Source organism: Trichoplusia ni, chromosome 3, assembly GCF_003590095.1.
Source record: "Trichoplusia ni isolate ovarian cell line Hi5 chromosome 3, tn1, whole genome shotgun sequence".
Classification (NCBI taxonomy): domain Eukaryota; kingdom Metazoa; phylum Arthropoda; class Insecta; order Lepidoptera; family Noctuidae; genus Trichoplusia; species Trichoplusia ni.
The window spans coordinates 5911568-6152990 of NC_039480.1; the positions used below are offsets into that span (position 1 = coordinate 5911568).

At 36.3% G+C, this 241423-nt stretch overlaps 17 protein-coding genes and 2 long non-coding RNA genes across 38 annotated transcripts; 10 read left to right on the forward strand and 9 right to left on the reverse strand.

Annotated features, from left to right (window-relative positions):
* The first annotated feature begins 468 nt into the window (after nt 1-468).
* On the forward strand, nt 469-8125 carry LOC113509051 (E3 ubiquitin-protein ligase RNF220-like). The gene is made up of 8 exons (XM_026892324.1): nt 469-1076; nt 2824-3030; nt 3806-3943; nt 5020-5091; nt 5737-5865; nt 6199-6264; nt 7487-7561; nt 7988-8125. Exons 1-8 carry the CDS (start codon nt 717-719, stop codon nt 8078-8080), a joined length of 1140 nt encoding a protein of 379 aa, XP_026748125.1. The 5' UTR covers nt 469-716; the 3' UTR covers nt 8081-8125.
* A 1864-nt stretch (nt 8126-9989) lies between these two features.
* Nucleotides 9990-12689, reverse strand: LOC113509056 (dynein light chain 1, axonemal-like). The gene is made up of 5 exons (XM_026892328.1): nt 12341-12689; nt 11930-12041; nt 11410-11556; nt 10755-10925; nt 9990-10183 (listed from the first exon to the last, which is right to left on the reverse strand). The coding sequence occupies exons 1-5, from the start codon at nt 12490-12492 to the stop codon at nt 10130-10132; spliced, it is 636 nt and encodes a 211-aa protein (XP_026748129.1). The 5' UTR covers nt 12493-12689; the 3' UTR covers nt 9990-10129.
* An 89-nt stretch (nt 12690-12778) lies between these two features.
* Nucleotides 12779-18113, forward strand: LOC113509050 (zinc finger protein 184-like). Of its 5 annotated transcripts, none has more exons than XM_026892320.1 (6): nt 12779-12894; nt 13562-13676; nt 14347-14505; nt 15487-15722; nt 16104-16413; nt 16490-18113. In XM_026892320.1, the coding sequence occupies exons 2-6, from the start codon at nt 13611-13613 to the stop codon at nt 16916-16918; spliced, it is 1200 nt and encodes a 399-aa protein (XP_026748121.1). In that variant the 5' UTR covers nt 12779-12894; nt 13562-13610; the 3' UTR covers nt 16919-18113. The 5 variants fall into 5 exon arrangements, with proteins under 5 accessions (XP_026748121.1, XP_026748122.1, XP_026748123.1 ...); XM_026892321.1 differs by lacking the exon at nt 12779-12894 and adding an exon at nt 12902-13030; XM_026892322.1 differs by lacking the exon at nt 12779-12894 and adding an exon at nt 13043-13189.
* On the reverse strand, nt 16854-18929 carry LOC113509062. Its single transcript, XR_003402063.1, has 3 exons — nt 18738-18929; nt 18588-18628; nt 16854-16942 (listed from the first exon to the last, which is right to left on the reverse strand). It is a non-coding gene; the product is annotated as an uncharacterized LOC113509062 (long non-coding RNA).
* Nucleotides 18930-19032: 103 nt separating this feature from the next.
* On the forward strand, nt 19033-23273 carry LOC113509055 (copper chaperone for superoxide dismutase). The gene is made up of 6 exons (XM_026892327.1): nt 19033-19140; nt 19529-19733; nt 20345-20520; nt 21603-21758; nt 22296-22399; nt 22973-23273. Exons 1-6 carry the CDS (start codon nt 19126-19128, stop codon nt 23166-23168), a joined length of 852 nt encoding a protein of 283 aa, XP_026748128.1. The 5' UTR covers nt 19033-19125; the 3' UTR covers nt 23169-23273.
* Nucleotides 23274-29977: 6704 nt separating this feature from the next.
* Nucleotides 29978-76438, reverse strand: LOC113509063 (signal transducer and activator of transcription 5B). 6 transcript variants are annotated; one of them, XM_026892338.1, is made up of 22 exons: nt 76220-76438; nt 72762-72809; nt 70606-70663; nt 69338-69414; nt 68676-68825; nt 67831-67954; nt 67088-67208; nt 65876-65979; nt 65102-65208; nt 64143-64347; nt 63496-63578; nt 62733-62802; nt 62136-62290; nt 61367-61490; nt 55126-55254; nt 54625-54731; nt 53475-53636; nt 52454-52578; nt 44354-44506; nt 43180-43309; nt 30830-30960; nt 29978-30024 (listed from the first exon to the last, which is right to left on the reverse strand). In XM_026892338.1, exons 3-21 carry the CDS (start codon nt 70654-70656, stop codon nt 30831-30833), a joined length of 2307 nt encoding a protein of 768 aa, XP_026748139.1. In that variant the 5' UTR covers nt 70657-70663; nt 72762-72809; nt 76220-76438; the 3' UTR covers nt 29978-30024; nt 30830. The 6 variants fall into 6 exon arrangements, with proteins under 6 accessions (XP_026748139.1, XP_026748136.1, XP_026748138.1 ...); XM_026892335.1 differs by having other exon boundaries at nt 53475-53654; XM_026892337.1 differs by having other exon boundaries at nt 53475-53654; nt 76216-76438.
* Nucleotides 76439-77177: 739 nt separating this feature from the next.
* On the forward strand, nt 77178-83819 carry LOC113491623. Of its 2 annotated transcripts, XM_026868684.1 has the most exons (7): nt 77178-77316; nt 77491-77589; nt 78986-79123; nt 80042-80172; nt 80938-81120; nt 82105-82256; nt 83702-83787. In XM_026868684.1, exons 1-6 carry the CDS (start codon nt 77279-77281, stop codon nt 82212-82214), a joined length of 699 nt encoding a protein of 232 aa, XP_026724485.1. In that variant the 5' UTR covers nt 77178-77278; the 3' UTR covers nt 82215-82256; nt 83702-83787. The 2 variants fall into 2 exon arrangements, with proteins under 2 accessions (XP_026724485.1, XP_026724486.1); XM_026868685.1 differs by lacking the exon at nt 82105-82256 and having other exon boundaries at nt 83702-83819.
* Nucleotides 83820-92758: 8939 nt separating this feature from the next.
* Nucleotides 92759-115041, reverse strand: LOC113491624 (monocarboxylate transporter 12-like). The gene is made up of 18 exons (XM_026868686.1): nt 114532-115041; nt 102256-102357; nt 101626-101733; nt 100986-101122; nt 100232-100425; nt 99561-99704; nt 99089-99155; nt 98583-98698; nt 98023-98166; nt 97389-97552; nt 97063-97138; nt 96303-96429; nt 95776-95910; nt 95168-95310; nt 94770-94875; nt 94094-94167; nt 93734-93880; nt 92759-93112 (listed from the first exon to the last, which is right to left on the reverse strand). Exons 1-18 carry the CDS (start codon nt 114562-114564, stop codon nt 92976-92978), a joined length of 2154 nt encoding a protein of 717 aa, XP_026724487.1. The 5' UTR covers nt 114565-115041; the 3' UTR covers nt 92759-92975.
* A 1692-nt stretch (nt 115042-116733) lies between these two features.
* LOC113491625 lies at nt 116734-118618 on the reverse strand. Its single transcript, XR_003400443.1, has 2 exons — nt 117915-118618; nt 116734-117521 (listed from the first exon to the last, which is right to left on the reverse strand). It is a non-coding gene; the product is annotated as an uncharacterized LOC113491625 (long non-coding RNA).
* Nucleotides 118619-121762: 3144 nt separating this feature from the next.
* Nucleotides 121763-127924, reverse strand: LOC113491626. Of its 2 annotated transcripts, XM_026868688.1 has the most exons (4): nt 127708-127924; nt 126302-126424; nt 125348-125624; nt 121763-122092 (listed from the first exon to the last, which is right to left on the reverse strand). In XM_026868688.1, the coding sequence occupies exons 1-4, from the start codon at nt 127852-127854 to the stop codon at nt 122055-122057; spliced, it is 585 nt and encodes a 194-aa protein (XP_026724489.1). In that variant the 5' UTR covers nt 127855-127924; the 3' UTR covers nt 121763-122054. The 2 variants fall into 2 exon arrangements, with proteins under 2 accessions (XP_026724489.1, XP_026724488.1); XM_026868687.1 differs by lacking the exon at nt 121763-122092 and having other exon boundaries at nt 123681-125624.
* Nucleotides 127925-128372: 448 nt separating this feature from the next.
* Nucleotides 128373-139641, forward strand: LOC113491627 (neurofilament heavy polypeptide). 4 transcript variants are annotated; one of them, XM_026868690.1, is made up of 9 exons: nt 128373-128471; nt 131692-131954; nt 133243-133354; nt 133890-134002; nt 134646-134761; nt 135150-135262; nt 136327-136428; nt 137027-137286; nt 139230-139641. In XM_026868690.1, the coding sequence occupies exons 2-9, from the start codon at nt 131886-131888 to the stop codon at nt 139455-139457; spliced, it is 1113 nt and encodes a 370-aa protein (XP_026724491.1). In that variant the 5' UTR covers nt 128373-128471; nt 131692-131885; the 3' UTR covers nt 139458-139641. The 4 variants fall into 4 exon arrangements, with proteins under 4 accessions (XP_026724491.1, XP_026724493.1, XP_026724492.1 ...); XM_026868692.1 differs by lacking the exon at nt 128373-128471 and adding an exon at nt 128527-128772 and having other exon boundaries at nt 137027-137291; nt 139230-139307; XM_026868691.1 differs by lacking the exon at nt 128373-128471 and adding an exon at nt 128528-128906.
* A 7775-nt stretch (nt 139642-147416) lies between these two features.
* On the reverse strand, nt 147417-182294 carry LOC113491629 (titin-like). Of its 5 annotated transcripts, none has more exons than XM_026868693.1 (18): nt 182271-182294; nt 181753-181851; nt 178664-178815; nt 172804-176350; nt 171528-172304; nt 170930-171056; nt 169552-169642; nt 167238-167496; nt 164989-165054; nt 162009-162171; nt 160560-160754; nt 159358-159488; nt 158664-158703; nt 157861-158054; nt 157244-157467; nt 156182-156214; nt 148705-148855; nt 147417-148299 (listed from the first exon to the last, which is right to left on the reverse strand). In XM_026868693.1, the coding sequence occupies exons 1-18, from the start codon at nt 182277-182279 to the stop codon at nt 148231-148233; spliced, it is 6327 nt and encodes a 2108-aa protein (XP_026724494.1). In that variant the 5' UTR covers nt 182280-182294; the 3' UTR covers nt 147417-148230. The 5 variants fall into 5 exon arrangements, with proteins under 5 accessions (XP_026724494.1, XP_026724495.1, XP_026724497.1 ...); XM_026868695.1 differs by lacking the exons at nt 156182-156214; nt 157244-157467 and adding exons at nt 150324-150399; nt 151245-151306 and having other exon boundaries at nt 148213-148299; XM_026868694.1 differs by lacking the exon at nt 156182-156214.
* A 2452-nt stretch (nt 182295-184746) lies between these two features.
* On the reverse strand, nt 184747-186083 carry LOC113491633 (DNA-directed RNA polymerase I subunit RPA49-like). Its single transcript, XM_026868701.1, has one exon. It carries the CDS (start codon nt 185841-185843, stop codon nt 184767-184769), a length of 1077 nt encoding a protein of 358 aa, XP_026724502.1. The 5' UTR covers nt 185844-186083; the 3' UTR covers nt 184747-184766.
* Nucleotides 186084-186730: 647 nt separating this feature from the next.
* Nucleotides 186731-192432, reverse strand: LOC113491632 (exopolyphosphatase PRUNE1). Its single transcript, XM_026868700.1, has 8 exons — nt 192303-192432; nt 191315-191595; nt 190840-190965; nt 190239-190408; nt 189470-189590; nt 188744-188873; nt 188067-188222; nt 186731-186903 (listed from the first exon to the last, which is right to left on the reverse strand). Exons 1-8 carry the CDS (start codon nt 192336-192338, stop codon nt 186745-186747), a joined length of 1179 nt encoding a protein of 392 aa, XP_026724501.1. The 5' UTR covers nt 192339-192432; the 3' UTR covers nt 186731-186744.
* An 862-nt stretch (nt 192433-193294) lies between these two features.
* On the forward strand, nt 193295-210409 carry LOC113491630 (uncharacterized protein C2orf16-like). 2 transcript variants are annotated; one of them, XM_026868698.1, is made up of 13 exons: nt 193295-193561; nt 194580-194786; nt 196388-196468; nt 197324-197359; nt 200464-200475; nt 200977-201165; nt 201840-201890; nt 202173-202265; nt 202620-202712; nt 203766-203780; nt 204107-204247; nt 205079-205237; nt 208139-210409. In XM_026868698.1, the coding sequence occupies exons 1-13, from the start codon at nt 193531-193533 to the stop codon at nt 209725-209727; spliced, it is 2697 nt and encodes an 898-aa protein (XP_026724499.1). In that variant the 5' UTR covers nt 193295-193530; the 3' UTR covers nt 209728-210409. The 2 variants fall into 2 exon arrangements, with proteins under 2 accessions (XP_026724499.1, XP_026724500.1); XM_026868699.1 differs by lacking the exon at nt 193295-193561 and having other exon boundaries at nt 194768-194786; nt 196388-196638.
* A 96-nt stretch (nt 210410-210505) lies between these two features.
* Nucleotides 210506-212913, forward strand: LOC113508682 (sialidase-like). Its single transcript, XM_026891764.1, has one exon. It carries the CDS (start codon nt 210506-210508, stop codon nt 211892-211894), a length of 1389 nt encoding a protein of 462 aa, XP_026747565.1. The 3' UTR covers nt 211895-212913.
* A 7281-nt stretch (nt 212914-220194) lies between these two features.
* Nucleotides 220195-222780, forward strand: LOC113492388 (protein PFC0760c-like). The gene is made up of 2 exons (XM_026869870.1): nt 220195-220462; nt 221010-222780. Exons 1-2 carry the CDS (start codon nt 220453-220455, stop codon nt 222557-222559), a joined length of 1560 nt encoding a protein of 519 aa, XP_026725671.1. The 5' UTR covers nt 220195-220452; the 3' UTR covers nt 222560-222780.
* A 3534-nt stretch (nt 222781-226314) lies between these two features.
* LOC113491634 (homeobox protein 2-like) lies at nt 226315-233353 on the forward strand. The gene is made up of 3 exons (XM_026868702.1): nt 226315-226638; nt 227001-227071; nt 228414-233353. Exons 1-3 carry the CDS (start codon nt 226608-226610, stop codon nt 233316-233318), a joined length of 5007 nt encoding a protein of 1668 aa, XP_026724503.1. The 5' UTR covers nt 226315-226607; the 3' UTR covers nt 233319-233353.
* Nucleotides 233354-234515: 1162 nt separating this feature from the next.
* Nucleotides 234516-239470, forward strand: LOC113491635. The gene is made up of 6 exons (XM_026868704.1): nt 234516-234743; nt 235467-235597; nt 236424-236538; nt 237694-237832; nt 238292-238394; nt 238885-239470. Exons 1-6 carry the CDS (start codon nt 234620-234622, stop codon nt 238984-238986), a joined length of 714 nt encoding a protein of 237 aa, XP_026724505.1. The 5' UTR covers nt 234516-234619; the 3' UTR covers nt 238987-239470.
* Nucleotides 239471-241423: the final 1953 nt, after the last annotated feature.

Genomic DNA, 241423 nt, shown 5'->3' on the forward strand with positions numbered 1-241423 from the left:
ATGTCCTGAGATACAACGGCCAGAAAACTGTTAGCGCCATCCCTCACCCGCCGCAATAGGGATGCAATTCTTTTTCGCCTTATGGCAAAAAAGTCGTCTATACGAGCCTCTGCGAACATCCCCGAAGCGCTGCAGAAGCGAGGTAGACCCAACAGCATCCTGTATCCGTTATTATACTGGACCCGTAAGGCACTGTAGGCCTTCTGCGTATACTTGACCCATAGGCTGCACGTGTAAAAAGATTGACAGTACGCTTTGAATAGCGTGTTTTTAATTGGTTTTGAACAACGTGCAAACCTACGAGCCAGCATATTGCATCGAACCGACAGTGCCTACGTTCCCTCTCCAGATCCATATCATCACTCAGACTATCTACGACCCAGTGACCCAAGTACTTAAATTGATACTATTCCATGTAAATGGAATAGTATCAATTTCCCAACTAAAGCGATAAAGAACTGTCACTCAAATACCAATCAAAGCAATTTAAAAAAAGTGGTGTAAACGATATTATTATTATTTGTTGTTTTGCTTCAAATTATTTGTTTTATTACGTAAACTACCGCGAATATGTCTGTAAGATAACTTAGAATAGCTTTACCGAACTTCCATTAACATTTTAGGACTATCAAAGCACAATTTAATTGTGTAATACTTGTGATGTTTACAGATTAATAATCGGTATAGTTCGTCAACAAAATTTTAAATCGGTTGAAATGTTACCAATTTTGATGTATAATAACATGGAAGGAGGTTCTAATTCTTTGAATAATAGTTCGGAATACAGTTTTAATCAGTACGATGAGAGTAAGATATTAAATTGTGTTAGAAATAGGAAGAAAGTGACTGAATTGCCGAATTGTCCAGTTTGTAGTTGTACGATTCGTCAAGGTGAATTAGACTCTCATTTGGCTTCTGAAGTAGAAAGACTGCAGAAATTATCCGGTTGTGGTTCTAAAAGGAAGATCAGTGGTAATACAAGTGCCAATTTAGCTGTGCCAGGCTCAAGTACGAGTGCTGATGTTCAAGAGGATGAAGTAGATGTTACTGGCTGCCTAGGAAGTGATGTTTACCAAGTAGGTTTCGAGTTTTCTTTAATTATTTTTATAGTTTAAAGTTTTAAAACTGTAGGTCAGTAATGTGTTGAGTGTTTGGAGTCTGTGTATTATTGTTTCCATAGCTTTGATGACCCATTTGCAATGCGAAATGATTTTATCGATATTTTTTAAAAGGAAATTTATTTTCGTAGTTCTTTTTATCGATTTCTGATGTCTCCTTTTAAGTATTATTCTAATTAACAGATACTTTGAGTCCTATACTGTATTCACACGTTTAAAACCTATCTTTCCTTCAATGCCTTCTTCTTGAAGTGAAGAAATATTTGTTTCTTTTTTTATATATGATATTATTCTTTCAATAGAATCAAAATATTTATATGTTATTTAAACAATACACTAAAATTGATTTGTACAATCATATTCATATTCTTATTTTTGTTTTAAATTAAGATGAAACAATAAGGTTTAATCATTGATTTAGTTGAACACTCTTTATTTCTCAATACTGTTTTGCTTCAATAGTATACATACATGTTGATACAACAGATGACATGTTATAATTGAGAACAATATGGACCCTGTCAATAACAGCAAGGTTTAGCAGACAAAAAGAATGCCTGTCTTAATTTAATTTGCTGGGTATTGTCAACTCTATGATATTCTTTAACAAAAAGAAAGTACACAGTTACATCTTTTTGATGTCATTTAAATCTGTAACATAAACGATAGAATCTTCATGATGTAATACACAGATAGTTCTCCAAAACAGATAATATGTCCTATTAAATACCTACTTATAATACTATGAAAACATTGAAACCTCTGACAGGGCTGACATCTGCCAAAGCAACAAAGTTCACTGACTAAGAGTTCCAATTTGTCCATTTTAGTTATTTGTAAAAAAAAAACAACTTAATTTTTATAACATATCCAGCATTAACTAAAAGAAAAGACTTCTTAGCTATGTAGATGTTTTTTATAACAAATAATGTTCTGTTTGTTAAAGAGCTAAATAAATAACACTATGTCACTATAATGATGCATTTTGAAGTAGTTTGTCATATTGGTGATATATTCCATCTTTACATAGGTAATAACAAATTTGCTTGTTGCGCAAGACAGCAGATTGCCAAAAAGCAAAAAAAATAGTGCAGCAATAAAAAAAAAAGAGTAAATGGGGTGTAAGCGCAATGATCTTAACATCTTGAGTCCTATTGCTCAACTGGTTAGTGGCCCTTACTGCTCTACCAGAGATTTTGGTTGGTTCAATTCCCCCCCCAGGAAGAATGATTTTGTGACAAGCACAATTGTTTATGTAAATTATATATATGTATTTAGAAACGAAGCAGAATGCTATTCGAAGCAAAAAACATAGCAGTTGTCCAGTACTCATAATACAAGCTTTGCTTAGTATATTACATAATATTATTAAGGGCCTGTTCCACCACCGCCACATAAGCTCCTGTTAAATAACTTGATAGGTTTTCTTAAACAAAGAATGTAAAATTCTTCAATTTATCTGCCAACCAGTCTAACCAAGGGGTATTCTGTTGAGGAGGTCAGATAGGCAGTCGCTCCTTGTAAAACACTGGTACTCAGCTGCAACCGGTTAGACTGGAAGCCGACCCCAACATAGTTGGCAAAAAGCAAGGCCGATGATGATCTGCCAGAGGCTAATGAGTGATTATGGAACAGGCACTAAATGTAGTATCAAGGTAGACTACTAATTTACTCCTTTTCACCTATCTATTATGTCTATCCCCAGCGGGTCCACTCCAACCGCCTCCGCCGGCTCCGTGCCCGCCGCCGCGGCACCCCTCCCCCGCAGCACGGCGAGTGTCCCGTCTGCAACAGCAGCCTCCCTGTCTCCAGGCTACAGCGGCACGCCATACGCTGTCTCAAGCGGACCGGGGCCGAGATAGATGAAGACGTACCTGATACCAGCTCCGAGGATGGCAGTATTGATGTCGAGGTGTGTAGATGGCAGTAAAGGAGGGTATTTGACAAAAAAACTGTTTGGTCGGTCATAAATGTAGAGAATATTGGACACGTATTTTTTATTTTATCTCGTGAACAAAATGAAGGGGATACAGTGATTAAAATCTCGTGTGACGTCACTTACCAGTACCCTTTTTACTAGCAAGTGATGTTTTTAGTCCCAACTACCAGACTTATATATATGCTTTATATCTTTTAAACTGATTTTTTTCGTTACAAATACCCAATTTAATAAAGCTCAGCTTCAAAATTAGAGTATACAGGACTATCCTATGACCACTGAAATTTATATTAACATAAAAGAATACTAAGATTAACGCGAATTTTACCTGGATTACTTCGTCGTTTCGACCAGATTACCAGCAGGCTGAGCCGAGTTTGTTCGTGAAATAAAAAAATCGCGTTAATCCCCGTATTCTTTTAATATAATTATGCAACGCGAAAGTTTAAATATAAATACACACAAATTCATACATCTTTGACAGTCGTTACAGATAGTCAGAAGCGTAGTAGAAAGTCTGACAACCAGTCTGACTAAGGGGTATCGTGTTGCCCAGGTAACTGGGTTGAGAAGGTCAGATAGGTTGTCGCTTCTTGGTAAAAAGCACTGGTACTTAGCTGTAACCGGTTAGACTAGGCTAGGACGACGATGATGTACTCATAATAACCCTGTATACGTTAATGTGAAGCCCTGTACCTTCTACGACTACCCAAATTCATATATGTAAATCTCGTCCTCCCCGCCCCAGAACGACGAGCCGTCCGGCGGCACGTTCGGCGCGGAGTACCAGTGGTGCGGCGAGTGGCGAGTGCGCGCCTCCGCGCTGCAGGACGCCGCCGCGCGCGCCGCCACGTGTGTCCGCCGGGCCTCGCACGACCAGGCGCTGGTACGGGACTCTGCTAGTCATGCTTTATGTCTCAGAGAATACTTCATATGAATCTATACTAATATATAAAGCTGAAGAGTTTGTTTGTTTGTTTGAACGCGCTAATCTCAGGAACTACTGGTCCAAATTGAAAAATTCTTTTTGTATTGAATAGACCATTCATCGAGGAAGGTTTTAGGATATATACTATCACGCTGCGACTAATAGGAGCGAAGATACAATGGGAAATGTGGAAAAGCAGGGCAGGTATAAATCATACATAACTCATATCTTCTAACCACGCGGACGAAGTCGCGGGCAACAGCTAGTTAAATATAAACATAATGTAAAATTACTTTAATTACTTAATGAGGAGGAACTCCTGGCTAAGCTATAACCGCATAAAGTGATTCGATCACAGGTTAAGCTATGCTTAACGCGGTTGGTCCGTAGATGGGTGACCATCTTTGTCATAACGAGCTCCTCCATGATGATGATGACTTTAATTACTTAATGTGAATGTAAAGATTAAATTTTGAGTATCATATTTAATTATTTCTCTGCTCCTACTAGTCATAGCGTAAATTAAATGTTAAATCACACATTGATTGAGCTATTTAACACTGAAGCAATTGTTCAAATCTATCCAGTATTTTCTGGGATTAGTGCATTTAAACAAACAATGCTATTAAAAAAGGATCTGTTTATTTCCATGAAAAAAATAAAAGTAATTCTAAATAATACATAAGTAGCAAAAATCTATTACATCTAGATTGATTTAATGTCTCTAATATATAAAATTCTCATAATATATCATGGTGTACAAAATTGAACACCTATGAAACAGCTTGACCGATTTTCACGAAATTTTGTGTGCATATTGCGTAGTCCTGAGAATCTAAAAACATCTATTTTTCAATCTTTTTATTTTGTTCTTTAGAACTAAACTTTGTGGCAAAAAACGTTTTTTGGGACACCTGTTATTGAATCCAAGTTAATGCCAGTTAGTCAGCTATCCCGAACGCGGTCCAGCTCGTTGATTCCTGCGCCATTATTCTTACTATCTTGCTTCTACCCTCGTTTTGTCTTGCTTGCAGGTTGTCGACGGTGATGAAGATACGGAGCTGTACGGACCTCCCCAGTATTCCCCGTCCAGGATAGCACCGGATGTGAGTACTTATTACAAGGATATCTTCTTAATACCTAAATAAATCCCCGCGTAGGACAAACGTTTGTGCGGTCCACGAATGCTTATTCTGAGTCTGGGGTCTATGTGCATGTGGCTTGAATGTTTGTGAAACCCAAGACACAAGGATTAAATTCCTTAATGCGGGATTCGTTTAAAAAGAAACTCAATACTTTTGTTGCATTCCACATGTATTGTTATGTGACTTAAAAATAGATCATAACATGGTCCCTGTCGTGCACAGCAAATAAGTAGTTTTAGGAGAGAGAAAGCTCTTGTTCGTAAATTAATTAAAAGAAAAGTATTATAAGTAATGCGGATTGCAGATGAAAAAAGAAGCTACAATCTATAAGGTTTGTTTATGTGGTTTTTATTTACAATAAGACACACAAAAGCGCTGTTTTTCTGAAAATTATTTAATCTACATCAACTTTGAAAGTGATAAAGGAATATCTTGCTACTGATGAAGCTAGCTCCCTATTTCTCAATGATGCGTTAGCTCTTATATCATCTTTAAATCAAAATTTGAAAATACTACTTTATTTATGTAATTTTGATAAAGTATTTAATCTAAAAAAGCTTAAAACAATAATGAATTTATTTTCATGACCTTCCTCTCTTATTCCAGGCCGAAGTGACACCAACAGACACACAAACAGACAGTCAAGCAGACACACAAGACACAGCCAGCGATGACAAGAGTGAGAAATTAGATAACGGTATTAAATACAACGGCTTAGTTGAAGCTAGTGCCGCTGTGAGTATTACTATGATTATAATGTTACTAGTATTATAAACGCGAAAGTTTGTATGTATGGATGTTTGTTCATCTTTCACGAGAAACGACTGAACGGATTTAGACGAAATTTGCTTCACGGATAGTTTATAATCGGGATTAAGACATAGGATGGTTTTTATCCCCATTTTATATAAGACACGTCAAACTTATCAATTTTCTTTTCTCTCTAGCCTACTTTGTCCCACTGCTGGTCAAAGGCCTCCCCCAAATTCTTCCACGATTCTCTGTTCTGGGCCGCATGGAGCCAGCCCGTGATTATCAATTTTTTAATATAAAATATTTTTATTCCAGACGCGGATACATGCCTTAAAAGAAAAAATTAGAGAATTAGAAAGAAGAAACAATGGAGCCGGAGAGGTAATTATTATGTTATAATAATAATAAATAGTTGTGAGTATTGCCAGTTGAAAAATAACTTTATTCAATTCAAAGAGATCACAACAAATAAACTGTCTGTGAAATATAATGTGAATGTTATGTTATTAAAATCAAAATCAAAAGTCATCTATTCTAATTAAATTAGGCTACTAATTAACACTTTTTGAAGGTCAGGTTATATTGGACAGCACCCAGTTTCGCCGACCCTGTCCGAAGTTACTCTGGTTTTCAACCAATATCTAAGATTTACAGCTGATTTATAAAAAAGAATAGAATATTCTTTATTGCACACCAAATAATTACAGGATAAAAAAAAAATATTGACCAATTGAAAAAGAAAAATAGTTGCATGGTGCCACAATGGGCGGTCTTATCGCTAAGAGCGATCTTCTACAGACAACCTTTAGATGGACTTCGTATAGAAAAGGAGCGACATACATTACTTTGATCTGCTTTCCAGGACCTCAATTCTGCTATTTACAATAGCCGATGGAATGAATTGAAATTGGCTTAAATTGACACTATTAAGCATTTTTCCAACACAATAGGGATGATGACTGGGTTTAAAAAGAAAAAATCTCATTAGTCCCTCAGTTAGATAATTGAAAATTAGGAGACACTTATTTTTTCCTATTTCAGAAAAACTAGAATTGACAAAGATTAACTGTTTTAAAGTTTAGGAGAGGGGGCTTGTGACGTAACGATAGAGTAAAATTTATACTCAATCGTGACGTCGCGCGTAAGTTTCATTCAGTGTAATTTGGTCAATTTATGTTTGCGGGACAAATTAAAAAATACGTATCCATTATTTTACAAAAAAAAAAACTACAAGACGCGACACTGCAAAAAAAATTGTCATCATCCCTATTGGAAATTCAGCTCGGGGTGGAACACTCACCGTCAATACAATGAATTTTCAATATATTTTTTTTGTCAAAATGCTTTAGATATACGAATAGTTTCAAATTTAATCCAATTGCCATTCATTCATCGGCCATTGTGAATAGCAGAATCGGGGCCCAGGACACCGGAATATTATAAAAGAATCGATTTAATATCGTAATAAGTCGAATGCATTTTGTATTATTTAGTTTCGAGTATGATAATCCATATAGACGTTTTCTTACATAACTTTCTTATATATATTACGTTCGAAGTGGATTGTGGAGGCATGTTTGTAATGACTTGAATGTTGTTTCAGGTAAAATGTCTGATATGTTTGGAGTCATACTCCCTGCCAGCCGTGTCCATACAATGTTGGCATGTGTATTGCGAGGTGAGGGTTTCAATCCAAATATTAAAAACTATTGACTGACTAGTATTCATAATCTAAAATGAGATGTTAGAAGGATAATACGTATTTGACAATCATTAAAAAAGCGGCATTTCAGGTTCTCCCACGTTTTGATACACAATTTTCTTGTGTTTGTCCTTCCGGTTGGATTTTTGCAACTCAATTTTGAGGCACTTGTCGATAAGCTGAAATTTTCAGCGTACCTTCAAACCCGATAATGCAATTTACAAATTACTATAAAAACGACTGGACCGATTTTGATAAAATTTTATTGAGTGACATTTAAAAACGTGGGTTTTTAGATATTTTTAATCTTTTAATTTTATTTTATCACTATTAACCTTTTCTATTCAAGAATAAAAATCTTTTTTATATGAAATTATATCATATTGTTTATTTATTTCCCAGGGATGCTGGCTCCAATCTTTAAGAGCTAAGAAAATATGTCCCCAATGCAACGCCATCACCACTGCCGAACATTTAAGAAGAATTTACATGTGAACACATACAAACATTAATTGGACTGATTATATTTATACAAGCAAACACGTATTATTGACAATCAAATGTAGGTATTTGACTAAATCTAATAATAAACATCTGTTTAGTCCGTCAGAGAAATATCTAAAAAATATTGAGTACGGGTTTTTTATTTTATTACATCTTTAAAAAGTATGGTAGTTGGGGCTAAAAACATCACTTGCTAGTAAATATACTGGTAAGTGACGTCACACGAGATTTTAAATCACTGTATTCCCTTATTTTTTTGTTTACGAGGCAGTAAAATAAAATACTTATCCAAAATTCTTTGGTAATCTGTCTGGCGGATTTAAACAGATTTTTTTGTCAAATAGGTACACTATTCGACTCATCTTTGCTTGCGAAAACATGTGTGGGTTACTTTTATCATATACAGTGATGTTGTGTACTAACACAGCTTTCATTTGTGTGTCACTGTCACACACATTAAAGCTTCCATAATAAACTGTCGCTGTCAATCGCACGCACACATAGCGCCACGAGCACAGATGAGTTGAACTTTCTATAGTGAGGCCAACGAGACGAGACAAAAAACGTAAACAAGCGGACCGTTACTGAGTTACATTGCGATAGCGAGGGATTGTCATCCCTGTCCTTATCACTCGTACGCGCATATATGGCGTGAGTTGGTCGATGCCAGCTGTCGTTATGTGTTTCGTGGTACAAGAAAGCAGTCAGTACGGCAGTTGTCAACATTGGGTCCGCCATGTTGTGAACAAGTTCATTCCTTCATTTTTGCCAAAATTCGAACTTCATAATAGTTTATTCAAATAAAAATGTTATGAACCCCTGAAAATTTGTTTACATTCTTTATCTCGTCTCGTTGGCCTTACTATAGATATCTGTATGTTATTGTAAAAGTTTACATCACAATGTTAGATGAAGATGATATTGTGTGTTAGAAATTGAGCGGAAAAGCAACTATTATTATTATTTATTACACTTATGAAGAACGTATGTTTGTAATTAAGTTTATAGGAAAGGACAACGCGTGAATACTGATAAAGAAAATTTATAACCGTACTTGTTGCCAAAATCAGATTTTTTTCTTTATTATTTGTTAATAATGTATTTCAAATTCGAGAAATTGTCAATAGTCTTACTATCTATGGGATACGGACTAGTCTCAGACGGGTAGACAGGCAGCGGAGCCTTAATAGGGTTCCGTTTTTTACCATGTATGTACGGGACCCCAAAAATGATATATCATTGCCAGCCATGTATCTCAATTCGTTCGATATTTCTTGCCTGGTCTAAGCGATGTTCAAATTATTTATGTTAGCAATATATTGCTCAAAAACATTCATTAAAATGTATTATGATTTAGTTGTTGGTATATAACAATAACATTATTGTCAGTAATTAGTAAAAGTGACTTCGCGGGTTCGAATCCTGGTTTAGGTTAATTTGGTATTGCCTTCTATGAAGATGTACAATAATAGTGTATAATGAATATTAGAATATATGCACAATTACTATGTAAATAAAATTATTATTTTTTTCTATGATTTTTGGAGTTTTATTGTGTGTAAACCTTATACGGGAAGAGGCCTGTGCCCAGCAGTGGGATGTATTAAGTAGGCATAGTACAAGGATTTTTTTGCCGGTTCTTTTCCATAAGAATGACATTTTGGAACCGCGCAACTAAAGTCAGTACTATAACTTATAAAACATGACCTGGAAACCACCAAATCAAAAAATCACCACCACATCAAAACCACCTTCTTAAAATAAAAACTTTGTGTGAACATTTTTTATTAGTAACGATATAATTATTTTTGATAGGCAACACGAAATAGTGGAACAATATTCGCAAAATAAGGGACCAAGGATATTTTTTACTGTAATCTTTGTAAATTATACATAGGTATAGAGAATAAATAGATTTATTAAGATTATCTGTGAGAGAATTTCAATAGAGCGAAATAGTTTTAATTTTGATCTGTGCATCCTTTTTTCGTGATTGTTTTTTCTTGGATAGACAAGATTTTTGATATGTTTATAGGCTTTTCAATCGTTGGTCTCCGCGCTGACTAAAGTTTCCACACCGTCACCACCATCGGGCTGTAATAAAGAGATAAGGTATTAGCTAAATGTACAAAATATAATAATCGGTCAAACGCGCGAGACGGATTCACTAATGAAAAAATGGCCGACCCGAAAATTTACATAATTATAATAAAACTAGCTTTCCGCCCGCGACTTCGCCCGCGTCGAGGTCGGTTATATCGCATTTCCAAGAGAACTCTTAAAAAATCCGGAATAAATACTATCCTATGTTCTTTCTCAAGGTCAACTCTACCTCTGTACCAAATATCATTAAAATCAATTCAGACAGAGTTACTTTCGCATTTATAATATTAGTAGGGATTGTACCTTACTAAGCCTCTTTTTGTCCATAGCTTACTATGTATGTGTATGTCTTAACATACACATATGGGTAGAATATACATAGAACCCCTACAAAGGGAAGAGGCACGTGCCCAGTGGGACTTTCATTAAGACATTAACTTTAATAATAAACCTTTTTTAGAAATAAATTATTGCAATTAATATAAAGTTATAAATCTTAATAACATGGAAGGAAAATTAAAAATATAGAAAAATTAGTGTTTTGGTCTTTATTTCTACTTACTTGCATATCAGCGACAGTCAAAGGCGGTTCATCTTCGCGTAACACAGTTTCTCCATCCAACTTTTTGAGGTTAGGAAGTCGTCTAGCCGCTTCTGAACGCCAAGCATCCAACTCACAGCCGTCGTAAAGCGGATTGCCAACGAAAAGCAGGTCTTCGAGGTGCGGTAGCTCCTGAGATGAACGGTTTCAGAGAAAGTAAAGGTATGAATTAAGATCCTTTTTGTTCAATAAAGGTTGTTGAAAAGAAAAACAAGTATTTTTTTTTAAGAACTTCCCTAAGATGACCTTAAATGTAAAGTCTTTGATAGGTTTTTGTTAATGACGTCATGTTAACAATCGATATTAACAATAAATAAAGTTCCCTTCCATTTTAATCGGAAAAATCAATATAATTTCCACAAACTGTTTGTGGAAATTATATAAATTGAAGTGTTTGTGACAAACATTTCAATTTCGTAATTCGCGCCATTTTCTATCATTTCTGTTTGGCGCCATAATTATCACGCACACAGGCGTCAAACTATAGCTGCGTTCTAAATTCGTAAGACCTAAATAGACAACTTCGGCATATAGTAACATGATTATCTGACAAAAACTAAATAAATACTTTTGATTGGCCTTGTTTTCCAAAAAGAATACCATAATTAACATCTACCTGCAACTTATTAAACTCACTCCATTCCTTAACCAAATTGTTACTCATGTATAAAACCTTCAAACTTCTCAAGACGTGTATCCCTTTTAATTTCTCAATCAAATTGTAAGATATCCACAATTCTTCAAGACAGTCCCCTAGAGATTCCTGGAAAAAAAGAAGATGTAGTACGGTAAAACGGGGTGAATAGAGTTTCAAGGGGTGAATAGAGAATAGTGTTTTTTAGGGGGTTACATGAATATTTTCTTACATTAAAATGCTTAGACACACTTACTTTATGAAATACTTGTGAGTTTGCGTATAATCTTTATGTTTTGTCTAGTTAAACGTCCAAATTTTAATAAAAACTCTGTTTCTATCCACCCCAAAAAACCCTCTATTCACCCCGTTTTACGGTATATAGTATTTTAGGTCACTCTCATCCCATCATATTAAATTTCGTTGCCTTTTCAGACGCGTGTCCGGACCTTAACCTATGAACCTATTAAAAGATCGAGCATAGGTGTTCTATATTACTTACCATGCCCGCAAAGGACTTAATGTAATTCCGACCCAATGATAAGACCCGAAGTTTTTTAAACGTATTCAATCCAGTTACCTTTTCTATCATATTTGTCGACAAACTCAATTTCCTGAAAACATCAAATTAATATGATATGCGAAAGTTATTCCACAAAATGTTTCTGAATTATCTTTAGAAGATAAATGAGGGCCACTAAGTTAGATGCCTAGGAAAAAGGCATCACGTCGTAGGCGACCGTGTTAGAGCAGAAATGGACAGAATTCGTTATAAAAGACAGTCTTTGGAAGGCAAAAGGGAGGACATTGACTAGCTAAAGAAACTTTAATGCTTTGTAAAGAAGCTTAAATACAAAACTATTATTAAAGAAGGTTCTATTTGCATATTACATGAATGATTACATAATCTTACTCGCAGTTTGTAAGAGTAGCTAATGTATTATCCATTTTTTCGATGGGTGGCCATTGAAACATTAAGCTGACTTCCGTAGCTGTAGCAGATTGGAGACCAGATTTGTCCTCCCATCTTTTAATTGCTTCTTTAATAGTTGAGGCCTTGGCCATTTCTTTATGAGTTTTATTTCAAAAAACTGTGCTTTGAGTTTTTTCTTAGCAACTTAATTATTGATTACACAAGGTTCGCAGTTTTAATAGGTGTGGTAGATGAAGGTCATGTGTTAGTATTGTTAATTAATTGCATGAAAATACTGAATTAATAAGATATGTTTTAGAATAATTGTGCTTAAATAATTATGCACGTAATTTGTTCAAGTTAAAAATTCCTTATAAGAAAGTGTTACCATATTAAAAAATAACCTTTGAGCAGCCAAGTCCGTAAGCTTGCATGTCATGAAATGGCGCCGTTTATCGCGTGTATACTTACGCTTTGCTAAAATATTATTGAAATCGTGCATATTTCGTGATTTCAGACTGAGATCCATCGATATTTTCAACTTATCTTTTTCAGTAAGTGTCATTTTATTTGACATCTACCAAATCACCATACTTTTTTAATTTTTCTTTTTTCGGCTTCTTTTTTTTTAATTAAAAAAAAACAAACGCCTATCTATACTCAGACTGCAGAAAAATTGTGTTTTCAAAGGTGAATATTGTATTATCTCTTGTGATTTCTTTAGTATTTGTAGTGTTTGGTGGTATAATACGCCTCAAGGAATTATTTAATGGTCATTCTATCGACTCTTTGACGAAATCAATTATATTTTGTACCTTTTTACCCGTGTTTACGACGCCATAGTCTAAGGTTTTCTTTTTATAAAAAGTTATTTTTGACAATTTTACGTTCCCGCTTTTTCATTATAATTTGAATTTATTTTGTAAATTTGCTATTTTATGCGCAAATAGTTTATGTACAAGTGTAGTTATTCTAAGTTTTAACCACTTTGTAAATGTTTAAAGGTAAATGTCGTAAGCTGCGGTATATTTAATTTGATAAAATGTGTAGTCCAATTGCAATAAAAATGCATTAATATTAACATTACAATGTGTTTCTTTTCAGCCCAATTGCATAAAATGTGTTCTTATATGTATTTTCTAGCCCATTACGTAATTTAACCCGTAATTTCATTGATAAAACCGGAATGTTTTAATATTCTCTATTTATTGTCTGTTTCAGATCACCTACTTGATAAAATTGATTATTGAGCTGTATATTCGACCTAAAAATGGCTGAACAGCCCGAAAGATATGTAAACGTAGTGCCGAGCGCCCGTCTAAAAGCCAAACCAAAGGTATATTTAATGTTTATTGAATATTCTAGAGACATTAACTTCTGAGACAGTTGGTGTGTAACCTATCTCAAGTAGCTACTGATTTGATTTTCAATCATAGTGGCTTCTCCTTGGAGATTCATCCTTCAAAAATTATGTTTATGTTTGTACTGATCTTAAATGGTACTCTTTAGATATGAATATTAATATTATATTATCTAAGATTATACTAATTATGGAAATTAAATTTCCTCTAAAAAGTAATAAACTAAAATACTTATATATTTTGTATCTCATTGAAAGATAGATTATTTAATAGTAATTATAAGTACATACTGTAGATAAAATACTTTATATACACACTAGCTTTTCGCCCGCGGCTTCGACCGCGTCGAGGTCGGTTATATCGCTTTTCCAAGAGAACTCTTCAAAAGTCCGGAATAAAAACTATATTATGTTCTTTCTCAAGGTCAACTCTATCTCTGTACCAAATTTCATTAAAATTAGTTCAGTGGTTTAGACGTGAAAGCGTACACAGCGGAAACAGACAGACAGACAGAGTTACTTTTTATAATATTAGTAAGGATGTATTCATTCAGAGTAACATCTTAGGAGTGGAAACCTCTGATTTGTCTTTCGCTACACTTGAAACACATTAAGTGTAGTCTAACTTTTTTTAAATCTGTCACAGAAAGAAATTAATCAAGACGATGAGGACTCCGTCCATTGCCGTCTATGTTGGAAGGGGTTTGCCAGTGAGGTGGCTCTCAGGAACCACGCCAGGATGGAGCATATAGATGCCTATGCCAGCGGTGATCCGTCTGTGTGGACACAGATTAATGTCAAACATGTAAGTACAAGTTTATTTTTGCAACTCTAAGGAATTTGATACTTGTCTTGCAGCCTGCAGGGTGATTTATAAACGTTCAAGTCACATGCACATGACACCCAGATTTAGAATAAGAATAGGGATGATGACTGGGTATAAAAAGAAAAAATCTCATTAGTCCCTCATTCAGATAATTTAAAAGTATGAGACACGTATTTTTTCTGAAAAACTAGAATTGACAAAGATTAACTGCTTTAAAGTTTAGGAGAGGGGGCTTGTGACGTAACGATAGAGTAAAATTTATACTCAATTGTGACGTCACGCGTAAGTTTCATTTACTGTAATTTGGTCAATTTATGTTTTTGGGACAAATTAAAAAATACGTATCCATTATTATACAAAAAACTACAAGAGGGACAATGCAAAAAAAAAATTGTCATCATCCCTATTTGTAGATCACATAAATGCTTTTCCTATTACCTACTTACTCTGTTGGCTCAGCAAGCCACATTGTGTCTTGGCCTCTGATACGAGAGAGGGCCACTTTACCTGATCGTGGACGAGTCGTGATCATGTTTGGTGTGATGATCCACTTTGCTAGTGGAGTTCTAGACCATTATATTCCATACTAGCTGTTGCCCGCGATTTCGTCCGCGTGGTTAGAAGATAAAAGTTAGGAATTTTTCCCCGTTTTTGACACATTTTCCATTGTATCTTCGCTCCTATTAGTTGTAGCGTGATGTTATATAGCCTAAAACCTTCCTCGTTGAATGGTCTATTAAAAACAAAAAGATTTTTTCAATTTGAACCCGTAGTTTCTGAGATTAGCGTGTTCAAACAAACAAACAAACAAACTCTTCAGCTTTATATATTAGTATAGTATAGTATAGATGTATGTCTGTGAGAATCCTCACAACAAGAATCAAATTCCGTTATGCGAGAGTTATGAAATGAGGAAAAAAAACTGCCTTGCATAATCATGTAATTTTATATCCTGTTCAGCAGGAAAAGAGTACAGAAGACAATATAATAAGGATTAAAACCGAGAAAATGCTCTCCGAGATGGAACCAACGAGCGTCATGGCATTAGCTTCGAAAGATGTCAGTTACATCATCATAAAGGCTGAAGACGGGTCGGACGTGAAGAGGAGACGAGTGGACAGAGTGTTGCGGAAGGAGAGAGAGGAGAAACAAGAGAAACAGTTGCCAAAGAAGGAGAAAGAGTCAGAGCCTATAACGTGAGTGAATAATCTTACTAATATTATCAATGCGATAGTTGCATGGATGGATGTTTGTTTACTCTTTGACGTATAAACTCACCCCCCTGTCTGTCGCCTAGACACTCTAGTCAGGGCGGCAAAAAAAGAAAAAAAAGTATTTTTCCCGATTTCGTTTGTAGATATTTGAGACTTCCTTTGTTAGACTTTTACTGACTTTCACATGGGAAGTTATTAAATAATTCCTCCGGCTTTGGGTTGAATGGAAGAGAGTGTCAGACCCACTGAGTAAATGCTACCCATGTTCCTTCCTTTGCCCTTCATGGCCTCGTTAGCTCTTTCGGACCCTCCCTTTACCCTGGTAGGAACTTCTGATCCCTAAGACTTGTATACGGTCCACAGCGGTCCATTCGAGTGCCTCCAGCCGTCCACGCTAGTGGCGGACGGCACATGCCACCAGATCTTCTTCTCGTGCTGCGAGTACTCGCTGCACTACCGCGACGAGCACACGCGGCGCCGCAAGGGGCTCCGCTGCCAGGTCTGCGAGAAGCCGCTCGCCTGCTCCGGGGGCGACGCGCCCGCGCCCTACGCCTGTGAGGTCTGCGGGCTCGGCTACATGACCAACAAGGACCTGTCTGAACACACCGCCATCGCGCACGTCAAGCTGAAGCCCTTCGAGTGCAGCGTGTGTCACAAGCGGTTCACCCAGCACGTCAGTATACTGTCTTCTTATCTTACTTATTAATATTACAGAAACATTGTCATGAGAACTTTATTTTGTCCCACAGGGCGGAGTCCTGCAACACATGCGAATGCACACGGGGGACAGACCCTTCCCCTGCACCTTCTGCCCGAAAGCCTTCACTCAGAAGTCAGGCCTCGACCAGCACCTCCGCATTCACACGAAGGTCAAACCATACCGCTGCGTCGTATGCAACAAGACATTCTGCCAGTCAGTTCACCTCAAACAGCACATGCGGACACACACCAACGTGGCGCCCTTCCAATGTGGGATATGTGACAAGAGATTCAAGCAGAGCAGTCATCTGAACTATCACCTGAAGAACCACAACCCAGCGGTGATGACGGAGCAGCAGCGGGCAAAGTACGCGGAGCTGGTGGGCATGATGAGCGGCCAGGGCCTGGGAGGGGGGGCTGTGCAGGTGGACAGCGAGGTGGACTGCCAGTGGAGCCAGGCCGCGGAGAGCGAGGGCTAGGGCAGTGTCTGCAGGTGGTACTGCCTGGTGGCAGTAATGGAACTTAGTCATTGTAACAGTTGTTACAAGTACTTGGTGTATTTATTTACGTGAAATGAAATTTTAATGTGCAATGATTGATAGACACACAAAAACCTCTTCACAATGTGCTCTTGTCTAATCCTCTCTTAAAGTTAAGTTTTATTAATAAAAGAGAACATAAAATTCTATTGAAAGGTATTGCCCTCGCTCAGAAAGACAATTTATTGTTATTATTATAATAAGTTTATTTACCTTAGCATTGGTATTAATATGAATTTCAGTGCAATTCTAACAGTATTTAAGAATAGGGTGTTCAACTAAAGAAGTATTAAGTCCGTCAGACAGATTTCCAAAAACATATTAGATACGTATTATCTCTTTTAGCTCGTAAACAAAAAATGAAATAAGTGAAATAAAATCTCGTTTCGACGTTACTAGCTCCCGCTACAACACATTTCATAATCTGAAGTACTTTTGTACTTTTAAATGAAGTAATAAAATAATAAATACGTATTGAATATTATTGTGAAACCTGTCTGATTGACCTACTTAGATTGTTTTAGTCAAATATGAAATACCCTATTCTAAAACTATACACATTTGTATAAAAAGCAATAATTTGCAATAACTATTATCGTATTAATTTATTATTTAAATTGTAAATATTTTTAAGGTCAATGTATTAATACTTCTTGGTATACAAGACATTATTATAATTTCAATGATTGTCTATAACTCTTACAACTCCGAGCGTCAGTGAATATTTACTTGGCAGGCATTTTCAAGGTATATATTTATGTAAATATTTTATCCCCACGGGGTCCGATTGTAAATGCAAAAGTATTTAATTGTGTTTGTATATGTGTATGTTTGTAACCTCTTCACGGCTAAACGGCTGGACCAATTACGATGTAACTTGTTTTGGAGGTACATCAAATGACTTCCGCTTTGGGTTGAGCGTAAGGGTGTTTCAGACTTTTAGTGACTAAAACACACCCATGTTCTTTACTGAGCCTTTTTTGTGCTGGTTACCCCTTCGCATAAACCCGGTAGAGGGTGAAAATAAATCGGAAGAATTTTGCATTTCTACTTTAAAAAGTGGTGTTATAAAAAAATCAATAGATTTAAAAAATACCCACGTTTCTAAGTGCCACTCCATTAAAATTTTATCGAAATTGGTCCAGCATTTTCTTAGTTGTAAATTGCATTGTCATCGGGTTTGAAGCTACCCTGAAAATTTCAGCCTGCTAGCTTATCGGGAAGTGCCTCAAAATTTAATTACAAAAATCCATCCGGAACGACAAACAAACAAGAAAGTGATTGTATAACAACGGAAATAAGCAGCAACAAAGGGGTATTTATCATCCTACTCTTAGTAATTTGTGGCGCTTGTTTTATTTATTTTTCGACTTGCTACTGTAACGCCATCTTAATTAGCTATGACTATTACACTAAGACCATTCTGCTTAGCTCTGCCCTCCGAGAGGTACCAAGAAGTGTTGATACAGAGTAAATGTAATAAAAATGTGATTGTATGATAGAAAGTACATATTCCTGTATTTTAATTAGATTTAGCATATTATTTATACTTATAAGTAATTGGAGTATTTCATTAAATGAATTTTGTATTATTTTGGGTTTTATTTACATGAACAAGTTTTGCTGATTCTATTTATTCTGACGATGAATCTGAAATGAAAAAATGTAAGCTTATTATTAATATTAAAAATACTAAATGATTTGCAAAGTACAAAAAAACGAAAAAAAAATTAAAACTGCATTAAAAATACATCCGCACCTCTGCTGGCTGGGAATGTGCCCACTCACGGCAAGAACTAAATCTTATCAGATTCCGTTCAGTCAATACAGATATTGGATTGAAGATTTCTAGAAAAGTTGAATACAGTGTTCCATGGGGATAAGCACTATTGCAAGCATGAACGTGCGAAAGAGATAAATTCGGAAAATCTCAAAACAGAAAGAGATGTATCATCGCTATGCTAAAAATTAAACATAAAACTCTTGAAACGACCGGAACAAGTGTTTTGACACTTACTGTCACATTTCGTATCACGTCGTCGGTCGTTTTGTTTTCATTAGAGAAAAATACAAAAAAATATTGAGTTTTATTTGAATTTTCTAGAAAACTAACATTTCTGTAGTCGTCCGTGTTGTGAAAATTGAAAATGTTGACCTCAAAGGTAAGGATTTTAATTGTTCTTGCTAATTTACGTAATGAATTAATTTTGTATTTGAGATTTCAATTTTCTTACCTTATATCTTGGAATATTTAGCTTTGTATGCATGACTACGCAACTTAAACTATAAATTTAACCTTGGTTGTTATCTGCAGTGATTTTTAACCTCTAAATATACTTAATTTACTATGAATAAAGTATTAAATCAAGGTAAATAAATTACTGCGTTTATCGGCTTTTTAATAATGTATACAAGAGGCAAAGGTCATGGTGTACTCAGCCACCGTCATTGAGTATTTAATGAAAATGCAAATAAATTCAGTGAAAATTGAACAATAAAAATAAATTAAAATTCAACTCCTTGAAGTTAATATAACAAATATCCCGACAGCTAGAAGTATTGGTGGACTTTGGGCCAAAGGTGGATGCGCAAGTGTTGGATAAAACCTTAAATGAGTTGAAATCTCATGATGGAGTTAAGGAAGCTGTATTCAAGGATGGTGCCATCATGGTGGACACTTCGTTACCAAGCTCACGAGTACTGGAGATGGTTATGAACACGTCAGGCAAGAGAGCGGTGTTGCAAGGTTTTGGAGGTAAGATTTTTAACCACTTCACTGGCTGTCCAAAGGACACAATAGTATTAGAAACCTGTCCAGTAGAAAGTATAGACGGTTACTCTATTTATATATTGTCTGTATAGCCCATACAGATAATACTCGGGTGGAGTCTGGATGAGGCTAGCACACGTCCATAGAAATTGGCACGAGAAAGGGGAGGCCTATGCCCAGCAGTGGGAGGATAAAGGCTGTGGATGATGATGATAGCCCATACATAGGTTCATAGATACTACGTAAGCTGGAGCTGGCAGGAGCAGCCTCAACTCCTTGGCATTGGTTATGTTGAAGTGTATTAACAATGATATAATGGTAATTAATAGTTTTAAAGAATCTAAATATCCACGTTTTTATTGGTTCAATTCAAATTTTATCAAAATCGGTCCAGCCGTTTTTATACTTTTAAATGGGGTTAGAAGCTACCTTGAAAATTTCAGCCTTCTAGCTTATCGGGAAGTGCCTCAAAATTGAGTTACGAAAACCCAACGGGAATGACAAACAAACAAGAAAGTGAGTATAAAAACGTGGGAAAATAGGTATAATATCAAATATGTCAAAACTTGATAAATTAACCCCCTTCCTTTCTATAGAAACCCAATCAGCTGTAGCCATGATTTCGAGTCAGGCATGCTGCAACAGCCGCGTGCTCGGAGTCATCAGGTTCCAACAGTCGACAGAGGGCCCGCTGGTGGCAGACGGCAGTATTGATGGTCTACCTTCCGGCTTGCATGGGCTACATGTTCATGATACTGGAGATTTGAGTGAGGTAAGACCCTGGGGCTAGGCAGGCTGGTTATAGTTGTATGAACGATTGCATCGCATTGCCATACACCGACACAAAACCGCGGATGACGTAGCACGGCGGTTCAGGTTTAGTCAGTAAGAGACTGACACTACCCATTTCCTCCCCCGAGGGAGTGGGTGAAATGAAATGAAATGAAATTATTTATTCTGCAAATAAGATATTATATCACTTTTACATGTCTTTTTTGAGAACGCTGGAGCCGACATTTCCTAGCTGACTACCTTGAGAAGAAATGTCGAAACAAACTCAGGGGTCGCAGTCTCTTTTAAAGTCAATGTGTCCATGAGCCTTACCAATAAAAAAGGCTGGTTATAGTTGTGTTAAAGCTGTGATAGTCGGTTGTTATGGCTGGTGATAGCTGTGATAGCCGTGGAAGGATTTGGGGAAGGCCTTTGCCCAGCAGTGGGACACAGTGGGCTAGATAAAAAGACCCTACATAGACGCCAGGCTAAAATTAAATAATAAATAAATTATAATAAATTATAAATAAATGCGGACAACATCACATACATTGTTCTGAACCTAAAGTAAGTTGCTAAAGCACTTGTGTTATGGAATTCAGATACAACGAAGGTACCACAAACACCCAGACCCGAGACAATGTACAAATGTGAATTTTTACATCGACCCGACCGGGGATCGAACCCGGGACCTCAGAGCTAGCGACACCTTGAAATCGGTGCGTACGCCACTCGACCACGGAGGTCGTCAAATGGGATTCTTTTGTGATTTTTTTAAATATCTCCCATAGTAAGGAATTGAATAATTTGTGTTAAACATTCAAATCACATGCACAAGGACAACCAGACTCAGGACAAGCATTCGTGGATCACACAAATCGCTTGTTCTAGGCGCGGATCGAAATCGCGACACGTGGCGCTCAATGGGTTTCTTCGTGGTGAGTCGGTTATCCGTGCAGTCTTGAGCGGTTCATATCAGCCGCCTTTTCTGTATTATTCGATTTTGTTTCCGCAATAAGGACTCGTTTTTAGTCAATTTTAAAATACTTTTTTATATGACTCATCACAACCTCCCTCGTCCAGGGTTGTGGCTCCATCGGCTCTCACTACAACCCTCACAACACGTCACACGGCGCCCCCTCCGACCCTCCGCACTCCCGCCACGCTGGAGACCTCGGGAACATAGTCGCTGATGAAGCAGGCAGAGCTACCTTCAGGATTGTCGACGATGTCTTGAAGGTTAGTTATAAAGGTTCATCATGATCATCTCAGCCTATAGCTGTCCACTGCTGGACATAGGCCTCTCCGTACGTTCTCCATCGTGACCAGTTACAAAGGTTTTTCTAAATTAAATATATAAAAAAATTGCTTATAACCTACTAATTTATAGTGTAAAAATAATATTTTACCTGTTATTGAAATATGTAATTTGTAATGCCTTCTTTTGCTGTGCCCTAACAGGGTCTATAATATTGTACCTAGCTTTTAGCCTCTTTAACATCTCATATTAATTACGTTGGGGTCGGCTTCCACTTTAACCGGATTCAGCTAAGTACCAGTGTTTTACAAGGAGCGACTGTCTATCTGAACTCCTCAACCCATTTACTTGAGTGGTACCCCTTAGTAAGACTGGATGTCAGACTTTCTAGCTTCTGAAGCAGAAATGGCCCGCAGTGAGCTAACGTGGTGATTATTGATCACCAGGTTAGCTCAAACTTTCCCTGTATGGGAAGTGTATAGGCTGGTATTAATACATATTACTTATATGTTTCCCAGGTATGGGATATCGTGGGCAGATCGGTGGCCGTCACCGAGCGAAGAGATGACTTCGGCAGAGGAGGGTCACCGACTTCCAAAGAGGATGGTGATAGTGGGGAACCGTGAGTTTTGAATATACTCTTTTCTAGCACTTTTGGAAACTACACATAGATTGGCGCTACAATTGTGACATAATTAATTTCACCATTGTAGATACATAACTAAGATACGATTAAATAAATTTCAGTGTGTGCGACGTGTCGCGGGTTCATTTCCCGAGAGGGAAAAGTATTTTAATTGGGACAAGAATACTTGTTTAGAGTCTTATTTTGTGACTTGAATATTTGTTAAGATCATCCGCGACATAAGAATTAAATTTCGCAGTGCACAGGTGGCCAATATTTTATTAAGAGATTCGCGAACATAATCGCTCTTCAAAAGATAATTGCGCTTTTCCAAAACACAATATTTATTTATCATACAATTTTATATCCCTATTAATAATATAAATGTGAATGTATGTATGGTAATACTTTCACGCAAAGCAACTCAAGCGATCATAATGAAACTGTTTACACAGACCTATTATTGGAGAAATAGCCTGACATTTAACAAAAAAAATCATGCCTCATATCTTTATACATTGCGGACGAAGTCGCGGACAATAGCAAGTAATATTTTCTTTTTTCTCACAGCATCGCATGCGGTATAATCGCTCGTTCGGCCGGCATTTTCCAAAATCCGAAGCGCATATGCGCGTGCGACGGTGTCGTTGTCTGGGATGAGAAGGACAGACCTCTAGCTGGCAAGGGCAGGAGGGTAGAAGAAAAAAGATGTTGCCAGCAGGATCATGAAGAAGAGCACCTGAAAAGACCTTGCTGTAAAGTTTAATTCTGCTTTAAACTTCTGTGAAATAAGTTGAACAATCTTGGTGTGTCTTTCACACGAACTTATCTTACTAATGTTTTAAATACGAAAGTTTATATGTATCAAAATCAGAAGTCATTTATTCAAACTAGGCTATGAAGTAGCACTTTTTGAAGGTCAGATTACATTGGACAGCACCCAGTTTCTCCCACCCTTCACCGCTTCCTAAGTGTTTTTGCGTTGTATGAATATATGTTCCTCTTTCACGCAGAAACTACTGAACGGATTTAGATGAAACTTGGTACACGGATAGTTTGTAACCAGGATTAACACATAGGATATGTTTTATGTTCCCGTGGGATCATTTTTGGTTTGTAACGGGTGGGTGACGGGTAGTGTTAAATAAATAAACGATTGATTTATTTCAATTGTATATTTGACTAGTTGTTGCCCACATGCCCGCCCGCCTGAATCCATACATGCAAACTTAATTTATGATATTAGTAGGATGGGTTTTGGTTATCTTTGTTGTTATTTTTAATTTGATTTTAAGTCGCGTTTTATTTTCAATTTTTTTAGACAAAAAGACACACCAGAATGTTTACCTTATTACCTTGTTGTCTTGTTGTTCACAAATGAAATTAAAGCGGTCAGCGTTTAATTAATAAAGTCATTGAGGTCCACTGTTGGGCATAGTCCTCTACCAAGTTGTGACACGACATCCTGTCCTCTGCCTTATAGTAAGGCCAACGAGACGAGATAAAGAATGTAAACAAATTTTCGGGGGTTCATAACATTTTTATTAGAATAAACTATTATGAAGTTCGAATTTTGACAAAAATGAAGGAATGAACTTGTTCACAACATGGCTTTCCAAACGTTGACAACTGCCGTACTGACTGCTTTCTTGTACCACGAAACACATAACGACAGCTGTCATCGAGCAACTCACGCCATATATGCGCGTATGAGTGATAAGGACAGGGATAATAAACCCTCGCTATCGCAATGTAACTCAGTAACGGTCTGCTTGTTTACGTTTTTTATCTCGTCTCGTTGGCCTTACTATAGATGGACTATTGTGTAGTTATAGCTTAGCCACGAGCTTTTCAACTCTCTCTTTCACGCCTATTTTATATTAATTTAAAAGATGTCGGTTATACTTCAAGTTTTTCGATAATACATTTGTGAACAACATTTTCAATAATTGCAGGAGAAATTATGTAATGGTTTTTGAACAAAACATGGAATAAATTTGATAATTGTGATTTTAACTTTTTATAAAAAATGTCTCATTTTTTCATTACAAAATTGTTTTTTTTTTTTAAATAGATTAGATCTCATATTGTAAATATTGGATTTCACTTATTATGTACGGGAAAATGTTTGTTTTAAAATTTTATTTATTAAATATTTTTAATGAATTTCTGTTTCTATTTCCGCCTAGCCTTTTCCCAGCTATTTTAGTTTCGGCTTCCAGTATAACCGGATTCAGATAAGTACCAACAAGGAGTAGATAAGTAAAAGAGAGCGACTGCCTATCTGACCTCCTCAACCCAGTTACCTGGGCAACATGATACCCGTCGGTTAGACTGGTTGTCAGACTGTCTAGCTTCTGACTACCTGTAACGACTGTCAAAGATGTATGAATAACAGCCGGGACCCATCAATTTACCGTAACTTCGTCGAATGTGGAAAAACTTTTTAAATGTTTCTAAAGATTATAAAAAGGGTGGATAAATAAAACAATACATTATCAACAATCATTATATTTGTTTTAAACATACATCTACATTGAAAACACAATTAAGCTTATAATTAACATCTATGATATATTGACAATACTAAATTTAGTTTAGAAAGAAAATTAAGAAATTTCCATGTTTTAAGACTTTGTTAAGTTTGAATCAATCATGTTTGACAGTTTACGTTGCTTGTTGTTGCAGGGTGTTTTTCTTGTATTGTGTGCACCGGTTTGAACATTTTGTTTCAAAGGACATAGAATAAGATTTTGAATGGTCCAAAAAACATTTATTTATTAAGTCATATTTGATAAATTTAATTTTAATTAAAAATACATTTTGTCCTTTAAACATTCGATGAAAATGCCCAAAAATATTTTATTTAATTTGTTTAAAATCAGTAAAAATTAGTATTAGTCAATATATTTCAAGAATGGGCTTACCATAGATATATTTGCAAAGATTTAAGCTACGTATACGTGTACAAGTACGTGAGTTGTCTATGCCCGCAGTTGTATTACGTATTTCGCAAATTCAATAGCAATTGAAAGCAAAATTTGCGCAATGATTGCTGTTTTTTGCAAATTTATATACGTAATACAAGTTGATAATGTTTCGGCAATTATTGTGCATGTTTTGCTGTCAATATCTGTCGTATTGCGAGATATATAATATGGCCACTAATTAAAAATATGTGATAGCTGAAGTCATTATGTTAGTTTTAACTCTCATTTTGTCAGTTAAGACTTACTGAGACACAAAGATGATCAAACCGTTTGATCAAACTCGTATGTGGTTTGATCAAACCAAAATCCGCTATAGTTGGTGTGACTCAATCCAAAATGGAAGTTTCAGGTACGAATCAAACAAACCATAATTTTAATCGTCTCTGACGCCTACGTAAAATTTATTCTGTAGGTAAGATACAAGATCATTCAATAAACCTTTGCATTCAATAACATTAAGATGATCTAAATGAACAATAAATACAGACGATCGCTTGGTAACATTAAAAACAACTTTGAAAAATACACGCCAAGCACGCGACGTGTTGATTCAATCCCCGCGTAGGACACGCATGTGTGATCCACGAATGCTTGTCCTGAGTCTGGGTGTCTTTGTGCATGTCTTTATCAAGCGACCGTCCATATAGAAAAAATACATTTTTACAAGCACCACATACATTTTACATTAAGATTAAATGCGAAGGGTAAGTTAGCCAAATATGACTAAATTAGGCCGAAAGTTGTACACCCAAGCGACACTCAAATTTAAGTGGCCGTTAAATTTCATATGGTCAAATATTTTTGCAAACTTTAACATTAAAGTCCCTGTTCATTAAAGACACAACTTGTTTTTATTTTTGTGAAACAAAAACAATTTTTATCCCCACGTTTTCATAAACCCACTTTTCTTGTTTGTTCAACTGTCAAGAAAACTATTCTTACACTTGCACGTCAAGATAGATCTATATATCTTTTCTCTGTCACTCTCATGGTTTTACCGTAATCGCATCTCACTCTAATCCGTAGTTTTCGTTGATGTGCTAATTTAAAGAAATTTAAGTATAGGTTAGGTTTTTTAGCTAACATTTTCATAGGGTTCAAGCTATATACATACATTAAAGGGAAATCATGTTGTGTTTATCAAATCATTTTGAATTTTTACACAAGTTTCTGTTCCGTCAAAATGTGTTAGCCGACGTCAAAATGAAGGATGTTCTTGTTTCTGTCGATATTTTTTTAATAATTGATTTGAAACATCTATAGGCCATGTGATATACCCGTTATGCCTGAGCCGAAATTCAACTATTTACAATTGCCGATGAATGAATGGAAATTGGATTCAAATGATTCGCATAAAACTATTCACATTCTCGAAAGCATTTACCCAACACAATTATTGGAAATTCAGTACGGGGCGAAACACTCACTGTCAAAACAATGAATTTTATTCAATTTCAATTCATTTTTTAAAATTTTCGTGGCGGGCTAAGGTTGATTTTTTTTCAAGAAATTGTAATTTAAATTTGATAAACACAACCTTCTGAAGGACAATTTAACATTTAATTAAGCCCAAAAATTAATGCTACGTATTAATTAGACAACATTTATAGAGTTTTTGTAATATGCCATCCCTTTCTCACAAAGGTAATTGGAAAGGGATAAATATAGAAAACAAACAAGAATTTATGACTGAATAAAAAACCTTCTATCCGATAATAATAAATTGAATAAAGAGCGATGCCGTTCTATGCTGTGTATTGCGCTGTCACACTTCTGTAGCAGCAAAAAAATTCAGCTAAGTACCAGTGTTTTACAAGGAGCGACTGCCTATCTGACCTCCTCAACCCAGTTACCTGGACAACACGATACCCCTTGGTTAGACTGGTTGTCTGACTTTCAAGCTTCTGACTATCTGTAACGACTGTCAATGATGTGTAAATAACAGCCGTGACCTACAATTTAAAGTGACTTCCGAAGCATGAACCGACCGTAGCAAGCGTAGCTTAACCTGTGATCGATTAATTTGTGCAGTTATAGCCACAAGCTCCTTATAGTGCAGTCTTTAGTCTTAATATCGTCTTAATGAATTCTTGTAGTCAGATAAGACATAAGTCATACGAAAAAAAAATGTTGTCTAAAAAACGCGCGCATTTAAATCTAAATTTCGTTATTATAAGGCCTCATTTATCACAATTGACAACATCCAAATATGAATTACATTTAAATTTGTGATTTTAACAACAAACACCAACTTATAGACGATTCCAATAATCATAGACAATATTACAAAGACTTAAAAAAAGCGACTCCCGCGGTAAGGAATTTAAAAACCTTGTGTCTTGGGTTCCCCGATCCCCGCGTAGGACAAGCATTTGTGTGATCCACGCATGCTTGTCCTGTGTCTGGGTATCATTGTGCATGTGATTTGAATGTTTGTGAAATCCAAGACACAATGATTAAATTCCTTTGCGGGAGTAGTACCGAATTATAAAAAAAAATTGTCAAGTGACGTGACTATGACTTGTCAGTTCAATACATTTGAGTGATTCAAAAGAGATATGTAATATTTCATTTAGAAATCTTTAATTTTGTTTTTAATCGCGTTTTATTTTTAAACTGAGTTTTTTGACAAAAAGACACACCATTATTTAATACTATAAAGAACCAAAATAAACAAAGTATGTAAATATTTAAAGGCCAAAGAATGATTATTGAAATCGTCATTTTAGTTACATATACTAATCTATAATAAAGCTTTATTTAATTACAAATTCATATTAAAAAGGGAATTTTCATAAAAAAACTAAATTAATAAATCATCATTGAAGAGAAATACATAACCCTCCTTTCACACAATCGAGTAAAAATCCGGTAAAAAAAATTGAACATTTACAAAAACAATGATATTAATAATTTATCTGTAATACATGTTGGATAAATACACTACCGTTTTTTCTGCTGTAGTCGGGTAAAATCAAGTTAGATTTCAAATACCGATTTCGTGTATTTAATATAAGCCACTTTCTTTGAAAAACTAGTCAATAGGGTTATGACTAAAAATTTTATAAGGTAATTTAGTAAGTCAGGTAGATTAACAAAAGATATTGGATACGTATTTAATTATACTTAATGAATAGAAAAAATTGTACGGAGACGGGTCACACAAGATTTTAACTTACTGTAAAATATTCTTTTTATGTAATAAAATAAAAAATCGTAGTCGATTAATATTTTCAATCTATCAAATACCAAATTGTCAAAAATATTTTTTTCCGGAAATATTGCTTTATTTTTTAAAGTTGCTTCTACTTATACACAAAATCGGTATTTCTTTTAACCGTCAAATTATTTCTCACTGAAGTCAAAAAGTTTTTGCATAGTTAGAAAGAAGATTAAAATCTGTTTTTTATTGTAATTTGAAATATTTTTCTATAAGTCATATCCAATTAATAAGAATTATAATATAAAGCTTTAAAATTAATATAAAAACAATTAATCTCGAAGACATTGGGTAAAATTAAATGATAAGAAGAAAAACAAAATCTAAAATTATAAAAAACAAAATTTATATTTATAATAAATGAACATTTTTAATCATATTTTTATAGAAGAAATGCCGGTTGCCCAAAGGTATCTAGGGGCTATACTAAAATAATAATAAAATTGAATTTATTGATTGCTAAACAAAATATTATAATAACACTATTATTATAATACGCTGAAATGGTGTCTCTAAACTGCAACTAATATTATAAACGCGAAAGTTTGTATGTTTGGATGTTTCTTACTCTCTCACACAAAAACCACTCAACAGATTTGGATTAAATTTTGTACACAGATAGTTTATAACCAGGATTAACATAGAAGAGTTTTTAATCCCGATTTTATGTTCCAGTGAGATCATTTCAGATTTATAGAAGAATGTTTTCATTTAGCAAACTGAAATACGTTTCTATTCTATCAAATTTCGTTTATTCATCCTTTAAAACGAATATAATGACAGGTTTTCGCAGGCCTTTTTTTACCCGGGCAAATCCTCATGGACTTTCTCCGCCCTGGGGAAGGCGGAGAGGTGTGCCGGACTCTTACCGGCTAAAACCACCGGAGTGCTTCACCCTTCCCTTGTTCCTGAGATCACGGGAACGCGATGCGAACGACCGCGAAGATTTTTGCAGCCCTAGATCATATAACATATCATTTATTCCCCTGGATTCGTCTGCGTTATAGCTTGGAGAATCGCAACTTACTTGACTGCACGGATAGCCGAGTGGTTGAGGTCACCACGCCAAATCCACTGAGCACTTCGTGTCGCGGGTTCGAACCCCGCGTAAGACAAGCATTTGTGTGATCCACGAATGCTTGTCCTGAGTCTGGGTGTCTTGTGCAAATGATTTGTATGTTTGTGAAACGACACAAAGATTAAATTCCTTAGTGCGGGAGTAGTTTTTCTTAATAAAAATAATCTAGAGGCCCAATTCAGCGTATTATAAAACAGTGGTCATTCCCATATATTTCCTATGGCACATAATTAAACTAAAAATATAGCAATTACAATTTTATAATAAACAATTGACTCGATACGATCTAGCTTACGTACTAAAAAAGGTATAATTTCGTGGTTACATTTGTCACCTGAAAAAGGGAAAATAAAAAAAAATCGTTAATATTAAAATATTTTTCGAAAAATAAACCCATTTTAAAATAAACTAAATAATGTCATTATAATAGGGTAGGTAAAAGCTATCTACTAGGCTAGGCAGTAGTCGAATCTGGCATTTTAAACTAGTCTGAAATTTCTGGAATCTGATTTTTTTTGACTAAACCTAGATTTTCTTAGTGACCCCCTATAGGGCACTGGTTTGGGGAAAATGGGAGAGCATTTTTATCTGGACTATTCTATCCTGAACCGATGTCATCCGTCTGGTAGACCTACTTAACTTACGAATTCTCTATAAAAACATTAATTTACGTCATTTCGTTATAATTCTCTTAATGTTAAAAATGCCTGATTTTCTTCTTTTTGGTAGAGGGCGTATGATTTTGTCACTGACCTCAAAAGGTACAGGTATGTTGAACCTAGACTGAACTTTTTTCATTTGAGACCAAGCTTCGTCCGGTTATTCATACTTATTTATCGGGATCGCCCGACTAGTTTCGGACCCAACCGGAGTCCTTAATCAGGAGCTGACCAACCGACGGACCAGTGTGATCATGAGTCGAACTCAAAAAATCTCACTGCCGCGTGATTATGGTCTCCGGTTGGGTCTGCAACTAGTCGGGCAATCCTCTCAGACAAACATTCTTTTAAGCACATAACCTTCCTTTAACCTAACAATTAAGCCCAACAATTTTTATTCTCAAACTGTCTTGAGTCTTCAACAACACACAACCCTCCTTTATCTCGCAGTCGGTTAAGTACACACGTACATATACATACCTCACTTCATGCTCATGTTGCTGTAGATATCGAAGTCGTCCAAGCCGTCCGGCTCGAAGGCGCGGATCTGCTCGAACAAGTCGCTGTCCATGTAGCTGTCCGTCTGAGCGGGAGTCGCCGCGCTGAAGTAGCTGTTGCGACGCCATTTTGTTGTAGCGGTGGTGATTTTGGTGAGATAGATGTTGTTTGGCGGTGATTGGTGTTTAGAGGTTTGTTTCGATTGTTTGTTTTGGTGACATGTAATTGTTGATTTTAATAAGACGATTTTTGTTTTGTTGAAAACATTGAAGTTTTCCACAAGTTATTGAAAATAAGTCATCACATTTTATTTGTTATGATAAGAATTATTGCAGCAATTACTCATTGGAATTTTTTGTTGATTCAAATCATCATCATGTTGATTTCAGTTCATATCATCGCCATTTTTCAAATGTTAGATCACCATTTTCGAGTAGCGATTAATTCAATGTTTGTGTATTGTGTCGGTGAGGTCGATTTTATATTGGTGATTAGTTTGTGTGGTCCATCGTCGATCACCGGATATGGGGAAAGAAAGAGAAAATGCAACACGTTAATAAAATAAAGACGGTCGTTGAAAAAAAAGAGGGAAATAAACAAAAACCTACAACCGTCGCCAAAAAGGCAGCACAGACAAGATAAACGCAGCTGTAGTCTATGGTTTGGCAAAAATAATTTAAATTTTATATAAAAATATAATTAAACAAAAAAAAACTAAAATAAAACGACCGTCTGTGTTGCATTTTCGCGAAGGGTTCTCATTGAGAAAAATATGTCTATTGCTAAGAAAATATATAAAAAGGAAGAAATTATTATTTTCTAAATATACTATTTAATAGTAATATAAGAGAAAAAGAATAAGTTGAGGCGGTAAAAAGACAATTTTTCTCAATGAATAATAAAAAAAACATATAAATTTGTATTTTTATCACATATAATAATAATACAAATACATCGAAACATACATATTTCAACTGTAACATTGTCATGTAATAAAAAATGCGTTGATTTATCAAAACTTCAAAAATTCAAAAAAAATTCAAAAAAAAAACAAAGTTTTTCGAAAACTTGTCATAACCGCATTATTATAAGTATTATAGTAAGGCCAACGAGACGAGATAAAATCGTAAACAAGCGGACCGTTACTGAGTTACATTGCGATAGCGAGGGATCATTATCCCTGTCCTTATCACTCGTACGCGCATATATGGCGTGAGTTGTTCGATGACAGCTGTCGTTATGTGATTCGTGGTACAAGAGAGCAGTCAGTACGGCAGTTGTCAACATTTGGTCCGCCATGTTGTGAACAAGTTCATTCTTTCATTTTTGTCAAAATTCGAACTTTATAATAGTTTATTCGTATAAAAATGTTATGAACCCTGAAAGTTTTTTCACATTCTTTATCTCGTCTCGTTGGCCTTACTTATAGTACATATTTGTTTTTGAAAATAAAGCTTTTTATATATTAGATAACGCAAGTATATGATAACCTCTGTTTTTCAATTTAATTCTTTATTGCATACCATAATGTTATATAGGTGGTTAATTATTAATTATGTATTTATTTTCTTGTTTGTTTCATTACGGCAACACCGATCTGTATGTGTGTCTATGACAGAGGGGAGTTACTTATGTTTACTGTTAAATTTAACTGTAATTTTTAACTGAAGTTTTGACTAACCAAAGCGAGGTGCCGGTCAGACTTCACACGATGTTTAGAAAATTCGTTTATTTAAAATTTTAAAAATGGTCCAGAAATATTTATTTTAGATTCTTTATAGGCTTACCGAATCATATCTAACCAAGCAGCATTTTTAACTACATTCATATTTAATTTAAAATCGATCCAATGTTAATATTTTCACCTATTTCAATTATTAATAACAAAAAAAGCATGTCAATCTCGAATCGTTATCAAAAAAGATATGTATTTAAAAACCATTGATATGTATAATTTCATAATCTGTGTGAAGCTGACTTTACCGACTTCTTCTTTTTCCTATCAAATTACACCTATCTAAAGATATAATAGTCACATCCATTTATAATTAAATTTTCGACATAAATTCGTTAATTGCATTAACTATTAACCATCCAATATCAAATCAACAAACCAACGATTTTCAAAGGAGTTTTCGAATAAAAATACTCTTTTAGTCAAACATTTATAGACAAACAATTGAAGTCACTTTTAGTCGAAAAGTTTTAGACGTACAATTGAAGTCAATTTTATACGTGTAACGATTTAGTCAAAAAGTCCTTTAGTCACGTCGGCGTATACTTTCAATTTTTATCAATAATTGACCGATTTATAATACTTATGATTACAACATTCAATTGTGCCTAACCTAAATTTATTTTAGCATTTGGTAAGCGACTGTTTTTAGCTTTGAAATATTTAAACAATGTTTATTTAGTAAAAGGTTTATTTTAATCTATCTACGTATGTTAGTTTAATTAGTACGCCATAACTCATAAAAGTCTAAATGGATTCTGATGAGTCGTTAGAATCTTTTATTTTGAACCTTTACATAAAAACATCGTTTAAACATTTATTTTTAAATATCACGATACATATCGTCATACATTTTTGTTAAGTCACTTTTACATACAAAATTGAAAAAATTGAACTACCCACTTTTGTTGAAAACGTTGCAAATGTGGGTAGTCCTCACAATTACTATATTTTAACGAAACGATATGATAAACAGCAACAGCAATTGTTATGAAAAATATACAAAAAGTTTATAACCTTTTTTGAAGTTTTTAACATTTGCTGTAATAATGTTCAATGTGGTATGAAGTTGATTATACACGGTGATTTTTTAGTCGTCTTACAAAAGCAGCCCAGTTCATGTATCCAACGACTAGAACACGTTCATGATAAAAAAATAGGTATTTATTAGATTTGAAAAAAAATTAAATGCAATTTTTTTTCAATATTATGATGCAATTCGTAGTTTTTTAGAAACACAGCTCTGTTGCGAGCGCGGTCCGAGCCTTGTAACAATGGTGAGGGGCGCGGGCGGCGGCGTTTTTATCATTTTTAAGAGTATATTTCAGATTTCTCTTGTTTAATTTTCTTCGTACTTATTATCTTAGTTGATGATAAAAAAAAATAATCGCGCCTAGGGGTGTTTTATGTCGGACACATGAACTGGGCTGCTTTTGTAAGACGACTAAAAATCACCGTGTATAGCCACTTTTAGCCACATGATTGAAGCCAATATTTAAACAATGTTTATTTAGTAATAAACATACAAAAAAATCAGTAAAAACCTATTTTATTTCGATTATTATTAGACATTCATAATCACTTAATTCTATTATTAATTATACTACAAAAATCTTCACTCAAGAATTAACCCTTAACTTACTCTGTCTTAAGAGCGTCTTAACTTGAGTGCAGTTTAATTTTACTTAACTTTAATATTTAAATACGTTACTGTAATGACCGAATAAGGAAACAACGCTTATATTTGAGACGCCCTTAAGTGTCAGCCACTTAAAGATGAAGAAACATAGGGACATGTAAGTGCGTCTTATTTTAAGTCGCGTTTGTAACTCGGAAAACAGTTAAATATTTAAATTGATTTAAGTTAACTGGTTTTGCGTTTCGGATTTTTTAATTAACAGATCATAGGAAGGTTTAAAATTTGTCTACGGTCAATAGACGGGCAATAAACGCGTTTATCTTGTGCGTAATTTAAAAACATCCTGTATATATATAGGGCTTTATAACACCAGCCTGTAACTGTCCCACTGCAGGCCTCTCATACAGAGAACGAGCATTGATCACCACGCTTGTGAGTTGCCCCACGGTAGGGCGCCATTACCGAAGTGATATTTATACGAATTTGGCTCTTTTGAATATTCATATTTAAATATTGGGTTTATATCTTACTCAAACTTAGTTCTTCGGGCGCAAAATAATAATTATAATTAATAAACAAAATTTTGCGCTATAGCACACAGTCAAATCAAACAACGTTAAAAAAACCCTCTATTACTCAACCACACATTTAAAAATTAAAAGCAATACTAAAACACACAACTTAAAAAAATAAAATGTCATGATTAAAAAAAATATACTAAACACAAAAATAAAAAAATATTTTTCCAAGAAAATTAGCACCCAATTTATACAAAGATATTAAAGAAAGTAATCATTAAAATACGTTATGTTTTATACAGGGTGGATCCGATGAAAAATTCCAACGCAGGGGGGTCTGGAATCATGTCCAGAACCCTTGGACCACGGGATCGGTATGACGTCCCTACCACCCTGTATATTACCGTATAAGAGGCCTATCCCACGTCTTAAAAGTAATATTATAATGGTTGTGGAAACGGAGCAGAGCAAATTCAGAGGCGTCGTAGGGACCAGCGTAAAGAGACCTCCAGTAACATAGATTTGTATACCATCTGGAGATTTAGGAACCATGTGCGTCCGGTGCCCAAGTTGTAACTGCATAAGTGAATCGATCACAGGTTTGACGCTTGACGCGGTTGGTCCGTATATGACCATCTTTGTCATAACGAGTTCCTCCGTGTTTCGGAAGGCACGTTAAATTGTGGGTCCCGACTGTTATTCATACATCATTGACAGTCGTTACAGGTAGTCAGAAGCTAGACAGTCTTACAACCAGTCAAACTAAGGGGTATCGTGTTGCCCAGGTAACTGGGTTGAGGAGGTCAGATAGGCAGTCGCTCCTTGTTAAACACTGGTATAGTTATCGGCACAGATCTTGAAAGCTCGGTGGAAGAGTGGGGATCGCTTTGCGCATCGTAAAATAAAACGCCAATCAATTCTGCGTACTCGACGTTTTGTGATGCATGCAACTGCAGCAAAGAATTTCAACCAATCACGAGCGGTTGAAATCCGGTCGGGAGGGCTATGACGCGATGCGCTGCGGGACAATCACTGCACTTTATCCGCCCCGCGCCTCACTTCATACCGCAAAAGGGACACAAAAAATCACTTCTGCGCAGGAGAAGGTCAGCGCTCAAGATCCGTGCCGGTGACTATACATAGCTGAATCCGGTTAGACTGGAAGCCGATCCCAACATACGCTAGGATGATGATGATGACTAACATGGAGTAATCACCCTTAAGCGGCCAGACAAACGGCACTTGTACTTAGCACCCATTTTATTATGAAAGCGCGTTTGCTAGAGGCCAAGGAGCGGTGGGGCAATATTTTCACACGGTCGCTACATGGGCTAGAGACAGCCCTTCTACACCAGAAATAATATTACTTTAATAGACAAGCCTCTATACATTCAAAATAAGAATAATATAATAATAAATGTTTTTAAATTAATCACCAAATCAATATCAATATTTTGATTTAATCAAAATAAGTATGACTGGTTTATTTTTTTAGATTTTTTTGTTATGTCAAATAGTGACGATATGAAAAGAATATATTTTTAACGTATAGAAATTCACGATTTTTGAACTGTCAAATGTTGATTTGATTTCTGTTATTTTTTTTCAAAAATTCATACTTTTACTTTCAAAAAATTAAAAAACTTAAGTATAGAGATTTAAGAACATTAATAATATAAGTTAGTTATTAATAATAAGAAAAAAAAATGCAATTTCATGGACCCCACGTTTTTAAGTTTATAAATACATTATTATTAAAGAAAAGCTAGAAGTAAGCTTCTAAAGCCTTCAGGATGCGAGGAGTGGAGCGGAACAAGGCGGAGGCCCGAGAATAGACAATTTTCTATTGATACTAGCTGACCTAGCAAACGTTCTTTTGCCTATTAAATTATTCCTAGTTGTATGTATTTTTAATGCCACATTATATAAAAATAAAAACATTTTTTTTTGTGTGATCAGCCCTTAACCCTTAGGGGTTCGAAAAATAGATGTTGTTCTATTCTCAGACCTACTGAATACGCATATAAAATTTGGTAAAAATCGGTAAAGCCGTTTCAGAGGAGTACGGTAACTAACATCGTGACACGGGAATTTTATATATTAGATAAACTTTTCTTCACTATTTCCACTGATGCGGAGTCGTGCGGATTTGAGCGGAACTAGTTGGAATGGCAGGGAATTTGGCGGAGAGGCCCGTGAATAGAAGATTTCCTATCGTAACGGATGTGGAGTTGTCATTGATTGGTCAAAATACTCTGCTTCTTTAGCAAGTAGGTAAAATGTTATAATATGATTTTTCTAGTTATTTTCAAATACACTTAAAACCATACACAATCAGTCTCTGCGGTATGTATGAGATAATTTTAGTCAATATAACTTTTTAATTTCAGCTATTTTTAATATAATAGGGAAAAGTATTTACATAAACAAATAGAAGGACGGCTTTTGATATAAGGTTTTTTTTTAATATTATGTTAAACGTGTATTAAATAAAACCGTGTTTGTGTGATATTGCAGGGAGTAATCTCAAAATTTACTGAACCGATTTTTGAAATTCTTTTACCAATAGATAGCTACATTATTTGTACGTCTCATAGACCATATTTATTTGATAAATAACTTTTAATTAATGAGAGACGGGTCAGCTAATATAATATAATATACACCGTGATTTTTTTGTCGTCTTACAAAAGCAGCCCAATTCATGTATCCAATGACTAGAACACGTTCATGATAAAAAAATAGGTTTTTATGAGATTTGAATAAATTTAAAAAGCAATTTTTATTCAATATTATGATGCAATTCGTAGTTTTTTAGAAACACAGCTCTATTGCGAGCGCGGCCCGAGCCTTGTAACAATGGTGAGGGGCGCGGGCGGAGGCTTTTTTATCATTTTTAAGAGTATATTTCAGATTTCTCTTGTTTAATTTTTCTTCGTACTTATTATCTTAGTTGATGATAAAAAAATAAATAATCGCGCCTAGGGGTATTTTAAGTGTGTGTATTTATGTGCAATAAAGTAAAGTAATAATAAGTAATAATAATATTTTACGTCGGATACATGAACTGGGCTGCTTTTGTAAGACAACAAAAAAATCACCGTGTATATTCACAGATGAGATTTTGTTGGTCTAGTGGTTAGTAACTCTGACTGCTAAGTCGGAGGTCGTAGGTTCTATTCCCGCCCAAGGACAAAAATTATACTATGTTGTGTCTGGGTGTTATTTATCTATTTTATGTGTGTATTTTAAGTTTATTATATTATAAGTTAACTATTTATAATATATTCTAGTCTCGGTTTTGTTTAATAACGTTATTTAATGTAAAGAATATTATAAATATAAATTACAACAGAATATGCCTTTCTGAAGTGTATATTTGATTTAGCTAAAATTTAAATTTACCGATTCAATTTTAACTAGAGAATTTCTAGATATTGGTTGTAACATATCTAGAAATAAACTAAACTACCTACATTTTTGCCTAAATTGTTTTTTAAAATCGTTCTTTTACATTGACAAGTATTTTTTTAAAATCGTATTTTTTTGAGTTTTGAACCCAATAGGTTTTAATATGGCCGAAGATTCATAAATATATAAAAATTTATTTTATATAACCAAATAACAATATATTATATATTTAAATATATATTATAATATAAAAAGCCAATTTTATATAAAGCTACAATAAAATTCATATATTTAATATTAACGAGAAATTTATAAATATTTAACTCCAAATTCTATGTTTTTGATATAAAAGTGAAAATATTAGTTTTATATTTCGTTAACACCGGGGTTTTACGTATTTTTAGTTGCTAAAAACCTTTTAATAATTATGTTTTCTTTTTTAGTTGTTATACAAGGTGTTACAAAAACACTCGGTTTTATTTTTTCTAGGTTTTTTGAAGGACAACTTTCTTCTCCTAAGTCGTATGCCGTTTTTTTATATATAACCATGATTATCCGTAGAGCTAAAATCCGTGAGGCTACGAATATTCGTAGCACCGTAGTAGTTACTTTTAATTCTTTTTATAGTCATTAGATAACAAATAGCCAAAAATTAGATTCCCTAGAAGAAACCACGTCTTAATCTTAACAAATTTAGTTAAATTACTGACAAAACCTAAATTATAATCATAAAATTTTAGCCTCCTTATAAAATCCATTTTATTATCCTACTAATATTATAAACGCGAAAGTTTGTATGTATGATTGTTCCTCTTTCACGCGAAAACCACTAAACAGATTTAGACGAAACTTGGTACACAGATAGTTTATAAACAGGATTAGCTCAGGATAGTTTCTATCTCGATTTTGTGTTCCCATGGGACCATTTTTGATTTGAAACGGGCGGGCTCGCGGGCAATAGCTAGTTTTAGTTAACTTTAATTAAGCTGACATAGTATGCATTTCTCAACACCCTTAGGGTCTCCAGTCCTAGGTCATATGGTCTTAAACTTCTTAAATTGAATATGGACACTTAACGTCTTGATTTTGATGTTTTGTTTGTGTAAGCTCGTTATTTAACATCCTTTTCTAAATTGATAAGAGTGAGGGAGATTGCAATATTATTGGCATATAAATGTTAATATTATCCGCTTACTACATATTTTATAATAAAGATCATTTCCATACTTCATGTTTTACAGAATCGGGAATCAATACTAGGTTCACTCAAAATTGTCTGGACTTTAAAAGAGACCGCGACTCCTGAGTTTGTTTCGACATTTCTTCTCAGGGTAGTCAGATAGGAAATGTCGACTCCAGCGTTCTCAAAACAGACATGTAAAGGTGATGATATATCCTAATTACAGAATAAATGATTTCATTGCATTTCAGACATCCCTCATTCTGGCGCAGTCGGTTAAAAGAATACTGATAGAATAGAAATAGCCTTAAAATTATACTTTTAAAATAAATGCCGATTTAAAACGGGATTAAACAGATCAGTTATATTTTAAAATGCGATTAAACCGTTGCATCATTAAGGTTTATGTTAACTACCTTTATTTTGAAAAATTAGCAAGAGTTACCAAAAACAGTTAAAATACAACCGATCTATTTAAACCCCGTTGTTAATTAGTAACTTTAAAGTTTAAAAGTAATCATTATAATACTGTTAAATTGTGCCAATTTATTGATTCAATATTTTTGATCTCAATAAAGAAATAAACTAATGTCTATCACAACAAATATGTCGATTTTCTTTAGTATTATTAACATAAATTTTCATAAAAAAAAAATCTATCACTTTCACTAAGAATACAACACCATTTGTATAAAATTACGAGCACAGGGTGTTGTTTTCTTACAAAATACAGAATTTCCACAAAAATTAACAATATCTTATGCTATTTCTCTCAAAAGACAGAAAACTAATAATAAACAAATTATTGAGACACAAAAAACTGAATCTTATACTTTTTTCCTATTTTTAACAAGTTTTTCTCTTATATTAACAAGTCATGGATGATAAAATTCAATTATTTAGTAGATATCCGATTCACAGTTGGAGAATAGTTGTGCCGCAGCTAAAAACGAAAATTAGTATTACATTAAATATCCTAGAAATTTGAGACTTTTTATAAAACGTCTAGAAACGTATAAAGCCTGGAATTTAGAAAAAAGTACCTAGCAAAAGCAGAACAAAGACAATTGCAATGCATAATTTTAAAATTATTGCTGTTACCTTTCCAATATTTATTAACAATTTTCTTAACTTACTTATTTAATTTAATTATTACTTTACTTAATTATTAAAAAAACGGTTCATTCACACTTAAATTCTTTATGCAATTGTGAATGAATCCTTTTAAAAATAATTATCATCCCATCATAGCAATAATTATTACACTTCATATTTTGCTATTGCAACGCCTTTGCTACATACATAATACACTTTTCTAAAAATAATTAAATTTCCGATTGTCAAAAATATTAAAAAAAATGTCAAAGAAATTTAAACTAGCACCAATATTCAATAAAAAGTCATTCTCACTCAAAATACCAGGCTTCATATAAACAACCACTCAAATTTGAGACACCTTCAAGTTACACCACTTTAAGATGCAAAGTTACGAGAAAGTCTTATGGAAGAGAGAAACCTCTGGCTTGAGGCTTTAAAAGTCTCGGTAATAGGTCCATTAGGACGCAGAATACACGTCGAATTATATATTTTTAAACAAGAGACAACTATCTATCCCTACTAATATTATAAATGCGAAAGTAACTCTGTCTGTCTGTCTGTTACGCTTTCACGTCTAAACCACTGAACTGATTTTAATGAAATTTGATACAGAGATAGAGTTGACCTTGAAAAAGAATAGGATAGTTTTTATCCCGAAATTTTGAAGAGTTCTCTTGGAAACGCGATATAACCGACCTCGACGCGGGCGAAAAGCTAGTACTAATATATAAAGCTGAAGAGTTTGTTTGTTTGAACGCGCTAATCTCAGGAACTACTGGTTCAAATTGGTTAGACCATTCATCTAGGAAGGTTTTAGGCTATATACCATCACGCTGCGACTAATAGGAGCGAAGATACAATGGAAAATGTGAAAAAAACAGGGCAGGTATAAATCATAACTTATATCTTCTAACCACACGGACGAAGTCGCGGGCAACAGCTAGTCTTTAAATAAATTTTTAATAAGGTTGTAAATTAAGAAAAAGACTTAAATACGGGGGCCTGTTGGTCTAGTGGTTAGTGACCCTGACTGCTATACCAGAGGTCGTGGGTTCGATTTCCGCCCAGGACAAATGTTTTTGTGATGAGAATGATCATTTGTTCTGTGTCTGGGTGTAATTTATCTATAATATGTATGTATTTAGAAATATATAAGTAAGTTTATCAGTTGTCTGGTTACCATAACACAAGCTCTGCTTAGCTTGGGATCAGATAACCGTGTGAGAGTTGTCCCAGGATATATTATTATTACATATATACTTTCTAGTAACATTGCACCTTAAAATGTGAGGACATCTTCGATTTGAGTAGCGTTTCTAAAATAGTGTAGTTCATTTAAAAATATATAGTAACTCTTGCAGTCCTGGAAGCGAGACAAAGTCATGTCATATTTAAGCGACTTTAAAAATAGGAGGTTCTCAGTTCGATTGTGTGTATGTACGTTTGTCCGCGATTATCTCGCGTTTGGCTCAAGCAATTTGGATGTGGTCTTCAGAAAAGTGTTGGTTTAATACAGAAAGTTAAAAAAAGGAGGTTCTGAGTTTGACTTGTAACTCTGAAGATTTTTATCAATATATGTTAACTCATGTTTTTTTATCGTTTTTGTAAGTACATACGTTAATATTGGACTGCCAAGTCAAAGGTTCGAATCCACGCACCAATGTAACACTATCTCGCATTCAAAACTGCTTATACAAGTACTGATACTAAAATACTGCTAAAAACCTATATTAAACAATAAAAAAAATCTTAAAATATAATAAAAAATAATTATTAAAAAAAGGATTGCAGTGTAAAATCTTAAAAATAAAACTTAATTTAAAAAAATAATATAAAAACTAAAGGATGTGACTATTAATAAAACATTACAAAAAAAAAACTAAAATTATTAATACTAAAGATATTTCATTTCAGTTCTGCATATAAAAAAACACACGATTTTTCTCAAAAATCAATCATGTACCTATGGGGAAAAAAATAAAAAGAATGAACAAAAAAGTAAAAGAAAAATTAAAAATAAATAAATACATAAATCGATCCAACCACTTGCACAGAGAAAAATATAAATAAGATTTATTAGGATTACGCGAATGTTAGACATTGAAATAAAACTACTTTTAATTTTAGATTTTGTGTCTGCCCGTGACCATGATAGCTGCAAAGGTGTCGAAATGTCGGGTACTAAAATCTAAAATAACCGCGATAAAATCCGTAAAAGTAGTTTCATTTCAAGATTTATTAAATTAATCTTTTTTGGGTTCCTCTTATTATAGAGGCTTAAGTAAGTCTGTAAGTCTATCCGTCTGTCACCAGGGCCGCGATTCTGCTATTTACATTGGCCGCTGAATGAACGGCAATTAGATTAAATTTAAAACTATGAAAATTCTCATAAGCATTTTGCTAACTCGAGAATGATTAAACGATGTAACGGTTTACTCACGCGTATTTATCTGGGTAGCCCGAGTTTAATTCGACTCCCTCGCCGCCGCGTCAGCTCATGATTAAGGACTCCGGTTGGGCCCGAAACTAGTCGGGCTACTCCGATACATACGCGTGAGTAAACCGTTACATCATTTAATTATGAATCATTCTCACGATAGTTACTACCAAAATACATATGTAATTCACTTATAAATCATCAGTGTAGACGTCATAGAGTCGTAATTGTAAATTACGAAGAAAAAGAAGTTGACCAGACAAAAGTGATTGGATCGACTCACGTCAAACTACGTCAAACTACATCAAACTGACCTGCTCTGCACACTGGGTGTGTTGCGATGCGAGTCGGGCGAGTGAGCGTAGGCCGGCGAGGACGACATGTAGGAGGGCAGAGTGGTCACTAGGACCGGCTTCACGTAGCCGTTCTTCAGCATTTCGTTCTCTGGGGGTAAATGAGAATAGGAGATGAAATAAATATCATCACCATCCTAGCCTTTTCCCAACTATGTTGGGGTCGGCTTCCAGTCTAACCGGATACAGCTAAGTACCAGTGTTTTACAAGAAGCGACTGCCTATCTGACCTCCTCAACCTTGGTATTTTTTCCGTTTTTTTTTATACACTCGCTTTTCTCGTCTTTGAGGCACTTCCCGATAAGATAGCAGCCTGAAATCATCAATGTAGCTTCAAACCCGATGATAATGCAACTTACTACTATAAAAAAGGCTGGACCGATGTTGATAAATTTGAATGAACATTTAAAACGTGGGTTAGATTATAGATTAGATTTTTCTCACTCTTTGAGTATGTAAGGGGAAGTTTGAAAGTGGCACCGGTTGCAGAAAAACTAGGTGTCAACCGGCTGTCATGGTATGCGGAGGAATGAGAGTCATGTGGTGAGGAAGGTGTTGAGTGTGGATGTGGATGGATATAGGGGAAGAGGACGACCAAGGAAACGATGGATGGATTGTGTGAAAGACGATATGGCTGCAAAGAGTTTCTTGTGAGATTTTTTTTATTTATTTATGCTAACACGGCTTACCAATTACGTTAACACAGAATGAGAAAAAAAATACAGTATTAGGATTAGATATTAAGTACACACATTATTATTACATAAGAATATTCAGTTAATATTTCGATTAAAATTAAGTACAATAGACATTTAATTATTATATATTATTATTTTCAAAAAAAAAATAAGGCCTACGCCCATCATTTCACAGAATTTTTTGTCATAAGAATCACAGTCGGGATTAGCTCCCAAGATTTTGTTGAAAGCGTTCAATGTTCGAGGGGTGGGAGAAAAAGCCCTTGCTACTGTTCGACTCGCAGGTACGGCTCATAGACGGTGTTTATGGTTGCGGGTATAATTATTGGAGATGACGTCACGATAGAAAGGCATGGAAGGAGAAGACATGATGCGCCGACCCTAAATAATAATTGGGATAAGGGCGGGGGAATGATTCCAACCTATGTCTCACTCACCTGGCTTGGTATAATACTTGGAGAAGACATCATCTTTAGCGATGTTCGGGTACAGGAACTGGAGTTGAGTGAGATCCAGGACCCTGTCTGCGAGGGAGCGCAGCATCAGGTCGCGAGCGGTGAACGGCTGGAGACTGAAGACCTCGTTACCCTCTGTGAGAAGATACAAGGTATTTTACAAGCAAGTTCAAATCTGCCGTCATAACTAAGAATACAGTCATCAATATTTTTGAGAGTTTTATCCAGAAATGTCACCCTAAGAGGTAAAATGTAAAGGACAAATAAATATTAAAAAAAAACCACTCGAAGTATGTTAGGTTAGAGTTAATGAGTCTTGGATATACGCGCCTTGTTTTATCAATTAAGGTAGTGAGGTTACTAACAATGAGTTTAAATTTGTCTTATGGCGGGCTAACGTGATAGGCGCGTATAGCTAGGAGTCGCAGAGTTGATTCCCGTCTGAGATGTGAATATTTCCAAAGTATTGTACTTGTATTCAATTGCAGAACCCGTTGCCAGTCACAGACCCTTCCGCGTATTCACAAATATTCAAGTCATACGCACAAAGACACCCAGACTTAGGACAAGCATTCGTCGATCACACAAATGTTTGTCTTATACGGGGATTGAACCCGCAACATTTCGTCCTCAGTGGATTTTGCGCGGTGACTTAACCACTCGGCTATTCACGCACTCATTTATCCCTAATATCTCTGTAATGGACACAAGCTCTGCTTAATTTGACTAGATGGCGATGTGTGAATCTTGTCCAATATTATATTATATTCGTATATTGTATACTAGCTGTTTCCCGCGACTTCGTCCACGTGGTTAAAAGATCTTGAACCGTTTTCTCAGCACACGCAACGGAAGCCCTCAAATATGAATAATGTTTTTTTACGACATCACATTAGAAACCTCAAAAATTGTAGCCTATGTGTTATTCTGATGTATAAGCTATATTGTGGTAAAGTTTCATTCAAATCCACTCAGCAGTTTTTACGTGAAAGAGTAACAAACATCCATACATCCATACTTACAAACTTTCGCCTTTATAATAGTAGTAGGATTATTATACCTACCTAAATATGGTACAAAAATCGGACAGATCTTTCAAACACTTTATCTACGCGAGGATGAAACCCTCAACAAATCATGCACATTATACTTCTTCAAGCTTCTATATGACGCCGTAACCACTAATCACCACTGTCTACGCCGTACCAACGCCTAGTGATTTTTAATAGCAACAAGTTGCACGTTTCCTGAAATGCTATCAATTAATCTTTGTATTTTATTTTTTCTACGTCCACCCGCACATCTTCGACATTTTTAGTTAGTTAAAATTTGTACACGGTTGCGTCGCCAGCAAGATTGCTTTTCGTTTTGTAATTTCCAATTTTGTGAAGATTAAAAGCTATAATTGAAGAAACTGAGGTTTTATTATTAAAACTTCCAAAATGTCCAGTACGAGACATTTAATGTGGCGACCGTGACAGGACACAATTGCAATATTCGGATCAATTACGAAGACAAAGGAATTCTCATCACAAAGGAATCTACCAAAGATTCATCGTGGAGGACTACAGACGCAAGAACACTATATCAGAAGACAACTTAGCCAGCCAGGTCGGCCAGCAGATCGCGCCGCGCCCAGCCTTAGTTTCTACTACGTCGAGGTTCACCGTCAGCCTGCCACGTCAGTTCGAGAATTTTGTCAACTTCTGCGAGCAACACGTGTACCTATCAATGCCACAGCCACCAGCGAGGACCAGTGCAGTCAGAAGCTGTCGCCTCGCCTATCAGTTAAGTGCCATTTCCTACAAGCATTACCTAAACTTATTTTTCCCATCAACAAGGTCGCTGTTTGGTACAATCCACTTGTGTAATTCTTTATCCTAACAAGGTATCTAGCTATTTTCAGGCTTATTTCTGGTAAATTGTCTATATATTTTCTAAAATAGTAAAGTTAAAATCAATAGTGTAGGGTGTAATACCCACGTGGTCAATTGTAAAATCGTAAATTCATTAGCATAACAGTAAATTCATAAAAATATATTAATAAATGAATAATAATCGAGTGTCTAAACACCCATTATTAATTACATTACAGATATTTTATTCTACTAGGTAATCTGAAGGTTTAAACTTAGCCAATCTCGTAAAAGTTCGTGCCATTATTCTAGTTCACATTATTTCAATAGTTTTGGCCGACTATTTCAGCGTCTGCGTCACAGCCTGACGCTGACCACCGCTAGTCGCGTTCGGGCGTCGACACATCGGCACTTCACCGCGCCGAGCCGTCGCCGCGCAGCTGCCGCTCGGTTACCGCGAGGCTGCGCTCGGGCCCAGGTGTCGCCGAAGGAGTATCAGATAAGAGTTGAACATATAACTTCATTCCTTCATTTTGCATTGGTGTTTAGATTACTCGATCAATTCTAGTATTTTCTATATAGTTTTGATTGCAAGTTTATTGTTTGTTGTTGCTACTATTCATCAATAAACAATATGTCTTTAAGCGAGGATAAAGACAGTAATGCGAAACAATTGAAGGAACTATATGCTAAACGTAGCTCGGTCAAAGGTCGTTTAACGAAATTTAAAAAACATTTAGATGTAGTATGTTCTTCAAAATTATCAAAAATGCAAGTCAAAGAATTAGAAATTAGTATTGATAAAATACGAGCTATGTCTAGCAAATTCGATGAACTACAGGCTCAAATTGAGGTTATTAATTGTGATAATATGGACTCTGAGATCGATGAACGTGATGAAATTGAGCAAATCTTCATCTCACATCTGGCAATTGCTGAAGAGCAACTTGACAAGTATAAGGCTACTCCTCACCATTCTGATTCACACAATTTATCACAATGTCATCACGATCAGACATCGCAGTGTCATCACATTGATTTTAAATTACCACAAATACAAATTACAAAGTTCAATGGCGAATATTTCCGCTGGCTTGAGTTTCGGGATACCTATTTGTCACTTATTCACAACAACGAGCGTATCAAGCCTATTCATAAGTTCCATTATTTAGTATCGTATCTCGAAAATGAAGCCGCACGAATTATTTCTAACTTAGAGATTTGCGCAGTCAATTATGAAACTGCGTGGCAGCTTCTGTGTGATCGGTACGACAACAAGCGCCAACTCATAAATCAACACCTCAATTCATTGTTATATTTTAAACCAACCGAGCAACAAAACAAACGTGAAACAAGCAAATCATTGAGGTTTCTAGTTGATCACGTAACAAAAAATCTGCGAGCACTGTCAAGTTTAGCCAAACAAGATGAACTATTAGATATGATAATCATTAAAATGCTTATACCTAAATTAGACAATCATACGGCTATGAAGTGGGAAGAGCATCGTAATTGTTTGTCCGATCTCCCCACTCTAAAGGACTTCAATAAGTTCCTAAACGATCGTGCTGATGTTTTAGAAACATTGTCCCAAAACAAGTCTGACACACTCGAGACTACACAACCACGCCAAAATAATAAAAATAATTCTCGCATTGCTAAGTCGTTTTCATCTACAGTTCAGAACACCGGCTCTGTCACTAGGCACTGCGTTGCCTGTAAAGGTGACCACTGGATATACGACTGCCCTACATTCCTAGCGAAAGGTGTTCAGGAACGACGTGATGAAGCATTTAAGTTGCACTTATGTTCCAATTGTTTACGAATTGGGCATCATGCACGCGATTGCAAGTTGGGTCCCTGTCGTCAGTGCAAGCGTAGACACAATTCACTCTTGCATTTACCTAATTCAAATAATTCTAGCACAAGTAATTCTAGTACAGTCAGCGGCAATAGCCCTAACTCAGATCGTGGTTTTAGTGAAATATCAGTCAACAATTCAACAAGTGATAATTTCGTACAAAATTATATCCTTTTGTCAACAGCCATGGTGAACGTTATAAATCCTCAAACAAATAAACAATTTCGAGTTCGCGCTTTATTAGACTGTGGAAGTCAATCTTCATTTATCAGCCAGTCGCTCATGAACAAGCTTTCATTACAGGTATGTGTCATAAACACTATAAAAGTTATTGGCATAGGCAACAACTTAGCGGAACATGTAAACAAAAGTTGCATTGCCGGGTTAAATTCTGTTGACAATGAATACAGTGTCGTACAATCATTTTATGTACTTAACCAATTAACAGGTGCTATTCCTAAACAATCCATAGATATTAGTCAACTAAATATTCCAAGAGACATTCAGTTAGCTGATCCTAATTTTAATCAGCCTTCGGCCATAGACATCCTGATCGGTGCGGACCTATTTTGGGACCTTTTAGGATGTGATCAGCTAGCATTAGGTCATAACATGCCCAAACTACGTAGCTCAAAGCTAGGTTGGCTAGTCGCCGGCCCTATTTCTAAAGGGTTCAGGAATCGTTCGTCACCTATAACCATTCCGTGTCATGTTTCAATCAATGATAGTGACGAATGCAATAATTCCGATATTAATTCTCAATTGACAAAGTTTTGGGAACTGGAGCAAGTTCCAGACAAGCAATATTTCAGTAAAATTGAGCAGGCTTGTGAAGACCACTTTTATCGAAACACTTATCGTTTAGAATCTGGCAGATTTTGTGTTAGGCTGCCACTAATTGATACTCCAGATTGTTTAGGAGATTCTTACGCAATGGCAAAAACCCGATTATTATACCTAGAAAAACGTTTCCGTAAGAATCCAGAATTAAGATTACAATATTCAAATTTCATTCAAGAATATCTAGACCTAGGCCATTTAGAGGAATGCCCGATTGTACATTCCGTTCCATCCTATTATCTTTGCCATCATGCAGTGTTTAAACAAAATAGCGAAACGACAAAGACACGTGTTGTCTTTGATGGATCGGCACGAACTTCCTCAGGTTTCTCTCTGAACGACCTACAGATGGTTGGTCCCAATGTGCAAGACTCAATCTTTTCTATTTTGATTCGAGCTCGTCAGTATAGATACATTTTGACAGCGGATATTGAAAAATTTTTTAGGATGGTTGAACTAGACGAACGTGACCGTAATTTTCAATTAATACTTTGGAGAAGTCATGAGTCAAATCCTATCAAAACTTTACGTCTAAAAACCGTCACTTATGGTCTCGCAAGTGCTACATATTTAAGCACCAAGTGTTTGTCAGTGTTGGCAGAGGATTGCGATGATCAGCTTATAAGTAACATAATTAAACACGACCATTATGTCGATGATTTGGTTACTGGATCCAACAATGAGTCCGAGTTGTTGTACATTCAGCGCAAGGTGTCGGACACTCTAAAATCTGGAGGGTTCAAACTACGTAAATTCAGATCGAATTTACCAAGTATTTTGTCATCGTCGGCGATTGATCCAAATGACAAGGTTAGTTTAAGCGAATCCACTAATACTTTAGGATTAAATTGGAATCCTAAAACCGATATGTTTCAAATATCAATTGTTATACCTAATAAAAATGATGTAGTCACCAAGCGGTTTATACTGTCTACATCATTCAAAATTTTTGATCCTCTTGGACTTCTTAGTCCATGCGTGATTATACCTAAAATGTTACTTCAGTCATTATGGCTCAATAAAAGGAGCTGGGATGAGACAGTTAGCTCCGATATTTTGGAAACCTGGAACAAATTCATCAACGATTTACATTTTTTATCAAATCTACAGATCCCGCGGTTGACGCTATGCGAAGATCCAAGTTATATAGAAATACATACCTTTAGCGATGCTTCCCAAGTCGCTTATGGTGCATGTGTGTACCTGCGGTCACACAACTTAGCTGGTGAGGTCAAGGTTAACTTGCTGTGTGCTAAGTCTAAAGTGGCGCCGTTGAAGCCGACGACAATACCGCGTCTAGAGCTTTGTGCCGCTCTACTGGCTGCAAAATTGTGCAAGGCAGTTACCTGTTCTCTGCGATGTGAGGTTAATCGCATCATTCATTGGTGCGATTCTAGCGTTGTCCTCAGCTGGTTGAATGGTAACTCTGCAAGGTTAAAAACATTTGTAGCAAATAGGGTTGCCGAAATTAATGAACTCACCAACAGTTCGTCGTGGCGCTATGTGTCGACTGATCAGAATCCGGCTGACCTGATCTCAAGAGGCGTAAGCCCACATCAAATTGTCAATTTCAATTTATGGTGGTCAGGTCCAAATTTTCTAACACAGTCTGAATCTGGTTGGCCCTATTTAAACAAATTATTAAATGAAACAGAATTACCTGAAATGAAATCCTCTTCCGCTGTTGTCCAGGAACCTGTAACAGAGATTCTGAAAATAGATAAGTTTTCATCGTTCTTAAAATTGAGACGCATATTTGCATACGTAAATAGATTCATACACAACATAAGACTAAAAAATCCAAAAGATAAGTTACTCGGAAGGTTTAGTGTCAGTGAATTGGAGTCATCATTTATTAGCCTTTGTAAAATTGCTCAGCAAACTTCATTTGCTGCAGAGTACAACACTTTGTTAAAAAATAAAACACTATGTAGAAAGTCATCTCTTTTATCACTTTCACCCTTTCTGGACGATGACAAGGTAATTAGAGTCGGTGGTAGACTAGAATTATCAAATTATAATTATGCCAAAAAACATCCCATACTTTTACACGCCTCTCATCCTTTCACTAAACTGTATTTCAGACATGAACATTTACAGAACATGCATGCCGGGCCTCAACTGTTGCTGGCATGTGTAAGAGAAACTGTGTGGCCTGTAAACGGTAGGCATTTGGCCCGCCGCACGGTGCATGATTGTGTCAGATGTAAACGTATTCAAGGAAAAACATTAACTCCCATGATGGGAAACTTACCTGCACAACGCATCACACCCGATTTTCCATTTCGTACGGTTGGCGTTGACTTCGCTGGTCCGTTTCTCACGATTAATAGAAAGGGTCGAGGTGCACGACTAACTAAAACCTATTTGTGTTTGTTTGTATGTTTTCGCTATAAATGTCTGCACCTGGAAGCCGTCAGTGATTTGTCTAAAGACGCGTTCATTATGACATTACGCAGATTCATATCGCGACGAGGTAAGCCAGCGGAGATATTTTGTGATAACGGCCGCAACTTCGTTGCAGCCGCTAAGGAAATAGGCCATTTTCTTAAAACTAGTCATGAGTCTGTAGTTGATTTTGCTACCAACGAGGGTGTGAGGTTTGTGTTCTCTCCCACGTATGCTCCACATTTCGGCGGCATCTGGGAGGCCGGCGTTAAATCCGCAAAGTTTCATTTGAAACGCGTTATGGGAAACAATCATTTAACATTTGAGGAGATATGTACTCTTTTCACGCAAGTGGAAGCAGTGCTCAATAGTAGACCTTTATGCCCACTCTCCCCTTCCCCTAACGATTACCATTTCCTAACTCCAGGCCACTTTCTGATAGGGCGTGCCTTAAATGCATTGCCTGGTCCATCGCTTGAACACGAAAGGGAGAACAATCTTCAACGCTACATGAAGCTTGAACAAATACATCAACATTTCTGGCAGCGCTGGCAAAGGGAGTATGTAGCGGAGCTACAGCAGCGCTTAAAATGGCGCACTAAAACGGCATCCCTGCAAGTCGGCGATTTAGTTCTTCTTCAGGAGGACAACGTCCCACCACTCAATTGGCGAATGGGACGAATCAGCCGCTTGTTCCCGGGGGCCGACGGCGTTACGCGAGTCGCAGACGTGCAGACTACCAGAGGTTGCTTTAGGAGACCTTTCACGCGGATCTGTCCCTTGCCCACAGCCTTGACAGATGAAGACTGAAGAAGTTGAAAGGAGACTTTCAACGGGGGGGAAGATGTCTACGCCGTACCAACGCCTAGTGATTTTTAATAGCAACAAGTTGCACGTTTCCTGAAATGCTATCAATTAATCTTTGTATTTTATTTTTTCTACGTCCACCCGCACATCTTCGACATTTTTAGTTAGTTAAAATTTGTACACGGTTGCGTCGCCAGCAAGATTGCTTTTCGTTTTGTAATTTCCAATTTTGTGAAGATTAAAAGCTATAATTGAAGAAACTGAGGTTTTATTATTAAAACTTCCAAAATGTCCAGTACGAGACACCACTCACTAATCACCGATACTCACCACCGACCCAGGCGATGGTGATTCCTCCGAGCTCCGAGTCGGAGAAACGCAGGAGGAAGGTGCCCGGAGGACACTTGGAGAGCATCTCCTCAGCTTGCTTCTTCTGAATGAAGCCCATGATCAGGCTAGGTGGAAGAAAGATATTCAAATAACAATTATTCATAGTAATTTACGTGATTCTAACTGCAAATTTGCAGTTCGAATGCAGTTGACACGACTGCAATAGAACTGCAAACCAACCGTTACAGAAACCGTCACACGACTGCAATTGGACCGTTTGATTGGTTTGCAGTTCTGTTGCAGTCATGTCAACTGCATCCGAACTGCAAATTTGCAGTTGAAATGCGGTCCGTCTGTTTAGACCCTAGCCTCTTTAACATGTTTTGTAACATTATGGAATGCAAATAAATATATGAATATGAATACTTACAGAATAAATGATTCAATTTCATTGAAAAAATTACCTTCGATTTGAAAATATTGTCGTTTTTGAAGTCGATTGAAAACAAGAATTTTGTTTGTTTTTATTCAAACAGATATAGCGCAGTTTTTCTTGTTTAATAAATGCGGACAACATCACATACGTTGTTCTGAACCCAAAGTAAGTTGCTAAAGCACTTGTGTTATGGAATTCAGATACAAAGAAGGTACCACAAACACCCAGACCCGAGACAATGTAGAAATGTGAATTTTCCATTGACCCGACCGGGGATCGAACCCGGGACCTCAGAGCTAGCGACACCTTGAAACCGGTGCGTGCGCCACTCGACCAGTGTTGGCATTTGCAGATGTTTTGCTATTATTTAGAGACTGTTTTGGATTGCGTATAATTTTATTTGTTTAGCTTCATTTCATATATTAAGCGCCTGTTTCTGCCATCTCTGATAAGCAGATATCTGGGAGATAAACTGGAAAATTCTATGAAGTAACTTAAGGGGAACTTAATCTGTCGATTATGAAACAGGCCTTATACCTGTTTGTTTCTTGAAAAAATACATAAATAAACCAAAATCCCACTAACCGATCACACCACAGCGTCCTCAGATAATCCCTGGTGACCTTGACGACCATGTAGAACCACTCCCAGAAGGTGAAGTTCCTCTCGGGCAGGGCGTCCTTGCAGAACTGGGTCCAGGAGACGGGAGTGGCGTTCAGCTCCAGCGTGTTGAGGGGGAGGCTGGTCCTGCCCGCGGCGCAGACGCTGCGTTAGTCAGGGTGCCGTCAGCCCGGGTGAGGGGGGGGAGTCTAAGGCTGCGTTTCCACCAGAGATGAGCGAGGATCCAAAGCGAGGAATGTGTTTGTAAAAACCAATAGAATCGCTTCATTAACCTCGCCTCGGTCAGCTCAGCTCTGGTGGAAACGCTGCCTAAGGCACAAGCAGTTGGCTTGAGGCAGTTTTTTATTAAAAAAAAAACGACTCCCGCGGCAAGGAATTTCATCCTAGTGTTGCGGGAGGTTTCACAAACATTCAAGTCACAAAGACACAAAGACTCAGGACAAGCATTGGTGGATCACACAAATGCTTGTCCTCGAACTAACACGTCACGCAGTGGGTTTGGCGTGATGAACTCAACCACTCGGCTATCTTTGCAGTCATATGTAAAAACAGCCTAAGATATATCTATACTAATAAATAAAGCTGAAGAGTTTGTTTGTTTGTTTGTTTGTTTGTTTAAACGCGCTAATCTCAGGATCTACTGGTCCAAATTGAAAAATTCTTTTTGTGTTGAATAGACCATTCATCGAGGAAGGCTTTAGGATATATACCATTACGCTGCGACTAATAGGAGCGAAGATACAATGGAAAATGTGAAAAAAACAGGGCAGGTATAAATCATAACTTATATCTTCTACCCACGGGGACGAAGTCGCGGGCAACAGCTAGTATATATATACATACTTATAGTTGTCCCGAGGCTGTATACTCAGACCATGGCAAATACATTCAGATGGCCGGAGGTTAAATAGTCAGCCGCAGGCATACACATACACACACTTTCCCTGAGCCTGTACAGTCAATCTGAGGCATGCGTATTCTTGCCTGAGGCATAGTGCGACTAATTATTAATTTACTTTCAAAAAAAAAATACTAATGAATACAAAATCAATGTAAGATTACTCTGACTTTGATTTGCAGTCAGTAAAACAAACATGGAGATAATAATATGTACCTGAAAATCTTCTCAGCCAGGAATCGAAGGTTGTCCTCCGAGAGGTCACCGCCGGTCGCCGAACAGAACTTGATGCGGAGCGTCTCCGCTAGCTGGCCCCAAGTCACCTGACAAAATAGATGAGGTTGATACTCATGTGTTATCTATACTAATATATAAAGCTGAAGAGTTTGTTTGTTTGAACGCGCTAATCTCAGAAACTACTGGTTCAAGCTGAAAAATTCTTTTGTGTTAAATAGACCATTCATCGAGGAAGGTTTTAGGCTATATACCATCACGCTGCGACTAATACAAGCGAAGATACAATGGAAAATGTGGAAAAAAATGGGAAATTTATTCATCTTCGAGGGCTACCGTTCAAAAATTCCTAACTTATATCTTCTAAACACGCGGACGAAGTCGCGGGCAACAGCTAGTTTATAATAAACTTAAATCTCGACAATTAAAACGAAACATAACCCTCCTTATTGACGCAGTCGGTTAAAAACACTTATCACTCACCTTATCAGGCACGGCGAAGGGCACGCGGCCCGGGGGGCTGAATGCGTTGTCCCACGTGACTGTCGCCCAGCCGTGGGGTTCTTGGTTGCCGTGGACAATCACCACGACAGGCAGGGAGAGGGTCCATACCTGGTGGGGTGGGGGTGGTGATTAGTGGTGTGGAATGTAGACGAAAGCTGGATAGACTTAATTTTTAATTGATAAGAAAAACGTCCATTTTTATGTGAAAGTATAGTGACAATAAAATAAAACCGGACGAGAGACAGTGTGTTTTTTTTTTTCATTATTTTGTTTTACGACTCCCAAGATTCAAGATTCAAGATTCAAGATTTATTTATTGTTTGTCACAGGTGGAAATTCAGCTCTTAAAATTAGTGTTATAACAAAGTATCACTGTAACATACCCATGTGGTGTACAATCTTTAAAATTTACAAATACTTGTCAAAAGAAAAACAAAATGAAATCATTAAAGTAACATAATAACCATTAGAGAAAATAAATTAAGTATGAAAATCAATTGGTATTTGTCATAATTATTGCATCATTAACGTCATATTAAATAAATTTTAGTCAAAAACATTTGTCACTGAATTAATTGATGTCAAAAAAAAAAAAAGAAATAGAATAAATAAAAATAACAATAATATAAATCGTCATGACAAGTGTACAAAATAGTCAAGGCAATATAATATTCATTACCACTACATTACAGATAAATACATTAAACAATAACTAACACTTTTCATTATCATAATACCATTAAATAAATTTCAGTCCAGACATTTAAAGAATTCATTAATTGTATAATATGCTTTCTGTATCAGTAGTTTTTTAAGTTTGTATTTAAAAGTAGCTAATGTTTCAGTGGTTTTAATAAAGTCTGGCAATTTATTATAAATTTTCACACCCATACCAAATATGGATGATTTAAACTTAACTGTTCTACTCTTAGCTGCCTTAAGGTCATTTTTATATCTTGTACTTCTCATAGTCTCATAATTACTGATATCTCGCTTTGTGATTGAGGCTGCTTCCAATATAAACATTGACGCTAGGGTTAAGATTTTTAGTCTTCTGAATTCTGTTACGCATGAATCGGTCTGTTTATGCCCACATATACTTCGGATACATTTTTTTTGGGCTCTGAATGCAAATTCTCTGTTAGTAGAGTTACCCCAACACAGTATACCATATTTTAGAGTAGAACCCACATATGCATGATAAACATTGAGTAATACGTTTTCATTTACAATTCTTCGAAGTAAATAGAGAGCATATGAATACTGGTTAAGTTTTTTGCAGACATCATCTACATGCATTTTCCAGTCAAGTTTTGAGTCGATATGGACTCCTAGAAATTTAGTGTTACTGACCTGATTTATTGAATTACCTTTATAATTAACATTGATTTTATTTGATTTTGAATTTTTATTTGTGAAGGACATATAGTTTGTTTTATCAATATTTATTTTTAAATTATTAATTATTAGCCAGTTTATAATATCTTCGAGAGATTTATTAACCTGAGCTTCAAAATTTTCTTGACCGGTATCTGCAAAAATGGCCGTGCTATCGTCCGCAAACAATATCATGTCCTGGTCTATAGACCTTGGTAGGTCATTGATATATATAACGAATAAAAGAGGCCCAAGGATACTTCCTTGGGGAACGCCAAATTTTACAAGTTTAGGGTCCGACATATAGATGCGTTCGAATTTTGTGTCTATTTCTATTTTCGTTATTCGTGTTATTTGAAAACGATCACTTAAGTACGACTTAATAAGTTCCAACGCATTCCCTCTTATACCATATTTCTCTAATTTGTTAAGTAGGATATTATGGTCAACATGGTCAAAAGCCTTAGTCATATCCATAAAAATAGCGGTTATTTGTTGCTTGCTATCCAATCCAGTCATTACTTTCTTAAGAAAATTAAAAAGAGCATCACTGGTGGATCTTCCTTTACGAAAGCCAAATTGTTCATTAGTAAATAAGTTATTGAGTTCAAAGAAATTATATAAATTATTATATATAACCTTTTCGAAAATTTTTGCCATCACTGGTATTAACGCAATCGGTCTGTAAAAACGCATATCCTCTCTATCTTCTTTTTTAAATAATGGATTTACGATCGTAATTTTCAATTTTGAAGGAAAAACACCTCGTTCTAGACACTGATTGATAATGTTACTAATTACTGGAGCTATGTGACTAGACACTCGTTTTATAATGTTCGTATTTATGTTGTCATACCCTGTACTATTCGTGTTGTTTAATCCTTTTATAATTTGATCTATTTCATGTGGATTGGTTGGCTTTAAAAAATAGAATTTGAATTTGTATTGTACGTTTTTGTAACTGAGCCGCTAGAGGTTGAAGTAGACTGTATTTCATCAATGAAGTAGTTGTTGAATAATTGTGCTATTTCCTTAGGATTTGTAACTAGTTGATCTTTTACTTTTATTTGTGTAATATTTTCTTTTGGAGTTACTATTTTATTATTATTTATGATCTTCCACATTGCCTTTCCCTTGTTTGTAGCTGAATTAATATAATAACTGTTTTGAGCCTTTTGTGTTTTTTTAATTATAATTCTAAATCTTTTTGAAAAGTTTTTAAATTTTGTTTTATCATTAGGATTTGACGTCAACCTATACTTCCACAATAATTGGCGTTTTCGTTTCGAGCATATTTTTATACCCTTACTTAACCATGCAGGCTTCTTGGAAATTGGTATTTTCACACATGTATCTGGGAAACATAAGTCATAGAAAAGACAAAATAAACTATAAAAAGTATCAAAGTTTTTTTCAGGGTCATCACTAGTGTAGCATTCGGAAAAGCTGAGATTTTTAATACAATTTATAAATTTTAATATATTTTCTTCGGAATAGTCACGTTTATTTTTATACCAGTGTGTGATGTAGTAACTTTTCTTTACTGGGCAAGTCAATAATTGTGCTGTATGGTCAGAGAGTGAAAGTTCCACTACTTTTGTTTTTGAGCCTCTAATATTATGTGCTATATTATCAATACAAGTCATGCTATTTAGTCTTGTAGGTTGATTTATTGTCAATGTTAGATTAAAGCTTGATAGTAATTGTTCAAATTGTCTGGATATGTTGTTTTTCTCAAGTCTGTTTATATTAAAGTCACCACATAATATAACTTTTTTATTTCTGTACGATATTTTACTTAATAATTCTGTTAGCCTAGAAAAAAAATAGATCCATTATGTCTCGTTTATTTTTAGGTGGTCTATAAATGCATAATATTATAATTTTGTGGTCAGTCAATTCAATACCACTACATTCGAAAACATTAGTTATACTTAAGTCTCTAGCTTCTGTAATAATTTTAAATTTGTGGTTTGTTCTTATCATTATACATGATCCCCCATTCCGGGTTTTACGTGAAAAGAAATCTCCTAGAATAAAATTGTGTAGTTTAAGTATTTTGGTATCTTCCGGGGTCATATTGTGCTCGGTAATGCATAAAATGTCAATAGGATTTTCAATATTGTTTTTACTTAATGAGTATAAGTGTACGTTTAGCTCATCTAATTTAGTAATGAGGCCATTAATATTTTGATGCAGAATGTTTATATTTTTATACTCGAAAAAAATCTTTATTAGTAGGAGAACTCTCATTTTGATGATTTGTATTTTCAATATTTTCTGTTTGTGTACATTTGTCAATATACATTGGAGCAGTATCAACGCTGAGCCTTTCCATCGAATACTTATTAAAATTTTGTTTATAAGTAATCCGTAATATTTCCCTTAGTGTCAACTGAGATATATGTAATGCCAAAGAACTATAATCTGGAATAAACATTGAATAATTCATGCTAATGTATGTTGCGTGAATGTACTGAGAACACATAAGTTTAAATTCACAATTTAACTTTTTTACATTCAAATGAATATTATACAAAACTTCAGAAACGATTACATTAGTATTTTGTGTATTGTTTAAGAAATTTATCAAATTAATTTGAGTTTCTACTGGGTTTCTATCGTTAACTCCCCCTAGTACAATTACAAAGTCATTCTTGTCCAATAAACTTATTTCTGATTTTTCGGTGTTTAAGACTTGTTTCAATGTTGCCCCTCGCTTCCAAAAACATGTAACTAAAAATTTTTTTCCTAATAGTTTTTGAAGGATTCTTTGGACAAAGCGTCCCTGCTGATCAGCAATAATAATGACCTTATTTTTAACATTGTTGCGTACCGCGTTTGTAGATTGATTTCCGTTGATGGGCATTGATGATTTATTTTCTACAGTATTCTGTTTTTTGACATAGGACTTTCCTTGGGCGTTTTTCTGTTGATTTTGCAGTAATACACTATCCTCCAAGACGTTCTTGGTCAAATTGTGATTCATTTCCGATGTTATAATATCAGTATATTCTATGTTAATTGCAATAGGTTTCGTGTTGTTTACCTGTCCATTGTAATTTCTTTCTTGAATCGTCAATGCGTCTGATTGCCTTTTTCCTATAACAGGCGTTTCAATTATTTCTTGTGATATGTGTAATTGCTTTTTATTTGTTGCAGGCGTTCTATTTTTGTTTGTGGTAGATTTATGCTTGTTTTCTGTGCGTGGAGTCAAATTTCTTTTATTTGGAGAATGTATGTCTTTATAGGCATTTATTATGTTTATGTATTTTTGCAAGTCTGTTTTTAACTTAAAATTTTCGGAGTTTAAATTTTCGATTTCTTTGTGGGCGCTCAGTAAATCATTTGATAATAGTTCAACTTTTTCTTGAAGATCAATAACTGTTTGACTCGAGTTTATTGATGTATTTGGCAGACTCATCATAGTCGTGTCGAAAAGAAGTGATTTATCTTGACTGATGTCATTGACAGAGCTCGATTTGAATAATTTTTGGTTTCGGTAGGTAATGTTGTCGTCCATAGTTATTATTGGTCCCAAATAAAGATTCAAAAAGGAATCCTGGTCGCTGGAATCGAACTCGGGGCTTGCCACGTACAGTGTTTCAGAGTAAGAGCGGTTACCACTGGACTTCTTGAGTAATGCTTTTATTGTCGAATATATGGTTCTTACTGTATATTTCGTTGTTTTAAAAGTTGACTGGTGGTTATTATGACTCATGTGTTAGGAATTTTTTGCACTGTTTCTTTGTTCACTTTGTTATACCACAATCATAATTTGTTTTTAATGTATTTTAAGATGGTTTGTTACCTTTTTGTGATTGTTGATAATTAATTGACATGTACCAGTTGGTTTTTGCCTAAAAACACTTCGTTCACTTCTGTTATTGTAGTTTGTTCGCATAATTATTGATGTAAAATATTGGGTTTTTGTTTATAATTACGGGTTTATTGCCACTTATTGTTTGCACTTTAAGATATAGATGGTGATTCGTAGTTTTACAACCCCATATTTTAATTATGTAACACTTATTTATAACTATTCATTCTTTATTGTAGATATTCACTTTTGTTGTATTTGTTTATTATTATTATTATTTGTCACTGTTATTAAGTTATATGTCTTCACTTTGTTTTTTTTTTGCACTTAAACACTTAGTTTACTTCAAAAAGATTGATATAACTATTTTTAAATATTTTTTGTACGGAGCTTCGCAAGAATCGAACTCATGACTCGGCGCGTCTCGACTAATCCCTCAGTAAGGAATTTAATCCTTGTGTCGCAGGGTGTTTGACAAATATACAAGTTACAGGGACACAGGAGCATCAGACTCAAGACTAAGTATTCGTGGATCACACAAATGCTTGTCCTATAGTATAGATAATTAACCATAATCATTTTTCTGTACATAACCCAAAAAATTGTTGTAACTGTTTTTAGGGTTATACAGAACAAATAATAATATAATATATAATAAATGCGGACAACATCACATACATTGTTCTGAACCCAAAGTAAGTTGCGGAAGCACTTGTGTTATGGAATTCAGATACAACGAAGGTACCACAAACACTCAGACCCGAGACGATGTAGAAATGTGAATTTTTACATTGACCCGACCGGGGATCGAACACGGGACCTCAGAGTTAGCGACACCTTGAAACCGGTGCTCACGCTACTCGACCACGGAGGTCTTAAAATGACCATATTTATCACACGAACATATACAAGGGAATCGAACCCACGACCTTTAATTCCAATCAGGATCACTAACCACTAGGCCGACACACCAACATTTCTTTACCCTTGTGAAACCATAAAAAGCCTATTTCTTCAACTTACTTGGAAGACCAGCTCTCCGCCTCCAACGTTGAACTGCGACTGGAACAGCAGCGTCAACTTCTCATCCATCACACTTTCTGTGCCTTTCTTCTCGGCGCGTTTGATCTTACGAAGTTGCATGTTCCTGTGTACAAATAATACATTCATAGTAAATTTCTTGATGAGGAAAAACATATAACTGACTTCGAATTGAAACTACTGAGCCGAACTTGACGAATTTATGGGAAATGAAAAGAGAATCAACAAAATTGGTGAGGTAACAAAAATACAAAAGAATAAGGACGATTTGAGACCTTCCAAATTTTTGTATTTGGTTTAAAGGAAGCTAAGGTTTACACCCGCGTATTTGCTAGTTTCGATACGCCGCGTCAGGTCCTAATTAAGGACTCCGGTTGAGTCCGACACTAGTCGGGCGATCCCGATACATACGCGTGAGTAAACCGTTGATTTTTTTCAGTGTAATTGATACCTTAATTAAAGGCAACTTGGTTTGATTACCGCGTTCAGTTTTAACGAGACGACCAAAATGTTTGATGTCAAAGTTTACGTGGATTAAACTTGAAAACTTTTAGGATGACTTGAATCAAAATTTACAGGTCTTCAAATTCTTGTGTAAACCTATTATTATGCGAGTAAATAAATAACAAATTAGTTGGATCAAACCACACTGACCCATAAAGCTTCTATGAGTTTGAGTCACACCTTAACCATCTACATACACCAGTCAAACCCTCCATCAAACGGTTTACCGTCAAACCACCAAACTGACCTGAAGCTGACGCTGAGCTGTCGACTCGTCGGCTGGTACTCCATGGTGCCGGTGTTGTTGAGGATGTCGCCACACTCCACCGGCTGCTTGCCCTTGCCGGCCTGGGTCTCGCTCTTCAGGAGTAGCTGGGCTTGCTGCTCAGATATTATCACGACCTTGAAAGATAATCACAAGTTAGATATCAAATCTATCATGTTTCTTTTTTACCCTAACTGAGTTTAATCTTTCTTTTTTTTAATACTACTCCCGCAGTAAGGAGTTGAAACCTTGTGTCGTGGGTTTCACAAACATACAAATCACATGCACAAGGTCGAGGTCTAGAACCGGCTGGGTGGGCGCTCATATTTCCTTTTTTTAAAAAAATGTCTTCTGCCCTAAGGAACTTAATCCTTGTATCGGTTGTTTCAAACATACGAATCACATGTACAAAGACACCCAGACTCAGGACAAGCATTCGTGGATCACACACGCCGAATGGTCGAACTTTGTGATGGACTCCCTTCTCCGCACGTCGGCCCAAAGAGGGTAGGGTGGCTTCGGGAGGCTGTCAGTTCTTTAGTTCAAGAGTTATTTAGAAAGGATAGAGAAGATACTCACGCTGACTCTTGGCGGCGTCATATACACGTTCAGCTGACCCCCGACCAGCAAACGGACCGTAGCCGTGAAGCTGGAACAACAGTTCTCATTAACAAGAGGAATTGTATAAAAGGCGGATAAGCTTGACGCGGTTGGTCCATAGATGGCGTGACCATCTTTGTCATAACGAGTGCCTCCGTGTTTCGGAAGGTATGTTAACTTGTGGGTCCCGGCTGTTATTCATACATCTTTGATAGTCGTTACAGGTAGTCAGAAGTTGGAAAGTCTGGCAACTAGTTTAACGAAGGGGTATCGTGTCCAACTGGGTTGAGGAGGTGAGATAGGCAGTCGCTCCTTGTAATACTCGTACTTAGCTGAAACCGGTTAGACTGGAAGCCGACCTCAACATAGTTGGGAAAGGCTAGGACAAACTTGATGAAATTTATTCGGATTAGATGACTAATTCCTTGTAAAATGTTGACCGGGTATAAAAAATAAAAATGTTTCTAGTTCGGCGGATAGATAATTAAGAAAATATTGCATTATATTCTACTTTAATTAAAATATTGAAAATTGCACCTGTAATGACTGTCAAAGATGTATGAATAACAGTCGGGACCCACAATTTAACGTGCCTTCCGAAACACGGAGGAACTTGCTCCCTTAACCTATATTAAATGATGTAACCACGTTTATATGATCATGCCGCGTCAGCTCATGATTAAGGACTCCGGTTGGGTCCGAAACTAGTCCTAACCTAAATGCTTATTATTATTAAACTCACCGTGTGTTGGTCTTCATAACCTGCGGCGGTTGTTTCTCAATGACAAAGGTTGAAGTGACCAGGGTTGAGAGTAACCCGGTTACCTGGTGACAGAAAAATAGGAAAATATAGATTCCGTACAATAATAATTAATAGATTTTGAAAAATCTGAAAATCCACGTTTAAATGTTGAATTCAAGTTTTATCAAAATCCACCCGATTTTTTAGTTGTAAATTGCATTGTGATTGGGTTTGAAGCTACCCTAAAAATTCCAGTCTGCCAGCTTATCGGGAAGTGCTTCAAAATGTCCCTCTACATACCTGGTGGTAAGCGACCTCGACCGAGGTCTGGAACCGGATGGGTGACCCACCTACTTGCTCATGTTGTCCAGTATCTCAGCTAGATACAATTGTCTCACTACATAGTTGATGGTAAGCAACCCAAACCGGGGTCTGGAACCGGATGGGTGGCCGCGACTGACCAGCTTGCTCATCTCACAAAAATGCGACTGTACCTCTACATACTTGATGGTAAGCAACCCTAGCCGAGGTCTAGAACCGGATGGGTGACCCAGCTATTTGCTCATCTCACCAAAATGCGACTGCCTCATAACACACTTGATGGTAAGCAACCCCGCCCGAGGTCTGGAACCGGCTGGGTGACCTACCTGCTTGCTCATCTCGTCGAGCATCTCGGCCAGGTGCGGCTGCCGCAGCTCGACGATCGTCTTGGTGTTGATGCGCGCCACGTTGTTGACCTGCTGGCGCGTCGTCCAGATCAGGTCCGCGAGGAGTTCGCACCACTCCTGGATGGTGTTCAGGTTCGACTGCATCGGTACGCCGTTGCCGCTCAGCTGTTGCTCGCGTTTCCATCTTAAGAGGAGATTGGGGTTTAGGTTAGAATTTGTTGGTGATGTAATTTTGTTTAAGTTAATTAAGAACTAGTCAGAAAACCGGTTAAGCACCAGTCGGACAAGCGACAATGAAGGTTCTATACAAATAGAAAAAAAAAACAAAATATGACCTATGAAATTAATGACCGCACCAAACATTGCTTAAATACGATATTTAATTGTAGTTTCATCATCTGTGATAATATGAACTGTCTAGCTATAACAACTAATGAGATAAAGGTTGGTGACAACCTTATAAATAGGGTTCTGTTCTTATTTTATGGGTACGGGGAACGATAAAAAAATTGTGAAAAATAAGACTTGATTTATTCAATGTTCAATACCAAATTACAACACTATTGGCCGATTTTTCAATCGCCAGATAACTTTTATCTGACGAATAAGTTTGACGTTTTGACAGCTTTTGTATAGGAAATATGTCAAACGGCCATATTTACTCCTCAGGTAGAAGCTATCTGGCGATTGAAAAATCTGCCCTAAATAGGTTTTCTGACAAACTTAAATTGCCAAAGATAAACTGCTTTAAAGTTTATGACGTAACAATATATTTATATCTATATTCAATCGTGACGTCATGCGTAAGTTTCATTCACTGTAATTTAGTCAATTTATGTTTGCGGAACAAATTAAAAATACGTATCCATTATTAAACATTAAACTACAATATGGACACTGAAAAAACAAATTTGGTCATCCTCATTATGGGTACTAACTTGATAAGCTCCTCATCCAAGACCTGGCTCTGCAGCTGCCTCAGGTTGGCGATGTTCTCCTTCATGTGGTCCACCAGCTCCATCTGCGATTGGCTGATCTGGGCCACCTGGGACAATAGGAGAACATTAAGTGGTGATGGCTTCAAGGTTCTACGTCTGGATTTGAAAGCATTAGGTACAAGTTCGATCCGAACACAGGCGAAATACCAATATGACTTTTGAAAAACTTTATGTATTTTCTTCGTTACTCTTAGTCTAACGGTGAAATATTTTTTCTTTAGATGAGATGTTTTGAAAGAAGCCTGTGATCGAAGACGGACTGAGGTGGTGATGACGATGAAGACTGAACTAACGATGGAGAAGATGATGTTTATGATGTTGATGATGAAGTATTATAGTATTTACGCTGTACGCCTACAGATCGTAATTCCACTATTACCTAAGAGTTCTATATTTGTGTCTCATTTACTCTCAGCGTTGCCAGACGTCCCGATTTTGGCGGGACGTCCCGATTTTTAAATAAAATTTCAATGTCCCGCGGATTCACTCCAAATACGAATCTAAAAACATGCTAATTTTTTTCTAAGTTACACTTGTTTGCTTATGCTTTTCGCGCGCGGAACATCAAACATCAACTTGTCCCGCTTCTGACGGGAGAATCCCGCTATTTTCACTCAAAAAGTACCAAAGTCACGAGTTGTCAAAAAAAAATTTGTAGACTATAAAAAACTGTTCCCTTGTAGACTATAAGTCAGAGCATAACGGATAACTCACCAGGGCGTTGAGTTTCCTCTCGGTCTCTTCAATCTGAACGCGCAGACACGCGACTAGATCGCGACGGTCGTTGCTCATCGACTGCTGTAGGTAGTTCATGTGGCCTAAAACAATGATACAACATTAATAATGAAGAAATTCTTCTTTAACACCCCATACAAGTTATAAAATGCTGCAAATTTGAACGTCTGTTTGTGGCAATCAACAGGCCAGTCAATAAACAGACATACATACTACTAAGTCGTATCCTCTGTCCCTATATCCCCTTTGAATGCTTAAATCTTTAAAACTGCTCAACAGATTCTGATGCGGTTTTTTTTAATAGAGTGTTTCAAGAGGAAGGTTCTAAAGTATAAACTTTGCATGATGTAGTAGAGAAACAGTCAATTTTACAGGTTTCTAATGTGTTGAATATTTTTTTACGCCTTCATTGCAATGATTGGTTTAACCCTCCGAGGTACATCAAAATAATCTATACTAATATATAAAGCTGAAGAGTTTGTTTGTTTGTTTGAACGCGCTAATCTCAGAAACTGCTGGTCCAAATTGAAAAATTCATTTGTGTTGAATAAACCATTCATCGAGGAAGGCTTTAGGCTATAAACCATCACGCTGCGACTAATAGGAGCGAAGATACAATGGAAAATGTGAAAAAAAACAGGGCAGGTATAAATCATAACTTATATCTTCTAACCACGGGGACGAAGTCGCGGGCAACAGCTAGTGTTCTGCAAAATTGTACACCATAAAAAGATTTATAAAACGTCTTCGAGAGCGTGTCTGTCTTTTAAGGTTAACCCACTTTAACCACCACTAGTTGGTTATAAATTTAGTTTGAGCTCAGCCTTATAAATGTGACTACAGCAAAAAAACACTTTTAAATCAGCTTAATAAATATGTGACCCTTCTTTCATTTAAAATCATTTAAGAGAGCTCACCTTTTATTTTTAAGCCGTAATTTTTAATTAGCTTAACATTTAAAGTCATAACTACCCCTTATTAATTGGTTAAATATGTCACCTTTATAATAAAGAACTACATTTTCATTAGTCTAACAAAGTCATGACCCTTTTCTCACAGTCGGTTAACACAGCTCAAACCACGAAATTTTAATCACTTGGACAAAAACAACGCTTCTTTCTCTTGTCGGTTAAGATTCTCAATATGTTTAACAAACTCATAACCCTCCTTTCACAGTCAGTCAACACCTACCTTTATTCTTCAAGCACTCATGGTATTGCAGCGAGAAGGACTCGATGTTAGCTTGCAAGCTTCGGATCTCTTCACCAACCATGTTGACCTTCTGGCGAACTGTCTGCAGACCGGTGATCAGCTGTTGAGGTGATGAGTTATTAATATAGGTAAAATATAAAGAGGTTTAAAAATCTAAATACCCACGTTTTTAATGTAAAATTTCCATCCAATTTTTTCAGTTTTTATAGTTGTGAATTGCATTGTCATCGGGTTTGAAGCTACCTTGAAAATTTCAGCCTGTTAACTGATAGGGAAGTGCCTCAAAATTGACTTAGAAAAATCCAACCGGAATGACAAACAAACATACAAACAAGGAAGTGAGTATATAAAAACGTGGGAAAATATAACGTGGCGCTATGGCGTGACGTTAATGATGTCACCATTGTAGCGTCACGTTGTATCTATACTTCTAACTAATATATAAAGCCGAAGAGTTTGTTTGTTTGAACGCGCTAATCTCAGGAACTACTGGTTCAAATTGAAAAAATATTTTTGTGTTGAATAGACCATTTATCGAGGAAGGTTTTAGGCTATAAACCATCACGCTGCGACTAACAGGAGCGAAAATACAATTGAAAATGGGTAAAAAAACAGGGAAAATTATTCATCTTCGAGGGCTTCCGTTCAAAAATTCCTAACTTTATATCTTCTAACCACGCGGACGAAGTCGCGGGCAACAGCTAGTTCATCAATAAACTCACCTCGCTATATTTCCTCTCGGTCTGCGGCTGGGCTACGTAGGGTGCTCCGATCGCATTCTGAATCACATCCATCTCCATGGCGAGCGAGCGACGCATATACGCATATAGTTCATGCGGAGCATGGCTGCGAACAAAATATATGTATGATTTAGACACTACAGTTAGAAAAGTTGATTGTCTGTAAGGCTTTAGATAGACGGACCGCATTTCAACTGCAAATTGCCGTTCATGAGCATTTACAATGCATTTGACACGATTGCAATAGAAGTACAAGATAAAGTCCAGTCAACCCAAAGCGGGGAGGCTTTTGATGATTTTATATCCGGAAGAAAAGATTCAAGATTAAGGTATACTTGATTTTTTTACTTTTTTCTCAGCTCTTTCACAGGTAACTCTTATTTTTCCTACTCGAGTTTCAAACCTGGCGCCATCCTTCATTGACCTTCAGGCATTTAGCTGTGAGTCAAACGATCCCACAACTGAGCAAATAACTCCTTTTTCCCTCATTTCTTTCTTTATCTGAAGATATTTGGCTGTGTCCCACATATCTAACTACGACTATTCGACCCGGAGTCCAAACCCCGCACTCCTGTATCAGATAGTGTTAGACTTTTAGTGACTAAACCTGAACCGCCGTGCAACATCATCCGCGTTTTTGTGTCGGTGTATGGTAATGCGTTGCAATCCTTCATACACCGACCGCGAACTCCTTAACCCTACTCGAGTTTCAAACCTGGCAAATCCTCCCAACCAGTAATTCCCTTTTTCTCCCAAACCTTTCTTTCTCTTATCCTATTTGGCCACATATCTGACTTTAAATATTACCACACCCCTATATCCCCTACCTGTATTGCATGTGGAAGTTCTTCGCTGCGTCCAGGAGTTTCATCTTCGTAACGAACATGTCCGGGGACAGCATGAGGTCCGCGTGGGCCTGGATCTCCTGGACGAGCTCGTCCACGAAGAATCGCTGCTGGTCTTCCGGTTCCGCAGTCCTGGGGAGAAGTGTCTGGTAAATGGGGGAGGTTTTTTGGCTATTTCTATGATGGGTGTTTATATTCATTTATTTATTTGGTAGGTATACCAACAGCATAACATACATAATACAAATAAAATTTTTCTTGATATCTCGAATTTAAAACTATAATAATAATTTTCTTTGACAGTTTTAGTTTTGCGTCGCACTTTACTGCTAATTAGGTAGTCAAAAGCCTAGGTGCGTCCAAAGCGACTTGCGTGTTTACCCAGAAGTAGAGGGTTTGAATCTTGTCTGAGGTTGTTTTTTTTTTAATTTCCGCAAACTTATAGTTATATTCCAGTCAGGTAATGACGGTATGAGCCAATGATCCTTTTTTAACATTTTTTTCGACGAATTACTAGAATTCGCTACACCTGCCTGCTTTTCATTAACTCCTAATTCACCCGAAAGCATAGTAAACATGCTTATTATCTAAATCAGGGCAAAGGCATGGGTCTGCATACATTAGAAATACTTTGTAAAACTTACCAGATCCTGCTCTCAATCCATGGTGCGATGCAATGACGCACTTCGATGGGAAAATGATCTCCATAGATAGTGCGTACCTGTAGAAAATAAAAAATGATTAAATATATTTCAATAAGGCAATAGTTTTTATCTAGAATTACTCCCGCAATAAAGAATTTAATCATTGTCGCGGGGGTTTTCACAAACATTCAAGTCACATGCACAAAGACACCCAGACTCAGGACGAGCATTCGTGGGTCACACAAACGCTTGTCCTATGCGGGGATCGAACTGTGTGGTCTTGTCTTGGCGTGGTTACCTCAACCATCAAAAAATAAAAGTATATCTATGACTCGCATGTCTCAAATGACTAGCGATGATAGTTCATAAGATACAGCCTACAGACGGACGGACAGATAGACGGACAGCAGAGCCTAAGCAATAGAGTTCCGTTTTCTTTTTCAAATGAATTCGAAAATCTAAAAATAGTAAAAAAAAAATTCTTATACTATAATTATTTAATTATTCACCTCAGTTATTAGCTATTATTACATTACTACAATAAATTAAACTAAACTAATATTTACATTTTGAAAACTATATCAATATAAAAAGAAAAATATACATTATTTACAAAGCGTCAAAAAAGATATCCTCATCCCTGCCAAAGTCGGGAAACGTGCCCAGAAGGCTGGCTGCATGTGTCAAAATATAAATAGTAATTTATATTTTGACACATTCCAGTTTTTTCTAATCTTCATTATAATATACGGAGATTCAGAAGCTATTCAAACAAATTTTGAGTATTAAACAGTAGATAAAAATATCGACAGACAGTACCAACCACCCTGTACCACGATACGCACAACGACACCCATTTAACGATAGCGATGGAACCATTAACGTTTAATCGTTTAGAGTCTTGAAGTAACTCAGTAGAGGTTAGAATGTTTACTTATATTTTTATCTGCTTGACCTTATTTGAGTAAAGGTTGGTTTTTATTTAAGTTAAAGATAAGTTAAGTATATGGCTTGTTGGTCTAGTGACCCTGAATGCTATACCGGAAGTCGTGGGTTCGATTCTCACTCAGGGCAAAAGTTTGTGTGATGAGCACGATCGATTGAATCGTGTTTAATTTTCTATATTATGTATGTATTTAGCAATATATAAGCATGTTTATCAGTTGTCTAGTACTCATAACACAAGCTTTGCTTATTTTGAGACTAGATGGCGTTTTGTAAAAGTTGTTATTATTTTTTAATTATAGTAATTACTATAACATAATTACCTTCTGCAAACTCTCAGGCGGCAACTGCTGAGCTCTGGCCCAGAGCGACATGGTGGATCTAGAAAAAAAAAGAAGATATCAACACCATTACACATATTTTCTTTTAAGATATATTCGGGAGCTGTGATGACACAGACAGACACGTCAAACTTATAAACCCCTCTCTTTGTGGGGGGTTTAAAAAAGGTTTTTTTTAAAGGGAGCGAGATACTATACTTTTTTTTATACGACGCCGTCTTCTTCCCACCGTTGCACTAGACTTAAATAGGTGTTGCTAGTACCCTCGGTCTTTAAAACTGATAATATACGGCGTGACATTACGGGTGGCATTAATTTAAGACACATTTACAGGTCCAAACTAGCATTCAATAAATTAATTTAAATTTTAACAAATTTTCATATCTACAAAATTATTCGAAAATGTTAAAAAAATGCAAATTTGAACAACCTGTACGTACGACTTGTATCTATACTAATATATAAAGCTGAAGAGTTTGTTTGTTTGCATGAACGCGCTAATCTCAGGAACTACTGGTCCAAATTAAAAAAAAACTTTTTGTGTTGAATAGACCATTCATCGAGGAAGGCTTTAGGCTATAAACCATAACGCTGCGACTAATAGGAGCGAAGATACAATGGAAAATGTGAAAAAAACAGGGCAGGTATAAATCATAACTTATATCTTCTACCCAAGGGGACGAAGTCGCGGGCAACAGCTAGTTTGTGATATTATTATGCCGTCAAAGGACCGAACATGAGACATGAGTACCTGCAAGGCGTTACGTAAATAATTCGATGAATGAACTTTCGTACAGGGTGTTCACAATTTGAGTTACGGTTTTATTCAGTCAGTTTCTTGTTTGCGTGTTTGTTTGTCGTTCCGGTTGGATTTTTGTAACTCAATTTTGAGGCACTTCCCGATAAGCTAGTTGGATGGAATTTTCAGGGTAGCTTCAAACCCGATGACAATGATATTATTTATACCCAACTATAAAATCGGCTGTATCAATTTTCATAAAATTTGAATGGAGTGACATTTAAAAAAGTGGTTATTTAGATTTTTTTACATCTAATATTTTATTATAATATTGTTCGTTTGAAAAAAAAATCTTCCTACTTGCTAATTATTGAAACCTATCATGACTCAAATGATTAATGGCAACTAACCCTAACCGTGTGTCAAATTAATGTCGCCAATGTAGAACCACGTTGTATAAACTAGAATTTTAACCTTTAACGAGCAGATGTCAATTGGCATGTCACAAGTGTGGCAAGATGAGGAAAAAATATGTTTATTCAAAAACATTAACGAGTCAGAGATAATAATGTAAATAAAATTGTATTCTTAAGTTTTTTTGTAGTTTTTGAACAGTTATTCTGTAATGACCTCACATGGTGCTTAATTATATTAAGCCCCGCGGTTTTGTTCGCTTTCTTAAAGCTTATTTGGGTCGTTGCTTTATGTTATACTTGTAGTTGCGCGCGACGTCATCCACATGCTTAAAGTGTTAGTAACTGTTGTCCGCTACGATTCGAAAATGATCCCTTGGGAAAATAAAATCGGGATAAAACCCTTCCACGAAAAAACCACTGATCGGATCTTGACGAAACTTGGTACACAGGTAGTTTATAAGCAGGATTAACACATATGATAGTTTTTATCCCGGTTTTAATATTTTATGTTCCCGTGGGGTTCTTATCGATTTGTAGTTATCATATATAATCACTATTGTAGAAACGACATATAGGCAGTGCCGGCGTAAGGGCCACTGACACCCCGGGCGAAAATATTGTGGCGCCCACTTGAGGGAAGCAATATCAAGTGTTAGTTTTTTGCTGATCCCAAGTAAAATTGTATTAAGAATTTCATCTTTCCTTTAGCGTTACGTCTGGCGGTGGAAGTATTCCACCTCTAGCGTAGAGCACAGTTCTGAGGGTTTGCGCCAGGAGAGGCAAGAGACTCCAACTTCAGACCTTGGCGCCCCCCAGAATTTGTCGCCCTGGGCCATCGCCCCATCACGCTCTCCCCTAACGCCGGCACTGCATACAGGCGTTTTCCTTTTAAGATAGGTATGGTATTCTATGCTGACAGGCCCGTAGAATAATAAATTGCGGGTAAAGCCGCGGGGTGCAGCTAGTATATAACTATTACTTACGATTTCAAATGTTCCAAGTATTGATAAAAGTATTCTTCACCCCACTACCTGTAAAAATAACTAACATTAATTTAATGTGTGTGTGGGGGGGGGCTGGTCCTTTCAGGATGGATAGGATATTTTACTAGAACTATCACTGGCAAGTAACGTCTCTTGTCGCTAAAAAGCATAAAAATATTTAAGGTCACACGTGATTGAGGCCTATGTCCAGCAGTGGACGTCGATATGCTAAATTGATTACGATAGCAAAAAAAATCCCGATATTTTTGGAAACATCTCTAACGAAACAACTTAGATTTTGAGTCAAATACCCAATTGTTCTACATTGGCACGCACCGACCAAACTCGTGAGACGTTGCACGGCGGTTTAGGTTTAGTCAGAAAGACTGGCATAACCCGTTCCTCCCCCGAAGAGGTATGATTTCATAGAGATTCCTATTGTAATACCAGCTTATACACATCCCAATGCTGGGTATCGGGCTGGCCTTTTCCCGTATAGGAAAGTTTTGCGCATTGATCACCACACTAGCTCGCTGCAAGCACTTTCAGATTTCAATATTTGGTTCCAGACGATGTCGTCCTAGCCTTTTCACAACATCTTTCGATCGGCTCCCAGTCTAACCGGATTCAGCTAAGTACCAGTGTTTCACAACGAGCGACTGCCTATCTGACCTCCTCAACCCAGTTACCTGGACAACACGATACCCCTTTATTAGACTGGTTGTCAGACAGACTTTCTAGCTTCTGACTACCCGTAACGACAGCCGGGACACAAAATATAACGTGTTTAAGAAACACCATTCTAGTTAGTATTGTTTTAAAATAATTAAATCTAACTCGGCATCCATCTATTATGTATGTAAATATGTATTGAATGGCGTCTTAATGCAGAATAAATTGTTGTGCATTTAATTATATGGTGTAATTATATGCGGTCTTTGTGGGAATCTTAGATAGTTTATGTAGGTAGGTAGATAACTGCCTATTATGTACCTATCAATAAAAATATTAATAAGTTTTAAGTAAGAAAACTGGTCAATTGCGAATCGGAATGGCGACATCAAGAGTTCCTTACACAAAAGCTGAGAGAAACGAATTTGGTCCATTAAAATTAACCTTTAAATTTTTATTGTTTATATACCAACAGTCACCCAACATATTAACCATGTCATTTTTTTAAAGTGCTAAGAGAATTAATCATTTTTTTATCTGTGCAAATTTTATATCTGCCTTAAGATGAAAAAAATCATCTATAAAAAGGTTTTTATTGCCTAATTGATAAGCAAAAGACTTCCAATTTTGGTATTTAATAGCAGCCTTGATTAGGTACTAAAAGCTTTTAATATAGATATAAAATTCCAAAATAGAAGCCTTTTCGATTTCTTTCAATAAAAAAATTTAATACACTTAAATTGGGTATATCTCAAAAGTTTATAGGTCAATTATGATAATTTTATGCAGTGGCGGTAACAAATAGTTGTTTTGGCAGTTACAGCTTAGATAAATTCATATTGGATAAAATATTAACCTAACATGCAAACACTATTGTATGTGAAATAAATAAAATGTCGAAAAAAAAAAAAAAAAATAATACTAAATACCTACTAAATACTAATATTAAAATTTTAGATAACGGCAAAAAATAAACACTATTTGTATTATTTTTAACTATAGCAGGTCATGTGATGGTGACAAACAGAACGACAGGTCACCAGGTTCATTTTTTTGCATAGAGACAGATGGCAAATCATTAAATGAGTCCTGCTTTGGGTTGAATGGAAAAGAGGGTCAGGTTTCTACTGACTAAAACCCACCCATGTTCCTTCTTTTGTCCCCATGTATCGGAAGGCACATTAAATTGATAGGTCCCGGCTGTTATTCCTACATCTTTGATAATCATTACAGGTAGTCAGAAGCTTGAAAAATGACAACCAGTCTAACCAAGGGGTATCGTGTTGCACAGGTAACTGGGTTGAGGAGGTCAGATAGGCAGTCGCTCCTTGTAAAACACTGGTACTTAGCTAAAAATGGTTAAGACTGGTAGCAGACCCCAACATAGTTAGGAAAAGGCTAGGCCAATGATGATGTTCCTTCTTTTGTCCTTTGTGTACCAGGGGAACGGTAACCCTTTCAGACTCCCGCTGCCCAAGCAGGAACAGTGACACTTAACAGAGACATTGTGCTTACAACAAAGTTATAGGGAGTGCTATGCTTAGTTGATTTTCTTTTTTTAAGAGTATTTTTAAAATTAGCCAAACTGAAGAACTGGCTAGCATAATAAGTTCTTATTTAACGCTTACCATTTATCATTCGAAAAGTGATTTTGTATAGTAATATAGATTTTTTAATAAAAAGAACTGAGTGGATACTCATAAATTTAATCTTTAAGTCTTGGGTTTCGCAAACATTCAAGTCACATAAACAAAGACACCCAGACTCAGGAGAAGCATTCGGCATCAATCACTTGGCTATCCGTGCAGTCAAAGTTATCTGATTATGGTATCTGATCTGTCAGTCTTGTGGTTTCCTCGCAGATTGGTGTGCATAAAAGTTAGGATTCAATTCCTCAATGCGGGAGTCGTTTATAAAATATAAAAATAGGTACTTTAATCCCACCACCAAGTTCTAATACCAGTCCCATCAGATTAGAAACCATATTCTGAATAACACTGGGATTACAAGTGTAAGTTTAAAGATAAACTTATGTTAAATAACTTCCCATGCATATTGTGTGGACTGCATAATAATTGTAAAGCCACATGGAATAATTAATCCTCAGTTACAAAGATAAGATAGATCAAAGATATTAAAACTTAAGGTATTAAATTTGTGTGGATATTGATTTTCAGTCAATTTTTTATAGATACCGCTAAAATTATCTTCCAAAAATTTGGTAAAAGGATAGATTTTGAGCAAAAAAAAATAAGGTGATTTTCGATTCCAGATAGAAAAGGGCGGAAGGGCGAGAATCATTTTCATATAAAAATAAAAAAAAAAACGAAAAAAAATGTCTTGTGATTATATATCTGGATGTATAGTGGTTTTTGGTTTAGATACATTCTATTAAGAAATACTGAATTAGCAGAGAATTGACCTGCCCTAATATAACGAGAAACAAAGAAATTTTTAATGGTACTCACTCAAATTTATTTATAAGCACATAATTAAACACCGTACGTGTGTCGAGAACTTTTCAAACTAGCACGAACTATAGAGTAAACTTGCACTTTTAGATACGTCGCAAAAAGAGGCAAAGGCAACCTTTCGAAATGCCAGTAGGGCTAACAACTTTTTCACATTGCACTCCAGGGGTGAGTTAACCCGCCGTTTACCTGTATTGAACGCCCTGAGCTATTTCCAAGAAATTTCAACGCACACACACAACACAATATACAACGCTATCAACTCACAGTACTCACACTTCCACGAATAATTTTAATTTTAGTTCACGTACTTACTTAAGTTTCCGTGTCAAAATATCTCTTGATTAATCACTATGGCGGTAATATCGTCGTCAACAATTATTATTGGATGATTAACATTATTTTTATGTTAAATTGCACACCGGTTACTGAATGAGAGAGACAAAAAAGTGATGACAAAAAAATATAATTCGAGGAAACTCGTGCAAAAACACACCACCCCCTCTACCCGCGCTGGCTTGTTTGACAGTTGGAGTGATACCATACGTTAATTAAAATTTACCCGTTATGTTTTATATCACGTACTACAATCGTTACAGAAGTTACGCGTTAATTTAATTTGAATGATAAAGAAACTAATGTAAATTACAGATGGAAGATTTTTGTAATAAACAATAATATTTAATTATTTTTGTGTATTTATCCTTGCAATTGATACTACCCAAATAATTAACGTAAATAAACATTTCATACCTAGACTCGATAACTTCACGACACTGATAAAAAACTTCTAATCGATCTGTCTTATAAAAGGAGCAATGATGATGAAAGGGCGATATATTTTTTAGATTCCTTAAAAATGACAAAAATATTGTATTACGAAATTATTGAACGAGTCAAAGATAGCGTATGAAAATCTAGCAATGTCAAGATTTCAAATTCGTCAAAGAAACAAACTCAATAAAATTTACCCTTCCCTACATTTCAGGAAGTTTTAAAACTTAGGCACACTGGTTGGCATTTCCAGGAAAATTGTCTAGCTGTCTTTATATATTCAACGTTCCTATCTACGCAAAAACTGTTACCAAATGACGTTTGCAGCTACATATGAAATTTAATTAAAAACAACTCATAATAAAATTAAAATAACATTTTAAAACGTTTTTTACATCAGAATTTCATTTCCCCAATTATAACATTGCTCATCAAGATTGGTCTAGAAAAATACCAATGCGCGGTAAATTTAAAAAGGTTCGTAATATTTATCAACTGTGGCCTGTGACTTTAAAGTATACCAGTCCATTTTGACAAAATAAAATGTTAAATTTTCGTATAAAATAGCCATTGAAATGAATACATAAAAACACAAAAGATATGGAAAAACCTAAAATTACTAAAAAAATAAGAACTATGTTAGTTGTTTTTGTTTTAATATTGTGATTACTTTGAAACTTAATTCTTTTTGTATCGGACTAAAAATATATCATTTTAGTCATGTAATATTGTGTAATGAACGTGTTTATGATGTTTTTCTACCTCCAAATGCGACTAAAAATGTATGTTAATCAACTTGCTTCGCTTTTTAGACAAATTACATACCCTGCACCTTACTCCCAAACTTGGAACGCAGAGCATAATAGTTCTTCACCAGTCATCATGAAAAATAACTTTGGACGGAGATCGAAGTAAGTACTACCAGCCACTCTCACTGCAGTCCTCTCATGCAGAGAACGAGCATTGATCACCACGCTTGTGAGCTGCCCCACGGTGGGGCGCCATTACCGAAGCTGTTAATAACACCAGCCTGTAACTGTCCCACTGCAGGCCTCTCATACAGAGAACTTCACTACGATGTGTAATGCACGGATAGCAGAATGGTTGAGGTCGCGGGTTCGATCTCCGCGTAGGACAAGCATTTGTATGATCCACGATTGCTTGTTCTGAGTCTTTAAAAAAAAACAGATCGAAATGATTTGTGTTACGTTGCGTCCTTTTCAAACAGCGTATGCGTCATTTGCACTTGGCAATCAAATATACAAAAATATTTAATTTTCGTGAGCAAAAAGCGATCTATAAAAATATATTTATAGACTGCCAACATTACGAAGCATTTTTATAAATAGTTTATATTTATAAGTGAGATGAATGACCGCTTCCTTGGCTGTTAATTTACGATTTGAGAAAACGAAATGAATTTACATTCTTTAAGGATATATTTTAGGGTTATAAAGCTAGACACTATATATAGCTAGAGGGTAAAAACGTTAACCTTAAACTAAAGCTCCGCTGTCTGTCATTTCATCCGGTTGTCACCCGTCTATATCGCATGAATCGTGATATCTAGATGGCTGAAATGTTGACTTTTTATCTAGATGGCTGAATTACACCTCTATTTTACGTCACCTGTAACAATTACAACCAGTGCCGGCGTTAGGGGGGGGGGGGGGGCGTGATGGGTCGATGGCCCAGGGCGACAAATTCTGGGGGGCGCCGAGGTCTGAAGTTGGAGTCTCTTGCCTCTCCTGGCGCAAACCCTCAGAACTGTGCTCTACGCTAGAGGTGGAATACTTCCACCGCCAAACGTAACGCTAAAGGAAAGATGAAATTCTTAATAATATTTTACTTGGGATCAGCAAAAAACTAACACTTGATATTGGTTCCCTCAAGTGGGCGCCACAATATTTTCGTCAGTGGCCCTTACGCCGGCACTATTACAACTATCTACCTATAACGGTTAATGTCTCTCATTAACCGTTATAGCATATCCTCGCGACATACAGACTAATAAACGAACAGACAGCGGTACCTCAGCCAAGCCAAAAAATAAAACCCTAATATCAAAGTATAGAAACGGCGTCATGTTTTAAGCATTATTCAATGATGCAAGTGTTTACTCATGCGTATTTATCGGGATTGCCCGACTAGTGTCCTTCCGGAGTCAAACTTCGCAACGTTGGCTCATGATTAAGGACTCCGAATAAATGTGCGTGAGTAAACCGTTGCATCATTTAATAACGAATTTCTCACGACACTTACTATCAAAGTGCTCGTATGTTTGTAAGCAGTGATTTGTCTCCCCAGCTTCCTCTTCAACCCCAAAAGGCAAGTTGAAACCCAGAAGGCCTGGAGCCACTCGTACTCCGCAGTCCGAGGTCCGGACCCCACGGCGCCACATCTCAAGTACGGAGTCTTCTCCAATAGAAGATCTACTTCAACAAGGTATATATTGAATTGCACAACGCCATCTAGTGTCAAACTAAGAAAAGCTGGTATTATGAGTACTACACAAACTGGTAAACATACTTAGATATTCCTAAATACATACGTGATGTTGATAAATTACAACGAGGCACAAAATGACTGGTAATGTACGCGACTAGTCGAGGATTCGATCCCCGCGATGGACAAGCATTTGTGTGATCCAAGATGTTGCTGACTATGAGTGTCTTTACACACAGGATAGATTTTATGTCCCTGTGAGATCATTTTCGATTTTTAGCGGGCGAGCTCACGGGTAACAACTAGTATTAGGTATATATTTTTTACATGCCCTCCAGATCACGAATCGTGTTTCGACGACGTTTACAATTCTTTCGGGTCACGTGCGTTAATGCGGAAGCAAATTGTATTTAAAAATATTTCATTTATTTGTCAATACCTAGATTTATTTGATGATCTAGCATTCCCAATGCGCGGATAGCCGAGTGGCATAGGTCACAAAGTCAAATCCACTGCGCGCGACGTGTCCCGCGTAGGACATGCATTTGTGTGATCCACGAATGCTTGTCCTGAGTCTGGGTGTCTTTGTGCATGTGATTTGTATGTTTGTGAAACAAGACACAAGGACATTAGTGTTTTGTTGTGCTTATAATTATGACTAATATCCCGCTGTCTGTCCTGTTGATAAATGTTTCTTTAGTCGTTTTTAGTACGACCCCTGCATGAAGAAATTTTACTCTTGTCCCTCGAGGGTTTCACACGCACAAAGACACCCAGACTCAGGACAAGCATTCGTGGATCACACAAATGCTTGTCCTACGCGGGGATCGAATGAACACGTCACGCTCAGTGCGTTTCGCGTGGTTGTATATTAAAGGTTATTGTGCTTAAATCCTCTTTTCATTTTTTTCTCACCAGGCTCCTACAAAAATCCCTGCCTCTAAAGCCAACGCAAAACAGGAACAGCTACTCACACAACACGATACCAACGAGACAGGCTTCAGATTACACAAACAACAAGAATGCGAAGAAGAAAAAGGATAGGAAAGGTTTGAAATTATAGTTATTTAATAAATCCAGGTCACCTGTTGGACATACGCCGCTTAGATTTTTAGTCTATCAATTCAAAAGAGCGAGGGCCACAGTAGGATATAGGCATTATATCCAACTCTGGACCTATGTGGGCCTAATTTGGCTGGAATATGCCTCTTAGTTTTTTTAGTCTGCACCATAAATTGGTTCAGCCTATCCACGTCCACAGTTGAAAATATGCTTCTCAGTTTTTCAGTGTATCAATTCAACCTATTGATTTCCAGTATTAGAATATACCTCTTAGTTTTTCAATCCCCGATTGGGTATCGACCTAAAACTTAAAATCTATTCCTGAAAACAGCCAAACACAAAACAAAAGAAATGAATGTAGTTTTCCCACAGCAGGGCAAATTTTCCCTGTCCTGCCAATCCCCCTTAGATTTTTCCGCTCTGTCAGGTTTATTGCTTTTGCCATCCAATTTTTGTGGTATGCATACAGTTCGCCGCGCCATCTTATTCAGGGCCGTCCTCGCCACCGCTTTATAATGGATGGAACCCAATGAGTACACACTTTGGCCCAGGAGTTATCGGGCAAACGACAAACGCTTTGGGACCAGCGTCAGCGGTTTAAGATTTTAAACGCAGTATACTGTTCCGTATTCGATCTGCCAGTTTGACTCCTAACATACTGCGTTCCATGGCTCACTGGCAAAACCCCGAGTGAAGGTTATTAACATGAAGGTAGTTTGAAAATAATTTTACAAATACCCTCCTATTACCAGGTCCGTTAACAGAAGCCCCGATGTTCGTCTTCCGTACCATAGACAAACGTCACACGCGACAGCTGTCACTGTCAGAGATCATGCACATAGACATTAAGCCGAAGAAGAGTATGTTGTCGTCACCGCGTTTCTGTCCCTCACCCACGTTTAAAGTCCTGACTCCGAACGTACCAGCTCCCACGGGTAAGTTGGTATCTTGTTATAATGATAATACCGGCCTATATGTATACCACTGTTGGGCACAGGCCTCTTCCCTTATAGGGAAGGTTTGAGCATTGATCACCACGTTAACTCACGTCCGGCGATTTCCAAATCTATTATCTTCGAAAGCCTTTATAATTTTGACGAAGGCTCCTGTTCAACAGTGGAACAATCATAGTTAGATAAAAAAACAGTTTTGGCCTATTCCAAAACAAGTTATAACGGCCTCATTTGTAAATTTAAAGATGGCGATTTTAATACTTTGTTTAGTTCAACACGTAACTCGATAGATGTCGCTCCTTAGTAGTTAAGGCAACCGTCAATAGATGGCGCTATTCAACAACTAACGCTAAATGTTGTGAATGCTGAATGTCCACCTTCGCTGTAATGCTGTCCTTTTCACCGTCAAGAGGAGTGATCGCGACGGATATATTTTATGAATGACTCTTCGTTGAGAGTCGCACGCGTTTGATATAGTATGTAAATGAAATGAAATCATTTCATCGTTTTGTTACTATGTGTGCATTTGTGTAAATACTTTAAGAGGTAAAAAGGCTTAGGGTGTGGGCGGGTTACCTCAGCCGCATGGACAGTGACTGCTCGGCCAAAGTCACCATACTATCAACTATGGGAATTGGTTTGCTTTGCCGCCATGATAAGCCTCATAAGCTGGGAACCGCTTAACGCTTAGGTTGGTTCCTGAGGCCCAGGACTCGTTGGAATCGTGGAAGGACATGGGGATTTGGGCCTTTGCCCAGAATTGAGACAACGTGGGCTTAACTAAAAAAAACTAATTTGATTTGATTTTGTCTATACAAAGATAAAGTTTAAACAAATTAACGACTCATATATTTAAGTCGTATATTTGATTTGGTAATATTTATTGCTTTTAGACAACAGACACCAAGATTGTTAACCTTAGAATATAATTACAATCAATTTTACATTTATTTTAATTGTTTTGAGCTCGCTGGAGTCGACATTTCCTAACCGAATACCCCGAGAAGAGGTGTCGGAACGCTCAGGGGTCATACACGCAAATGCAAGATCGGGGCGCTGCGAAATCACGACCCTAAGTGTCATGGGGACTAGCAGCCATACACAAGATTAATACTTAGGTAAGTGACGTTCTCAGCGAGGCAGACCCAGACGGAGATGGCGGGATGACCTAGATTCGATCTTACCGAACTGGTCACTCGCGGCTTATGAAGACACGTGGAAGAAGAAAGGGGAGGCCTTTGCCCAGCAGTGGGACATTCTACGCTAGTAAAAATAATATGTGACGTTCTGAATCATGTGGTGAGGAAGGTGTTGAGTATGGATGTGGATGGATATAGGGGAAGAGGACGATCAAGGAAGCGATGGATGGATTGTGTGAAAGATATGGCTGCAAAGAGTTTCTTGTGAGATGACGTCAGATAGAAAGGTATGGAAGAAGTCATGGTGCGCCGACCACAAATGATAATTGGAGTGCAGGGGAATGATGATGATGTTAAGTGATTTTCTGAACTGGTCAATATAACACTTGATTGTCATGAAGACAAGACAGCAGGCTAGGGCAGACATTTCGCTACGCGTGTGTTGTGCGTCGTTCTTGCATGCCTTTTTTGATAGAAGTAAATGGACCAGTCAAGTGACAATCAGACTCGCAATGCTGATGGTTTTTTGACAATAGATTAAATAAATATATAAAATTGATTTTCACCCTTTGCATTTATGACTGTATCGATAAAGGCTTTTTTTAACCAGCCCACTGTCTCCCACTACTGGGTAAAGGCCTCCACTAAATCCTTCCACGATTCTCTGTTCTGGACTACAATGCACAATTAATGCTTAACATCCATTTTTCATAATATATACACGGTGATTTTTTAGTCGTCTTACAAAAGCAGCCCAGTTCATGTATCCGACGTAAAATACCCCTAGGCGCGATTATTATTTTTTTATCATCAACTAAGATAATAAGTACGAAGAAAATTAAACAAGAGAAATCTGAAAATACTCTTAAAAATGATCAAAACGCCGCCGCCCGCGCCCCTCGCCATTGTTACAAGGCTCGGACCGCGCTCGCAACAGAGCTGTGTTTCTAAAAAACTACGAATTGCATCATAATATTGAATAAAAATTGCATTATAAATTTATTCAAATCTCATAAATACCTATTTTTTTATCATGAACGTGTTCTAGTCATTGGATACACGAACTGGGCTGCTTTTGTAAGACGACTAAAAAATCACGGTGTATAGCGATAATAATTAATGTCAAACGGAATTAACACATACAGAATATAGATAATTTTATTTTTCCCACGTTTTTATACACTCACTTTTCTTGTTTGTTTGTTTTTCCGGTTGGATTTTCACAACTCAATTTTGAGGCACTTCCCGATAAGCTAGCAGTCTGAAATCTTGAGGGTAGTTTCAAACCCGATGACAATACAATTTATGATTATAAAAACAGCTGGACTGATTTTGATAAAATTTTAAAGGAGTGGCATTTAAGAACGTGGGATTTTGGAGTTTTTAAATCTATTTTTTATAATGTAAATTACCTTTTTTTACAGTACCTGTCCAATTAAATGCTAGAGCGGCACAAACGCACTAAGAAACAAATGTGGCCAGGATGAAAAATGTGATAAATATTGGTGTGTTATGATTTTGTTAATAAAATATTGTTTGACATTATTGTCTTATTGATGCCGGATTTTACCCGACACAGAAACTAGGGGTGCCGTAGCACTCGAATATAACTTTATTTTAGCGGTGAATTATTCAGAATCAATTAGCTGTTTCACTTTCACGGTAAGCTGAGTGGTTGGTTAAGGTCATCACGGCACACTCATTCCGAGCGCCGTGACGCGAGCCAAGCACTTGTGTGATCCACGAATGCTGAGTCTGGGTGTCTTTGCGCATGTCAAAATCAAAATCAAAATCAAAAAGTTTTTATTTCAAATAGGCCGTATCTCAGGCACTTTTAAAACGTTATATTACTGACTCTAGTTGCACGGTTCCAAAGTGTCATTCTTATGGAGAAGAACCGGCAAGAAACTCCTTTGTGACTTGAATGTTTGTGAAACCCAAGACACCTATTAAATTCCTAAAAGTGGAAGTCGATGAACCTAAAGTTCTTTACTTGTCAAGGGAAAAACTACCTAAAGTTTATAAATAAAACAACATTTACACTTATTAGCTATCAGTTTATTTTTTCCATTCGAATGTTATTATATTGAGTCACATTGAAAAACAATCAATGCAGTCTACAGTTTAACTTAAACTACCAATAGATGGCGCTGTCCTTAACTTATATAACTGATGATAGGTGTCGCTGTTTTAAGTTTCAGAAAAACAATTTGAAAAAATAGTAAGGAATCTTAGGTGCTGTTTTAAATAAATATTTTTTACATTGCAATGTTTTTCAATATGATTAGTAATATAACATAGGATGTTAGTTTCTGGAAACATAATAAAATAAATGGCTGATTGCTTATGTATATATAACCACTGAGTATTTCAGCTGTGGAAATAATACATAGCAGAGATCGGCATCTCCCTCCTACATCAGCTGTTATTCTATCTTCTCTCTCTCTCTCTCTCTCTCTCGTAGTAGCGCTAAGGAGGTTATTCCATTTAGATCACAGCTGTCTTATAGGCTGTTCAAGTGTTGCCAGTTTATAAAAATGTTGCCAGAAACTAAAATATACTTAAAAATACACACTGCAGTCGTATATACCAGGTATTTCTAAATGACTATGGCAGCGTGCGAACAATGGTTTTTTAATCAGTTAAGTCTGTGAGAAATAATTACTTGAAAACAAACTCTACTGCCATAGTCACAGAGTTTAATATTGATTTTACATTTAGTTTACAGAAGCAGTTATTATGAAGCTTTATTTAATCTTTGTTTTTTAAACTGTGGTTAAATTTGCACGGGTTGAGAAATGACAGGAACTAGTTTTACCTTAGTTAAGCTAGATTTTGTGCATACATAATAATTTTAAGTTGGCAATGTATTCTATATACTAATCTAATCTCGTGTATTCGCCTAATTGATAGGAATCTTGACAATTTTCAGTTAATTACAAAATAAAATATGTTAGAAACATATCACACATATTTTTCTCTTTTGACACTTGAAGAAAATCGTTTTGGGTATAGCAAATTGGAACTTAGAGGAGTAAAAGTTTAAGTATTCAAATAAAAGTCATAGAACCATGAAACATAATATGAGCGAAAAGAAAATCAATTTAACCACAGAATAAAAAAGACACTAACATTCTTCCGTCAATCAAATCACCTTTTAAACTTCAACAATCTATTCACCAAGAGAAAGAAAGAGCAGAGAAGTAGAAACGCAACATTTACTCCAAAGCTATGTACATTTTCCATCCCTTTCTATATTACAAGCAACGTGTATTGCTATTTCATTCTAACACAGCAAATTCTTTACATATAATGCAGGCGCTATCCACTCTTAATTACACCAAGCAACACACAAAAAGACGAATAATTATCAATCCACAGCCAGTTTTGTAATTTAATTAAAAAAAAATGCAGAATGATGGAGATGTCAAATTATTTGTCATTTTGTGTCAACCATAAATTTTTACTTCTCTGCCCTTTTAACATGAAAATTGTTACCTGTAAGTGACTGAACACATCAATATTATAGTAGTTTACATTAGTTTTTATTAAAATAGTTCAAAAACTCATATGTATATTTTGACCCACATGTTTGTGGATTAAAAGTGCTAAAAGCGCCATCTTGTGGCGGTTTTAGGAAAACTAACGCCGTGAAAAGTTTTTCCGTCACGACGATAGATGGCGCTGGTTGTAGGAAGCAGAAAACGTGTTTTAAACTTAATAGGCCACAATTGGGTATTACACTGCATTGAACCAGAGAACCTATCTTCTTGAAGTGTCACATTAATTATGAAAGCTAGACGCGCTATGGAACCTCGCTTCCACAATTTAAAGACACGTAATAGGGAGGGGGGCGACATAGGTACATAAATGCCTTCTTATCAGAATTCTTTAATGAAAATATAATTTTTGTAGATAAGCTACAATAAATATGCGTAACATGACATGTTATTTAGATTTTTATAAATTAAATGATGCAACGGTTACTCACGCGTATTTATCGGGATCACGCGACTAGTTTCGGACCCAACCGGAGTCCTTAATCATGAGCTGATACGGCGGAAGGATGCGAGTTAACTGACTGTCGAATTGAACAATAATCATTATATTACAGTTAATGTATCCAATATAGGCTAATATTGCATTTCGCCTATTATCCAACAGGTCACATGCCCCAATGCAGTGTAATACCATTTGAATAAATTGTCACAACATATTTTAGTAAATAGGTGTACTGCAAAACAGTTTTTAATTAAAGCTATCAATTTAGAAATTGTTTTCACGCAGAAAGATGGTTTTAAAACAAAATTAGATTGAACGAATTATCTCAAAAAAAGATTTTTGATAGAGCATTTTCAAAACAGTTCAGCTTCGATTTTCATTATTACAATTACAATTTTAATACAAAAGCAATTTAATTTGACAGATAACCTTAAAAAAATGTCGCGGGAGAAAATTATTATACCAAAAAATACACGCCGTTTTTACAGCAAGCCCTTGCACACATTTTTAGACTTAACGTTTTACTAAATCGTACCGTATTTTTGATAACTACCTACATTAATAAGTTGGTTTGTAATCTACCATTCTTTATTTTCAACTTATCAAACGAACTGTCCAATCATTTTTTTTTCTTCATCATAGGGAAAAGGAATTTTTGTTATTCCTAGAAAATCTTTCGAGGAAACTTTTAAAGAATTTATAGTAGAAAAAAAATGATTAATTATCAATTTATGATAAAATTGATTTAAAATTTTACCCAAAATAATAATAAGATACTCATCTGAGCCCATTATATATATTTTTGTTAAATACTCAAATGTCAACCAATAAAGACGCCATTAGTTCTCATGTCGTCTGTCACGTTAGGACAGTTGAGAACGTTTCCTTCGGTCTCTCTTATCGGGGGTAATATTAGAAAAAAGTAAAATAAAATCTTGACTCAAATCACGACTGTCTACGGCCCTTAAAACTAAGCTGATATTATTTACCACGTAATACTAAATATGATAAATAGGTATTGGAATTGTAAAAACGGGGTAAGTTTATGAGTGACGGGGTAAGTCTTACTGAATACTGGCATTTTCGATGCTTAACAGCTAGTTTGATACGTTTTGTCAAAGTCTAAGGTTTGTTTTTTGATTTTTTAACTTTTTTTGTTGCTATCATTTTGATCTAGATCGCGCTGTCTCCTTTGAAAGACTGTAAATAGTTCCCATAAACGTTGTTGTTCACATAAACATTGGAACTGACAGTTAAAAATAAATCGTAGTTTTAACTGTCAGTTCGATTTTAGCTTTAACAATTCCAATAACTATTAAAACGATATCACAATATTCCGATGTTATTTACGTGTTATTACCCCAAACACAAATTGGGGTAAGTTTGATAAAATAAGCCTAATGACCCCGCTACAGCTATGAGGGGACACTAAAAGCGCAAATAACCCCAAAAAGGACTTATATTGGGGGTAAGAATTATAAAAACTTGCGGATTTACTCCTAAAACTGTTTCGGTTCCATTTTGGTTTTGATTTGATTCGATCTTGAAGTGCTAATATCGAACCATAAGCAAAATAAAGTAACGATCGAGTGTTATCTCGTGTCACGGCACGAATTGGCGCTAGAGTTAATATCAAGAATACCAACATGATTGAAACAGAACTCCCTTCTGTTTGGAGTAATCCTATTTGCATTGAAGTATAAAAACCCGAGATACACAGTCCTGCCCAAACGTAAGTCAATCAAAATGTCTTTAATACATCTATAGTAAAGAAACCCATTTTTTACGCAAAGTCGTGCTCGTATTAAACTGAATGACCCCGTTTCAGCATTGTGAGATCATCGAAAGATCAAATTACCCCAAAAAGAACATGGATTGGGGGTAAGAATTGTAAAAATATAGGACCTGCATACCATTTTGTCTTAAAGTAGGTTTACGATGTGCGACTATTTACAAAGAGCACAGTTTTAATGTGCAAACATTTTGGGTATTACTGTGACGTTTTTGAAACATCGAGTGTGCATCTAGGGTTTTTAAATCAATGATGAAACACTAAATTGTAATAGACTAGGTATTTGACTACAAAAATGTAATTAGTCTGTCACTTGCCAGTTTAGTGCAGAGATAAGTGACTTCACACGAGATTTCGTCTTAAAGCATGTTGATTTTTTTGTATACGTGATAAAAGAAAAAAGCATTTTTATACATTTTCAGAAACCTACCAGATAAACTAATTTGATTTTTTTAGTCAAATACCCCAATTGCAGTTAGCTTTAACACAAACTAGAAGGGACAATTTTAAAGTCATTTTTGCCGACAACATTCACATATAGAAGCAAAGTTTGCGACTACATAGCATAACATGCTTTTTTTTCTATATCAATAAAAAAAGGAACTAATATTTTTAGTGACCGAGTTACAAATGCACATCACATCAATTATTATTTAAGCTTCAAAAGTATGCATAGCAATGGATTTGGATTGAGGAACCAAGACAATTATTATTAACATACTCTTAGACGATCAATATGACTGCGCAATATTATTGAGCGTGTAATGTTAGGGCCCATTTAGACGACGCGAGAAGTACCATGCAAGTTGCAATACATTGTGCAGAGGCGCACAGCTCGGGTGATAAAATATGATCGCCAGCAACATATTACAAGAATCGTCTAAATTGTCCCTTACATTCGCAGCAACTTGACTTTGACGACCTCTGTGGTCGAGTGGCGTACGCACCGGTTTCAATGTGTCGCTAGCTCTGAGGTCCCGGGTTCGATCCCCGGTCGGTTCAATGTAAAAATTCACATTTCTACATTGTCTCGGGTCTGGGTGTTTGTGGTACCTTCGTTGTATCTGAATTCCATAACACAAGTGCTTTAGCAACTTACTTTGGGTTCAGAACAATGTATGTGATGTTGTCCGCATTTATTTATTTAACTTCTTACTTTTATGGGAGGGTCAACCGCTTCGTACGGTAATAGTTACGACACCACTTATTCTGACCTCCCTTTTTGCCCTGCATAAGGCAGTACCGTCAAACAAGCCAACTTTGCCAATCAAGGTATCTTTGCCCCAAAAGCAATTTATAAACAAATCCTCTTACATAAGAATCAATTTTAGTTTTATGGTAACATTTATAATCAACTTTCCACCCAAATAATAAATATTGCCATAAAACTAAAATTGTTTCTTATATTAGAGGATTTGCTTATAAATTGCTTTTGGGGCAAAGATACCTTGATTGGCAAAGTTGGCTTGTTTGACCGTAGTGGTCTAAGTAATCAGTATTGATGAGCGTCCCGAGCTTACGTTTTTTACTGCACACTACACAATGGTAATATCGCGTAAAATTTTTGTTTCGTTAACGGACTACTACTGATGAAACGTGTCTATCGATTCATAAACACATCCTTCGCTATGCATACCTTAGAGAAAAGCAACATCAAGAATATCTAGATTCTTCCTAACTTTTGAGGTTACAAGTATTTTAAAAAATCAGGATAAGTGTGCGTAATTTCACTCAATTTTCAATAATACTTGCGTGAAATTATAGCATACTCGTATGTCCATCTTTAATTCACAATTTTTAACTTTTTCACGTTTATATAATACATGTTGACACATCTAAATTACTCTTTGGCTTTTTGTTCACTAGATCTGCAACTTGCTAAAGCCACTGGCCGCCATTTTGTTGTAAGTTGACATTAAACATTTGTTTTGCAAACCGTTTTTTGATATTTCTTTTTACGCCATATTTATTTCACTTGGTTCTTAATGTCACAAGATTTTTTACACTCTAGCTATTTGCGAGGATTATAATGTATTTTTCGTTCTATTAAGCAAGCATAATATTTAGAAATTATACGCCATTTTGCTAATTATATTCAGTCATTATAATACACGGTGCAGGTTGAAATAGGAGTATTTCTTTCATTATACATCTAAAGTGTTTATTTAAATAAAATATCATTCTTTACTTTATTCACGAATAAAACTAGCCCTTATTTATTAAACATACAGTTTTTGTTTTTTTTTTTCTCATTCACATTTGACACTGACTAAAACTAAAAAAAACAATGGCTTTATTTTTCCATATTGAATTTCCATAATTTCCCAAAAAACGTGGGGTCTAGTCATGAACTGTAGACTTATGACCCCACTCACAAACCATTGCACACAGTCCGTCTAAACTTCATGTAAACAAAAACTGATTATTTTTATAAATAAGGGCTAGATTTACAACAAGAAAAGCAAGCTGAGTACATAATTTTGATAGTTTTTGATCATTTCTGTATTTTTAGGTCACGATATAGCTACATACCTACCTTTAGCGTTTTAATTAAATAGGATTTACATAATACCCATAAATAAACTTAAATTTCTTTCCGCGGCATCATATAATAATGTCATAATTTGACAGTTGCCATTTACGAGACACAATTTATAACATTTAAAAGTAAAAATAAATTAAAATACTGATTGTTTATACCGATATACCATTTAGGTTAACTTAATAAGAAAATACATATATTTAAACTTAGAATTTAGACTAGAGTCTACCAAATCATAAAACTGGACTTAAATTAAGTATTTTTGTAATTACATTACACACACAAAAAATATAAATCTAAAATTTATTCAGGCGTTTCCAAATTATACTTAAAAATTATTTAAAAATAAATCTTTCTTCCTTCCGTCTTGTATACTTTCTTTAGCCACTTTGTGACTGACGTTTTTTCTTTTTCACACCGATTTCAATTGATCACAGACGATATAATATATTACACAATGCCCTTATGCCTAAATAAAACTGGGCGTCTATAGTAAGGCCAACGAGACGAGATAAAAAACGTAAACAAGCGGACCCTTACTGAGTTACATTGCGACAGCGAGGGATTATTATCCCTGTCCTTATCACTCGTACGCGCAGATATGGCGTGAGTTGCTCGATGAAAGATGTCGTTATGTGTTTCGTGGTACAAGATAGCAGTCAGTACGGCAGTTGTCAACATTTGGTCCGCCATGTTGTGAACAAGTTCATTCCTTCATTTTTGTCAAAATTCGAACTTTATAAAAGTTTATTCAAATAAAAATGTCATGAACCCCTGAAAATTTGTTTACATTCTTTATCTCGTCTGGTTGGCCTTACTAGACAAGTTTCAATACTCCGAGCGCTAACGCTGAATCATTCAAATGTATTGAACTGACAAAGTGACAAGTCGAAGTCACGTCACTTGTCGAAAACGAATGTCATTTTCATATTGACACATTGTCTAAGCCCTCTCAAAAGTAAAATGAAATAATTAAGATGATAAATATTAAGATTTTCTTAAAATATATAATTAATTAAATGTTTTTGATAGATGGGATAACCAAAGGCATCTTAGTTTGGATTTAATCACTGAAAGAGTTTCATTTACGTCACGAAACTTGAAAAAGTAAAAAGTATTTTACACAAGATTGTCGCAGCAACTACTAGGTATTTTCTTTATAAGGTATTTAAAGTAGTTTATATATGTCAATAGAAAACCAAAATGAACTACTCATGACCAATTTTACATTCAATTAAGCAATTGGTGTATTACTCTAAACAATTTTCTTGGAAGCATTAAATCATTAACAAAACTACATTAAACTGACAGTGCTACAGTTTAAAATAAATTGTTTACGTTATACATTGATTTTGACAAGAGTATTATATTTCACAATGATTTCTAAGTTTGCCCACAATGACACATATTATTTTACTAATATTTAAACCATAATAGCTTTGACATCTAAGTTTTGGAAAAAATAATTATTTAAGGTATTACAAGCCTCTCTAATTAAGTGACTTTACGATAAACAAAAGCGTTGAAAGAAAACGCGCGAATGAATGAAAGTGACAGGTCAAAATCACGGGACTTATCGCAATGATAGTGGCTTGTAATGTCTTAATAATTTTATTTCAAACGATTAATGTTTTTATTTAGCACAGATATTAAAATTCCATCAAGTCACTGAAATCATCCATTTTTTTATAGGTGTATTAATTTTGTGAAAAGTTTTCTTTTTTTGGCTTTTTAGTAACATTCAAAGGAAAATCTAAAATAAGGTTAAAATTGCCAAATTTGTGATTTATCACACATAAAAATGTAAGTGCAATGCGTTTACTAAACATTAACAGGCATTTCAATTTTATTCAGTAACTTAAAAACTTCTTGACTAAAAAAATCTAATTACTTCATCAGACAGGTTTCCAAAAAAAAGTAAAAAATAAAAACGTCACTAGTCAGTTAAGTGTACTAATAAGTGACGTCACACGAGATTTATAAACTACGTAACCAATATCTTTAAGTTCGAATAATTAGATTTTTTTAGTCACACACCCTTTTCAAAGCAGATATTACAAATAATAACAGTTGCATAATAAATAAACGCTTCAGATTATTTTAAAATTACATTCAGATTTTAAACATCAATATTTTGTTACAACACTCTTCTACACTGCAATATTTAATTCAATACACACATATAATATAATACAACAACCCCCAAGGTCTATTATAAATGACCCCCAAAGAACGATACTTTAGACCCCAAGGTCAAATGACCCCACTAATATCCATTCTAATAAGACCCCCGAAAATACATACGTTTAATACGATTATAGACCCCATTATGCCAGACCCCAAAAAGACGCAACTTTTTGCTTCAATCGACTGAGGAGTCGGAGTCTTCGTTTTTCGTGCTCAAGTGGAAAACTATGACGGGAATCGAACCTAGTACCATACACGAACCCATGCCGTAGAAGCACCAAGAATAACCGCCCGTTACATCGCGTAATAGACCTGAAAGATGTTTACAAAATATATAAGAAAATCTGCTTGCTATAAGTGACGTATGTAGGGTTAGATAAAAATATATTTATAAGATGAAATGAAATTATCAAGGAAACACAAAAAAAATAACTTCAGTCAAAAATGTGTAAGTTTCACTCGATAATCAGACCAGTAGTCCCTGATATTACCGCGTTCAAAGGAATAAACTGTTCAGCTTTATAATATTACAGTATAGATTTCAATTTCTTTAACATGAACAAGGACTTCTTCCTAACACGGGTAATTAGTTGCACCCGGTTAGATTGGAAGCCGACCCCAACATAGTTGGGAAAAGGTTAGGACGATGACAATGAAAAAAAAAAGGTTTTAATAAATCTAAAAGCCCGCGTTTTTAAGAGACACTCCATTCGAAATTGGTCTATTCTCTAGTGGTATGATTCTAATAAAAATTGGTCCAGCCTTTTTTATGTTTGTAAATTGCATTGTAAGCGGGTTTCCCACCCTGTTTCCTGCTAGCTTATCGTGAAGTGCCTCAAAATTGATTTACAAAAATCCAACCGGAACGACAAACAAACAAGAAAGTGAGTGTATAAAAACGTGGGGCAAATGCCATCATGACACGATGCTTACCTGCAGTTGGGGGCACAGATACAGCAGCGAGACTCTGGAACATTCTTACAAGACCGTAGGATGACGCGATGCGGGCTGTTCCGAAGGCGTCTGCTAGAAGTACGGGAACCAGAAGGAACCAGCAACCCAGGCAGAGGCCATATGCTCCTGAAGAGAGGGAGGATGGACATTATATCAAACGACTTCAAAAGTAAGATTCTAAATAGAATATTTGTTAAATAAACTGGTAAGTGAACTTGGAATAATTTTTATAAGACCAAATGACACCTATTTCAAGTCAAAAGATAAAATATATGTTAGGTCTGTCGGACAGACAAACATCCTTACATACTTGGGTATTTATAATGTTAGTTTGGTTACCTGATGCAACAGCTAGCGCCCACCAAGATGATAGACTAGGGAGACACAGCACTGCAATACCAGCCACCAGAATACTGGAAAACAATTGTTTTATTTCTTAAGAAAACAAAAAATGACTCCCGCATAAAGGAATTTAATCCTTGTGTCTTGGGTTTCACAAACATTCACATGCACAAAGACACCCAGGCCCAGGACAAGCATTCGTGGATAGTAAAAATGTTTGCCCTACAAAACATGTCGCGCTCAGTGGTTTTGGCGTGGTGACCTCAACCACTTGGTTAACCGTGCAGCAAAAACTCCATAGCGTGGGAGCAAAATGGCTGAAAATTAATAATTTACATATGTTCTTTATAAAAGAACTAGGTCATATCTAAAACCAATGATTAATTGCTAACTCATCAAGTAAAGTTTCAGAACTACTATAAAAAGTGACACTAAGTACGGGATTATCGATCACTAGATATCGCACGTAGTGCCAAGACGAAAAAACAAAGATTAATTTGAACAATTGTTCATGGAATTCTTATTAAAATCAACATCAAAAGTAATTTATTCAAATTAGGCTACTAAGTAGCACTTTTTGAAGGTCAGATTACATTGGACAGCACCAAGTTTCGCGCCCCCTTCACCGCTTTCTAAGTGCTTTTGCTGTGATTAGCTAGTAAACCTCATTCACCTCACTATATAGGCCTTTCTTCTGCAAAACAGATGCAGGTCGCACAGCCAGCCGAGTCCCAGTCTTCCGCAGAGATCTAGAACTGCACTTATGGCGACCAGGTGTCCTGAAACCAACGCATATAGGTTACCTAGTGACCTATTTCAATAAGCTGAACTTTTAAAATACCTGTTAATCTTATGGAAAAATTCCAAGTTATAAAAAGTAAATAATACATTTTTTCCAGTGGTTTTGGTTGTATATTTAAAAGACGAAAAGTTTATCAAAAAAATATATAAAAAAATAGAAACTCCATTTTTTCTGAGATTTTCGACCTTTCACCACGATAATTTGCAATACTTTAGCATTGAGTATAATATTTATAACTTCCAAAACATAAAATGCTTGTTCATACGTACCGGCAGCTGACTTGCTATGTCCCAGAGCGACTGTGTAGGCAGGCAGGTAGTACAGCGCGTATGGCGAGCCACAAGACATGAGAGCTACCGACGCGCAGAGCAGACCGAAACGCCAAGACTTCAGGAGCGACACGTCCAGATACCTACAAGAAATAGGATAATCTATAAATCATCATCATCCTAGCCTTTTCCCAACTATGTTGGGGTCGGCTTCCAGTCTAACCGGATTCAGTTTGTCAGTGATCGACTGCCTATCTGACCTCCTTAACCCAGTTATCTGGGCAACACGACACCCCTTAGTCAGACTGGTTGTCATACTCTCAAACTTTCAATGTCAGCCTTTCAAATTTCTGACTATCTGTAACGACTGTCAAAGAAGTGTAAATAACAGCCGGGACCCACAATTTAACATACCTTCGGGAATACCGAGGAACTCATTAAGACGGCCTGACCTTATAAAGCGTAAATTATCCTGTGATCGATCAACTTGAATAGCTTAGCAACTAGCTTCTCTATACTCTGACGGTATTGTTATTCTTCTATTCTCTTAATTGATACTTCTGGTAAGCAAACCCGGATGAAAGAGAAAGAGAATCCAATCATCATACCTGGATATCTTCTCGACACAGCCCGCTTGCTTCTTCTCCTCTTGCACCTCTTTCTGTACTTCTTCTTGTTTGATAACGATGGGTTCTGACAGCTTCTGCGCGAGGCGGCTGGGAGGTGGTCGGATGTAAAGTGATCTGTATTAAATTAATATTTTTGTATGAGCATCCTCGCTATATAATGATTTTTGTGATTGGGAACTGGAGTAATAGGGTTACATGTTACTAAATCTAATAATATAAATCTGTATACTGTAATCAGACACATTTACAAAAAACATTGAATAAGTATTTTTTATTTTATGTTATCATTAAAAAGCAAGGAAATGTTTTTACATTTAAGTAAAGTGTTCACATTTAAATTTAGTGGGGGCTTACTGGTAAGTGACATCATACGAGATTTCAAATCACTGTACCTCCTTAAATTTTAGTTTACGAGAAAAAGGAAAAAATACGTTTGCAATATTTTTTGGAAATTTGTCTGACGGACTCGTCAGATTATTTTGTCAAATACCCTATTTGTTACTCACCTACTAAGATGTCGTCTACTCGCTTTATAAACGCAAGTGCTGTCAGTAGACAAGTCCTCCACGGAGTGCAGGATCGAGGAGGAGCGTGTCGGACGCAGACGGAGACGTGACACTTCCTTAGGTAGACCTGGAAATGGCAAGAATCATTATAGTGTAAAACTAGCTGTTACCAGCGACTTCGTCCGCGTGGTTAGAAGATATAAGTTAGGAATTTTTGAACGGAAGCCCTCGAAGATGAATATTTCTCCCCGTTTTTGCCACATTTTCCATTGTATCTTCGCTCGTATTAGTTGCAGCGTGATGTTATATAGCCTTAAAACTTCCTTGATGAATGGCCTATTATTATACATAAAGGATTTTTCAATTTGAACCAGTAGTTCCTGAGATTAGCGCGTTCAAACAAACAAACAAACTCTCCAGCTTTATAATATTAAGTATTTAATAAATTAACTACATCACTGGATTGCAAGGATATATAGTTATATATGTAGTTTATAATTATTACACCAGATTATAAACGTGCGCGCACATAATCTTTTTTTATGACGTAATGGAGTCAGGAGTCACTCTGCCAGTAAAGCCTATCTCCAGGCTAAGTGAGGTCAATTTTGAATTGCAAGAAAAAGAGTTGAGAAAGTTGTTACAATTACGACAGCGTCTTGTAATGGAAGCTTTTGTACTTGCGGTCAATGACTTTAAAAAGACTGGTGCCATAAGTTTGTAGTCACTATTGAGAATGCTAATGAAAAAAACGACTTACCAACTACACCTAGAACATCTAAACCTTCTGAATCTTCCGAATCTGAATGCTGCGTTTGCATCTGTTGACGGGCCACCTGTAAAGTAAAATAAGTATTAAAAATGTCCATATTTTGCCTAAAAACTCAAGTCACATGCACAAAGACACCCAGACTCAGAACAAGCATTCATGGATCACTCAAATGCATGTCTTACGCGGGGATCGAAACTGCTACACGTCTCACACTGTGGATTTGGCGTGGTGACCTCTACCAATCGGGTATCACAAACAAAATATTTAACTCTTTGTGTTCATAACCATCCAAAGTTAACCAACATTCTACTCACTTCAATTAAACTAGGATGCATGATCTCAGTGATGAGGTTGGTCCTCTTCATATCCTCGTTGAGGAGCAGGTTCTTCTGGTTCAGGCTCAGCTCTGTTTCTGGTTGGAACAGGCTCTGAAGGTGGTTGTCTTTCTGGGAGTCGGACTTAAACATAATGCCTTGGTCTGTGGAGAATAAGAGAGGGCAATGTTGATAATGTTGTAAATGGGATTATGAATGGTTTCCTGTGTATATAAAAAGCAAAAATAGCTCATCAGCTGATGATGATGATGCTTTTTTGCTTTTATCTGAACAATAGAGATTGACAATCTTTGATTGATGAGTTACTCTAAAGTTAAGTCGAGTCCAGGAGCTTTGTGATTGGATTTTTCATTCGATTCCTTATATTTTATGGCTTGACGTTATGAGTAAGTGCCATTCACTCTAATTTGATCGTAGAAAAATACGTATCCGCTTTTTATCCTTTCACGCCCAAATGGGTGGACCGTTTCCGATGAGGTTTGTTACGAAGGTACAACAGATACCTTGGATTAACACATAGGCTACTTCTATCAGCAATCTCTTCAACACCTTTCTCGAAATCAAACCAATCTCCATCAACAAAGAACCTAAAACACTGCCGTGAGGGACCCACCTTCCTGTATATCATGTAGCAGCGTGGTGTGCTCAGTGGTGGTAGTGGTGGCTGGTGTCCTGTCTGCCAAGGCCGAGGAGTTGCAGCTGAGTGGTGCGGGGCGGTACAGTGTGGCTGATACGCAGACATGGAGCATACCACCACCTAGTCGAAGGCTTGGGTTAGTTCAAGTTAGAATAATTGCAGTTTTTTTATTTGAATTCTGAGGTTTTTTCATTGAAAACTGAGATTGAAATATGAAATTTTGACATGACTAAACAATTAAGATATAATTGAGGTATAAGGATTTTAGTATTTTTAACAGCTTTTCAAAATGATTTTACACCAGACGATGTCTTTGTCTTGTTATTTGTTAATCTGCATTCTAACAAATTGGCACTTCCAGAAAAACTAAGGTCGCCAAGTATTTGCGTTTTTACAGACGTATATTTGATTTTATTTCTTATTTTTTCTTCAACAGCAATTTTATAATCTATTTTTCTATAAATAAACTATGATTGCCATCAACGCAGACATTTTAACATTACAGTTAATATATTTTAACTCAAGAGGATACTCACCCAACAACAACACAGTGCCATGTAAACCATACATATCGACCAGTTTTTCAATTAACATCGGAAACACGAAGCTACCAGCTGCTGTCCCGCTCACACAAATACCGTTCGCCAATGCCCTGGAAAGAGATGGCAAGATTTAGCTACAAAACGGATTTCAATGACATGTATAGGACTCATTATCACTAGTAGGAAAGGTATAGGAATTAGAAGAATCAATTCTTTAACATTTCATCATCCTCCCATCCTTTTCCCAAATACGTTGGAGTCGGCTTCCAGTCTAACCGGATGCAGCTAAGTACCAGCGTTTTACAAGAAGCGACTGCCTATCTGACCTTCTTAACCCAGTTACCTGGGCAACACGATACCCCTTAGTTAGACTGGTTGTCAGACTTTCAAGCTTCTATGTACCCATAACGGTTATCAAGGATGTGTAAATAACAGCCCGGATACACATAATGGGGAAAAGACTAGGATGATGATGACTTTCCACACCTTGGTTTTCCTACCTGTGTTTATCGAAGTACTGAGACACGATGACAATACCAGGTGTAGTTGACAGCCCGCCTCCGATACCTGTAAAATGTAATCATTATTTGAAGCGAAATCAAAAACAAATTGTTCTATTTGTGAGTGAAAACATATTTGGAGCTACATTTATTTTTCTAGAAAAGTAGTTTTTCGCCCTCTGCTTCGCCCGCGTCGAGGTCGGTCCGGGAAAAAAGCTATCATATGTTCTTTCTCAAGGTCAACTCTATCTCTGTATCAAATTTCATTAAAATCAGTTCAGTGGTTTAGACGTGAAAGTGTAACAGATAGACAGAGTTATCATGAGGTTGATTCATTATTAACTGTTTCGACTCGCGACCGCGCTGCCGCGTCAACTCATGATTAAGGACTCCGGTTGGGTCCAATTGTATAGAAGTTCCCCGTTCTCGCAGGTAACCGCTGGGGCACCGCTATTAGTATTTTAATACTTACCAGTCATCACTCCAAAACTGAGCAGGAGATGGAGTAACCCAGTGCTGAAGTAGGAGAGCGCGAGCCCGGTGGCGCAGAACAGCCCTCCGATGAAGACCACGAGCCGGCAGGAGTACTTCTCGCAGAGGGCAGAGGATAGAGGCGCTGGGAGGAGAATATACACTTTAGTAGATGAGAAATTTTAGCAATAAGACCGCTACTGTACCCTAACAATGTATGCTTTAATAATCACTGCTGTAATTCCATAGTGTACAATAAAGAATATTCTAATCAAATCTAATATATTTCCTCAAACGACTGTGAAAAAGATAAGGTTTTCAGTTCGACGGCATTTCGTTTTTTTTTTTGTTTCATGTTTGTTACCATCTACTACGGACTGGATGAACAGATTTTAATGACATTTTCATTAAACGTGGTATAGGTGTCATTTGATACCATCATTTCCATTGATAAAACGACTCCCACATTAAGGAATTGAATCGTTCTACCGCGGGGTTTTCACATACATACAAATCACGTTCACAACACACACCTAAACTCATAACAAGCATCTATCACACAAAAGCTTGTCCTACGCGGGGATCAAACGCGTGACACTTCACGTACGACCTCAACCACTCGGCTATCCATTCACGTATATACCATATATCGTAGTCCCTTCCTATCCTTACCAAGAGCCAAGCACAGCGTTGACAGCGCTGCCGGTATCCACGACGCGATGGACGCTGAGGACTCAGGAAAGGTCTCCATGATCTCCACGTAGAGCACTCCATAGGACTTGAAGAGGCCAGCCACCCAGAACTGCACCATGAAGGCTCCGAACACCACCACCCAGCCGTAGCCGCCGTCCGGAGGAGCTGTGGACCTGGTTTGAGGAATAGTGTTTTAAATGGAGGAAGGAAATAGTGATCTGATGTTGGGCTGTTCAAAAACAATGTGTTAGTAGGGAATGGGGACCAAGTTTGAAATAAAGAGAATTATAATTAATGATCACTGATGAGACTATTTTAAGGGAGTTGAAGCCACAAGCGAAGCCAAGAGCTTCGCAACCCAGCCGGCACGGGAGACGCTGCATTCGTCGAGAGAGTTGGAGTTTCTTGCCGGTTCTTCTCCATAAGAATGACACCTTGGGGCCGTGCAACGAGAGTCACTAGTATAACGTTTTTAAAGTGCCTGGAAAACGGACTATTTGAAATAAAAACTTTTGATTTGATTTGATTTTAGAGTCCCGTGATAACTCCCGGCCACCCTAGACTTGGGCCTGAGAGCGGTGAGTGATGGGTAGCTCACCGCCAGATCAGGACCGGCCCGTGACGGACGGCGCGGTCGAGATTCTCGCACTCCTAAGAGAGATGCTTGGTGGTTTGGCGTGGTGACCTCAACCACCCGGCTATCCGTTCAGTCAAGTTTGATAGAGTAACTTACTCGGCAGACGAGTCGGGCGGAGGGCGCAGCTTTCTGGACGCGGCGAGCAGCGGGCGAGCTGTCACGGACGAGAGAGTTAGGAGCGAGTCCTCCTCCTGCTCCGTGGGGGACATCGCGGAGAGATATGCACCAACTTGCTGTAAAGAGAAGGAAGATTTTAGACATCTATTGGAGTAAACGAATGCTTGTACTTCTTCATTCGCAACAATATCCCGCCTTTCGCATCCAGTCTATCGGGTTAGAAGGCGTTCTACACTAGCACAGTAGACACTAGTCTAGGATCATGAAAGTGAATGCGAGGCACATGAATGTCCCTACTGCAGGACACCCTTTTTACCGGATTACCGGTCGTGTACCGTTTTTGGGTACGAAACCCCAAAAATAAAAAGATCCTTCATCTTTGGCTTAATTCTAACTGGATGCAGCTAAGAACTAGTCTTTTACAAGTAGCGACTGCCTGTCTGGCATTCTTCTTTTTCGGGACGAACCGCTAATGACTTCACTGCACACCCCGGGTACCTTGAGCTGCGTGAACCAGAGCTACGGGATCGAACCCTTCCTGGACGAGTTACTCGCCTACAAAAATAAAGATAAAACACATTATTTTTTGCCATGAGTTAGTTATTAAAGTAATTCTTACCGTGGCTAATGGCAACTCAAGAAGCAGACTCGCTGGTCGTTCCCTCTGCTCTGGGGGAGCTGACTGGACCGACATGAGGGAACCTGCCTTATCCGGAGACAAGACAGCCTGGATATACAATAATATTTGTTTTAAAAACAAAACATCAGCAAGAGCTCTTAGGAAGCGGTGAAAGGTGGGTGATACTGGGTGCCGTGCAATGTAACCTTACTTTCAAAAAGTGGCCTAATTTGAATAAATGACTTTTGATTTTGATCAAAACGAGACTTCAAATAGAAACATTTCCAAGCTTGATGAAATTTTTATGGCACCAAATGACAATAATTTCATGATGCTTTGAGTCTAGCTGTAATTTATTTATAATTATGGATGTATTTTAGAAATATATAAGCATGTATGACAGTTGTCTTGCTTAGTTTGCTTTGCTTAGTTTAACACTAGATGGCGTTGTCTTAAGGTTGTGGAACACCTTCTCTTTTTTTGGCTGAACCGATTTGGCTTATTTTAGTCTTGAAATATTCGTGGGAATCCAGGGAAGGTGTGAACGGTGTTTTGTCTGTATTGTTATCATCGACTGTTAGGCGGTACGTAGTTTGCTGGGTCAGCTGGTTGCGGTATAATCTTGCTCACCTCTGAGATGACATCTGTCGGCAGGTCGATGGAGCAGGACAGAGCCGTGGACGTCGGTGGAGCTGACGTGCCGAGGATCTGAGTGTCGAGCTTTGACAACTCCTGAAAAGACAGAGAAGATTTTAGGAGGGAGAAACTTGATACAATCCTACTTATATTATAAAAGCAAAAGATTATTAGTCTTTCACGTAAAATCAGTGGATGGATTTGGACTTAATTTAGTACACAGTTATGCTTTTTATGTGGCTAACGGTATTAGCAGCTAAAACAGCGGAAGCGGCTTCCAGCATGTGTGGATGCAGCTAAGTACCAGTGTTTTACAAGGAGCGACTGCCTATCTGACCTCCTCAATCCAGTTACCTGGACAACACGATACCCCTTGGTTAGACTGGTTGTCAGACTTCCAAGCTTCTGACTACCGGTAACGACTGTCAAAGATGTTTAAATAACAGCCGGAATCTATAATTTAACGTTCCTTCCGAAACACGGAGCAACTCGTTATGACATAGTTTGTCAGTCAATACTCAATACTCAATATTTTTATTGCACTCCATATGTTGAACAGGTGTTACATAATATAAGTATAGTACACTATGGACCCTGTGGGGCACGGCAATGTAGAAGAGAGGAGGATGCTAACTTTATTTAGATTTTGTATCACAGATCATTTTTATTTATAAGAGGATCACTAGTTACGGATCGACCGTATCAAGCGTAGCTTAACCTTTGCTCTTGTAACTTTACTAGAAGCTCTTCTACTATAAATTTAAACCCCTATCAAAAACATAAGTTACATTAAAACCTCATCCACCACAACACAAAGACAGCAATTACTTTACTATTAAATCGATGGTACATCGTTAGGTCTTCCTAGAATAGAACAGCACCACACAATCGATAAAACGTGGGCGAAGCGACTAAATAATGAACGATCAAACAATAGGATGGCTCGACTAATGAGCGAATGCAATGTAACAAATGAAATGCTATTAAGACGCATTTTCGTTAACTAAGCTTTTTTTTCGGAATGCAGAAGATTTTTGAACAGAAAACTTGGGACACCGCTTTCATTAGACTACACGAGACTCGATGATGGTTAAAGTAATAAAATATTGTGTTTAACTGACAAAATATTGAGTATGTATTGTGGAAAAAATCTCCATTTTAAAATTTAAGACGAGATTACTAGTTTATTTTAGAAAATAAAATTGCAAAATACTGCCATCCGCCATGCTTTTTAAAACGCCAATCGAAGTGTGCTACGTCAGCCCTCAGTAAATACTGTCACTGTCAAGTTCTATACATTTTGATCTCTAATGTTTACAAGTTAGCTGAGGGTTGACGTCACAGCAATGTCAACGCCGGTGACTGCGTTTTGGCGAAAATAAATGAACGTTTCATTAAATTATTTTTTTAATAATTAGTTTTTTAATTACAGAAATATTATATTTTTTTAGTAATAGTAGATGCTTAAGAATATTTAAAAAAATTGTCGTCTTGCCCATTTCCGATGAATGAATAAAATCGGCAAACTTAGTATAGGACGTCCTCAGGCACGGTGGAGTGATGATCTGCGCAAGATGGCAGGAGCTAGATGCGAACAGGCGGAGATAGATCTCGATGGCGTATGATTGGGGAGGCCTATGTCCAGCAGCGGACGAATATGGGCTGATGATAATGATAAATGGAAATTGGATTAAATTTGACACTATTCTTATTCTCCTGAACATTTTGAAAACGTAATAATTGGCAATTCAGTACGTGGCGAAACACTCACTGCAATACAATGTATTTCCCAAGTAAAATAATGCTTGAGAGAATACGAATAATGTCAAATTCAATCAAATTTCTATTCATTCATCGGTAATTGTTAATAGCGGACTGGCTCCCACGTTTAGTCAGTGAGAGTCTGACACTACCTACTTCTTCAAAGAGCTTCCTCCAAACAACTGACACCAGCTTATTCCGGAGTATTCGATGAAGAATCTCTTGCGGATCACACATGAGGCAGTTAGCGAAAAGTATGAGCCGTAATGTGAATCGTTTTTTCTTTTTAGTAAGGCAAGGATACGTTAGCGCGAGTAAATTTTATGAAGCGTGTGATTGCCGACGCCGAAACGACCATAGCAAGTAAAAAATTCGCTCATCGGAAACCGTTCAGATTCACGCTGACGTCAACTGGACAACCCAAATTTGGAAATGCTGTGTTTGACTTAAATACTTTGGTCTTTGAGAAACTAATTGTAATTTTTAAGAAAGCTCTTTGATTATATCTAGCCAAATGTGTGTTGCAATAAGAATTGGCAAAAAATAATGATGATCTATAAAATCTGATTTTTTATTCAATAAATAGTGAAAGAGTGCCCATCCCTCCCCTACCTCCCATACTTTGGACAAAATTAAAATTAAATAACTGCAGTATCAATAGCATCGTTACCCGTCGATCGAGCTTAGTTCCAACTCATCACGAATTGGTACTAGAATTGATCACAGGTCAAAGCTACGCTTGATACGGTAGGTCAATGAATGGGTGATTATCTGTGCCATAACGATTTACTCCGTGTTTCGGAAGGTTCGTACAAATGGGGGTCTCCGGCTGTTATGATTGAGGAGGTCATATATCACTCCACCTGCCCTGCCAATTACTTTATTTGGGGTCGACGCAACATGTCTTCTTCTTCCATACCTTTCTATCCGACGTCATCTCATAAGAAACACTCTTTGCAGCCACATCGTCTTTCACACAATCCATCCATCGTTTCCATGGTCGTCATCTTCCCCTATATCCATCCACATCAATGAGGAGGTCAGATAGTATGACTATAATGTATAAAAATGACATTTCGTCGTTCAGCTAAGGAGGCTGAACTGCAAAGAATAAAGCACTATTGTGCAGAAAAGGTTGAAAGTTCAAATTGGAAATGAGAGCGAATGAATGAAATTTCTATTTTTTCAGCCATCGTTAGCGCTCACAATGTCGTAGTAAGAATACAGTAAAGATGTTGTATGAAAGTCACACAACTGCAAAACTTCATGACCTTTGATACAAAACTTATGAATAGAAGATTTAATGAAGGTAAGATTAATAATAAAAAAACGCGGTCTAAGATTCAAGTTAAGTACACAAATCTATCCAGACTCAGTACAAGCATTAGTGGATTACACTTATGCTTGTCCTACGCGGGGATCAAACTTTCGATACGTCGCGCAAAATATATTTGACGTAAGTAGTGACATATATCACTCGGTTAACCATGCAATCAAAATGGTCTATCTTTCTTTTTTACAGAACAGAATATGTTAGGGTCCATAAACTTGGTATTCTCTCCTAAATCCAGCTCATTTAAATTCTAGACAACGTTTCAGGCCAAATTCCAGATAAAGCTGAATGGCTAGCTCTAAACAGATGTGACCTTTTTTGCTGGTACGCCGCCCACGTGCAAGCCTTGCCAGAGATTTTGTCAGTACGCATAAGAAGTGGGCGTTCTAACCATTTACGTAATATATGTAAGCCAAGGATGCGTAGTAATAAGATAATGCTAGTCTCACACAGTGCAAGACTCTCATACATAATGTTATATTGCATTTGAATAGAAAACGAATAGATAACTTTAAATTTTTGGGAATGACATTCCTCTTCGACAAGTGGCGTGACTTCCACTTGTCAGGGCCCCAATTCTGCTATTTACAATGGCCGATGAATGAATGAAATTTCGCTTAAAAACAATTTTCGTATTCTCTTAAGATTTGTTCTACACAATAATTGGAAATTTAGCAAGGGACAGTACACTCAAGGTCAATACAATTAACTTCCAATTATTGTATTGGTAAAATGCTTAATAGAATAGGATATAGGAATAGCAGTTGGATTAAATTTCAAATTTAATACAATCCTTCCTTTTCTGACTGGTTCTATTGTATTGTTGATTTTATTTATGAATTTGGTTCCGAAATATTACTATCGAACCGAACCAAGATTGAGTAGCGATACAGTGTCATAACCGTCGTTAGCTGTCGATAGAGAGTAGTTTTAACACATACTTAGTGTAATGAATTTATAATTATTTAACATGTTTTTAATAAATTTGTTATGTTAAATTATATTTATTTTAAAAAAAAAAGTATTAGTTTGTTAAAAGAGGCAGAATGTCATTATTTCGTTAGTCTATGATGTTCGGTCGAGAAAAATGTGACTGGGCGGAAATTTTGAATAGAGAAGAAGAAGGGCATTCTGTTCGGACATCTCGTGGAAGGACATAAAAAGTTGTAATTTATGAATGTGAATAATATAACTGTTATTTCAAGTAAGCTGTTTTAATAATTTCCCGAATAGTAACACAAATATTGAGAGAATTCATTACACTAGTATACGAATTAGTACTAGTGTCAGACCTGTTTACGGCATCCTTGCATCGAAAGCGACTCAAACAGGACCATTATTAAATGATGTAACGGTTTACTCACGCGTATTTATCGGGGTAGCCCGACTAGTTTCGGACCCAACCTGAGTCCTTAATCATGAGCAGACGCGGTGGGATCGCGAGTCCAGGACCAGTTATTATTCTTTCTAATTTTACCTACATTTTACATAACAATATTGAATTACTATCATCCATACACAAAACCAATAATTTCAACGTGAATACCGCCGTGACCTTCAATTCATTTATACATTTTAATGTTTCGAAGCCCGCAGTATCATGATTTGAAATTGAAACGCTATCTCTATTGATCCAAGCAGACATGAAACGGTTGAACTTAGGGCGATGCAAGCTTGAGACAATTTGTTTTGTAAGTCGAGAAAAAAAATATGCTGTAGTAAAAAGGGGATTTTGTATAATTTGAATACATTAATGACACTTACAATACAATGTTGACACCATACTTCAATTTTGATGTAGTATAAAAAAAGTTCTAGCAAAACGAGGATTAAATAATAGTACGGTTTTAATTGCATGATTTCTGCTGTTTTAGTTTCAATATTGAGTTCGAAATTTTGGTTTGTTTAATCAACCGTTTTATCTAGTAAATATATATTCAATAAAAAACCTTTAAAACAACATTTCCATTGTCGAATTATAACTTACATCAGACATGAGAATCATGTGCTCATCATAAGCAGCTTAAAATGAAGATGCAACTTTTAATTGTCTGTGTTAAAAAAAAAACATAATTACATTGTAAATATTTTTTTTTTTCTCTAACCCACTGTGTCCCACTGCTGGGCAAAGGCCTCCCCCAAATCCGTCCACGACTCTCTATTCTGGGCCGCATGGAACCAGCCTGCGCGGTAAGCATTAAGGTCGTCTCGCCACCGCTTCCTAGGTCGCCCACGACGACGCCGTCCATCCGTTGGCTCCCATAGTGTGGTGACTTTGGCCCAACGATTGCTTTCCATTGTAAATAATTACTACAATAAATTAAAATAAACTAATATTTACATTTTTAAAACTATATCACTATAAAAAGAAAAATATACATTATTTACAAAGCGTCAAAAAAGACATCCTCATCCCTGCCAAAGTCGGGAAACGTGCCCAGAAGGCTGGCTTTTAATACATAATACTACTTTTTGAGCAGTGGTGTATAAGACCACACTAAGTATCACTTACAAATTGTTAAACAATGAACTTAGTCATAAATAAAATTGTGAGATACAATAAAACTTCAATGAAATTTACGTCATCTTTCGCAGCTTGAAATCATATTTTTATTTCATTGATAGATCAAAAACAGAACAGGACATTCGCTCGCAGCACAGGCAAAGAACCTAAGTAACTTCATCAAACTTATCTGTACTTTCCTAATGAGTTGTTCTAAGACAGCATTGACGAACCGCCAAGAGATAAGTACCTGGTTTCACCACGATGTTGCGTGGTGAAACCAGGTATCCAAATATTGAAATCTGAAATCGCCCGAAGTGAGCTAGAGTGGTGATCAATGCTCAAACCATCAATATAAAGGAAGTGGCCTGTTTGCAGTAGGGGAAAGTAAATATGCTGCGCTGGTAGCCTGCCACGGAACGAATATAGGCTGGTATAATAGTTAGTCAACCAACCAAGGAAACAAATCTATAAATTGTATACAGTCGAAACGAAATCGTATCATAATTTCTTTACAGAACGGATTGTTACGCAAAGCCCGTAATGGAAGGCATGACTAATAGCTGTCCTTGAAACACGAACATGATTCACATTTAATGTCAAAAGTTATTATATTCGAAACCTAGGTATTGTGTAATGATATTGGAAGTTAAGGTACGGGAAAATGAACCTTATGGCTTTGGGATAAAGGGCAATGTCGTTTATCTCTGTTTTATTTTAGTAGGATTCCGGGAGTTCTAAGTAAAATGGTCGCATGTTTGAATCCTGGAACTCAGCAATGTATTTTCGAATTCATTATAATAATGCTACTATCCGCTAAAAATGGTGACAAAAATATCGTTAGGAAGCCACACCTGAGAATGTTTCAAGTGTATTTTGTTTCACGTCAGAGGACTACGGGCGGGGTACACTCTGACACCAGGGGGTACATCAACCTCGTCAAGAAAGAGGTTTGATAGAAGGTCATATGGTGTTTTGTCCTTAATAACTGAGAGTATCTTCCTTACCTTTTTAAATCACGTAGAAATCCTTATAAATATAACTTATATCTTTAAAACAATGAAAAGAATTGATCGAGAATCTATGAAAAAAGATTTCATAGAGTCTCGATCAATTGAAGCAGAAACATAATAAGAAGTTGCCGGAAAATATTGGAAACCATCCAAACAGCTAGCTTTAAGCTCTGTCTGGCTTTAGTATTGCTTTTCTTAACTCACGTGGGTCCCAAAGATAACGAAAAATCCTAATGCACCTGCACTAATTCCAGCATATATATTTGCTTTAACGTTATACAAAACCAGTCAAGTGTAAATCAAACTTGCGACAATAAGGGATCCGTAAAAATTGTCTAAATAAACACAAATTGGTTGGATGACTAATAAATTTCAGAGTAAATTGAATGCTGAATAAAAATGCTGAAATTTTATTGGTCTGCCAATAAATTTATGATCGTTATAATCCCTGATTAACCTTTATCTTTATTGTTTATTTTATTAGCAGCAACACAAAACATGAAAACACATCATCTGTAAAAATGTCAACTTTTAAGACGGTTCATAAGATACGGCTTAGACGGTAAGATATCGTTATAACCTTTTTGGTAAGAACCCCTCAAAACAAACCTTTTTTGTGTATAAATTAGAATGCCTGTACTGGCAAGATATATAGGAGAGGGAATAAGTTATCAGTTTCAACATTAATCTAAAAGTCATCAAGTTAAATGCCAAGGTAATATCACCTGTATTCTAAATTACAGACAACACAATTTAGATTGCCATCGACATGTAAATGATAAGAAGAATTGTAGAAACTTAGTTCCACTTATAGAACTTTGTCATTTAACTTTTGAATTACATAACTTTCTACCGAGAACTATTATACGGAAAGTGTTTCGATGTAACGTGGTTGAGTCACGTCGGGTCCCTGTGTGGGCGCCATTAACGCTTACTGGCGCCCTAACAGGGGCCAAAGTAAAATACTGGTATACCTTGCTGCTATTTATGTAGAAGAGCAAAAGTAGTCTTAATATCATTTCTTTAAGTGAAGGCAATCTCCATTTTAATTTTTATTCAAATCTGTATAAATGTTTATTCTTAAAAGTGAAAACAGACAAACAAACAGAGAAGTACTTTTACATTTATATTATTAAGTAGTTCAAAAGACACTTTACCTCATAACTTGACTAATTATCACTACGCATTGTAAACTACATTAACGGAAACAAGTTTATTCAACTCTGAAGTGCGACTACAAGAGTCCCTGTCTGGGCGCCAATAACCTCTTAATGGCGCCCAGACAGGGGCTAAATAAAACTTGTGCTCGTTCGTCGGTTTTACATATCTATTCTCATTTTATAAAATTAACTGCCTGTCTCTTCTGTTTTAAAGCAGACACAAAAATTTCATTGTTACGCCGTACGTAGTGATTTCGGCACTAATTTCAGACTCTACCGGAGTTCTCAATCATGAGCTAAGCGGTTGAATCCGAAAAACATCTGTCGATCCAGATGTACTTACGTAAATAAACCACAATCAAATATTTTGCCAAATAAAATCCTTCATTCATCCAAGTACACATTTAACAATTATTTATTACTTCCTAAATAATTTTCCGTATATTTGCTGCATACAGGTCTAAGACGTGACGTTTAGTCTTGCCGGCCATTACATAAAGAAAGCATTCATTATTGTTACGCTAGGTCAGAATGTGCGAGGTCGTTAGGCTCGGTAAGTGAACTCGCGACCCTGAGTTTAAAATGCGGTCATTCCACTACAAAGTGTGGGGAAATTTAAATATTGACCTACATTGGCTGGTTTACCTATTTTTTTGTTGCATGTGTTGTAGGTTTATTTAGTTGGTAGTCTTTTTTGGTTTTTAAAGAAGGAGTTGTATAAACGGAATCTTATAACTAAGGCGCCACTGTCTGGCTGTCTGTTTGTGTATCTTATTAACTGTCATAGCTAGACTGCAAACATTTTCATAGATTAGCTATTTTTGTTGCTGCTAGAATAAGAAATAATAAATCGAGGCTAAGAATTTTTTGCAATCCAGTTTTCTAAAAAACTGTTTCCTTCTCTGTTTGGGCCAATGTGTCTTAAAAGATTGCTGTCAAAGAAACGGCAATGTCTTTGTGCATGTGACTTGAATGTTTGAGAAATCCCTCGCCACGGTAGGATTAAATTCCGTCGTGTGGGATCCGTATTTCTTTTCTCAAAAAAAGATAATAGTTACAGTCAGAAGTCAATATTCTGAGTCATTCACATATTGCCCCAAAAAGGCTAGAGGTGAATGGCTTTCCAATAGAGTTTGCTACCATTAATCATTGTATTTTGGCAGCCAATAGAACACAATGTAAAAATCGATACGGTCGAGTTTAATAATATAAAGGGTAACGGTATCAAAAATAAATGAACTTCAATAAAGTTTATGATGGTGTGCTTGTTATAAGCATATTACAATTGCGGTAAAGATTAGATTTACGAGTATTTATGGGCCTTCGATTAAATAATGTAATCAATGTCCTAGATTTTTCCAAAATGTTGGGTTCGGTTTTCAGTCTAACTGGAAGCAGCTAAGTACTAGTGTTTTACAAGGAGCGACTGCCTATCTGACCTCCTCAACCCTGTTACCTGGGCCATACGATACCCCTTAGTTAGACTGGTTATCAGACATATTAGACCACCAATCTAACATGCCTTCCGAAACACGTTATGAGATTGAAGGTCATCCATCCAATTCCGACCGTATCAAAGTGATAGCATAGCCACGAGCTGTTTTACCAATTTAATAATATATGAGAGCTTTCTTTGAGCGGCTCGCGTCTTCTACCACATATGATACATACTATTGAACCGTACATCTATTTACCGTACATCGTTTATTGACCTTTCCAAAGCTCACAATTTATTGAATTATATCTTTGACAGTGGTTTCTTAGGTTTACGCGAATGTTAGACATTGAAATGAAACTACTTTTACGGTTCATTCATACTACGTAGGTCGGACCACAAATAATTTATTAAAATATGAAGGTAGAACGAGCAACATCTTCTGTCAAGACGAACGCCATCTCAGTCTGCCCGTGACCATGATACCTGCAAAGGTTTCGAAACGTCGGGAACTAAAATCTAAAATTAAACCGCTATAAAATCCGTAAAAGTAGTTTCATTTCAATCTTTGACAGTGTCAATGGCACAGTCCATAAATCATAATTTTCTGTTATTCTGTAATTTATATTTTTTACGAGATCGTTTAGTCACAAGGCCTTGACTTCGAAGCGATTTATCTTTGACAATTTTTGTTGTTCAGAAAGAGGCAAAAACAAGTGTCTAATATTTTGTTTATCTAACTGAAGAACTAATAGATTTTTACTTTTTATACCCAGCCGTCATCCCTATGATAATCTCCATAGTCTACCGATGGGTACCAATACCGCATGAAATAGAAGTTTAATGAAATCTGTGAGATTCCGTGCCAGTCTCGAAGTAAACTCGAGGCGTACTGTGCAAAGACATGGCGACCGGTATTGAAAGTGGAATTCGTATAACAATGGATGCCTTGACAGGTTGACAACCTTTTTAATGGCTGGGAGGAAGATTGGTGAAATTATTGTCAAGATACATCTTTTTTTAATTAAAAATAACTGCTTTAGCGAAGTGTATTGTTTAAAGAGCTACGATTTCCTCATTTATCTAACCTACTCTTTATCTAAGTTCTTCTTGTGCTTTCATTCTTATTTCCTTGAATACGAAAATTATATGGAATTTGTTTGTCCGAAATGATGTTTTATAACTGAACAAACAGATTTTAAAATAGATTTCAACTTTTCAAATCCATTTAACATCCCCATGACCATCAAAGGCAGTTTATTAGATGTTATTGAATACGTCATGCAAATTAACAATTTTATAGACATTTTTGCACGAAATTGGCTGTCGTTTTGCTTTAGCACGATACGGAATACCAACGAAGCTCGCGATTCTTCGAGAACGTTCTGTGCCTGTCTGCATTTGGCAATGTCTCTTTCTTGCACTAGAAGGGACACCAATATTATTGATTGGTGCAAGTTCAATACGTCTGCTTGTAATGTTAGATTTAACTAGATAAAAGAGTAAATTATATTGGTTCAATTAATTAGTTAAACAAGTGAAAAAAATATGTTTACTTATAATTTTCATCAAAATATCTCGTTATTGCTTGTAAAGAAAGGTACTCGCCACGGAGTAAGTATTCGCACTGAACAGACCCTGACCAGATTTTTTTGCAAAAATAGAGATTTTTGCAAAAAAACCCATTCGTTTTTTATTGGATACACTAACATACTTAGGTATTTTAAAAGTTGAACAATCATTCTTTGCGTGTAATGTCGTAAAAAAAACGTAGCTTAAAAATAAAACGCGACTAAAAACAAATGTGAAACAGAAATCAAAAATACTAGTGAAATAATATATCAGTCGTAGGTATCCATATTTATTTAATACGTATTTGTATCTAAAGTCACACCAAGATTGTTTACCTGTTCAAAAACTTAAACAAATAACGTCTTCGATTGACATTTTGTCAACACAAGTTTTTTTTTTACATCAGAAGTAACGGCGGACTCAATTTATTCATTTATTCAAAAGCTTTCAAGAATCGTCATTGGCGAAATCGATTTGAATGAAATTTATATGAGGGCAATGCAGCAAAGTTTATTTTAGATAGCCTCTTTTTACAATTAGTTATTTTATATTATAACCAAATGATAGATTATTAAATTTAGTACATGGAAGTACTTAAAAATAACCTTGATAAATTTTCATGTTTTTTTCGACCCTTAGGTATTTCGATTTTTGTGATGTGATTAATAAACTTTAATAAGTATCTATTCAAATATTGCAAGCCACATAACAGAATGTATTACGTCAAAAATACTTCTAAATGCAATACTCAAAGATTTTGACAGTTGCTTAGTCGCGTCACAAAATTAAATCGACTGTATTTAATTTTTTATTTTCCTATTTCACATTTTAAGGACTAACAACATCTAGTGTATTGATACACCTATAAAACAAGATACTGCGTCATCCATTGACCTATTAGGTACCAAATAATATCTAGGCGTCGTAATAAAGAGCAATGCACTGAAAACTAGGTCAGGTAAAGGGATGTTACAAATGTCATCTTTTATTAAAACTTTTCGAGGCCATTTCAATTACTTACATGTTGTTATTGAAATGGCATAGTTTTAAACATATTTAATTGAAATAAACGTAATTTTTTTTTTATTGTATTTTTTTAAGGTGACGATAAAATCGTCAAATGAGTTACTTTTTTTGTATCATTATTATATAATTTACGATATCATAAGCTTTTAGTATAAATAATTGTGATTATTAAACGTTTTTGTAACTTTAAATTCATTAAAAAATATTATTATGTAATGTGTAATCATAATATTCAGTGTAAATAATTTGAATTGCGGTTTCAATAATTACAAAAGCCAAATAAAACAGCGCCATAGCTATCATTAAATTTGTTTTTCTTTTTTTTACATTGACATAATGACAATTGTCTTTCAGCCATCATTTGTTTTTTTTTTTAACTTTCATGTAAAATCAATGTTGTTTACATTCGTCTTTTTGATTAAATACTATTTTTTATTCAAAATAAGTATATAAAGGTTATTACTTACTTGACTGAAGTTGAATTCTCTGGGTAGAGACATATTTTGATGTCAGGGGGCAGTGATATACAATGAAAGTGATCCTCAGACTCCGTACACTCTAGTTTACAGGCGTTTTTGTCGACGGCATAAGCCGACTTATACATTTGATCGATGAAAACTATGCTTGTTAAGGGAGCCGTTGTAACAAATTTAATTTTATCCGTCTAAATATAAAATTTCACGAGATTTTTTTATAATTTTTCCAATTCACTCACGGCTTGGCGGACATTTTTTTCTTTTGAATATAAAAATTAGATTCTACCAATACTTGGCACTAGTTTTTAATTATTTATTATTTTTCTGTATAAAATACTTCCTGGTTCGCGTATTAGATAGTACTGTACTTTGCTACGGAGCCTGCGCGTAACTGCAATCGATTTTTGGTAGAGAATTTTCCAGGTTGGCAGCACTGGTCGGTGTTGCTACTTTCTTATCCACTTTTATACTAAAACTACCAAACTGAAAAGATCTTTTTCGTAATGTTGTTCAACAATAAATCTCAATTTACTTGTTTTTAATTTTTCATGACCATAAAATTCTATCTTCTGACATAAATCAACTGTCAAGACTGATTAGGCCGTCATATTGACTGTCACGATACCGTTTCAGAAAGCGATATTAACATGGTTGAGGAAGGGAGAAGCCACTCCAAGAAAAAGCGCGGGAAACTTTCAAACTTGGCGGACGCGGTTTTTTGGTTTCTTGGGAAAAAAAACAATTTTTTAGTATTTTAATCATCAATAGTAGTAAGTTTATGTACATATTCTTTTCTTCTTAGTGTAAATATACTTTTTCCTTCCATTGGTAAGTCATTTTTAACTAATTACTTAAGATTACAATGAACGACCCGCCTGACCCGGGGGACTTTGTTCCCCCGGCAGGTAATTTTGTGACCATCCAGTCCAATGAGTCTGGAATGGAAACTGATGGGTCCACATCGACCCGGAGTCTAAAAAGACGTATGCATGTGTGCAAACACTGCAATAAGCGTCGTCGGAGGCACATTGGCACTGATTCGGTTGGCTGCGGATGTCAAGATCCCCAAAGTTTTTCCGAGAACATAAGTAATAATACTCCAAAGAACCCAGTTCCGGTTACTCCTCAAACATCCATAGGCAGAAAAAACTACGAAAAAACAGATAGTGCACCATATGTGATACATGTTCAAAAAGAAGTTACATCACCTAACGACGGTACCACATTGCATCCTATCACCTTCGGCAAATTTTTAAAAAAACATTCTTTCACTAACATAATTAATGGTAGCGTTAAGCGGATAGGGCGAAACAAAATTTCCATGGCTTTTTCCAACCACACAGACGCTAATAATTTTCTTACTAATAAGAGTTTAGAGGCACAGAATTTAAAAGCCTACATTCCGACATTTAATGTCACAAGGATGGGCTTAGTTCGAGGGGTCCCTGCAGAATGGTCTCCAGAGGAAATCGGTGAAAATATTTCAGTACCTTTAGGTTGTGGTCCTATAATTAAAGTTAGGCGCATAAATTTTAAAACATTCATAGATGGCGCTATTACCTGGAAACCTACACAATCCGTAGTTGTCACATTTGATGGACAAATTCTACCGAAACGCATTTTTATTTGCTACAATAGTTTACCTGTAGATTTATATATTTTTCCCACAATACAATGCTACAACTGTTGCCGGTATGGTCATACAAAACTGCAGTGCAGGTCAAAGCCCAGGTGCTTTAAATGTGGCCAGGGCCACACAGGGGACAGCTGTGATGTCGATGAAGACCATGCATCATGTTGTATGTGTTCGGGATATCATTTTGCATCCAACAAATCTTGCCCTGAATTTGATAGGCAAAAAAAAATTAAAACTTACATGGCCCAAAATTCTGTTTCATATGCTGAAGCCATGAAAGTACATCCACCAGTAGGCAGAACTTATGCAGAAACGCTTTTATCCTCTCCGTCAAAAAATTTTTCAAACAAGCCTGTAGTTATTTCTAATCGTATACCTAATACCACCACAAGCTATAAAAAAACAATTTTTATGAAACCCCGATCGCCACCTAAAACCACCCAAGGTTATGACATTGAAGCACACAAAAATATTATTAAAGATTTTCAAGAACCACAGCCATCAAATGGGTGTGCTTTAACAATAAATGAAAATAAGAATAAAAATGAAACTAATAGTAACATGTCTATAAATGATTTCATTACAGCTTTCTTACAACTCCTCTCTCAATTTAATATTTCACCGTCCAACGCTGCCTCTTTTCTTAATACTTTTACCCTTCCCACCAATCATGGACTGCATAATACAGTGGAATTGTCGCAGCCTATTGAGCAAAAAAAGTGACATAATTTATTTACTTAATAGATATAAGCCTTCAGTTTTTGCTTTAGCAGAAACTTGGCTGAAGCCACATAATGTTTTTAAAATTAAAAATTATTTAATTATTAGAGATGATAGACTTGATGGGTATGGTGGAGTAGCCATACTTATCAAGAATTCTATCCCCTTTTCTATCATTTCCTTCCCACCACATAGTGAGGACATTTCAATTGTTGCTATTAAAGTATACAATCTTTGCCTTGTCTCTATTTATGTTCCTCACCCTTCTTCTTCTTTACTTCTTGAGATCAACCATCTCTTCTCTATTCTTCCAAGACCTTTAATTATAATGGGAGATTTAAATTGCCACCACCAATGTTGGGGCTGCTCAATTTCAAGCAACTATGGGCAGGACTTACTTGACATAATAGACCAACATAATCTATGCATATTAAATACAGGTATCGCCACTCGGCGGTCAGCCCCTAATCAGAATAACAGTGCTGTGGATCTATCCATTTGTTCTCCTAATCTAGCTTCTTCACTAACCTGGAATACCCTTTCTTCTACATATGGCAGTGACCATTTCCCAATAGTTATTTCCAGCCCATTCTCTATGCCAACTATTTCAAAGAGACGATCAAACCTGAAACATAAACTGCCTGATAGGAATAGCATTCATTGGGAAAAGTATAGAAGTAGTGCTGACACAAAGTTGTCTACTCTCCCGCCTATTTCAGATGGCAATGAAAATGCATGTGCTAATGCTTTAGTTAGGTTAATAATAACTGCAGCTAATGAAACTTTCCATACTAAAAGTGAAAATGTTACTTTAATTCCTAAACCCCCGTGGTGGGACTCAGAGTGTACAGAGGCTGTTAAAAAACGTAAACAAGCTGAACTTAATTATAATCGTGATATGTCTGATATTAACTTTGAGGCACTGACTAATGTTATTACAGACACCAGACAACTTTTAAAGAAAAAAAAATATACAGGTTGGCAGAGTTTCTGCTCAACAATTTCCCCAAATACCCACCCTACTATAGTTTGGCAAAATATTCGTAAATTCAGGTCCGTTTTTACACAGCCGACGCCTGCTATTCCTGATTCTTTAGCCTCTGACTTCCTGGACCATTTGGCTCCACCATGGGTTCCTCAGAACATTTGTTGTGCACCGTGCGGAACAAATGCCGATAGTTCGAAACAGTCTACAACTAATACATTACACCTCCCGTTCTCCCTAAGTGAATTAAAGGGGATTGTGCAAAATACTGTAGATTCCGCTCCTGGTCTAGATGGCATTCCATACTCATTTTTCGTACATCTGAGTGATAATATTCTTAGTTACTATTTGGAGTTGATTAATACCGTAATGACAACAGGAAACATCCCTGAAGAATGGAAACGTCAAATGGTGTTACCATTCTTAAAACCAAACAAAGCGCCTTCTGATATTTCCTCGTACCGCCCAATAGTACTGTCCTCAGTATTAATCAAATTAGCTGAAAATCTAATTAAAAATCGTCTAGAATGGTACATCGAAAGTGAAGGCCTTCTATCCTCTTCACAATATGGTTTTAGAAAAGGTAAAAGTACTATGGACTGCTTAAGTATTTTAACAACTGATATCCGTTTATCTTTTTCTAATAACCAGTCTACAGCAGCTGTTTTCTTAGATATAAATGCAGCCTATGATAATGTCCTAGTATCCGTATTACATACTAAACTAAGTGAGCTTCGAGTACCGTTGAATCTTTGTAATTTTATTATTAACATTTTATCTGATCGTTCCATAGATATGCCTTTAGCTGATCATAAATTATCCCGTAAGGTTTGGAGAGGCCTTCCTCAGGGATCTGTATTAAGTCCCCTTTTATATAATATTTATACATATGACCTGGATAAATCCGTAAACAACGGAGTCAAAGTACTGCAGTATGCCGATGATTTATTATTTTATAGTTCAAGTCATTCCGTGGAAAAAGCCTGTTCGGATATTACTTCGGCTTTGACATCATTATCCTCATGGTTACAGTTGAACGGTTTGGAATTGTCTACTTCTAAAAGCGCAAGTGTCATTTTTACACGTAAAAGAAATATTCCTCAATGTACCATTTCCTATAACGGAAATCCTATTCCTTTCAAAGACTATTTTAAATATCTGGGCGTCATTTTAGACTATAAGCTTAGTGGTGTTCAACATTGCGAACATATTATTAATAAATGTGAAAAACATTTAAATATGCTTAGGTGCTTATCCGGAGTTTGGTGGGGCGCTCATCCTTTCTCATTAAAGTTAATTTATAACGCAATAATTAGAAGTGTTTTAGATTATGGTTTGTTTACCCTTGTACCTGGAAGTATTATGGCTTTCAAAAAATTAGACTTAATTCAATCTAAGGCCCTCCGGATTATTTCTGGTGCCATGAAATCTAGTCCGATAAATGCCCTTCAAGTGGAGTGTGGTGAAACTCCGTTACACCTTAGGAGACAATTTCTGTCAGATAATTTTTTCTTCAGGATCCTTCAGTTCTCTGCTCATCCCCTTATTCCTAAACTACACCTTTTAATGTCTCAAGTCCAATCATCCAGCTACTGGTCTCATAAAACTGTTCCCTGTTTGGTCATTAGTTATCAGAAATTCTTATCCCTTAGTTCCCCTACACATCGGTCTAACAAACTCCCGTTATTTAGTGTTAGCTATGATAGCCTACACTTCTCACCTTATGTAGTACACGACTTAATTAGTAAATCTGATCCCTGTCCCCAGTCGAAATTTAATAAGTTGCTCTCAGAACAATTTCATAATTTTCACCACTTATTCTCTGATGCAGCTAAGCCCTCTTCAACCGACTGTGTTGGTGTAGGGGTATACCACTCACAATACAATGTAGTGCAGAAAATTAGGCTTCCCCCAGAGACTTCGGTTTTCACGGGGGAATGCTTTGGAATTTTCAAAGCACTTGAATATATAAAAATATTTAAACTAAAAAATTCTATAATCTTTACAGACTCTCTGAGCGCTCTTCAAGGTATTCAAAAATTTCCATTTCAACACAAAATTCAACTTCCAATCATTTTTCAAATTAATGAGCTGACGTATAAACTTAACGCTAACAATTATAATCTGCAATTCGCTTGGATCCCAGCCCACTCTGGAATTCGAGGCAACGAATTTGCTGACAAATTGGCAGCTGATGGCTGAGCGGTGCAATGTGGTGACTTGTTTCCTTACAAAAACTTTTGCCAAGACCTTCTGTCTTTACCGAAGGCCTTTCTATTAAAATCATGGAAAGCTGAGTGGGACTCCAGTAGCAAACTTAAGGGAAAATGGTACGCATCAGTTCAATCCAATGTCACACTAAAACCATGGCTTTTTAGAGCCAAGTTTGGCAAGATGGAGACATCGACATTAGTCCGGATGCGCCTGGGACATTGCAGCTGTCCCATCCATCTGGTCAGATTAAAAATTATGTCCGACCCGACTTGCGGGTGTGGCAAAGATGTGGGTGATCTTAACCATATATTCTTCTCCTGTCCTCTCTATGACCATAGTTCCTTTGTAAATAGCTTAGTATCCATTAATATTCCTCTTCCTTCTTCCATCCTGTCCTTACTTCATTCTAATAACTTTCATGTATATAAATGTATAGCGTCATTCATTTCTTCGAATACCATAAAATTGTAATTTAATTTTTCAATTTGTCGCTCCAAATTTATCGTCCTTTTATATATTCCTAAGTTTCCCTACCTTTTGTAAATGTTGTCATTGGCCAACACTAACCGTGAAGAGCCAGAAAAAAAAAAAAAAAAAAAAAAAAAAAAAAGCCACTCCAAGTTATGTCGTGTGCTGTCACGTTTCCACAAATGAAATTGATTGAAATGACTTTAAGTCATGGTAAAGACCTATGGCGTTGTTAAAACAGTATCTTTGTTAGAAAAAGGATGAAAACTATTTTGTTTAGTCTATGTGACATTAGAATAATAATATCACATCAAAAATATGAATGTAAAATGAGAGCCAACTTCAATCTATATCTATATACTAATACTAGCTGTTGCCCGCGACTTCGTCCCCGTGGGTAATATATAAGTTATGATTTATACCTGCCCTGTTTTTTTCACATTTTCCATTGTATCTTCGCTACTATTAGTCGCAGCGTGACGGTTTATAGCCTAAAGCCTTTCTCGATGAATGGTCTATTCAACAGAAAAATAATTTTTCAATTTGGACCAGTAGTTTCTGAGATTAGCGCGTTCAAACAAACAGACTCACATACGCATTTTTTTGAGTGTCGTTTTAGTTCAATTACTATGGGTTAGATATCCGTCGGAACTTAAGTATCGCGAGTTCAACTCACTGTAGACCGGTTTGAAAATCATTCAAGACAATAATACACAAGTGTTCAATACATCAAATAATTTATTTCGATTAAAAAAGATTACAGATGATAATATATTAGTAAGTCTCACTTAAAAACTAATTATAACTACTGATCGTTATTCATAATAAAAATACATATAAAAAATCAAATCTCTTACATAGAAGTATAAGCTATGCTGAGATTACGAAAAGCTTTTAATGTAGTCGCTATTGTGGAAGAGGGACAAAGCGAAGAGCCATCTCTCTTGTGCGAAGATCATGGGCGAAGCCACACGGGGGCAAGGTAACAATGCCGGCGTAAGGGCCACTGACACCCCGGGCGAAAATATTGTGGCGCCCACTTGAGGGAAGCAATATCAAGTGTTAGTTTTTTGCTGATCCCAAGTAAAATTATATTAAGAATTTCATCTTTTTAGCGTTACGTTTGGCGGTGGAAGTATTCCACCTCTATCGAGAGCACAGTTCTGAGGGTTTGCGCCAGGAGAGGCAAGAGACTCCTATTCAGACCTTGGCGCCCCCAGAATTTGTCGCCCTGGGCCATCGCCCCATCACGCCCCCCCTAACGCCGGCACTGCAAGGTGGGGTGCTTGCCCCACCCGGGCTCTGAGCTATAAGGATTTAAACTAACAAGAATCCGTAAGAAACTCACAAAAAGGAGATGTAAGTGGCGAATCTAATCAAGAAGATTTTATCCCAGCGTAGAAACTGCGCTCGCTATTTTCTTGCCAAGCGATGGCCAGCCGTGGCTTCGCTCCACCATGCGCAAAAATCATCTTAACAGCCTGTGTATGTTTAGTGTGCACAAAACGATGATCGCCGATTGGATCGTTCTGCCAGAACAAAAAAAATACCGGGACATATATAAATCCTGGGACAACTCACACACGGTTATCTGATCCCAAGCTAAGCAGAGCTTGTGTTATGGTAACCAGACAACTGATAAACTTACTTATATATTTCTCAATACATACATATTATAGATAAATTACACCCAGACACAGAACAAATGATCATGCTCATCACACAAACATTTGTCCAGTCAGGGTCACTAACCACTAGACCAACAGGCCCGTCAGGCCATAGGTTGACTACTGCTCAACCCTGACCCCATGGCTGGCTACGCCCATGCTCTTGTACTGCAATCAAATTGCTTTGAAGCCATTTTCAAACTAAATGTATGGCCAACCGACTCCGGATACAATAGAGTGTTCTTTCAGTCATTCTTTACAACTTCCACACAACGCCATCTAGTATCAAACTAAGGAAAGCTTGTATTATGAGTACTAGACAACTGATAAACATACACATTTCTAAATACATACATAATATAGACAGATTACACCCAGACACAGAACAAATGGTCGTGCTCATCACACAAACATTTGTCGAGATTAATCTCTTTTTAATAACTATCTTACGATTTTGATACATATCTATGTACTTGTACAATCTCGTATTATTTTTTATTTCAAAGAATAACTTATGGAGTTTTTTGCCGGTTCTATTCTATAGGAATCACTACGAAAATACAACGAATTGCGTATCGCAAATCCATCCTAAGATATTTAACAAAGTCATCATCGTCCTAGCCTTTTCCCTATTAGTTGGGGTCGGCTTCCAGTCTAACCGGATTCAGCTGAGTACCAGTGTTTTACAAGGAGCGACTGCCTATCTGACCTCCTCAACCAAGTTACCTGGGCAACACGATACCCCTTGGTTAGACTGGTTGTCAGACTTTTCAAGCTTCTGACTACCTGTAACGACTGTCAAAGATGTATAAATCACCAAGTAATTTATAATCTACTTTTCTAAAAGTATACATGATATTTTAAATTGATAATAGTCAGAAATGTCTACACAATATTAGGATTTTTCTATATCTACACCTACAGTCTACGTTTATACTCTGTCCGTGTTACGAAGAATCTTTTGACAGGTCGTTAAATTGACCAAAAAGTGATGAATAAAATTTGATATTTGGCTGGTATTCTTTGAATTTCATTTTAAATCGAATCAACAACGACTTTGTCGCTTTTTATTTACCAATAATTATTTTTTGAACCACTCTCCTAATAAATTATTTAATCCTTGTGTCATGGGTTTCACAAACATTCAAGTCACATGCACAAAGACACCCAGACTCAGGACAAGCATTCGTGGATCACACAAGTGCTTGTCCTACGCGGGGATCGAAACCACGACATATCTCGCTCAGTGGGTTTGGCGGCCTTTACCACTAGGCTATCGTTGCAGTAAAAAATGTAACCTGTCGAAAGGATCTTCTTGTAACGGACAGGGTATTTACATTATTATACTTTATTTACCTATAATCTACATTAAATACTAAAATAGTAAATGACTAGTACATTGTGTACAAATGTTTTTTGGAATTTGATTAGAAACAAAAAAACCTAATACCCTCATATTTGAAACATTTAATAAAAATGGTACTTAGCTTAATTATAATATTATATACTTATTTTGTACGAAAAACGTGATTTGAGACGTATAAGTTACTAAAAAAAACCTTGTAATGAATTATAAGAATTATCGGAATATATTCGACTTACTAAACGTATACTAAGACTTAGCTATCCGTCTGTATGTCATCAGACTGTATCTCATTAATCGTAACAGCTAGAGAGTTAAAAAATGATGTAATGCAACGTTGCTACGGTCATAAATTTGATGGGTGATCAATTTTACTTGCAATTTTTTTAACCTATTTGAATCTAATCAGAGTCGCGAATTTCACTCGATTTTTTCGTATGTCAAAACGTGTTTATTTGCGGCATGCTTAATATACACTTTTATTCATTTATAGATAGAAAAAACACACATAATTGTTAAATGATGCCCCGATTGGCCGACTAGTTTCGGACCCAAAGGAGTCCTTAATCGTGAGCTGATGCGTTGGGGTCGCGAGTCGAAACTAGTCGGGCAATCCCGATAAATACGTGTGAGTAAACCGTTGCATCATTTAGGCCCGATTTTTCAATCATCGGTTAACTTCCATCTGAGGTATAAATATGGCCGTTTGACATGTTTTCTATAAAAAAGCTGTCAAAACGTCAAACATATTCCTCAGATAAGTTATGTGACGATTGAAAAATCGGCCCTAAATAGCGAATCAGCCTCACTAAGGTGACTAACTCAGAGTAAAAAGCTATTTCTGCCCAAAATAGTAGTTCGAAAAATTTAAAAATTCATAAACTCCGAATCGTCAGTCATCGGATTCATGCACGACTGTCACAAACTATCATTACTCGAATCATCGAAACATGTCTGTGTTTCAGCCGAATTGAAACTTAACAGGACATCACTTTTGACTGAAAAGCGATCAGCTGACTGCGTTTGAGTTTCAGTCGACGTCAGATTCTCAAAAAGACGAAAATTCGTTTTCGGAGCATCGTAATGACAGAAGCATGTTTGTGTTTCTTTGATACTAAGGTCTGGTGATTGTGTTTCTGAGCTTTTTATCTGAGTTTCCTTGTTCGATTTACTCAAACCAAACTCTAGAGTCTGTGTTTGTATGTCTGAGAGCGATATGATCTCGGGAAAATACATATCTTCATTCATAGAAATTGTGTTTTCGAATGTTTGTGTCGAATTGTCATCTGTGCGCGGTTCGTAGTTCGGCCATGACAGTAACGTGACGTCATTAGCTATTTCTTGAACTTGAGTACTTGCCTTTTTAGGACTGTCAAGTTTAAATTCTAGATTTTCAGATGGAGTAGTTGTTTTTGTGTTTTGTTTCTCAGAATCAGTTGTAACCGGTGTGAAATTTGGTATTTTCGTTACTTCATTTGGTTTCGAATCCGAATTTTCGGTTAACCTACGCTTTTCGGCTTTCCTTTCATCTTTATACATTTTATGTACATCGGGATGTTTCCGCATCAAATGCACTAACAACGCTTCATTATTTGAATATTTGACATTACAAATTTGACAGATAAAGACGAAGTTACATGTTTTTTTATGGCGTTGATAATCAACGTCAACTGAAAATGAAGTTTTACAATCTTTACAGACAATCCCCTTTACAAGATGGACTTTATTATGATGTTGATTCAAAAACTTCCTACCTGAGAAGCATTTTTGTGAACCGGAATTAACATTATACACACAATTCGCTACTGCGCAGTAGTACTGAAGTTCCACCGCAAAGTCTTCGGAGACATTATGGACCTTCTTCAAATGGCCGTAGAGGTCATTCTTCTTTGCGAATGTGTCTTCGCAATGGAACGGACAGGGCAGGAGTATTTTCTCTTCAGTTTCCGGTGCCTGTACTTTGATAACTAGCTTTTTGTCGCGGAGTTCGCATATGAGCTCGTTCTTGCCGTTTTTACGTTTGTTCTTCTTCTGCAATAGAGAAATGTTTATAATAACATTAGTATTAAAAACATTCAAGTCACATACACAATATATTCTTATCTATATGAATTGACTAGTTTCACACTCAGCAGAATTCCTTGACGGCGACAAAATGTACCTATGAAACATTAAACAAATCCCTACCATCCCTACTAATATTATAAATGCGAAAGTAACTCTGTCTGTCTGTCTGTTACGCTTTCACGTCAAAACCACTGAACTGATTTTAATGAAATTTGGTACAGAGATAGAGTTGACCTTGAGAAAGAACATAGGATAGTTTTTATACCGGACTTTTGAAGAGTTCTCTTGGAAACGCGATACAACCGACCTCGAAGCGGGCGATAAGCTATTGGAATATAAAAAAAAATACTTTCATAGATTCCTCCCACAGTACTTCTGGCATACCAATAAAATCTTCAAGCATTCATCCGCAATTAGATCTGTTGGATTAACGCGCGCGGATTTGCAAGATATCATTATCATAAGATAATCATCATCATCATCATCATCTCAGCCTATCGCCGTCCACTGCTGAACGTAGGCCTCCCCCAAAGAGCGCCAACCATCCCGGTCCTGGGTAGCCCGCATCCATCCGCTGCCAGATCGGTAAGATAATACATAGTAATAATTCATCAATGATGAAAAATTTTAAATTTTGATACCTTTAGACAGCTCTTCAGGTGATGGTCAGAGTCCTGGCACTGTTTCCGGAATTGCTTGAAGCTGATCAAGGTCTGTTCGCAGTTGGAGCACAACATTTCCGATAGGCCAGGTTTTCTGAGCGTCTGAAAAGTATAATATGATTTGTTAATATTGTTGTAACCATGTACCCATTTCTCTTCGTTGAATGCCGTAATGTGCAGGGCAATAAAGACTTATTCTCTCTGATTTATACAATTATCATCTTGCGGTATACATAATTGAACTCATCTGAAACTGCTCGACCCACTCTCATGAAATTTTGTGTGCATATTGGGTAGGTCTGAGAATCAGACAACATCTATTTTCTATACTATTTGATTCTTTTTATCATTGTATACCTAAGTGATTCTTTTTCTCCACCCTGGCAAAGCAACATTTGCAGGGTCGAGTAGTTCTGTTCTAATTTTGTAAACCACTAACAAAGGCCTGACGGGCCTGTTGGTCTAGTGGTTGATGATCATTTGTTCTATGTCTGGGTGTAATTTATCTATAATATTTATGTATTTAGAAATGTATAAGTAAGTTTATCAGTTGTCTGGTTATCAAGTTTAGTGATTCTATTAATTTATTCTTTCCTATTTCTTTAGGAAACAATATGAGGATTATGTTGTTTTTATGGTGTGAAGATGTCAAATATGAGAGGTGCACATGGTAAGTAACCGAGAAACAGATAGTTTGGTTTGGAACTAGAAGAATAGCAGTAGGATTTCTTAAAGGTTAATAGGTTGAAGTGTAGCCTTAGGGGCACTATGGAGCAAGGACATTGTTTTTCGGTGCAGGATCAGGTTCGCCGTGAGCATTGAAACCAATTAACTTCAGAGAACCATGGGGTTACGATGTACCGTTTTCGAGATATGGGCCTTCGAATTTTTTATATGTTTTCATAAAATCCGCCCCTAAGATGACCCGCTGACCGGTTTATAAGAAGAGACAAATTCTGTTAATAATTTGGTAACAACTACTAATAAGTAATGATCAAATATAGTCAGTTGAAGGATGTTTTTTGTTGAAATTTGACTGTTGATTTAAAAGTAAACAAAATAAATGGTTATTTATAAAATAAAATGGTTAAAATTCCTCAATTTCTTTGTTTACTATCAAAAGACATGAGTTGCGGCAATGGGATACTATTCTCTGTAAATGAATCCAGTCATAGTTAAAGTATACTGCAAATAATAATTTAAATATAGATATAAACAAGTCTCATTTATTTGTATGATATTATAGTGAAGTATACATACGCGTCTTTTTTTTATTGAAATAATCAATAACCATTACAATTTTGTTGGTTAACCTATTTAATACCAAGATAAGCACAAGTGTAAGAGTATTAACTGAAATTACATTTATTTTTATGATTACAAACCTCAACAACAGCTGTAATTCGAAAGTAGTCCTCTGCTAGGCCCCATTCGTAAATATTTTTCATTTCTCCCGATTCTGCGAGACACCCGCGACATATCACAGCCGAAGGATCAATAGGCTGCTCTAATATAGTAAACGGCGCAGACATTTTGATAAAACTAATAGTTAAACACTCATAATATTTTGATTCAACATTTTAGAATTTATCTGATCATGTATTGACAAAATTGTAATATGTGTTCCGTTTCATGTTGGGGCAATGTGTCTCAGACATTATGGCAGTGAATCTATGATGTTCAACAATGAAGCTTCATAAGTCGTAGGAACGAAGAGTTTAATTTAGTTTCTAATTCTATTGTATTTATTTATTGATAACGTTATTGGGTAAAAAATAATGAAATATTTTGTTCTCTTACTTTAAGTCATTTATTTTTGTGGAGTGTTCTTTCGTAGATCAGAACGCACGCCTAAAGCTGCGTTCAAAATAATGGGAAACAGATCGATTTAAAAAGTAGGTAAGGTTAAATAAATATTATTCAAATATTGATTTTATATTTACTAAGGATATTTTCAATTCCTGACAATTAAACTTTGACTTTTTAAGAAAAAGAAAACATTGACCTTTAAATACTAATGCCATAAAATCTATTACCATAAAAATATACTAGAAAGCCATTAAATAATTTGAACGAAGAACTCACTCGTCATTTTGACAACTCTTTTGGCTCAGCTAAATTTACAAGAGTATGATTGTCTAGTAGAAAGGTAATATTATTTCTATTTACACTAATTTCACACAAATATTTTTATCGAATTCATAAAAAAACGCCGGTTGGTATTTTATAACGAAGTTGGGCGTAGATAGTTCACGTCGGATCGCGGAGACTTCACGGCGGTCGCCATTTCCGCCACGAATACTGGCTGGTGATATTGTGTGTGGAATAGTGGTATTGGAGGTTATATGTGCTTATTTCAAAGTTATTTGTGCATAAATTTTGTTGAAAACAAATTTTGAGGACGTTAATCGCGTATCCGTAATTGTAGGCACATTAAGTGCGTCCAATGAGTGAGTATCTTAAATCTAGATTACGTAGCATTTGAAACGCGCACGTGCAAGTACTCCTAATATTTTCCGAATTAAATTGCACTTACACGGTATCGACGTTAGCTATGTAATCGTTACTGTTGACGAATGTATCGGTAAGTGATTGTGATATAAAATCGATTAAAATGAAAGTCGGTCAATTAATTATTTTAGTTAGTAGGTTGATCTATTTTTGGCCACTCTTATGCACTATTGTTCGTTGTACTATTTTTTTATTTACATCTGTGCGGAATCATGTGTTGTAAACAGCGTACGTGGAAAGTTCCGCCTAGAGTAGAAAGTTGAATATTTAAATAATCAGGACACCTTTCATTTGTTGACATTTAGTTTCATAATATTATCACGAGCTTGCGTCCACTAAATTTTAAATAGTGATACATTTTAACACCTTACACTTTACAGTAATGTTGGTATCATAGATAATTACCTACATGCTTTTATCTTTTTAATTGCAATAATCAACAAAGGTATTATTTCATACAGACAGTTCATGACCCTTTTTGGTTACAAAATTATCTTAAGTTTCTTTTGGAGTGATAACTGTGATAAGTATAGATTAAGCAGAGTTTACTTGCTTTTAAATTGCAAATATTGTAATGCTACAAATAAAATAAAAAATACATTGCATTAGAATGCTTTTGTAGATTGACAACATTGAAGTTTTGAATTCAGAATGTTAGCACAAAGTTGGGTTTTAGGCGGGAATTGTTAACTTTTGACATGTTTTCAATTTGTAATCATGATGTAATTTTATTTTGCAAAATTTTGGTGCTAGTTTCAATAATACTGAATCTCTTTGTAGGCTTGCATTGATTAATTAAATCAATGAATTGTTTGGTAGCCATGGAGTGCTATATCAATTATTAGTGGATTAAAGTTACTGCAATAATAGAAGATAATTTTAGGTGTGTTGTAAATTGTTTAAAAACATACCTATCTGGAAACTGATGAAATTTAAATACTTTGTATAGTAAATAAGAACTTTGCATTAAACATGATGAGGATAAAAAAGGCAAAAACTGTTTAAAGTGAGATTATTACAAATTAACACAATAATGTTACATTTTAAGTCAATGGTCGCAAATTATGAATAAATTACACAAAAATATGATGCAATTTCTAATAGAAACAGTTTCTTTCCTGCTTTCTATTTCTTTCTAAGCATTTAAGATGATATAAAGCAGATTAACTTACATTGTGGCCTGTTACATAAAATAAATGATTAAATTGAACCATTGTTTTTCCTCTATAACCGAGTTTTGCAATAAAACTTTTTGACCTTGAACTTTATGATAATTTTGACATTTTGTATTTGACGAACTAGTTTATATGCATATTTATTTTTTACTCAGATAACGTAACATTCAGGATGCTATAGGCTTTTTTAATTAAGTAGCGTAGACATTTACTTTAATGTTTTTTCAATATTGTCGCAGGTTCACAGACTTTAATATTGAAATCATATGTATACAGATACTCATACAATTTAAGGATACAACTTTGCCCAACATTGGGAAACTACTATCTAGATATACCTAACAATAAGGATGGTTATTGTACCAATAGCCATAATAAGTTATATATAATACAATTTGCAATAGTATATTAACTACCTTGGGCCATCCATGTTTGTTTCTTTTTAGCAGGAGAGGATGGCTCCTGTTAGATGCCCCATCACATTTCTTATTAAAGTTCCCAACAAGGCCTCTGCGTTTTCGACCTGTGTCCCCATGTACACCTTAAAGGACCGGGTCTCTTACCATGAAGTTATCCCGTGACAGAAGAAAGAATGATGACATTTATTTGTTTTTCAATGTCCGTCAGTGTAGTAATTAATAGGTATTATTTTTTCTTCATTTTCCTAAACTGTCATTAATTGCACTTATGTAGAGGCAAAAACAATTTTGGAATATTTTAAAGACCAAAAAGGTTTAACAGTACAATCATTTGCTTTATTCTAAAAAATGTCGCTGCCGGCTGGGAGTGTGCCCAAAAGGCTGGCAGCATTGCCATGTTGAATCACAATGCTTATCCTCTGAGCTAGGTACTTAACATTGCAGTTTTAATGAAGTTAGATGATAAATCAAAAGATTTTTAATACACACCTACCGGTCTTACCTACTACGCTAGTCACAGGAACCGAAACCTAAATCATTTCTCCAACTGCGGTAAATGTTTGTATTAAAATGGCCCAATAAGGTAAACATGGTCCCCTTGTTTTATAATAACGGTAATAATAAAGAGAGGTTTCAATAGATACAGATCCTTTAGAGTAAAAACATGGACGTTATTATGATTAGGTTGAATACGGTTGGAGAGTTATTAATTTCAGTTTCAGATCCAGCTTTGTATAGGTAACTCAATGCAGGCCCCTATTTTTTTTATCCTAAATATATGACTTCTGTACCTACTAAGGACTTTATTCTTTGTGTCACAAGAAATTCTCGCGTTTTACTTAAATTAAGGAATTCTTTGATGAATGATGTAGACGCTCATCCATCCACTGACCGACCGCGTCAAGCGTTGCTTAACCTTTGGTCGATCGATCGCCATTTTAAATTAACTCTATGGAGTAGACGGTCACCCATCTACGAACCGACAGCGCCAAGCGTTTCTTAACCTGAGGTCCAGGAATCGCCTTTTTTATATATTAAAGAACTTTCTACTGTATTATGTAGACGGTCACCCATCCAATAATCAACCGCGTCAAGTACAGCTTAACCTGTAATCGATCGATCGCCTTTTTACTCCCTATCAAGGAACTTGCTATGTTGTATGATGTAAACGGTCACCCATCCAATAGCCGACCTCTTCAAGCGTTGCTTAACTTGTGATCGATCGCCATTTTACTCACGTTATATTTTTCTATTGTCCCCGCAGTTGCCGAGAACACCAGAAATGAAGATAGCCACCATATCAAAACCGCAACAATTTGACGCTCTCTCGATCAAACATTAACTTTTAGACCCCACAATTAATACATTAATTAAGTAAAGATAGTAATAAGATTTGTTTGGATTCATTTTTTTTTTTAGTTTTTAAGCGGATCGGTTAGAAATTGTAGTGCCAACATTATGAAAATACCAGAGTCTACGTCCAATGTTGGGGCTTATTATGGCAACGACGAGAATGGACAGTGGCAGGTTGGTAGCATTGAACTTCATCATCTTCATCATGATCATCAGCCCATATTCGTCCACTGCTGGACATAGGCCTCCCCAATTGCACGCCATCGAGATCTATCTTCGGCCATTCGAATGAAATACTTATTTTGTGTTAAAAAAAAAATTCATTTTCCGTTTCCTCTTTGTATACCACATGTCTTCCTTCCTCTGTTTTGCTCTTTATTCTTGCCTCGTATTCCCAGTAAGTGTATTTTGTTACATTTGTCTTCATATCTTACATACATTTATTAAATGTCGTTATAATCATAATATTCACATCATCATCATTATACATCCTCTCTTTCACTCTCCTACCGCCACATCTTTCGTCAATATTTCCCCTTGTTCAATTATTCATCTATTATCCTGGCTTATCCAAATCTTTTTTTCCGCCAATTTTCTTTAAATAAAAAATCGACTCCCGCAGTAAAGAAAATTAAATCCTTGTATCACAGGGGGTTTTACAAAGATACAAAGCAAAAAGATACCCAGACTCAGAACAAGCATTCGTGGATCACACTAATGCTTGTCCTACGCGGGGTTCGAAACCGCGACACGACATATACAGTGGGTTCGGCGTGGTGACCTCAACCATTTCTCCCTCTCTTAATTCCTCTTCGTTTTACACTCATTTTTATAACCCCATCTTTTTGAACTTCAGTCTCGGTCTTTCATGCCTCTTTTTCTTTTACCTACCTCGCAGCATATAGACTGATTTCATATTCACTCCTTTCAAACTACCACCCCAAACATCTTCAATGTCATAATAACATTCAACCTACATTCACACATAGATATAAAAAAAAAAAACATAAAACCTCCGCAATATTTATGCTTTACATATTTTTTAGCATCTTTGAACGATCATCTAAAGCTTAGTCTAGACATTAACAATAGGGATCATGACAAAAAATATTTGCAGTGTCCGTCTTGTAGTTTTTTGTATAATAATGGATACGTATTTTTTAATTTGTCCCGCAAACGTAAATTGACCAAATTACAGTGAATGAAACTTACGCGTGACGTCACGATTGAGTATATGTTCTACTCTATCATTACGTCAAGGCCCTCTTTCCTAAACTTTAAAGCAAAGTTAATCTTTGCCAATTCTAGTGTTTCTTAAAAAGGAAAAAATACGTGTCTCATGGTTTTCAATTATCTAACTGAGGGACTAATGAGATTTTTTCTTTTTATACCCAGTCATCATCCCTATTGAAGCCTAATAAAAACATTCATATACTTTCATACGTTTTTCTTTGCCCCATAGCCCAACGGCGTTATAATAGATAGTGGTGTCGGAGGCGGCGTGGTTGGCAGCGGCGACGCCGGCATTCATCGCCCGCCGATATACCCAGTGCATATACCGCGAGGACATCCAGGTAAGTCTCAAAGGTCAAGGACAAACTAACACGAAAATATACGCCCTCCATGGGCGAAATGGTTGGAGAAGTAATGAACGCACGTTAAATTGTGGGTCCCGGCTGCTATTCATACATCTTTGACGGTCGTTACAGGTAGTCAGAAGCTTGAAAGTCTGACAGACAGTCTGACCAAGGGGTATCGTGTTCCCCAGGTAACTGGGTTCAGGATGTCTGATAGGCAGTCGCTCCTTATAAAACACTGGTACTTAGCTGAAACCGGTTAGACTGGAAGACGACCCCACATAGTTGGGAAAAGGCTAGGACATATTTATTTATTTTTCAATTTTGAGTCACTTCCCGATAAGCTAGCAGGCTGAAATTTTCAGGGTAGCTTCAAACCCGATGACAATTTTGATTACGTTTGAATAGAGTGACATTTAAAAACTAGGATTCATTTATATATTTTTTGAATCTATTAATTTTATAAGTTACTTTAGGTAGGATATTATTCAATGGTTTTATTTATAATTACAATTTTACGATTGTATTCTAGGCTACGTGATGGCGGGCGCGTACTACCCAGCAGCGTTCCCCGCTCCCCCCCAGCCTCAAGACGACTTCGCGGACTACATGTGGATGGAGAACGAAGAAGAGTTCGACAAACAGGTACTTAGCCCACTGTTGGGCTTACTAGCAATGCATTTTTTATGTAAGAAAGAGGGAAAAAACATTTATTCAGCATGGATACAGACAGTGGCAACACATACATATAAAAATAAAAAAAAATAGTGAGGAAAAACATAAATTTAAACCAAAAAATAAAGAAAAAAGGAGACAAATAAATTATAACTAGGTGTGCTGTCAAAGGTATGCCCGTCTCACATGCCCGTCATTGCAACTCCGGTAAGCCAGGATCTACAATGAAACTAACGAAAACCACCGAAACACTTAAGTTCAGTGTGTCCCAGGGGGAACAATTAACTGCCTTGGAATCCGCAATGAAATTAATCAGAAATAGTTAAAAAGCTAAAAAGTTTACTATTTAGTAATATTAGTAAGAAAAAATGTTCCGCTTCCCTCCATAGCAAGCGGGAGACAAGAGAAGAAATAGCTACTTGTAGCAAAGAAAAGAGATTGAAAACTGAGTTAGGCTGAGTTATTATTTTAGTCATTAGATTATTTATTTCGCATCCGGAAAAACTGGACTTTGACTTTTTGCTGAAACTACCTTTGACCTCCAGTTATAGTGACCTCCAACCTTTGACCTCTCGTTGACATGACCTTTGACCTGCGACCTTGACCTCCGCAGGTGATGCAGCAGCTTGAAGAAGAAGCGTTGATGGAGCAGTGCATTGAAGCCATGCTCGAGGATGAACAGCGCGAGAGACTTCGGCCGAACGGACACCAACAGCAACACTTTCCTACGTGAGTTATATTAATTAATAGGGTAGTTGTGTAAACCGATTTAAGATGAAAAAAGAAGATCGGGCAAGGTCGCGTGTCCCAATTTTGTTTTATTAATTATTAACTAGCTGTTGCTCGCGGCTTCGACTTGATTTCGCTTAAACATGCAAAAACAACAGCCTCCTCTGATAAAGTTGGATATAAGTAGCGTATCCTTAAATCGAATGTGTCCGCAATCTTTTTATCAAATTTCATCGAAACCAGTCCAGCCGTTTCGGTGTAATTAAGTGTCAAACAAACACAACTAAAATACTTTCTTTTATAATATTAATGTGATATCCATTAGGATATTTCATGTATTTTGAATTATTACTATTATGTATTAATTTGTTTTTCCATATGTTTTCAGAACAAGCAACGGCGCATCGTCCCTATCCCTAGAGGAGACTGTGTCCCGCTCCACGCTGAACCCTCTGGCTGCTGAGTTTGTACCCACGAGGGCGCGACAGCCGCCCGCCACAGGTATATAGAGCCCTATGTTGGGCAGTCTGCCCGTGACCATGATACCTGCAAAGGTGTCGAAACGTCGGGAACTAAAATCTAAAATTAAGCCGCGATAAAATCCGTAAAGGTTTCATTTCAATGACTAACATTCACGTAAACCTAAAAAACCAGTATAGGGGTGTTTATTTTTGTAGTGATTGTTTGTCCCATTAGGACGCGACAGCATTCTAATGTACATAAAACCCACTGCTGGGCTAAGACCGCTTTTCATGTAGAGAAAGATATCCATTTTTATCCCACAACCCAAAAAGAGCTGTGTTTAAGTTTGTCCGTCTGTCACTTAGTTAGTTATAAATGCAGGGAGTCTTAGTTCCTGAACACATTGAGCAATTTCAATTTAGTTTAGTTTTGTATTGATGTTGAGTAGGGATGATGACTGGGTATAAAAAGAAAAAATCTCATTAGCCCATGTATTTTTTCCTTTTTCAGAAAAACTAGAATTGACAAATATTAACTGCTTTAAAGTTTAGGAGAGGGGCTTGTGACGTAACGATAGAGTAAAATTTATACTCTATCGTGACGTCACGCGTAAGTTTAATTCTCTGTAATTTGGTCAATTTATGTTTGCGGGACAAATTAAAAAATACGTATCCATTATTATACAAAAAACTACAAGACGGACACTGTAAAAAAAAATTGTCATTATCCCTATTATGTGTGTGTTCTTAGACATGTTTTTGATAATAAAATAATAATTTAAAAAACAAAAAACCCGCCTGCATGTATAACTACAATTAAAAATCAACTGAAAAGACTGAAACAAGATAAAAATTCAATGATAAGGTATTTAAAAAAGCAATGATTAGGTAGGTACTTAAAACTAGAAACGTAAATTTAAACACTACAAAACCTATGTACCTACGTATTGTACACTTAGAAATATCAGCACGGTAGTCTATTAATGTTTTGCAACAGTATAAACAGAATTGCAATCGGCAAAGAGATAATAATTTATCATATAAAAGCACTTAATTTCGTTCCCTAAACGGACAGTACTAAAACCTTCATCTTCTTGTTTACAGAAGAAAGAGCAGAACCATCGGAAGCGCCCGCAGAAGAGCCACAGAAGTCAGAAGAAGCCGCGCCCGAACCCACCCCCCAGGATCCACAGGAAACCACAGAAGGTACCCTCATCACAACATACTCCCGCATCAGAGAATTTAATCCTTGTGTCTTGGGTTTTACAAACATTCAAGTCACATGCACAAGACACCCAGACTCAGAACAAGCATTCGTGGATCACACAAATGATTGTCCTACGCGGGGTTTGACGTGGTGACCTCAACCACTCTGATATCCGTGTAATTTTGTAGTTGTTATTTAACTATTGGAGTATACAATGTGGCGCTACATTGGCGATATAATAATTTGACACATGGTTAGGGCTAGTAGACATTAATCATATCAGAGTCATGAAAAGATTCAATAATTCGCATAATGGAAGATTTAATTTTCAAACAAACTGAATAATAGAAAACTGTAATATAAATTGTCAACTCTCTGTGCGAAAGCTGTGTCTTGGAATAACTTACCTTCCCCATATCCATCCACATCCATGCTCAACGCCTTCCTCACCCCCTGACTCATTCCTCCGCATAACATGCCCATACCATGACAGCTGGTTCGGTTGCCACGTAGATGCTCTGTAACTGTTGGCATTTTTCAATTTCAAATTTTCCATTATTATAGATCATTATTATAACATTTAATTTTCTTTAACAGAACCAGTACAACCCCAGAAAGATCCACCGGAGGTATCGGCAGCGGACCTCGACAAAAGCGACAAGAGGAAAGAACGGAGAGACTCCAAGCCCAAGGTCGAAGTACAAGCGAAAAAACCATCCAAAGTCGAAGCCAAGCCCAAAGCGAAACCGCAGACGGTGAAGTCGGAGACGAAAGTCGTTCAGAAGAAGAAGGAAGTCGTTAAGAGTGTGAAGAGTGATACGAAGGTTGAGGAGAAGGTTGAGGAGGTGCCGGAGAAGGTGAGGTAAACTTATTTGTTTGTATTTATAGGTATATGTAGTTTATTATTTTATTGTTTTTTTATGTTGATTTACTTGGTTTTCGCTTTTGCTAGGGGTTTTGCCTATGGGCGGGGTAAGGGAGTCGCAAGTCAAGTCTAAAGTCGAAGTCAAATTCTTTATTTCAATTAGACCATTATATGGCACTTTTGAACGTCAAAACAATTTATATATGAACAACTAGCTGCTGCCCGCGACTTCGTCCCCGTGGGTAGTAGATACAAGTTATGATTTATACCTGCCCTGCTTTTTTCACATTTTCCATTGTATCTTCGCTCCTATTAGTCGCATCGTGATGGTTTATAGCCTAAAGCCTTCCTCGATGAATGGTCTATTCAAAACAAAAAGAATTTTTCAATTTGGACCAGTAGTTCCTGAGATTAGCGCGTTCAAACAAACAAACAAACAAACTCTTCAGCTTTATATATTAGTATAGATATTAAAAACTAGTGTCAGTCTGTCGGTCAGTCTCCTATTGAAGCTATCGCTCGTTCGGAAGGTAGAATCTCATGGAGAAGAACGACCAAGAAACTCGCTTTTTCTTATTCTAGGTTTAAATACTAATGCTATTTAAAACTGATTAATAGCCGATTTTGCAATCATCAGTTAATTTCTATCTGAGGAATAAATATGGCCGTTTGACATATTTTCTATACAAAAGCTGTCGAAACGTCAAACATATTCGTCAGATAAGTAATTGGGCGAATAAATTCGACCCATAGACAGTTTTATAATTATGTCACCACGCCTAACCCACTGAGCGTGACGTGTCGCTGGTTCGATCCCCGCGTAGGACAAGCATTTGTGTGATCCACGAATGCTTGTCCTGAGTCTGGGTGTCTTTGTGCATGTGACTTGAATGTTTGTGAAACACAAGACACAAGGATTCAATTATTTTGTACGGGAGCCGCATTTCTTTCATTTGTTGTTAGTATTTTTACTCCTGATGAAGGCTTGACTAGTATTTGCTTTTGTGTGTGTGTGTGTGTGTTCGTAATGCTTAGGTAGATAGATTGTGCATGTAATTTGAATGTTTGTAAAACCCCTCGCGATATAAGGATTCAATTCCTAAAGCGAGGAAATTGTTTCCTCATTTTTTTAGTAATAGTATTAATTCCCTAATATTATTAAGTTATAAGTATATGTATGTTTATTTATTACTTCTTAGCCCTTAAACACCTGGATATATTGTGAATAATGGTCTGGACTTTAAAAGAGACTGTGACCCTGAGTTTGTTTCGACATTTCTTCTCAAGGTAGACAGATAGGAAATGTCGACTCCAGCGTTTTCAAAACAGACATGTAAAAGTGATGATATATCCTACTTACAGAATAAATGATTTCATTTCTTTTTAAATAAGTCTAATTGAAACTATCATTCAAGGTCGAACCTGGACCTTGCTCATACAAATTTATATTTAAAACCACAATGCTACAAAAAATATTAGTATTAAATGATGTAACGGTTTACTCACGCGTATGTCGATCGCGATCTGCTCATGATTAAGGACTCCGGTTGGGTCCGAAACTAGTCGGGGATCCCGATACATACGCGTGAGTAACCGTTGTATCATTTAATAATGAATCAGTCTCACGATAGTTATTATAAAAAATATTAGTATTTCCTACTATAGTTGTGCCTAACAGGGCCCATAATGAACTAAACTTAATAATTGTCCATCTATGTATAATAAAAAAATGAGTTTCTCACTTTTCTATACACTCACTTTTCTTGTTTGTTTGTCGTTCTGGTTGGATTTTTGCAACTCATTTTTGAAGCACTTCTCGATAAGCTAGCAGGCAAAAATTTTCAAACCCCATGACAATGCAATTTACAACTACAAAAAACGGCTGGACCGATTTTGATGAAATTTGTGACCTTTAAAAATGAGTTTTCTCTACAGCCCCAGCCCGCACCAGTAGAAGAGTCGACAGCGCCATCTGGCTTCAAACCTGTTAACTACGCAGCGGCAGCTAAAGCGAACAAACCCAAAAAACCATCACCACCGGTCATAGACAAACCCGCGCCACAACCCAAAATAGAAAAAACCAAGACCATAGAGAAGATTGAGAAGAAAGAAAAGGCTAAAACGGAAAAGGTCAGTGTCCAAAGGAAAAACTCCACCAAGTAGTTTGATTATTAGGTGTTTTTGGCTAAAAATATCTATGGTATAAAAATATTGCCTGTGTACAAATTTTATGGCAACACCGTCTGGTTTGTATTATACATACAGCCTCGTGTAGATTGAGAGTTATAATAGTTTTGTGATATTTCAATTTTTGAAGTAAATTTGCATTTTTTTTGGAAATAAAAAATAAATAAAAAAATATAGTGTAAAAATAAATAATGTATGGAAAACCCTTATGTGAATATTTAGGTTTAAAAATATTATTTTAGATTTTTTTTCTTTGAGACTACGTAGTTTGGGCTGCCATAGCCATGTATGGTGTATTTTCGGCCTTTTAAAATAGATTTATCATAATCGGAAATCCAGATTTTATCACATCCAATAAATTTTCTAGATACAGCAACTAATTTCTTGATTTTCGTACTAAGGATTTTAAAATTCGGATTTCCGCTTGCCTATGGCCGATTGGCTATGGCAAACCATAGTGGAATAATGAGTCATCTGTTTTTTTTTAATCCACAAATTAGTCTCAAATTAAAAGAAATATCCATAGACTTATGTAAGGTTGTCCATTTATCTATTTTATTTTAAGTTAATTTGTCTGTAAATTTAAAAAATTATACCTATGTATATGAAAAAAAAAACACATTGTCTTTGGGTATAGATATAGAAGTGTGTAAGTTTATGAAAAAAAAATTACATGGGATCGCGCGAAAAATTTTGAAAATTAAAGTTTGACTTTTTGGTTAATATGTAAAAGAATTAATAAAAATTAACCCCGTTTGGTTCTAGTAACCCGTTTTTTAGTTTTACAGTAAGAATTTTCACTGTTTGGTTAATTTTAAACTAAGGACTTTTAAAAGTAAGGGTTTTTTTTCTGTCTAGATTTTTTAAAAACTAAATTTGACATCATATGTTTGCATTTTCTTTTGTGGGTAGCTACAAAATTAAATACCTAACCTTTGTTTTTTAGTTTTATCCAAAATATTATTTATAAATATCAATAATGCCCTCTTTTTTACACATCGGTAAAGACTACAATTATCTAAATTTTAAGTAATTTTATTATGACCTTACAAATTTGCAAAATATATAAATGGACCCGGTTCTTTAAAATACAACAAGTCTTTGCTTTCGACAATATTTTTAACGAACTTCAAAAACCTTTTTATCAATGAACCCTTTTAAATATTTCCATGTTTTTTTTAAACAAATTCAATATCGAAATTGCGAGATTTCATGTTTCTATCAAAAAAAATTAAATAGTATATAAATTATACCATAGTTTTCAAAAATATGTGTTTGAGGTGTAATTTTGAAAAAAAAGCATTTTATATTGTTCTTGTGACTAAAATCATTAGACGGTTGTTTATCATAAAGCGACCCTTAGTTGATCAATTATAATCTACAAATACGATGGCTTGTGCAAGTTTTTAAACCATTATAAGATTAATATTTCAGATTGTGCAATGATTTAACGAAAGAACTAATTGCACAGTGATTTTGCATTTTTATAGATATAATTACAACGCCATCTAGTCTCAAACTAAGCATAGCTTGTATTATGAGTACTAGACAACTGATAAACATACTTATATATTTCTAAATACATACATAATATAGATAAATTACACCCAGACACAGAACAAATGGTCGTGATCATCACACAAACATTTGTCCTGGATGGGAATGGAACCCACGACCTCTGGTTTAGCAGCCAGGGTCACTAACCAATAGACTAGTTGTATTAGTTAGACTGATTGTCAGACTTTCAAGCTTCTGACTACCTGTAACGACTGTCAAAGATGTAGTCATAACATCCGGGACCCACAATTTAACGTGCCTCCCGAAACACGGAGGTATTCGTCATGACAAAGATGGTCACCTATGTACGGACCTACCGCGTCAAGTATAGCTTAACCTGTTATCAATTCACTTATGCAGTTATAGCTTGATGCTAATTCTAGATTTTTACAATAATATTGATCGCTTTGCGGGTCGTCAAATCACTTGAATACACTCAATAATGCATTATGACTATGAAAAATATGTTTTTAACCGACATCGCCCGAAAGAAGGTTTTTCTCTTTCAAAATTACATCTCAGACAAATGATTATTATTATTATTAGAAAAGTTGTTATCTTTTTATCCTTTCTCGGTAATCTGTATAGTTTTGTTTTAATGGTAGATAAAAAATTATTCGTCTTATTTTTTATATTATAGTTGATAAAAAATCGTTTTATTATTAATTTTTTTTGTATGAAAGTTTAAATTTTCGGTTTGGCAACACTGACGTTTGGATGCTTTCTTATGCCAATGGGATTTATTTTCTTTAATAATGACTGTATGAGTCCCTTATATTCTGTTTGCCCACTGCTGGGCAAGTTTCTCTATTCTGTATGCGTTTGCACAGACGATCTACTAAAGAAATATATTTTCTTCCCTTTGGTAATAGAAAAAACCGTAAATTTAAACTTTCATGGCAAGCATTCTAGTTCATTACAAATATTAATTATTATTATTTTTTAAAATATAAAATTTCTTGTATTCGAATGTCCCATTTAAGGTCTATTATTATAATTATTATTATTTAATAATTAATTGAAATGCACATTATGGATTAGTTTATTAAATTACATGTTATTGCTATTATTATTTACGAAACTGTAAGCACGTGCTCAATTTTTTAATAATAATAAAAGAAAACAAACTTCCAACTTTTTGTATCACAAACTTTGACAGCAACTGTCACGTTGACGTTTCTCCGGACTTGACAGCTGTCAAAACTGACAGCTGTCAAGTTGACACTACTTTGGGATTGATAACTGTAGCTCGTTGATGAGTTAATTAATTTCATTGTTTTAACTTTTTATTATGATAATCGTTTGTAGTAGATTTTGAATTGTAAATTTTATAGTTTTAAAGAGATTTCTGGTTATAGACAATATTAGGATAACGTTAAAAAGTAAAACGAGGAAAGGAAGCCTTGTTTATGATATTTAATATCGGAATAGTAATTTTCTTTGTATACTCTCTATCTATTCAACTTAAGTCAAATGAAATCGATCAAGCCATTTCGGAGATTTCGCTTGAACAAATGGAAAATATCCTCTTTTATCAAAACAAAAATTTATACTCACAACACAATATATGTTTTTAACCAACTCATAAACAAGTATGTTCTCAATTCTTTCGATATATTACAATTCTTTTTCGTTTTCTACAGCAAATGAAAGTCTTAAAAAGCGTTAATTGACTCACTTTAATACGGTTTAAAAATTAAGTTAGAAAACCTAGTCAACTAGACGCGGAATAATTTTAGCTAGATAATTTGCTGTAGACATTTTTAAAAACTTTCCTAATGTAACTTATTTTTTAAATAATATTTGTATATAATATATACAGATGATAAATTAGTAGTTGTGATAGCTTAGCCGCCGCAAACGTCTTGAGTTCGATCCCAACGCACGTATCGACTTTTTCAATGTTGTTTTAGAAATAAATATCACAGCTTAGTTTTCTAAGGTATGTGATATATGGGTTCTGCTTGTGATCTCTCTCCGGTCGTGTCCGTCGCGCTATGAGAGCGCGGGAACAGAGACTGCAGCTGTGTTAGCACACGCGCGTGTACTATAATATGTAGTCCACCTGGTTGGTGTCTTGAGATACTAGCAGGACGAAATCGGTCAGAAAATTGATATAATTACTGTTTAAGTATCATAAATGAGGCTTTCTGTTACAAATATGTAAAGACAGATGTGTATTTTAATGAAAATAATATTGATTTAACAAATTCTTAAAGTAAAGACAGGCATTTGTGGAATAAAGATGCTGTTTAGTTCAAATGTATATGTGAGACGAGTCTGGCATTAAGGAATGTAATGCTTGTGCCTTGGGTTACACAAACATTCAAGTCACATGCACACGACACCCAGACTCAGGACAAGCATTCGTGGATCACACAAATGCTTGTCCTACGCAGGGATGGATTTCTGCTATCTGTGCTGTAATGAACTGTTTCAATTCCACGAATGCTTTACTTTATAAAAAAATGGTCTAGATTTTTTATTTTTTATTAGGATTATCATACAGTTGATGTACCCCCTGGTGTCAGAGTGTTACCCGCCCGTAGTCCTCTGACGTGACGCAACACACACTTGAAACATTCTCAGGTGTGTCGCGCCTCACGATATTTTTCCTTCACCGTTTTTAGCTAGTGATTTCTTTGTAATACGCACATGAATTTGTTTAGTACATGTGTGTGTGGATTCGAACCTTTGACCTTTTGAGTCGACAGTTCAATGGTCATATAACTAAGCCATCACTACGAAATAATTATATTAATATAAAAAATTGGTACAAATTTCTTCATAATCTACTATAAACGCACAAATTTTATAATACCAGAATAATATCTTGATAATTGTAAAGTGAATATAGTATATTAGATACAAGTTCAATTTATAAGCCCACTGTTGGACATAGGCCTCTTCCGAGTCAAAAATGACCTTGTTCCAAATAAGTCTTGCAAGCGAAGTTTAAACAATTATTACTGTTAACAATTTACTTTAACACTGCCCACTGTTGGGCAAACCTTCTTCCTACAGAAAGATTGAGCAATAATCGCCACAACCGCTCAATTTTATTAATGATTTGAATGATTTAGAAAAACTTGACAAGCGCATTCAATTATTTAATGCAAGAAGTTTTACTATTATTGTCACTATATTTATCTTTTCTTATACCACTGCTGGGCAAACGTTTTATAACAATATTCAGTTCTTAACCATCTTTTAATAACATTAAGGGATTTTAATACATAATAAGAGTTATATGATCAACTAGCTGTTGCCCGCGACTTCGTCCACGTGGTTAGGAGATCTTGAACCATTTCACAGTGCACGCAAGATGAATAATTTTCCCCGTTTTTTTCCACATTTTCCATTGTATCTTCGCTCTTATTAGTCGCAGCGTGATGTTATATAGCCTGTAGCCTTCCTTCATAATTGGTCTATTCAACACAAAAATATTTTTTCAATTCGAACCAGTAGTTTGTGAGATTAGCGCGTTCAAACAAACAAACTCTTCAGCTTTATAATATTAGTAGTAGATCTGACAGTAATCATTGTTTGAATTCTTTTAATTTTGCAAGATTGTAGTTATCTCCTCGATCCCAAGTACTTTCAATATAATTAATGATATAAAAAGACCTTTTTAATTAATATCGTTGCGGGTTTAAAAACCTCCTTTAACGTCATAGAAGCCCTTTGCCACACATGACAGTTATAGACTACGATGCTTATAATAGTATATTTGACTAAAAGCCGATTTTTCAATCGCCAGATAACTTTTATTCCATGATTATGTTTGACGATTTGACAGCTTTTGTATAGAAAATGTGTCAAACGGCCATATTTATTCCTCGGATGAAAGTTATCTGACGATTGAAAAATCGGGCCTAAATCTTATAATATAAATCTCTTTAGACCGTCAGACAGATTGACAAAAAAATATTGAATAAGTATTTTTCATTATATCACATTATTTAAAAGTTATCAAGATTAAAAACAGTTAAATATGGTAGTTGGGGCTAGTGACATCACTTGCTAGTAAAAAATGTACTGGTAAGTGACGTCACATGAGATTTTAAATCACTGTATGGCCTTAATTTTTTGTTTAAGTGATAAAAAAATACGTATCTAATATTTTTTGGAAATCTGTCCGTCTGATTAAAAAGATTTTTATTATTATTTGGTCAAAAAACCTATTATTTTATGGTTCAAAGACCTTTTAAATAGCAACTCTGGTATTTTCGTTTTCTCTCCATAATAGTTGCATTTTATTTTTTTCAATATAAAGACACATTTTCTTTAACGGAACTAGTTTATAACGACAACCAGTTAACGAGAACTAGTTTATAATGTGAACCAGTTGATAAATACATGTAGTTTATTCAAACAAAAAATTTTACAGTCGTTTTTTAGATGATAATATACATTTTAGAGATACCCTCGAAACAGTGTTTATTTTTAAATGTTGTTGTAACTGAACACTGTTTTTATGGCAACACTCGTTTGGTTTTAAACTGTTGGGGGCTAGTAAATGGTTTTACAAGACGGTGCGACGAAATTTTTTAGTTTCTCTTTAGGATAAATGAATCTCTTTTAATTTTGAACTTATGTACAATAATCGTCTTCCCAAGCAATAATTATGTCACAAAAAGTCGCACTACCTTGCGATTAATCGTTGAGATGTGCGATTAGTCGCAAAGTCGTGCGATGAGTCGCCGAGTCGCTCGTCGAAACTGTGTGTCACTGCCGTTTCTTGGGCGGTGGACGGACCGTTTGCTGAAATCCATAAGTGCCTATATCTGGTTACTGAATGCTCCATTCTTTTAGAAAATTAGCATAATCTAATATTTTAAGTCTAGTTATGTTGTTAGGCTGTGTCGTAAAGAGATTTCTAGAAAAATATTACAGCTACGTGCTACGGCGTAGCATGGTACTACGGCGTAGCTGCTACGTAGAACGACGTAGCTGCTACGAACTACAATTTTGCCTCTCTTTTTAATTTACTATGGAAGTAAAGGACAGAAGATCTAGTCGTTTAGATATGAAATGTTAAGACTTGATTTTTTATCCTTTTCTTTCTGTGAGATTGCAAATGTAAAATACTTCTTTTTATTTCATGAAGGTAGTCTTAAATTGTTAACTGTGTAATTTACGCCTACCCTCAAAATGGAACTTAATTTTTCTAGAAATTTCTCCACGTTTCGGTAAATAATATTGATTATTGTAAATTTATTGTAAATTTTTGACATAGGTAACACTGATTTAGTGAGCTAGGATACATTTAAATAATAAAAATGTTTAGTGACACTAAATAAATATAATGATACTGTAAATCTATATTGTTGTTTTTATTTACCCCTTTTTACCCGACTGCTGCTCTCAAAAGGGAGTATGTAAGGGGAAGTTGAAAGTGGCACCGGTAACAGAGGATTAATAGATTTAAAAAATATAAAAACCCACGATTTTAAATGTCACTCCAATTTTTATATTTGTGAATTGCATCGCTTTTGACGCTACCGTTGAAAATTTCCGTTAACAAGCAATCAGCAAGTTATTAAATAAAATAAGAAAACAATAATTTCAAACCGTTTATTGATACAACCGTAATTAGTACAAAAAATTATATAATATACATGCTAAATACAATATGATTGTAAATACACTCAATACAACATTTACAACGTAAATATGACCTTTCGTACTTTTCAAAGATTTTTTACCAAACTTACCCCACTTTCCAAATAATCATTGACTTTGGTAATAGGGACGATGATAATTTATAATAATGGATAGGTACGTATGTTTTCTTTCGTCCGCAAACATAAATTGATCTAATATAAGGAGGACTATATATATATATATATATATATATATATATATATATATATATATATATATATATATAGACTATATAGACTATATATATATATATATATATAGTCCTCCTTATCGTTTTCGATAACGGCGACCATTGGCAATTCACCTCCCAGCGTGAGCCCTGATGTGACTGGCTAGACCGAGTTTGGATCTAAACACTCGGTCGCAAGCGCTGCAGTAAAGTTACGGTATAGGTGTACGACGGCTTAGGCCTCTCTTTTTGGGCTGGGCTTTTCCGAGATGGCTGAAGGTAAACGGAAGCTTGGAGGACAATATCTGCGTTACAAGGACGTGTTCAAAAGACATCTGAAGGCTTGCGCCGATCCTAAGGACTGGGAGAGGCTTGCATTAAATAGGTCCTCTTGGCGCAAAACTGTTTTTGAAAACGTCAAGTCGGATGTAAAACGACTCCAGAAGCTAGACGAAATTGATCTAATAACAGTGACTAGACCTTAAGCGTGACGTCACGATTGTGTATATTTTTTACGAAATCGTTACGTCAACTGCCAAATAAAGTTAAAAACAGTCTATCCTTATCAGTTCTTGTTTAGACAAAGCCAAAGTTACGCGTTAGTAGTCCCAACGATTTTATTCCACAGATTTTTGAGAATTGGGGGTAAGTTACGCAAAATAGGTTAAGTTAGGTATGGCAGTTTTCTTTTTAGATAAAAAAGGGATAATATACCTATTAAATATTAAAACTACGAATGAATGAATCATTCAAGCAACCGTCCTCTCAATATGAAATCTTAAAGAAAAGAGTAAATCTAAAAGTTTATGAAGATGTGTTTTCTTATTTATAGAAATGAATAAACATGGGGTAAGTATAAGGTCTATTGACTTAAAAGTAGCAGTAATATGCTATCCTGAAATGGTATTTAAAGTGTTAAGCTAGCAAGACATATTATACGCCATCTTGCTTGGAAAAGATGTTTTTTAAATCTTACCCCGAAAATAAAACGTTACTTATATTTCTGATGTTGTCAAAATCTTTTAATGTGTCGTATTAAGTATACGTGGTAAATAAAGGCACTATTGGGGTGGATAGAAACACAGTTTTTGTAAGAATTTTCCAAGACATAATGAGATTATTATGTTAATAATTGTGTTTAAGCATTTTTATGTAAGCAAACGAATGCGAATCCCCAAAAAATCACTTCTATTCACTTCTTGAAACAGAATTTACCCCGTTTTAAGTAATATTCAACTTATACTGATACACAATTTGCTCTTACGTTTTACGAACGAATTTATGTAAACAGATGATATATCATTAATGATTATTTGATTAAGGATTTTGTGATGTCTTGTCTCCTTAAGAAGGTATTTAAGGGTGGAACTGCTGGGGGATGTGAAGATGCTTCTTGTCAGCAGAAGGAGTCATGGAGCGGCACCTCTGTAACGATAAATAGTTTCATTGTTAGACGGAGCGAACAAATGTATTTTTGGTAAGCTGTAAAGCTATCCTTCTAACCACACGGGTGAAGTAAAATTTCTTTCGCTCTACTAAGGTACTATTACCTACTAAATCTGTTCAGTGGTTTTTACGTGAACGAGGAACAAAAAGCCAAGTGGTTGGTGTCACCACGCCAAACCCACTGAGCGTGACGTGTCGCGGGTTCGATCCCCGCGTAGGACAAGCATTTGTATGATCCACGAATGCTTGTCCTCAATCTGGATGTATTTATGCATGTGACTTGAATATTTGTGAAACTCTCTGCGACATAAGGATCAAGTTCCATAATGCGGGAGACTTTCGCGTTTATAAAAAAATAGTAGGATTACATCTTATAGTACATACCTCTCTATAATCAGCTTCGCACATGACAGGGTTCCTCATCTCAACCTTCTTTGGCGGCGTCTGGTCCATGTCGTGGACCAGTTTGTACACCTCCGAGTGTTTGAGGTGGTCGAGAGACACGGGAGGCTTTTCGTATTTCATGAAGTTGATCCTGGATGGAAAACACTGTTAGTCTTGTTGAGAAAGATTGGGGTACTTGGAGCGTATTTTGACGTATATTATTTAATTCCTAAGCTACACTCAACAGCAAAAATTCTGTATAATTATTATTAATTCAAAGCTAATTAACCGCTTCTTTCCGATTTTACCGGGCCGCCTGGTACTTCTGTCAACAGAATTTTGAGTCACTTCGACGCTACACAGTTTTGCAGTGAACTCCGTTCATTATTATTTAGCTTCTGATTTTGATCCACTTTGCCTGTAAATATCTTTTTGTATGTTACTTACGGACAGGTAACGCAGCTGTAGATAAACTTAGAAACCCACGAAGTTTAACAAAATCGCCGCTCTTTAATGTTCCTGCACCAGTATACAGTATACACTGAGGTCAATTTAAACATTTCCGTTTTGGAAAAGAGGATTAACTTCCTAAAATTAAACCCTTAGTCGAAAATAAACTATCATATCTTTTATGCGGTTATCTTTTGCAGTAAGTAGTCAATTGCAGTATTAAGTCAAAATATGCTCCAAGTAACGTCCTTTTGTGATAAAAAAATGGTCTTTATTACAAGGACTATAGAAATTAAAAGTTGGGATTTAACAATTTCGGATTTGTAGACAAGGTATAGTATTACGAGTACAAGACAAAGTATTACGGAAAGGTATTTAAAAACAGTTATCTATTAAATCGGGGCCAAGAATTTAGGAGCTTACCCCAAGTATAGAACGTATATACAACTATAGATAACATGGGAAATAAGAAAGAGAAACAAGAGGTAAGGTAAAAATATAAGACAAAATAATAAAGGTATATTTTGTCTTAAAAGGCATCCGAAAAACGGGGTAAGTAGAAAATAAATGGGGTAAGATTATGCGAAATTCCTTGTTGAATATTTTTAGCAGTTAAATTGAATATATTCAGCAAATAAATATAGTAATAAATTTGTTTGTGAAAGTTACCCCATTTTAACTTAAGCTGGAAAGAAGCAACGAGGAATGGAACATGACAGTTGAAAATACTTATGGCGGGAAAATAATCTATTTGACAGCTATTTCAATATGGTGGTCGGTCAACTTAATACGAAAATAGCAACGATAACTTAAATTAGGCGTCATTTATGAAAGAATGTAACTTAAAACCTATTTGATAATAAAAAATATACACACTTAAATATAGATAATTAATAATTCGCTTATGACATGTCTTTTGTTAAATAACAGCGTGAATTAATGGCTATGTCTGGTTTTCTTTAAACGACTTTTTTTATTCGACATTTAATGAGTTAAACTACTTATAAAAATAAAATAAAAAAATATGATTTATGCAATAATAAAGACAATGAGTCTAAAAATAAAATTACATTGTCTTTTTTGACAATATGATGAAAATAAATTCTAATTTGACGTGAAACGCTGCATAATGACATGATTTTAATGCATGTCAATCAAAAATAACTTACTTCAATCAATTTATCATAAGTATTGACCATAGTCTCTCGTAGTCTATGAAAATCAACTAGGTGGCAGTTTGATTCTCTGGAAAGTTTATTTTTGAAAAAAAGAAAAGCAAAAGAATTTAGTTTTATAGGAATTTTAGGTTTATAATACAGGGTTTTGGGATTTGGTAATTATCTATATCTATACTCTATACTAATCTATAAAGCTGAAGAGTTTGTTTGTTTGAACGTGCTAATCTCAGGTTCAAATTATAAATCATCACGCTGCGACTAATAGGAGCGAAGATACAATGGAAAATGTGGAAAAAATAGGGTATATAACTTATACGAGTATCTTCTAACCACGCGGACGAAGTCGCGGGCAACAGCTAGTTTTATTAATAATTTACAGGGCCCAGGCCTCTTCCCGTATAGGGAAGGTTTGAGCATTGATCACCACGCTAGCTCACTGCGGCCGATTTCAGATAACAACATTGAAATCATCAGTGGTGTCATAGGATAATTAAAAAAAATATATCGATCTTTAAAAAATTACATTCCAAAGCCACTGCTAGTACCGCGTCATTATTTTACCAAACCAATATATTTTTAAAAGAACTCTGATCTATAATTATGGATTGATTGTTGCAGAGCTTGACTTAAAAATATATATACGGAAATATTATTTTTTTACTATTGTATTTGACTAAATCTTATCATATAAACCTGTATAGTCCGTCAGAGAGATTTACAAAAAAAAATTCAATACGTATTTTTAATTTTATCACATCATGAAAAGTGAGGTAGATTTTAAATTCTTTGGTAGTCGTGGCTACATAACTCCACATTTTTTTGTAATACCCTATTGTATGACAAAAAACCATTTTATACCAAATCCCAAAACACAATTACTACAATAAAATAATAATTTATAATGAAACATACCTATACTGCCGGCAATATGACTTGGAGTTACCCCACGGCCATATTTGATTCCAGTTGTCAATCTGCCACGACACGAACATGCAAAGACAGACAAACACAATGATTTATAAACAAATGAATATTTATATTATGAATTTATAGTTTAAGAAGATAACGGTTTCGATCCCGACGCGGGGCATTTGTGTTAAACGAATCCCTAATTAAGGAATTTACCCCGCGTAGGACAAGTATTTGTGTCACTGTGAATCGACTCTCGCTTTAAGGAATTCAATCCTTGTGTCTTGGGTTTCACGAACATTCAAGTCACATGCACAAAGACACTCAGACTCAGGACAAGCATTCGTGGATCACACAAATGCTTTTGTCGACACGTCACGCGTCGTGGGTTTGGCGTGGTGACCCCAACTACTCGGCTATCCGTTCAGGCATTTTTGTGTAAACGAATGCTTGTCCTGAGTCTGGCTGTCTTTGTGCATGTGACTTGAATGTTTGTGAAACCCAAGACACAAGTATATAATTCCTTAATGAGGTGGTAGCTTTTAAAAGAAAAAAAGAAATTGGAGCTCAGAACCCAGACGTGTTACAATTTAAACATGCGATTATTTTTTTAACCTGGATTTTAAATTTAGTACCCCGGACGGTCCGTGGATGCCTGCTTAGTGCTTAACTAGGACAAATCCGGGGAACATCGGACTGTTGGCAACCCACCATTGAATAAACTAATATGCAAGTAGGTAACAGTAGAAAATATTTAGAAAATTTAATTGTATGCTCGCACCGTATGTCTTCTACATCTACCTATTTCTAAATGTACTAAAATAACATAAAACATGTATACATATACACAGGACTTTACAAATATACATACACATGGACAATACATTACATATATAAAACAACGATGATATACAAATAATACAAAAATAAAAAATATACATATAACAATATCTTACGCAAAATGTAAAAACTAAATTATAGTCTATGAAAAGAAATGTCATTTCCGATTTAAATTGCTATACAAAGGACTGTTAACGGTTATTTCAAAATTTTGAACGTTATATTATTTTTTCTAAATATATTTCAAACATTTTCATTAATCATATAAAGTATAGATTTTTTACTGTCTATTTAACTATTATATTTTAAGAATTTGAAATAGAAAGCGTAATATTAGCTTTTAGCAATTTAAAAAGAATCAATTAAATTAAATAGAATTGGCTTTCTGTAAACTGAATTATAGCTACTCCAGATTTGTTTAGCTGTTAGTCTTGCATATTGTAATAAATAAATAAATAAATCAGGCTTGATTGACAAGGGAAATGACAGAATTAAAATAGACGTTTACTTGCCTTGCCAAAGTAATATTAGTGACTTATAACTTATTGCACTCAAGTGTTGAAATAATGTTTACCATCATTTAACAATCTACCTAAAAAAATTGAGTATAATAACATAATACTTAAAAAGTATTATGTTCATGGCTAAGCTATAACCGCAGAAGTGAAACGATCACAGGTTAAGTTATGCTTGACGCGGTTTGTCCGTAGACGGGTGACCATCTTTGTCATAAGGAGTTCCTCCGTGTTTCGGAAGGCACATTAAATTGTGGGTCCTGTTATTCTTACATCTTTGACAGTCGTTACAGGTAGTCAGATGCTTGAAAAGTCTGACAACCAGTCTAACCAAGGGGTATCATGTCGCCCAGGTAACTTGGTTGAGGAGGTCAGATAGGCAGTCGCTCCTTGTAAAACACTGGTACTTAGCTGAAACCGGTTAGACTGGTTGCCGACCCCAACATAGTTGGGAAAAGGCTAGGCCAATGATGAAAAATGACTTAAAAACATTTACAGTAGACATCACTAAAAACGAACACATGACACATATTTTGACAATACAAACACAATAATATTATTTATATTACCAACATTAAATACAGACGATTGAAATAATGTTTTTTATAATATTTGATATTTGTCAAATACAAATAATATTTACATACTAAATATTGAAAGTCGAAAGCTCCTTTTATACTTTCTTTATATACTTAAATGAAAAATAAAATGTAATTAAGAACTTCACAGATTGAATATATTAACATACGTTTCTATTTTCCATTGCAAACCGACCACCATTTTAAAAGTATCAAAAAAAATATTACAACGACTATAAGATTCAATGAATCAAGATGAATAAATACAAAATGGTTTGATTGCCTTAAGTAAATGAATTAACTTTACAAATGAAAGTCTGACCCCAGCATGATAATCTTGACACTATTAGGTTTTGTTTTATAATTACCCCCGATGGAAAACGAGAGGTTTGTTATAAGTTTGACCTAGTTTAACGAGTCTGTTTGTGGTTATATCTCCCGATATTCAATATTATATTTCAATACTCTCTCATTTGACTCCCCACTCGCGTGTATTTGCAGACATTAGGTTATTCTTCCCCAAGACTTTAAAACGACTCAACCGATTTTTATCAGACATATCGAAGAAAACTCGAACATAATTCACCTTTAATACAAAACAAACGAAATTGAAATCGCTCAATCTATTCAGAAGCTATGACGTCACAGACAGACACGTAAAACTAATAACACGCCTCTTTTTGTCGGGGGTAAAATAGTCAATCTAGTATTGAAAAAGTGGTTGGTTGGGGGCAAGAAGGTGTACCCATGCTAAATATATTTCCAAAGGGTGATGATCAAACTGTTTGGTTCCAACAATATGGTTTCAGTCAATAACTACTCTGACGACCTCCGTCGTCGAGTGGCACACGCACCGGTTTCAAGGTGTCGCTAGGTCTGAGGTCCCGGGTCAATGTAAAAATTCACATTTCTACATTGCCTCGGGTCTGGGTGTTTGTGGTACCTTCGTTGTATCTGAATTCCATAACACAAGTGCTTTAGCAACTTACGTTGGGTTCAGAACAATGTATGTGATGTTGTCCGCATTTATTTATTTATATTAACTATCTCGATAGCTATCCTACAGTTTTGGTACATATGATGTGTATGTTGTCATGTTGAAGAAGTTAAGGGGAGAATTGCTTAAGAGAGCACAGCATAAAATTAAAGAAAGCATTGCGCTTTGTTTAATTTTACACCCTTTATGATAAACTAGCTGTTGCCCGCGACTTCGTCCACATGGTTAGAAGATATAAGTTATAATTTATACCTGCCTTCTATCTATCTTGTAGGATTCAGTCAGCTTTTGCAATGTAAGCGCAAAAAATGTGTTTTTTTACGACCTCACATTAGAAACCTCAAAAATTGTAGCCTATGTGTTATTCTGATGTATAAGCTATATTGTGGTAAAGTTTCATTCAAATCCATTCAGTAGTTTTTACGTGAAAGAGTAACAAACATCCATACATCCATACTTACAAACTTTCGCCTTTATAATAGTAGTAGGATATGTATTTTTTATTTTTGTTTTGATTTTAGTATTATTTTTAATTTTATAATATAAAGTATTTACTTAATTAAATAGTAAGAAAAAGAAACTTCTCGCCTTTAAACGAAATGTTTGGCGAGGTTTTTTTTATTTATAAAAACAAATGTAATTTTAAAATTGTACTTTCGTTAAATAAATAAATTTTCGTGTACTTGTACATTCTTCAACATTTTTTTATTTCAAAGAGTACCTTATGGAGTTTCTCGCCGGTTCTTCTCCATAGGAATGACACTTTGTAACCGCGAAACTAGAGTCACTAGTTTTGTCTAAAACTCCGATCGGACCGCACACTTCGCTTTCAGTTGTATTGCAGTCGTGTCAACTGAATTCAAACTGCACTTGAAATGTAATTTGCGTTTGGTTTGCAGCTAAAATGCGGTACATCTGTTAAGATCCTAATATTTCTTAAGCGCCTGTATAAGGACTACCAGAAATAAAAAAGTTTTAAAAGAAAGTATAAATTTGGTGTGAATCAAAGCTCATTTTTTATATATACTAGCTTTAGCCTGCGGGCTCACCCGCTAAATTAAAAATGATCCCATGTGAACATAAAATCATGATAAAGACTATCCTACGTATTAATCTTGGTTATAAACTATCTGTATACCAAGTATCGTCTAAATCCGTTCAATGGTTTTTGCGTGAAAGAGTAACAAACATCCATACATGTTGATGATGTGAAACCATTTTGACTTTGAAACTCAACGTGCTTGAATCAAACAGTTTGATCACCTGACCCTATAGAGGTTAGACTATTCACAATACATTATTTAAGACAAGTCTTGCGCCATAGTAATGCAAGAGAGTGCCAGATAGCTTAAAAACGTTGCCAGCGCGATAGAGTTGCGAAATAATTAGATCTACGCCAAATAATTTTATTACGTGATGGTTTTTAATTAAATTAAATATAAATAATATGATGGCTTCGCGGTTCTAGGTATAGGATAGAGTATTGGGCTTAGGGACTGTTTCACCACAGCCACATAATTTCCCGTTAAATTACTTGACAGATTTTTACCTTTGAAAGAATGTCAAATTTTTCAATTTATCGGCCAAACAGCGGCTAATCAGTGATCGACGTGATTGTGAAACTATAAGAAAAATATAAATCTGTTTAGTCCGTTAATCTGAATTCAAGTCCAAAATCTGTCAGACGGATAAATAGTCTATTTCAAAGTCATATGTGGGCACTTTTTTAGACAGGAAAACATCGTGAGTAAACCTGGATGCTCCAACCTTATCAATATCTACATACTAACGTATATATGCTGATATAAAATAATGAGGAATAGTATTTCTTATAAGTGTTCTCATTATTTATTAATTTTGATTATTGGTGACCTAAATTTAAACCTACATTTAAAAATATATTTTTTTACAACATTATTGCCATCATCGCAAAGACTCGTCTTAAATAATACCATATTATATAAAAAGGGGGTGTATTTTAACCAAAAAAATGTGTGTATGATACTAAACCTGTTGTCATATGGTAGGAGGTCGCTTTCAAACCTATAATGACAGAAAATGATTACTATTTCGACGCTTAAATAAAATATTAATCGACTGGCCTGTTGGTCTAGTCACTAGTGGCTAGTGACCCTGACTATACCGGAGGTCGTGGGTCCGATTCCCACGTTTTAGACGGTATATTGATTTCTTGTTGTCAAAATGAAAGATACTAATTTTTGAAAATGTCTGTGATCGTAATGATTTTTGAAATCATGAACAGGACCTATTTTTTGTGCTTCTCAAGTAACTACTCTTGATCTAAGCTTAAGTAAATGATAGATTAACGTAAAATAAAGTATTTCTGAAAAATTACGACAATTTGTGTCTATGTAGATGTCAAAATTGCCGCGCTTTTTTGTAGATATTAGCTGTTTTTTTTGTATCGATGTGATAAGCTAAAGTAATTTACCATACAGCCTTATCTTTGTAATGTATAAAAATAATTAAATACCAATATTTTCTAACTTAAAAAGAGAAAAGAATGGTATCGTTACTTTTTAGTTTTTGTAGTTTTAAAACTTTTGTAAAAGTTGTAGTTTCGTAACGGTATATTATCAATTCAATAACATAAAAAGCCGCAATAAGTAATAAGAAAAATAACTATAATAAATCAAGGAAACCAACCATTTATAAAAAAACTTACAAATTAATGTATCTTTCTTATTTCATTAAAAAAAAAACAACTAAATCTGACACAAGAAACCGCGGCAAAATTGACATCTGACATAGCCTACAATTTTTTTTTCATGATTAAATTCTAAAACTTCCTCTTCCTTCTTCCATCCTGTCCTTACTTCATTCTAATAACTTTCATGTATATAAATGTATAGCGTCATTCATTTCTTCGAATACCATAAAATTGTAATTTAATGTTTCAATTTGTCGCTCCAAATTTATCGTCCTTTTATATATTCCTAAGTTTCCCTACCTTTTGTAAATGTTGTCATTGGCCAACACTAACCGTGAAGAGCCAGAAAAAAAAAAAAAATTCTAAAACATGCAACAGAACTTTAAAAGTAAATTAAATACCCCATAGTTTTTCCTTGAATTAATTCCGAATGAGCTTGCAATATCTCTTCTATCTTAGCTTCATCATAAACGTCTTGTGTCCTCCGCCATCTTCTGCCGCCGGGTAAAATGACAGCTGCTCTTTCTTCGGGGTCTAGGGGTCCAAACATGCGTTTTGGTTTCGTGGACCACGGCGTGGGATGCTGTTTGACTTGACGAGATTGGTGTTCCAGCATAGCTTGTTCCTATTTTTGTTTGTTTGTAATAAATATGAGTGTTTTAAAGTTTGCGTGTTATCGATATTTATATCGAGTGATTTTTAATCGATAGTGATTGAATATCGATTGTCATTGTTTAAACTTTTCGGTAGGAGTTGTGTATTTAACTATTAATCATAAAAAATATGATTCTATATGTAAAATTCTTAGTACCATTTAGGTTAAATAAAATTATTTTTTCCAATAACGATAAAAAACAATTATCTTTAAAATAAACATTTTCAAAATCAAAATTATACTTTAAAGATCCATAATTTTGGCTATACCTATTGCAACATATTATAAAGATACAACCTATTTATAAATTAACTTAAAATAATGGAGTTTTTTCCAGAAAAAGAACACAAATTTCCACTTTACCTTTCTCTGCTTCTCCAGCCTCAGATCCTCTTCTGTCACTGTAGCTGTCTCTTCTTGCACTTGCACCTGAGGCACCGGTGTCTCTTGTCTCGGTGTCTCTTCTACAACTTCTTGTATCGTCATCTTCTCCTCCTGGGTCTCATTCTCGTTTCCTTCTTGGATAGTCTGCATTTCTTGCTGGTGATTTTCAACGACTGTTGGTGTAGATAATAGTTAAAATATGAAGTATAAGTTTATTTTTACGGTTTAGCTAAGGATTTCGCAAATAAGTAAGTTATAGGTACCCAACCGGAGTCTTTAATCATGAGCAGACGCGGCGGGGTCGCGAGTCGATAAGGACTCTGGTTGGGTCCGAAACTAGTCGGGCATCGGGCACCCCCGATAAATACGCGTGAGTAAACCGTTACAGCATTTAATAATGCTATCTTTGTATCACCTTCGAATGGCTAATCTATAATCTATAATCTATACTAATATAAAAGCTGAAGAGATTTTTTGTTTGTTTGAACGCGCTAATCTCAGGAACTACTGGTCCAAATTAAAAAAATATTTTTGTGTTGAATAGACCATTCATCGAGGAAGGCTTTAGGCTATATACCATCACGCTGCGACTAATAGGAGCGAAGATACAATGGAAAATGTGAAAAAGACAGGGCAGGCATAAATCATAACTTATATCTTCTACCCACGGGGACGAAGTCGCGGGCAACAGCTAGTAATATATATTTGGGCCTATGTCCAGCTAGGTCGATGGTATATTCAAAATTACTAAAGTTTTGTGACTTAATAATAATTGGACCTACCTTCCGGTTCGTGGTAGTTTTGTACTTCCGGTTGAGTTTCCTGAAAGAAAAATAAACATTGTACTCTTTCTATAAAATAATAATAATAAATGCGGACAACATCACATACATTGTTCTGAACCCAAAGTAAGTTGCTGAAGCACTTGTGTTATGGAATTCAGATACAACGAAGGTACCACAAACACCCAGACCCGAGACAATGTAGAAATGTGATTTTTTACATTGACCCGACCGGGGATCAAACCCGGGACCTCAGAGCTAGCGACACCTTGAAACCGGTGCGTACGCCACTCGACCACGGAGGTCGTCAAAATATTAAACTTATATTATGTACATTTATAGTACGCGGTATAGTGAGTAAGAGTCTGATACTACCTCCTCGCTCCCTTTTCAGGGAGACGGTGTCAATGTGGATGACCAGCCCTCATAAAAAAAAATGTGTACATAGACGATTTTTTTCATAAATCGCTTTTCCCACAAAGGGGGGTCTAAAAGTTCGAAAATTCTTGTGTCACGGGTTGTTTTACAAACATTCAAGTCACATGCACAAACAAACCCAGACTCAGGACAAGCATTCGTGGATCAAACAAATGCTTGTCCAACGCGGGGATCGATCCACGACGCGTCACGTGGGTTTGGCGTGGGGACCTCAACCACTCGGCTATCCGTCATAATTCTAAATGTATATGCATACTTGTTGTCCCATCCGGACTAGCTGCTTGGAGACCAGGTCCAATGTCTGCTGGATGACTTCTGGCAGCTGCGCCAGCGCCGCCAGCTGGGCTCGCATCTGCATCAGCTGTTGTTCCACTGACGCATTCGGGTCTAAGATGAACAAGTACATTTTGAGTGGGTTGACGGATGGAAACGTGTAAAAAGTAAAAAATCATAGAATAGAACTTAGTCATCATTATTTTAATCTAGCTTGTATCCCAGTCCTGATTCTCCCTAATAATTTCAGCTATTCTCTATCCTGGGTCACTTGTAATGCTTGCCGGGGCAGCGGGATTGCCCGGGTTATCGTGGTTCCAGTACTCGAAGGGCAAAGGAACATGGGTGGGTTTTAGTCAGTAGGGGTCTGACACACTTTTAAGCTCAACCCAAAGCGGAGGGAGTCATTTTAGTATTTTTAATCTTGTAAAATTGCCAGCCCGATGCGGTAAGCGTTTCGATCGTCTCGCCACCGTTTACCGACCACGGCATTATGTAGTGACCTTCGCCCAGCAATCACTGTCCATTCCAGCAAGATAATCATTTTAGAATTCATGTGCGTGATATAAAAATCACTTGCTCAAAACGGTGAAGGAAAACATCGCGAAGAAACCACACCTGAGAATGTGTCAAGTGTGTGTCACGTCACGTCAGAGGACTACGAGCGGGTTACACTCTGACACCAGGTTGTACATCAATCATTATTACCCTAAGGTTTCACCAACTATGTTAGGGTCGGCTTTCAGTGTAACCAGACCAAGCTAAGTACCAGTATTTTACAAGGAGCGACTGCCTATCTGACCTCCTCAACCCAGTTACCTCGCCACTACGATTCCCCTTAGTAACACTCGTTGTCAGACTTTCTACCTTCTGACTACCTGCAACGACTATCAAAGATGTATGAATAACAGCTGCAACGTATGGTTGACGTACAGAAGTACGTCAACCATACGTTAAGAAGAAGAATACTAATAGTCTAAGTCAAATTCTTTATTTCAATTAGACCAGTATATTTCACTTTTCAACGTCAAACAATTTATATATGAACAATATTAAAACTAGTGTCAGTCTGTCGGTCAGTCTCCTATTGAAGCTATCGCTCGTTCGGAAGATAGATTCTCATGGAGAAGAACGAGCAAGAAACTCCATGGTAACTCTTTTTCACTGCCATACAATCGCACTTACCGACCATTCTCTGCACACTCGTTACTAACTGCTCAGCCAGTCTGTTGTCCATGTCTTCTGGAACTGGTTGCTCTTCTTGTACTTCTGTTACTTCTTGTACTTCTGTGGCTTCTTCTTCTTGCTGAGGTACTTCTTCTGGCGGCTGTTCTTCTATCGGTGGTGGTGTCGGCTCTTTTGGTAGGGGAAGTGGTATACCTGGCAAATGTTGAGGTTTTTTATTTTTATTTTGGTTTTTGAGAATTTTTTGTATGGTCTTTCCTGTATTTTATAAATTTAGGTGAAGAGAATCTTATTAACGACTATCTATATCTGACTTCCACAGCCCGTTACTGGGTAACACAGTATCCCATGGTAAGACTACGCGTCCAAACTGAAATGACATGTCAAAGATCAATATTAAACAGACAATTTTGCGGCATCCCTGTAAAAATGATATATTTTACAGACAGATCAATTGGACGATCCTAAATATTCATATGTATTAAAGGACCTTTCTGATCAATAAGGGGTTGTAGTATTATTTTTGTATTGAATAGACAGTTCATCGAGGAAGGTTTAAGGCTATATACCCTCACGCTGCGACTAATAGGAGCAAAGATACAATGGATAATGTGGAAACAACAGGGCAGGTATAAATCATAACTTATATCCCCCAACCTCTAACACTTCTAACAGCTAGTTGATAAATAACATCGCACAGGTTACCTTTAGCATAATAAATTCTAAATACTAGGTAACTACTTTAAATTGAGTTTTGTTAATATAGGACCCGAAGTTTAGACTAATGACCATACTATATATAGCTTAAGAAGTATCGTAAGACTTCAACAAGATTTTTAACACGTCTGGCATGTCACTTTACGTCAATTTAGATTTCAATTCTAAATTAGTCAATTAAGTTTACAGCTCAATTATTACAGCACATGCTGCACATGTCATACTAGATGCAACAGTTTACTCACGCGTATGTATCGGGAGTGCCCGACTAGTTTCGGACCCAACCGGAGTCCTTAACCATGAGCTGACGCGGGCGAGGGTTGAGTTCGACTCGCAAGCCCGCCAATCCCGATAAATACGCGTGAGAAAGCTGCATCATTTAATAATTAATTATTAACAATTACTATCAAAATTGGGTTTTATCAAAAAGGTTTTTATAACTGAACTAGCTGACCCAGCAAACGTTGTTTTGCCGATTTTTTTTTTTCTAGTTATATGTATTTTTAATGCCACATTATAATACAAAAACAATTTCGTCAAAAAATAAAATATTTTTTTTAGTGTCAGCAACCATTATCACTTAGGGATATGAAAAATAGATGTTAGTCGATTCTCAGACCTACTGAACACGCATATAAAATTTGGTAAAAATCGCTTAAGCCGTTCTGGAGGAGTACGGTAACTAACACGTGACTCGGGAATTTTATATATTAGAAGATATTGCCGTCTTACCAGTATCTTCCAAATCGGGAACCTCACTTTCCTTCAAAGGATCGACTGCCTCCAAGAACTCTGGTACTTCAGGAATTAGAATTGGTTCCTCTGGTTCCACTGGCGGTAGGGACGCGTCTTGCACAGCACGTTCTTCCCAAGGCAGAGGTCCGGTCTCGAAGTCCTGTCACGATGGGGATATATAGTTGTAATCTATATACTAATATATAAAGCTGAAGAGTTTGTTTGTTTGTTTGAACGCGCTAATCTCAGGAACTACAGGTTCGAATTGAAAAATTGTTGAATAGACCATTTATCAAGGAAGCCTATAGGCTATATAACATCACGCTGCGACTAACAGGGGCGAAGATACAATGGAAAATGTGGAAAAAACGGGGAAAAACCACGTGGACGAAGTCGCGGGCAACAGCTAGTCGTATATGTGTTATGTATACGTAAAGAGGTGTTGGGTTGCGAGTTCCTTTTTTTTTAAGCGCCTCCCGCACTGAGGAATTTAATCCTTGTGACGCGGGGGTTTCACAAATACACCCAGTTTGAAGGTAGAATGGAGGTTTGGAGGAATAATTACAGGGGTATAAGATCTTAGATGATTTTCCGGCTCAAATAATAATTGAATGTATAAAAATTGTAAGCACTAAAAATTTAGAAAGTAGACTTTCAATTTTGAATATTTTTTAGGGGAAGATTCGCCTGGGACAATTCACACGAAAATTTTGTAATGTATTCGCTAAAAAAAAACTATTTGGTCCATGATCCAAATATAAAAACTAAAGGTCGTAGTAATATTTTGCCGCGCGGGGAATAGGGATGGATGACTGGGTATAAAAAGAAAAAATCTCATTTGTCCCTCAGTTAGATAATTGAAAAGAATGAGACACGTATTTTTTCTCACGTAGTTTAGGAGAGGGGGCTTGTGACGTAATGATAAAGTAAAATTTATACTCAATCGTGACGTCACGCGTGAGTTTCATTCACTGTAATTTAGTCAATTTATGTTTGCAGGACAAACTAAAAAATACGTATCGTTATACAAAAAACTACAAGACGGACACTGCAAAAAAAAATTGTCACCATCCCTATTTCACAGACATTCAAATAACATGCACAAAGACACAAATAATCAAAACATGGATTAGGAAACTTGACCACAAAAATCTATTAGGTCCGGCAGAAAAGATTTTTTTGTCAAAATTTTTTGTCGCTTAAAAAAAAATTTTGATGACAGTAAGTTGAAAACTCGTGTGACGTTATAAACACTTATAAGTACTCTTTTTACTGACAAGTGACGTAGTTAGACTCCCTATTTCACACCTTTCACCATCTTTGATGCGTATCTTCAGATTTTTTATTAAATAAACTCACTTAACCAATTTTTTACCTTTGTATATTTTAATAGATTTATACACGGTGATTTTTTAGTCGTCTTACAAACCCCAGTTCATGTATCCGACGCAAAATACCCCTAGGCGCGATTATTTTTTTTTTATCATCAACTAAGATAATAAGTACGAAGAAAAATTAAACAAGAGAAATCTGAAATATACTCTTAAAAATGATAAAAACGCGGCCGCTCGCGCCCCTGACCATTGTTAAAAGGCTCGGACCGCGCTCGCAACAGAGCTGTGTTTCTAAGAAACTACGAATCGCATCATAATATTGAATAAAAATTGCATTTTAAATTTATTCAAATCTCATAAATACCAATTTTATTATCATGAACGTGTTCTAGTCATTGGATACATGAACTGGGCTGCTTTTGTAAGACGACTAAAAAATCACGGTGTATATTATGTATATTTGCTGTGTAAATTATGTATATTTATAAATTAAAATACACGTATACAATATTTTTTTAGAAATATATTTGACGGACTTATTAGATTGTTTCAGACAAAATATCAAATTATAGATGATACAAATGCTTAAAAATACCTATACATATTTACAAGTATTAACAGAAATAAGCACAGAACTGTAATTGTTAACCTCAAATTTATTTAAACATTCCATAGCATTAATTACAAGGATTAAAAGCAAAAAATATATTTAGTACTTTAATTAACACTTATTCATATTAAATATTCACTTATGCATTAAAACTTTAGACTAATCATTAAAAAAATACAGAAGAAATGTCGAGTAACAAGACGCACTTTCGTTAAACGTTACAAAAAAATATATATTACCATGTCACAAACATTATTCGATGATTAAAAAAAAAACTAATTAATAACTCGAAAATATTAAAATCATTAACAAAAAGCTTGGATTTAAATTATGTTAATTTGAGTTAAACTTAAGTGTTGTAACGGTTTACTCACGCGTATGTATCGCGATCGCCCGACTAGTTTCGGACCCGAAATCCTTAATCATGAGCTGACGAGGTGACAGTCGGGCAATCTCGATAAATACGCGTGAGTAAACCGTTACATCTCTTAAGTATGTATAATTCTTGCGAAAGACACTACAAAATAAACTTAATTCATAAAAAAATTCTGCTTAGTCTGCAAGATTTCTAAAAAATGTTGATAAACTATTTTCCATTTTTTTTTTGTAAATAAAAAATAAAGGAGTTAAAATCTCATGTGACGTCACATACCAGTACGCTTTGTACTAGTACGTGCATGTATTTAGCCCTCACTACCATACTTACGTGCTTTTTATCTTCCGTACTTTTTAATATTATAATAAAATAAAATAAATACCTATTTAATATAGTTTTCTTAAAACCGTCTGACGGACAAAACAGATTTATATTATAAGATTTAGGACCGATTTTTCAATCGCCAGATAACTTTTATTCGACGAATATGTTTGACGTTTTGACAGCTTTTGTATAGATAATGTGTCAAACGGCCATATTTATTCCTCAGATAAAAGTTATCTGACGATTGAAAAATCGGGCCTAGTCAAATACCCTATTATAACCTAAAAGTTATTGACATTTATTTTAGTTTTAATTAATTATTTGCTATTATACCTCTGGTTTATAATCAGGTGCGACTTTTGGCTTGGCTTGTTTCACTATTTTCACTGTATACGGCTCCTGTGAAAGAAAAATAAAATACATTAAAACATCGACCCAGTGCGTACCTGTAAACTGTCATAAACTAGTTCAAACGGTGTTTCAATCTTGCCCACTGTGTCTCAATGCTGTGCAAAGACGTCCCTTAAAGTCTTGCATTGGTTTAGGTACTTAAAGAAGTTAAACAATCTTGGCGTGTATGTAAGTCTTAAAAATGAACTATAAAGATTACTAAATCAAATGACCCACTGTTATTTATCAGTCGTTTATTTATTTAATATGATTGTGTTGGTATAAAAAGACACACCAAGATTGTTTACCTTTAGTTAACTACTTAAATTAATGCTGTATAGATTTATTCCTCAGCCCTCGCACCTTGCGACTTTCAAATATTGTCAAAGCATCTGAAGTCACAGACCAAGACTTATTATTTTATTTAAAACGTAACTTTAAGTCTCGGGTCGTGTTTGGATGAGGCTACACAGGTCCGTAGAATATGGCAGGAAAAGAAGAGGCCTATGTTCAGCATTGGAAAGGCAAGGGATGTTGATGAGGATGGGCAAACGGAAACAACCAGAAAATCTAATAAAAGCGACTGTGACTTTTACGGCCCTGTTTTTGAGCTCAATGTTTTGGGCCGGCAACCTTTTTTTGGCCGTAATCTATACTAATATATAAAGCTGGAGAGTTTGTTTGTTTGAACGCGCTAATCTCAGGAACTACTGGTTCAAAGTGAAATATTATTTTTGTGTTGAATAGACCATTCATCGACGAAGGTTATAGGCTATACACTATCACGCTGCGACTAATAGGAGCGAAGATACGATGGAAAATGTGAAAAAACAGGGAAAATTATTCATCTTCGAGGGCTGTCGTTCAAAAATTCCTAGCTTATATCTTCTAAACACGCGGACGAAGTCGCGGGCAACAGCTAGTCCATAATAAATTTAATAAAACTTTAAATTACTATAGAATTTCAATAATTTACGTTCAGTATTTACACGACTGTGCAATTTGAAGGAAAAACTATAGAAAACCCTAATTGAGATCTAGTTGGTGCTATGGCCCGACACTAGCGCCAATGCGTGTAGCGGTAAAATCGGGAACTACACTCAATTGTCACCTAAAGACGCTGAGAACACAGTATTGCTACTCCATCTTGGTTTGAAACTATAGTACCGTTTTTAACACCGAAACGGAATAAAAAATCTTAACATAAACAAACGCTTGTCCTAACTAAATGATGTTTATGAATACAGCTTTAAATCTAAACTATTTTTAATAAAATTATTATACCCATATATAAAAAATAGCAACGCAGATTATGCCAATAATTAACAAAACACACATTCTATTTAAAATCTAAATAATAAACTCACTTCACTATAAAACCGACCGCTTACACCGAACGCCACGAAAAAACTAAATTATATATTATTCAACACTAATATTATTATTTTTTGATTATATGCCAATAGACAAATAAATCAGGAAGTTATATAAATAATGTATTTCGTCTAGGAAGTCTTAAAAATAGAATTAAATAATTTGGCTGTATCTCTATTGTCATCGCCAAGTGGAAAAATCAATAAAAATATTTAATCGACATTATTTTTAATTTTGACGTTTATTATAAGACCTGTCACTGTGACATTCAAATTCCGCGGGAATATAGCAAAATGGGTGCCATGTTTGTTTCTTTAAAATCGGATTTTAGATAATCTAATTCCGCGAGAAAAATATGAAAATGAAAGGCTTTATCTAAGTAAATTATAGGAATTCATTCTCTAGAAGTTTATTTGATCCTTAAATTATGTTTCACGTACTGCAAACCCTGAATAGGCCAAACAAACTGATTTGATAGAAAAAATATTCTATTATATCCTTTCCATAAGGGATCAGTTGTGGGACGTCCTTTCGAAGATAAACACACATTTTATTAAATTTCATAAATTAATTGAAGTGTTTGTGCATCGCATAATAATCTTTATGCCAAGTGACCTTTATGACAAACAAACTAACTACTATCCTAAAAAAAATCGCGCGCCTTCCGCGGAATCCTCGCGCATTCTCGTTAATTCTCCGGTATACACTAATACACACGTTATACACTTGACATAAAGTTCATAATGCGATGTACAAAAATTTCCATTCCGTTCCATTCCGCGGCGGTATAATTTGAGCCTGAAAGAAACATCACTCACCGCAACAACGTGATCATCTTCTGTCCAACCGTGGTACCCAAACTTCACTTTGGGTACCGGCCTTTTCGGCTTCTGCAAGAAGGTCGTCCATCTCTTCTCTTCTTTCTTCTTTTCTTCTGCCTTCTGCCTAGCCAGCTCCTCATTCAAGGCCTTCAGTACTTCGGAGTCTTTCAGTGAGTCTATCATTGGTTTTATTTTCTGAAAGTCGACGCTGGAATCGTCGGCACGATGCATGTGTGAGTTCAAAACTCTTGATAATCTGTTTTCAACCATTTTTGGGAAAGAATTCTTGTATTAGTCAGTTTGTTTGTGTGATTGGGTGATATCATGATGTCTTGTATGAGTTGCTTAAAAGATGAATTGTCTGATAAAATCTTTCTCTAATTGTTTAAATATTCTGTATCTTTATGTCTTAAAACTCACAAAACTATTTTATAGTCAAAGTTTGTCCTCGTGTCAACTTTTTCTCACATATTTTTTATTAAACGACTTTCGAGATACATAATTTTATCCTTGTGTCTTTCACAAGTCACATGCACAAAGTCACCCAGACTCAGGACAAGGATTCGTGGATTACAGATCCATAAACGGCTAAACGGATATACCAACTTTAACCATTATGCTTTTCAATGGGAACTATAAAAGTTTTTATTTCTCAATAAATGTATTTGTATGCTAAGGACAATGAGTACAATGTGGCCAATATCTGGCTTGTGAGCGTATTAACTATGTGTCTTTACATGGTGATGAAGATAATACAATATTTATAAAAACCCATCCGACTAAACTACAACACCTTAATCGGACAGGGTTTTTAACACATACTGTAAAGTGACAATGGCTAAGCTATAACCGCATAAGTGAAACTATCACAGGTTAAGCTACGCATGACGCGGTTGGTCCGTAGATGGGTGACCATCTTTTACATAACGAGTTCCTCCGTGTTTCGGAAGGCACGTTAAATTGTGGGTCCCGGCTGTTATTCCTACATCTTTGACAGTCGTTACAGGTAGTCTGAGTTTGAAATTCTGTCAACCAGTCCAACCAAGGGATATGGTGTTGCCCAGGTAACTGGGTTGAGGAGGTCAGATAGAGGCAGTCGCTACTTGTGAAACACTGGTACTTAGCTGAATCCGGTTAGACTGGAAGCCGACCCTAACATAGTTGGGAAAAGGCTAGGCCGATGATGATGTAAAGTGACAGTGGTTCAAATGCAAGTATGGTTTCTGTGGATGACAGATGTCAGATGTTTTAAACAAAATGGTTGAAAACAAAATACAAATGAAATGCAATCATAAGTGACAATGCATTAAAATCTCGATTAGCTTTTGAAGTAAAACTGCTGAGAGCGGCAGAACAGTCTTTTAATGTTAAAAATGACTCCCGCACTAAGGAATTGAATCCTAGCGTCACAACCCTTGTGACGAGGGGTATTTGACTAACAAAAAATATTGGATACGCATTTTTTCTTTTATCTCGTAAAAGAAAATGAACGGGATACTGTGATCTGTGATTTAAAATCTCGTGTGACGTCACTTACCAGTACGCTTTTTACTAGCAAGTGATGTTACTAGCCCCAACTCTACCAAACATTTCACCATCTGAAGTGCTTATAGTGTTTCTAACTTTTTCTTATCAATTATGTGATAAAATGAAAAATACATATAAAAATCTGTCTGACTAACTTTACAGATTTCTACACGGTGATTTTTTAGTCGTCTTACAAAAGCAGCCCAGATCATGTATCCGACGTAAAATACGCCTAGGCGCGATTATTATTTTTTTATCATCAACTAAGATAATAACTACGAAGAAAAATTAAACAAGAGATATCTGAAAATGCTCCTAAAAATGATCAAAACACCGCCGCCCGCGCCCTTCACCATTGTTACAAGGCTCGGACCGCAACAGAGCTGTGTTTCCAAAAACTACGAATTGCATCATAATATTGAATAAAAATTACATTTTAAATTTATTCAAATCTCATAAATACCTATTTTTTTATCATGAACGTGTTCTAGTCATTGGATACATGAACTGGGCTGCTTTTGTATGACGACGAAAACATCACGGTGTATTATAAGATTCAGTCAAAGACCCTCCCATTATTATACATATGTATTATGATACATATACTTTAATATATTGTTCGTATTTTATATAATCATCCTGGTTAATGATGAATGATGACCATTGATGATGATGAATGGATAATCACGATTAATGGCAGTACTATACCAATATGCAAGATAATATTACAAAAGACCCTACAAATACTTTATGAGGTAATCGTTCACGTCTGATCACAACTCACCCCATGACGTGAGCCTCCCGTAACATTTCTGCCTCTCCCGAAATGAGTTCAGCTATCTTCTCTTCCGAAATGCCTGGCTTGCCGAGTTGTTCTAGGAGGGAAAGAGAATTCTTTACTTGAGATTTTTCGTCTAGTTTCAGCGAAACAACCCGTTGTCATCAGGACCCGAAGAGGAAAATCAGGATCCTCTACATAAGCGGGTGATTCTCCGGAAAAAAGTGACACAAATTAGGATCATCATTATCCTCACCACACTTTACAGAATGCAGATTGCTTGATTTAATATTATATCTATACTTCTATATCTATACTAATCTATACTAATATATAAAGCTGAAGAGTTTGTAGGTTTGTTTGAACGCGCTAATCTCCGGAACTACTGATCCAAATTGAAAAATCCTTTTTGTGTTGAATAGAACATTCATCGAGGAAGCCTTTAGGCTATTAACCATCACGCTGCGACTAATAGGAGCGAAGATACAATGGAAAATGTGAAAAAAACAGGTATAAATCATAACTTATATCTTCTAACCACGCGGACGAAGTCGCGGGCAACAGCTAGTTTTTATCTAAGCTTGTAAAGTACTACGGCTTTTAATAGATGACGTAAGAATTAAAACATTTTAGCATTAAGACGTGAACCAGTTGGTGAGGATAATGACGATCTTAACCAGTGTTATTTTTTTGCTACGAATCACCAGGCTCCCCTGTCTGACAAAGGGACTGATTGCGCTGCCAAACGAAGGATTTTCTGCTTTTAATATGTTCTTGCTACTCCCGTATTAAGGAATTTAATCCTTGCATCGCAGGGTGTTTTGGTAACATTCAATTTAAAATCGACAAATACACCCAGACTCAGGACAAGCCTTCGTGGATCACACAAACGCTTGTCCTATGCAGGGATCAAAACTGCGACACGTCACGCGCAGTGGGTTCGGCGTGGTGACCTCAACCATTCGGCGACTACGGGTCGCGTCCTGCCGGGGCAATGTGATTGTCTGAAAGGGTTACCGTGGCCCCGGTACATAAAGAGCAAAGAGAGGAACATGGGTCGGTTTTAGTCAGTAGAAGTCTGACACACCCTTCTGCTCAACCCAAAGCGAAAGGATGAAAAAATATTTGATTATAAGTAAATGTTTAATTTTTCTTTTTTATATACAAATATTTGCATGCCATGGCAAGTGGCAAACATGTTTTTAGCACATACCTAATTGTACTGTCACCCTACATGCTGCATGCATGTAGGGTGACAGTACAATTGCTGACACCTGCGTGTGTGTGTATGGCAAATGTACACATGTTTATGGCAAATGATTCTATTCTATTTAAAAGGGTGTCATTTGACGATATCCTATCCGGGAAAAAGCGTATCACTTACTGGCCACCTCCTCATCCAAGACTGGCTCCTCCAATCCATCCACTATTCCCTGGATGGTACCCATCAGCTCTCCGGTCTCCGTCATATAGGGAGACTGTCTTGGCTCCTGAATGCCGACTGGTTCTGACTATAGGAGAAAAGTTATAAACATTAAATTAAATGCATGTTATAATAGTATATTTTAATATGCCGTAGTGATTGCACGGATAACCCGAGCAGTTGAACCACGCCAAACCTCCGTTGACCGTTGATCCCCGCGCAGGACAAGCATTTCTGTGATCCACGAATGCTGGTCCTGAGTCTGGGTGTCTTTGTGCATGTGACTTGTATGTTTGTGAATCCCTTCACGATACAAGTACTTTACCGAGACAGTCAACCGCAACCACTTGTCTTGGCTATCCGTGCATAGTTGGGAATAGGCTAAGGTGATGATTTAAATAATAATCTTTACTGTGACAAATGAGTTATTAAATTGTAAAAATGATTTAGCTGAATAGATTCAAACTTTAAGAACTTTAAGTTTATATCGGAGTATTTTAAAACATGGTTGAAGTTTCGAAAACATCTCGATTAAATGCAATATCTATGAAAATATTACCTGAACTGCAATAAATGTTCCCCGCTTCGGTATCGCCTCTGGATCGAAAACCACCGGTCTGAACCCAAGCAGAGGATCAGGCTTCTCTTCTTCTTTCTCCACTCTCTTCTCTACTTCTGTTCTTCCTACCTCTTTAACAACGTGAGGTAAGACTTCCCTTCTTTCCGCTTCTGTCACAACAGGAGGTATAACTTTTCTTATTTCTTCTTCTTTAATAATCGGAGCTTCTTTGGGTTCTTCTATAATTGGAGTGGGCTCTGCTAGAACTACATTCTCTTTAACTTCTTCCTTGACAACAGGAGCTGGTGGGACTACTTCAAATGAGTCTATTGGAGTAATAGGTATTTCCTTAACTTCCGAATCAAATTTGACTGCTTTCTCTTTCACTTTGGAGTCATTTTCAATTGTTTCTTTTATTTTTATCTCTGCAGACTCTCTTTCAACTTCTACTGGTATTATTTTTTCTTCTCTTTCTGTTTTTGCTTCTTTTGAAGTATCTTTAGCTTCTTCAATAGCTAAAGCGTTACAGTTTTGAAGCATTTCTTCAATTTTAGTGTCGATTTCTTTAAAACCGTTTGAACTGGTTTCGACTTTCATCTCTTTGTGATAAGACTCTTGATAGCTCTTGCTAATCTTCTCTTCTTTATATTGTTCCGTTTTCACTTCTTTCTTGGTGTCTATTCCTACTTCTTCTTTGTATTCTTCTATGCTCTTTATGGTTTCGTCTATTGCTGATGCCAGTAGCGACGATTTTCTTTCAATTTCTTTTATCTCCTCCTATATATTAATATGGTCGTTAATAGGCTTATTTTGTAAATGTAATTTATAACATATCGTGACTTAAATAAAAACAGAGATTCAATAAAATAATACCTGTTGTCATAAATTTTCACGAAAATAAATCCATAATTGTCCATTGATTCATGATTTGACATTATTTTTGAGTGTGCTAGTCTATCTCGTAGCTCAATAATTATAACTATGAAATGACATGAATAAGCATATACTACTTCTGACATGTAGACGTGATAATTTTTTATCCCATTCTGAATAATACACTCGAATAAGATTTTTATCATGACTTTTACATGTACCACCCACAAAACATTGATTGATTCAAAAGCAAAATTTTATGGTGTGTATATGTGTGTATTTATTGGGCTATGATATATTTTTGTGAGCCATGTAGTGATTTTTCTTCCTTCATCTTTTATCCTCAACACTTAATGGATTTTCACACAAATGACAAGACAGCTCAAAAATCACTACCACATACCTTCGAATATTCAGGTCTATCAGCACCACCAAATAATCCAGGTTTCCTATAAACTGGGAGTCTAAACTTCCCCCCACCATTTAAACCAGGTTTAGTGTAAACTGGGGATTGAGGTTTATCTTCAACAGGGGTAGGTAGAGGGGGATCATATATAACCCTTTCAATAGTGGTATCTATATGTGGGATCAACTTCTTCTTAACGATATGAGGGTCTTCATCCTCTGGGGTTGGGGTGCTGTCTCGTGGTACAGGGGTTGCTGAACGAGATTTTGGTAGGGGGAGCTTTAGTTTGAAGACGTATTCATCCGTCAATGGCGTTGGCGGGACTGTTGATGGTGTTGGAGTGTCAATCGTGCTTGCTGCACTTTGGAGTGAAGTCTGACTCTCTGACTGACGGAGATCAGTTCTGAGGGACAGCTTTCGGTCTGTGGATTTCGCTGTGAATGATGATTCTTGGACGGCTTCTGTTTTGATGCTAGATTCTGCTGATTTTGATACTTCTACTGATTTTGTGGCTGATATATCGACGGATTCTTTAGATATATTAGTCGATTTTGCAATATCAATCGATTCTTTAGATATATCTTCTGATTGTTTCGTCACAGCAATCGATTTCGATGCTTCTACAGATTCTTTTACACCAGATTTCTGTACGCTCAATTCTTCAGCAGCTGATAGCTGAACATCTGATTTAATAACCTCCAATTCTCCAGTTTTAACGTGACTTAATATAGACGAAATGGCTTCGTCAGATATGTCTTCTATAACAATGACTTCAGGCGATAGATTTCCTTCAGTTTCAATCTTCTTTATAATTTTAAGGGCAGCGAATTCATCGATCACAGGTTTCTCCTTCTTTGGCTTGATTTTCACAGTTTCAGCTACTTCTACAACCTGAATCGGTTTTGGTTCAACAACCTCAGCTTTCTCCTTAATTTTCTCTTCTTCGACAACAACAGCGGCTTTCTCTTCAACTATTTCTAGATCTTTCATCTCGGTTTTAGTTTCTAGAACACTTATATCTGTCGCTTCAGCGATGGATAACGATTCGTTAATATCTACAGCAACTTTTTCAACTTTTTCAATTTTTGATTCTTTTATTTCTACAATTGGTTCAATGATTTCTTTTGATTCCTGTATTATAACTTCTTGTACGTCAGCTGATTTGACAGCAGTTTCTTTTTTAATTTCCTCTTGTACTATTTCCTTAGTATCGAGAACGACTTCTTCAAGTTTTTGAACAGTAGCTTCACTTTTCACAACAGCTGTTGAGAGTTCGTGTGTGTCAATAACTTTAGCAGTCTCTAGCTCTTTGATAGCGCTTTCAAGCGCTACGTTTTCAGTAGTCATGGTTTCTATAGTTTCGATCGCAGTGTTTACTTCTTCAGCACTCTGGACAGATGATGTTTCAGAGAAATCGGTAACATGTTCTTCAAATATGGCATCTTTGTTGGTGTAAACGTGTGATTCTACAATCGCTACGTATGTTTGTTTTGGGGTTTTAGGTTTCTTCTGTTTAACCTCTTCTACTGTCTCCACTTTACTCTTCTTTTCAGTAGAAGTAGAAGAAAACTCCTTCTTGGAGATTTGAGTTCTTTCTTGGGACGCTCTCCTGCTATCTACTTTTGATAGCCATTCCAGAGGATCACCTTCTTTCATAACTTCTTCTTCTATCTGACTTCTGCTGGTAGATCTTCTGCTACGCTGCATCATCTGCTTCTTAACATCCTCTTCGACGGCAACGCTTTGGAATTCAGATATTACAGCGTCCATTTTTTGTGTCATATCCTGCGATAGCTTCTTTTCACTACGCTGAGCCATTTGAGCGCCTGTAACTGCTTTCTTCTCTACAACTTCAGATTTAGCTTCTTCTTTGATCTCCTTCTTCTCTTCTTGTTTCACAGCCTTAACTGCTACTGGCTTAATTATTTCTTTTCTTTCAACCTTCTTCTCCAGCGACTCTACTTTCATATCCTTCTCAATTTTCTGCGATTTAACTTCCTGTTTCACAACCGGCACTTGTTTTACGACTCTCTCTTGCCTCTCAACTCTTTCTTGTCCGCTCCTTCTAGAAGATTCCGAGTACTCTTGTGAACTCTTTCTCATCGATTCACGAGACTCATACATTTGGGTTTGTGTGGCTGATTGCTGTGGATAATCGGTGAATATTGGTTGATGAAGCATAAACCTGGATAAAGCCACCATCACATCAGTTAAATGGACAAAGAAGGTCCTTAATAGAAGATCATAGTGCAACGGTGATGGTACAATACCCTTTATATTCGGTATTGTCTGTAAGCCTATAGCATGTACCCTCTGTTGGGCATTTTGCCTCTCACTTCCTCCTGAAGTCTCTGTCTTACTCATTTTTCTGTATTCACTCTTGTTTTCATAAGACTCATGTACAGAAGATGCTTTCCTTCTTGGTAATTCTTCTTGATGGTATTCTTCTTCTATGATTGATTGTCTCTTGACTTCGCTTGCTTCTCTTATGTCAGCATTATCAGAATATTCTTCTCTAGACTCATATTGTTCTGATTTCTCTACTCTTACCCTCTCATCTTGAGATTCTCTTCTCTCTTCTTTAGCTACTCTTTCTTCTCTTTCCGATTGAATGATTTCAGTCTCATCGCTAGTTTCCAAATACTCTTGTTGCTTCTCGACTTTGCTAGCTTTTAAAGATTCCTCCTTTTTACTTTCTGATTTAACTTTCTTTTCTATCAACACAGCTTCTTCTTTCACTTCAGATGTTATCAATTCTTCATCTATTTCTTTTTTAATTTCTTCTGCTACAGACACAGCTCTTTCTATGCTCTCATCGACAAGCGTTAGTGCTGTCTCTTCAATCTTATCGATATCAATCTCTTGTCTCATTTTCTCGATATATTGCAATTCTTCTTTTATAGCCTGTTCTTCTACATCAATCGTTACCTTTTTCTTTTCATCTTTCTGTTCACGTACCTCCGTAATCTTTTCGTCAACCTTAACATCTTGTTCATTCACAATACTCTCAACTAACTTTGTTTCTTTTGTCACATCAACGACTTCCAAATCTTTGCTGAGGCTTTTCACATGTTTCTCATATTTAAGCAGCTTGTCAACGACTTCAACATTTTGAACAAATCTAGTTCCGTCAGGGTCATATTGAGCGGAGATCGGTAGCTTATACCGGGTCCCCAGACCAACGCCATTGGTAAGAGCATTCAAAAGATAATCAGGGTCTAAATCGGGGGTCTTACCAAACTGGTCCCTATAATTAGGATTGAGGATTATGGGGTCTTCAAGAGGAGGAACTTCAACAACTGGTTCAGTCGAAAATGGGCGGTACGGTTTAGTGGGAGTTACAAAAGGGGATGCGGTTAAGGATCTGGATTCCGTAAGGGGGGGTGAGTTCCCATACTCTAGTAGATTGCTCCCAAGGTCTGAGGGGTCAACGAATTGTTGGATTTTGAATGATACCTCAGTGGGTTCCGATTGTGGGTCTAAATCTTCCGGTTCGTAATCGTATATCGGCTCCTGGTCGTCTAGAACCGGGTCGTAGAGACCGCTGTAACAAGGAGAGAAGGGTTAAAAAAAATGAAAAATAAAGTTGATGATGCAGGTTTTTGTTGATGGAGATTTATTTTATTTAATTATCACACTAATCTACCATTACAGGTTACTTAACCTAATGCGGTAGCTAGGACTAAACAAAGGTCTATTTATGTGAACTCGGGTTTCAAAGATTGAATTATTATGCACATAGGTTGACAAATATGATATTTTTTATCTCGATTTTATATACCGGTGGGATTATTTTCGCTTTGAAGCGGGCGGGCCCGCGGGCAACAGCTAGATCGAAACTAGTTAGGCAATCTAATTTAATAAAGGATCTTACATTAATTAGTTTTTGTGGTTTTGGAAATATAATAAAACCGGTCAATATAATATAATATTTAAACGCATTTACGACTACTATATAAGCATTGCTTAACTTCGTAAAAAAAAAAAATATTTCTCACGTATTAAAACTATTTAAATCATTTGAACTAAGTTTTTAATGTGCCAAAGTTGAACAGAAAAGTCGTGTTCCATTGACAATTCAGGAGCTACCTAGCTATTGGTTAAACTTAAATATGTATGACCTTATTATAAATTAAATAGATTTAACTGTTCAAGGTCAACCTTTTTTACAATAAATTTAAAGTAAGCAAAAAAATATATTTTCAATATTATACTAACATTATCGTCATTTCTATAATATCTCGATATCACAATAGCTATCAAAGAAACATCACTAACACATTCACCACTCATTTTAAAACAATCGATAAAAGCACAACACTACTTCTTCTTTAAATAAAACTGTTTAAAACACGTCTGCACCAAATGAAATTTAAAACAAGTAATAAAAACGCGTCTATGCCTGTTCAAATTTAAAAAAAATACTTAAACACAAAACCGAATGGCAAAACACCTGTGCCTTTCCTTAAAAAAAAACCAAAACGTCACTCTGACAGTTTAAAATAAGATGAATTTTGATTGTAAAAAATTAATATTTAAAATAAAAACTTACTGGTTTTTATAGACCAGGTAAAATTTCATTTTTGCATTTAAATAACAATAATAATTATAAATAAATAAATTCGTTCGTTCGGACCGTTATCGAGAGGCGATCGGTATCAAAAGCCAAATAAAGATTTCAAATTGACTTTTAAGAATATAGCATTGCATTGAAAAAGGGCGTCTATTTTTAATTCAAGATGAATATAATACTTGTCAATAAGTTTAATTCTGATTGGCATTCATATTGATTTATTATTAAAACATTAAGAGGGCTGCAATAGCTTTTCTAAATATAGTTTGTGATGATTACACGATAAAAAAGGGAGGGATACTTTGGGATTTCTTTATTTAAAATCGTTAGCGCCATCCCTGTTGTCGAGACGAACATTATCTTAAAGGAAACCAAAATTCATGTAAGATTTAAAATACTACTTACCATAATTATTTATTTAATAACGGTTTACTTAAGCAAATTTATCAGGATCGCCCGAGTAGTTTCGGAACCAACCGGAGTCCTTAATTATGAGTTGACGCGGCCGCTGGGTTGCAAGTCGAACTAGTCGGGCAATCCTGATACATACGCGAGAGTAACTTGACTTCAAAAGGGAGGTCCCAAATCCATCTGTATTTTAATTATTTTTTATGTTTGATACATAACAACTTTGGAGTGGATAAATTGATTTTGATAGTAACTGTCGTGAGAATGATTCATTATTAAATGATGTAACGGTTTCGACTCGCGATCCCGCCGCGTCTGCTCATGAATAAGGACTCCGGTTGGGTCCGATACTAGTCGGGCTACCTCGATAAATACGCGTGAGTAAACCGTTATATCATTTAATAATGGATAAACTGATTTTATTTCTTCTTTTGTCATTTAACGTTAACATAATTTCATCAAGTTTCGCTCAGAAGATTTTATTTGTAGTCCGTTGTATTAAAAAAAAATCGATTCCATTAGGGTCCGAAACTAGTCGGGTAATCCTGATAAATACGCCTGACGAAACCGTTATCCCCAAAGTAATTACATGACAACTTTCCCTACGAGAAATTAGAATGAAACAGACCTATTACAATTTTGGAGGCAAAAAAAAATGATTTAAAAAATCTTTTGTAAATCGGTCCTGCTCTTTTTTTACTTGTAAATTGCATTGCCATCGGGTCTGAAGCTACCCTGAAAATTTCTGCCTGCTCGCATCGGGAATTGCCTCAAAATTGACTTACAAAAATCCAACCGGAACGACAAACAAACAAGAAAGTGAGTGTATAAAAACGTGGGAATAAAAGAAGGTTCGTGACAAAAAGTTTTGCTCACCGCATCACTCCAAGTGCCATGGCATCGCCGCATTCAGCCACCTTCCTGCAGGCCGCCTCCAGGGTCATGTCTATCGCCTCCTCTCCACAGATGGTCAGGACTGTGTCTCCGTTCTGGAGACCAGCTCTCTTGGCTGGCGAGTTGGGTTGAATCTGGTGGGTGGAGTGAAAGTATTAATACTGCTGACTGCACGGATAGCTGCAGTGGTTGAGGTCGCCAAGCCAAACCACGTCGCGCGATTCGGTCCCCGCGTAGGACAAGCATTTGTGTGATCCACGAATGCTTGTCCCGAGTCTGGGTGTCTTTGTGCATGTGACTTGAATGTTTGTGAAACCCAAGACACAAGGATTAATTCCTTAGTCGTTTTTTAAATAAAACTAAATAAACAAGAAACTTCATGGGCCAGTTCTTTCCAGAACAATGGTGGATGGCCACTGGTAGATACCACATCATATTTTAGATGAAAGTTCTCAACAAGGCCTCTGCATATTGGACCTGTGTCCCCGTGCACGCCTTGAAAAACGACCGGGTCTCGTGTCATGAAGTTATCCCGTGAAAATGAAGAGATACTATTGAAAAACTATTATACATCGTTATCTAGTCTCAGAGTAAGAAAAGCTTGTGTTATGAGTACTAGACAACTGATAAACATACTTATATATTTCTAAATACATACATTATAATAAAGATAAAATATCTGTGAACCAAGTATCATCTAAACCAGAGATATTAGTATGATAGACTGGTCTGTTGGTCTAGCGGTAAGTGTTTCCGACTGCTATAACAAAGGTCGTGGGTTCGATTCCCACAACAACCTTTTTTTTTGGGTAATGAACGTCAGATGTTCTGTGTCTGGGTGTAATTTATCTATATTATGTATGTATTTAGAAATATATGAGTATGTTTATCAGTTGTCTAGTACTCATAATACAAGCTTTGCTTAGTTTGAGACTAGATGGCGTAGTGTGAAAGTTTTGGAATATTATAATATTATCTTCGTCGATATTTTTTGTTTAAAAAAGGCAAAACTACGTTTCTCATATTTGTTCATTATCTAACTGAGGGCCTTAATACATTTTTAATTTGTACACTCAGTCGTCATCCCTGTTATCAATATTGTTTCATACCACAAAAATTAACAGCTATAAAAAACCAAATAAAAATAACTGTATCAATCTATATTAGTTTCAATATCATGAAATGCACTTCAGTTGTCAATTCACGTACGACATGCGACATTGGACGATGTATAAATCGAAGCTGTCAATCGCTGGCTGACATCCAAATGCCCTTGGTTACAACATCACTGATTAGTAGATCAAGTTTATAATTAACTAATAGATTTTTAACAAAAGAGTATTTGACTAAGTGCCGATTTCTCAATCGCCAGATAACTTTTATCTGACGAATATGTTTGAAGTTTTGACAGCTTTTGTATAGGAAATATGTCAAACGGCCATATTTATTCCTCAGATAGAAGTTAACTGACGATTGAAAAATCGGCCCTAAATCTAATAATATAAATCGGTTTAGTCCGTCAGAGAGATTTACAAAAAAATATTGACGTATGTATGTTTTCATTTTATCACTTAACTAGCTGTTGCCCGCGACTTCGTCCTCGTGGTTAGAAGAACTTGAACCGTTTTGGCAGCGCACGCAACGGAAGCCCTCAAAGATGAATAATTCTCCCGTTTTTTACGCATTTTCCTTTGTATCTTCACTCCTATTAGTCAGAGCGTGATGTTATACAGCCTATAGCCTTCCTTGATAAACGGTCTATTCAAGACAAAAAAATTTTAATTCGCACCAGTAGATCCTGAGATTAGCGCGTGCAAACAAACAAACTCTTCAGTTTTATCCTCGGTGATTTTTTAGTCGTCTTACAAAAGTAGCCCAGTTCATGTATACGACATAAAATGCCCCTAGGCGCGATTATTATTTTTTTATCTTCAACTAAGATAATAGGTACGAAGAAAAATAAAACATGAGAAATCTGAAACATTCTGTTAAAAATGATAAAAATGCCGACGCCCACGCCCCTCACCATTGTTACAAGGCTCGGACCGCGCTCGCAACAGAGCTATGTTTCTAAAACTACGAATTGCATCATAATATTGAAAAAAAAATGCATTTTAAATTTATTGAAATCTCATAAATACCTATTTTTTTATCATGAACGTGTTCTATTCATTGGATACATGAACTGGGCTGCTTTGTAAGAGGACTAAAAAATCACGGTATATATTAGCAATCAGCATAGAAGTATAGATAGTATATTAGTATAGATATAGATTAAAATTAAGGAAGATCAAAATCACTTAAGTATGGTAGTGGGGGCTAGTGACATCACTTGCTAGTAAAAAGCGTACTGGTAAGTGACGTCACATGACATTTTATTTCGCTGTATCCCATTTATTGTTTGTTTACGAGATAAAAGATTAAAATCGTACTCAATATTTTTATGAAATGTGTGACAGACTAAACAGAATTATATTATTAGAGTCAAATACCCTATTATTAAAAAACCTATTTTCCAAAAATCTTTGACAAAAATATTTTCATTATTAAATGATGTAACGGTTTACTCACGCGTATTTATCGGGGTGGCCCGACTAGTTTCGGACCCAACCGGAGTCCTTAATCATGAGCAGACGCGGCGGGATCCCGCCGTGAGTAATCACGATAGTTATTATAATAAAAAAATCTTTGTCAAATTCTCTATTTATTTAAAAGACTCCCGGATTTAGGAATTTAATACTCTTTTTTCTTGCTGTGGGGTTTACACAATATTGATTGTATTTTATTGAAAATAAGTTCATTAAGTAATTTATTCTTAACTTCGTATGCTATAATAATTTTATCATATGAAATGTTTACAAATCTTTTTAATTACAGACAATTTAAAATTGCGAATATAAGTGTATAAAACATTTCAAGTCACATGCACAAAGACACCCAGACTCATTATACTCACTACAGGACAAGCACTCATTATACTCACATCACACACATGCTTGTCCTACGCGGGGATCGAACAATGGGCGACAGAATTAATTATTAAAATAATTAAAATAAACTATATTAGATACCTTCACCATAGTAATTGGCATTTCTAAATCAGTGCCTCCTATAAGCTCAAAGCCCCATCGTTCACTTGGTTCTCTGGTTAAATGCACGTCCAACGCCATCTAGGGAACGGAAAGAGAAGATTTAAAACATTAAAGAAATTGACATTATCTACATCATCATCCTAGCCTTTTCCTAACTATGTTGTGGTCGACTTCCAGTCTAACCGGATGCAACTAAGTACCAGTGTTTTACAAGGAGCGACTGCCTATCTGACCTCCTCAACCCAGTTACCTGGGCAACACGATACCCCTTAGTTAGACTGCTTTTCAGACTTTCTAGTTTCTGACGAGTAACAATCGTCAAAGATGTGTATCACACAAAAACGTGTACCACGTGGGGATCGAACCCGCGACAAGTGGCGCTCGGCTCGTGGTGACCTCAGACACTCGGCTATCCGTGCAGTCAATTATACACCTACATTAAAAAAACATACATGATAATAATTAAAAACAAATATCACGAAAACACTAAAACTTACACACTTCATCAAAAGAATTTATTCGATGAGAATTGAACCGACCTTTGGTTTAAGCACTTTAGCAGTCAGCGCCACTAACAATTAGAACCAAGATAAAAAGAATTTTACGAGAGAAAAGAAAAATTGAGACAGGATTCAAACTTGCATCTCTAGGTTTAAAGCATTAGGGCGATGGTTTCTCAAGCGCTTTTTTTCCGGAAATATTCAGACAAAAAACACACGTGTTTTTTTTATTATCTTTATCTTTACTAATATATAAAGCTGAAGAGTTTGTTTGTTTGTTTGAACGTGCTAATCTCAGGAACTACTGGTTCAAATTAAAAAAATCTTTTAGTATTGAATAGACCATTAATTGAGGAAGGTTTTAGGCTATATACCATCACGCTGCGACTAATTGAAGCGAAGATGCAATGGAAAATGTGGAAAAAACAGGGCAGGTATAAATCATAACTTATATCCTCTAAGCACGCGGACGAAGTCGCGGGCAACAGCTAGTATACATATAGAGTTATCACAAAATTGAAAACACAACATTAACACCAGTTTATTTCAAACAGGCCGTTCTCCAGGCACCTTTAAAACGTTACAGTAATGACTCTAATTGTACTAATCTAATCTAATAATTCTTTCGCGTAATACCGCGATGGCATTGTGGTTCGATGAATTTATATACAAGCGGTGTAAGTTCGATTCCTACATGTAAATGTTATACATACGACATACATAAAATAAATGATCTTTATTTTTAAAACTATAATATACTAGCTGTTGCCCGCGACTTCGTGAGCGTGGTTAGAAGATAAAAGTTAGGAATTTTTGAACGCGAGTCCTCGAAGATGAATAATTTTCCCTGTTTTTTCTACATTTTCCATTGTATCTTCGCTGCTATTAGTCGCAGCGTGATGGTATATAGCCTAAAACTTTCCTCGATTAATGGTCTATTCACCACAAAGATTTCAGATTTTTCTAATTTGAACCAGTAGTTCCTGAGATTAGCGTGTTCAAACAAACAAACTCTTCAGCTTTATATATTAGTATAGATAAGAAAAGATTGTGAGGAAACTTAGATTCTAAATTTTTCAAGCTAGCGTGGTGATCAATGCTCAAACCGTCCTTTATAAGGGAAAGAGATCTATGCCCAACAGTGGGCCATAATCATTGCCTGTATTTATTTAATAATACATTATATATTTATAATTATTTACCTTTCAATTAGCTTCGGAGAAGTTCACAGGCACACGGTTAAATTTTAACTGAGCGTTTCTTTGGCATGGGTCTCGATTGACACAATTTTTTCAGTTAAGTAGGTCCGGACCTAGTTTTAACTAGACCTAGATTGACATACGTGTGTTAGGTACAGGTATAGAAACTATTCAAGATTACAATTTAAGTATTTGAATAAAAGAAATTGATTTAAAAATTCTAAAATTTGTCTTTAAATGTCACTCCATTCAAATGTTATTAAAATCGGTCCAGCCATTTTTATATTTGTAAATTGCATTGTCATCGGGTTTGAAACTACCCTGAAAATTTCAGCCTGCTAGCTTGAGCATGGGCGTGTCGCGAGTTCGATCCCCGCGTAGGACAAGCATTTGTGTGATCGACGAATGCTTGTCCTGAGTCCGAGTGTCTTTGTGTGCGTGACTTGAATGTTTGTGAATACCCCCGCGATATAAGGATTAAATTTCATAACGCAGGAGACAATTCTTTCTTTTTTTGATATTTTTATTAGACAGAGACGAAGATGGTGGATTAAGTTGAAATCTCTTGAGACGTCACATTCATATTCATATTCTTTAATGCAAATGCACAATGTAAGATCAAATGGTTATACAAATAAGATTGAAGCAATCGTCACTCATCAGTACGCCTACCTTATGTCCTTGCATTATCCAACCATCTTTGATAAGAGATTTCCGTATTTTTTTCCCCACATTTTTTTATACACACGCCTTTCTTGATTGTTTGTTGTATTTTTACAACTTAATTTTGAGGCACTTTCTGAAAAGCTGGCAGGCTGAAATTTCCAGGGTAGCTTCAAAGCCGATAACAATGCAATTCACAACTATAAAAACGGCTGGACCGATTTTGAAAAAATTGGAATGGAGTGCCAAATGAATATTAATTTAATCTACAATAAATTGCGGGTGGTAAAGCGATTATAACTCATTAAATATTTAAGTGGGTATAATTAAATGATGCAACGGTTTACTCTCGCGTACTTATCGGGATTGTTGCGACTTTTAGAGCCAACCGCAGTCCTTAATCAGTCGTACTGGACTAGCAACCCCGGGGCCGCGTCAGCTCATGATTAAGGACTCCGGTTGTGTCCGAAACTAGCCGGGCGATCCCGATACATAAGCGTGAGTAAACCGTTACATCATTTAATAACGAATCACCCCGACTAAAGTTGCTATAAACATTGTGGGTTATAAGATGTAAGGTACATAAAAAATCATTAAAATAAAACACAAAACAAACTTAAACAGAAATATATTAGAACTTGGTACTTCTCCTCCGCAAAGCTGGTCTGCTAAGCGGTAACTTCAACTGCGCTACCTTCTTCGTACCAACGGTAACCAACGTAGCACCAGTCAACGCAACCTTGGACGAGACGGTCCTCAAAGTCAACTTCAATTGCTGACACAACTCATCAAAATTAAACTTATAACCGTTAATAAGTAGAATGAAGACTAAACTATAACACAAAGATTTGTCCTTAAATTGCAACGACCGTCCTCGTTTACCGTTGACGTTTGATAAGAAGTTCTTCATCACTATATTGTTGAGCGTACCGGAGTATGGGCACGCTGTGAACGTCTTTTTACTAATATCTTTCATTAACGTAGAGTACAATTTTAGTAATGTATCCGCATAGACGAGTAAAACGGTATGGGTTTGAGATAATGTCTTCGTTGCTATGGACTTTAAGAACGGATTCAACTGTTTGATATAGTCCGTGCCTTCAATCTCTGAGTAAATCTTCTCGTACTCATCCGCAGTCAGTATAGCGTCAACATCGTACACATCCTCAACTTTCTTAGCGTCTCTATTAATTGTAGGTATGTAGAATTCATCAGAATTTACACTATTATACGCTGACAAGTCTAATTGATCTTCTGTTAATGTATCCGTAACATTTTGCATCTGTTCCGTGACAGTTTGTACGTTAACTTTCAGTTTTTCACGATGTTCCATTATTTGTTTGTGTTTCTTCGATCCGAACTTCCTACTGAGCTCCAAATAACTTGTTTCGTTCAATTCCGTCGTGTCCAAGTTTGATTTTAACACCGGTTTCAGTTCAATGTTTTCGACTTCTATTAAACGCACTTTTCCTGTTGTTTTGTTGCGTGCGAGGATTAAAGTTCTCCCTAAATCTGCTTCCTCTTCTTCCCCAGTATATAACATGTCACATAATTCAGTTACTATAGTTTTCTTTCCCGTATTTTGGTCTTGAAATAGTGTGCAATCGTTTGTCTTAAATTGCTCCGTTGCGTAGCCATTTTGGAAGTTTACAATCATTGGGTATACTTCCTCTTTTGGACAGACTTCGTCTATTTGTATTTCAGGCATTGTTTCACTTATAATTTATTATTGCACCCCTTATCAAGTAGTTTGAAGATTGTTTATCAATGCGAAAAAGTGAGGTTAGAATGCATGTGAACTTTTACTGTCACTCTTGCTTGTCAAATGCGTTTGACGTTTTAACTCATTTTTAGATTCGTTCGGAAACGAATATTGAGTTTATATAAGTTTCGCCTATAACTTTGTATTCACTTAACTTGGATACATATTTAGCTTATATATTAAATCTTTTTTTTAGACTATACTCCTCCGAGAGGTCTTGACCGATTTTTTAAGATATTTACATGCCTATTCAGTAGGCAAAGTCAGTAGGTTAACCTATGTTATGTTTTTCCTAAACCGGAAAATATTCAAAATAATTTATATGACAAAAAAAGTTTTTTGCCTTAGCTAGGTATAAGCATGAAATTAACAATGTATCATTTTCAAATGACTTTATTAGTGAGGCGTCAATAAAGTTATATATAGACGCATAATTTTGCCTACTCACTATTCCATGATATCAGATGCAAGATATTACAGAGAAAAAGTATTTATCGTCAATCCCTACTAATATTATAAATGCGAAAGTAGCTCTGTCTGTCTGTCCGTCCGTTACGCTTTCACGTCAAAACCACTGAACTGATTTTAATGAAATTTGGTACAGAGCTAGAGTTGACCTGGAGAAAGAACATAGAATAGTTTTTATCCCGGACTTTTGAAGAGTTCTATTGGAAACGCGATATAAACGACCTCGACGCGGGCGAAAAGCTAGTAAACAGTAATCAAATAACGTAAATTAAACACCATTTTATCTATTTAAAACCGCATATTACACAAGAGCCCTGACTACTATATATACCATTTTCATTTATAGGTTAAAAAAAACTCAAACGTCAGCATAATTTATTTACTGTCTATTCATAAAGTTGTTCAACGCTGGCATATACTGCTTGCGACTAGCGGACAGGTTGTCTTGTCTGTAGTAACAGAACTCACTTGCATGTGCTAGTACCTCTGGGACCAACTTTAATGACGGAGCGTTGTATTCAGACAGGTATTTGCCAAGCTGAAACAAAAAAAATATTAATTCGATCAATGAATATGGTGGGAGTCGCTCTTTAAACGTCCAGGGGTTAGACGACAGAGATTCACAAATGGGCATAGCCCTTAATTAAAGGGCAAATAGGGATGCTGACTGGGTATAAAAAGAAAAAAAAAAAATTAGTCCCTCAGTTAGATAATTGAAAAGTATGAGACACGTATTTTTACCTTTTTGCACATGCATATAATAATATTGCACAATAGGGATGATGACTGGGTATAAGAAGAAAAAATCTCATTAGTCCCTCAGTTAGATAATGGAAAAGTATGAGACACGTATTTTTTTCCTTTTTCAGAAAAACTAGAATTGATAAAGTTTAACTGCTTTAAAGTTTAGGAGAGGGGGCTTGTGACGTAACGATAGAGTAAAATTTATACTCAATCGTGACGTCACGCGTAAGTTTCATTCACTGTAATTTGGTAAATTTATGTTTGCGGGACAAATTAAAAAATACGTATCCATTATTATACAAACACTACAAGACAGACACTGTAAAAATTTTTGTCATCATCCATGTTAAAAAAGGTTTGGGAGGTTGGCAGTTAAGTATAAATAGGCTTAAAAAGCGCTATCTACTTCAAGATGGTCAGTCTTTATATTTATGACCTTACTAATAATTGCGTCAATAGAAATTTATTATCTGTGAAAATTTCAACCGTCCCGTCACCACGGTTCATGACATATAGCTTGGTCACAGACAGTGGAACGTTAATAATATAGGGTTTCGTTTTTACAGTGATCCATACTGTTAGATAGACATTAGATACAGGGCCGGATTTAGGGGCCCAGGGGCCCAGAGGCAATAAGGGAGTGGGGGCCCCTTGGTTCAATTTATTTTCATTCAGTGAAAAATTTATCGAGCTTTTTTTAGACGCCTACTTTGGTGGTGGCCCCCTGGTCATAGTGGGCCTATAGGCACTGGCCTAAAGTGCCTTATGGATAATACGGCACTGGTTAGATATCATAAATAATAATCTTTTGATGGGAATAAATAAAGGCTATTTCACGTCAAATGAAAATTGGCTCATCCAGTCCGGAAGTTAAGGTAACAAACCAAACATAAGAATTAAAGAATTGAGAACCTTCTCCTTTTAAAAGTCAGTTAAAATGATTTAAAGGGTACTTACAACGCTAGCCCTTTCAGATTGCTTAGGGGAGTAGACAGCGGCGTCTCGTTGTAGTCCCTTCGTGAGATCCATACCAAGTAGTACAGCAATACCACAGCTTTGGCTGCTCAGGGCTTCGGTCACCGCCTGTAGGGCTCCCGGACGTGCCAAGAAGTCCTGAAAATAGAATAGCTTATATTGAAGACGAATTACATAATGTTGCGGTGAATAATAATAGTCCACAACTTTCATACAACGCCATCTAGTGTCAAACTAAGCATAGCTTGTATTATGATTACTTACTAAATACATACATATTATAGACAAATATATAACACCAGGACGCTGAACCAACGATCGTGCTCATCACACAACCGTTTGTCCTGGGTAGGAATCGAACCCATGATATCCAGTATAGCAGTCAAGGCTACTAACCAATAGACCAACAGGCTAGTCCAAGTTGTACACGCGTTCGTGTTCGATCTCAATGCATATGATATTAAAGTGATTTTAATTTTTTTCAAATCAATTTATTTAAGTTAAACTATCTAGCACGTTTTGAATGTCAAAAAATCCTATTATATAGACAATTCACCGCTTCCAAAGTGCTCTGGCTGTTAAGAAGGAACAGTGTCACAAAAGCGCGTCGGGCATGTTTTCGGAATATGTTACTGGCGGTTAAAGGGTTGATAATTCACCTTGACAAGTATGGGGAAGCTTGGAACCAGCACATCCGTGACAGTCTTGACGTCCTTCCTCAGGAGTTGTGCCGCAGACAGTCTGGAGACATCACTCCTCGCCGCCACCAGGGAATCCAGGACTCTGGTCCTATGAAAAGACAGTTAAAAGCTTCTGTGTAGACAATTTTTTGAATGATTCCCTTATTAATGAACATTCAAGTCACATGCACAAAGACACCCAGACTCAGGACAAGCATTCGTGGATCACACAAATGCTTGTCCTACGCAGGGATAGAACCCGCGACACGGCACGCAGATGGTTTTGCGAGGTGAAATTAAGATTGAAAGAAATTAAGGTGAGCTTTTGTTGATTTGCATCGATAAAGGCGATATATATTCATCATCATCATCATCCTAGCCTTTTCCCAACCATGTTGTGTCTTCCAGTCTAACCGGTTTCAGCTAAGTACCAGTGTTTTACAACTATTTACAAGGAGCGACTGCCTATCTGACCTCCTCAACCCAGTTACAGACAACACGATACCCTTTAGTTAGACTGGTTGTCAGACTTTCAAGCTTCTGACTACCTGTAACGACTGTCAAAGATGTAGGAATAACAGCCGGGACCCACAATTTAACGTGCCTTCCGAAACACGGAAGGACAGGATTAGGGCGATATGTTTTTAGTATTGTATTGGAAAACGGTCTACTAAGAATAACCCTTCAAAACCCTTGATAACTAACCTCATCTCCTTGTAATCTGTTGGTTTGAGTAAACTCTCCAGAAATAATGTGATTTCTTCATCATGCGGTGTTGCTTTGTCCACAGCTTTTGAGAAATTGACTGTATCCAATATAATTGTGGCTGTTAATAGGAAATATTTTTTTTAATATAGAGGCGTAAGTAAAGTTATATTAGATGTTAAATGCTACGAAAGTTCGTGTTTGTTCCTCTTTCACATAAAGAAAACACTGGATTTATACGTAACTTGGTACACAGATAGTTTATAATCAGGATTAACACATAGGAAAGATTTTAGTTCAACTTTTCCCGTGGGACCATTTTCCATTTGTTGAGGGCGGGCCCGTGAGCAACAGCTACTTTAATACGATCTAACTTTCCAAATTCGTTGAGTATTTTGGTAGACATTTAGTTATTTTTCTCCACTTGCATCTCCCACAACAACTTTCAATCTTCTTAGCCGATTTGTATCAAATCTGTCTAAAAGAACTCGCACATATTTCACTTTTGAGTGACTCCATAACCTTTACCACGTAATCCTTGCATCTTCAGAGGCCTGTGTCCAGCAGTGGACGAATATAGGCTGATGAGAATGATTTTTATAGTAACTATCGTGAAACTGATTCATTACTAAATGATGCAATGGTTTACTCACGCGTATTTATCGGTATTGACCGACTAATTCCAACTCGCTCGCCCGCCGCGTTTAGGACCGCAGAGTAAGCCGTTGCATCATTAAATGATGATGATGATAGCATAGGAATTCCATACCATGTAACATCTCACTGCACACAGGATAGGCGTTGAAAAAGTCCACATCTCTGGCCACCAGCGTACCTAGATCCTTGATCCGCTGTGCTATGAGGGTACAGCAGGATCCAACCGTTTCTATGGTGGAACGAGTGTCGTCTTTGTAATGCCAGGCTGTGCGGTCTATTGGTCTGTAAGCAAACAGTTTACTATAGAAATCTATACTAATATATACAGCTGAAGAGATTGTTTGTTTGTTTGAACACGCTAATCTCAGGAACTACTGGTACAAATTGAAAAATTCTTTTTGTATTGAATAGACCATTCATCGAGGAAGGTTTTAGGCTATATACCATCACACTGCGACTAATAGGAGCGAAGATACAATGGAAAATGTGGAAAAAGCAGGGCAGGTATAAAACATAACTTATATCTTCTAACCACGCGGACGAAGTCGCGGGCAACAGCTAGCATACTAATAATTATACATGTGACGTGTCTCGGGTCCGATCCCCGCGTAGGACAAGCGTTTGTTTGATCCATGAACGCTTGTCCTGAGTCTGGGTGTCTTTGTGCATGTGCATTACATGTTTGTGAAACCCAAAAAAATATGACTACTCACCTATGATCAATAATTTCTGAGACGTAAGGAGCTAAATATTTATCTTGTTTAGCCAACACATGATGGTCAACCAGCACCACCTTACATTTGCTCTTGTTCAATAACTGTGCTATATCATGGTCATCCCTGTAACATAAGAATTGGTACATCTCAAAAACTGCTGAACATATTTTGATGTAACTTTGAAAATAATTGTGATATGTATTTTAAATACAGGCAAAGGATTTATATATTATGACACTCATGTTATAAATGTGAAAGTATGTAGGTATGTGTAAGTGTGTGTGTGTGTGTGTGTGTATTAGTGTGTGGTGTGTGTATGAGTGTGTGTATATTTGCAGCATCTTCACACCTTAATGGCTGCACCGATTTCGAATAAATCTGTTATGGTGCTAGCAAAACTTTTGGCTAGCTCATAGTCCACTTTTTACTTATAAAGCAATTGGGTAATGTAAAAAATTAAAAAAAAACTTACCTAAAAATCAAATTATTTTCATTTATACCTTTCTCTCTCAAAAAGTAAGCGACCTCAGTTTTCAGATCATAATCTTTCCTATCAACATTTAAAACCGGCAGAAAAATATCATCTTTTACTGGAATACTCTCATCTCTATGGATTTTAGTGCAAACTTTACATTTTATCTGATTGTATTGCCAGTTTAAAAAACAAGCATAGACTATAGAGCTGACTGCTGAGTCTAGGTCACAACTTTCATTGCCAATAACTAGGTTTAATTCACCATAGAAGTTTGAATTCTGAAAAAAAAGTTGTCTATGAAAAAATATATAAAGAAAATTGTTATATGCTATGTTGTTTACTTAAATAAACTTAATATATGTACTTAAAATATTTATAGTTTATTTATAATAAATTTTGGAGGTCAGAGTTGCTGAATACAGTACAATAGTAGGTTTTATCTGTTAAGTCTTGAAACTGATACAAATATGGCTTGAGAAAGGCAATTCAAAGATTTTTATAGAAAACTAGCTTTGTCCTGTGACTTCGCCCGCGTGGATATCGCTTTTAGCTGCGAATATTATGCTTTTTGGCTATTTGGTTGCCTGGTTATAAAGCGGTCTATGTTTTAATTCTCCTTAAACTACAAAGTGCTTCCATATCAGTTCAACAATATGAGCTCAAAGGGAAAACATGGAAAAAGTCTGCAGCTATTAGCACTATCCACATAGTCAAAGCCTTGGCAATAAGCTAGGATTTATACTTTTAAAATTTGAGAAAACAAATCTAAACTTTTGTTTTTATTCTGTCACTTATATTTAGCGGTTACGTTACTTGTCAATCTAATAGAATAAGTACCGAACTACATGTTTTGAACGATAAGTACCTAAAAAGGGTCACATTTTATTCGTTTTTAGAAATTTATTTCTATGGACGAACTACGTCGCATTAATACAGGTCCCTCTTCATAAAGGTAAGCGGTACACAGTAATACGATTAAAATTACCAATTTTGTTATTGCTGCAGCGAAATAGTCGTCCATAATTGAATTTTGATGGTTAATAACGAAATTAAAGAGGCCGTAGAAAACTAACCCATATTTTTAGGTTTTAAAATGTTTTGACATATTTTGTAAGTGTTGCCACTTTTGAAGATTAGTTTTTACCATTGTGTGTTTGAGAAATTAACTGTCACTTACACATCTTCTGTTTACAATTCGTTTGTCAGCAAAATGTAATTATTATACAATAGAAAAGAGATTTTTAGTCAAAATTATTATTTTACAGATTTTTCTTCGGTCAGACTTTTTTATAATTTTGCTAAAAATTGTTACCAAAGGGTACAATCTTTTTTTCTTAGCAGCACAGTTTCGAACGTCACCATGACAGTGCTCGTTTAGTTTGCCATATATTGGAAAAAGTTGCCTGTCCTAAAAGATGATGAAATTCAAACTATAGTTACAATAATTATATATATTATATATAGCTTGCTGTTGCCCGCGACTTCGTCCGCGTGGTTAGAAGAAATTGCGACTATAACTTGAGATTTAAACTAACCTATCTCTCAAGTTGGATCGAACTGCACATGGTGTGCGAATTTTATTATAATCGGTTAAGTGGTTTAGGAGTCCATTGTGGACTGTTTGTCCACGTTGTGACACGAGATTTATATATATTAAGATTAACGAATTCGTAACGTTTTGGTTCAATATATTCAAGCTATAACCGTATAAGTGAGTCGATCACAGGTTAAGCTACGGTTGACGCGGTTGGTCCGATGAGACGATGAGATGGGTGACCACCTTTGTCATAACGAGCTCCTCCGGGTTTCAGAAGGCACGTTAAATTGTGGGTCCCGGCTTTTATTCCTACATCTATGACAGTCGCTAAGGGTAGTCAGAAGCTTGAAAAGTCTGACAACCTGTCTAACCAAGGGGTATCGTGTTGCCCAGGTAACTGGGTTGAATAGGTCAGATAGGCAGTCGCTCCTTGTAAAACACTGGTACTTAGCTGAATCCGGTTAGACTGGAAGCCGACTCCAACATAGTTGGGGAAAGGCTAGCTTCAGCTATAATCGATATTTAAACGATCGAATCCGTGAGCAACAGCTAGTATTTTCATAAGTTTATTTAATTTCATCCATCACTGATTCTGTAGACTACTAATACTTAAAAAAGTCATAATTCTTTGAAGTTAATTTTCAATTTACATAATGTCATCACTTCAGTTTTTATAATGAAAGTTACCTGGCTTTTGTTATTTGCTGGTATGTATTTATTTTTTTATACTGGTAACTCTCGATGGAGTGAAATTATAATTTTAATTAAATTATAATATGTAAATGTAATATGTAATGTAATATGCAACCATTATTTTCGAAATATCTTGAACTATCTGAGCCGAAGCCATTTCGTTGGGTAGTGTGGCTAATATGTAGATTCTCAAAAACTTAACTATGCCTTCTGCGGTCTGCTGCTGGACATTCTCCAACCCATAGTCGGCTGTGGCACTCACAAGCAACGTGGCTTTTTATTAATAAAACTATTTCCAAAATTCGGTTTAATAGTTCGTGAGACTACCCTCTACAATGTCACAAACACTCACACTTTACCTCATTACAATATAAGTTTAGATTCATTATTAAATGATGCATCGGTTTACTCACGGTATTTATCGGGATTGCCCGATTACTTTTGAAAAAATTCGATCACACGCGACCCTGTCCCCGCATGAGCTCATGATTAAGGACTCCGGTTGGATATAAAACTAAACCTTAGCATCATTTACTAATGAATCATCTTCATAAAATCTATTATATAAAGTTCTCATGTCACGGTGTACGAAATTGAACTTCTTCGAAACGGCTGAATCGATTCTTATAAAATGTTGTGTCCATAGTAGATGGGTCTGAGAATAGGACAACATCTATTATTTCTTTTGTAGGGCAAAACAACGTTTGCTGGGACAACTACATCACTATAAAAGTATAGATAACTAGCTGTTGCCCGCGACTTCGTCCCCGTGGGTAGAAGATATAAGTTATGATTTATACCTGCCTTGGTTTTTTTCACATTTTCCATTGTATCTTTGCTCTTATTAGTCGCAGCGTGATGGTTTATACCCTAAAGCCTTCCTGGATGAATGGTCTATTCATCACAAATATATTTTTTCAATTTGGATCAGTAGTTCCTGAGATTAGCGCGTTCAAACCAACAAACAAACAATCTCTTCAGCTTTATATATTAGTATAGATAGATTATAATTAATGACACTATTTTTTTCAGTAGTCCATATTGCATCATGTGAAAAGGCAACGGATAGGCTTAAAAGGAAGCTTATAGTCCCAAAAATTAGTAACGAATGCCGCAAAATAAAATGCTCGTCAATCGAAGATCCGAAGTGCGTGAAACTGACTAGAAATGACATGAACAAGACATTTCACATCGTCGTCATAAATAAATGTGAATTGGATTATATAAAGTGTCATGATGGTAAGTACAACTGCCTAGGTTACATAAAAGTAATATTCCACAACTTTCACACAACGCCATCTAGTGTCAAACTAAGAAAAGCTTGTATTATGAGAACTAGGCAACTGATAAACATACTTATATATTTCTAAATACATACATAATATAGATAAATTACACCCAGACACAGAACAAATGATAGTGCTGGTCACACAACACCCCTGGGTGGGAACATACGACCTCCGTTATAGCAGTCAGGGTTAATAGTCACTAGACCAACAGGCGAGTCAGACCAGTCAGATTTGATCGATTACAGGTTTAGCTAACGTTAAGCTGTACTCACGCGTTAATGAATAGGGTATTTGACTAAGGTCCGATTTTTCAATCGCCACATAACTTTTATTTGACGAATATGTTTGACGTTTTGATATAGAATAATCAATGTTTTTACATACATACAACATATTAATGTTTTTGTATAGAAAATATGTCAAACTGCCATATAAAAATCTTATAATATAAATCTGTTTAGGCTCGATTTTTCAATATTATAATATAATATATCCTGGGACAACTCACACACGGTTATCTGATCCCAAGCTAAGCAGAGCTTGTGTTATGGTAACCAGACAACTGATAAACTTACTTATATATTTCTCAATACATACATAATATAGATAAATTACACCCAGACACAAAACAAATGATCATGCTCATCACACAACATTTGTCCTGGGCGGGAATCGAACCCGCGATCGCCTATAACTTTCTATCGTCAGATAACTTTTATTTGAGGAATTAATATGGCCGTTTGACATATATTCTATACAAAAGCTGTCAAAACGTCAAATATATTCGTTAGATAAAAGTTATCTGGCGATTGAAAAATCGGGCCTTAGTCGTAAACTAAAAATGGAGGATAAACAGTGATGTCAAATCTCGTGTGACGTCACATACCAGTACGTCTTTTACTAGTAAGTGATGTTTTCTTCCTTACTTCTTAATAATGTGATGAAATAAAAAATACGTAACACGTAACAGCTGGCAACAGCTAGTCTATAATACACGGTGATTTTTTAGTCGTCTTACAAAAGCAGCCCAGTTCATGTACCCGACGTAAAATACCCCCAGGCGCGTTTTTTTTTTTATCATTAACTAAGATAATAAGTACGAAGAAAAATTAAACAAGAGAAATCTGAAATATACTCTTAAAAATGATAAAAACGCCGCCGCCCGCGCCCCTCACCATTGTTACAAGGCTCGGTCCGCGCTCGCAACAGAGCTTTGTTTCTAAAAAACTACGAATTGCATCATAATATTGAATAAAAATTACCTATAAAAAAAATACCTATTTTTTTATCGTGTTCTAGTCATTGGATACATGAACTGGGCTGCTTTTGTAAGACGACTAAAAAATCACGGTGTATAATGAACGTGTTTCGAGTATTTCGATAAAAATGTGGCTTTATTTCGAAACCATTCTGGCCGTATCGAAAATTATTCATTAAAAAAGAATGCAATATTCTCAACTCTATATTAAAAAACAAATCTCGTAACCTCTAAAAAGAATAATCGAGATTTCGTTTTCAATTCCAACAAATAATAATGGAAATATATTTCAGATGTTGAAGCCAAAATAGTGCCGACGAAATTCTGCGGTCACCGGGCATTTGCAACACCTGTTGATAAAAAATCCAAGCTTGGTAAGAGAAGAGATATATATGGACTAATTTGAAATAAATGAACACAAATACAGAATGTGTTTTCACTGACTTATGCTGCTCTTGTCATTGTTCTAGCATATCCCTCCTCTCCGCTCCTAACCTGTCCTTGATTCTCCTTGGTACTCCTCTTAAAAAGGCTCGGCTATTTTGTAAGTCTTTTCTTGATTCTCTCACGCATGTCAGTCGCGTGTGGCCCTCACGTAGGCTTCTCACGCTTCTCTCTCACCCCTTCTCTCACGCTTGTCTCTCACGCCTGTTTCTCACGTCTTTCTCTCACGTTTGCCTCTCACCCCATCTCTCACGCCTATCTCTCACACCAGTCTCCTACTCTTGCCTCTTACGCATATCACTCGCGTATAGCACTAACGTCAGGCTCTCACGCTTATCTCTCACACATCCCACTCACGCCATCGCTCGCGTTTGCCCCTCACATCAGATTCTACGTCTGTTTCCCTTGCTTGTCTCTTACGCCTGTCACGCCTACCACTCGCGCCTGATTTCGGACTCTCCCGCCTGTCTCCCATACCTGTCTCTCACAACTCTCAATCACTGGCCTCCCGTCACACTCTTACGCCGTTAGTTCACGTCTTAAATTCTCATCCTTCACTAGCGCCTGCCTCTAACGCCTATCACTGGCACTTATCATTTACACCTCAAACTGACGCCCCATTGTGTGAGGCGTGACTTTCAGGTTTATAATTAATGAAATTGAAAATTGCTAATAGATTGATGAAATATATCATGATTGATGTATAATTATGTAAATATATCATTGAATATTATCGTGTTGCCAATAATTCGGAGCTACAGTCAACTTATCATGTATTCTTTCAGACAACAGCTCTAAACGGGTGAAGAGAAACGCGAGACGTAAGTATATAAACTCCGTCATTAAATAAAACTATATTACTATAGGCCATCTTAAAACCACCTTTAGGAACCCTGGACTTCCAATTTTGGAATCTAGAAACGCCCGCTGTTGCAAGTGTGGTGATCAATTTAAAATCTGTATGTGGGTTGGGATGTGTATAGACAGTTCGCAGCCCCTCTTTTCAAGTGATCCTACTACTATTATAAAGGCGAAAGTTTGCAAGTATGGATGTATGGATGTTTGTTACTCTTTCACGTTAAAACTACTGAATGGATTTGAATGAAACTTTACCACAATGTAGCTTGTACATCAGAATAACACATAGGCTACAATTTTTGAGGTTTCTAATGTGAGGTCGTAAAAAAACACTTTTTTTGCGCTTACATTGCAATTAACGCTGACTGAATCCTACAAGATAGATAGAAGGCAGGTATAAATCATTACTTATATCTTCTAACCACGCGGACGAAGTCGCGGGCAACAGCTAGTATTACTATAATCGTTAATGCAATAAACAACGCTAAGATGTATGGATTTGACATTTCACGTTGGTAAGTCACGTGATTTTGAACTGTCACGTGGTTTACTCATGCGTATTCATTCTGATCACCCGACTACTTTGTAATCCCAAAACAAAGTCTTCTGAATGAATTTGTAGATACTTTGAAATATCTTTTTTTTATTCTATTGATCTTTTTAAGGTGCTAAAAAAGGTGAGTATAAATTATAATTGTTATCATAAAACAAGTTCTTCACGTGGCTTCGCCTGTTTAGATATCGGTAGTGGTGACCCGGAAGAGAAACTAGACGAAACCTTACGAAAGAAGAAAGCCTATGGTTTCAAATTGAGAAGTTTCGATTAGTATCAACTAAGTACACAAAAATGGTCCTTTAAATATTCAAATTTATAGTCATGAATATTTGAATATATTAATGCAAAGTTCTAAGCTATAACCGCAGAAGTGAAACGATCACAGGTTAAGCTATGCTTGACGCGGTTGGTCCATAGATGGGTGACCATCTTTGTCATAAGGAGTTCCTCCGTGTTTCGGAAGGCAGGTTAAATTGTGGGTCCCGGCTGTTATTCTTACATCTTTGACAGTCGTTACAGGTAGTCAGAAGCTTGAAAAGTCAGACAACCAGTCTAACCAAGAGGTACCGTGTCGCCCAGGTAACTGGGTTGAGGAGGTCAGATAGACAGTCGCTCCTTGTAAAACACAGGTACTTAGCTGAAACCGGTTGGACTGGTAGCCGACCCCAACATAGTTGGGAAAAGGCTAAGCCAATGATGATTAATGCAAAGTTCTCAACAAGGCCTCTGTATGTTAATCTTGTGTACCTATTTAAGCCTTTACAATAACAGTCTGTAGCTCGTGTATTCTAAAATATGTTATTAAATCTTTCTTGATTAACTTTCGAAATTCACAGGACCAACGACAGAGCCCCCTGGTAAGTCATATATTGTCTTTCATCATATGTTTTTTAAACTGCAGTACTTTCAATTCACCTATCACAGTTGATGACATTCATTCTGGTGACAGATGGTTTTTCAGTTTTGTGATAGGGTTCTTTTTTCACCCTTTAGCTACGGAACCCGTACGAAGAATTCGTATTCAAACATTAATAGCTTATGTTTTTTAAACGTGACTTAATCCCACATATAAAATCGGTATTTAATAAGGCCTGGTTAAGAGGCAAGGGCAAGGCGCAGGACCGATCAATACTTGTTTTGTAATAAGTGGCCTTATTTAGGACACTTCATTATTTTCTCATATTTACAGTGACAACTACAAGGAAGCGCGTATTTGGAGAACATCTAAGGGAAATAGACAATCCCTGGTCTTTACCAATCAAAAATTGGAAAAAAATACCCAAAGATTTGCGTGTTTACTTATTTACTAGAAAATAAATGGATGAAATTGTAAATCGTTTCAAAATGTACAGACGTGAATTTTGGCCTGCAGTGGGACAGTTACAGGCTGGTGTTATTAACAGCTTCAGTAATGGCGCCCCACCGTGGGGCAGCTCATAAGCGTGCTGATCAATGCTCGTTCTCTGTATGAGAGGCCTGCAGAGGGACAGTTACAGGCTAGTGTCATTAACAGCTTCGGTAATGGCACCCCGCCATTGGGCAAATTAGAGTAGTGATCTATGCTCGTTCTCTTTGAGAGACCTGGTTCACAGTTACAGTATTTTAGGGTTATCGCATATCTTCTTTTAGAAGGAACCTGGACTTCAAAACATGCCATTTTAAGGATTCAGGTTCATTCTGTGTACAAAAATGCAGGCCGCATTTGCGACAGTTACAGGGTGGACTTTTTAAGGCCATCATAACATTGGACAGAGTGACAGCTGTAATAACGATCTCGATTCATTAAATTTTGTGGCGCTTGCAAATAAGCCTTATTCAATATATACTAGGCTGTAGTGCAGCATGGAGCAGCTCAAACAAATGGTTTTGAAGTGTCCCGCTGACCTTTGGTCATAAGACGTGTTACGATAGGATGAAGAAATTCAAACTCTTGGTCAGTGACCTTGTTACCTTTTTAGCTGGTAAAGCGGCTGGAGTTTAAAGCTCGCAGACGGACTAAAGTTTATTTTTCATTGTAATATTTTTATTTTTATTGCAAACTAGCTGTTGCCTGCGACTTCTTTACTTATGATTTATACCTGCCCTGTTTTTTCCACATTTTCCATTGTATCTTCGCTCCTATTAGTCGCAGCGTGATGATTTATAGCCTAAAGCCTTCCTCGATGAATGGTCTATTCAACGCAAAAATATTTTTTCAATTTGAACCAGTAGTTCTTGAGATTAGCGCCTTCAAACATACAATCAAACAAACAAACTCTTCAGCTTTATATATTAGCATAGAAGTATAGATTATTAATTTCTATCTCAAGTAATTGAAACACAATTTTTTAATAATATTTTTTTATCTGTATGGAAAATATGGCTACAGGATAAACTATAAATAAAAGCAATTAGTTGTATACAAAATTAAGCATTTTTTAGGTTTATTTTATGTCTTTATTGGAGTTTAGTTCACTCCATATATTTTAGTAGATGCCAGAACAAATAAATGAATGTGTTTGTTTGTTACAGCGGACTCAAAAGGCAAGTTACTTAATATTTTTTATACATCTTTATAATTAAATCCACATGAATTAAGCGTATTTTACTACTAATATACCACGACTTTCACACTATCTAGTCTCAAACAAAAAAAATTGATGAGTACTGGACAACTGATAAACAGAAACAATATAGATAAATTACACCCAGGTACAGAACAAATGATCGTGCTCATATCCCAAATATTTGTTCTGGGTTTGAATCGAACTAAAAACCTCCGGCATAGCAGTCAGAGTCACTAAGCACTAACCCAAACCGCTAGTAAATTAGATAAAAGATAAAAGATATTTATTTGCAAATATGGGTATTTCATTAATGGTGACATAAAAGTAACATTCGTTCAGCCATATTTTGCCAGTAGGCATGCAAATGTATACAATTAAAATATTCTAAACATACCATACATCTTATTACAAATTAACAGTATAGATAATACATCTTACACATTAGAATATGTATATTATATTAATACTCCACACACAGATAAGAAAAAAGTCGCGACAAGAAAGCAACTGAAAGAAGTAAAAACGAAAAACGAAGAATCGAATCTTATACTTAAGGACGAAGTACCAATGGATGTGTTGAAGACTGTCAGAAAGAGTAAAACAATGGCTGAAAGATTGAAGAAACTGACTGAAATCGGTTCGGAGGTCACATCTGTGGAATCTAAAGGTGCGTAGGTATCTAATAAGGCCCAAAACGTCAGACATTTTTTTAATGAGTCGTATCACCGCTTTCTGTGGTGTGGGGTTCCACAAACATTCGATTCACATTAAGAACAAAGACACCCAGAGTCGTCCTGGCATGTGCAAGGATACGTGGATCACACAAATGCTTCTCCTACGCGGGGATCGAACCCACGACAAGTCGCGCTCATTGGGCTTGGCGCGGTGACCTTAAGCACTCGTCTATTCGTGCAGTAAAATTCGTTTATTACGAGTAAATAGAAAGCGTTGTATGACATAGACATAAAGCACCATTATACGATGGATAAATTTAAACTCTCGGTCAGTGACCTTGGCTGTTTTACGTGCCTTTCGCCAGATGTCGCAGTACGAGTCCTGTTTCAGAGTTAATTTTTTTCATAGTATTATTTGCACGTAGCCGAATGGACAGTGATCGTTGGGCCAAAGTCACCACACTATCGGAGCCAGAGGATGGACGGCGTCGTCGTGGGCGATCTAGGCAGCAGTGGCGAGACGACCTTAACGCTTACCGCGCAGGCTGGTTCCATGCGGCCTAGAATAGAATCGCGGAAGGATTTGGGGGAGGCCTTTGCCCAGTAGTGGGACACAGTGGGCTAGAGAAAAAGTGGGCTGTATGTGGTCAAATTTATTTCTTTTCAGGTCAAGCCTCTAAGAAGTTATCGAAAACGAAAAAGCTACGCTTCGATGCAGGTCTGTGTAATAATTCATATCACCATCATCATCAACGTTCTCATAACCATGCATCATAATAATATTCCACAACTCGCACAACGCCATCTAGTCTCAAACTAAGCAAAGCTTGTATTATGAGTACTAGACAACTGATAAACATACTTATATTTCTAAATACATACTTAATATAGATAAATTACACCCAGACACAGAAAAAATGATCGTGATCACACGAACATTTGTCCTGGATGAGAGTCGAAGCTACGACCTATATTATTTTCTTGTCTTTTTATTTCTTAGAGATGGGTGGTCATTCTGCACAATTGCCAATAGAACACTATGATGAAGGGGTCTATATTCCCTTGTCAAGTAGCGAATTACTTAAAAAGCTCTGTGAGTTGTATTTTTGCTTATACTTAATATTAAATAAATAATAGATTACAAAAATCTGAAAACCCACGTTTTTTGGTGGCTTCATTAAAATTTTATTAAAATCGGTTTAGCCGTTTTTATAGTTGTAAATTGCATTGTCATCGGGTTTGAAGCATGATCCTGAAAACTTCAGCCTGCTAGCTTATCGGGAAATGCCTCAAAATTGAGTTGTAAAATGGATTTTTGTAATGATTCAATTAACAGCTCCAGTAATGGCGCCCACCGTGGGGCAGCTCTCAAGCGTGGTGATCAATGCTCGTTCTCTGTATGAACGACCTGAAGTGGGACAGTAACAGTATTTTTATTATTTTGCAGATCAAATGGACTCTAAAAATCACTTTATTCACAAGGATACGGATTTCTCCCGTTTTCCAATGGTCTCCAAGGAATCGTTTAATGAAAATAACGGTATGTACCTGTAAATAGTTAATTATGATATTGTTACCAGCTGTCCCGTCGAACTACGCACTGCCTAACAGTAGATGATAAAAATGTAGACAAAAATATATTTTGTTTTAGCAACTTTTCTATATTTTATCACCGTTTAAACCTTCCCTGTACTTTCTTGTATATTTCAAGACTAAAATAAGTCAAATCATAAACCAACCTTGTCAAGTGTAGCTTAATTTATGACTGATCTACTTATGCAGTCATAGCTTACCCACGAGCGCCTGCAGGGTAGATATTAATTAAAATTGAATATTGAAACCATAAAAAGAAGAAAAGATTTAAAATCAAAAGTCATTTATTCAAATTAGGCTACTATACTTAGTAGCCTAATTTGAATGAATGACTTGTTGAAGATCAGCTTACATTGGACAGCACCCAGTTTCGCCCACCCTTCACCGTTTCCAAAGTACTTTTGCTGTCGAAACCAAGCTGTCAGTATATGCCAGGGTGTCGCCGTGCATGGAAACGACTAGGAGGACATCATCATCATTATCACCATCATCATCATCATCACCACCACCACCATCACCACCACCATCATCATCATCATCATCACTTTTGCTGTAAGATCATGATCAGGGCTCCAATTGTCCTATTTACACTTTAGTGGCAGATGAAAGAATGGAAATTAGATTAAATTGTCACTATTCGCATTTTTCTAAGCCTTCCGCTCTGAATTTCCAATTATTGTGTTGGCAAAATGCTTAGGAGGATATCGGAGAGCGTAATCTGATCTAATTCCTATTAGTGGTTTCTTAGGTTTACGCGAATGTTAGACATTGAAATGAAACTACTTTTACGGATTTTATCGTAAAAGTAGTTTCGGTTTGCCTGTGACCATGATACTTGCAAAGGTGTCGAAACGTCGGGAACTAAAATCTAACATTAAACCGCGATAAAATCCGTAAAAGTAGTTTCATTTCAATAATTCCTATTAATTCATCGGCCATTGTACTTAGCAGAATTAGGGCCCATAACGCTAATTAATGAAAGTTTGTTTTTATTTTACAGTGGAAGTAAAAACAAGTGAGTTTATTTTCTTTAATTAATGACAATTCGCTTCGGTAATGGCGCCCACAGTGGGGCAGAATGAGAGGACTGCAGTGAGACAGTTACAGGCTGGTGTTATTAATAGCTTCGGTTATGGCGCTCCAACGTGTGGCAACTCACAAGCGTAATCAATGCTCGTTCTCTGTACGAGAGGCCTGCAGTGGGACAGTTAGAGGCTGGTGTTATTAATAGCTTCGCTAATGGCGCCCAATATGGGGCAGCTCAGAATGTCTTCAACGCTAGTTCTCTATACGAGGGGCTTGCAGTGGGAAATTTGATAACTTACTTTTATGATCAACCAGATACCCAGGTGTATGACAGTTGTCCATCCAACTGCCCTTCGACGAACGTGATGGTTTGCGCTAAGTGCCAACACGGCATATACAAGACGTTTGTCAGTGTGTGTCATATGCGCATCTTTACTTGTCACCATAGCGACGAAGGTAAATATAATAATGCTATTTACCACAACTTTGATACAACGCCATCTCATGTCAAACGAAGCAAAGCTTTTGTTAAGAGTACTAGACAACTGATAAGCATAACTTCACTTTTCAAACTGCAGAGAGCTGAGTGGTATAGGCTTACACTTACGATCACTGTGTATGTATATGATACAGATGCGATCCATGACCAAATAAAACTGTTCGCTTTAGCTAACTTTTTTTAATTAAAAAGAAACGACTCCCGCTGTAAGGAATTTCACAAACAAACAAATCACATGCACAAAGACACCCAGACTCAGAACAAGCATTCGTAGATCACACAAATGCTTGTCCTACGGGGATCGAACTAACACGTCACGTTCAGTGGGTTTGGCGTGGTTACCTCAACCACTCGGATATCCGTGCAGTCACACATCATCATCCTCACCGAGCTTCAGTCAGTGACGGCGTAAGGGCCACTGACACCCCGGGCGAAAATATTGTGGCACCCACTTGAGGGAAGCAATATCAAGTGTTAGTTTTTTGCTGATCCCAAGTAAAATTACATTAAGAATTTCATCTTTCCTTTAGCGTTACGTTTGGCGATGGAAGTATTCCACCTCTAGCGTAGAGCACAGTTCTGAGGGTTTGCGCCAGGAGAGGCAAGAGACTCCAACTTCAGACATTGGCGCCCCCCAGAATTTGTCACCCTGGGCCATCGCCCCATCACGCCCCCTTAACGCCGGCACTGGCTATAGTAGTCAGCTGCTGGACATAGGCCTCCCCCAATGTACGCCATAGCGCCCTGTCTTCGGCTTGCCTCACTAATTAATCAATCCCTTGTTACAGTTCTCCAATTAATAGCCCGCTATCCTTGCGTATTATCCGCTCCTTATATATCGGAACCAGAAATGCAACCGGTTGGAAAGGTATCAGATGATGCGGATGAAGATATCGTCTTAAAATATATCATGTGCCGGGACAAAGGCAACCTTGGAAACCCAGAAGGTATATAAAACATTGTTATTATTTTTAAGGCCCATTTAGACGATGCGAGGAATCCCATGCAAGTTGCAATCCTAACTTCCTACTACTATTATAAAGGCGAAAGTTTGTAAGTATGGATGTATGGATGTTTGTTACTCTTTCACATAAAAACTACTGAATGGATTTGAATGAAACTTTACCACAATATAGCTTATACATCAGAATAACACATAGGCAACAATTTTTGAGGTTTCTAATGTGAGGTCGTAAAAAAACACATTTTTTGCGCTTACATTGCAAACGCTGACTGAATCCTACAAGATAGATAGAAGGCAGGTATAAATTATAACTTATATCTTCTAACCACGCGGACGAAGTCGCGGGCAACAGCTAGTAATTTTATAAATGTAAAAGTGTTTGGATGTTTGTTACTCGATCACGCAAAAACGGCTGAACGGATTTGGATGAAATTTGCCATTGACATGGAAAAGAATATAGGCTACCTTTTATCCCCATTTTTGAAACAGTTCCCGAGGGAAAATTGAAAAGGTGTGTTAAAGCTATAAGATAACTAAGGGGATGTATTCCCATGGAAACGGGGACCACCGAACGCTGTAAACTGAAGTCCACGCAGACGAAGTCGCTGGCAACAACCAGTAATATAATAAAGAATGGGATAGTTCCTCGTGGTTTCACTTGTATTTTTTTAATGATCAACCATCTTATACCTCCTTTCACTTTGGGTTGAGCGGAAGGGAGTGTCAGACTCCTATTCACTAAAATTGGAAAAGGCTAGGAAGATGATGATGATGATATAAACTTATGATAAGATACTTACGGAGGAAGAATCCTCGCTGGTCAGATCATCCATGGACCCGGAGCCGAGAGCTTCAAAGAAAGGACCGTAGTCTTAACTCGTGGAGAACTCATCTGTTAAATAATAAAATCGATCGTGCATTTATTTAAATAAAGAAAAAAATACTATTCCACAACTTAAACACAACGCCATCTAGTCTCAAACTAAGCAAAGCTTTTATTATGAGTACTAGACAACTGATAAACATACTTAAATATTTCTAAATACATACATATTATAGATAAATTACACCCAGATACAGAACAAATGATCGTGCTCATCACACAAACATTTGTGGGTGGGAATATACCACGAGCTCCGGTATAGCAGTCAGGATCACTAACCACTAGACCATCTGCCAATACATTGTGCAGCCGTGCAGCTTAAATATCTAACATAATAAATAATCGTCAGTAATTATGTATCATTAATTAGACTTGCATGATATTTCTCGCATCGCCTATTGGGCTCTAAAGCTGTCAGTTGAAAGTTGTCAGAGCAAAGAATTTTGATATCCTAGTGTCCGTAATGACGTAACTTTGATCCCGCGATTTTAACAAAATCTTTTTGTAGATATGAATTTTTGTACGTCAAATTGCAATAGGGATGACGACAATTTTTTTTGCAGTGTCCGTCATGTAGTTTTCTGTATAATAATGGATACGTATTTTTTTATTTGTCCCGCAAACAGAAATTGACCAAGTTACAGTGAATGTAACTTACGCGTGACGTCACGATTGTGTATAAATTTTACCATGTCGTTACGTCACAAGCCCCCTCTCCTAAACTTCAAAGCAGTTAATCTTTGTCAATTCTAGTTTTTCTGAAAAAGGGAAAAATACGTGTCTAATGCTTTTCAATTATCTAACTGAGGGAGTAATTAGATTTTTTCCTTTTATACCCAGTCGTCATCCCTATTGTATTCGTTTGCCAATCGTACAAACATTTTTACTCTTCTAATTGTGTAAACTGTCCACAACTGTGCTAACACAGCTGCACTCTCTGTTCCCGCACTCTCATAGCGCAATGGACACGACGGAGAGAGAACACAAGCAGGACACACATTCTTCATTGTGCCTTCTGTAACACAGAAGCTATGACATTCTGAAAGTTGACACGTGCCTTGGAATTGACCTCGAGCCGTTTGATTTGCCAGTCCTGCGGTCTTACCAATAGGCTATTATACATTTCACAACTGGAATAATATTAATTAAAGTGTCAGTGCTAATCTGCTGTTGGGTGTTGTCAGATAGGCAGTCGCTGTAAACAGCGTTAAAACGTTCAGATTTTGTTTTCAATGAGACTGAGGATATGAAATTTAAGTAGTTTTTAAACGAATATTTTTACTTCTCCTCGCTGTATCATTATATATACTACTTACTAAGAAATAATCAGAAAACTTTAATTTTAAAACCTTTATCATTTTAATACGTAGAAATCGCTGTGAATCGAATAATATTGTCAACTCAATACATGTAACATACAATGGAGAAATTTGAACTCTCGTTCAGTGACCTCGGAAGCTTAGTCACACATACTAATTTCTTTTTAAGATTTTTTGCTTTTCTTACCTTCTTTCTTTCTCAAAACATTAGAAAATATGTAGAATTTTGTTCGAAACATACACAAATAGACTTGAAGCAAAAAATATCTTTGTCGTCGAGCCAGTTTGTACCCTGCTCTTCGTTTTCAATTGCAAAGGACTTACGGGCGTTTGACAAAAACCTTGAAAAATAAAGATGGCGCCTCGACCCCACTCGAGGAATGGGCTCTGCTCATATTCATTTTTTTTATTTTTTCTTATTATTTAAGGGGTTTTTATCCACATGGATACGTCAACCTCATTGTACCTTCTACAAAATTTACTTCTCATATTCATATTTCTTATTACATTAGTAAATTGACGCGTAACGGTAATTTGTTTTCCAACGTCGATAAAGAGGTTTTCACTTCAACAAGAGCGTTATATCTACAAGCTAATCCACAAAACATTCTCCAAACTTCTCTTCCTTTTAACATCAAATATCTTTAAAGATCTAACTTTCTTCTTCTTTCTTTCTTTTTAGTTTCGAGATGTAACTTCGAGAGGCGTAAAAGGGTGCCACCATCCAAAATAAAACCAAATAAGAAATTTCCAACCAACGATTCCAATGAATCGCCTGAGAATCCCGTCAACCCTAATGGATCCTCTCACTCAGACTCAGATTCGTCGTCTCACTCACATCCCAAGACCTCTAACTCAAATTCCGAGTCTTCCGACAAATATTCTAATAGCCCTATTGTTTCTGAATCCAATGATGAGTCTGGATCTTCCGCTCATTCACACTCAGATTCCTCCGCTCATTCTTCTTCAAAGTCTGACCGTCACTCACACTCAGACTCCTCCCCTCACTCACACTCAGAATCCTCCTCTCGCTCACGCTCAGAGTCCTCCCCTCATTCTCACTCAGAGTCTGAACCTCACTCACACTCAGAGTCTTCCCCTCATTCTCACTCAGACTCTGAACATCATTCACACTCAGAATCCGCTCATTCTCCCTCAGAGTCTGATCATCACTCACACTCAGAATCTGCTCTTTCTCCCTCAGAGTCTGATCATCACTCACACTCTGAATCCGCTCATTCTCCCTCAGAGTCTGACCATCACTCACACTCAGTATCCTCTTCTCGCTCACACTCAGAGTCCTCCCCTCGTTCTCACTCAGAGTCTGAACATCACTCACACTCAGAATCCTCCTCTCGCTCACGCTCAGAGTCCTCCCCTCATTCTCACTCAGAGTCTGAACATCACTCACACTCAGAGTCTTCCCCTCATTCTCATTCAGGGTCTGAACATCACGTACACTCAGAATCCGCTCATTCTCCCTCAGAGTCTGATCATCACTCACACTCAGAATCCGCTCATTCTCCCTCAGAGTCTGACCATCACTCACACTCAGAATCCGCTCATTCTCCCTCAGAGTCTGACCATCACTCACACTCAGTATCCTCTTCTCGCTCACACTCAGAGTCCTCCCCTCATTCTCACTCAGAGTCTGAACATCACTCACACTCTGAGTCTTCCGCTCATTCTACCTCAGAGTCTGAACATCACTCACACTCAGAGCCTTCCGCTCATTCTACCGCAGAGTCTGAACATCACTCACAGTCAGATTCCTCCCCTCATTCTCCCTCAGAGTCCGAACATCACTCACACTCAGAGTCATCCGCTCATTCTTACTCAGAGTCTGAACATCACTCACACTCTGAGTCTTCCGCTCATTCTACCGCAGAGTCTGAACATCACTCACACTCAGAGTCTTCCGCTCATTCTACCGCAGAGTCTGAACATCACTCACAGTCAGATTCCTCCCCTCATTCTCCCTCAGAGTCCGAACATCACTCACACTCAGTGTCATCCGCTCATTCTCACTTAGAGTCTGAACATCACTCACACTCAGAGTCATCCGCTCATTCTTACTCAGAGTCTGAACATCACTCACACTCTGAGTCTTCCGCTCATTCTAACGCAGAGTCTGAACATCACTCACACTCAGAGTCTTCCGCTCATTCTACCGCAGAGTCTGAACATCACTCACAGTCAGATTCCTCCCCTCATTCTCCCTCAGAGTCTGAACATCACTCACAGTCAGAGTCCTCCCCTCAATCTCACTAAAAGTCTGAACATCACTCACACTCAGAATTCGCTCATTCTCCTTCAGAGCCTGATCATCACTCATACTCAGAATCGGCTCATTCTCCTTCACAGTCTGAACATCACTCACACTTAAAGTCTTCCCCTCACTCACACCCAGAATCCACCTCTCACCACGCTCAGAGTCTTCACCTCATTCTTAATCAGAGTCTGAGCATCACTCACACTCAGTCTTCCCCTCATTCTGCTTCAGAGTCTGAACATCACTCCCGCTCAGAGTCTTCCGCTCATTCTCCCTTAGAGTCTGATCATCACATACACTCAGAATCCTCACTCACCTACGAATAATGAAAAATCATTCAAATTCGAATTCCTAGCATCCCTTTCCTCCGAAGACTAATCGTCCCTCAGATTAAAAAACATGTTATTTAGAACCTGTTTATTTGAAACCTCACTTTTTTAATTATTCACCCACGGTACCTTAAGACAAACGGAATTGATTCTAACCAAAGTCCATAAGGTTTTTATATTTTTTATGTTATTTCGCTTAAACGGTCTGTTTGTCTTGCCCTTAGATGTTTTAATTAATCTTTTGTAATTAAAACTCGAAGTTCCTTAAGATATGTTAAAAAAAATAATCGTCAGTACAGTCATACAGTTCATAATTGTGTAATGTACAAAAAAATATTTTCTATAGCCACGTCCCTTTTAAAATAAAAAAAAATAATTTCAAAAATATTATCGCCATCTTCTTTCTTTCTTTTTAGTTAGTACGAGTTGTAACTTCAAGGAGAATATAATGAAGCCATCGTTCAAAGATACGCCATATAAGAAATTCTCAAACATACATATGGAAAACATTAATTCTAGATTTACGTCTGCCAATTCAGTTGATCATCCTTTATCTAGACTGAGTGGTAACTCAGGCTTCTCTGGTCACTCACAATCTGAATCTATTAATCGAATTCATTCGGGGTCCCCTGTTAACTTGAACTATCATTCCGTTGACCACTCACATTCTGATACTTCAGGTCATTCATATAGCTCTTCTGCTCACTCAGAATCAGGATCCTCCGCTCACTCATACTCTGGTTCTTCTGCACACTCAGGAGCCTTTCCTTACTCACAGTCAGGGTCCTCCGCTCACTCTCACTCTGGATCCTCTGCTCACTCATACTCCGATGACTCCGCTCAATCACACTCAGGATCATCTCACTCACACTCAGGCTCTTCTGCTCACTCACACTCAGGCTCCTCTGCTCACTTACCCTTAGACTACTCCGACTACTCAAATTCAGGATCCCCTAGCCAATTAAATGAACTCTCCTCCGCTCTTTCATATTCTGACACTTCAGGTCATTCACAAATCTCCTCCGGTCACTCACACTCAGGCTCCTCTGCTCACTCACCCTCAGACTACTCCGACCACTCAAATTCAGGATCCCCTAGCCAATTAAATGAACACTCCTCCGCTCTTTCAAATTCTGACACTTCAGGTCATTCACAAAGCTACTCCGCTCACTCACACTCAGGCTCCTCTGCTCACTCACCCTCAGACTACTCCGACCACTCAAATTCAGGATCCCCTAGCCAATTAAATGAACACTCCTCCGCTCTTTCAAATTCTGACACTTCAGATCATTCACAAAGCTACTCCACTCACTTACAATCAGGCTCCTCTGCTCACTCACACTCAGGTTCTTCTGCCCACTCATACTCAGGCTCCTCTGCTCACTCACAGTCAGGGTCCTCTGCTCACTCACATTCAGGCTCCTCTGCTTACTCACACTCAGGATCCTCTGCTCACTCACACTCAGGTTCTTCTGCTCACTCACCCTCAGATTATTCCGACCACTCAAATTCAGGATCCTCTAGAAATTTGAATGCATTCTACACCGATTTCTCATATACTGACACTTCAGGTCATTCACATAGCTCCTCTGCTCTTTCACACTCAGGTTCGTCTGCTCACTCATACTCAGATTCCTCTTACAACTCACAGTCAGGGTCCTCTGCTTACTCACAATCAGGGTCCTGTGCTCATTCACACTCAGATTCCTCAGCTTACTCAAACTCAGGGTCCTCTGCTCACTCATACTCAGGATCCTACTCTAACTCACAGTCAGGATCCTCTGGGTACTCTTACTCAGATTCCTCTGGTCACTCACACTTAAGCTCGACCTCTTAAGCTCCACTCACACTAAGACACATCTACTCACTCAAATTCCGACTTTGTTCAATTGATCAGTTACTCCTCAAGTCACTCATAGTGTAGGCGCTCCCCCCACTCAAAATCCAACACTCAGTCAAGTGAAGCAAGTACTGGCTTTCTCAGTTTTGTGTATGTACACTATCATCGTTTTGTAGTGTCAGACTCTTACTGACTAAACCTGAACCGCCGTGCTACGTCATCCGCGCTTTTGTGTCGGTGTATGGCAATGCGTTGCAATCCGTCATACACTCTGACTGGCACATAAATACTGTTTGTTTCCTTGGGTCATTTTCCTCTGGGTCGAAGTTCGTACTCATTTCTTTTGGGTTATTTCCGTTTTCAATTAGTTTTTATGTTTCTTTCTTTATGTCACTCATATATTTAAATTGTCGCTTTCCTCTTTACCTGTTAATGTTACCTCCAAGTTTCTTGCTTGAAGAAGATTCGGATGATATTATTAAATTATTTTAAAGCATATGAATTATTTCTTACGCATAATGAAACATAAGTAATGTAAATATATGTTCAAAATAAAAATATATTCATTTGACCAACTAAGTCTGTGTTATTTTCATGTATGACTAACAGTTGCCCGCGGGCCCGAACCCCACAAATCGAATAGTGATTCCACAATATTGTTTAACCCTCGGTATCAGAGGGTTAAGCTGGGCGTTGGTTTAATTAAAGCAACTGGTAGTGGTTACCAAAACACTTTAATACGAATATTACATAAAACGATACCAAATAAAATAAAAATCCTCGACTCTCTTATAATATACACGGAAAATTTTAACACCGCCATTCAGAAAAGCGGTCTCAAAGCACAGTGACATCTTGTGGAAAATGGTGGAACAAACTGAACCTCACTTTTGATATTTTGTCACATTTGCGGTTAAACAACAATTCTTTATCCATTATAACACTTTTTAGTTTGATGTATTCGATCATATACCTAATCAGTTTAGATTATTTATTAAATAAATAAATAATAAATAAATGCGGACAACATCACATACATTGTTCTGAACCCAAAGTAAGTTGCTAAAGCACTTGTGTTATGGAATTCAGATACAACGAAGGTGCCACAAACACCCAGACGCGAGACACTGTAGAAATGTGAATTTTTACATTGACCCGAACGGGGATCGAACCCGGGACCTCAGAAATAGCGACACCTTGAAACCGGTGCGTACGCCACTCGACCACGGAGGTCGTCGTATTTATTTATTTATACACACATCACCAACATGGACACAAAAAGAATCACGAATCTTAAAACTAGTGCTTACAATAATAACAAAAAGTCTTCACAGTTATAAAAGGTGCAAGATAGTTTAAAAAAAAAGCAAAATTAAACAACCTTGAAAAGTAAAAGATAAAAGGTAGAAATAATTAAAAAAGAGGTTAGAATTAAAGACATTCATTTATTTAAATAATTTATTTACAACATTACTATATTATATACAAAATAAACAATATACATAGTCAAAAAAGTCATTGTCATCCCCGCCAAAGTCGGGAAACGTGCCCAGAAGGCTGGCTGCATTGCCACGTTGTATGGCAATGCTAATTCTTTGAGCAAATTGCACACCAGCCTTTAGATGGGTAGGGTCGACCAAACGCTTTGCGAGTTCTTTATAAAGAACTCGTGCACCTGGTCCCCATGACCCGAACGTTTCAACCCAAAACAGCTCAAAATTCATTCCAATTGAATCCCAAAAAACATCATCAAACGAAACAATTCACCTTCTTCTTCTGTCTTTCTTTCTAGTATTTCCAAGATGTACCTTCGAGGGACAGAACAGTATAGAAGGAAACCCGTCTTTTAGAAGTACATTGCGTTCAGGCCGTTCCCGCCATTCGCGTCACTCTTCAAGCGGATTAGCTTCGTCAGACACAATGGCATTCTTATTCAAATCATCATCATCATCAACCGATTCGAATGAGTCCAAAAAGAAAGGGTCTGGTTCATCACCGCTATTCTCTTCTGAGAAATCATCTGGTTCAAGTTCATCATCTAATTCGAAATCATCACGTACTGATACATCATCTAAATCTGCTAAATCGAATTCGACTAGTTATTCAGATTCTGATAGTTCATCATCGGATTCTTCGGAGTCTTCATGTTGAATAGCTTTTAATTCATCGCTATTGTCATTAGCCATCTTTATCCCAGTGCTGAACATTGGCCTTTCTTTTCACTTTTCAATGTTTTCTGTCTCTAGCCTCTGTTTCTTTTTTGCTATCACTTTGGTCTTTATTAAATCTTAAATCAAAATAGACTACTAAGGGCTTTTGTACGTCAAGATATTTGAATTCAGTTTTCAAGATTATAGTAAGCCAGAATATAACTAAATATATGTAATGATTTCATAAAAATAAATTTTATTTAATATGATAAAGTTTTTATTTCGGTTATACAATTTTAAGAAACGTATTGCTAGATACCAGAATTTTTTTTTGAATCTCCTCTCATTAAGGAATTAAAAACCTTGTGTCTTGTGTTTCACAAACATTCAAGTCACATGCACAAGACACCCAGACTCAGGACAAGCATTCGAGAATCACACAAATGTTTATCCTTCCCCGGTTTTGAACCCGCGACACATAATTTAGTGACCTTGACACTTGATGACCACTACCTAAATAATATTGCAAACGGAAAGACAGCGTGCTGCTGGGGAACTCCCCAGCAGCACGCTGTCTTTCCGTTTGCTGTGAGAGAAGAAACAGAGCAACAAACTTGTTGCTCTGTTTCTTCTCTCACAGCAAAAGCACTTAGGAAGCGGTGAAGGGTGGGCAAAACTCGGTGCCGTCCTATGTAATCTGACCTTCAAAAAGGGCTACTTAGTAGCCTAATATCAATAAATGTCTATTGACTTTGATTTAAATTCTAATTATACACGCAATCAATAACAAAAACTATATTTTAAAAACGACTAGGCAATATTCAAACCCTCAAAAGCAAATTTACAAGGAGAAAGAGAAGGATATATATCTAATCTTAAGAAAGAAAGAGAAAGCACTATGCACCTAGGTAACGATTAATTCTGAGAATTGAAAAAAGTTATTTTCAACATTTTACCTACTATTTTGCACTGTTCTTTTATAAATAACTAGCTGTTGCCCGCGACTACGTCCCCGTGGGTAGAAGATATAACTTATGATTTATAACTGCCCTGTCTTTTTCACATTTTTAATTGTATCTTCGCTCCTATTAGTCGCAGCGTGATGGTTTATAGCCCAAAGCCTTCCTCGATGAATGGTCTATTTAACACAAAAATAATTTTTCAATTCGAACCAGTAGTTCCTGAGATTAGCGCGTTAAAACAAACAAACAAACTCTTCAGCTTTATATATTAGTATAGATAGAAGTATAGACAAATAAACAACTGATACATTTCAGTGGTACATTTCATTTGGTAATCTTTTTTGTTGTTTTACGTGTGTCTTCAGTCAAGTTTTATTTTTAAACTGAGATTTTAGACAATAAGACACACCAAGATTGTTAACCATTAGTTAACTACCAAAAAAAATTGAGTATATAACTGTATTTATTTTTCAAAGAATAACTTATGTAGTTTTTCTCCATAAGAATGATATTTGGAACCATGCTCCTTTTTTTTCCGGGGTGAAACGCTAATGACTTCAACCCACGTCGAGGGCACGGCGTGATGATATGTCGGACTTCCACCGACAACACAACCCCGGGCCCCTTCTACTGCTTTAGCCAGAGTCACGGGATCGCTCGCGCATACTCTCCTAGAGTCAATATTGTCAAGTTTTGAAAGTGCCTGGAAAACGGCCTACTTGAAATGAAATCTAGATTTTTAATGTAAAAGGCGCTAAAACAAGTTAACAACACCGCTACAATGTTGATTATTGAAATAATCAATTATTCTTAACTTGCTAATTAGAAGCGTGAATTATTAGGTTTAAATTAACTACACTGTAAACTCATTAACCACGGTTTAATTACAACTGAACACAGATTGAGAAACTTGAAGTTGCAACAATGACACATTACATCAGAATAGAAAAGGAAAAAAAAACTACTTAATTAAAAAATATTGCAGTTGTGTCGCGTCGGATTTCACAAACATTCAAGTCACATGCACAAAGACGCCCAGACTCAGGACAAGTATTCGTGAATCACGCAAATGCTTGTCCTACGCGGGGATCGAAACCTCGTCCTGTCACGTACAATAGATTTGGTGTGATAACATATACTATTCGGCTATGCATGCAGTGAATTAATAAAACTATAACATAGATTGTAAACTTGGACTAGTTGTTCTAGAAAACGTTGTTTTGCCATAAAAATGAATAGGGATGATGACTGGGTATAAAAAGAAAAAATCTCATTAGTCCCTCAGTTAGATAATTGAAAAGTATGAGACACGTATTTGTTCCTTTTTCAGAAAAACTAGAATTGACAAAGATTAACTGCTTTAAAGTTTAGGAGAGGGGGCTTGTGACGTAACGATAGAGTAAAATTTATACTCAATCGTGACGTCACTCGTAAGTTTCATTCACTGTAATTTGGTGAATTTATGTTTGCGGGACAAATTAAAAAATACGTATCCATTATTATACAAAAAACTTGAAATTTCGTTATTTTTGTAAACCGTGGCCAGGACTTTTACATTTTAGACTAGCTGTCCCGGCGAGCTACGTACTGCCTAAAAGTCGATGATAACTATGCAAACAAAAAAGCAAAGCTTTTTGGAACTTTTTCATATTTTATCACCGTCTGAACCTTCCCTGGACTATCACGAATATATTTTCAAGACTAAAATAAGCCGCATACAGCCGTTCCCGAGTTGTAGCGAGACAAACGAATAGCAATTCATTTTTATATAGCAGAAAAATACCGAGTTTGGATCTTAACACTCGGTCGCAAGCGCTGCAGTAAAGTTGACCCGCAGAATTGAGAGTGGTGTACGACGGCTTAGGCCTCTCTTTCTCTAGCTTTTCGTCTAGCTTCTGGGGTCGTTTTACCTGAAACGACTGGACGTTTTCATAAACAGTTTTGCTTCAAGAGGTCCTATTTAATGCACGCCTCTCCCAATCCATATTTTTTGAACACGTCACGTCCACAGACCAATCTTCTAATATATAAAATTCCCGTGTCACGATGTTCGTTACCGTACTCCTCCGAAACGGCTAAACCGATTTTTATCAAATTTTATATGCGTATTCAGTCTCGGTCTGAGAATCGGCTACTATCTATTTTTCATTATTTTTTTTCTTAAATTTTGAACGATTTTTTTTTTGTTTTATTTTTTTATAATGTGGCATTAAAATATACATACAACTAGAAGTAGTTTATTAATTAAACAACGTTTGCTGGGTCAGCTAGTTTTTATATATCCATAGACTAGCTGCTGCCCGCAACTTCGTCCGCGTGGTTAGAAGATAAAAGTTATGATTTATACCTGCCCTGTTTTTTCCACATTTTCCATCGTATCTTCGCTCCTATTAGTCGCAGCGTGATGGTTTATAGCCTAAAGCCTTCCTGTATAAATGGTCTATGCAACATTTTTTTTTTTAATTCGAACCAGTAGTTTCCGAGATTAGCGCGTTCAAACAAACTCTTCAGCTTTATATATTAGTATATAGATTAAATTGACTTTGAGAACATTGAGTATTCCAACTACATTTTGGAAATATAATTGTTTCAGCAAATCCGATCTCTAGCGAATGTGGAGATCAGAGATTGACGTTAAATAATGATGCCGTTGTAATGACATTTCCACCTTGGTTTCAACTTGCCGAGCACGGATCGTCATACTAACATAAATGGAACGGAAAATTCAAGGGAAGTGTCTTCTATACTCAGACAGAATAGAGATAAAGATATCATTATAATTTACTAAACTTTCACGCGTAAATTCGCTTTAATAAAATCAAAATTGAAATATAAACGTTTTTATTTTAATAGGCCGTTTTAGAAGCACTTTCAAAACGTTACAATATTGACCCTAGGTGCAGGGTTACAAAATGTCATTGTTATGGAGAAGAACCGGCAAAAAAGACCCGAAACTGCTTGGCACATATTTCATTACTAGCTGTTGCCCGCGACTTCGTCCCCGTGGGTAGAAGATATAAGTTGTGATTTAGGTGTATAGGTATAGCTACCTGCCCGGTATTTTTCACATTTTCCTTTGTACCTTCGCTCCTATTAGTCGCAGCGTGATGGTTTATAGCCTAAAGTCTTCCTCGATGAATGGTCTATTCAACAAAAAAAGAATTTTTCAATTTGGACCAGTAGTTCCTGAGATTAGCGCGTTCAAACAAACAAACAAACTCTTCAGCTTTATATATTAAGTATAGAGTATAGATAAAAAATATTCAAACCTTTTGAAGCCGTAGTTCATTCCTGAAAAAACCATCATATTTACCGTTAACCTTCATTAACTTCCTTTAATGCCCTTTTGTCTAGTATAAAGTAGGTTATTTCTCAGTCACTAGTTTATCTGTGTAGCGAATTTCGTCGAATCCCGTTCAGTGGTTTTGTCTAAAAGAATTACAAGTTTATTATATTTATCGAGGAAGGCTTTAGGCTATAAAACATCACGCTGCGACTAATAGGAGCGAAGATACAACGGAAAATGTGGCAAAAACGGGGAAAAATATTAAACTTCGAGTGCTTCTGTTCAAAAATTCCTAACTTATAACTTCTAACCACGCGGACGACGTCGCGGGCAACAGATAGTAATAACTAAAATCCTAGATACATACATACCAACACACATTCTTACAGGTCAAACTCACTCACTTTTGAGTCGGTTAAAGCACTAAAACTTTCTCCAGAATATAAAAAATACGTTTCTGAAAACCGCATCCAAATAACTTCAGTCCAACGCGAGATAATCGCGGACAAACATACATGCATACAAACAATCAAAGCGAGAACCTCCTTGTTTTTAAGTCGCTTTAAAAGGAAAGAAAATATAAAATGAGCAAGACTTTGGCAGGGATGAAGATGTCTTTTTTGATGCTTTGTAAATAATGTCTTTTCTTTTCATATTGATATAATTTTAAAAATGTAAATATTAGTTTAGTTTAATTTATTGTAAAAAAATATTTTAATTGATTATGTATCTTGTAAATAAACTTAATATTAGCTTAAATAAGCAAATGGCACATTCGGTCCGGGTAGGATTTGAACCCACGATTTCTTGTATAGCAGTCATGCCTGTAACCACTAGACCAACAATAATGATGACAAAGCCTTCTTTATTGCAGATTCCAGCTGCAGTTTCGGTGGGCAACAGACGGATGAAGAAAATTTTCTAAAAGATATTTTTTCTTCACAAAAAAAAATCCCAAAAGAAATATTGGACTATATAAAAATAAATGAAGGATTTGTTACTTATCCCAAAGATGTTCCATTCCATAAACACAGGGGTTAATAAAAACAAACCTAATCGGTTTTTTTTCGTTTTATTACAATTTGAGAGCACAACGATCAATTTTTATCGATAGTTTTATACCTTAAGCGACCTTATGCCTGCGACTTCGTCCACGTGGTTAGAAGAACCTTAACCGTTTTCGCAGCGCAACGGAAGCTTTCAAAGATTAATAATTTTCCCGTTTTTTCCACATTTTCCATTGTATCTTCGCCTTAGTTTAAACAATTAAGCTTTATATATTAGTCTATCTATACTAATATATAAAGCTGAAGAGTTTGTTTGTTTGAACGCGCTAATCTCAGGAACTACTGGTTCAAATTGAAAAAATCTTTTTGTGTTCAATAAACCATTTATCAAGGAAGGCTATAGGCTATATAAAATCACGCTGCAACTAATAGGAGCGAAGATACAATGGAAAATGTGGTAAAAAACAGGGCAGTTATAAATCATAACTTATATCTTCTAACCACGCGGACGAAGTCGCGGGCAACAGCTAGTTTATATAATATATACGTTCTCATGTAACCTCAAGGAGGTCGTGGCTAAGCTATAATCACCTAAATTATCGATCACAGGTTAAACTACGCTTAGTACGGTCTGTGGATGGATGACCATCTATGTTATAAAGAGTTCTTTCGTATTTCGGAAGGCACGTTAAATTGTTAGTCCCGGCTGTTATTCACACATCTTTGACAGTCGTTACAGGTAGTCAGAAGCTAGAAAGTCTGATAACCAGTCTAACCAAGGGGTATCGTGTTGCCCAGGTAACTGGGTTGAGGAGGTCAGATAGGTAGTCGCTCCTTGTAAAAACACAGGTACTCATCTGAAACCGGTTAGACTGGTAGCCGACCCCAACATAGTTGGGAAAAGGCTAGGCCGATGATGATGAAAAATGATTGAGTGAAGTCGCGTGTATGAAGTTGTAAACATGTCACTTGTTCATATGTGCTAGTGCCCTGTTTTGAGACTTCATGAATACCTTTACGTTTTTAATTACTCGACGCGTCTAATTGCAGGTCTTTCGCTTAATTAAGAAATCGGTAGATTATTAGATTGAGTTACATTTTTGTTTACATCCATTAACGATTGACGCGTCAACGGCTGAATCGGAACACGATGGAAGCTGGTAAGATTTTTTTTCCTTTTTTTTAATCATACGATACAGGGTGGAAGGGACGTCATACGTCGTCTATGAAAAAAAATTACTAAAATGGAAATGTAAGAAAAATAATTAATCAAATAATTATTCTAATTATAGTTCACGTTTTTTAACACTTATTCCGCTCACCAGCAATTATACAGACTACACAGATAGCCGAGTGGTTGAGGTCACCACGCCAACCCCAGTGAAAGCCACGTGTCGCGGGTTCGATCCCCGCATAGGACAACTATATTACAGAGAAAAACAGTGGTCCTAATTTTTCTTTACAACTTTCACACAACGCTTTCTAGCCTCATACTAATCAAAGCTTGTATTATGAGTACTAGACAACTGATAAACATACTTATATATTTCTAAATACATACATAATAGGGATAAAATACACCCAGACATAGAACAAATGATCGTGCTTATCACACAAATATTTGTCCTAGATGGGAATCTTACCCGAATCAAAAACATATGATTACGTAATCTCTAATTACTAATTCTATAAAAACTTATCTTACAGCTGTTGTAATACTTCTACTAGCAATACATACAGAATATATATCACCAAGCGTCTTACCTTCAACTTGTATGGATTCCCAACTTGACATCTCGAACGAAACCGATGAGACAGAGGCTTACAATCAAGAAGAAAGTCCTATTGATGAAGTAACAATGAATGATTCAACGGACGAAAAAACAGAAAGCGATAATCCAAGTATTTCAAGAGAATTCGGTTTTGATACTAACGTTGTTACCCATAGAGAAGTCAAGAGGAACACAGCAACAGTCGCAAACGTGAATAGTTATAGACCAACTGCTTATCCTGTTTTGTATAAGAAGGTTGATCCAAAGTTAATTATAACATCTCCATTTTACCCTATTCCCCAAAGAAGGGTTGATAATAAAAATGAAAATGAAGACATAGATGAAAAATTCGATGAAACTATTTCTGTAGACCTATTCGATTCTTCTATTAATCTAACTGAAATAGCCGATAATAATAATAGTTTGGTTGAAAGCGCTGAAAAGTCCAATGACACTGATCTTTTTAACATAAGATGGTTAAGAGAGAATTTATTGCATCATTTGCTGGATTATTTCTTGAATATTTTAAAAGATGAACAGCATAATGAGACTGTTAATACTGAAGCTAAAGACCATATGAAAATTGAGGATAGGCTAAGAAACTATTACGATCCTAATCAAATAGATTTAGTTGTCGATGAAGATGAAGAATTTGATTACGATGAAGATGTTAGTGACGACTTTCGGAGGAAAAACTATAAAGACAAAAGTAATCTTGAAAAACAGTTAGAAACCTCTGAAAATGTTACAGATATAGATTCAGAGACGAAGGCTGTTAAACAGACATGGAATAATGAAGACGATGATGAATTTATCGGTCCTAATACATTTTTAGATGATTCAATAGAACTTGTTAAGAAAGTTGATGATGATAATGATAGTTCGTTGAAAACGACAACTGATATGTCCATATCTGATGATGGTAGTTCAGATGAAGAAGTTACAAAGATATATAGTGATGTGATAACAACGGAAGCAGCTGCAACAGTTAATACAGATGTCGCCACGGGTGACACAACGACAGAATATCAAAATTTTGAAGATGAAACATCGACAATAGATCAAATTGATTACTATTATAACGAGGAAGATGAGTATCAGGAGACCGAGAATTTTGACGATAATGATGATGATGAGAATAAAGAAGACAACACAACGGAAAATTCTGATGAAACTGTAGAAATCGTTGCCGTTAACAATGATAAGATTAATGATACAAATACAACTAATTTCAAAATTGATGATTTTGAAAATCAAGCTAATAAAAATAACAGCATACAATTTGTGGTACATTTACAAAATGTTGACAGTTCCCAAATTGATGGCAAAAGCCCCGTCAATGCGTCACAAATTTTGACAATACTTAAAAAGATTAAAGATGATTATAAAAATGGGAATAATACGCATCAGGATCACAAAGCCAAGTCCAAAGGCCACCATTGTAAAAATAATATTCTTTTTAATTTGAATATAAATCTTATTTAGAATGTTTTTATTTAATTACCCTTAAATTTTCTATTCCATTCACAGATGTTGTAATTATGGTTCAATATGGGTCTGACTATAATTAGTAGGTTTGTCTGACTGTCAAACATCTGAGCGTGATGTGTCTCGGGTTCGATCCCCGCTTAAGACACTCATTTTGAGTGATCTACGTATGCTTCTCCTGAGTTTGGGTGTCTTTGTGCATGTGACTTGAATTTTTGTCAAACCCCCCGCAACACAAGGATTCAATTCCTTAGTGAGGAAGTCGTTCAAAATGTATATTTTAGCAATAAATACATACAACCGCCAATTAAAAATGGCAAACATGGGGGTCAAACATGGTGAAATTTTGAAGACACCGAAATACAGCTCTTTCAAGTTAAATTTAACACAGCCTCTTCTGTAACACAGGCTTTAAGCCCAGCACAGGCTGAGGCGGACAGTCATGGTTACATTTATGCAAAACTGTATTTTTATGTCAATATTTTTAATAAAAAAAAAAACTATATAAAACTGACGATTTGAGAACATCCTTCTGTTTGGAATCGTTTGAAATTGGTTGTAAGCTATCATCATCTATATCCTTTATCCTCTCACTGCTGGGCATAGGCCTCTCCTATCTCGTGCCAATATCTACAATCCTGTGCCAGCCTCACCCAGACCCGAGACCTTAACTATATCCTAGACCAAAAAAAAACAAGGTAAAAGAAAACTCAGACCTGGTCGCTGAGAAGTTTCGCCTTGGAGTTTGCCAAAGAGCTATGGAACGCAGCATTCATGGTGTAAAGTTACGAGACCGAATACCGAACACCACGCTGCGTTCCAAAACTGGCATTATAGACGTCGGTAAAAAGGCTGCCAGGCTAAAATGGGATTGGGCGGGTCACGTCAGCCGCATGGACAGCGATCGCTGGGCCAAAGTCACCACACTATAGGAGCCAGAGGATGGACGGCGTCGTCGTGGGCGACCTAGGAAGCGGTGGCGAGACGACCTTAACGTTTACCACGCAGGCTGAATAGAGAGTCGTGGAAGGATTTGGGGGAGGCCGTTGCCCAGGAGTGGGACACAGTGGGCTAGAGAAAAAAAAGAAAACTCTCAATATTTAACCATTCACTTTATCTTCATAACTTAGATCGGAGCTTTTGTATTCAATCGACAGCGCTTTTTGGTCGACCTGTCCATTTTTAATATATTTATCATTTTCTGATGATGTGAAGCCATCCACCATAGAGTCATCTTCAGGATGGAAGGGGTTCGCGTACGCTTTGGAAAATTGTCCAAAATGCGTCACATGTTTAGCTTTTGTCCTCACGGAGGCTGGTATGGAGGTAGTTACCGCTATGACTGTGGAAAAAGATATTTATTTCCCATTAATATTGTTCAAATTTAAATCCAAAAAATGGCTGTCACAAATATGTTCACTTCTCACGCACGGACCGGAAACAGGTAGTTTATTATATGATTTGCTATAGCATTGATTTGGTATTTTATTGTAAGAATCCTACCTAACCCTTACTAATATTATAAATGTGAAAGTGTGGATGTTCGGATGTTTGTTACTCAATCACGACCGTAGAGATTTGGATGAAATTTGGCATGCATATAGTCATTGACATGGAAAAGAACATAGGCTACCTTTTATCCCGATTTTTGAAACAGTACCCGAGGGAAAATTGAAAATGTGTGTAAAAGCTATAAGATCACTAAGGGGATGTATACCCATGGAAACGGGGACCACCGAACGCTGTAAACTGAAGTTCACGCAGACGGAGTCGCGGGCAACAGCTGGTAATATTATAAACGCGGAAGTTTGTATTGATGGATGTTTGTTCCTCTTTCACGCAAAAGCCACTGAATGGATTTGGATGAAACTTTTTACACAGATAGATTATAACCAGGATTAACATATAGCGTAGCTTTTATCCCGATTTTATGTTCCCGTGGGATCATTTCCGATTAATGGCGGGCTGGCACGTGGGCAGCAGCTAGTAATACATAAATAAATTATGCTCCACAAAAGTATCATGGAAACTCTAATTTTGTTTAATGATAGTTTGAGATACATCTCAATCTGCCCGTGACCATGATACCTGCAAAGGTTTCGAAACGTCGGGAACTAAAATCTAAAATTAAACCGCGAAAAAATCCGTAAAAGTAGTTTCATTTTAATGATAGTTTTTTGGAAAAGTCTCGCAGAGTATGCGCGAGTGATCCCGTGACTTTGGCTAAAGCAGTAAAAGGGGCCCGGGGTGGTGTTAGTCGGTGGAAGTCCGACATATCCCCACACCGTTCCCTCGACGTGGGTTTAAATCATTAACGATTCACCCCGGAAAACCAAAAAAGGACAAAGGCTTCAGAAGCAATATAAGTTTTAGAGGCATTCTGCCCAAATTTAAAACTCTAATTTGCTTAAAATAATAATGTATCTCAACATTTATAGAAGATATTGATACAGGCTCGGCCTAGTTTAGATGTTAATATACAAAGATTTGTTTTTAATCTATTTACATAAGCTAAGTACTCCAAGCTGTGTATTATTTTTGGTTACAATAAATACTTTTTATTTTATTTTTATTTATTATATTTTTTGGCTTATTTTATATACCTACTTATGTAAAAAAAATAAAAGAAACTTACGTTGTAGTATAATAATACATGTGAACATAATACTGAATAAAAATATTCGTTTATCACGATAAAGTGTAACAAGCAAAATAGATTTCTTTTATTTTCAGTACCAGTTCCGTATATTTTATTTTAAGATTTACTAAATCCACAGTTTTACACACTATGCATTTAAGAACGGATTCGATTCAACTTTCTTTTTATTTAATTAACGATGACACGAGAGAGGAAAATAACAATTAATGACGTTGTGTGTGTCTTGTCAATGACACTTTCCCATGTATTACCACATAAACACCGCATAAGGAGACTAGCAAACGTCTGGCCTATTTTGTTACTAATATTGCACAACTTTCTCGCAACGCCATCTAGTCTCAAATTAAGCAAAGCTTGTATTATGAGTACTAGACAACTGATAAACATAGCTATATTTCTAAATACATATATAATATAGATAGATTACACCCAGACACGGAAGAAATGATCGTGCTCATCACACAAATATTTGTTCTGGGTGGGAACCGAACCCACGAACTCTGGTATAGCAGTCAGGGGCGGTACCCACTAGAAAAACAGGCCAGTTTTTGTCTCAGCGACCTAAATTGTCTCTTGGCCTCTGATACGAGAGAGCGCCACTTTATCTGATCCTTGGCCACTTCTCGCCAGTCATCGGCATGAAGCGCCCGAAAGTCCGCCTCAACTGTATCGCTCCAGCGTCCTGGAGTCGGTCAACAGGTCGTCTTCTTGTTGGTGGTCCCAAACACGCTCTCTTAACACAGCGATATTCTCCTATTCTTTCGACGTGGCCGAGCCAATGGAGTCTGTGAGATTTCTCCAATATTCAAATGGGCAATTCAGATAGAGAACAAATCCGTCATCATTCCCCTGCCTTTATCCCAATTATTATTTGGGGTCTGCGCAGCATGTCTTCTCTTCCATACCTTTCTATCTGTCGTCATCTCGCAAACAACACTCTTTGCAGCCATACTGTCTCTTACGCAATCCATCCATCGTTTCCTTGGTCGTCGTCTTCCCCTATATCCATCCACATCCATACTCAACACCTTCCTCACCACATGACTCTCATTCCTCCGCATAGCATGCCCATACCATGACAGCCGGTTGACACGTAGTTTTTCTGTAACCGGTGCCACTTTCAAACATCACCTACAAACTCATTTCTTAGTCATTTAGATAGAGAATGGCTCATTAATTTCAAAGACATACAAAATTGAAACTCAATACTCCTTATGTTTGGCATTAACAATGGAATAGAGAACTCCAATTTATATAAGTTCAATAAAAAAAAACGGAAATAGAATATTTTTTATGTTTAGTGCAAAAAACTTAAAACACGAATTCGTTTTTACAACTTTCCGATTTCACGCTGACATTATATTGCTGTAATAATGTTACAAAAATATGGATTTTCTCCATGTTTTGCATTTCTTGTGTAAGTATTTTCTTATTTTTATAGTATCTTGTGTAAGTATGGTTCGTACTTGAAAAATACAATGGTATACCCCCGCGTATTTATCGCCCGATTTCACTCTTTTGCCCATCGCGTCAGCTCATAATTAAGAACCGGGACAGAAATTTTAGCACCTGGTTATCACGCTAAATTCACTAAGCGCGACGTGTCGAGGGTTCGATCCCCGCGTAGGACAAGCATTTGTGTGATCCACGAATGCTTGTCCTGAGTCTGGGTGTCTTTGTGCATGTGACTTGAATGTTTGTAAACCACCGCGAGACAAGGAATGAATTTTTGCCTATTATTTTACTCTTCATAATTAATAACTTTGTCATTTTTTGCAGTTTTTCTTCAATTATGTCGATCTATGGGTTATCCACATTCGTGGAAACAGGCAACGGGTAGTGCCTCTATTGTAAGTATACTGTATTGATCCATTTAATAATAATAGCATTCCACGACTTTCACACAACGCCATCTAGTTTCAAACTAAGCATAGCTTGTATTATGAGTACTAGGCAACTGATAAACATGCTTATATATTTCTAAATACATACTTAATATAGATATATTACACCCAGATGCTATAATAATTACTAAAGAATACTATTGCCAAGCCATATTTTAAAGGCAACCAGGCCAACAACACGAGAGAACCTCAGATTTCAGTGTTCAGCATCCGGAGATGCCATCAGATTTTCGTTTTTCGTTCAAAAGGTTAAAAGCAAGAAATGAATCTTAAAAATACGCAGATTCACTACCTAAAGAAATTGTAAAAAATTTAACAAAACAAAATAAAATTAATATCGTGAAAAATACACTAAAAATATATTTTCTAAGACTGTGACTCCATAAGATTTTTGCTACTTATATGTGTTATTTAGAATTACTTTTTTTTCATAGAATAAACAGATTTCAATTTTATTTATTTACTAGCTTTTCGCCGATAAAAACTATCCTATTTTCTTTCTCAAGGTTAACTCTATCTCTGTAAAAAAAATCATTAAAATTAGTGCAGTGGTTTAGACGTGAAAGCCTAACAGACAGACAGACAGAGTTACTTTCGCATTTATAATATTAGTAGGGATTTTTAGGATATCTTAAATAATAACATACACGACACTATGTACCACAGTCAAAAAAACTAGTCTAAGAGAGTGAATTCAATTATTACTACAATAAATTAAACTAAACTTATATTTACATTTTTAAAACTATATCAATATAAAAAGAAAAATATACATTATTTACAAAGCGTCAAAAAAGACATCCTCATCCCTGCCAAAGTCGGGAAACGTGCCCAGAAGGCTGGCTGCATTGCCACGTTGTATGGCAATGCTAATTCTTTGGGCAAAATATAGACCAGCCTTCTGATCACGTGTAGAGTCGACCAAACGCTTTGCGAGTTCTTTATAAAGAACTCGTGCACCTGGTCCCCATGTCCCGAACGTTTCGACCCCAAACGGCTCAAAAATATAACAAAAATATAATTACCAACAAGGTTATTATATTTCCGCCGTTTTAGGGCTTCCGCGGCTCCAGCAGCAGCGCCCGGGGAGACCGCTGAACTTAGAACATGGGATTTTTTTAATGCAATATACAAAATCACGTAACTATGATCTATACTCATTCATTTACTACAACGAGAAATAACGTGTTCGAATGAAGTTGTTTTTATTCACACACTCACTCTCCAACACAATTGCATTTATTTTCATTTACACCAAAAACTGAAACCCTCTTAATTTAATTAACAGGATTCAAAAGTATGGAATTCAAGATCGGTCGAATCAAAAACTTTATCGAAAGACCGCAGTTCTCAAATAAGCCGTGACGATGGCGATCAAAGTGAATATGACGAAATCTATAGCAGCAAAGAAAACAGCCAAGATCGCTCTGATCAGGACAGCAGACAAAGTGATAACTATCCTAAACAAAAGAATTATCTTCGAATGACACATAAAAACGTTAAAAACAAAGAAAAGAAGAAAGACAGCAATTATGATGACGATTACAGCGATCAAAATGACAATCCCAGTTATAAAACAGATCATATCAAGAACAGCGATCCAAATAAACATATTCAAAAACACAAAAAAATAAGAGATAAAAAGCAAAAAGGACACAATCAATTTAACCATGATCGAAACGAAGTTAAAAAATATCACTCGTACAAAAAGACTTTTGATAATTATAATGATCATTATTCTAAACATATAATTAAGCATAAGCCAGAAGATGACACACGACAAAAGGAATATAATGATGACCATCGTATTAAAACAAATAGCCATGACTTTAATAAACAAAAAATAAACAACAATCATAAGCGCCAAAAGAAAACCGACCCATCTATAACCAAAACTGATCTTGATAACGAACGTAATAACTATTATCCCAGCAAAAACAAGAATAATAATTATGATCAAGGCGACTATCGTCACAGCGTTCCCGAGATTGATCCATACGACAAGTACAAAGTCGATCTAAAAAGGATAAAAGACAGCGCATCTAAACATGATCTTCCTATTAAACATAATGATCTACATAGTAAACACAAGCTCGTTGAAAATGACGATCGAGACGCACCTGAAGATAGTAATTTCAATAAGTACAATAATAATCAATACAGGCCAAACGATTTTCATCACACAACTCGTGACAGTGATCTTGGTATGAAAGATAATAATGATCTTTACAGCAAAAACAAGCACGACCAAAACTATGATCCAAACATTCCTGAAGATGATCACATCAACAAATACGATAGAAAAGAAAAGAGGCCAAACAATAATCATCACACACCTGAAAGAGATATTCGTATTAACCATAACAGTGATCTTTATAGTAAAAATCAACATGATATGAACGAATATAAAGAGGTACCCGAAAATGATCATTACAACCAATACAATAGGCGACCAAAGAAGATTGAAGAAACTCATCAACCCCCACGTGAAAGTGAGGACCATATAAAATATAATAATGATCTTTATAGCAAACATAAACTTTCTAACGGAGATCAAGACGTACCTGATGATGATAATTTCAATAAATACAATAGCAGAGAAAATAGGCCAAAAGATTTTCATCACACTACATCTGAAACTGATCGTCGTTTAAAGTATGGCAATGATCTTTATAACATTAAGCACCTTGATCGGGAAGTACCCGAAAATGATCATCTAAATCAATATAACAACAAACAATATAGGACGAAAGATTTTCGTCACACCACACGTGAAAGTGACCATCCTATAAAACACGATAATGATATTTATACTAAAAAGAAACGTGATGAAAACACCTATCAAAATGGACCTGCAAATGATCATCATAATCAATATAATAGTCATCAAAAGTGGGTAAAAGACACTACACCTGAAACTGAACACGGCGGTGACCACAACAGTGATCTTTATAGCCAACACAAAAGCAACCATTATAAGGAGGATGTACCTGAAAATGATCACCATAAGCTAAAGAGGCCAAATGATCATCATCAAACTGCAACTGAAAATGATCTTCGTATAAAACCCAACACTGATGTTTACAGCAAACACAAAATGGAAGAAAATGACGAACAGATCAATGTTCATCACAATTTATCTCCAAGTCATATACCCAGCAAACCCAAAAATGATCTTAGGATGACAGAGGACAGCCATCATTCTATAAAAGATCATAACCACCACGGTGCACGTGGAATCGATAAAAATCTAAAAAGAGACGATGAGGGCGATCAAGAAGACACACATCATGGCGTACAAGATCATGACCGTGTTAACAAACATAATAACGCTTATAACAGACCAAAAAACAACATCCATAAAACTGATATTCGTATAAATCACGATAATTTTCAAGACGAAACTAATCAGGATGAAACTAAAAGTGATCTTGGCAGAAAACATATTGGCGATTATAAGAGGCCAAAAGTTGGCGTGTCTAATCCTGACCAACATACAGAACACAGGAATGATCATTATAGCAAGCACAAGAAAGATCACAACAGGCAAGATGATGATTATAACAGTTTACATAAAAATGTTCATAATAGCAAACACAAAAATGATCTCGATGCAAATCGCATTCTTCATCACGTATCTAGCAAACACAATAGTGAACATAAGACACCAAAGCATAGCAATCATCACATTGAATCTAAAAATGATAATCATAAGACACATAAAAATGATCTTCATGGTAAACACAAAATCCAAAAACATACCAATCATTTTAATGAACATAAAAATGATCATCCTGACAAACATAAAAGCAGTCATGACAGACAAAAACACAATGAGCATAACAAACACAAGACTCAAAAAGCCAGTCATCACAAAAACACACATAACTCTGATCTTCATAACAAGCACAGCAACAAACACAAAAACGAACACAAGGGCCAAAATGACGGCAACGATCTAAACGAATCTGACAATACTAGTAAACGTAAAAACACAAAAGGCAGTCACAAAAGCAAGAAAGAAAAAAAACATCCAAATGAACGTAAAAATAATCATCGTGGTAAACACAACAGTGATCTTAACAAGCATAAAAACGATCATAAGAGTCAAAACGAGGACAATCATAAAAGCAGACATCATAATAATGATCATAGCGGACAAGATAGTGATCTTCATAGTAAACAAGACGATAATAACAACGACAAAGTTAAAAGTGGTCAGGAGAGCCAACAAGACAGTGAAAACAATGAATCTAGCAGCGAAGTTCAAAAGAATCATAACAATCTTCCTACCAAACGAAAAATCGAACAGACGACTAAAAGTGATGATCAAAATGGACAAAATAGTGATCAAGATACCGATGCTAGCGGTAATTTCTACGGCGGATATAAGAAACATAATAATAGCAAAAATAATGGCATCAATAACAATGTACACAGGAAGCCCAATAATGATCGCGAACGTAAAGAAAAGAATGATCATAGCCCTGAACCCACCGATGATTCTTATTACAAACCAAATTCTGAATCTAAGAGCCAAATATACAGCAATGATAATCATAGAAATTTAAATACCGGAGCCGAGAGTGATCGTCATAAAAACAAAAGTGTCAGTCATAGCCAAGATAACAACAAGCATGATTCTGTTGCTAATAAACTGCAAAATGTTCATAACGAATTCAAAAGCAAACAGAGCATTCATCATCACATTGAACCCAATAATGATCTTAACGGGGAAAGAAAAAACCAAGAGATCTCAAGAGACAATCATTACAACGATCCAAATAAAATTCGTTTAAATATGGCATACGGCAATGAACACCACAGTGATCACAAAAGCGAAAAAAAACACCATGAACATAGCAATCTAAAGGAAAATAACAATACACGTCATAGACATGATGATAGCAAATACAGCAATGATTTTAATTCTGAACCTAGTACAAATCCACTTAAAGAGAATATAAATCAAAATAGCGAAACAGCCATCAATGATAACGGTCAAAACCATGACGGTAATTCTGAAAATAGTAATGATATCAAAAAAATCGAAAGCGTTGATAATAACCAAATGAATGACAATTATCAGATACATCAAAACCGTGATCTTAGTTCTGAACTCAGCAATGATCATCACAGCAAACACAAAAACAACAGCCAAGAAAATAAGCGCGGTGATAACAATGATCCGAACATTACAAACAGCGGTTTAGAGGGCAAACAAAACTATACTGGATCAGGCAATAATGAACGTATTAAACCAAATAATCTAACTATTAATCTTAAATTCCATAACCCTCAAAAAGAAATTAAAATTCAAGAGGAGAAAGCTCTAAAAGAAGAGACTGTTCCAGAAAAAACGGAAAGACCAAAATTTCGATTCATGCCGAAAACTTTCAAAATTGTACCGTTCTTAATCAAAAAAGATTTGCGAAGAATTAACACAGGTATAACGAACGCTCCATCGCAAGCGCTGAAAAAACTTACGCCTACTTACCCTAAAGCGCCCGCTAAAGAAGATCAAAAAGCAGTTTTCAGAAGCGACCCAATTGAAATTAAACTCTTTGATAAAGTACAAGGTGACAACCCAGAGAAATATATAGAGATAGCACCAATAAACTATCGCAAAGATTCCTACACAGCGCCCGATTACAAAAACGAGCAACACTATTTAAATAATGATGGGACACTTACAACGCAGAAACCAAGCGCCGTTCCACATTTACGTAAACGAAATCGCATCGAACTCAAATATGTAAAGGATACTAACGATAAACTTGATAAATTAAAACATATTGAACGTCAACAGAAAGAACATACAAAAAAAATTCACAAAAATACTAGCACGACACCAAAAACTACTATCAGAGAACAAAAATTGTTAAGATCAGTTGAAACTATAACAAATTTAAACCAATCTTCAGTAGTCAATGCCACTCGACCCGTCGCAAAGATTGATCTAAACGCAACTTTGGATCGGTTGGCCAAATCAAAAATCATAGACATATTAACAGATCGGTTGACGAATAACGTGCTTAGAAAAATACAAAGACGTATACGGGACAAATCAAAAAAGCGTATGAGAGAGTTTGAAAATGATTCAGTGGAGAAAATTGAGATTTTATTTCAGAATGCCGAATTAGAAGTTGCCGGTGACTCGAAAAGAACTATAATAAATGGGAAAGTTTATTAAATTTGTGGTTTTATTTTGCTTCCCAACGCCATCTAGTCTCAAACTGAGCAAAGCTTGTATTATTAGTATTAGACAACTGATAAACATGCTTAAATATTTCTAAATACACACATAACAACAGGGTCCATATTAAACTGCTATTTATTTTCTACCATCTCTGTAACATATGGAATGCAATAAATGATTGAGTATTGAGTATTGAGTATAATATAGATAAATTACATCTAGAGGAGCTCGTGGCTAAGCTATAACCGCATAAGTGATTCGATCACAGGTTAAGCTATGCTTGACGCGGTTGGTCCGTAGATGGGTGACCATCTTTGTCATAGCGAGTTCCTCCGTGTTTCGGAAGGCACGTTAAATTGTGGGTCCCGGCTGTTATTCCTACATCTTTGACAGTCGTCACAGGTAGTCAGAAGCTTGAAAAGTCTGACAACCAGTCTAACCAAGTGGTGTCGTGTTGCCCAGGTAACTCATGGGTTGAGGAGGTCAGGTAGGCAGTCGCTCCTTGTAAAACACTGGTACTTAGCTGAAACCGGTTGGACTGGTAGCCGACCCCAACATAGTTGGGAAAAGGCTAGGCCGATGATGATAGATAAATTACATCCAGACACAAAAAGACACACAAACATTTGTTCTGGGTGGGAATCGAACCACGACCTCCTGTATAGCAGTCAGGGTAGTGACCCTACATCTAGATCGATAAATAATGTGACTGGCCAGTTGGTCTAGTGGTTAGTGAACCACTAGACCAACTGGCCAGTCACATTATTTAGATGTAATTATTATAAGACTCCCCTGTCTGTCTTTGTATAATAACTTAATCAGATAAGTGGTTTTCCACAGGTAAAGTATTTCAAATCCCTTTTTGATGGTTGTATTTCTTCCCCGCGTTTTCATACTTGCTCACTTTCTTGTTTGTTTGTCGTCGCGGTTGGATATTTGCAACTCAATTTTGAGGCACTTCCCGATAAACTAGCAGGCTGAAATTTTCAGGGTAGCTTCAAACTCGAAAACAATGCAATTTACAACTATAAAAACGGCTGGACCGATTTTGACAAAACTTTAATGGAGTGGCATTTAAAGACGTGGATAGGTATTTAGATTTTTTAAATCTATTAATAGTTTTAAATTTCTTTTTCTCTGAATTTCTGAAATTCATTCACTCATTCAAATGAACGAAACTAAATTGCATATTCGGAATTTCAAAATCACGATGGCCGAAAAAATTAACACAACCAGTTGGTTTAAAGAATATTGCTTAAAAAATAATAATTAACAACAAAAAAGGGTTAAAGACAATGCGTTTATTTCTATTCTTGATGTTATTCCCACTAATATACATAGTTCATGGAAAAAATAATGTGAAAACTCTCACCGAGTCAATGGGGCAAGAAGTTATTGAAATTGGGGCGCCCATAAAAGGTAGGTATATCTTATAAATATTTCTCAGTACTCACTTCTCTATAATCTATACTTCTATCTATACTAATATATAAAGCTGAAGAGTTTGTTTGTTTGATTGTTTGAACGCGCTAATCTCAGGAACTACTGGTCCAAATTGGAAAAATCTAAGGGTTTTAGGCTATATACTATCACGCTGCGACTTATAGGAGCGAAGATACAATCGAAAATGTGAAAAAAGCAGGGAAAATCATTCATCTTCGAGGGCTTCCGTTCAAAAATTCCTAACTTATATCTTCTAACCATGCGGACGAAGTCGCGGGCAACAGCTAGTAGATGTATATACTTAATAATATACTTACGTATAAGGATGGTTTAAGTTTGATCACCATGTTAATTTATTGCGGGTTCGCGATAGAATATTCTATATTGCTCCGTTGATGAATATAAACATTCCATGGTGCAAAAATGGGCGGTTTTACCGCTAAGACCGATGATCTTTTGCAGACAACATTTGGATGCACTTCATATTATAGGTGTGCCAGTTTCCTCACGATGTTTTCCATCACCGTTTTTAATTAATGATAATTACTTTGTACATACGCCTGTGAAATCGGAGACAATGACACAGGGAATCGAACTTATGACCTTGGCAGTCAAATGGTCATATACCACTAAGCGAGATATTTTAAATAGATAATGTAAATGGTAACAATGACGTATATTAATATCCTTATCTTCTAGAACTTCCTATGGGTCTTGAAGAGGAACCAGGGGCAGACAATGATGAGGATATACCACAGAAGACTTCTAGTCACACCATCATGCCAGCCACAAAGAAAGACGCGAAGAAACCTACTGCCAAAGATTATAATGTATGTGATTGATTGATTGATTAGTACCTTAGGTTGGGACAAAGAGAAAAGACTTAAGACGAGCATGCGACGTAGACGCTGGGCCTAAACATATTTTTTTTACTAATTGTTTAGAATCATCACAGCATCGAATGAACGGAAGAGACAGGACGTGGACGAAACGCTAACAACTTTGTCCGCCTTCGTCATACGATTTTTTTTTCTCCATAAATTTGTTTAACTTCGTGATGTTCTTAAATGTCTATTGGCCTCTACATTTTACTCAACAATCACAAAAATAGCTAAGGAAGACGTTTAATTGAGAGTAGTTTGTAAAAACTTAAGCAAACATTCATAAAAGCTATTTTCTTTGAAACGACTCCCGAACCTAGGTATTTAATACTTGTGTCGCGGGAGGTTCCGCAAAAAATCAAGTCGACATCCAGACTCAAGAGAGTCAAGACAAGCATTCGTGAATGTTTTTTCTACGCTAGGATCGAAAAACAAAGCTTTCCTTAAATTTTTAAACAATTATATATTTTATTACAACTGCCATAGTAAATGCGGACAACATCACATACATTGCTCTGAACCCAAAGTAAGTTGCTAAAGCACTTGTGTTATGGAATTCAGATACAACGAAGGTACCACAAACACCCAGACCCGAGACTATGTAGAAATGTTTTTTTTTTTTTTACATTGTCCCGACCTGGGATCGAACCCGGGACCTCAGAGCTAGCGACACCTTGAAACCGGTGCGTACGCCACTCGACCACGGAGGCAGTATCCACTTTTGAGTGTCATAAAATCTGTACTTTTATAAGACACTTCTTATACATTTTCACAGATGTCTGACAATAGAAAAAAGATGAAAGATATAGAAAAGATTGACGGAATGTCTCCAGACGACGAGGAGGCAAGAATAGAGAAGGAACTAGCTGAGATATACAAGGACACGGCAGGTGAGTAGAGAAAATAATATTTTTCTATATATATACCACAACTCACACACAACACCATCTTGTCTCAAACAAAGCAAATCTTGAATGATTACTACTAGACAACTGATAAACATACTAACTTAAATAATTCTAAATATTATAGACGAATTACATCCAAGCACAGAACAAATGATCATGCTCATCACACAAACATTTGTACTGGGGGGAATCGAACCCACGACCTGTATAGCAGACAGGGCCAGGAACTACTAGACCAACAGGCCAGCCAGTCCGACTTGTCACTGGTTCGATCCCCTTGCAGGACATACACTTGTGTGACCCACGAATGCTTGTCCTGAGTCTGGGTGTCTTTGTGCATATACATAATTTGAATGTTTGTGAAAATTCCTTAATACCAAAACGTAAACAACGCCATCTATCGAGTGAGACACGAAACTCAAGTCTTGCCTCGGTTGCAAGGCTTCCACGCGACGACTCTGGACCGCCCCAGTCGTGCCTTATTCAAACCCATTTGGAAAAAGCCAGTCCGCGGGCAACGTGACCCTTTTCGACGACGCTATTCGACTAAAGGTAGGATATCATAAATAGTAGTTATTGCTCATGGCTTCGCAAGCATGAATGATGGTCTCTTAAATTCAAAAGTATTTCCCTAGTTTAGCGAAATTGGATAAAAGTAAGTCAATCCAAGATAAGGTAGCTCCATACGAATTTTCATTGAGATCGACGCAGCTGTTAGAGCGTAATGAGGTTACAAAAATGCATACATACGAATACAAATAAGCGCTTATTCATCGGGATAAACCAACTAGTTTGAGACACAACCTTCATGAGCTAACACGGTGTTTTTTTTTCTATAAAAAACAAATCGATCGTCTTTATCTTTAAGAACTCTTGAATTCTATCCTTGTATAGTCGCCTTTGCAGGGGTTTCACAAACATTCAAGTGACATACACAAAGACACCCAAGATAAAAACTGTTCTTATCGCTCTCATCAACCGCAAGGCTATCCAAATCGAAAGCTTTTTGACAAGCTCTTTATTCCTTTAATATAGAAAAGGTATACAAAGAGGAAAAAAGAACAAGCCTACATATATACTATTTAGGTCTTAAAGTAAAGGAATAAGAATAAACTCGTAATACCATCGTTGTTCCAGATTACAAATCAGAAAGTGGTGAAGAACCAGGACAGGAGGTGAAGGAGTCACCTAAAGCGGAACCAGTGAACGACCTGCCGCAGAGCGAGGATACGTCCTCCGAGGAGGTGGATAAACCTATTGGGAGAGAGAGGACCAAGTAAGAAAACAATAATAATAATCCAGAACTTTCACACAGCGCCATCAGGTTAAAAATCTTGTATTATGACTTACTATGTTGTGATCGGCTTCTAGACCAACTGGATGCAGCTAAGATTCTGCGTTTTACAAAGAGTTGCTGCTTATTTGACGTCCTAAAATAGTTCTCTGGGCAATACGATAACCTTTAGTCAGACTGGATGTCAGACTTTCCAGCTTCTGACTAACTGTAACGACTGTCAAAGGTGTATGAATAACAGCCAGGATCCACAATTTAACGTGCCTTCCGAAACATGGAGGAACTCGTTATGACACAGAAGGTCACCCACCCACAGACCGTCCCTAGCGGCGTAGCGTAGCTCAACCTGCGATCGATTAATTTGCGCAATTAGAAACAAGAAAAGAGAAAGATAGATATGGAGATCTATATGTATACACTTACTATAATTATTGTTAACAGCTTCAAATTTCAACCGGACTCCACCGACAAGGCTGAGATCGAGAAATTCAGGACTTCCATAGATGAAATTAGCTGTAACAACAGACAGAAACTTAGTGGCACTGTGAGTACTCCGTTTATTCTTATTTTATATTTGATGACGCATAAGGCCGGCGAGGCCCTTGCCCAGCAGTAGGTCGCAGTGGGCTAGATAAAAAATACATTTATTAAATCTCAGTCATAAGACCCGAAATAGAATCAGCTGGGTGGGAATGAGTCCTAAAAACAAAAGGTTTTGTGAAGTCTTTCAGACTAATTTAACACAAAGACTGATCATGTTTTAGACCAATTCATTTGATCATCTCGGGTTTGTTCGGGCATCTTGTCGCTAAGAATAAGCCAGTGATATAAAATGCGTAGGGCAAGAGGCAGATGAGAATGGCAAAAATAAGTCTATGCCCAGAACCGGGTTATTTGAGGCTGATGAGGATGTTCATAATTATGATGATGACGATAATGATTCCAAAATGTTTTAATTTTTTCACCAAAATTCTCTTATTCCTCTTGGTCCAAGACAGAAAAATACCAATGTTTAAACTGTATTTCATTTTCAGCCAACACCAAGGACACCGGTAACCAACAAAGCGTTCGACAGCCTTCATCACGGCATGACGGTCGTATCGATGTTAATTTGTTATATTTTTATGTGTACTTAATTAATAAACAATAATTTAAATACAAGAAAACAACTGGCAATATTTGCAATTGTATAGTTTTTGTTTTTTGTTAGTAGAACTGTATGGAGTCCCTCAGGGAAGGATGTTATGTCCAATACAATTTTGTATTCGCAATTGGTTGATGACTTAGACCTGACCCGACACTGCATGCATGAAGGTCATAATATTTCAGTGACGTTGGGCGTCACATAGGGCGGATATTTTGCCGTATATTTTCATTTTTCCTTTCATAACATACGATAGTTACTTATCGCACAGTAATTATGGGAAGTTATGAAGCATAGTTGCTAAAGAACAATAATATAAAGCAGCCTGCAACTAGACTCAGACTGACAATATACTATTGGTTTCAACGCAAGTCAGTGCATCATTATTTTTGTCATCCATATTTAAATGGCTGTAGTGTTTTATATGTTGTGTATTATTAAATTGTTTGTTGATTCAATAAAATATATTGATGTTATAGCAATTTTATTTCCTCCAAGGCTTTACATGTGATGATGTATTTCTGACGCTTTTAATTTCCAACGATATGTGTTTAAGTAATCTTCTAAAAGTTTGACAAGAGGCAGTTACATAAAAAAATCATCTATATAAGACGACGCAATTTATATAAAGAGCTTGATAACTGAAAAATGTGTTCTGAAAAAATACTGACAATCACTTCACTTTACGACTCCCGCACTTTAATGAATATTATCTATGTGTTCACAAATTCATGCACAAAGAAACCCAGTTTCAGGACAAGCATTATTTTGGTCTACCGACAAAAAACATTAACAGCAATGAATGCTCATGCGTGATGACACTTCAATGTATAATTTTAAATCTTAATAAAACGAAAAATAATATTTTTAAAATTACTTATTTATGAAAAGGACTAAATCGGTTTTTTCAGTATAAGGAGTATCGTGTGCCCAAATAACTGGGTTGAGGAGGTCAGATAGACAGTCGCTCCTTGTAAAACACTGGTACTTAGCTGAATCCGGTTAGACAGGAAGCCGTCCACAACATAGCTGGGAATAGGCTAGGATGATAACTGAATTTTTAATCCTCAAACGTCATCTAGGGTTTCTAGTTTCACCGACAGATGGTCACCAGTCTGTTTATTACAGGACTAGCAATTCATAATTTAATAACGACAATTCCTAAAATAGTATCATTTTATCGATCGCACTTCGAACATATAATTTGGCGCTGATAAGATCAGTTTGATATATTATCAATATAATAGGGTAGATAAAGCATCGTTTGGATAGCATTTTTTATATTTTCCTTGTACTAACAACAAATTGAACTGATCGATGAATATAAAAATAATAAAATAAATGCGTTGTTCTGAACCCAAAGTAAGTTGCTAAAGCACTTGTGTTATGGAATTCAGATACAACGAAGGTACCACAAACATCCAGACCCGAGACAATGTAGAAATGTGAATTTTTACATTGACCCGACCGGGGATCGAACCCGGGACCTCAGAGATAGCGACACCTTGAAACCGGTGTGTAAGCCGCTCGACCACGGAGGTCGTCAAATAAAATATAATATAAACAACCTTCAAGTCTTTTTCTACATACTTTGTCTATATCGATAAATGGAACCTTACATTTAAACGTACTAGATAAACCCGCGGATACATATAGCTGCTAAATCTATATCTATACTAATATATAAAGCTGAAGAGTTTGTTTGTTTGAACGCGCTAATCTCAGGAACTACTGGTTCAAATTGAAAAAATATTTTTATGTTGAATAGACGAGGAAGGTTATAGGCTACATACCATCAGGTTGCGACTAAAAGGAGCGAAGATAGAATTTTTCATCTTCAGATTATTCATCAGAAAAAGGAAAAAGTACGTGTCTCATACTTTTCAATTATCTAACTCAGGGACTAATGAGATTTTTTCTTTTTATACCCAGTCATCATCCCTATTGCACGCCATTTTATATAATTACGGGGTTTAATTAAAAGTACCTAGATATTAATGGATTATTACTTAAGGGAATCCTAACATTACATTTTCCTTAACCGCGTAGTAACAATGAAGGCATTTACCAGTTGTTTTTATTCTTGTCACATACAATAATGGTGACTTCGTGCCGATTCTGACATAAGGAAAAATAAAGCAATGCAAAATGGTCCTAGCCTACTTACACACTTCGTTGGCTCAGCGACCCAAATTCTTGTAAATGAAAACTACTAATTCAAATTTAATGAAATTGATTGATTTATATGACCAAATGCTATTTCAGGTTAAATAAAAAAGACTCGACAAAATCGGTACATCCAGACTGAAATAGTCTGAATCACGGAGGTAACAATCACAAAATTAATAGCTTTAATAAAAATTCTAAAAACCCAAGTTTTATATTTAAAACTTGGGTTTTTAAAATTTTAATGGAGTGATATTTCACTC

Excerpts from the sequence above, each read along its gene's own strand:
- LOC113491624 (XM_026868686.1), bottom strand. The coding sequence starts at position 114,564 with ATGTCTCTACCCAGAGAATTCAACTTCAGTCAA. Across the intron at positions 102,358-114,531 it reads GAGAATTCAACTTCAGTCAA|GAGTTGTCAAAGCTCGACAC; the intron begins GTAAGTAATAAC and ends CTGTCTTTTCAG. Across the intron at positions 101,734-102,255 it reads CGACAGATGTCATCTCAGAG|GCTGTCTTGTCTCCGGATAA; the intron begins GTGAGCAAGATT and ends TTGTATATCCAG.
- LOC113491623 (XM_026868684.1), top strand. The coding sequence starts at position 77,279 with ATGGAAAAACCTAAAATTACTAAAAAAATAAGAACTAT. Across the intron at positions 77,590-78,985 it reads AACTTTGGACGGAGATCGAA|CTTCCTCTTCAACCCCAAAA; the intron begins GTAAGTACTACC and ends TTGTCTCCCCAG. Across the intron at positions 81,121-82,104 it reads GAACGTACCAGCTCCCACGG|CTCGCTGGAGTCGACATTTC; the intron begins GTAAGTTGGTAT and ends AATTGTTTTGAG.
- LOC113509051 (XM_026892324.1), top strand. The coding sequence starts at position 717 with ATGTTACCAATTTTGATGTATAATAACATGGAAGGAGGTTCTAATTCT. Across the intron at positions 3,944-5,019 it reads CCTCGCACGACCAGGCGCTG|GTTGTCGACGGTGATGAAGA; the intron begins GTACGGGACTCT and ends TCTTGCTTGCAG. Across the intron at positions 5,092-5,736 it reads CGTCCAGGATAGCACCGGAT|GCCGAAGTGACACCAACAGA; the intron begins GTGAGTACTTAT and ends CTCTTATTCCAG.
- LOC113491633 (XM_026868701.1), bottom strand. The coding sequence starts at position 185,843 with ATGCCTGAAATACAAATAGACGAAGTCTGTCCAAAAGAGGAAGTATAC.
- LOC113509050 (XM_026892320.1), top strand. The coding sequence starts at position 13,611 with ATGGCTGAACAGCCCGAAAGATATGTAAACGTAGTGCCGAGCGCCCGT. Across the intron at positions 13,677-14,346 it reads GTCTAAAAGCCAAACCAAAG|AAAGAAATTAATCAAGACGA; the intron begins GTATATTTAATG and ends AATCTGTCACAG. Across the intron at positions 16,414-16,489 it reads ACAAGCGGTTCACCCAGCAC|GGCGGAGTCCTGCAACACAT; the intron begins GTCAGTATACTG and ends TTTGTCCCACAG.
- LOC113491635 (XM_026868704.1), top strand. The coding sequence starts at position 234,620 with ATGCGTTTATTTCTATTCTTGATGTTATTCCCACTAATATACATAGTT. Across the intron at positions 236,539-237,693 it reads GATATACAAGGACACGGCAG|ATTACAAATCAGAAAGTGGT; the intron begins GTGAGTAGAGAA and ends TCGTTGTTCCAG. Across the intron at positions 238,395-238,884 it reads GACAGAAACTTAGTGGCACT|CCAACACCAAGGACACCGGT; the intron begins GTGAGTACTCCG and ends TTTCATTTTCAG.
- LOC113509063 (XM_026892335.1), bottom strand. The coding sequence starts at position 70,656 with ATGTCGCTCTGGGCCAGAGCTCAGCAGTTGCCGCCTGAGAGTTTGCAG. Across the intron at positions 67,209-67,830 it reads CCGAGAGGAAATATAGCGAG|CTGATCACCGGTCTGCAGAC; the intron begins GTGAGTTTATTG and ends TCACCTCAACAG. Across the intron at positions 64,348-65,101 it reads TTGGATGAGGAGCTTATCAA|ATGGAAACGCGAGCAACAGC; the intron begins GTTAGTACCCAT and ends TCTCCTCTTAAG.
- LOC113508682 (XM_026891764.1), top strand. The coding sequence starts at position 210,506 with ATGAAGCCATCGTTCAAAGATACGCCATATAAGAAATTCTCAAACATA.
- LOC113491634 (XM_026868702.1), top strand. The coding sequence starts at position 226,608 with ATGGATTTTCTCCATGTTTTGCATTTCTTGT. Across the intron at positions 226,639-227,000 it reads CCATGTTTTGCATTTCTTGT|TTTTTCTTCAATTATGTCGA; the intron begins GTAAGTATTTTC and ends CATTTTTTGCAG. Across the intron at positions 227,072-228,413 it reads CAACGGGTAGTGCCTCTATT|GATTCAAAAGTATGGAATTC; the intron begins GTAAGTATACTG and ends TTTAATTAACAG.
- LOC113509056 (XM_026892328.1), bottom strand. The coding sequence starts at position 12,492 with ATGGCCAAGGCCTCAACTATTAAAGAAGCAATTAAAAGATGGGAGGAC. Across the intron at positions 12,042-12,340 it reads GCTACTCTTACAAACTGCGA|GAAATTGAGTTTGTCGACAA; the intron begins GTAAGATTATGT and ends TGATGTTTTCAG. Across the intron at positions 11,557-11,929 it reads TTAAGTCCTTTGCGGGCATG|GAATCTCTAGGGGACTGTCT; the intron begins GTAAGTAATATA and ends CTTTTTTTCCAG.
- LOC113491629 (XM_026868693.1), bottom strand. Across the intron at positions 162,172-164,988 it reads CACCTGATTATAAACCAGAG|GACTTCGAGACCGGACCTCT; the intron begins GTATAATAGCAA and ends CCATCGTGACAG. Across the intron at positions 159,489-160,559 it reads GAGTGTGCAGAGAATGGTCG|ACCCGAATGCGTCAGTGGAA; the intron begins GTAAGTGCGATT and ends TGTTCATCTTAG.
- LOC113491630 (XM_026868698.1), top strand. The coding sequence starts at position 193,531 with ATGAAAGTTACCTGGCTTTTGTTATTTGCTG. Across the intron at positions 204,248-205,078 it reads TTGTCACCATAGCGACGAAG|TTCTCCAATTAATAGCCCGC; the intron begins GTAAATATAATA and ends CCCTTGTTACAG. Across the intron at positions 205,238-208,138 it reads CAACCTTGGAAACCCAGAAG|TTTCGAGATGTAACTTCGAG; the intron begins GTATATAAAACA and ends CTTTCTTTTTAG.
- LOC113491632 (XM_026868700.1), bottom strand. The coding sequence starts at position 192,338 with ATGGACGACTATTTCGCTGCAGCAATAACAAAATTG. Across the intron at positions 188,223-188,743 it reads GCTTCCCCATACTTGTCAAG|GACTTCTTGGCACGTCCGGG; the intron begins GTGAATTATCAA and ends TTCTATTTTCAG. Across the intron at positions 186,904-188,066 it reads AATCTGAAAGGGCTAGCGTT|CTTGGCAAATACCTGTCTGA; the intron begins GTAAGTACCCTT and ends TTTTTGTTTCAG.
- LOC113509055 (XM_026892327.1), top strand. Across the intron at positions 21,759-22,295 it reads TTGTCGACGATGTCTTGAAG|GTATGGGATATCGTGGGCAG; the intron begins GTTAGTTATAAA and ends TATGTTTCCCAG. Across the intron at positions 22,400-22,972 it reads GATGGTGATAGTGGGGAACC|CATCGCATGCGGTATAATCG; the intron begins GTGAGTTTTGAA and ends TTTTTCTCACAG.
- LOC113491626 (XM_026868687.1), bottom strand. The coding sequence starts at position 127,854 with ATGTCTGCGCCGTTTACTATATTAGAGCAGCCTATTGATCCTTCGGCT. Across the intron at positions 126,425-127,707 it reads GAATTACAGCTGTTGTTGAG|ACGCTCAGAAAACCTGGCCT; the intron begins GTTTGTAATCAT and ends TATACTTTTCAG. Across the intron at positions 125,625-126,301 it reads ACCTGAAGAGCTGTCTAAAG|AAGAAGAACAAACGTAAAAA; the intron begins GTATCAAAATTT and ends TCTCTATTGCAG.
- LOC113491627 (XM_026868690.1), top strand. The coding sequence starts at position 131,886 with ATGAAAATACCAGAGTCTACGTCCAATGTTGGGGCTTATTATGGCAAC. Across the intron at positions 134,762-135,149 it reads CAACAGCAACACTTTCCTAC|AACAAGCAACGGCGCATCGT; the intron begins GTGAGTTATATT and ends ATATGTTTTCAG. Across the intron at positions 137,287-139,229 it reads TTGAGGAGGTGCCGGAGAAG|CCCCAGCCCGCACCAGTAGA; the intron begins GTGAGGTAAACT and ends TTTTCTCTACAG.